We start from the raw sequence: 218,419 nt of genomic DNA, 5'->3' as shown, positions 1-218,419 counted from the left end.
CCCCCCACACACTCCATCCCCCTCCCCTCCCCCCAAGAATAGAATTCACTGCATGTCAGACCAGGCACCACACAGGGTGTTTTACCACGGGGGTTGAAGCCCAGATAGGCTGACGTCTGTTTTAAAATGGAAACTCTGTCAGTCCCTTTGCAGATCGATGCACTTTGGCTTGTACTGGCCTCCCTCAGACAATCCGACAGAACCATTACGCAGCAGCCAGAGAGAGGATTTTTTTTAAGCCTGTTCTGTTGTTATTAACACATGTATCTAGCACAGAAACTGATCATTGCTTTGCAGTCTACATATAGGGAGATCGCTCACCCACGGCTGAAATGGAACCACTTCTGGGGTGGCTATAAATATGGCCAGTTATTAACACCACGTTGATGGAGCACAGAAGAATCCCATGGCTTTCAGCCCCGAGCCCACTTCTGCTCTCGTTCATACTGGTGTAAATCAGGAACAGCTCCATTCAGGGCAAGGGAGCTGCTGGTGTGAATCGGATCAGAATCTGGCCCTTTGTGTCCAGTGATCACCATGGAAATGCAGCTAATTCTGGAGTGGAATGGGACAGTCGTTCCTGCACTCCAGCCCTTCCTCTCTTCTACCCATTGCTGGCTCTCAGAGCTGTTTCACATCCCCAAGGTTGCTGCTGCTCCTGCGGCTTAAGTCCTCTGCGTCACTGTTGCAAGGTTATTGTGCTGCATTATCATCACTGCGTGCTGGGGAATGAGCCAGCCTCACCTGCTAAGCATGGCCCGTGAGCTGGCTCCGTCAGCAGTTCTGATGCGCTGCCTCCCGGCTGCTAGCCTTCCTCCCCAGCCGCCACGGCCTTTTCCATCTCAGGCGGAGCAAAAGGCCCAGATGAGCACAGCTCGGGGGAGGAAAGACAAGCTGCTCGGAAATCTAGGCAGAGCTATTGCATTGATAGAAAATGCAAAAAGCCCAAGCTCTAGCTTGGACCCTGAGCTGGACGGCTCGTGAGTTCAAAGGGGCATTCTGCTTTGGAGCCATCTCTAGGCCAAGGCAGGGTAAAAGCCACGTGAAGGGAGCAGAGAATGTGTCTCGGGGCATTTCTACATTGCAGCCAGAGGGGTGACTGCAGCGCCATGGCTCAATAGAGCAGTGAAGATGCAGTGGCATGGAGCCTAGGAGGACCTCAGGTAGGTACCCACGGTTCTGGGCAGGCTGGTATGGCTTCTGCTAAAGCTGCATTTTCGCTGTCTTTAGCCCAGCTGCAGTCGCCCCGCACCCCGATTGCGCCGTAGCTAGATCCTGAACCTCTAACTCCCTCGGATGTCATGGAAGGTGCTGGGCTGACCCAGGAGAGGGGAGCCCCCTGTTTAGCCACGTAGCAGACCCAGCACGGGCCGTGGCAGAGCCAGCTTCCTCACACGGGCTGCGCTCAGCTGGGAGCCGGCTCTCAGGACTGGCGTGCAAGCCCCAGGATCAGTTCAGGCCCAGGCAGCTCTGCTGGGAGGTTGTGAACAAAAGAAGCCAGCTCGGGCCACCACAGCGGTGAGATATCGCTGGAGGGTTGGAAGCAGTGGCCGCAAAATGCGCAGCGCGGGGCTGTTCGTTGGATATTTCCTACCCACCCCGAAGCAGGAAGCGTTGGAAAACTCAGGGCCAGTGACATTCCTGGAGTCATGCCATTGCAGCCAGGGTATTTGGTGCCTTTATGAGACTCCCTGTCCTTGTGAGAGCCAGGAAGAATCTGACCCCGCCACTGGGTCCCTCATTGCTCCAGATCCTTCAAGCCAGATCCTCTCCTACTGCTGTGAGCCTCATCTGAGGACCAACCTACTTCCATCCCCATCACGTGCTCTTCTGCCAGGCAGCCTGGGGAGCTCCCAACCCTTTAGCACAGCGGGGATTAGCCCAGACCTGCCAGAACACAATGATTCCCTGGGTCAGCCCAGGAGAGCTACACCCCCACTGGCAGAGGGGCCCAGGGCCCAGCACGCCTCCCATTTCAGTGCAACCCACACACGTGCACACCAGGACACAGGAGGGTCTCAAGGAGCAGAAGCAATGCTGCCGTCACAGCGTCCGACAACGAGGGATCTGTCTCAGGCAGGGGGATGTTGGTGGAGACTCGGTGGGGGGAGGAAATGCCACAGCACAGGCCCTGCAGCATCAAACCACAACCCAGGAAATGAAGCCACTTGGGAGCACGGATCTATCTGGCACGTCCGCCTGTCTGTCCACCTGCCTGCCGGCTGCCTTGGAGGTGCCAGTCACCTGGGCTTCTGCTCTGGCTGCACGTGAATAAACAGGGAACATACAGGGGCTGCAGGGGAGGCAGGTGGGCAGCAGGAGAGTGCTGGAGGGGCAGGAAGGGGAATGAGGCCCAAGGTCATGGGCAGGGAGGAGCCTGTCCTGCATAGCTGGCAGAACTGTGTGTGTTAACTCGGGCCTGTTGTTCTGTGGCTCGCTCCCGTTTGATGCTCGAACGCTGAGCAGCAGGAAACCTGCTCTTGTTCCCTAGGCAATCCTAGTTCATTTCCTTTCCTTTCATCAGTCACTGCCTGCAAAGCCTCCTGCATCAAGCCCTTTCACCCAAGCAGCTGCACCTGCAAAGAGAATCGGACTGTGAGCGTGGTCAGTTTCACTATGCAGCCAGCTCGGTGCACAGGGAGCTACTCTGGCTTGGTGCTTAAAGCTGACCCCTGGACTGATTGCAGGGGAGGTTGCAGTAGGGTTACCATATTTGAACATTCAAAAAAGAGGACACTCCGGGGGGAGGGGCTGAGGATTTGCTCATGCCGCCCCGGCCCCACCCCAACTCCACCCCTTCCCTGCCCCCCATTTCAACCCCTTCCCCAAATCCCTGCCCCGGCCCCACCTCCTCCCCTGCCACGTTCCTCCTCCTCCCCCCCAGCCACGCGAAACAGCTGTTTCGCGGCGCAAGTGCTGGAAGCTAGGGGGAAAAAGCGGGCACTTTCTCAAGTGATCAACATTCACTTTCTTTCTTGAATGATCAACCCTTCTTTGGGGAAAAATAATAATGGCAAAATCCCGGACGATTTTAGTGTTTAAAAATTCCTCCCGGATGGCGATTTAAGAACCAAAAAGCCAGACATGTCCAGGAAAATACAGACTTATGGTAACCCTAGGTTGCAGGAGAGCGGTGTGGGGGTTGGATCAATACATCAGAGGGGCCTTGTCTGGTTCTTGGGCCATGCTTTTTGAACCCCTACTCCAACATTCAACAACGGTCTGCTTAAGCCACTCCCTCCCACAGGAGAGAAGGACGGCGGACAGGGCAGTTACTGTTCAGCAAGGCTGCCACACACCGGGACTATGAGGTCATAATGATGCTCTGTAACCAACCCCACATCGGTTATCGGCTGGGATCGAGCTGGGGACCTTTAGCACAAAAGGCCAGAGCCAGAGTCCATTGAAGTCAATGGAAAAACTCCCAGTAACTGCAGTGGGGTTTGGCTCACGCCCCGAAAGCACAAGCCTTGCCCCTCTGCAGTATTTCTGGGGTGGGAATAAGACAGCATCAGAGAGGTAAGACAAAGGCCTTCTGCACAGTAAACTCTCCCTTTGTAACTCAAGTTCAGGGCCTGTGTCAGGGTTCCCTCCCCACTCTGAACTCTGGGGTACAGATGTGGGGACCTGCATGAAAGACCCCCTAAGCTTATGTAAGCGGGGGAATAGTCCTGCTATTGCGGGGAACTTTCCTGGCTTCTGCACTACCCCGGTGAAGTGGGCTAGCGAAAGGATCTGAGTCCTCGCTCCCACTTCCTTTACCCAGTGGCCTCCCTGCCCTTGAGGACTCCCCTTCCACTCTCCTGTCTGGCAGAGTCCTCGTAACCCCAACAAGGCTGGGCCCAGGATTCCTGGGGGGCTCGACCCCCAACCCTGCTGTGGTCACTAGGACAGGGGCTAGGGTGTCCCCACTCCGGGGTACTCTCTCTGCACTGGGCACTTCTCTGACCCACTGATCATTACATACAAGTTAAAGCAAATGCAAGTTATTGAATCAACAATTAATTTTAAAAAGAATAAGGGAAAATGGGAAAGGTTAAAGGAAACACATCACCCCGCTCTGTGGCAGGGAACATCACAAACAGTGTCTCTGGAACGTCAGGGCAGTTCACAGTCTTTTCCTTGTAAGTCCCAGGCCTTCTTCTCCGGCCCTGGCTATGCGGCAGGGATGCTGTGGGCTGGACACTCGCTCTGGTGGTGGCCACACGCTCTCAGGCTCTAGGTGGCAGAGCCCTTCTTCCCAGTGTCGCCCCCGCCCTGTCGGGGTTACCAATCCCCCTCCGAGTCTGGCCTGCAGCCTCCTGGCTGAGGCGTCTCCCTGTGCTGGGCCCGCTGCCCAGGGTCCCCCTCGCTCTCCCCAGCTGCTCACGGCACCCAGCTCCAGACTGCTCCAGCCCCAGCTCCACCACTCGGTCTCAGCACGGCTGCTTCTCTGGCCCCTCTGGCTCTGGTTGCTGCAGCTCTGCTCCCAGGACAGGTCTGCTCTGCAGGCTGCTTCTGTGACTCTGCTCCCAGCACTGACCTGCTTCCTGGGCTGCTTTTCTGGCCCCTCTGGCTCTGGTTGCTGCAGCTCTGCTCCCAGGGCAAGTCTACTCTCTCTGGGCTATGCCTCTGGCTTTGGGGCTGCAGCTCTGCTCCCAGGACAGGGTCTGCTCTCTCTGCGCTGCTGGATCTGGCCCAGCTCAGCTCCCCAGCTCAGCTCAGGCCCCTGCTTTTTCCTTAGCTCGACCCCACTCTGTCTGACCCAGCCAATTCCAGCTCAGACGGAGGACTGGACCTCTCTGGCCTCCTGACTCCCTGATTAGCCTGCCCGCCCTGTCATTCAGGCTGACCTGGAGCATTGGCCTCTCCCCATTGTTCCTGGGGACTGTCCGTCTCAGGGTCCTGATTTCCCATAGACCCTTCCCCTTTCAGTATTGGGAGCTAGCCAACCAAAACACCCCCACTGACTGTTAGTAGGGGGGCAACAGTCCCCTTACACTTATTTCTACCAGCTGAGCTTAAAACTTCCCCAAGGCACAATTCCCTCCTTGTCCTTGGACAGTATTTGCTGCTACCACCAAGTGAGTTAGACAAAGATTCAAGGAAAAGAACCACTTGGAGTTCCTTTTCCCCCAAATATTCCCCCCAAGACCCTTCACCCCCTTTCCCGGGAAGGCTTGAGAATAATATACTAACCAATTGGTACAAGTGAGCCCAGACCAAATCCCTGGGTTTTTAGGACACTAAAACCAATCAGATTCTTAAAAAAAACAGAACTTTATTATAAAGAAAAAAAGTAAAAGAAGCACCTCTGTAAAATCAGGGTGGAAGGTAATTTTACAGGGTAATCAAATTCAAAACACAGAGGATTCCCCCCTCTAGGCAAAACTTTAAAGTTACAAAAAACAGGGATAAACCTCCATCTAAGCATAGAGAAAATACACAAGCTAAAACAAGAGATACTCTAACGCATTTCCTTGCTATTACTTACTCTTCCTGTAAATTTAGATGTATCATTCAGAAGGAGCTGGATTACTTGCTTGGTCTCTCACTTTGTCTCCCGAGAGAACAAACACGGAGCACAAAAACAAAGCCTCCCCCCCGCAGATTTGAAAGTATCTTCTTTCCCCATTAGTCCTTCTGGTCAGCTGCCAACTAGGTTAATTGAACTGATTAACCCCTTACAGGTAAGGGGATTCTGTACCTCTGGCCAGGAGGGATTTTCTATTACTGCATACATAAAGGTTGTTACCCTTCCCTTTATATTTATGACAGCCTGCTTTTCCATAGCACCACGGAGGCAGCTGGACACCTTTGTTTTATTATTTCCTCTTGATTTCTGTGCAGCTGCTGCCCTTTCAGTTCAGATGCCCCGCGCTGGATCTCAGCGCTGTTAGCTGAGGCAAATCCGAACCCTCTCCTCGAGGGAGGCGGCGCCAGCTGGAGGCAACAGCGTAGGCACAAGATCCCGAATGTGGAGAAGGCTGTGGCCTTCCTCCCCAAGCGGTGCCATCACAGAGTGAGAGAAGGGCAGGCGGGGCCTGGGAAAAGCCACACCACTGAGGCAGGGCTACCATTTTAGAGGCAGAGAAGAATTTCACAGCATTCCCAGGGCACTGCATCTAGAATTGCCAACCCTCCACGATTGTCCTGGAGTTAAATTAAAGATTCATCTTGAATTAAAGATTGTCATGCGATGAAACCTCCGGGAATACGTCCAACTGAAATTGGCAACCCTATTTGACTCCCAGGTCGGGCCAGCTCAGCCATTACAAGGAGGACTTGTTGCTTCTGCAGGTGTGGCTGGCTGGGGGAATTTCCTGGGTGTAGAGGGAGCGAGTGTTCAGAATTAACAATCCCAAACGAGGCCTGCCCTATTCAGTCCTTATCACAGGATTTTTCTGTCTCAACTGTTTCCCAAGGGAGACCTGGCTTTTCGACTAAGTGAAATCTTATGTGAAAAGTGCCTGCTTTCTGTCAAAAACTTCAATTTTTCATCAACAAGCTCCAATAGCCAAAAAGCAAAATATTTCCTGCCAGGATGGTTTCACGTCCCTCTTCTCCTCTATGGGCCAGGTGCCTCAGCTGGACTACATCTCCCATGATGCACCACAGCCCAGAACTCTACCAGGAGGGGAGACTGTGGTGCATTGTGGGAGATGTAGTCTGAGCAGGGAGCCCATGAGGTTCCCCAGCGGGAGGGAGACATTTCAGTTTTCAGCCGAAATATTTCAGTTTTTCACTAAAAAGTCTAAACTTTCAATAGGGGAAAAATAAACCCGCATTTTTTGACCAGCTTTATCACTAAAGCATCTGAGCTCTGTACACAGAGCCAAATCCCAAAAGGTACTGAACTCCCAGCAATACTTATCACCGGTGCTTAATTTGTGCAGGGGCTTGTCAGGGCTAAGCTCTGGCACCTCTAGACCTGGCAGTTCATAGCCCCAGAACCTCTGGGCCTGGCAGTTCATAGCCCCAGGACCTCTGGGCTTGCCACGTCACTTACAAAAATAAAAAAAAATTGCTTGAGCTCCAGTACGTCTTTCATTGCAAATAAAACACTGCTCATTATCACCTCTCAGGATAGCCCCCACCTTGCCTCTGATGGCGAAGGAGAGCTGTACTTATAGGGCTCCAGCTCCGCCTCCTTCAAAGCCCCGCCTCCTAGCAGCAGGAAATCCACTGGGCATGCTCAGTAGGATCTCTGCTGCTTTAAAAGGGAGGCTACACGCTCAGGAGTGCTTGGTGAGGGAAGGACAGTGACTGCAGCTCTTGCTGGCCTGGCTGCATCAGGAAAGTAAGGAAGCTTTGGGTTGTAGCGCACAGCGTGTGTGTCCTGTAGCTTATACATTGTCATGTTCACAGGGAGAGAAACCAAGAGGTAGAAGGAAAAGAGATGAGTGACTGGAAAAGCAATGGTGAGTGAAGAAGGGGTGACGCCTCTCATGTCACAGCTGGCTTTGGCCCCCTCGGTCGTGGAAACTGAGGCCTGACTGGTGGCTTGTTGATGTGGGGAAGTTGACTAGAATTGCTTCCTGGGGGGATATGCTGGAATCAAAGTGACTAATCCAAAGTTCTTGAATCAATGTCACTAAATCTATAATTGAGTCCCCATGGGGAGCTATTCCAGTCAATGTCCCTGCAGAGAAAAGGTTCAAATTTTGGCACCTCCATAGCCTACAGCAAGGGGTCGCTTTCATGGCTGGTTGGGGCACTCCTGGCTAATGCAACCATCCTGCGTATTCACGCTGCACATCCTTATGGCCAGAGCCCTGGCTGGTGTAAGTGCGCATGGCTCCATGGCGCTTACCACACCAGCGGATCTGGCCCTGGGCATTGATAGTGTGCCCCTCACCCTCGTATTGGGCCTGGCAGGGTTTGCATTCTCAAGGTGGTTCTCCTCCAGGCAGGCCTCGAATGTCTTCTGCAAGGCAAAGGTGGTTTGTCCGTCCACCTGGTGCCCAGATTCCCATGCTCGGTCTTGTCTGCTGCTCCATCGAAGGGATTGCTGTGGGGCAAGGTGCTGGCTCAGCAGCCCTGGGGGGCTGAAGTCCGGTGTTTTCCGCAGATGCAGCCCAGGCCGGGGCTGGGGAGCTCCCCCATGCTGCCCAGCTGCTGTGCTTTAATCCCGATACACGTGCAGCGCTGAGAGGGCAGGGGAGTTCCTGGGGACTTTCCACCCAGGCTGCAATTCTTGCCTCAGGCTGGGTCTGCGTTTGCCTAAGGCTGAGGAGAAAGAAAAGCGGAGCCCAGCCAAGGAACAAGCAGCAAGCCAGCATGGTCCCAGCCCCTTCCCCTGGCTGGCCGGCTCTGATCATTGAGGTAGTACCTCGGAGGCCCGGTCCCCACAGGCCCTGGGAACAGCAACCAGCACCCAGTGCTGAGACACCCCCCGTGCCAGCCTCCGGGCCACCTACTGAGCACAGCTGGCCTGCAGAAAGCTGCCTGGCTTGCGACGGCCCAGCTTATAGGATAGCAGCAGTGATGGCTCCTGCACCTGCTTGTTCCCAGCCTTGCTGCCGCCTGGGCATCAGCATTATCCCTGCCTTGCCTTGCTCCAGGAACCTTTGGCTCAGATCTTTGGCTCTGGCATCTGGCTACTGCCTCCGGCTCTGACTCTGTGCTCCGATTCCTGGCTACTGACTCCAGCGCCAACCACTAGGCGTGACTGCCCATGCCCCAGTCACTGACACAGCCCTGGCAGGTCACCGGACACTGGTTCTGGTGGGAGCCGGGTCTAAAGCAAAGCCCAGCCCCCTTCTGTGGCTCCTGGCCGGGCGTATCTCCAGCCGCAGGAGCAGAACCTGTGCGCTGCCCGCATGGGAGGGAGGAAGGGGGGGAGTGAAGGACAGGCCCCAGCCAAGCCTGGCTCTGATCTTGTTCCATGCACTCTGCTCCAGTGCTGTGCAGACACCTAGGAACGTGAGCAATCAGTGGCTATTCTGTATTCCCCGAACAGTTTCTGAACAGCTGTGTGGCTCATAATAATCCCCCGAAAACCTGCCTGGAAACCGCCTCCCTGCTCCAGCTCTGAGTCACCCAAGAGTTTTTGCAAGGGCTTAACGGGGTGGGGGTGGGGGAGGATAACCCACCCCTGGCCCATTTCTTCCCCCTACGGCTCCCAGTAGCTGGCTCTGCGGAGAGGAATCGCACTCCCCGCAACCAGCCTTCCCTCTCAGAACCCACCCTCTGCTGTGGGGGGCAGAGACAGGAGGTGAGGCAAAGGTGGCCCCTTTGGGATGGGGGGACCCAGGGTGCCAGCTGGCACAGGGCAGTGTGGCAAGGCCACCTGGGGTGGGGAAATGGAGGCTGTCTGGAAGGGCAGAGCGCTCGGGTCGGGGGGCCCTGCATGGGTGAAGGGGGCTCTGAGGAAAAGGAGGCCCAGGGGTGAGAAGAATGGGGGGGGGCCATCAGATAAAAGTATTTCAGGGGAGAGTAGGGCAGGGTGGCCATGGAGAGATGGGGCCTGGGGGGCACAGAAGGGAGAAGGACCGGATACAGGTCAGGGGAAGGTTGCAGGGTAGAAGACCAAGGAAAGCAGCGGGTTGGGGGCCTTGGATGCATCGAAGCAGCAAATACAATTTCCCTCCCCGGCCATGGGGCCTGAGATTGGTTGTTGTGGCCTTTAGGGGGTCATCAAAGCCCCAGATGCAGCAGGGAGAGAGATTTCACCCCTCCCCTCAATACTCCCCTGCTCCCCGTCCTCTGAAAACCCGAGTGTATCAATCAAGCTGCTCTCCATCCCCCACATACACACAGACCCTTCTGAGCCCCTGGCAGCTCTTCTTTTCCCTTGCACTGAGGGCAGGAGACAGCCATTTTTTTGGTCAAGGTGGCTAGCAGGGATGGGGTCCCTTTAAGAACACCGTGTCCTGCCACCTCTGAGTGTGTGCTGTGGTGGGTCAGTCGCAGACAGGATCTGCGGAGGGCTGGGGGTTTCCTGCCCGGGGCTTTGCCTGGCCCCCATCGCTGGGACACACATACACACAGAGCCTTTGTCCCATTGTTTATCGCCAGCTGTACACACGCAAGGCTGCAGCTGTATTTAAAATAAAAACAATTCAGCGACAGGACGGCTCTGCGTTCAGAGGGGTGGATCCCGTCTCCGGCGCTTTGGAGGAAGGACCCCACAGTGGGACGATGTGGGATGAGCTGCCCACAATGAAGATCACATCCTAACCTTGATGGATAAAGATGGGCTGAAGGACAGGGCAGGGCAGAAAAGGTTGGGGAGTTGCACTGTACGTAAGGGAGCAGTAGGACTGCTCAGAGCTCAAGAATGAAACTGCAGAAAAACCTGAGTGTCTCTGGATTAAGTTTAGAAGTGTGAGCAACAAGGGTGATATCGTGGTGGGAGTCTGCTATAGACCGCCGGACCAGGGGGATGAGGTGGACGAGGCTTTCTTCCGGCAACTCACGGAAGTTACTAGATCGCACGCCCTGGTTCTCATGGGAGACTTCAATCACCCTGATATCTGCTGGGAGAGCAATACAGCAGTGCACAAACAATCCAGGAAGTTTTTGGAAAGTGTAGGGGACAATTTCCTGGTGCAAGTGCTGGAGGAACCAACTAGGGGCAGAGCTCTTCTTGACCTGCTGCTCACAAACCGGGAAGAATTAGTAGGGGAAGCTAAAGTGGATGGGAACCTGAGAGGCAGTGACCATGAGATGGTCGAGTTCAGGATCCTGACATAGGGAAGAAAGGAAAGCAGCAGAATACGGACCCTGGACTTCAGAAAAGCAGACTTTGACTCCCTCTGGGAACTGATGGGCAGGATCCCCTGGGAGAATAACATGACGGGGAAAGGAGTCCAGGAGAGCTGGCTGTATTTTAAAGAATCCTTATTGAGGTTACAGGGACAAACCATCCCGATGTGTAGAAAGAATAGTAAATATGGCAGGCGACCAGCTTGGCTTAACAGTGGAATCCTTGCTGATCTTAAACACAAAAAAGAAGCTTACAAGAAGTGGAAGATTGGACAAATGACCAGGGAAGAATATAAAAATATTGCTCAGGCATGCAAGAGTGAAATCAGGAAAACCAAATCACACCTGGAGGTGCAGCTAGCAAGAGATGTTAAGAGTAACAAGAAGGGTTTCTTCAGGTATGTTAGCAACAAGAAGAAAGTCAAGGAAAGTGTGGGCCCCTTACTGAATGAGGGAGGCAACCTAGTGACAGAGGATGTGGAAAAAGCTAATATACTCAATGCTTTTTTTGCCTCTGTCTTCACGAACAAGGTCAGCTCCCAGACTGCTGCACTGGGCAGCACAGCATGGGGAGGAGGTGACCAGCCCTCTGTGGAGAAAAGTGGTTCGGGACTATTTAGAAAAGCTGGATGAGCACAAGTCCATGGGGCCGGATGCGCTGCATCCGAGAGTGCTGAAGGAATTGGCGGCTGTGATTGCAGAGCCATTGGCCATTATCTTTGAAAACTCATGGCGATCGGAGGAAGTCCCGGACGACTGGAAAAAGGCTAATGTAGTGTCCATCTTTAAAAAAGGGAAGAAGGAGGATCCTGGGAAGTACAGGCCAGTCAGCCTCACCTCAGTCCCTGGAAAAATCATGGAGCAGGTCCTCAAGAAATCAATTCTGAAGCACTTAGAGGAGAGGAAAGTGATCAGGAACAGTCAGCATGGATTCACCAAGGGCAAGTCATGCCTGACTAATCTGATTGCCTTCTATGATGAGATAATTGGCGCTGTGGATGAGGGGAAAGCGGTGGACGTGTTGTTCCTTGACTTTAGCAAAGCTTTTGACATGGTCTCCCACAGTATTCTTGCCAGCAAGTTAAAGAAGTATGGGCTGGATGAATGGACTATAAGGTGGATAGAAAGTTGGCTAGATTGTCGGGCTCAACGGGTAGTGATCAATGGCTCCATGTCTAGTTGGCAGCCAGTATCAAGTGGAGTGCCCCAAGGGTCGGTCCTGGGGCTGGTTTTGTTCAATATCTTCATTAATGATCTGGAAGATGGTGTGGATTGCACCCTCAGCAAGTTTGCAGATGACACTAAACTGGGAGGAGAGGTAGATACGCTGGAGGGTAGGGATAGGATACTGAGGGCCCTAGACAAATTAGAGGATTGGGCCAAAAGAAATCTGAGGTTCAACAAGGACAAGTGCAGAGTCCTGCACTTAGGATGGAAGAATCCCAAGCACCACTAGAGACTAGGGACTGAATGGCTCGGCAGCAGTTCGGCAGAAAAGGACCTAGGGGTTACAGTGGACGAGAAGCTGGATATGAGTCAACAGTGTCCCCTTGTTGCCAAGAAGGCCAATGGCATTTTGGGATGTATAAGTAGGGACATTGCCAGCAGATCGAGGGACGTGATCTTTCCCCTCTATTCGACATTGGTGAGGCCTCATCTGGAGTACTGTGTCCTGTTTTGGGCCCCACACTACAAGAAGGATGTGGAAAAATTGGAGAGAGTCCAGCAGAGGGCAAGAAAAATGATTAGGGGACTGGAGCATATGACTTATGAGGAGAGGCTGATGGAACTGGGATTGTTTAGTCTGCGGAAGAGAAGAATGAGGGGGGATTTGATAGCTGCTTTCAACTACCTGAAAGGGGGTTCCAAAGAGGATGGATCTAGACTGTTCTCAGTGGTGGCAGATGACAGAACAAGGAGTAATGGTCTCAAGTTGCAGTGGGGGAGGTTTAGGGTGGATATTAGGAAAAACTTTTTCACTAGGAGGGTGGTGAAACACTGGAATGCATTACCTGGGGAGGTGGTGGAATCTCCTTCCTTAGAGGTTTTTAAGGTCAGGCTTGACAAAGCCCTGGCTGGGATGATTTAGCTGGGGATTGGTCCTGCTTTGAGCAGGGGGTTGGACTAGATGACCTCCTGAGGTCCCTTCCAACCCTGATATTCTATGATTCTAAGACTGAGTTTCTATCTCTTCTTGTCCATACAAGCGTCCGGTCCATCATGCTGAACTTGGTGACTGGGACACCCTGGGGGGTGCTTGACACCTCCAAAAACCAGGCCTGAGGGGGTCACACTGTGCTGCCCAAAGGCTGGCCCCAGCGCCTGCTTGTTTTCATACCAAGCACTCTTCTGGCAAAGCGGCCACTCGGTGGCACGAGGGTGAGTCAACGTGAACGTGTGCCAGGTGAAGAGTGAATCACACGCTGACTAACCAGGCCCAACGAGCAACCAGAGACGTGACTGTTCCTGCTTTACCCCAGCCCGCCGGCTCAGGAGGAAGGACAGCTATGTGTGCTGGCTGTTCATTCCCATCCCTTCTGGCATACGCAGCTTGCCCGCCGATCTATAATAACGCAGCTATAAGATCCCCTCTTCCACTCTCGCCCCACTCCCACGCAGATGTCTCGGCTAAGAGGCCAATTCAGACTGTGTTCAGGGAGCCCGATAAGAAAGATCTCCTGGTCCTGTTAACTTAGCCCTGCCCATGTTCCAGCTCTTCCAGTTTGTCACAAGCCTGGTGCTATTTGGTGTTTTTCACAGAGGCCCCGCGTGTGATTAAGTGCAACACTCAGCTTTCATTTTAAAAAATACAAGTTTCTGGGCCTCAGTGTTTCAGAGAAGCTTGAAAATGTGCCCCAAGTGCGACCTAAAGGCTCAAAACCCAGAAGACCAATTAAAAGAACCCACATTTTTTAAAAAAGAAATCTGTTTTTGGGGGTTTTTTGAGACCTGAATCACGATACTGCCCTTACCTATCGCTTTCCATGATGGATGTGCTGCATAATAAACACGCTAACAGTTTTCAAGTACATAAAATCTTTGTTACAAGAAGGAAAGAGAAAAGTTATTGTTCACCTCTGAGGGTAGGACAAGAATCAATGGGCTTAAATTGCAGCAATTTAGGTTGGACATTAGGAAAAACTTCCTGTCGGGGTGGTTAAGCCCTGGAATAAATTGCCCAGGGAAGTTGTGGAATCTCGGTCATTGGAGACTTTTAAGAGCAGGTTGGACAGACACCTGTCAGGGATGGTCTAGATAATATGCAGTCCTGCCTTTCATGCAGGCAACTGGACTAGAAGATCTCTCGAGGGCCCTACCAGTCCTATGATTCTATAACGATCTAATGCTCCCGACAAGTCCTGGTGTATCTCTGGCGTGTGGAACAGTCTCTGGATTGGGCTGTGTTGGGCCAGCTGGCTCGGAAGGAGTACTGGGGTCTGATCAGTGATTAATGATGAATTGCAGGAGCGAGTCTACCGAGCAGCCAAGGACAGCTGCTGGAGATTTGCCTTTTGAAACGTTTTAAAGTGAAAATGACCTTTTTAAAGCGACTTTTTTTTTTTTTTTTTAGTGGAAAACTTTCATTTTTTATATTTTCATTTTTTATGGGGAAAGACTTTTGTGGTTGGTTGGTTTGTTTGTTTTTTGTCTGCCCCCCACATCCCCCCCAACCAGTGATTGGGTCTTCCCTGGCCCCTTTTCCAGTGATCAATTTGGAAAATAAAGGGGCGGGCGGGAGAAATAAAAAGAAAGGGGAAGAAAACTCAAATTTGAAAACCAGATAACGTTTGCGTTAGTTTAGTTTTCCAATACTATAAAGTCAGCTTTTCTTGCGGTTGAGAAAATGAACAAGTGTCTAAATGTGTGCCAGCCATTCTCACTGTGTTGGGGTCACGCCTAGCCCCGGTTGTCCTGCACTGGGGGACCAGAGAGCCCCTGGGGCACAGTTTTGCAAGGGAAAGCTTTGCTAGTGATGCTGAGTATTGTCTTAGTTTCAGTACAACTAACCTGTTCCTAATCTCTGCCAGCCAGTGACGATACAATATGCCTCTTCTGCAACGCCCCCTTTTTCTTTTAGACCGTGTCTGCAGCTGCCATCTGCACACGCGCGCTTGGAGGAGAACATGTCCCTGGCTGGCCACATTCCTGTGTGCACTGGAAATTACAACCTGGGCCCAACTTGCCATGAGCCAGCTGCAGGCTTCTGCGGATGGCATCTTGCACTTTAACCATTGCCTGGCACATCAGCAAAGCTGGGCAAAGGCCCCTGGTTCATTTAATCGCCGTGCCCAGTGCTAGTAGCCGGGCACCCAGAGGTGAACCAGGGGCCATAACTGACTGTGTTTCATTGCATCAAATAATAACAAAAATAGACACTGTGACCAGGCTCAAGGTGCCCTGCTGCTCAACATGACTGTGTAACCCAGTGGTGGGCAACCTGCAGCCCGCCGCTTCCCACAGCTCCCATTGGCTGGGAACGGTGAACTGCGGCCACTGGGAGCTGCGGGGGGCCATGCTTGCAGACGGTCAACGTCGGCAAAATGTCTCGCGGCCCGCATTCGGGTTACGCCACAGGTTGCCCACCACGGGTGTAACCCCAGTCGCATGAAACAATCCATCAAGGAGGCACTTGGCTGGCCAGCCGCCTCCAAAACCACTCCTTTCCAATGCTTCATCACTCTGGGAGCACCCGCTCAGCACTCTGCAAATCCCACCATGGGCAGGCATCTTATGACTTATGAGGAGAGGCTGAGGGAACTGGGATTGTTTAGTCTGCAGAAGAGAAGAATGAGGGGGGATTTGATAGCTGCTTTCAACTACCTGAGAGGTGGTTCCAGAGAGGATGGTTCTAGACTATTCTCAGTGGTAGAAGAGGACAGGACAAGGAGTAATGGTCTCAAGTTGCAGTGGGGGAGGTTTAGGTTGGATATTAGGAAAAACTTTTTCACTAGAAGGGTGGTGAAGCACTGGAATGTGTTACCTAGGGAGGTGGTGGAATCTCCTTCCTTAGAGGTTTTTAAGGTCAGGCTTGACAAAGCCCTGGCTGGGATGATTTAATTGGGGATTGCTCCTGCTTTGAGCAGGGGGTTGGACTAGATGACCTCCTGAGGTCCCTTCCAACCCTGATATTCTATGAGTCTGTGATCTTTTGCAGGGTGCCCAGGTCACCAAATCCAGGCTATTTTGGATCAAGCAGGGCAGCAAGTTGCCCTGAGCTGGCCTGCCGGCTGCCCCATCTCTCTCTTCAAATGTGTGGGAACCAGCTCAGGCATCTCCACTGGCTGCAGCTATGGCAGTGTGGTCCAAGGAGAAAGGTCAGGCCCAGGCCATAACCAGCCCCTTCACCTTGACCCAGAGCCCAATAGGCAGCCAGTGCAGATCCCAGAGCACGGGGCTCGGGCACTCCCAGCAAAATGCCCCGCTCAGTAAGCGAGCCACTGCATCCTGCACCAGCTTCAACCTCCAAACAGTTCTAAGGTGCAGCCCCACACAGAGCGTCTTGCAATAGTCTAAACCCGAGGGGACAGGTCTGTAGGAGGGTGGCCGGCTCTGCAGCCAAAAGGCAAGGTCGCAGCCTCCCAGCCAGATGCAGCGGGTGAAAGCTGACTGGGTCGCTGCTGTGCTGGGAGCGTTACACAGCTGGGGGTTCTAGAATCGCCCTTAGGTTGCCAACCTTGGTAACTAATGGAGGCTGCACTCCCTCAGTCAAAGGGGCCGAGATTACCTCTGCCATCCCCTCTGCCTTCACTAGCTCACTCTCAGCTGTGCCCCAGTCTCGACTGGACACTGGCTGAGAGGCTGAACTGGATCGGATGAGACAGAGACAAAGAATCATAGGCCTGGAAGGGACCTTGAGAGGTCATCTAGTCTAGTCCCCTGCACTCGTGGCAGGACTAAGTATTATCTAGACCAGCCCTGACAGGTGTTTGTCTAACCTGCTCATATTTAGCTTGTGATCCACTATGACACCCAGATCCCTTTCCGCAGTACTCCTTTCTAGGCAGTCATTTCCCATTTTGTATATGTGCAACTGATTGCTCCTTCCTCACTGGAGTACTTTGCATTTGTCCTTATTGAATTTCATCCTATTTAATTCAGACCATTTCTCCAGTTTGTCCCGATCATCTTGAATTTTAATCCTATCCTCCAAAGCACTTGCAACCCCTCCCAGCTTGGTATCGTCCGCAAACTTGATAAGTGGACTCTCTATGCCATTATCTAAATCGGGGATAGTCAACCTATGGCACGCATGCCAAAGGCGGCAAGCAAACTGGGTCCCAGCCACCGGTCTGGTGGGCTCTGCTGCTGGCCCGGGGGCCTGGCCATCAACCCGGGGCTCTGCAGATACCCTCGGCTGTGGCCCCCTGGCCCCAGCCTGGGGCAGTGAGGGGTGCACACAGGGGCAAGAAGGGGCACAGCTCAGCACCCCCACCTTAAAAATTGTTCCAATGCCACTGTGCTGGGATATTTTTAAGTCCTGATTTGCTGCTTACATCACTACCATGCCACGTGGACCAGCGCACTCCGTTGGATGTTGAGATTAGAATGTACATGCAAGAACTGGAATCAGAATTTTCTGACAGATTTCAAGATTTCTGGCGATTTGGCCCAATGCTTTGTTTTCTAATTAAACCTGAAAAGTTCAACAAAAGCGACTTGGATTTGTCAGTATTTCAGCGGATGGGGGTTGATTTCAAAATGCAGCTCATTCAGTTAAAAAGCTCAGAACTGTGGGCATCAAAGTTTATAGATCTGCCAAGTGCACTTGAAGCTACCGAGAGAGATCATGGGACCTCTATTCTGACCTGCTGGATGTCCCTGCCAGTGAAATTTAACTGTCTGAAGAAAATTGCGTTTGCAATGCTTTCAGCATTTGGATCTACATACCTGTGTGAGCAGGTATTTTCACACATGAAATCTGTCCTCTGTCCCTCTTGGAGCTGGTTAACAACTTATCACTCAGAAGCCCATGTGCAGCTTAAAGTATCCAAATACATGGCAGACATTGGAAAACTCAGCAAGGGCAAGGATCACACTAAACTGATAAGATCAGCATTTTAATTTAATTTTAAATGAAGACTTCTTAAACATTTTAAAAACCTTATTTACTTTACATACAACAATAGTTTAGTTATATAATTTGGCCTTATTGAAAGATACCTTCTAAAAACGTTAAAATGTATGACTGGCACGCGAAACCTTAAATTAGAGTGAATAAATGAAGACTCGGTCCACCAATTCTGAAAGGTTGCCGACCCTTGATCTAAATAATTGATGAAGATATTGAACAGAACTGGACCCAGAACTGATCCCTGCAGGACCCCACTCGTTATGCCCTTCCAGCATGACTGTGAACCACTGATACCTACCCTCTGGGAAGGGCTTTCCATCCAGTTCTGCACCCACCTTATAGTAACTCCATCTAGGGTGCATTTCCCAAGTTTGTGTATGAGAAGGTCACAGGAGACAGTATCAGAAGCTTTACTAAAGTCCAGCTATACCACATCTACCACTTCCTCCCTATCCATAATGCTTGTTACCCTGTCAAAGAAAGCTATCAGGTTGGTTTGATGTAGAATCATAGACTATCAGGGTTGGAAGGGACCTCTTGAGGTCATCTAGTCCAACCCCCTGCTCAAAGCAGGACCAATCCCCAACTAAATCATCCCAGCCAGGGCTTTGTCAAGCCTGACCTTAAAAACCTCTAAGGAAGGAGATTCCACCACCTCCCTAGGTAATGCATTCCGGTGCTTCACCACCCTCCTAGTGAAAAAGTTTTTCCTAATATCCAACCTGAACCTCCCCCACTGCAACTTGAGACCATTACTCCTTGTTCTGTCATCTGCTACCACTGAGAACAATCTCTTTTGTTCTTCATAAATCCATGCTGACTGTTACTGATCACCTTATTATCTTCTAGATCAGTGGTTCTCAACCAGGGGTCTGGGGCCTCCTGGGGGGCCGCAAGCAGGTTTCAGGGGGGCCACCAAGCAGGACCAGCGTTAGACTTGCTGGGGGCCAGGGCAGAAAGCCAAAGTCCCACTGCATGGGGCTGAAGCCCAGGGCCCTGAGCCCCGTCACCTGGGGCTGAAGCAGAAGCCTGAGCAACTTAGCTTCACAGTGCCCCCTATGGTGTGGGGCCCTGGGCAATTGCCCTGCTTGCTAACCCCTACTGCTGGCCCTGGCTTTTATATGCAGAAAACCACTTACTGTGGCACAGGTGGGCCATGGAGTTTTTATAGTATGTTGGGGGGGGGGGCCTCAGAAAGAAAACGGTTGAGAACCCCTGTTCTAGATATTTGCAAATTGATTGCTTAATTATTTGCTCCATTATCTTTCCGGGTACAGAAGTTAAGCTGACTGGTCAGTAATTCCCCAGATTGCCCTTAGTTCCCTTTCTATAGATGGGCACTAGATTTGCCCTTTTCCAATCTTGTGAAATCTTTCCTGTCTTCCATGACTTTTCAAAGATAATCGCTAATGGCTCAGATATCTCCTCAGTCAGCTCCTTGAGTATTCTAGGGTCCATTTCATCAGGCCCTGGTGACTTGAGGACATCTAACTGGTCTAAGTAATTTTTAACTTACTTTTTAACAGTGGGGGTGTCATCAGCATCCTGAAGACCCAGCACCACGTGCCTCCTATGTGATGAATTCTGCTCAGTCCAAGCTGCATGAGCAGGCTGGAGACCCTTCCGCTCTGCCCCGTTGCAGGGAATCTCCACCTGCTCAGCTTGATAGCCTCTTGTCCTTTGCACCATCTCGCTGGCTGATCATCTGAAGGGAAAGAGCACAATTGCCAGCTGCCTGTGAAAGCTGAAGCCTTGTATTGTCCCAGTGCAACATACCCCATTGCATAGACAGCCTGTGCCTAGCACTGCACCTCCCCAAATACACTGACACACACGGTGACTCTGCCACAAAATCTCAGACTCTGCCACAAAATCGACGTAGCTTGAAAGGACAGGAACAAAAACCCAAACACTTTCTGTTTCTAATTCAAGGGAAAGAGCTCTCTGAAAGGAGACCGTTCAGCAGCAGGCAGGCAGAACCGAGTGGGCTGCTAGCAGCCCCTAAAATCTGATCTAAGCCAGCCATGCCTAAGCCAGAGATAATTCATTTAGGGCCTCTGTCATTCTGCCTCCTGCAGACCACATGTTGCCGAAGTGGTTTAGTCTTAGTTTTGATTAACGACTGTGATTTTTTGCAGCGCTCCCCAGCCGGCCAATAAAATGGCCTCTTCCTTCTCCATTTCCATCTTTGATTTTGATGCACCCAAGCCACCAAATAGGCAAAAGTCTTGTGCGGAACCAGATATCAAATCAAACATCTCTGGTTCCCTGTTTCTTCCACACCGCCCCTGTTCTATTTAAACCTTTAAAACAAATGATGCCCAAGGGCGGCTTAATCTTGTAAGGGAGCGTATGTTTCTAGCTATGCTGACGCTTTAAAAATCATATACCAGGTTCCTTCTCCACATCATGCATAAAGTGGCAGCTTATGACAGCTGAAAGGATGTATAAACTCCAAGCTGCTTTTCACTATTTACGCTCTTTGTTCACTTTCTGCATTTCTCCCAGTTTGGCCAATGAATGAACGTAGGCCAGCCCGTTTCACCTTGTCTAGTTCATCTCTGGTCTCATGCACTAGCAATGCTGGGATTGTAAACACTGCAGGGGAAGGTTTATTTGAGCCAAACCTGAACGGTCCATGTCCCCATTTGTATCTCTTCTTTCCCTGCACTTTAAAATCTGTGATGAAAATACTCAGGCCTGGGGTGCCGATCTGATCCATGTAAACATGGTACAGCAGCTACTCAGTATGCTGCAAGCTCTCCTATTGAAGGTAGTGATACTATAGTGGTTATGCTGGAGGGGAGGGCTTTAGTGAGCTAAGCCGGAGGCCTGAAATACCTAAACTCCTTATGATCCCAGGTTCAAATCCCCAAAGGGTCAGCTCAGTCCTTTGCTCCTCCCAAGGTAGAGAACCATGTCTAATGAAATGCAGTGTCAGATGAGATCTTTAAAACCAACATGCTGCATGGTGCCCTTGGCCAAAAATGCTGTTTTCAATGTCTGCTGGGGACCACTTGGCTGCCGCACTGCATCTCAGAGGTGGCTGCTTTTCAGCAGTGCTTGGAAAGCTTGGTGGGATCCCAGGGGTGACAGCAGCATTATCATGGGAACTCATAACGCTCCTGGGCCAGAGCCTGCTTCCCCTGGAGTCACTGACCGTTGGGTCACCCCTGACGGGAGCAGGATTAATGGCCCCTATTTTAGGAGCGAGTTTCTTCTCTCACTAAGTCACTTTTAGCAGAAAACAGCCATCTGCCTCCCCTGCCCCCACTCCCACAACCTCATCCATTGGTCCTGCCAGCATTATCCTCCACTCCAATGTGGGACCATTCAGCTGTGCGCTCGCATCACTTTGACGACCTCAATGGCTTTATAATGGGGACAGAGGGGCTCCTGGCTCAGGCACAGGACAGGGGAGCAGGACGCCTGCATCCTATTCCCCACTCTGCTGTCTAGCCTTAGGCAGGTCCTGCCCCCCACCCCCACTCTGTGCCTCTGTTTCCCCATCTGTAAAATGGGGGCTATGATACTGACCCACCTCAGATGGGCAACGGGCAGCTTAGCTCAGGGGTGTCTGGAAAGCATGTTTCCAGCTGGATGCTGCTAGAGCAGCAAGAAGTATTGTTTCTGCTCAGCCTGTTTTATTATGCTGGCGGCCTGGTGTATAAATCTGAGCATAAATCTGCCGGAGTTCCCACTGACTCCAAGGAAGTTACTGCAGAGCTAGGGCCAGTCGTGCCTCCATTGACCCCAGTGGGCGTTTTGCTCTTGATCCCCGTGGGAGTAGGATTTAGCCCTTGAAGGTCGTCACTGAGAGCAGAGCTGGGCCCGCTGCCGGTGGGGGTGTACTGACGGAATGGCACCAGACCCATGTACGGAGAACGCCCCTGGCTGCCTGCTCCACCATTCACACTGCACCAGATGCACATGAATATGGCCTGCCACGGAGCTGGGATTTCCTTGGGGATGGTGCCAGAGAGTGTTTCAGTTTGACGCATCAGCCAGGGCAGTGTGAGCTTAACATGGGCATAGATAGATCAGCTAGACAGGGCTAGTGCTCGGGTCCCCTTCCCTGTTAGTAAAAGTTAGTAAAAGTATACACAGACTCAGTGCTCGGGTTGCCTCTTAGAGGTGCCGAGGGGTAGGGGTAAGTTTTCCCCGATTGCTGGGTAGGGGCTCGAGCTGTTTGGAGACGCCACCTTGCAAAAGGGTTACGTATAGCTAGAAATTAGCTAGATGGGTGTGCGTGCATCCAGCCAGCCAGGGGTCTAGTTGGGGGGGGTCTAATGAAGTATTTGATTAAATACCGAATGACTGAAAGTGTCATTTGGTTGAAGGCGATGAGCAGTGCGATCATGAATCTTCCCCTTGTTAAGTCTCACCGCAGCCCCTCCCTTTGCTGCCGTCTGGCTTTTCGGGGAAGGTGTATGGGGTCACTATTGCCACCCCTGAGGGTACAGCCACCCTGGAGCTAGAGATGTAATTTCCAGCACAGGCAGCCCTAGCACTGAGCAAGCGAAAGTGCTAAAATATAGCCATGTAGGTGCAGCTGCCCAGGAGGGGCTAGCCCCTTCCCTCCCCTGAGTACGTGCCTAGGGTCTCGGCCAGGAGCTTCCGCGGTCGGCTCTTGTGTAGCCCCAGCCCCACTGGGTGTTCTTAGTGCGCTCGCTCGCTCAGAGCTAGCGTGTGATTGCATTCCGGCTCCACCGTGCTCCCCCCCCCCCCAGCCTGTCTACAGCCCCTGCCATCTGCACGTGGCCAAGTGCCTCGCACCCTTGAATGGGTTAGCCCTCCCAACCGCCCAGGCAGACAGTCGGGATCATTACCCCCATGTCACAGACAGGCATACCAAGGTCCCAGAAGCGCTAAGTGATTTGCACTCCAGCCAGAACATCTCACGGAGCCATTATCCAGCCCTGTACAAACTCCATAGACTACTCCACTTCCCTGGCTCACAGGGGCCTTAACCTCTGCAAAAGAGACCAGCTTGTCACTAAGCTTCACTAGGAGAAGGGGATTTCTCTTTTGCTGATCCAGCCTCCCTTTCCTTGACCTTCGATGTCCCGGCCTCCTGCGGGGTGGGAAAGCATGTCTCCCCGGAGCTAGGAGCTGGCCTCTGATTCCATGCTGGGCCTGTCTCTGAGAGGCGCTGGCCCGGCCTTGCTTCATGTGCTGGCCATGGGGAGCATGTTCTGGCCTCAGGAACGTGGCTCAGGCTGGGGGGATCGTCACTCGGTCCCTCATCTCCTGTCAGTGTTTATACTGGAGGAGGCTCGGGTAGCTCAGGCCAGGAGGGGCTGTATAGTAGCGAAAGGGAGGCAGGCTGGCCCGCACACAGAGACAGGGAGCGTGAGACAAAAGCAGGAGAGGCATGAGCAGCAGCCATCTTGGAACCGGACCTGAGTGGAGGGTCAGAGAGCCCACGCGAGGGGAACATGGGGGGGTCTCTGAATGGCTGGAGCAATCCCCTATCAGCCTCCGAGCTGGACCAACCCCTGTGACTGTGAATGATTCCTTTCAAGTAGCGAGGGGCAGTCCCTGCAGGGGACAGTACCCCAGCTGCCAAATGGCGCAGCCTCAGCAGAATATCCCCCCAGCGAGAAGGGGCAGGGGTCTTTCACCGCCCCGGCACCTCACCTCCCCCCATAGCCACGGGGTCAGTGCAGGGAAGGGAGAGCGAAGGAAACCCATTCCGCGGGCAGCCAGCAGCCCTTGTTCAGATGCCAGGGACGGGCCTTGGAAGCACAGTCCCCTCATAAAGGACCTGAGGGGGCGTTTTTAGGTCATCATCCAGGGGCTGGGCAGGACACCCCTTCTCCCCCGCTCCCCTGCATGGATAGAGTGCAAAGGCCAGGCTTGATTTCGATGGGGCTGCTGTGGGACTCCTGGGGTATTGTCCCACCAGGAGGCAGCAGCGTTGTCCCTGGGGGACGCTCTGGAGTCAGCAGGGTCTTCTATGGCGGCTAAGTCCAGCCCAGGACTTAGCTCCTGTGCCCGGGGTCCCTGTCTGTGCCCAGAGGCCTGGGTGAAGAATCCCCTTTGCATTCATTCTATCCGAGTCCTGGTTCTTCCCTACCACCGGGGAGGCTCCAAGGGCAAAGGCTGAACGGCAGCGGCCCAGAGCGCCAGGCTGTGGGAGGGGCTAAGGCTCAATGCGGTGCATCACGATGCCCTCTAGTGGTGGTCCCAGGTACAGTGCTCCTTAGTACAGGAAACGCCCGCTCTGCTAAGAGAGCATTAGCAGCACACTTCGCGGGCCAGCACAGAGCTGGGTGAAAAATGGTCAGCGAGGTGACTCCCAGCGAGACAGGCTCAGCCTGGCCCAGCCCCAGCAAAGAGACTCCCAGCACAGATGGGGATGGTCCAACCCCACGGAGGCCCTACGCTCCTCACTGGGATTCCCAATAGCTCTGCCAGAACATAGAACCCCATCTGAGACCAGCTCGGTGGATCTCCCAGAAAGAAGCGGAGACGGCTTTGAGTGGAGACCGGCGCTTCTCAGCTCCAACTGGCTCAGCCTACGAGGAGGCTACTCCCACGAGCTCCCCCAGGGGCAGGTTCCCTCTTGCTTCTCCCGAGAACATTGCCCCTCCGGCCCTCGGGCTGGGTCTCAGCTGTGGGGATGGATGGGACCCAGTGCAGCCTCTGGCCAGTGCATGGAGACTCTGCGGCTCTGGAGACTGCCAGCTGGCAGGCTCACCCACCTGCTGTCCCGCAGCTGCCTCATTCCATCACAGCCACTGCTGGCAGCAGCCCGCTAAGGCCCTCGCAGCAGCCGTCACCCCCACGGAGGTGTCTGTAGCAACACTGGGGATCAGAGGCAGAAGGATGGGATGGGGAGGGGGAGTGGGGATTAAAGCAGCTGTTGCCTCCTGCTGATGGGGGGTGGGGGCAGGGGGGCGAATCTCTCACACACCCTGCACCGTGAAGGGTTAACTCACTGGTGTCTTCTCTCACTGAGCAAGACTGGACCCCATGGGCAGTGTCCCTCCCATTGCCGCCTGCAGCTGCTGTTATATAAATGGGAGGCCAACAGCTGTAGCAGCTGTACTAACTCATTGCCCTGCCATGCCATTGCCATCCTGGGAGCTCTGCACACGTCACAGTGCTGGAAAGGCCATGGCTAAGGCAAGACTGGAGGCTGACAAGGAATTGCACAGCAGGCTGGAGGAAGGCGGCAGCAGGAAACTGAGGTTTGGGGTTGGCAAAAAAAGCGGAACAATGAAACCCATCCTTTTCGGGTGGAGCATGGGAACCAGCCCGTAAGTGGTGGCAGTGATATGGAAAAAATATGAAATGAAAAGCGAGCCGATGACAGTTATGGGGAAGCCACAGAAGGTGTCAAGCTCTGGAGCCAAGGCAGAAGAAGCACTGGATGAAGTGAAGACTGGTAAGGCTGCTGGTGGCGATGAGATAACTGTTGATATGATCAAGGCAGTTGGAGGGACTGGAGTCAAGTGGCTTCATGCATTACTAGGTGTTTGCTGGGATCAAGCTTGGGTACCCGGAGAGCAGGATCGATGGTGCCTCTTTGGAAGGGTCAGGGTGATGCAAATGATCCAAACGCTTATCAGGGGATCACCCTGTTACATCAGCCTCTCCAAGTCTTTGTGAGAGTTTTGGAGGCAAGGTGGAGGAAAATATAGGAGAGGAGCAACATGCCTTTTGGAAGGGAAGGAGAACTCTAGACCCACTATTTGCAGTGAGACAGATGTTTGAAAGAACGATCAACGGAGGGCATTGCTGCCGTGGAGCATTTGTTGGTCTTGAGAAAGCATATGGCTTGATTCCACCGGTGTTTGGAGCATTGAGATGGATGGGAGGGGCACTTCAAGAAGTGGAGAGGATAGAGAAGCCGTATCGAGGGTCAGAACCTAAGGCAACAATACATGGAATTTCCGAGAGTTCTGAGGGGACGGTGCAACAGAGACAAGGCAGAGTGCTGAGTCCACTTCTCTCCATCCGAGTTATGAAGTGAATCAGTAGAAGAACCAAGCCACAGAGAACCAATGTATGCTGATGACCTGGCCTCTATGGCTGACAGCGTAGAGGAATTGCTAAATGTGGGATCAGACTGGGCATCTGTGTTGGAAGATCATGGTTTGAAGAACACAAAGAAAGCTGGAGTTATGCAAATTGGGAAGGTGCAAGAAGAGCTGGTGATTGACATTTCAGGAGAGAAGCTGATTCAGAAGAAAGAATTTTTGCCCTTGGTAGGGTGACCAGGTGTACCGATTTTATAGGGACAGTCCCGATTTTTGGGTCTTTTTCTTATATAGGCTCCTATTACCCTCCACCCCCTGTCCCGATTTTTCACATTTGCTGTCTAGTCACCCCCTAGCCCTTGGGAAGTAAACTTAGTGCCATTGGAGAGAGATGAGGAGAACTGAAACGAAGAACCCTTTCACTGTGCGTTGGCGGCGGCAGTGAAAAAGGTGCAAGGAATGCTATGGGACTAGCAAATAAGGAACAAACTGAAAGGAACAGTGTATGCGGCATGTGTTTGTCCCTGCTGGCTCTAGGGTTTGGAAACAGTGGGAGTTACCAAGATGGAAGAAAAGAAGATACAAGTAGTAGAAAATAATATACTGAAGAGAATGCAGTCAAGTGCAGGGTAGGCAGAGTGTGCATGGAAGAAATGAGGGGTAAGATGAACCTGGGACCCTCAGTGATAGATGGGCTGGAGAGGGCATGTTTGAGGTGGGCTGGACATCTGATAAGAATGGGAGAAGAACAACCAGCAAAGAAAACCAGGGACGAAGAGGAAAACAAGCAAGGACATGGAAGACTCAGGATACAATGGAAAGACTCTGTTGGCCTGGTGGTGTCTACATGAGGGCTTAGGTCAGTTTAACTATATCTCTGTGTAAAATTTACACCCCTGAGTGATAGAGCTACGTAGACCTAAGTTTTAAGCATAGACCAGGCCTAACTCAGAGAGATTTTCAGTCAAAACCAGAAACAGAACTCAGTACCTTGTGTTCTATAAAGCAAAGACTCCTGCCACTGGAACCAAAGGGGAATCTCTGCTTGCTCTCGCAGTGCTTTTCATGCTTCAGGGGCTGTAAAAAACTCTAGGACAACACAATCCCTCTGTCACACTCCCACACACACTAGTTGCCATTCCAGAGAGTGGAGGTGCACGCAAACACTGCAGGGCATCTTGTGGTTTCCAGGTTCTCTAGTATCCCAGCAGTGCCCTAGGATCCAGCTCATTGGGTGGATGGGCGGGGAACAGCCAATCGTTACACTCCCCAAGTAACCTATAAATTCAGGCCAAGTAGGTCCTTTTCTTTCCTTTCAAAATGGCTGTCCTCAAGACAGTTCTTAGCTCGAGAGGCCAGGGGTTCAAAGTAAGTCAGTCATTTTAAAGTGGAAGTCTCGGTGCCCTAAAATAAAGTGTGTAAGCGAGAGACACGCACCCATCTTCTGCCCTGCCACAGCCCAAACCCACATTGAATTCAGTCCATTATGTCTTGGTCTCTACTCCACTTCTTCCGCCTAGGATTTAAAATCCTGCCACGACCCAAGGACAGGATTCTGAGCGTGTCGTATTCGTCAGTCTGACTCGCTTCAGATATGATGGGCCAAAGCAGGGGAGAAAACACAGCTCTTTAAACCACAAAGAGACATAAAACAGGGATGCTGTTTCTCAAGTATTTTGTGGCGGCTGGGAATTTCTGAGCACTTTCCAACCTCTCCTTTTGTCTGACCTGGGAGTGGCAAAATCTTTGCTGTTTGACTAAAAAAAACACCAACTCCTTTGTGTTATGCAGGTCAGACTAGGTGGTCACAATGTCCTTCCTGGCCTGGGGATCTGTGAAAATAGTGAATGACCAACTCTGAGCAAAAGTGCTTTTAATTTAGCTCTTAAACAAATCTCTTTCAGGTCTGCCTTGTGCGTGACCAGCTGCATCTTCCAGGCTGGTGAGTCGGCTGAGTAAGGAGCATCTCTGCCAAGGGTAAGTCTTGAGGATTTTCTAGTCAGCAATTCTCTAAGGCTTTTCCTTTCCGTATCCATACCGTGACACAATGGCTAAGAGTTCTGATCCCAGATTTGCATGTGACTGCCTCTACGATCTTGGGCAAGTCAAGTCATTTCACCCGGCTGCCTCCTCTGTGGGGTGAGACACTCCTACTTCACTGAGGGGTGGGGGATGGTGTGTTGAGAATTAATGTGTCAATCAATGCAAGTACAGTGCTTTGACGATGTGACAGTATTATAAATGTGCCATTCCCTTCCTCCCAGAGGCTCATGCTCAGAGCTAATCAGGTGTGTTCAATGTCTCTCTCTAGGGGCTGCAGCAAGTGGGGGGATCTCTGTACCTCGTGCGATAGAGGCCTGTGCTTTTGGGGTTGAAGGTTGAGATTTCTCTTCCTGTGTGCTACATGGAGGAAGTGCAGCTGAGCGGATGTCTGTTTATGTATGTGGCAGACATTAATTAGTTTGGTTTGCCTTACAGTAGTATATGGTATTACAGAATGCCATTTGGAAGTAGAAACGACTTCGGACTGGATTAAAAGGTCTGGGGATATTGTAAGAGCAGAGGGAAGATCCATTCTGGCGTAGTCGTTAAAATGTGCCTTGAAGTTGCTTTATCATTATACTTTGGCTTGGCAGAATTCCAGCTCTATTTCTTGATCATTTCAAAAGATAATATCAATGTTTATATTTTTAAGCATATTTTCTATTTTATCAATTTCAATTTTCACAGTTGTGCAAAATACTGGGTGTTAAGGCATTTGTTGTTATTTGTATCTATTTCAGTGTTGCAGGAAATGATGGGCGGGTCAGCCAATAATTATCTAATGACAGTAGATATGGAAATTCAAAAAGTGAAAGCTTTATAACCCTTAAAACAAAATTGTTCACATCACATGACAACATCTACAAAGTAAATGTCCTTAAATCAAACTCTAATAGGTTCTCAAGCAGTATTTTTCTTACCTTGCCCAGCTGTACGTTTCGATGATTATCAATGGAAATGTTTTTTGGTGGGTTTGTGTGTGTACGGTGAAATTGATGTTTGCTGACACATGGATAAAAACCTAATCCCTTCTAAGCCCAATTATACTTTGTATTTGTCCCACCCTTTTGAGCCAAGTATCACAAAGCTCAGAGCAAACAATTAAGTCCCACAATTTGTTCGGAGGTGAGAATTGTCACACACACACACACTCACACTCACACACCTGACAAAGAGAAATTGAAACAAAGGTAGAATCATTTGTCTAAAATCACACACCGAGTTTACTTAGATTGTAAACAGCTTGGGGCAGGGACTGTCTTTTTATTCTGTGTTTGCACGGCGCCTAAGCAATGGGTTTCTGGTCCCTGACTGCAGCTCCTAGGAGCTACCACGATACGAATCATAAATAATCAGTGGTGGAATTGGGCTGCCAGGTCTCACACTCTAGCCCCTAGATCATGCTGCCCATCAATTTGACTCTCACTGTTTTACATGGAGGCAAAATAAGCATTTAGCAGCATGGCATTCTCTCTGGGGCTTGCATCCTGGCTAGAGAACATTTCCACCGCACTGGTTAGCGAGATCTTTCATGTGTAAGCATTCCTTGTCTGCTTTGCACTGAGCCTCGTCTATAGATTTCCCAGGATGCTGACGGGGGAAGGGAGGGTGCATGGGAAACCGGACATGGCATGTTATTGAATTGATAGGCTACTTTGTCCTGATGGGGGTTGGGGGGAGGGGCGGGTTAGAAACAGAGCATCAATAAACGGCTTGAGTTGTGAATGGAGAGAGACAGATTAGGAGCCGGGTGAAAACGTGTCAGAGTGCAGAAAGAAAAATGAGCAGCTGGCTGAGCAAAATTGGTGTCTGGTGAAGGACGCGGGGCCTGGTGGAAGCACGACACCAGGGCCTGGTGACACTGATCGAGAAAGACTGATGAAGAACAGCTGGATCTGGTTGCAAACATCTGGGGAACCAGGGCTGGTGTGAGGGCAAAGTCTAATAACTACAGTGGCTCCAGAAGCTACTTTGTGGCCTCGATAACTCGTCACCAGGAGCTTAATTAAAAGGTTGCAATTTATTTGTGTGCAGGCAGGATAGGAGCAGTCACCTCTTTGGTGAGAGGGGATGGAAGTGTAGCTTTCGATACTGGGCCTCCCACCCCCACAAATTTAGCTTAGGTGTAAAACTTTGGAACTTTGAGGCCAAATACAGTTCCTTGGGGTAGTGCCTGAGCGCAAGTGCGGTGGGATTGAGGAGGTGCAATCGACATGGGCCTGGGCAGTCCAGTCTGGTTCCGAAGCCCAAGCTGATCCAATTGCACCAAGTTGGTATAAACAAGAAGAGCTACTATTGGGAAGGGCATTTTCTCTGAGCATCTCCAGACTTCAGAATTCACTCCTTCCTCCTAGTCCGAAATAACCAAAGTCTGATACCTCCAGGTCTTTTCATTTTTCTCAGGTGTTTGAAAATGGGGTAGGGTTGGGGGGAAGTATCAGAAGGGTGGGGGAATTGTTGGAAAGGGAGATGACTTTCTGGGTTTTAAGTTGCCTGGCTCACTGGCATTTAAGTTATAATTCATTGTATAGCTGCACTTCGCTGTACTTTTAAGCTATGTCAAGGGCTCCCAGGGCATATGGATAGGAGCCCTTTTGTAGCATTTGCATAAATCTAAATAAACAATCAGGGTAAGGATGGAAAAAATAAGTTTGATTGTAAATCTGATTTTAGTGTGAATCTAGAGGATAATGTTTGTAACCTAAGGAATCTTTAAATTAATTTCTTGTCCCTTTTCCAGTGTTGCCAACTCCTGCCATTTTATTGAGTCTTACAAGAGTTGGTGGTTTTCTTAAAGCCCCAACTTTTGGAGTCAGGTGATGGGCTGAGGACTCGGCTTTTGTTCGCAAATAAAAGGAAATGCCTAGCAGAGAGAAATGTAACCCCTAACAGCTGCAACCGCAGAAGGCAAAGAAAGAGACACCCCCCCTCCCCCCGCCCTCGGTATTACTGTGTAAATCTCATGATTTTTAAGCCACTCTCATAATTTTGGCAGGCCCATCTCATGATTTTGGAAAGCCAGGCGCAATTCTGCTTGTTAGTATAATTTATCACAAGTTATTGGGCTGGATGCAGGCATTACTGGGTGAAATTCTCTGGCCTGTGTTACACAAGAGATCAGATCTGGGGCTCATGATGGACCCTTCTGGACTTGGTCGATGAATATCCAGGAGCCGAAGGGAGCTCCCAACTAGCTCCCCAACAGGTCCTGCTCACTTGGCTCCTAAAATTCCTTTAATTTAAAATTCTATTTCAGAGGAAATCTTCCTGGTCCATTAGAAGTTAAACACAGAGCTTAAATATGATGGGAAGCATATTTAGATGTCATCAGCTTAAACACATATATCAACCTCATCAGTATGGAAGCCCGTCTTGGGGAGCTGTTTAAGATAACATCATCAGCTCTTGGAAATTATGAAGGAATATTAATTAGCCAGGCTCTGGGTCGTATATCATAAAGAATAAATCAATAGCCTCGCTGTATAACATAAATCACTGTCGTGGGGGCAGTAAGTTCCCAGGATGGATTACTGTTTTATACAGCACCTTCTTAAAGGCTCAGAGTACTTTGCAGCGATATAAAGATCACTGCAGCTGTCTCTGGGGGTGGGCACTACAGCTGCTTAACAGCTGATAGCCCCACAACACAATAGTGTGTTGTTATTTAGATCTGAGACAGTAGCTAGAGGCCCCAATGGGGATCAGGGCTCCATTTTGCTAGGAGCTGTACAAACACACAGGTCATGTCTACACTACAAACTGGGGTCGCCAGTCCCTGCCCCAAAGAGCTTAGTTTACTAGACAGGTGTACAAAGGTGGGATGGGAAACCGAGAATAGCCCAAGGTGTGTCACAGACAGCAGGTCAGTGGCAGAGCCAGGTTTAGAATGCGGTGTGACGAAGTGGGAATGTTCTTAATGTTTTCGCTGAATAATGGGTGGGTGCCTCAGTTTCCCCTATGCAGTTCTTAAGTATCCAGGTGGTGGGATAAGGGTGTGTGATTGTGGCAGAGCCCTAGGGGGTCAGTGTGATGGTGTCTGCAGAAAGAATGGCTGACACCCTGTCTCCTGGCAACTGATGGCCGGGGGTCCCTCCTCTGCAAAGGTGCCAACTGAAGGTGTTGGAGAACAAAGAGATTAGGTGGTCTCCTGGCCGGGGAAAGACACAGAGGAGAGGAGGGGCTGGAGAGTTTCAGTTTGGAGCTGGCTGGGGAAATGGGGGGAGGCTCAGATGGGGCTCTGGCCTCCCTGCCCCCCAAGACGGACCTGACTGAGGGGTTCTGTTCTCTGTACCTACAAGCTCTGTTTTAGACCATGTTCCTGTCGACTAATAAACCTTCTGTTTTACTGGCTGGCTGAGAGTCACGTCTGACTGCGGAGTTGGGGGGCAGAACCCACTGGCTTCCCTAGGAGCCCCGCCTGCGTGGACTCGCTGTGGGAAGCGCACGGTGTGGACGGGGATGCTGAATGCGCCAAGGTCAGCCCCAGGAAGGTCAAAGTTGTGTAAGCTTCTTGCCCTGGGGAGAGGAGGCTTCCCCAGAGTCCTCCTGCCTGGCTTCGTATGGAGTAGTTCCAGAGCATCGCCCGGTGTCTCCGTGACATTTGGGTCTCCCGATTTCTAGTCCAGTGCCTCTATCCACTAGGCCATGCTCTCTCTTCCTGAAGTGGCCCTCTCCCTCACTAACGTGGCTGAGGAATTTCAAAACGTGCTGCGACAGCTCGAGCTCGAATTTGACTAAGACGCTGCATGGAGCACCTTTGCGCTGCGGGGTGGAAGCCCTGGGATCTTCCCTGAACTCAGTTGCCCAGGTCCTTGGTTTGACATCACCCCCAGCAGCACAGCATCCCCTGCCCTGGTTTGTTGGGCATTTGTGTGTTACGAGCTAAGAGGGAAGCGTGCCTGCCTCCCTATTGAGTCATCAGCGCTGCTTTCGCCAGCATCCTGAGGACGTGCTGTTCTGTCTCCTGTCTGCGGGCTGAGTTAGATCCGAGAAAGAGACTGCAGCATTCCCAACCATGTGGCACTCCCTCTGATCCACTGCTGACTTGGGGGTGCCAGGCAGTCTGTTACTTAACCAGACAATGAGATGAACTCAAGGGGAAGCCTTCTCTTCCCATGCTCCATCATCCTCTCTCCAGAGGGTGTTGGTGGCAGACATACCTGCTGGAGCTACAATGGTATGATGCCTCTACCAGTTGGCTTGGTGTATGGAACGTATCGGTCCCTATTACACAATCTTTAGTATATCTACTCTCACAACCCCCCTGCAAGGTAGGACATTGTACAGAGGGGGAACTGAGGCATCTGGAGCTCCAAGCTATGTCGCATGGCCTGGAGTGTAATTTAGGACTTCGCCCCAGACGTCAATGGGAGGTTTGCCCAAAGATCAAGGGCAGACTAGGGACTTCATAAAGTCCCTAAACTTCCATCTCCCGTTTGTTCAGTGCTTTGCTCTCCCATTTAGCACCACTTAATGGGACATCTTCTCCCCTTCAGGGCCAGTGTTGTTCCTGCCCTTTGTTTCTCTTCCTCTCCCCTGTGTGTGTGTCACTCCTTTCTTCCTCCTGCATTTCCTTCCCTGTGGCCGTCTTCCCTTCACCATTCCATCTGCTAAAATGAAGAGCAATGAAATAGTTAATGCTGACATTTTTTGTGTCTTCATTAGACTTCAGTGTTAATCTTCCAGTGGGATTAATGGGGGTTGGCCTGTTCACACCTCTCTGAGTTATTCTTTCAGGCTGTCTGCAGACTCAGGCAGACGTCACTGCATTGGTTATGCTCTGTTCACATGTTCCAGGTTTACTTCTCAACCACAATGCCTAGAAACATACCTGTTAGGAGACAAACTGAGATTCTGTGTAATTTGAATGTGCCACATGCATACATCAGCAGGGCTGGACGCTTCATGCCAATGAGCTGAAAGGATCAGCACTGGAATAGTTAACAAGCTGACTTTTAAGTGATCCGATGAAGTGAGCTGTAGCTCACGAAAGCTTATGCTCAAATAAATTTGTTAGTCTCTAAGGTGCCATAAATCCTCCTTTTCTTTTTACCAATACAGACTAACACGGCTACTACTCTAAAACCATCAGACAATTGTTTCCAAGTTGATACCCCATTGAGATGAATGGGAGAAGTTCACACCTCTTCCACCTATACACCTAGGAACAAGGAACACAGGCTAGCCCTACAGAATAGGGGGACTCTGTCCTGGAAAGCAAAGACTCTGAAAAGTATTTAAGGCTTGTGTGGGCAAGCAACTTGACCTGAGCTGCCAGAATGATACTGTGGCCAAAAGAAGATGTGATCCTTGGGTGCATAAACAAAGGAGTGGTGAGTAGGCGCAGGGAGGTGATTTTAATTTGTTGGTGAGATCCCATACTGGAATGCTGTTGTGGTGATTTTGTAATGTCTGTACAGTTTGAGTTCTGTGTGGGATTATGAACTTTCTGTGTGTATCCTGACCAAACCGCAAACTTCATTTTGAATGTGCAGCCCTTTGCCTTCTCTGTCCTTTTATCCCCATGGTGGACTGAAGTCCCAAGGAGCAGTAATACAATACAGGATCATTAAATCAGGGTGGTCTGCTATTCAAATACAAACATCCTAGACAACAGGCTGGGTGTCACCCAGGAGAACAGGTTTCTTGGGGAGAAGTCACCCAGTAGGGTCTGTGTTCACCTCTGAAGCTGCTCTGGGAGTCACCTGAGAGGACTGAGAGGTTGTAAGAAGGCAGGAGTTGCTCTGCTTGGTGTCTTTGGCCATTTTCATCAGCCCAAGGAGAGGGGAGCTGCACAGGAGCCTGATAAGGCGAGAGGGTACCCTATCCGAACTCAGCCCGTCCCCCAGGGACTTCCCAGGGAAGGGTGAGCTAGCGAGGGGCATTGCGTTATGGGTGTGTGTTGTTTTCTAAATGATCTGTACTCTCTGCCCTTTGCTCTTTACTTAAAAGAGAGAATGGTGCTTTAGAATCCTGTGCAAAGTCTCTGTGCGTGCGTGTGCACCTGGTATGTGCTACACCGATCGTATGCCCATCGAAGATTTAACCTGTGGACTCAAAAATGCATGCAGGGCTGAGTTCTGGGTGTGGGTGTGTTGAAGCTATGGGGGAGTTTGAGGACCAGTTCTGGTCCTGGGGTGAGGCAGTTGGTCTGTGGAGATCTCAGCTCTCAGCAGGGAGATCTGCACCCCAAGAGTGTGCCTAGAGCCCTCAAACTAGGGACAGTGCATGGGGGGTTCAGTCTGGCACATGCCCAAGAGGTCAACTAGCTCTGTGACAGGGGCACCCAGTTCTGGTGTCCCCAGTTTCAAAAATATATTGAAAAAGATGCAGAAAAGAGCCAGAAAAATTATGTTAAGGGCTGGAAAAAAATACCTCCGAATGAGACTTAAAGAGTTCAATCTGTTTAGCTTATCAACAAGAAGACGGAGAGGTGACTTGATTACGGTGGATAAGTCCCTTTGCAGAGGGGAATTACCAGGAACTAAGGTGCTCTGTAATCTAGTGGAGAAAGGCAGAACAAGACCCAGTGGCTGGAAGCTGAAGCCAGGCAAATTCCAGTTAGAAAACCGGGAAGTGAAGTGGTGGGTTCCCTGTTGCTTGATGTCTTCAGATGCAGCCTGGATGCCTTTCTGAAAGACGGGTTTCAGCCAGACACAAGTGAGTGGGCTCAGTACGGAGGGAAATGGAGCCAATGTGCTATACAGGTGGTCAGCCAGGTGATTTAATGGCCGCTTCTGGCCTTGAACTCTATGAATCACTTTCTGCTTGGAAAACTCTCTTGGGGCCGGTCATTTACTTCCCCTCACCTCACCCCAGGAAAGGTTAGACCAGGGATCTCAAACTCAAATTACCAGGAGGGCCACATGAAGACTAGTACATTGGCCCGAGGGCTGCATCACTGACACTGTTCCCCCCTGCGCCTGGCCCCGCCCCCGCTCCACCCCTTCCATGAGGCCCCGCCCCTGCCCTGCCTCTTCCCCCCTTCCAACCCCTTCTCCAAAGTCCCCACCCCAACTCCGCCCCCTCCCTGCCCCTATTCCAACCCCTTCCCCAAATCCCCACCCCGCCCTGCCTCTTCTCCTCTTCTCTTTCTCCTCCCCTGAGCAGGCGGCTCCCCACTTCTCCCCCCTCCCTCCTGGAAAGCGCTAAGCGCCACCAAACAGCTGTTTGGTGGCGGGAAGTGCCTGGAGGTAGGTAGAGGAGCGGGGATGCGGTGCGCTGTGGGGCGGGAGGGGAGCTTAGCGGCTGCAGGAAATAACTGGGGGGGTTGGTGGGGGGCGCGGGGAACTTGGCGGGCCGCAGCAAATAGCTCCGCGGGCCGCGTGTTTGAGACCCCTGGGTTAGACTCTGGTTCATAGTTCTGCTGGGTGGGGTGAGTTCTAAAGCTGCCCAATTAATCCACAGGGCTCCGCTTATAACCAGTCCTTGACTCCTCTCTGCAACAAATCATGGAAAATAAAGCCCCATGCGAGGTTAACGGTACTGGTCTCACTGCACCGCTCGGCATCATAACAGTGCAGGAACTCCCCCGCTGCTCTAGGTATCAGTCGCTCCATCTGCCTGTGGTATTTGCACCCCCTGATAGCCAAGGGGAAAGGAAAGGCAGCTATGTTCTGCCGAGCGTCTCTGCACTGGGCAGGCGGAGCGAGGTTCTGGGGAGAAGGGAATGCGGTAATAAGCGAGGATTGCCCGGCTCCTGATCCAAAGACCATTATGCAACTGACATCAGCAGATACGCTCAGTTGCTCACGAAGCGCTGTCCAGAGGGAATGTCTGGGCAACTTTTAGTTTGACTGTCAGCTTGATTTATGTTGCAATTTGCATCGCTTTGCATAATGTACCCATAATGGACTTAGCACTCTAGTTTGTTGTTTTAACACCGTAAAAAAAAAAAAAAGAAAAAAGGGCCCAAACCTCGAAGGCCTGGTTTTCAAATAGAACTGAGCCAGGCTGCTGACGGAGCCCAGAGATGGATGGATCACGGGGAGGAATTTTATCCCTTCTTGCATTGGGTGGGTGCACGGTGGGGTTCCTGTGCGGAAGCATTGGGCTATACATTACTCATTGCAATCACTTTTTCTGCCTCAAGCCTCCATCTCTCCTTGTACTGTCTGCTGTTAGATGCCACGTTGCGGGCCGGTGCTTTGATCTGGTCAATCCTAGGTCCCCTCCTTATTAGTTATTTCTAGTGCCTAGAAGACCCGACAGAGATCAGAGCCTCCTCGTGCTCGGTGCTGCATGAACACAGAAGAAGAGACAGGCCCTGCCCCAATGCTGTCTGAATAGACAAGACAGACATGGGGTGCAGGCAAGAGAGCAGATTGTTGTCCCCCATTCTACAGCTGGAGAACTGAGGCTGAGAGAGATTAAGTGATGTGGCCAAGGCCAGATTGGGAGTTTGTGGCAGAGCTGAGAATGGGACCCAGGTCCCCTGAGTCTCAGTGCAGAGCCCCATCCTGCCCCCTTTGGGGGTGTAGAGGTCAGTGGGACAAGCCCAGGAGAAGCAGCAGAAAGCGATGGGGATTCTTAGCATTCCTAAGGGAGCCAGGACCACAAGCAGCAGCTAGAGCAGAGCGGGTTCTGCTCTATGGATCCACGGCTTCTCCATCTCCTTTCATCCAGGCATCTCCAAGCCCTTGGCAAGTATTCAAACCCCTTGACCTCTCTTGGGGGCTCAACAGCCCTGAGATGCATGGACTAACCTCTTCCTCCAAGCTCAACAAGGATCTACAAGCTCTTATGGTCCCCAGATTTCCACCCCTTTCCCTTCTCTGTGCAGATGACAGCACCGCTCAGCCCAATAACCTCAGCCTCCTGAGCCTGCTCCTTGGAGAAGCTGGGCTCGGCTACCCAGCATCACTAGCTCCCACATGCCGGGACTGCAGCGATCACATCGGCATCACAGGCTCCCAGGCCCTGCCCCATCGCTGCTGAAGGGGAATTGCCGTTAGCTGCAGCAGTTTTGGGGCTTTCAGCAGCTTTGCAGATGGAATGTCTGGGACGTGCACCCTCCAGATCCCTGACCAGGAGATTGGAACAACCAAAGAAAATCCTGCCCCCCTCCCCACAAGGAATCCCTCTCGGGTTTTCTGCTGATCTCAGTTTGTGCTGGCAGAGGACTTTGGGAGGTTAGTCTCTGCTATGTGGATACCCATGCAGCTTAACACAGAGCAGGTTAAGGGGTGACTCGGTCAGTCTATAAGTGCCTACATGGGGGACAAATATTTAATACCGGGCTCTTCAAGCTAGCACAGAAAGGTAGAACACAATCCCCTTGTAGGGACAGGGAACCTGCAGGACAAGACCTGGATCCATGCAGACTGGAAATGAGGTGTGAATATTTAACAGTGAATGTAATTAACCACTGGCGCAATGTACCAAGGGTCGTGGTGGATTCTCCATCGCTGGCCATTTTAAATCAAGCTGGGATGTTTTTCCGAGAGATCTGCTCTAGGAGTTTATATAGCCTGTTGTATATGGGAGTCAGACTAGATGATCACAGTGGTCCCTGCTGGCCTTGTAATCTATGAATTCTGACCTGCAGCTCCCTGTTATCCCAGTGCCGGGCTCCTCCCACATTCACAGCTCTGCCAATAGCCCTCAGCCCTGACCTGCAGCCCCCCCTGCTATTACAGCACTGGCTCCCCTTCCCCCCGCCCCCCAGCAATGCCAATGCACTTCAATCCCAGCCCCTCCTCCCCCAATTCCAGCCCTGGCCTCCCCCATTGCTCTGCCACTGCCCCTCAGTCTTGCCCTGCAGTTCCCCTGCGGTTCCAGTCTTGGGACCCCAGCACCCCCGAGCTCTGACAATATAGCTTGGTGCTGCCCTGTAGCCCCCCGGCATTTCAGTCTCACCAGAGCAAATGCTGCCCATTGTGCCAAGCTACTCGTTGATGTTGCGGTCTGAGTAAATGTCCCAAGGGAGTTAGATCTGGCTAAGCACATCTCCGAGGTGTGGCTGTGAAACGGAATGGCCCCGGGTCACTACCGCATCGACTCGGCATTCGGTAGAGCATGTACCTGCTCTGAACTTGGCCCAGACTCCGGAGGCTGACAGGTTAGCATCTACCCCGTCTCAATGCCAGCCAGACCCCCCCACAGCCAGAGAGTGATGGCACCTGTGGGTGGGTCTCAAGCCCTTGGATCACATGGCTTGGCTGCAGAGTTTGGTCAAATCCTGGAGAATAAGTGACGTTTACATATGAGATTTAAGAGGCCTCTTTCGAGTTTCTGTAAGATCCAAAGCCGCGTACAGGGAAGGGCTGGGTGGCATTATCTAGAATTGTTGCTACGCACCCAAACCGACATTAAAAGAACATTAGTCAGGTTGCAAAGCCGAGCACTCGAAAGCTTGGAAATGCCTGAATTAAGGTGGCCTGGGTAACCTTAATTCAGCCCTCTCGTGCATGTGCATTATGATGCAGTCGTTAATTGCACGATCACACTGTGTTTTCCACAGGACCTCTGCTTCATTCAGTGCCCAGGATGGCCAGTGCTCCCTTAATGAGCAGCTATTCAATATTTGGGCTTCTCCCCATGCAACATGTGTGGCCCCAGCCTCACCACACACTGTTCAACCCTTGCTCCCCTGAGTGCGCCACTGCCACTCAGCTTCACCCCCCTCCCTCCCAGGCTTGCCGCGCGCAAAACAGCTGTTTCGCGCGGCAAGCCTGAGAGGGAGGGGGGAGAAGCCGAGTGGCGGCGCGCTCGGGGGAGGCGGCGGGGGTGGAGCGGAGGTGAGCTGGGGCGGGGAGCGGTTCCTCTACCCCCCCGTTACTTCCTGCGCTCCCCCCCACCCTCGCTCACCTCCGCTCTGCCTGCTCCCCTGAACGCGCTGCCTCTCCCTCGCCTGAGAGGGAGGGGGGAGAAGCCGAGCGGCGGCGTGTTCAGGGGAGCAGGCGGAGCGGAGGTGAGCTAGGGCGGGGGGTTCCGGGGGGGCGGGAGCCGCAGGAAGCAATGGGGGCAGGGAATGTGGCACTCCCGGAGGAGGAGGCGGGGCCGGGTGTTGGGAAGGGGCTGAGTCGGGGAAGAGCCTGGGGTGGGGGGGCACAAAAAAAAGCGGGGGCGGCCAAAAATGTTTTTGCTTGGGGTGGCAAAAACCCTAGAGCCGGCCCTGATTGTAGAATCATAGGACTGGAAGGGACCTTGCATCTTGTCCAGTCCCCTGCACTCATGGCGGGACTCAGTATTATCTAGACCAGCCCTGACAAGCGTTTGTCCAACCTGCTCTTAAAAATCCCCAATGATGGAGATTCCACAACCTCCCTAGGCAACTTATTCCAGTGCTTAACCCCCCTGACAGTTAGGAAGTTTTTCCTAGTGTCCAACCTAAACCACCCTTGCTGCAATTTAAGCCCATTGCTTCTTGTCCTAGCCTCAGCGGTTAAGAAAAAAAGTTTTTCTTCCTCCTCCTTTTAACAACCTTTTACATACTTGAAAACTGTTATCATGTCCCCTCTCAGTCTTCTCTTCTCCAGACTAAACAAACCCAGTTTTTTCAATCTTCCCTCACAGGTCATGTTTTCTAGACCTTTCATCGTTTTTGTTGCTCTTTTCTGGACTTTCTCCAATTTGTCCACATCTTTCCTGAAATGTGGTGCCCAGAAGTGGACACAATACTCCAGTTGAGGCCTAATCAGCGCGGAGTAGAGCAGAAGAATTACTTCTCGTGTCTTGCTTACAGCGCTCCTGGTAATACAGCCCAGAATGATGTTCACTTTTTTTGCAATAGCGCTACACTGTTGATTCATATTTAGCTTGTGATCCACTATGACCCCCAGATCCCTTTCCGCAGCACTCCTTCCTAGGCAGTCATTTCCCATTTTGTATGTGTGCAACTGATTGATCCTTCCTAAGTGGAGTACTTTGCATTTGTCCTTATTGAATTTCATCCTATTTAATTCAGACCATTTCTCCAGTTTGTCCAGATCATTTTGAATTTTAATCCTATCCTCGAAAGCACTTGCACCCCTCCCAGATTGGTATCGTCCACAAACTTTATATGTGTACTCTGCATGCCATTATCTAAATAATTGATGAAGATATTGAACAGAACTGGACCCAGAACCGATCCCTGTGGGACTCCACTCATTATGCCCTTCCAGCATGATTGTGATCCACTGATAACTCTCTGGGAACAGTTTTCCAACCAGTTCTGCACCCACCTTACAGTACCTCTATCAAGGTTGTATTTCCCTGGTTTGCTTATGAGAAGGTCATGTGAGACAACATCAGAAGCTTTACTAAAGTCAAGATATACCACGTCTACCGCTTGCCCCCATCCACAAGGCTTGTTACCCTGTCTAAGAAAGCTATCAGGTTGGTTTGACACAATTTGTTTTTGACAAATCCATGCGGACTGTTACTTATCACTTTATTATCTTCTAGATGTTTGCAAATTGATTGAAATACTGAAATTGTGGAGGGCCAGGTGTAGAGAGGAACGTTAAGTGGAGTCATCAAAACTCTTGGTGGGGGAAGTGGGATTGAATAATTTGTTTGCCTAGCTCCACTCCTTGGCTTTGGTGGATGTTGGGTTTGGTGCACATTTGGAATGGTCCAGGAGCACAATCAAACCCCATCCCCGGACTCCCTTGTCCCTGGGTTGCAGCACTTGGAAGTGCCATGCTCCAGAGGCTGAACTCTGCTGGGTCAGGGCGATTTACGTTTGAGCTCTGAGCTCATGTTCAAAGGCTCTGCTGCTGTGGTGACTCGTGCCAGAAAGTGCTGCTCACTGGGTCATTGTTCCTGTGCCCGAGCCCTTCGGCCGTGCCCCTGCCTTTGATCCAGTTCCCTCTGTCTGATCAGATCCTGCTCAGCACATTCCAGCCTCAGTTTCCAGATTATCCACACGGCCAAGTGGGGGGAGGGGACGACTTGACTGTCAAGGCTCTGGGGAAACACACTCATTTAAAGGGCCAGCACCTCCTTTCTTTAGAGCAACCCCCTGAACAAACGGAGCTCAGTCGAACAAAAGCTTCCTTTGTTTGACGTAGAACATGATGTGGAGGGATATTTTGGAGGGTGGGAGAGGAGGCCAGTCAACTTCCCGAGAAGATCTGAGCCCAGGGAAAGCTGGGGGTGGGCGAGCTGCAAGCACGCCAAGATTTTGAGGCGTGAACACAATTTGAAAAATAAATCTCCAGGCACAAACTCGGTTGAACCCTTTAGTGCTGGAGCTGCTGGGAGACGGGTCCCCCAGCGAGGGAGCATCGTCTCCACTGGGACCCGGAGCCAGCTGCTCCAGACCAAGGAAGGCGCACAGAGAAGCCAGACACTGATTTCATTTCCCCCCCCCTCCCCCCATCCTCCTCCTTTTTCTTTTTCATTCCCTTTTTTTGTATCTCTCCTCCCCCTGGCTACTTCCTTTGCTACATCTGGGCCAGGAGGTGAAGGGCCTTGTTGCCGTAGGAACAGAGATGAAGGACACACTTCAAACAAAACCAACACAAACCGGCTTTGTCTGATTCTGGCCCGAGGCTTTTCTGCTCCGGGACCCAAGGATTTAGGGGTTTGCTCCCCACCGCCTCAGCAGCTGCCCAGTGGCTGCATGCTGGCCAAGGGCTTTAGGTGCTTTTACCGCTGCTCCAGGGACTCAGTGGGGCTCATAAATACACCAGTCGAGGAAAGGCAGGACAAAGCAACAAATCCAGGGGGTCCTTGCACTGCCTGGCCCAGCCCTGTACAGCCAGCAAGGGCTGGGCCTGTGGTGACCTGCTCCTCCAGGGAGTAGACTAAGAAGCTGGGGTACTTTGAGTGTAGCCCAAGGCATGGGGTGCCCTGTCCACACTTCCTGGGTCCCCTCCCCCTCACTCCGTTGGGCAGGCAGCGTGGTCTAGTGGTCAGAGCAAAGGGGGCTCCTGGGCCGTTTGACCTGGGCTCAGTTCCGGATGCTGCTAATGCCTTGCTGCAGGGCTAGAGGAAAGGAATGGAGGTGCCAGTGGGTTTAATTCCCCCTTTGTGCGGCTCCCAGCCTGCCCCTTTCATAAGGTGGCGGATCACTGGGGGTGAGGGGGAGCTGAAATTAATACGCAGCAGGTTTAAAACAAACAAAAGGAAGTATTTCTTCACACAACTCACAGTCAACCTGTGGAACTCCTTGCCAGAGGATGTCGTGAAGGCCAAGACTATAATAGGGTTCGAAAAAGAACTAGATAAGTTCATGGAGGATAGGTCCATCAATGGCTATTAGGCAGGATGGCTGGGGATGGTGTCCCTGCCCGAGAGGGAATGAACAGAACAGAGAATCATCAAGAGATCCATTCTCTGACGCTCATTCCCTCTCGGGCACCTGGCATCGGCCACTGTCGGCAGACAGGATACTGGGCTGGATGGACCTTTGGTCTGACCCGTTATGGCCGTTCTTATGGTCTCCTGGCTGGCCAAGCCCACCTGGGCCAGGTAACACTGGGACCTGCTGCGCCTGGCATGTGGGGGGTGGGGACAGACACACGAGGAGAGTCCCCCAGGGAGATGGAGAAACCCAGTGGAGAGAGGCCTCCATCTCGCTCCTTTGCAGCATGGGGGGATGGTTCCCCAGGATCCCCCCCCCCCCATCCCTCCTCTGCTAAACACCATGCGCTGCTAATGCCCTCTGCCAATACCTTCCGATCCTGACTGCAGTCCCAACCTCCCCCGCACGGTGTCTGTGCAAGCACACCCATGCACAGTGTCCATGTATGCGCGCACACACACACACACACACACACACACACACACACACACACCCCTGTTGTGTACTTGGGTAGTCTTGGGTCTCAGCTGAGCTGCGACTCTGCCAGATCTGCAATGGTTAGTGCTGTGGCCCAGTGGGGACTAGGAGATTTACACTCCCTTTCACTTTGGAAGTAGTGAGTAGGGGTGGGGGAGCCTCACAGACCATCTCGCTGAGCCCGGGCTGCAGGGTGCGGGGGCTTGCAGACCATCTCGCTGAGCCCGGGGTGTGGGACGGGGACTTGGTCCGCGGCTCCCGAGGCTATGGCACAACTCGTTCAGCAGATACGGACGCTGTGGCAATGTTCGAACTGTTTTGCTGTGACTAGATTTAAAAAGGTTTGTTAGAGGAGAAGCCAGCCAAGGACAGCGCAGCTGGTAGCTCTGAGCATCGGGGCCTCCCCCGTTTGCTGCTTCTGTGGTCACAGCTGACCTCTGCAGTAGGAAACCATTCAACCCAGCCCTGCGCCTTGGGCCCCTGACAAATGCCAGCCAGGGCTTTCTCCAGTGGCTGATGGGACCAGCAAGGGGCTCTGGATGCCCGTAGACCTTTAGGGCACACGTTCAAAGCCAGCCCACCAGGGGGCTGATCCAAAGCCCCTGGAGAGAGGCCCATTGACTTTCATGGGCTTTGGATGAGGCCCCAAAGCCCTTCTCCCCAGGAGAGAAAGGCAGGGCTTGTGGTTAATGTCCAGACTGGGGTCAGGTGACCCGGGTTCTGCATCTGACCTTGAGCAAGTTGCTTTGGTTCTGTGTCTCACCATCCCAGGCTGTAAAATGGGCCTTAGCCGGGGCCGCCCTCCAATAACAGACCAGCGCTGTGCCCAGCCTGAGCCTTAGCCGGGGCTGCCCTCCAATAAAGACCAGTGCTGTGCCCAGCCCGGGCCTTAGCCAGAGCCGCCCTCCAGTAATGGACCAGCGCTGTGCCCAGCCCGGGCGTTAGCCAGGCCGCCCTCCAATAACGGACCAGCGCTTTGCCCAGCCCGGGCCTTAGCCGGGGCCGCCCTCCAATAACGGACCAGCGCTGTGCCCAGCCCGGGCCTTAGCGGGGCTGCCCTCCAATAATGGACCAGCGCTGTGCCCAGCCCGGGCCTTAGCCAGGCCACCCTCCAATAACAGACCAGCGCTTTGCCCAGCCCGGGGCCGCGCTCCAATAAAGACCAGTGCTGTGCCCAGCCTGGGCCTTAGCGGGGGCCGCCCTCCAATAATGGACCAGCACTGTGCCCAGCCCAGGCCTTAGCCAGGCCACCCTCCAATAACAGACCAGCGCTTTGCCCAGCCCGGGCCTTAGCCGGGCCGCCCTCCAATAATGGACCAGCGCTGTGCCCAGCCCGGGGCCGCGCTCCAATAACGGACCAGTGCTGTGCCCAGCCCGAGCCTTAGCCGGGGCCGCCCTCCAATAACAGACCAGTGCTGTGCCCAGTCCGGGCCTTAGCCGGGCTGCCCTCCAATAACGGACCAGCGCTGTGCCCAGCCCGGGGCCTCCCTCCAATAACGGACCAGCGCTGCGCCCAGCCCGGGCCTTAGCCGGGGCCGCCCTCCAATAACAGACCAGTGCTGTGCCCAGCCTGGGCCTTAGCCGGGCTGCCCTCCAATAACGGACCAGCGCTGTGCCCAGCCCGAGCCTTAGCCAGGCTGCCGTCCAATAACAAACCAATATACAGAGCTTGGGCCTTATCTGGAAGAGGAAAATGAAGGACGCTGATTAGGACAGGTGAGGCTACAGACCAGGGTAATTACAAAGCACCTAGCATGTTCCTGCTGCAGAGTCGAGCTCCTTGCAGCAAGCAGGCAGCTGCCGGGCTGCCCGCATTTCTCAGCGGATCGCAACACCCTAAGCAGCTGGTGGTGAGCTGTATCTCCCCAGGGCACTGCCCGCCCTCATTTGCTCCAGCGGCCGGGCCCGGGGGACCTGCCCCGCTCAGCTGGCCCGGCCCAGTCGTGCGGTGTCAGCAAAGCGCGGCGCCGCTCGCTGGAGAAGCTGCCATTGTTTGCCTTCAATCAAGATGTTTCAGCCGGAATCAAAAGCCCCAACTGGGTAAATCATCATCGCACAAAAACTTCTGCCTGCAAAATAGGTCAAGTCAGACTCCAAAGAGCACGAGCGTCGGCGCGGCGCTCGGCAGGAAGAAAAGCGACAGCTGTGATCTCCAGTATCGATGGAGAGGGGTATAAATATAGAGAGAGCCATGCATATGTATAACCGCGTACAGCTGTTGGGCCGTATGTTCATTAGGGCCAACTGTTTAGGAGTGAGCGGGAGGGGGACGGCTGGGGAAAGGGAGTTTATCCCGACATTCATAGGCAAAAGTGTGGAGAGCCGCCGCCCCGCCCCCCCGGGCAGCTGTGCCTCGCTGATTGCTCCTGAGTCAGCAGCTTTCGCTGGGCCCTAAGGCGGCTTCCGCTCGGCGCCGGCTCCGAAGCTGGAGATCGACCCCGGCCCTGCCCCTGCTGAGAGTCCGTTAGCTGGCGCAAATTAGGAGCCAGCAGGTGGCTGCTCAGGCCGGGGCGGTTCTCTCCTGGCACCACAGACAAAGCCCAAGCTAATCCTGAAAAGCCAGGGCGGAAGGGGACAGGTGTATGGGAAAGAGAGTGTGGCCTAGGGGTTAAAGCGCCAGGCTGGGCTGCGGGAGACATGGGTGCTGGCCCTGCCTCTGCTGCGTGTGCCATGGGTGCGGGTTCCTCGCCAAGCGAAGTGCTGCTTGAGATGCATGAAGGGAGGTAGGACCTGGGCCTTGAATGACTTGGCCCTCTCCTAGGTGCCATTGGAGCTGTTTGGCCGTGTGTCCTAGCCCCTCTGCTGGTGGAGACTCCCCCTTAGCTCAAGGGCATTATGGAGTGGGAGGGTCTGTGTGCCTGTGGCAGACAGCAGGGACAAGCGTGGCCAGGGATTGGTCCAAGACTTGCCTCACAGGGGTGCTGAAGGTGTCTGCAGTGGAAGAGTGATGGTCAGTGCACCAAGCACCCAGGGGCTGAAAAAAAAATCACGTGCCTGGCAGAGGTGGTGTTTAACCACTGAGCAAACTCAGCTTCACTGCAGCCCCCCAGGAGGCTCCAAAGTGATCCCTGGACACTTGCCTGGGGGTAGGGGGTCCTTGTTTCAGAGCTAAGGATCTGCTCTACTTTGCTTCCCATAGCAACGCCGGCTCTGCTGCCCCATACGAAGGCGGCTGCATGAGTCATGGAAGATCACAAGCCAGGGAGGGAGGGAGTGGAAATTCCATGCGGAACAGACCTGTGCAATGGGTCATCAATTTTCAGGGGGTTGCCTGGAGATGTGGGAAGCTGATGAAGCTAAAGGACAAGGCTGGCCCTGGAGCAAATTCAAGTGTGAAATCAGGAGGGGTGAGGTTCTTGCACAGCCCCCCCATAGGAGTCATGGGGGCAAACAACGTATTTAGTGTTGAGAGAGAGCAGGATAAATCAATGAGTGCGATTGTACGACAGGGTTGTTTGTGTGGGGGAGTTGGGGGGCATGGCTTAGGGGCCCTGGGACTCACTTTTGGTGTTCATTTTTTATTCCTAACGCTCATGCTTCAGGGTTTCAGCCGATCATCTGCAGGGATCAGGAAGAAGTCTCTTCCAATGTATTCGGGGTTGGTTTTTGGTCTCCTTCCTCTGAAGCATCAGGGCTAGCCATGGCTGGAGATGGAAGAAGGAGGGGACGGGGCAGGGACCTGGGGTGGCACCGAGCATTCCCTCTCTCAGGTGCTTAGGGCTGGCCGGTTCTTGTTCACATGCTCAGGGTCCAACACAACTCTATGTGTGAGGTTAGGTAGGAATTTCCCCCCAGGTCAGACTGGAAGGGATCTCGGGGCTGGGGAGGGGGGCAGGGGTTGCCTTCCTCTGCAGCATGTGGGTGTGGATCACTTGCAGGATTATCTAGGTGTATCTCACGTAATTGTTTCCCTGCCATTGTGGGGATTGCAGGCTCTGGTGCCCCTCAGGCCCTCCTGTTCTCTGCCTGTGGTACGTAATAGTCTAGGCAGCCACACCGCCGTGCGGGCAGCACACTGGCCTGCCGCTCCTGTCGGGCAGCGCAGTGACACGGCTGGCTCCGGCATGGTAAGGGGGCGGGGAGCTGGGGGGGGTTGGATAAGGGGTAGAGGGTTCCGAGGGACAGTCAGGGGACAGGGAGCAGGGGCGGTTGGATGGGGTGGAGGTTCTGGGGGGGCAGTCAGAGGACGGGGAGCAGGGGGAGTTGGATAGGGGGTGGGGTCCCAGGGGGTGGTTAGGGGCAGGGGTCCTGGGAGGGGGTGGTCAGGGGTCAAGGAGCGGGGGGGGGTTGGATTGGTCGGGGGTTCTGAGGGGGGTGGAAAGTGGGAGGGGGTGGATAGGGGGTGGGGGCCAGGCTGTTTAGGGAGGCACAGCCTTCCCTACCTGGCCCTCCATACAGTTGCGCAACCCCGATGTGGCACTCGGGCCAAAAAGTTTGCCCACCCCTGACTTAGTCTGTGTTCAGTTGTTGGGTCTAGTGTGCAGGGCCTGGGTGGTGCTGGGGGCCTGCGCTATACAGGTGGGTGGCCTAGATCACTGGGCGGGGCATGATGAGATGATCAGGGGGCACGAGGTGGGGCCCAGCGCTGTGGTCGGTAGGGTGGCGACAGACGCATCCCCAGAACACTGGACATTCCGGTACTGCGGAGAATGGTGTGACTCCGCCCCCTGCTGGCGTGACCCCGCCCACATGGTGTAAGGCTGGCCGGCAGGCGTGGAGCGGTGCCCTCTTTGGAATAGCTGCGACTTCCGTCCCGTGCTCGGTACGAACCCACAACTAGTTTTATATCTGGACTGGTCAGGGGACATACCCAGGACTGGCAGGCGTACAACCCGACGTGTGGCCGGCCGGGTGGCCGGGCCAAGGCAGGGCTGCAGCAGGGAGAGCACACAGAGGGGTGCGGGGGCAGGCAGTGGTCAGGGACGTGGAGGGCAAAGCACATGCCAGCAGCAGTGTTCAGCTTGCAGTTCTCAGCCTGAAGCAATAGCCTTTCTGGGGCTCCCTGCTCCAGCCGCTGGGAATGGTGCCGGAGGAAGAGACTCAGCCAAGTGGGGACAGCGTCTCCCCTTCTGTAGGTGCAATAGCTGCTCTCTTGGCCGACACTGGGGATTGAACCCAATGTGTCAGCCACGAGGACAGTCTTCACGCTGGCCCTGGGCTGCGGGCTCAGGGCCTTTGGCCCAGTGCTCCCAGGCACGGACACGGGCTCGGGGCTGCCAGCCTGGCATTCGCCCATCAGCAGTACATTCACTTTAAAATGAGTGAAATGAACAGCAGAAGCCCTGTGGGGCCTTCTAATCCACATCCCCCCCCAGCCCTCAGATCGGCCTAATCCCCTCAGTCTCCGAGCCCTCTAGGATATCACCGAGCTGTCTCTGGCCTCACAGGTGCTGGGGGGAGGCGATTGAGAATATAACGTAAAATCTGGGGGGTCAGGAGGGAGCTGGGAGTGGGACAGCTGCCTTGGACTAGTGCATTCGCCACGAGAAGCCCTGCTTTGTAGAGCCCCGTTGTAGAGATGGAGCTGAAACCCTCTTGGGGCAGCACCTGTTGAAGGGAGGGACTGGTTTTCACAGCAGCACTGTTACTTAGCTGCCATCTCCCCCACTTGTGCCTCCTCTGCACCCCAAATACGTGATGTATGGGGCCATCACGGGAGGAGAGGGGAGCTGCTGCCTCTTGGTGGTGATGAGGGGTACGTTGCTTCTCCTCTCGCTGCTTGTGTCCAGGATGGCTCATGATAGCTGTCAGCAGAGACCTGGGCCTTCAGCATTGACCATGTGAGCCAACTCTCATTAAAGCCAGCGGGAGTTTTCCCACAATGGGAGTTGGCCTAGCCACTCGAGCTAAACAAGTAACTCATCAATGAAGTAGCAGGCCCTCAGCTGGCCACTAGAGGGGGACATGGCTATGCTCACTCAGCCACCACTCTCCTGATCTTACAACAAAATCTCTCTCCTTCTAAAGCCTCTGTTCCTGCAGCCCAGAGGATTTCATTGGAGCAGACAAAGGCAACTGTGGCTTCTCCTGAAATGTTGGCATGTGCACTTGGCTGTGCCAGGAAATGACAAGTAGAACTTTTGCCCCCTGTGTAGTCTGTTCTGCCCAAATATATTCACTGATAACGTTTCATGACTTAAGTGTGAAAGGATCCCCAAACATTTGTATAGAAGGAGGGCCAATGTGGCAGAGCCTGGGGCTACAAACAGCTACGGTTAAAGGAGCATTCAGATTTTCCAATATCGTTTGTACAACGCTCTTATTTGGCAGACTATCAGAAGCCTGAAATCTGTCTAGGTTTTCATAAGGTGGCCCATCATCATGATACTGAAGAAAATGCACGAATCTCTGTCTTCCAGTTCTGTTGGAAGGAATAAGCTTAAAGTTATTAAAGTCTGAGAATGCTGATGCATTGGGGTTTTTGCAGGAAAGCTCATGTGCCCCCTTCTATTCCCAGCCTCTATTACCCTCCTCCCTCCAAAAAACTGTACTCCAAGCAGAGTCTTGACCCCCAAAAAGGGAGACGTACCAGAGACCCCATGAAAATCCACTAGGGACTTTGCTATTGATTTTACATGGAAGGCACCCAGCTGCTGTGGTGATGAGCAATGGTAGAAAACCCGAAGAGGGATGAGTCTAAGAAATGAGTTTGCTCGTAGTTGTGAACACAAGGAGGATGGTTGGCCCGTATTCGCCAACACAAGTCCTCCCCTATTTACCAACAGCTTGATTTTTCCAGCAGAGCGAAGCCATCATGTGATCTCTTCGCTGCAGAGGTGATTTCTCAGATAGTTGGGACCAAAACCAAAGGACCGCCATCTTGGGCAGGCCTCTGTTCACTGGGGAGCCAGCATAAGGAGAGATAAATTGGGGTGACGTATTCCCTGTAGGCTTGACGTATTCCTTAGTGAGCAGGCCAGCTGCTGGATTCTGAAAGCACCGTCTTCCCGCCCCCTGGTTAAGAACACTCCTCTGGAGCACAAGCCACAATGGCTCTTCTTTGTTGACAAGAGCACCATTGAGAGATGTCAATTTCCACCCAGTTGTAGGAGGGTTCAGATTGTGCGCCCTCTGCTGGCTGGCAGTAGCACAACAAAAAATATCGTAAGGTCAGGCCACGAGGGTAAAGTCTCTTTAAAAATCTCTCCCATGAATGAGTTAGTTGTAGAACGTTCCCTGACAGCTTCTAATGTAGATCAGATTTTGGCCCTAAGTTACTTGACAGTTTTCTTTTCTTTTTGGAGTATTTATACAGAGCCATATCTTGCTATCCTTTTATACTCTGTGCGTGGCTGTAGTGTCTGACTGTCAAGTGGTGGGTCATGGTGCTTTACAAAGAGAAGATCTAGTACCAGCAAGTCCTCTGTAGGGTCAGATTTCCTTTCATTACGGTGATCAGGGACAGACATCTCTACCACCACATTAAATGTGAAATACGCATGTGTGTGGGGGTCTGTGTGTGTATGCGCGCCCAGACACACACACACACTTACACTGTTCTGAGCACAGAAACCCTTTAAAGCCACACTCCAGCTTCAGTGCACACTGACTGCAGATTTTACCAGAGTTTAGTTTCCTACCAGCGCTGGAAAGGGAAATAAGCGAACAGATTGCAATAAAAAAACCACAACAACCCTAAATGCAGCCAACTGAGCCCTAAACTGCAGTTTAGCTGCAAGCCAATCAAAAGCCTTCAACATGAGCCCAATTCCACGTACCAAAAAAAAATTCTTAATTGCAATTACTTGGTTGGCGTAGCAGCACGGCAGCTCAGTGGGCAAAGCTGCTGGGACCTATTTGAAAGCAGCCTGGATGCTTGTTACAGACAAACATTCTGGCTGGGTAGCTTGCCGCAAGCCGTAGATGAGATGCAGTAGCGGGGTGTCTGCTTAGTGATGTTGGGGATGTAGCTGGGAGAGTGAGATCTCCAGCACTCCAGTCCCAAAAGACTCCCACATTCTGCTAAAGGTTTTAGTCAAGGATAGAGGCATGGTGTGAACAAGAGAGACGTGTTGGCTAAACAGCAATGGAAAACGTTCTTTTATTTCTCCTTCAGCCTGTGGCTTGCTGGGTTGTTTTTTATTTTTCCCCTCCAGTACAGTCAACTCCTTTTAGAGCACTAAATTCATCATGTAAATGTCACAGCAAGGCTTCTTCATGTAGGGTATCTGTGGTTCGCTATACCAGACACATGCAAGGTCACACGCAGACCTGTCATAAATTACATCAAGGCCTACTGTAAATAGAAACAGGAGAGGGAAAATGCAGAGAATTGGGGGTGGGGGGGGGTGGGACAATATATAACATTGTGACAGCTCAGACAACTCCTGGCGTGTTCACTTGCCACAGAAATATTTTTCACATCCAATCCGTTAGGCAAACGAGATGTGAAAGTATTTCCTAGTTTGCTTTAAAAATATCAAGGATCAGTCCAAAAAAAAAAAAAAGGCCTAAAATATGGTGTGACCATCTATAATGTTTTTTCCAATGGCTTGCCAGTCTGCTAGCTGTCCTGAGTGTAGAGGGAACATACACTCAACCTTTCAGAAAGCTCCGATTGCTGATCTCTCTCGTTTGCCTGGGGTAGTGTTGCAGGAAGAGGTAAAATCCAGTAGTTTCACCCAAAATGTCAAACGTGGTTTCATTTCAAAGTGTTCAAAACTCAACCATTTTCTGGTTTCCCACACACAAAAAAGTTTGCTTTTTAATCGTTTTGATCAAACGTTATCCAAACTGTTGGTGAACTTGTTAATCTTTTTGATATTTTCAATAAAAGCATCAAGCTTTTTTTTTTTTTAAAGTGTATCTTTGGCACACACAAAAACCCTCCAAAAAACCAACAATCCAGCAAAGTCCAATGCCAGGGGTTTTTTTTGTTTTTTTTTTGCAAAAAATGTTGGTTTTGGATAAAAAGCCATTTTTCAGGGGGAAAAGACGACTTGTTTCAAAAATTGTGAGGCATTCTACTCATAACTAATCTCTAATTCTTTGATGAGAAGAGGCAGAGCTGAAATATTGAAGGCATTCTATAGAGAATAGGATCCTTTAAAAGTGAAGTCTTCCTTTTGGATGGTCTGAAAAATAAAGACCCAACACAACCCCAAACCCTGGGCTGAAAACTAAATATAAACTCAAAACACTGGCTTCTTGTTTCTACTCAATTTTTATTTCTTGACAAAGACATCTAAATTATACACTGAATTTTACAACATGACCAAATATTGCAAATACCCCTTTGAGCAAATTCAAAAAAGGAACAAACTATAGAGCGTGTCTGGGCCAGATTATATCCTGCAATTAGACAGAACTGGATAGCCTAGCCCGTATGCTCTCCAGGGGAAGAAAATGCATTTTCATGTATGGTTTGTACGGAGCCCTAGCCCAATGGGGTGTGATCCTGAATGAAGCTGGTGGGTGCTATTGTCATACAAATATATTTAATAACGAAAGCACAGTGATCACTTGCAATTAGAAAGAATACAAAAATCCCTAATGTGCACAGAATATAGTTGGAAAATGGGTAAAAGGAGAACTTAGTATGTCTCAAGCCAGTGTTATCCCAGAACTATTGATGTTCCATCCAGAGCTTTAACTGTTCCACCATCTTTCCCCTTCTAAGAACCCAGATAGCGCTAGCAGAAGGCTCTCTAATTTACCAGACAAAGGCATTAGCAGGATCCAATGGCTGGAAGTTGAAGCTGGACAAATTCAAACCGGAAATAAGATGTACGTTTTTAAAAGTGAGGGTAATTAACCATTGGAACAGCCTTCTAAGGTATGTGGTGGATTCTCTGTCACCTGGAGTCCTTAAATCAAGGATTGAGGTCTTCCTAAAAGAGAGAGTCTACTTCAATCACAAATCATTGAGCCTGATGTAGAAATTACTGGGTGGGATTTAATGGTCTGTGTTATACAGGAGGTCAGACTAGATGATCGTAATGGTCCCTTCTGGCCTTGAAATCTATGAAGCTATAAAGTCTATGAATAAACTCCACCCATGCCAATGAGACAGTTTGTTTCCATAGAAACTTCCTTTAAAGGGGAAAAAGCAGACAGAGTCAGAAGGACAAAACCTAAACACCATAATTGACATAAATTGAATGTGACCCTGGCGAGTGCAATGGAGATTTGTTTTCAACGATGGCAGGTGTTCCGGATGGTTGTAACCGGTCTTATGCTTTGTGTTTAGACAGGTGGTGTTGAGGGAGGAGAGAAGCTTTGCTTAGCTGATCAGGGTTGAATGGACTGTAAACATATTAAAATAAGAGATGGCAGGTGAATTGTGTCTCAAGTACTTTTAAATTCCCATCCAGTAGATGCATGGAGGCTTGTTTACCACAAGGAGAAAGTTTATCGTCATCAGTATGGGATGGTCTATTTAAGTCCCGCTACACACATGGAAATAAAACTCCGGTAGCCCCTCACACTATCACATTCTCTCCATTATTACCTGAACAGATTGATTACTTGTGCCTGCTGGATTTTAGCAGGGAGCATTGTGTGCGTAGATGCCTGCACCAAAGATGCAAGCATGCCTCGCTACATGCAGGCATATATCTATTGATCCAGCAAGCCATTTCTGGACTCAATGACCAACAAAGTCAATTTCCCCCCTCCAAGTTGAGACTCTAGGAAAAAATTAAACAAATACAATTTCCAAGTGTATATATGTCTGACTATGGAAAAAAAGGAAAATCTTTTCAAATGCAAACAGTTAATTGCGACACCCATTATCAATTGCTTCTTAGCTGAAAAGAAACGAGCCAGTGTAGTTTTCTGCTTGTTAAAGACGTGATAAAAGAGAAGGGAAGAGCCTAACTCAAGACTCTTTTAAAGTGGCAGGGACCTAAGGTCACAGTAGTGTGGGTTTTTTTAAAACTGTTGACGTTTAGGGGTGCGGAAGCATTTCAAAAACTCTACACTTTCAATGCCGCAAAGGTGACGTATTTCAAGGCTGGGAGCCCATATTCTGAAGCTTTGCATTTAGCCACTTAAACAGCACAACCTCGCTCTTTGTAAGAGAGCTGCGATTGTTTACAGCAGGAGGATGCACTAACAATAAAGCAAAGGCAGACACATGCTGTGATGTGTTACTCCGAGTAGCCCCTGGGAACATGTGCTGCAAAGATTCCTGGGGTTCCGGATAAGGTACTGCAGCTGGAGGTGAGAGTCACTGAGCAAGCTGATTTTAAACAGATCTGCCTGCATGTCTCATGCTGCCTTGCTCATTCTGCACAAAGCTAGAACCATGTCCCCTTGCGTATTTAGCTATCGCTTAGGAATTCACTTGAGCCTGTTTTATTCCCCAGTCTTTTGGTTTTTAAACTGGGGCTAGATCACTTCAATCTCCACACCATTCTCCTTCTGGGTTTGGAGACAGATGTACTCTGGCTCTCCAGAAAGCAGGATCACCAGGGTACAGGCAGGGCAACCTTTTCCCACACTGCCCGCCAAGCTGTCTCCTAGCGATGAGAGGGCAGGGCACGGCTGTGGTCATTCTTTGGCCTTCATGCTTGGGCTGCAAACAATGCTGCCAATCAGGATGGTGGATTTTTTTTTTTTAAACAATCTGTAAATCTGTATGCTAGAAACTAGCTGGACTGAGAGCCAGCAGCTTCTTTTTGCACTGGACGCAACTGCTTTCAGGTGCCAGTGACTCTTAGTCCCTGTCAACTTGGGCTGGATTTGAACTGGGGACCTAGAGGGGACAAGCACCCTTTCCTTCCTACCAGTTAGCACCCCCATCTCACCTCTGACACATCCATTTGGACTGAAGAACTTGTGGAATTTGTCAGCCAAGGGAAAACGACTCATCGTCTTAGAACAAGCTTTTCCTTCCCGCTTCCCATCTGCCATTATTCCAATCCCTACCCATACATGGGATTAATTCTAAACTGGGAGATTCTTTCCCACAATGGCCATTTCATGGCTCCAGCCTCATACCTAGGATCAACTGCAGAAAGCTATCCCCACTGCAAAGCAATTGTAGATTTTCACTCTACAAGTCCCAGTGCATTTCCTGAAGTGAAAGATTTTAGAGAAGGCAGAAAATACACTGTGTGTTCAAAAAAGAGAAAAGTGGGAGCAGTTTTACCTTGTTCTAGGAACTGAAACATGGAATTAACTGCGCTTCACTGCACAGTTACCTCGACGGCCAGGGTTTGTGGCATACCAAGACTAATTTCCAAAATATAACCGCCCACCCTTGCACTGAACATGGGTAACCACGTATTTGCCACCGTGAGGTGGCCTGCGTTTTACTTTAGCTGGAGGAAAAGCTACCCCTTCCTTGCCTTCAAACTGTCAAAAGCTTAGGTTATACATACATGCTCCTCTCCCACTTCTAGGGAGGGCTGCAGTGTCACTGCTGTATCTGGTTAAGATGAAGGTCCTTTTCAGGGCTACAGGGGGCAGGGGATGACGTGAGAATTCTACCCACCTTGCACAAAATGACGTGCGTCTTTTACAACCCACACTTGCTACCGAAACAACGCCTGATTTGGGGAAAAGGTTTGACTGACATCTGAGAATGGCCAGGATGACTGTGGAACCAGTGGGTGCAGGGCATGCTGTGAACATCTCGGTGACTATACTAGCTCTGCAGAAGCCAAAACACAAGCCCCCAGCCTATTGGAATTCTCTAACCTGAATCACAAGCTTACTCTTGTTTAAAATCACATTTTCTAATCAGAGGAGTGTGGAGACAGTTAATACTATTTATACGGGGGAGGGGCAAGTACAATTCCTTTATTGGGAAAAATAACTGTACTAAAGAGCAGGTAAAGGTCCAATTCCAGCCGTGGGTTGAACTGTTGTTGTTCCCTTTTTTTAACAGCTGTAGCTGTGCACAGATGGAAAAAACATTTGGTCAGAAAGCAGCAAATTAGTGCTTCCAGGATAGAATTCAGCTTCCACAGCTCCTCCATTTCCATGCAGCTCAGGGGGGTTTATTTCTTCTTTGCATTGACATTTTTGCAGACCCAGTTCATGCCGTCCTTCGGACAAAAGGTGGACACAGAGAAAGGCAGGTTAGTCAAGGAAGGGGATAAGGAATCCTCAAGCTGTCATTTGGAAAACGTATTTGTACCACTCTCCCCATAATCCCCCACAATGTGACATGTAAACTGCAAATTCCCCTTTGTTCAGTGGCTCCTGTCGCAGAGCTGTTATGGTCAGAAAAGGGACTCAGTAAAAAAGGGTTGTCTTCTCATTCCACCGCTGTGTCCGAGTCCTCTGAGTTAGGACTGACATGTCATTAAAAAGATTGAGGCTCAATTCCAGGTTCTGCTATGGACTCCTGCAACCCTGAGCAAGTCACTCAGTCTTCCTGTATGTCAATTTTAGAGGACACTGGCCCTAGAGTTAGGGTGCTAACTTGGTATTCGGGTCCAATAACCTGCTGAGCCACAGACTTCCTGTCTCTTTGTGCCTCAGATCCCATCTGTACAATGGGGATAACAGCCCTGCTCTGCCTCACAGGGGTGTTGGGAGGAGAAATACAGTAAGGACTGTAAGGCACTCAGATGCACCTGTGATGGGGGCCATATAAGTAAGTTAAATAGATAGACTGCCCCATCTATGATGATAACACTCCTCTACCACACAGGGTAGCTGGGAGTCCTAGTTTATTGTCCATAAAGCAAGTTGGGATCTGTCTTGAAGGGAATGCTCCAGCAAAGAAAGCATCATTTTACCTGCTCATGCGGCTGACCTAAAAGCCCTGCCGCGTGCACAAACTGGATTCTCATCAGCCATGTGCACCCTCTAAACTGCCCCCTAGAGTCCAAGTGCAGAGTCTTTAGTTAGTATGAAAGATGATGTTCAAAGGAGGAAGCCAGCTGGATTTTCAGGTCTGAGGTTTAAAAATCCATCTTTGGATTTGTAAACTGGGCAGATGAGATCGGGGGCAGCAGAGAGAGGACAGAGAGTCCCAGTGGGTCATTCGTAGAGTCACTTTGCTAACTATCACTACACCTTTAAAGTCGTTAGACCTTAAAAATATTTGAGCAGCCTGCTAGTAATTTTCTGCATTGTCCAGTGGCAGGGCTGCATGCCGTTTCCTGCTCTCTTATTTCTCAGGCCAGCACAGAGTGGGAGAAATAGGTTAAGAGCTTGATCTTCCCAAGAGCGTCATTAAGAGAGAACAGGTGGGAGAGAGAATATCTTTTAATTTACTGGACCATCTTCTGTTGGTAACAGAGAAAAGCTTTTGAGGTTACACAGAGCTCTTCTTCAGGGCTGTGTAAGCTCAAAAGCTTGTCTCTCTCACCAACAGAAGTTGATCCAATAAGAGATTTAATAATTTTATTAAGATAATGTTGAAATAAAAAGAAAACAGTACAGAGTTTAAGCATAGAAGTTTCTGGTTATCAGGGAATAAGGTACAGATTATCAAGGGGTGTGAAATTCGGTTTAGGAATGGGTCGCGTAAGGAATACATAATCTGCATTCTCCCCGATTGGGGGTAAAAGTTTAACGGTAAAAGTTCAGACATTGAGATATGGGGGTATGTTGTCCATATAATGGCGATGGTCAGGTGTGGAGTATAATGAGTGGATATGATGATGAGGATGGATTTACCCTCATTTGGTGGGATTTAATGTTCAGTGAGTTTATGGTTCCAGTTCGTATGGTCCAATGGAAAAAGTGTCTCAGTCCCTTTCCCATAGTTGATGCACGATGTCGTACCGGCTCACTACCTCACCACCTTGTCTCTCTAATAGCCTAGGACTGACATGGCAACAACTATGCTGCATATAACAATGGAAGAGTGTTGCTGGCACACAACAGCAACCCCTTTTGGCAAAGAAAGGAAATGCATAGATTGGTTCTGAATAGAGTCCTGTCTAGCTCTTAGCCAGAAAGACGGTGGCCATACAGAAGGTTTTAAAGAGGACACTGAATCCTCAGGGCTTAATCAGGAGCACATAAGGGATCTCAGTTTGAAAAGAGAAATTTACCCTGGTAGCTGTCCCATTGGGTAGTTCTTATCGGAAGAGGTCCAGTGGTTTTCTAAACTGACCCTTGCTGCAGTTTTAAATTATAAAACAAACCCAGTGGTGCATCAAATTACAATGGGACATACACACACACACACACACACAGAGGCCTAATTCTAATAATGGCTCTAAGCCTAACCTCAGGGAGGGTCACTTTCTTCATTTTTATTTAGTACTGCAGCAGAGATCAGTGTGTACAACACATTGTCAGAAATCCTCTGACCAAATGGGAAAAGTCGAGAGTAAATTCATTTTAAGGCCCAGGAGCTTTGTGTTTTCCCTTCAGTAACAATGTAAAACCTACGTGTAAAACATGTAATGCTTTAAGCAATCAATAGAGTGGTTTAAAGCGCATCACTTTGGAGAGAGATTTTCAAGGTACACGAGGCCATAGGTTTACAATGGAGCTAGACGGAGATATGTTGAAGCCCTCCGCTTGGTTGTGTTCTTTAGAAATCTGCATGATTGCTTGCAAAGGGTAAAAATGCTCCCAGAATGATTTCAGCTTCCCCAGTGTCTGAAGCAATAATCACATTTGCACACATCATGGCATACAAGGCAAGCAGAGCCCCTCATTCATTTTGAATGTAGGTTTACTTGCTGAACCAGAACAGCTGAGACAGCTTAAAGTAATAAATATCAGCTGACACCCTTTGCTATTCAGCACAGTAATCCCATAAACAATACATCACTGCAAAACAACAAACGCGCATCCTATCTCCCAGCTAATCTGACCAGAACCTGAATTTACAGTGATTAAAACTCGGCCCGGTGCCATTAGGGAGCTCAGGAGGGGAAATCAGCCCACTGGAGCACCCGAGAGGCGCAGGTCATAAAGCGAGTTTATGTTGGGATTTAACATGGCTGGGAGTCTAAACTGCATCAACCATATAACAAGGGCAAAAGAATGACAAAGCACTGTGAGAGACAAAAGATGAACTCCAAGGGGTTTGAAATCCAAACCTAGGTCACCTAACTTTTAAAGCAGGAATGGCTTTTAAAGCCATTTTATAGAATGAGTTAATTTTAATATCTAATTAGTTCATGGGGGAAGGTCTGAGGGATTAACATGACCCAGTAGGAAAAGATGTTTGCTATATCAGAGACATGAATAAAATACTGTTATCTGCAAGCACTAAAGATAACTTAAATGTTTTTATTGCAACTTTATTGTGTGTGGCATCCTTCCTACAGAGGGTATCCCAGTATGCTTTGCAGAGAGGTAAATACAATGGAAGGGAAAAGAAAAATATAGATATGGGACAACAAACTTTCAGCGAAGGTTTTAAATGGGAAGGAGAGTTGTCATGGTGGAGAAACCCCGGGAGGCTGTTTCAGATGGGAGGCGGTGAGCTGGAGAAGGCTCTTGCACCAGTACAGAGGGAGCAGGGAGGGGAAGAAAAATGGTGGGTATGAAAGACAGGACCAAGTCCATAGAGGATTTAAAAACAATGAGAGCAATTTTTCTTCTCCCCCTTGTCCTTATATTTTCTTGCCTGTACGTACTTGAAATTGACTCTTTATGAAAAGTACCTCATCCCTACAATAACAATTAAACCCTTGTGACTAAAATACATAAAGTACAAATAATAACTAACTTTGCACTCTTCAGAAGCAGTATGCTTTGGCATTAGCAGTTATTCTAAGAATGAACATGAATACAGTAGTAATATTCCTTTCCCAAGCAGATATTAAATCTAACGCCATAGATAGGGAGAGAGTTAGAATTCTTTGGATTTTACTGTCTCTATTGATTTACAAACAGCTAGTAAACATCAATAAAAAAGAAGCTAAACACTGAACTGCGGGAAAAGTCCATGCACCTTATTGAATAAGTCCCCTCAACCCACAGAGCCCTTGCTACAAATTCATGTCGGCTAAAACGCTGGAGAAACTACACTGCAAAGCATCTCATGGAACGATAGTGACGAGGCTACTTTCCACATATGGGCAACATATCCTGTGCATGGCAGTCAATGAGGAGGATTATTGCGAGTGGATACTCCTAGCTTTTCTTTTCTGAAGAGCTGGATTCAAATCCTGCATTTTGGTCACAAGAATGAATGAGACTGATGGCCCCTCACACAGAGTATGTCTACACTGCAATCAGTGAACATAAGAACGGCCATTCTGGGTCAGATCAATGGTCCATCTAGCCCAGTATCCTGTCTTCTGACAGTGGCCAATGCCAGGTGCTTCAGAGGGAGTGAACAGAAGAGGCAATCATCGAGTGATCCTGTTGTCCACTCCCAGCTTCTGGCAATCAGACTAGGTATACCCAGAGCATGGGGTTGCATCCCTGCCCAACTTGGCTAATAGCCATTGATGGACCTATCCTCCAGGAACTTATCTAGTTCTTTTTTGAACCCTGGTATAGTTTTGGCCTCAGAACATCCCCTAGCAACGAGTTCCACAGGTTGACTGTGCATTGTGTGAGGAAGTACTTCCTTATGTTTGTTTTAAATCTGATGCCTATTAATTTCATTGGGTGACCCCTGGCCCTTGTGTTACATGAAGGAGTAAATAACACTTCCTTATTCATGGTCTCCACACCATTCACAAATTATTAGACCTCTGTCATATCCCCCCACAGTCGTCTCTTTTCCAAGCTGAACAGTCCCAGTCCTTCTAATCTCTCCTCCTATGGAAGCTGTTCCATCCCCCTAATCATTTTTGTTGCCCTTCTCTGAATCTTTTCCATTTCTAATACAGCAGTGTGACTGCAGCCCATGGAGACATACCTTGAACTAGCTAGCTCCAGTAACAGCAGTGGGCAGCGGCATGGGCTAGTCACTTGAGTACAGAGTGCACACCCAGGGTCCTGGTGCACTGGTATGGCCTGTGCTGCCAGGGCTTCACTGCTATTGTTATTGGAGCTAGCGAGATTGAAACTAGCTCGGCTATGCTGCAGACACCCCTCTGATTGCAGAGCAGGCATACAGTAAAGCACCACGCAATGTGCCATGACTGGCAGTCTCTCTACTCAGGACAGACTGGACGTTGGCATAGTAGCTGGGGTAGATGGCCAGAGGTGAGCTGTGTTGGCAGATTTGGAGAGGGTTGCTGCAGGCTGGGATTGGCTGACTGCACTCAACTTGTTTTAAACCCCATGCTATCAGCAATTTAGCTACAAGAGCAAAGTAATAAGACCTCAAATACAAGCGAACAAGTCCCTTCCGCCCCTTAGGAACCTTCTGATGTCTGCTCCCATGCGATAAACCAGGGATCAGGCACAGTCACAAACTTCTGACCCCTAAACATGACCTTGAGGGCAATGAGGCTTAATTCCTTCAGGTAAACCTGGGTATGCCATAATCAGTTGGGTCAGAGGAGTTCAAAATTCGCTATCTTGGATGTTTTCAGCATACTCCTTATTTCAAATGTTACTTTTTTCTCTGTCCACGCTGCTAATATCCTGCCCCGGCACCTAAGATTTCCAGGCTGCTGCTTCTATCATCATGCTACAAGTGGCTACACATTTTTTGCCTAGATGTAAATTTCTTTTTAGACTCCTGTAATCTTGTATTCCTGACACAGTTCTGACAATTCCCTCTCTGCTCCCACATTAAACATCACTAAGCTCTCTGCTCCTAGCTCCGCTGTTCCTTATCCCCTGCAAGCCCTGTCTCTGTCCACCCTGGTATAGCTACTGTTATCCAAATGGGTTTTTAATGTAATTTAAAAGTGTGTCTAACTTGGCTAAAATATGGTAAGTCCCTGTGCATACTGGCCTTACAACAAACTCAGGGCCTATTAATGCAGCACATTATACTGTCAGGGGCCACTTTATAATACCCCTTGCCTGGGTGGATGGGCCAAACTGTGATATTAACATACTACAATACTAGGGCTCGGCTGAAGAGGGATAGGCAAAGGTGGTTCTAGGCCACCTTCCTACCTCCCATAATCCTGGGGCCAAACTGGCCCTGACACAAATTAGAGTAGTTTAAAGGCTGCTCTAACTTCCACAGACTTGTAATGGCATCACAGGGGCCATTATTGGTGTGAGGCTGAGCAGAGCATAATGCGTTCCAGCATTATGCCAATGGAGGATTCCCCGCCCGTTTAGGACAGCTTTAAGGACCCTCTGCACCATTCTGAGGAACTTGCCCTTAGCCTTTACAGGGCAGTAGCACAGTTTGGTCCCATCTCAGGGATATTATAAAATGGTCCCACGATGCAGCAAACTGTGCAATGCAGACTGGTCCAAAGGCATAAATCACATCCAACAAACGTTCAGGATTCTTATTAAGCAGGCCCAACAGGCAGGTAGATAGCAAAATGAAACACATGTGGCTGCCCCTTCCCACCCCATCTCTGTCTACCTGCCATGTTGTAAGATCATGGCACAATGTACATTACTCTCCCACACAGAGTGCAGTTAGATACTTTGTTCTCACAGTGCATCCCCCAGAGCAGGGGTGGCCAACCTGAGCCTGAGAAGGAGCCAGAATTTACCAACGTTCATTGCCAAAGAGCCACTGTAATACATCAGCAGCCCCCACATCAGCTCCCGCCCCCCCTTCCCGTGCCTTCCACCCAGCCCTGCCGATCAGTGCCTCTCCACACCTCCCAATCAGCTGTTTCATGGCGTGCAGGAGGCTGGGGGTGGGAAGGAGTGAGGGCACGGCAGGCTCAGGGGAGGGGGCGGGAAAGGGTGGAGTGTGGGCAGGGCCTGTGGCAGAGCCAGGGGTTGAGCAGTGAGCACCCCCCCCCCGGCACATTGGAAAGTTGGCGCCTGTAGCTCCAGCCCCAGAGTCGGTGCCTGTATAAGGAGCCGCAGATTAACTTCTGAAGAGCCGCATGTGGCTCCAGAGCCCCAGGTTGGCCACCCCTGCCCCAGAGCGTCTAACTGCCAACAAATCACTGTTATGAGGCACTGCTTCCCCTGTCGTCACCAGAACCAATTACCACCTCATACCATATACCATACACAGCCCACTTATTACACTGCTTCTGCTATTCTGCTACGCTGTCAATGGTATATAAACATGAGCTTTCACTTGCAAACTGGGTGAGTCTTTATGCCAGATTGTGAGGCAGAAACCAAATCACTACTGCAGAGAGACAATCCTTCTGCCTTTGCTAGCTCTGAATTACAGACAAAGTAAAGGTCTGCTTCAAATGCACTCAGAGCGTAATGGAAGTCTCTCTTCTTTGAACAATGCCATAGTCTCATGAACAAAATGAATGATGTGTCCACAGCTTCACTAAGGAGAGTGAGGAGGTAATGAAACTCTGTTCTTTGGAAGCGGAAACAAGCTGGTGCTATTGGCAGCCCAGTGGGTGACAGCTTGGTGCAGGGGGCTAACCTGCAGGGGTTCCCTCTAACCCAGTCACTTTTATTCATGGCTTTCCAAGGAAGCTGCTGTGACCTTTCTCAAGTCCCAAAAGGTTAATGTTAAAGGACAAGATGACAACGCAGATTCCCTTCTTAATTAACATTTTTATTAACGAACCTATTTCAAATAATAGTTAAATTCTCTAAATTTATATCATTCTATTAACCATAATCTAATCTCATTAACCTTGAAATCCCCAGTCTTAACTACCCAATTCTATACACCATGGCACTATCAACTAAACTAATTAAATGACCTTCAAACTGGTTCCCCTTCGGTTATTGTCATTATTTATCCTTGCTCATTGTTCTTCCTTGGGGCCCTCACCAAACCTTCCCTATGAACTCAGTTCCTGCACATACTCATTCCAGAGAAACCCCTCTTATCAAAATCCATTGGTACCGTCTCTCAGGTCTAACTGGGTACTATGCTCCACTGACAGCAATGGCAGCAGGCTTGTTCTCTTGGTTTCATTCTAAATACCGGATGCTTCTTGGCTTCCAGCATCTTCATTTATTTTTCTGTCACTAAAGTCAACATTATCTGAGAAGTTCTCAGAGTAGTGCACAGGGATCTAAACTCCCCATATGACAGCGCGGTGCAGAGATACTGTAGCACGAACCTCATGTGTTTGTCTTAATCCCAACCCTCCCCACAGTTTGAGGGGGTGGCCCACCTCTGTGGTTTCATGGGACACACCCAAAAGGCAGGATAAATGACTCCTCCCTAGTCTGAGCCAACCGAGATCTAAAATCCTTGCTCTAGTTGTGTTTCCAGAAATGTTTCCTGGCCAAAGCAAGAGCGTCTTGCTGTCTGGTTTGATGGTGTTTATGGCGCCATGGAGGTGAAGTGCTGTCTGTCTATCTAGATATCTATCTGAGGTACTTATGTGGCCTCCATCATTGCAACATTTGAGCACCTCATGATCTTTAATGGATTTCTCCTCACAACACCCCTCTGAGGCAGGGCAGGGCTGTTATTCCCATTGTCCAGAGGGGAAACCAAGGCATGGGGATTTGCCAATGTCACACAGGAAGTTTGGAGTGGAGCAGAAACTTTAATCTAGGTCTCCCAAGTCCTAGACAAGTGTCCTAAACATTGGACCATCCTTCCTCTCTGAGCTCGTTGGGAATGGGGATGGCTATTCACTCTACAAGCTCTAGGGCAGGTTATGACTTGCCCACCCTCCCACTGGATGATCATTTCTGTAATAAGCTGCCATCTTTTACAGTACCGGAAGATGGGGGTGACAAAGTGAGACATTATCTGGCTCATATCTAAATGCATTTCACTTAGGTTAGGGTGATGAACAAAATATTTAAGTCTGCAGATACTTAATGACTTGGCCCCTGCCCTCTGCTATCTGGACATAAGCACAGGAGTGGATTTTACTTCCACGTACTAGGTTGTATTAGACTTTACTAGAGACGCACAGGTGCACTGCACACATCTGAAGGCACAATGAGAAGCAGCAGACAATAGGAAAGCAGCCATGTAGGTCTAGAAAGACTTGGATCAGCTGGGGAGAGGAGCATTTTTCAGCTAATAGAGGTGAAGCTGATAATCCTCATTTTTCAGCATTTAACTCTTCCACACCCAATCATGTTTACAGCTGTTGGGCCAATACAGCTCCCTCCTGGAGAAATGAGTAGGAGCAACAAAGTGGGTGAGAGCCTGGGGCAGGCGGGTGAGTGGGGAGAGGGAGGAGGTGACATGGGGATGCATGTACACATTTGAAATATAAGCTTGTGTTCCTTTTTGCTTTATTTCTTCAAGAGTATTTAATGTTTGAATAATAGCCATTGTGGGGCAAAAATCCATTAGGAAACAGCAAGTCCAAGTCACCTACTGAGATAGTATAACATTATAATACCCTGTAACAGCACCACTTCAAAACAGAGATAGTGCTGAAATGTTTCACAAGCTTGGCTACAAATGCAGCCAAGTTTATATCTTGGCTAAATAAATAAAAGCTCTTGGAAGGCTACTGTCTGGTATATTTAGGCCTACACTTTAGGTTCTGTAAAGACAGATTTTTTTTTTTTTTAATTCTAAGGAAAAGAGTTGGGTTGGAATGTAAACAGCCTCCCACAGTGTTTGCAACCCAAATATTCAAGTATTATACTAATGCACGAAAGCGTGAAACCAACTAAACTCAAGTCCCATCTACGTTACAAAAAATTACCGTGCTGTAGGACCTGGTATGCTATTACGTGGTAGCACCCGACAAAGTTAAAACCATGTTTCAGTCTTGATTCAGGAACGTGGCTCAGCCTAGTCTACAGAGTTTTAGCCACGTCAGGTGCTACCATCATAAGTGGGTCCCACCATCGGGCAGCTCTTTTGTGCTGTAGGCTGGACCAAAGTGAAACTGACCAGCCTCTCTCCATGTCTGAGCTGAAGCAAAACCCAGCATCAGTGGAAGTAAATTTGATTTTGAAAGTTTTATGCAGTAGTAATCTAAGGAGTTAACAGCACAGGTAAGACAACGTGTTTCATGAAATGATTAACCTGACATCATCTCTTTAAAATAAATAAATGCCTTCCTAAAACTTGATTAAGATATTCTGCTTTCTGAGGAGCCCTTGTGATCACTGGCCTCCTTCATAACACCACACAGCCTCTCCTCATTCAGTAAGGTATGTTGGCACAACAAGCCCTCTCTATCACCTCACCTGCACACCTTCTCCTGTGAGGGCTGAACAAGACTGGATCTGCCAGATTCTATCACGGATCGTGTGTAGGTTCAGTCCCTCAGCAATCTCCGAAGCAGGGGCAGCCGTAAGTAAATCTTGCTTGTTAGCAAATATGAGCACAGGGACTCCGCTGAGCTTTTCTTCATCCAAGAGCTCGGCCAGCTCCTATATCATTTAAAAAGGGGGTTATGGGGGGGGAGAGAAGCCTTTAACCACCAGAGGATGATCATGTCTCTAATTAGAGTTATATTTAGGGCAAATGTTGGAAGTGAGTGTTCCAGTGAAACCTAGATCCTATTACAAAAAAGCAAGAGAGTATACAATCATCTGTGCTCAGGGTTCAGAAGCAAGTTCTTTCAATTACAGGTTATGTGAGTCTTTAGCTTAGTTTGAAATTAACAGTTGTTTTAAAGGCTACAACTCTGCATTTTGCCAATCCCTGCTCTCTGGAAACCAACACAAAATAGATCGAGTTATTGCCCTGACTCATCCTTGAAATCAGGTGGTTCTATCTCTAATATATTTGAATCTCTGCGATGATGCTAGTAACAAGCTTCGATTTTTGATCCAAGTTTTATGAACTGTAACTCGTAAAAGAGAATCTTGTTTCAGAAACAAAAATCTCCCTCCCAGAAGGAAGCTGTGCTACCTACTGAAGGAATGCTGAAAGCCAGGCTGGACGATAGGTTTTATTGGCCAGACTTTAGTTTCACTTGCATGACATGTTGCAGCGTATTTTGTAAAACATGTGCTTGTTGGGGAGTGGATGGCTCAAGAACCGCTACAGACTGTCCTTGTTTTCGGGGGGGGAGGGAGAAGAGATCTTGTACTGCTGTGCAAGAATGAGTTGCATCACAGATCAGATTCTAGGCCAAAAAAAGCAATTTGCTTGCATTCTGAAAACCAGGATAAAACAGAATTGAGTTACAAAACTTTTTAAATGTTTCTGATCAGACCCAAGAAACGTTCAAGTCAATATTTACAAATTTAAGTGGAAATCATAAGAACATGATTCCTTATGATCTTGTTTTGGCAAGATTCAGAAGGACCTGAAAAGGTTTAGGCTTTAAACATTTGGTTCCATTTTTTTCTGGTAGAGGTGAACCAAGGGTAGCCCCTTCATCAAATTAACAGACAACTAATAATTTATGCTGATGCTGAAAGGAAAGCCCCACTTGAAATGCAAATTTCCACACACAAACAACAAGTATATTCCTAACTTCTGTATGGAAAGGGCATTAATGAACCTTACTTCAGAGAGAGTTGAACACAAGTTACTTACCTGACCCGTTTCTTCAAACCTCTTTCTATCTGCGCTGTCAATGACATAGATCTACAAAGGAAACAGGCGAAGGAGTTACTTTATTTGGAAGACATTGAAGGATGTAGTAGCCTGTGTAAAACTGAATTGAATCCAGTTCCCAATAGCAATCCTTATCATTTACACAGGCACAAACATTTATGTAAAGTGCTGTACAAACATTAACTACCCCTCCCCACGCCCCAGAAGGTAGGCAACTATCCCTATTTTACAGATGGGGAGAAAAGGGTCGTGGACTGGTCAAGGTCAGAGAGGGGGTTGCCGGCAGGGCTGGGATCAGAACTAGGGAGTCTCCTGCCTCCCAGCTCTGTGCTCAGTACAGTAAATCAGGCTGCCTCCCAGTGATAATGTGTCCACATAAACCACTACTGACTGTGTTGACAGCGAAGAAATGAACTGAATTGGTCATGGAGATTGAATTTCCTTCCAGGGCAGGGCTAAGACCATTGGACAGGGGGCAGCGTGAGAGGAGCTTGCACTTCTACTGATTATGCTCTGCCTGTTTGTTTTATGGAGAGGTGGGTCAGTTCGGCATCTTTCACCAGCACTGAATTAGTTAGTTTCCTTCCTTGGCAGACTAAGAACTTGTTTTTGAACCCTCTGGGGGTAAATGCAAGTGGCATAACCTGTGGAAGAGGTTTTAGCTCCACACAGTCTTTCAGGCTCCTTGAAGTTCTTGCTAGATATGCATTTAGTAAACCAGCTGCTCCCATCCCTCTGAACTATGCCCCTGTTCATCGCTAATGTGGTTGAAACAGTTCAGTTGTTTAAAACAATAGACAGGCCTAAATCAATGTGGAGCCTTAGTGTTTGCATATCATGTAACACAGGAAGGATTACACTGACCACAATCAACCTTCCCCAAACAGTAACTTGCTAAGGACAGTTGCAAAGAAACTCCACAATGGTTCAGGTACTGGTAGATGTGTGTATGTGTGACATGAGAGTCAGGGTCCCCAGCTGACTGAGGGGCCTGGCAACGAAACATGGGGCCTTTCATTTCCAGGTCATTGATATGAATCCATCCCTGACCAGGAGTGACTGCAAGTTGCTGACTGCTATTCAGTGGAATGAGTGTCAGTCTGGTTCTTAGGGGATCGGTGTCCATAATTCCCCCCATCACACCACAAATGGCACCCTTGCTTGCAGTCTCAGACAGAGACTCCATGCTTCCAGGACAATGTGGACTGAATATCAGGGGAAAAAAATTCCTAACAGCAAAATTGATTAAACTGTAGAACAGTCTCCAAACATAAGAACATAAGAGCAGCCATACTAGGTCAGACCAAAGGTCCATCTAGCCCAGCATCCCGTCTTCTGGACATGGCCAATGCCAGTTGCCCCAGAGGGAATGAACAGAACAGGGAATCATCAAGTGATCCATCCCCTGTTGCCCATTCCCAGCTTCTGGCAAACAGAGGCTAGGGACACCATCCCTGCCCATCTTAGCTAATAGCCATTGATGGACCTGCCCTCCATGAACTGATCTAGTTCTTTTTTGAACCCTGTTATAGTCTTGACCTTCACAACCGCCTCTGGCAAAGAGTTCCACAGGTTGATGGTGTGTTGTGTGAAGAAACACTTCCTTTTGTTTGTTTTAAACCTGCTGCCTATTAATTTCATTGGGTGACCCCTAGTTCTTGTGTTACAAAAAGGAGTAAATAACACTTCCTTGTTCACTTTCTCCACACCAGTCATGATTTTATAGACCTCTATCATATCTTCCCTAAATTGTCTCTTTTCCAAGCTGAACGGTCCCAGTCTTATTAATCTCTCCTCATATGAAAGGTGTTCTAAACCCCTAATCATTTTTGTTTCCCTTTTCTGTACCTTTTCCAATTCCAATATATCTTTTTTGAGATGGGGCGACCACATCTGCAAGCAGTATTCAAGATGTAGGCGTACCAGGGATTTATATAGGGGCAATATGATATTTTCTGTCTTATTATCTATTTCTTTCTTAATGATTCCTAACATTCTGTTTGTTCTTTTTGACTGGGAAAGGCTGGAGTTAGAAGGGACTTAATATGCTGTGAGGAAAACTCGTATGCTTGCCAGGGGAAGAGGTAACTGGTGACCTCATGCATTTTTTCCTCTACTTACTGTGGTTTCATGATCCTTACAAATCAGAGCTGATGCACACTGGTGGAGGACAGCATATGCACAGGAAGCTTGCAATGCAGCTGCCCATACTATACTGGTCCATGCTCAGTAGACGAGCTGAGGGATCTGGTGTCATTTCAACATCTTTCCTAAGCACTAAATGAAACATTATAAACTATAGTAAATAGCTATTTAAAATGTCATTAAGTGCTTTCCACAGTGAGGATGCCATATCTTATCTACTGTTGGAAAACTTGTTAAATTTACAAAGAAGGAATATCAACAGCTGCCTCCTCTAGGGTGAAATGCTATCTGTTTAGCTACTGCGCACAGGAACACTACATAACTGTTTAGGACAGAAAGTGAGGACCACCATATCCAGCCAAAAGTGAGGTAGTTATGGGACAGAACATAATTCTCCAAACTGAAATTTGGTCAGGGCACCGGGGCTGACACCCCTGCTCTTGAAGAAAGTGTCATGGGATGTGTAGTGAGGATGACTGGTCAGGTACTGAGCTTTACATCTCACCTGAAAGATGACCTCTCCAGTACAGAGTCCCCAACTCACACTGCTGGGGCATTAGTTCAGCGCTCACAAGGAGTGCCCCCTAACACTCACCAATCCTTTCTCTAGCAGCCACTGCCTTTTCTTTGGGGGTCTCCTATCAGCGCTTAACTTGTGAGATCTAACTAGATTACAGTTTGCGGTGACAGGGCTGCAGGCAATCCCCCAGTGCACAGCACAACGCCAACCAGCGCAGCACATGTAAAGTGCCTACTTCCAAAGCAGAAAGCCACATGCAAAATCACTGCAGGTGTGTGTCTGAATATGCAATCATCCAAAGAGACGCACCTTATTTGACTGGGTTAAGCTTCCAAATATCACAGGTGTGTAGAGCTGGAGTATCTCCCATTCACACACACCTGCACTGATCTGAATGTGCAATCACTTCATGGTTTTCAAACATTTTTGGAGGGTCCTCTCCCTTTGTGCAATGCAGATCTGAATGGAGCCGAGGCAGGAGTCTTGCGATTGTACCTTATCCTGGCCCCAGAGTTCCTGCATTGCAAAGCCCATCTGAACTGGTTACTGCAGGGGTAGCATGGGCTCTGTTGCACAACTCGAGTTTAAATTATCTTTGTAAATGCTGTGCCAGCATGGACAGAGTGTGAGAAAAACACTCACCTGCATTTCACGTGCTTTCTAAAAAAAACAATGGGCCAATATCAAGTCTGGTGGAGACGCATCGCAATTTCCATGCAAACGGTGGTGGAAATGGGTCAGGAAGTGACTGCTACCAGCCGTTGTACAACTCCTACCTTCCCATCCACCAGTGCTGAAACCGGTCCTTTTCCTCACTGCCCATTTCCTTACTCCTTCTACAAAACAGGGTTTCCCTGTTGTATTGAGTAGGCTGGGGGAGAGATGAGGGGTGCCTTCCGCTCCTCCGGGCTTATAATTAGCCTTTATTTTCCCGCCTCCCCTCCCTTGCAGTAAATGTAATGGGAATGTGGCGGCTTAATTGCTGCTACAAGCTTGGCAAGGAAGAACCGGGAGTCACATGGCCTGCAATATACCCAGGGAGACGCATCTTCATATATCTTCAATATACCCATGGAGACGCATCTTCACCATGCACGGACTTCAAGTGTCTGCTGTAGCAGTCACAGGCTCCCTGGCTGCTGCTTTGCAGTGCTGACTTTTGCCTACTTGCATAGTGCTTGCCCACCATACACAGCACCATAGATAATCCCTGACGGAGCAGTCGTGATCATTTTATGGCCGCCCTGTGTTTTGTGCCTTGATAGCCTACACAAGAGCTCGCTGACTAAGCTGGCTCTGCTGTATCTGAAAGCCCGTAATGGAGAAGGGACCTCCCTCCTTCAGTCTTGTTAAGCCTTGGTCGCTCTCTCACAGCTCCCTCCTTGTAAGGTCTCACCCTTGTGCTAGATGTCTTTTTATGTTCACCTTGGCCCCCTCTCTGTAGGCCCATACTCTACCCCTGTTACAGTGATGCTGAGTAGCCCAGCTATTTTGTATTTGTTGTGTATTTTATTGTGCAGCGCCTTGGTGAAAGGCAGCATGTTTAGTGATTAGAGCATGGCACACTGCAGGAGATTAAGAGCCAATTCTTGGCTCTGATATTGACTTTTAATTATTATTTTGTACTGAGGTAGCACCACTCCTAGGAGCCGCAGTCATTGACCAAGACCTCACTGTGCTAGCTGCTGTGTGAACATATAAGAAGATCGATTGTAAACTCTTTGGGACTAAGTAATGTAAGACTTTCTACATGTCCACAGTCAGGTCACAGTCCACCTGTGCCTCAGTTTCCCCCATCTGTAAAACAATGTGATAGCAACAACTTACTGTTCAGATGAGCTTAGCCGGTTGGGAGTGTGGGTTAGAGCTTGGGCCCTGCTTTAACTCAGGCTGGAACTCACCCACTTTGCAAATGAGGATGCAGGCTAAGTCACTCAAGTGCTGACAGCTCTCCAGTGCCTTTCCACAAATCCCCAGGCCAGAGGACAGACAAGTTCTCTCGCAATTGATGCAACCGACTGGGAAAGAATCCTACGGCATCTCAACACAAAACCATGGGACTCACTCCCAGGCACACACAGATGAATGCAGAAACAATGAGGACGCAGTAACGCAGTTCAAGCTCTGCAGTGGGGATGCTCACACCCAGGCAAGGCTAACCCAGGTGCTCATACCTGGGTGCCAATCACCTGGAAAACTGTGTGGTGTAGATATAGCCTCAGCGATCTAAGCATTGGGTTTGGATTTCCTAAACTTAGTGGCAACACAGGTTCTGTTGTTGGCTGAGACAATTCATCTTTTAAATCTTCCATGGGGGTTAACTTGAGTGACATACGGCTGGGCCGTGTCTGTCAGATGTACCTCAAGATCAAAGGCCCTTGCTGATCTGTACAGACTCTTCAGAATGTAGCTCACGCAAGCTTATGCTCTAATAAATTGGTTAGTCTCTAAGGTGCCACAAGGCCTCCTGCTTTTTTTTTTTTACAGAATCTGTAGAACTTTTGGTAAGAGTGGGGGATTTGCCCAATATCCCTGGCCAATATTCCCCCTCTTCCCCCACTGTGCAGGCTTGCGGGTGCCAGCTGGCTGCCACCCTGCCCTTAGAAGTGGCTGCATTTTGTATGTATTCTGTACAGTGCTCTAAGACACAATGTGTTGCATCCTGTAACTGTAAAGGCCCTACATTATAATTAAGCATTTAGTTAAGGTTTTCACGTTCAGAGTTTTACAAACATTAACCTTCAAATAGGTATGGAAGGATAGTCTTGTAATTAAAGATAGCATTATCTTTCTGCCTCTCTTCCACAGACTTTCCTGGCTGGCCTTGGGCAAGTCATTTAACTGTTTTGTGCCTCGGTTTCCCCATCTGTAAAAAAGGAGAATAATACTGAACCTACCTCACTATTTGTGGCTTAATTCATTAGTACCTGTAAAATGCCTTAAGATTCTCCAATGTATACTGCTACAGATGTGCAAAGTATCATGTTAACATTATGCCATTAATACCAGAGAGACTTGTAATTGAGCATGTATAGGAGCGATCAGCACAATGTGCTGGAAAAGTCAAAAATAACTGTGAAATGTTTCTGCCAATTCCACCATTTTTCACCATGTATCCAGTCTTGCCAATGGGTTCGGAATGATTAAGGTTATGCCAACAACGGCGTTACTCAGAATTAGGGTGTTTAGCACTGCCTGTCTTTCTGCCTGGAAAGCCATTGCATTAACAAGCACTCAGCCGTGGCCAATACTTACAAGAACATCAGTGTTTTCAAAGTAGTTCCTCCAGTACGGCCTGATCTTCCTCTGTCCACCAATGTCCCACACGTTCAGCTTAAAACCTTGAGACTGTACACTTTTAATGTTAAAGCCCTGTAATGAGCATAAGTAAAACCACACACTGAATCTCAGGATCATATTCATGAGAGCGTACCATTAGCAGCTTATATATCACGTTGCTGAAAAGCATGGCAAGATAGGGCCGTGTTGCTGTTCAGATGGATCAGCTGCGGGAGAGGTGAAGAGGAAAGAGAACAGCAGCCTTATGCATGTCAGCTTGCATATGTTCCTGGATCAAGGGCTGACACTGTCATGGCTACAGAGACATATGTTGCTGTTAATGTCTTTGGAGCGCTCAGAAGGGTAGATACAGCAAGAGGTGAGAGAGAGATGCCGATAAGGAAAAAAACAGAGGGCACTGTCAGAAGCAGGCTTAAGCCTATGAAAACTGAGTACACAGTACCGTCTAACCCAAAGCCAGAGGACTAAGCTTCATTCGACACAACACTAGTGCTCAGCTTAAAAGAACAGCTGCATATCTGAAGGGTCTGTTTCATCAACTAAAGCTCCAACTGAAAGGGTGTTCAACTGGAAAAACAGGATGTGGTGTGGCCTGGCAACGTGCTGCCACATGACCCAGGGGATCAGAGCTTGGAATCTGAGCGTGGGCTTTTGCTCTGGGGTGTCGGGGGCTGGGAATGCTGCGAGGCAGGGCACTCTGCTTCTAGGGGAGCTGGGGAGAAGAGCACCTTGCATAGCTCTCTAGCAGCCTCCTCTGGTCAAGTCAGGAGTGGTGCTGATGGCATTTTGGACTGGAGGGACACAATTGCCCCAATGGGGAGCCTTGAAGCGGGGGAGTAAAAACCAACAGCTAGGGATGACATGATCTGTGGGATTCTGGGAATGCCCAGGGGGAAAGAAGCAAGGAGCATAAAGAGAAATGTACAAGTTGTTCTTTGTTTGTTAAAACAAATCTGATTTCTGTTACACCCAGGTAAATCCCAAGTAATTCCACGGAACTCCATGGAGCTAGTCCAGATACACACCAACCTGCCTGAGGTCAGAATCTGGCTCAAAGGGTGCAAAACTTATGCTCTCCAGCTATACACTCATTTGGGGCTGGCTCCCTTTCTGCAGTTGAAAACACACCAATATAATGATAATATCCATAGAATCATAGACTATCAGGGTTGGAAGGGACCTCAGGAAAGACCAATCCCCAACTAAATCATCCTAGCCAGGGCTTTGTCAAGCCTTACCTTAAAAATATCTAAGGAAGGACACCACCTCCTAGGTGTTTCACCACCCTCCTACTGAAAAAGTTTTTCCTAATATCCAACCTAAACCTCCCCCACTGTTCTAATTTAGTTTTGTGTGCAGTCTTTAGCATTTCATAGGCATAGCTTGTATCTGAAATATGATTAACATGGCATGTGGGATGGAAACAGAACACACAGCAGCCTGCAGGCCCAGGAAGAGCCTTCCTTACCTGTGTCGGTGTGATGTGGCTGATGTCTTCAGATGCCAGCTGTTTCAGGAGTGTGGTCTTGCCTGCATTATCCAGTCCCAGGAGAAGGATTCTCACCTCCTGGTCTGGTGCACTCTTCAGTTTGCGCAGAATTGACAGTAAACCCTGCAGCAGCCAGGAAATCCGAGATGTTATTTCCCATGCTGAAACTTTTTCCCCTTCCACAGCCTTGCCCTCCTCCCTCTGCTTCATGGTACATGGCAGCAGATCCCACCACCAGCGCAACAGGATCTGAGGACTTGCCCCACCCTTTCATTCTTCCATTTCTCCACTTCTGTTCTCTCAGTGCCTCACTCCCACATGCAGCATCACCTTGGATCTAGAAGCACACAACTGCCACTAATATCACTCAGCATGCCAGCAGATGGGGGCCATTCAAAGGACTGTGTTGTCCAACTCAACTCCTGTAGCCTATTCAGTATTCACTGTGCCAGGGAGCATATCCCAAGGATGAGGTACATTAATGAGCTGCAGTCAAGCCACCAGGTGGTCTGTATTATTTTTACCACCAACAAAACCCCATTAATCTAAATCTCCCTCTTTCTAGGTTACTATGTGCTCTGTCATGACTCCCTTACCCAGTAACACCCCTGATTATCCAAAACCCCATTTACTGGTCCTCTAAAACATGCTAGGCAAATGAAACGTTCAGGTGTCTGAGGATGTAGCAGCTAACAAAAGTATCTCAGATCACTGTGTCTCATGGCTAAGAAAACTTCAAACATTAGCCAGGCTCAGTCCCTCGAGCTGACAGTATCATTTGGGATTAGGAAACGGAATCGGCACGTCGGTTTATTTACAATGCAAACCACTAGAAAATAACGGAGCTCGTGGGATCCGAGTTACCCAGGAAAGAATTTTCTGTAGTATCTGGCTGGTGAATCTTGCCCATATGCTCAGAGTTTAGCTGATCGCCATATTTGGGGTCGGGAAGGAATTTTCCTCCAGGACAGATTGAAGAGGCCCTGGAGGTTTTTCGCCTTCCTCTGTACCATGGGGCCTGGGTTACTTGCTGGAGGATTCTCTGCTCCTTGAAGTCTTTAAACCATGATTTGAGGACTTCAATAGTTCAGACATAGGTGAGAGGTTTTTCGCAGGAGTGGGTGGGTGAAATTCTGTGGCCTGCGTTGTGCTGGAGGTCAGACTAGATGAACATAATGGTCCCTTCTGACCTTAGTATCTATGAATCTATGAACACAACATAAACCTTTGCTGGTGCCAATGATCAGACACCTGCACTGCTATGAAATAACGGTCAGCAGAAGAGCATTCTAGGTGCTGGCATATAACTGAGGACCACCACTTACCCTACTTTGATTCAGAACCCTTCTGACAAGCACAGACACACAATAGAGAGGCAGTGCGGCAAGTAGATGGGGCAACAAATGGTGAGTCAAGAGCTCTGCCACTGATTTGCTAGGTGACCTCAGGCAAGTCACTTAATCACTCAGTGCCTCTCTGTCCCCTCCCAAACCCTTTCTTCGTCTTGCCTGTTTAGAATGTAAGCTCTTCCAGGCAGGGACTAGCTCTTACCATGTGTTTGTATGGCACCTATCACAACAGAGCCCCAGTGGGAATCTTGCTATCACACCTAATTAGAATCATCCTCCTCTCTGGGATGTGTCTGTGGAGGAAAAGCCTCTTCATCCCTTTTGGGTCATCTGGTTTTCAGTCCAGTCTCTACTGGTCAGGTGTTCCCATAAAAAAAACTACCATAAGAGGCACTGATTGACAGCCATGTGTGCTCTGTGCTGAGACCAATAGGACCTGGAGCCAGGAACTCACACTTCAAATCCCAACTCAGACCCAGAGGCCCTCCAGGCACATCACTGAACCTTAGTTTTGGAAATGGGGATAATGATATTTTCCAATCTCACGATGATGGTATGAGGATGAATTAGTTATAGGTTGTAAAGTGCTCTGTAGATGGGAAGAGTTCCAAGTTCTAAATATTTTTGTTGGAGGCCATGGAGACTGCTCCTGAAGGTGGCTCCCTCTAGATCAGGGTTGAGACACATTGGCTAAGGGCAATGGGAAACTTGTCCTGCTATTGTCTCTGCACTACCATCCTATTCTGTGGATACAAGACTTCGGGATCCAGTGAAATCAGCTATCACCACTTTTCTTTAGAAAGCAGGCTTTTAATGTAGCATCCTATTCCAGTGCAGGTGTATTGGCTCCTTGCTGCCTCAGCTTCCACCTCTTTTAAAACACCACCTCTGAGCACTTACAATACTCTGCTCTGCACAAGGATGGTATTAATAAGCTCCAAAGGAAGATCTCACTACACAGATCATCCCAGCTAAGCTTCTGATAACACTGGAAAACCAAAGTTATATATGACCCCACCTCTGACCACCTGTACTATGGGCATTAATTGAATATCAATCAACTAAACTATCTGACACAACTAATAAATGAACATACACCATCCCTTGTACAGGGGAAGTTTTTGAGGAGGAGTTATTTAAAAGAATGTTTTTGTAGGATGCAAGTAGAAAGTTAACAAATGTCAGTCCCAACTCGATGCTTTTAAGAAGTGATAGCATAATGCAAAGGCTAAGCCATCTAGCTCTCAAGTCTGGAAATGCAATAGTAAGATTAAAATCTCACCCTTAATGCTACCTTTTTGTGCCTTAATACTGTCTGTGCCTATCATACGTTGTCAATTAATAAAACTGGAAATGTATACTATCTAAGGTACTGTATGTTGTTAAATATATATATGATGGTAGCACCCAGACAGGACTGCTTTGTATTAGGTGCTGCACAAACATAAAGGTAGACACACTCTGACCCCAAAGAATTTACAATCTAAGATGAGTAATGGCAAAGGGTGGGGTAGGAGGTCAATCAAGTACATAGACTTTCAGAATTATTCATCAACATACTGACAACTTAAAAAATACAAGTTTAACCACACAACTAGTAACAAAGGCTAAGGCGCAAAATGAGCTACACCTAGCAAGGGATATAAAAGGCAATAAGAATATGTTCTTTAAATACATTAGGAGCAAAATAACGATGGAGGAAAGCGTAGGTCCTCTACTTAGCAGAGAGGGAGAGCTAATAACTGACGACATCAAAAAGGCTATGGTGTTTAATGTCTGTTTTGCTTCAGTCTTTACTGAAAAGGTTAGTGGTGACCAGATACTCAACACAATTAATATTAAGAACAAGGGGAAGGAATGGACGCCAAAATAGGGAAAGAACAGGTTAAAGAATATTTAGATGTATTCAAGTTAGCAGGGCCTCATGAAATTAAACCTAGGACACTTAAGGAATTAGCTGAAACAATCTTGGAACCGTTAGAAATTATCTTCAAGAACTCACACAGGACGGGTGAGGTCCCAAAGGACTGAAGAGGGGCAAACATAGGACTTCTCTTTAAAAAGGGCAGGTGATGAGGTTTACAAACCGCACACTGGAGAGCAAGGGTTAGCCTTGCAGGAGACATGCCAACTCCTGCCTGACCACTTAGCAGCACTGTGGGTGGCGGTGGTGGTGCATCTTTTATCGGGGAACAAGGAGGACAGGGAATTATAGATCAGTCAGACTAACTTCAATATCTGGAAAGATACTGGAACAAATTATTAAACAATTAATTTGAAAGCATCTAGAGGATAATAGGGTTATAAGGCATAGCCAGCATGGATTTGTCAAGAACAAATCAACCTGATTTCCTTCTGTGACAGAGTTACTGGCTTACCAACAAATACAAAATGGTAGGGTGACATCACTGACAGTGTGTTGGCCTGACAGCAGGACCTATGAGATGTACACCTAACCTGAGTATTACATGGAGCAGATTGGGGGACTGACAACCGTCTTTACTGATCAAAGTTTTCCCTTTTTATTCAGCCAAAAATGTGTAAAAACTAGTCAGTTAAGTATCTAAATGTTGCCTGGCTGAAAGACCCATCAACTGCTGAACAATTCTCAACACAGCTAACTCTTCCAACAATTAGTGATGACTTATCTGCTGAAAGGTTGTCCCTGCATGATACAATCTATAATGCTGTTGTGAGCTCTGATAGATATACAAAATGCTATCATGCAGACTGGTTCGATGATGATGATCCTGAAATATTGAATCTTCTTGATGCCAAGTGGCAAGTGCATGACATGCTCTTAGCTGACCCGTCCACTGAAGGCAAGATAAGAAGTTATGGGTTTAATCTGCAGCAAGGGACACTTAGGTTGGATATTAGGAAAAACTTTCTAACTATAAAGGCAGTTAAGCTTTGGAATAGGCTTCCAAGGGACCCCCATTATTGGAGGTTTCTAGGAACAGGTTAGACAAACACCTGTCAAGGATGGTTTACAACCTATCCTGAAAAATGATCCCTCACTCTCACAGATCTTGGGAGACAGACCAGTCCTCGCTTACAGACAGCCCCCCAACCTGAAGCAAATACTCACCAGCAACCACACAACAAAAACACTAACCTAGGAACCTATCCTTGCAACAAAGCCCGATGCCAACTCTGTCCATATATTTATTCAAGTGACACCATCATAGGACCTAATCACATTAGCCACGCCATCAGAGGCTCGTTCACCTGCACATCTACCAATGTGATATATGCCATCATGTGCCAGCAATGCCCCTCTGCCATGTACATTGAATAAATGGACACAAATCTGACATCAGGAATCATAACATTCAAAAACCGGTAGGAGAACACTTCAACCTTTCTGGCCACTCAGGAACAGATTTAAGGGTGGCAATTTTGCAACAGAAAAGTTTCAAAAACAGACTCCAAAGAGAAACTGCTGAGCTTGAACTAATATGCAAACTAGATCCCATTAACCTGGGTTTGAATAGGGACTGGGAGTGGCTGGGTCATTACACATATTGAATCTATTTTCCTAAGTTAAGTATCCTCACACCTTCTTGTCAACTGTCTAAATGGGCCATCTTGATTATCACTACAAAAGTTTTTTTCTCCTGCTGATAATAGCTCATCTTAACTAAATAGCCTCTTACAGTTTGTATGGCATCTTCACCTTCTCTGTGTGTATATATATATCTTCTTACTATATGTTCCATTCTATGCATCCGATGAAGTGGGCTGTAGCCCACAAAAGCTTGTGCTCTAATAAATTTGTTAGTCTCTAAGGTGCCACAAGTCCTCCTGTTCTTTTTCAGAGTAGCAGCTGTGTTAGTCTGTATCCGCAAAAAGAAAAGGAGTACTTGCGGCACCTTAGAGACTAACAAATTTATTTGAACATAAGCTTTCGTGTGCTGCAGCTCACTTCATCCGATGCATAAAACGGAACATATAGTAAGAAGATATATATATACATACAGAGAAGTTGTTAGTCTCTAAGGTGCCACAAGTACTCCTTTTCTTTTTGCTTGCTAAGAGTAAAGCAATAAATTCCCAGAGCAGGTCAAGATTAGGAACCTTTTTAACTTTAAATGCAACTACAAGAAACCAAATGCAAAAGAATAAGCTACAAAGCATCACTTATCTACCACTAAATACTTCTCAGGTGAGGAATGAAAAACAAATGTTAATAGATCCTCTCCTATTGCCGAATGATGAACTTCCAAACTAACACAACAGCCTACAAGAAATAAGATCAGCGTCGTCCCATATTCTATTCAAGTGACACTTCTTGTTGTGTGGTTGATCGCAGGATTATCTAGGTTAGCCAAGAGAGAAGGGGTTATTTATAGAAATAAAAGTATTCTCTGAGGTATAAAGTAAGCTGATTTAGAAGGCTAGAAGAAAAGCAAACCAATATATAGATGTGGACTCTGCTTTAGCAGTTCTGTTTGTATATATATTATATAGCTCATGTGTGCAGTTAAAATGCAGTCCAATTTAAATCAAGACACAAACTCTAGTTTGGGCTAGCAGTCATTCAAAAACATTACTGTTCTAAAGTTACATCTATGTATTCTGATTCTAGTAAATAGATATTTAATATCCGGGAGAAGCATCACTCAGTAAAATCTGTGGGGATGTTTAAAAATTCAGCCTTATAAATACCTAAATACTAGGGCTGTCAATTAATCGCAGTTAACTCATGCAATTAACTCAAAAAAATTAATAGCAATTAAAAAAATTAATTGAGATTAATCACAGTTTTAATTGCACTGTTAAACAATAGAATACCAACTGAAATTTATTAAATATTTTTGATGTTTATCTACATTTTCATATATATTGTATTCTGTATTGTAACTGAAATCAAAGTATATTATTTTTATTACAAATATTTGCACTGTAAAATGATAAACAAAAGAAATAGCATTTTTCAATTCACCTCATACAAGTACTGTAGTGCAATCTCTTTGTTGTGAAAGTGCAATTTACAAATATTGATTTTTGTTGTTGTTACATAACTGCACTCAAAAACAAAACTATGTAAAACTTCAGAGCCTACAAATCCACTCAGCCCTACTTCTTGTTCAGCCAATTGCTAAGACAAACAAATTAGTTTACATTTACAGGAGATAATGCTACCCTCTTCTTATTTACAATATCACTAGAAAGTGAGAACAGGCATTTGCACGGCACTTTTGTAGCTGGCACTGCAAGGTACTTACGTGCCAGATATGCTAAACATTCGTATGCCCCTTCATGCTTTGGCCACCATTCCAGAGGACATGCTTCCATGCTGATGACACACGTTAAAAAAACAATGCGTTAATTAAATTTGTGACTGAACTCCTAGGGAGAGAACTGTATGTCCCCTGCTCTGTTTTAACCACATTCTGCCATACATTTCATGTTATAGCAGTCTCGGATGATGACCCAGCACATGTTGTTTGTTTTCACTTTCACTGCAGATTTCATAAAACGCAAAGAAAGTACCAATGTGAGATTTCTAAAGATAGCCACAGCACTCGACCCAACGTTTAAGAATCTGTACTGCCTTCCAAAATCTGAGAGGGACGAGGTGTGGAGAATGCTTTCAGAAGTCTTAAAAGAGCAACACTCCAATGCAGAATCTACAGAACCCAAATCACCAAAAAAGAAAATCAACCTTCTGCTGGTGGCATCTGACTCAGATGATGAAAATGAACATGCGTCGGTCCACACTGCTCTGGACTGTTATCGAGTAGAACCTGTCATCAGCATGGACACATGTCCCTTGGAATGGTGGTTGAAGCATGAAGGGACATATGAATCTTTAGCGCATCAGGCACATAAATATCTTGCGACGCCGGCTACAACAGTGCCATGAGAATGCCTGTTTTCGCTGTCAGGTGACACTGTAAACAAGAAATGGGCAGCATTATCTCCTGCAAATGTAAACAAACTTGTTTGTCTGAGCGACTGGCTGAACAAGAATTAGGACTGAGTGGACTTGCAGGCGCTAAAATTTTACATTGTTTTATTTTTGAATGCAGTTTTTTGGTACATAATTCTACATTTGTAAGTTCAACTTTCATGATAAAGAGATTGCATTATAGTATTTGTATTAGGTGAATTTAAAAATACTGTTTCTTTTCTTTTCTTACAGTGAAAATACTTGTAATCAAAAATAAATATAAAGTGAGCACTGTACACTTTGTATCTGTGTTGTAATTGAAATTGATATATTTGAAAATGTAGAAAACATCCAAAAATATTTAAAGAAATGGTATTCTATTATTAACAGTGCGATTAATCGTGATAAAATTTTTTGTTTCTGCGATTAATCAATCACTTGAGAGCCCTACTAAATACATGAGCTAAAAAGGTGTTAAGTGCTCCTTGATGGTTTAGCAGACTAGAAAAAGTAAGAATTAATTTACTTGCTGCATAACTCGAGCATGTGGCACGTGCAACCTGTACTACGCACATGCTAATGGACAGGTTTTTACTTGCAAACAAAATATTTGAATTAACTTTTGAATGGGAAAACCATAAATGTGGGCAGTAAACAGCAGCGTTATGGAGACTGCAGTGGTGATATGGATGTTCCAGCAGGCAAGGCAAGGATACTAAAAAAAGCAATCTATTGGTTGGATTAGTGGCAGGGCAGTTGTGTATTGGCAGTTTAAGGGATGAGATGGGTGATGTGGGGGGTTCCCAGGTACAGTAGCAGAACAAGTCTTCAGCTGAGGTTTAAGCACATTGTCCAGCTGAAGAGCTGCACTGGCAACTTGTCAGGAGTGTGAGGGCTACATGTAATCTGCATAAAACTGAACAGACTGTAGCATTTTTAATATGGAGGGGGGAACTGTGGAGGCCACTGTGTGACAGGGTGTATAGTCTTGCCAGGCTACACCTTTTAAATGAGGGTAGCCATACTGGGCAACTCCAGAAGTGGTGGCATGTATGAAGCAAATAATCTGTTTTAGTCTTTGACTGAGTTGAACGAGAGACCAAAGTATCTTTCCTTTGTACAGAGAGGCACAGGACCTCCTCCAACAAGAGACTGACACCTGAGAGCACCACTAAGATAGCTACATTTTCTGGAAGGTGGGTGGAGATACTAAAAAAGCAAAACACAAAACCACTGGATAATTACCAAGAAATTATATAAAACTTAATACTGGGTTCTACACTGTTGGGTGGCAAATACAGAGATATACAGCACTCAAAAAGGAAATTGGATATGAAAGAAAATTATCATCTCATTAGCATCCTTCTGAGAATACAAATATGTGGTTTTATGAAAATATATAATTTCTAGGTTGAAAACACTCACTGAACTATCCAAAGTTTTTTTGTTATAGCTACGTGCGCTAAACTTTTCTTAATACATGTATATAAAAATACAATGACATTTACAGTCCTAAGGTTTGGCAGGTTTATTCAGCTTTAAATCCAAGCTATGTGGATTTCTAGAACTAGTTGGTGCATGCAACCACATCCTGTGCCATAGAAGCTCTTGAGAGGAAGAGTCACATTTATAGGCCAAATTAGAAGTTGATCTGGGGGAACTGAGCATTGAAATTATCTGTGTAAATATCATATCAGAGTTGACAATATAAAGGATGTAATGGAGAGAACTATTTCACTTTATGCTATGGTCTAGAAATAAGGCGATGTAGGGCCTGTCAGTAACTACGGGGTGGAGTTGTATCCCGATTAGGGAGAAGAAGCAAGTATCTTCTGTTTTGTTGTATTAGCCACAAAGCTCAGATGATGAATTTAGAATATCAGTGCCCTCAGTGACCAGCAAATGTTTCCTTAGTAAGTGTGGCATTTAACAAAAGATCAAATAAAATTCTACTGAACTACAATGCTGCTATAAAGATCATTCTCCTAACCCACTGCTTGACCATGTCACCCCACCCTTTGCCTCCCCCTTCTCTATCACATCAAACATAAGCTACTTGTCTTCACTTTTAAGGCCCTTCATGGCCTAACCCCATCCTACCTATCCTCTCTTATTCTCTATCAAGATGCTGACTCCTGCCTCTGATTGGACCATGGTGCAAGCCTCCATTACCCATTTGTTAAATCTGAAACAAGCGCCTTTCTGCTTTCTCTTACGCTGCTAGTGAGGCTTAGGAAGAGTTCCTGGTAAACATCTGCAGAGCTACCTCATTATCCTCCTTCAAAACTCTCCTTTTCCATTATGCCTACAAAAAAACTGCCTATCACACTGACCAATATTGTCTCACTGTTTCCTTGTACTCTCCCACTGGTCTGTCTGTATGCACCTGTTGTCTCTTGTTTTACACTTAGATTGTAAGCTCCTGGGGAAGGAACTCTCTTTTTGTTCTGTGTTTGTACAGTGCCTAGCACAGTGGGGTTCTGGTCCAAGACTGGGGTTCCTACACACTACAGTAAAGAGTAATAACAAAAACTCTAAAAGCATTGCGTAAGACAGAGGATGCCTATTTGAGGAAGATTAGTGAAGGTTTCACTGTATTTATATAGGATTTGCTAGAGTGGGATCAAACAAATGGTCTATCGAGTCTAATATGCCTTCAGCAGTGGCTAGTAGCTGATGTTTCATTCCTAGTCCATTGTGCAATTCTGTACACAGTGTGTGAGGGTGGGGAATCTTTCCTTACTGCAGCTAATTAGCTGATGCCCTGAAGCATGATGTTTGATTAACTTTCTCTCAGCCTGCCTAACTACAGATGCTACATAAAAGCCTTTTTCAAAACAACCAAAGAGCCATAATCTATTTAGCACAGCTTATTCAATACTTCTAACACAGTCAAAACGAAATCAATTACTTGCTGTGCAAATTCCAGACTATGGTGTCATTCAATGCATACATTTTTTTCTGCATTAAAGTTTACCTTTTGCTGGAGTCAAATCACCTAGAAAGTTTTCCCTGCTCAAACCCACTGACACAGTTTTCTATCAAAAGAGGTCATACAAAGTTTTCTATTTTGGGCCGCTGGGAGATATCTGAATGGGTCCTTCTGTGCATGCCTTTGCATAATTGAAATCAAACTCTTTTGCTTCCTTTAAATTTGTTAGCAACGTGTCACATGCAGATTTCCATAGGAAAAGGGTTTCAGAGTAGCAGCCGTGTTAGTCTGTATTCGCAAAAAGAAAAGGAGTACTTGTAGCACCTTAGAGACTAACCACACAAAATTTGTATCTATGGGTGTCAATGATGACAATGCCTGCATGCTTTTCTTCCTTCTGTTGGTTTTGGTGTTTGAAACTCGTGTCTAGCTTTTGGAACATGTTTGTACATATTTCAGTATACCTGTCTTTGATAACTACCTGCTGTATATGAGTCAATGTTAAGACGTACTCTTTTAAAAAAACCCTATGATGTAATGTAATTTTACTGTGCAGATAAAAGCACCAACAAACTATTAGACCATATGCAAACATTTCTAAAAGGAGTCACTTTCCAAGTCTTATCTCAGAAAGATCTCAATTTCTGGAACAAATTCTAGGTATCAAGGATACTACTGACAATAAATGAATTGTGGTTTTGTTTGAAAGAATAGATCACAATCAGCCTTAAGTGCCTGACTCCACTTTTAACTATGCAGAAACTACCCTGTCTCCATATAATAATTTTGAGCAAGTCACCTAACCTCTCCGTGAGTCAGTTTCCCAATCTGCAAAATGGGATAATACTTGAACATCATGATAGAGCACTCTGATGTCCTTGAATAAAAGGCCCTGTAAGTACAAAGTTATTATACTCTTTGCCTGATGTCTGTTAATAAAGTGCCGTAAACATGTAAATATAGTTATTTACAGTAGCAAGTAAGCCACAGGTGCCATTTAACACAATATTTTCCAAACTTTCAAAAGATGAGCCCTCTTTTAGGACAATAAAACTGACTGGGCTCTCACTGCAGTCCCACCATGTGAAGTTTAACAATCTACCCATCTCTCAATGTATACATCTGCTGTGCCCTCACTTCCTTTCCCCAGCTGGTACTTCATGCCCTATGCCCCACACTTTTGGGAATTGCTGGAATAGATCTTCATAATATTAAACTTCCACTCATTTCTAAGATGCTTTGATGTGCATTGAAATAATTTAAATGTCAACATTGTTAACTCATTATTGGCATCAGAGTAAGCGACCACTGAAAACAATGGGGCAATTCACACCTGAGGGCTGTTGTTCTAGGCTCTCTGCAAATTCTGGTCTCTGAAGTGGTTTCACTCTCTTCACATTTTCAAGGTTTTCTTCACAGCCATAACAGCTAGAGACTTAGTGTTTGTTGTTTTGTTTCTTTTAACGAAAGCTGAGATTCTGGAGAACAATTTATGTCAGGGTCTTTAGCTGGGGTGCTCCCCCGTCTCTCCCCACTCCAGCTAGTCTCTGATGAACCCCCAGGGGCCATACCACACACTCTGGGAAACACTGATTTTATATATGGGAAATACATTTGTGTATCTTTCTGTCTAACACTAAGTAAAACATGCACTGGAAACTACCTACTTCCCTCCTGCCCACCCCATCTCACACACACAATAAATGCTCAGAAACCATTCAGCAAATCCCAGACTGTACCAGTTTGAGACCTTCACAAAGCAAAAGTGCAATTTTATCTGTCAGCAGCCGCTGCCCAAGTGTAGCTGGTGGAGTGCTCCATTGCATTATGTAACTGCCCTCATCTTTAAAGCAGATGTATTTTCTGTGACGACCGCTGTGTCTAGTATGTAATGACCCACCATCAACTGAACAAAAAGGGAACAGGGGCCCTGGCCTTTGTCTCCACACCTTTTATGATGGAGCAGTGTGGAATGCTGCAGGCTGGGATGGGTGGGGAATGTAGCTTGCAGAACCATCACAGTGAAGATGCTATGCTCCTAGCATGCTGTCCGTGTAGCAACTCAATTAGGGAAAATGTGGTTGCCTTGAACCAGTGTGTGCAAACCAGGCCATGTCTATGGATTTGAGGACCGAATGCAGCCCTTATACAGGGGGCTATTGGAGGCTGTTCAACTCTTTCACCCATCCTCTGTCCCACTGTCATAAGCTTGACCCTTTAGTTTCTGCACACACCCCACACACCATCCTGCCATAGGGCTAGCCCACCTCTTGGAGGGATGGGGGTGCTCCCCTGCAGCAGCTGTGTCAACCCCTCCTCACCCTGGCACTGCATGCCAGAAACTTCTGAATACCTGCTGGTCCTTTCTCCTCCAATGAGACCCCCAGGCTGGCCCCCCATCCCTCCCTCTTCATAGTACCCCCAGCACCCCATCCATCCCTTCCCATCCAGGCTTGGCTCGCAGATCCCCAGCCCCCCACCTCTTCCTCCCCACCCAGGCTAGCCCCTCCAGTCCATCCCTCCTGCCTCACCTAGGCTGGACCCCCATCCCTCCCTCCCTCCCTCTCCATGGCACCTTAGCCCCCCCTCCATCCATCCTTCCCCAGCCAGGCTGGGCCCCCCAGCATCCCACCCCTTCCCACCCTCCCCCACAAGCTTGGTCCCCAGCCCCCACCCCTTCCCCCCAGGCTGGACCCCCATCCCAACCTCTCCGTAGTACCCTAGCCCCATCCCTCCCTCCCCACCCAGGCTGCCCCCCCAATCCCTCTCCCCACCCAGGCTGGCCTCCCCAGCACCCCCCAATCCCTCTCCCCACCCAGGCTGGCCTCCCCAGCACCCCCCAATCCCTCTCCCCACCCAGGCTGCCCCCCCAGCACCCCTCAATCCCTCTCCCCACCCAGGCTGGCCCCGGCCCCTCCCCCAGACAGCAGGACCCTCCCCTGGCTGCCCCCCCTCACATCTCGCACTCACCATCCTCTACCTACGCGGCTCCCGGGTTACCATGGGCAACTGCGTCATGCGCGCCGCCTCCTACGTACAGTGTCACCCTTCTCCGCGTCACGCACGTCGCACGAGCGGCAGCGGGGCTGGGTCGGACACAAATCCCGCCCCCTGCCGGTCTCGTCGTGCCCCTCCTCGGCGCATGCGTATTAAACTGCCTTGGCTCCCGTCCCGGGTCCTGTGCTGGTGCTGGCAAGGGGGGGGCGGCCGGCTCTGATTGGCTGAGAGGGGCCACGCCTGAGGGAGGGGGCGGGGACAACCACGTGGGCCCGAGCGAGGGAGAGGGGCTCTGTCCTGGGGGCCGCGGCAGGTAGGGAGCCGGCAACCCTGGGATATGCAAACCCCAGAGAGCTGGGGGGCAGAGGGGTGCAGGGCAGTGCAATGGGGGGCACCGGGTAAACCCCCGGAGGTCAGAGTGCGGTGTAATGGGGGGCGGGGCGAGCCCCCGGGGGTCTGAAGGGGGGCTGGGAGGGGCAAGGCGAGCCCCCGGGGGTCTGAAGGGGGAGCGGAGCGGGGCGGGGCAGGGCAAGCCCCCGGGGGGCGGGGCGAGCCCCCGGGGGTCTGAGGGGGGGGAGTGCAGTGTGAGGCAGGGCAAGGTTCCAGGGCTCTGAAAGGAGGGGGGGGAGAGTGCAATGCGGGGCAGGGCAAGCCTCCAGGGCTCTGAAAGGGGGGGCAGTGCAGTGCTGTGGGGATTGCAATGTAAACCCCAGGAGGTCTGAGAGGGAAGCGCAGTGCTTTGGGGGAGGGGAGTGCAGTGTTTACCCTGTTGGGGGGTGGATGTGAGAGGGGAGGGGAGGGGAAGGGGGGTGTGCAGTGCCAGGTAGAAACCAAGTGGTCAGAGAGGAGTGTAGTGGTGTTGGTGGAGGGGAAGGCGCAGTATATAGCCCAGAGAATCTGAGAGGACGTGGCAGGTGCAGCATAAGCTGTGTGTGGAGACAGGGACGTTATCGGAGAGGGACTAGGAAGGGGAGTACAGTGCAAAGCCTAGGGTATCCAGGGGGGGCGGGCAGTGCAGTTTCGTGGGGGTGGGTGTAGAGTGAAAACCCCGAGGGGAGCTGAGAGAGCCAGGGCAGTGCTGTGCAATAGGCGCAGCCTTGGCAGAGCAGAGGGGACTAGATAAGCTCAGACAGGCGGGGAGAAGTGGAGTTGTAGAACCTGGAAAGGGGCCAGTGGGGAGAGCCAAAGGGGTGTGGGTGTGGTGTGGGCAAAACAACAGGCTGTGACCTAGGAAGGTAACTTTGGTTGCTGTATTTTGGATGGACCCATGGCAGTGAGTAATCCCAATGGGAGCTGGTCAGCGGCTGGGCCAGAGTTTCTGCTATCAGGACGCACACGAGGGTCTTTGTCCAAACCCTAGAGCTTTTTCTTCCACAATGTTTCAGAGTGCCTGAGTTGATTGACAGGGAGCAAGCAGAGATTTCCTCTGACACCTTGTACTTGCTGTAACCTGGGTCACATCAGGCTAACCATGGGTACCCAGCTGCAGCCTCATGCAAGGAAGCAGGGGAAGAGGGAGTGTGTGTTGGCCTGGGCTAGCCAGTTGGGTGTGGGAGAACCTGCCACACGTCACTGTTGTAGGGGATGGAGGGTTGAGACTTGAAACTGTAGCTCATTGAAACCATGCAAGCAAAACCCTCTGTTGCAAGAGAAGGAATCTTCTGAAACCCAATCCAGCGGGAAGAGTTGACAGCCCTGGGAATATAGCAACTGGTGACTCTCTAAACAGACTCTGGGCATAATGAAGGGGTGCGAAGCAAGCTCCTGGATCATCTGAAATCTCTCAAAGCGAGTCGCTAAGTGGCTGGGTTCTCTGTGTTTATTTAAACCAGTTTTCTGAAAAACGCAGCCCCCTCTGTTCCCCCTCACCCTGCCACAGTAGCTGTTTCAAGCTCTGTTAGGTTAACGGCATTTTGATCACATCAGTTACTTGATGGAATGTTTCTGCCGTGTCCTTGGTAACTTTTCTGGACCTTTCCAGGTGGCTGAATGTTGATTTGAGCCAGTTTCTCCTTTGGTGGAACTGAAAGGAAATGTCCTTTCCGGGCTTTGGTCAACAGCCAGAGGTGGTGAAATCCTCACCTCATTGCTCTCCCCCCTCATCCCTGCCGGGGCTACCCACCCACATCCCCTTCCTCTCTCCTTGCTTACTGATGCTTTTTCTACACAGAAAAAGAGATGTTGAATTAGACTATGTTGTTTTCCGTGGCCCACTGAAAGGAAAATAAGTGGGAATCTCTAACCTCCATGGGGGGGAGGGCGGCTGCTGTTGGGGTGAGGGACTGGTTCACTGTGTCCACCCCATCCAAAGGTGGGGGGAAAAGCATAAAATCAACCAAAGCATCATTAAAACTTAGTCACAATGTTGGACAAAGCAAACGCTCTGCAATGGAAATGTTCTGAGCTAAATACATCCTTAGCACCATGGCATCAGTGGCATTGCACCAGTGAGGTGTTGAGGTTCAGTACATCAGTTTCCCTCAGCCCTGATCTCCATCTGTCTGGTTTACACCTTAATTCTCTCTTTCGGAGCCTGTATAGCTCCCCTCCCCTCACACTCCTCTTTCAAAGCTCTTCTTTAAATTAACTCTTTGCCTGCTGTTGTTCCCTCCAGCCAAGAATCTCAAAGACCTTTAAATCACTCATGTTTGTAACTCATGACTCTCCCATATGGTAGATAATCCCCATTTTTAGAGATGAAAAAATTGGCGGCATAGAGAGGGCTGAGCTAGGGATAGAACCCAGGAGGCCTGACAGCAAGCTTCGCACGTTCACTGCAAAACCATCAGTCCCTTCTTTCTTCAAGATGTTTTGTCTTTTCTGATTTGGCTTTTCTCCCTGGTCTGCTTTTACCATCAGTGTTTTCTGTCTGTTTCTTCCTTCACTGCTAGGTGTATCTCTTCCATAGCTGCTTCTCCTTCCCCATGGACTTTAGAGTTTTTAGAATCCTAGAACTGTAGGGGTGGAAGGAACTCAAGAAGTCATCAAGTCCAGTCCCTTGTGCTGAGCTGGGCCCAAGTTAACCTAGACCACCCTTGAGACACGAGTTTGCCCAATCTGGTCTTTAAAACCTCCAGTGATAGGTTATGGAATCCCCTCCTTGGAAGCCTATTCCAGAGTTTAACTACTATGGTTAGAAAGTTATTCCTAAAAACTAACACTCAATCTTCCTTGCTGCAGATGAAGCCCATTACTTCTTGCCCTGCCTTCAGTGGATTTGGAGAACAATTGATCACAATCCTCTTTATAACAGTCCTTAACGTATTTGAAGACTGTTACCAGGTCTTTCCTTGGTATTCTTTCCCAATTTTTTTAACCTTTCCTCATAGGTGAGGTTTTCTAGACCTTTTATCTTTGTTGTTGCTCTCCTGTGGACTCTGTCCAGTTTGTCCCCTTCTTTCCTAAAGTGTGGTACCCAGAACTGGACACAGTACTCCAGCTGGGGCCTCACCAGTGCTGAGTAGAGCGGGACAAAACAATTACCTCCTATGTCTCACATTCAGTGCTTCCTTTAATGTGGCCCAGAATATTGGCCTTTTTTGCAGCTGCGTCATATTGGTGACTCTTATTCAATTTGTAAAAAGAAAAGGAGTACTTGTGGCACCTTAGAGACTAACCAGTTTATTTGAGCATGAGCTTTCGTGAGCTACAGCTCACTTCATCGGATGCATAGCATATCGTGGAAACTGCAGAAGACATTATATACACACAGAGACCATGAAACAAAACTTCCTCCCACCCCACTCTCCTGCTGGTAACAGCTTATCTAAAGTGATCTTCAAGTAGGGCCATTTCCAGCACAAATCCAGGTTTTCTCACCCTTCCTCCCCCCCCACACACATACACACATACAAACTCACTCTCCTGCTGGTAATAGCCCATCCCTCTTTGAAACCTCTCTTTATAATGCGCATGATAATCAAGGTGGGTCATTTCCAGCACCAATCCAGGTTTTCTCACCCCCCCCACACACACACCCCCCTCCAAAAACCACACACACAAACTCACTCTCCTGCTGGCAATAGCTCATCTTACAATGTGCACAGCAATAATCCAAGTTTAACCAGAACGTCTTGGGGGGGGGGTTAGGCTACCTTGCATAATGACTTAGCCACACCACCTTCTTCCCCTGATTAAACCCCATTGAAATGAATGCATGGGTCTCATTAACTTCAGTGGGCTTTGGATCGGGCCCCTGGTGAATGGAATACCCTGTGCATGTTGAGAGGATGATGCACATTTATAAAAGAAGTTTAATATTTGTTCAGAGGTCAAGCTCAGCACCGAGACCTGTAAGCTTGACTCAGTGTGGTGGACTATTTTCTAGCATTGCAAGGGCAAGTCACATTCCCCTGCACAGTACGGGGTCCTTGAACTCTCTATGAAGTCCTGATTAATAATTAGGATCCTTCGTGGGCTTTAACTTGGGACAAACTGACAAGCAAAGTGATTATTTCATTTTCCAGTCTCTTATTTTTCCTTCCCTCCCCCGATATTTTCACCACCAGAACCAGACTCGGAAGCTGCACCTGTGTTTCAAGTGACTTCTCCTCCTCTTCCCCCTCCCCTCCCTTCCCCTCCCAACAATGCCCAAGGAAGCTACATGATATTGGCAGGGCCAGTTGCTCAGCTCCTGCCTCCCTGCTCTAGTCACTGGACTGCACTGCTTCTGGATTTGCACACTGCCCAACCTTTCATCCCTCTCCCTTGATTGCATCTCTCTCCTGCCGTTGCTTTGGCCGGTTCCTGCCACTCAGGGATCACTGCCACTCAGAGGTGGCTGTACATGGGTGGCTCTCCAGGAGCTGTGAAGACGAGGTGGGAGACAACCTGTAGGTGAGGTGCTCTGTAGCTGGCTGGCTGAATGGAAGCCACTGCAGGAGTGGAGCGAAGAGAATGTGGCTGGTGGCTCAAAAGGACTTTGTCTGTTTCCTGCTCCCCAACATCATCCGCAGCCAGTAGAGCATGGCAGCTGTCTCCTCCCGTTTTGATGCTACACCCCTTCCTTCCATTGAGACCTCTAGACCAGTCAGCAATGTATCCAGGACAACAGCACTGGGCAGCTGCTGAAGTAATTTATGCTGCAGGCCCCGTGGCCCCAGTGGGTGATGCCAGTCCATTTAAAAATGCACCCATGTTGGCACGTGGTAAAATGAGTGCTGTCAAGTGCATTGGTGGAGTATGGGTTTGGCATGGGGTGTCCCCACCCCCAGTGACCACTGAAGTTAGCCAGGTTGCCATGTTTTGAGATTGTCTGATAAATGGTAAGTTAGGATTCCCGCTGCTACACTGGAACTATCAGTGACAATGGATCTATCCACAGGATTTTGGAATTAGTCAGCCACGGGACACGTGCTTCCTGGGATGTCCGAAACTGGACGGCACAGTGCTCTGTGGGGACCGATACTGCCCCAGCGAGGATGGAGAAGAGGAACCGAGAATCCGTTTCTCATTCCTGTGATTCCCTGAGGCCCTGCAGTGTGAAACTCTCCCAGGCGTGGAGTTAGGAACATCTGTTACTGGGAAGTAGTAGATTGTTAGATGCCAAACACCCATAGGTGTGGGTTCCATTGCATAGCTCAAAGGAGGGCTTAGACTAGACATAGTCTGTGTCAGAAATGGATCTGGAGAAACGTTCATTTAAAACATAACACGGCTCCATGGATGATCCCCAACACTGCCGCTGTGTGACCTTTGTCTGTAAAACGGGGAGAGCAAAACTTGCTTCTCATTGTCGACTGCAGGGAGATCTGCAGGTGGGAAAAGCTGTGTTGGTGCCAAGTCTTAGCAGGCTATTTTGCTTTGTAAAATCTGAGAGCAGATCACCGCCCTGTTCCTTTCGTGAGCCTTGTCCATCATTCCAAGGTTCAAGTGCTAATGTGTAGGGATCCCTTTAACATGCCATGAAACTCTCAGCCAGTCGCAGTCAGTTACCTGGCTACTTTATTTTAGAATTAAGTTATTGCTTGGCTTTAAATAGTATATGCCCAGGTGGTATCCTCAAGGTAAGAGCTAGCAGCTCGGATTGGGCTCAAGGTTAATCCGTTCTTAAACCTACGAGCTTGGGGTGCGTTGTGTTTAAGTTCTCCCATTCCTATCACTTCATCTTTGCCAGTAGAGAAAGTGGTACCGCGGGCTTAATTTGTCTTGTAAGTGTTGATTCTAAGGGGGCAGCAGAATCCTTCCAATCCAAAGGATCCTCATATTGCTCCTCTTCTGAATTGGGCCATCAGGGTCACCCCCTTCCCCAAATATCAATACTTGGCTATTTCATATGGCTTTTCTCATCTTCAGAGCATTGCACAAACATCAGTTCAACCTGGCAAGGCTGGTAAGTGACTGATCCTCGTTAAGATGATGGGAAACAGTGAGGTACAGAAAGTTTAAGAGGGCCCATATGTTTGTGTTGGAGTCATAATGTTAGAGAGAAATACTACCTGAAATTGTCATTGTAGGAGACTTTAACTTCCTGAGTATAGACTGGAGAGCAAATGCTTCTGACAGTTATTCCTGGATGTGATCGCTTGCAGGTTTTTAGTTGGTAACTAAGGTTTTTTATTTCAAAAGGGCAGATCTTGGGGGAATTAAGTGAAGTTAACTGACCTGAAAAGCTCAGGGATTTCAATGTGCAGGACGGGCTTGGAATTTTTTTTAAGTCTTAAGGTACAAATTCCACATCGTTTTTGCATCCCAGCATGAGGGAGAAAAACTTGTGGAGAAGCTCTCCAGTTCTAGCTGGTTGAAGAACAGCTCAGAAAGGATATTAGGAGTAAACAGAGCCTACAAGAACAAGAGAAAGAGATTGATCAGCAAACAAAAGCTCCATGTTGGTGTTGAAAGCGTAGGGAGAAAGTGAAACTCGCCAAAAGTAGTTAGACCTTGCAAATGACATTAAAACAAATAGTAAAAGATGCTTTGGCTATATAAATAAAAAGAGCAAGAAAAGAAGTGGGGTTGCCATGCAGCAATGATGGGGTAGAAATTAAGTGTACACTAGGTATGGTCCAAAACTTTGCCTCAGTTTTTAGCAAGGCCGGGGATGGAGAACATGGGGTGACAAAGGCAGGATGACTAGTGTGAATGAGCATCTAGAAATGGAAATAACCACATCTGAGGTAGGAAGCAAAGCTCAAAGAGTTTAACGTGTTCTGGTTGGGGACCCAGATAATCGTCATTCCAGAACACTGAAAGAATGGACACTTGAAACTGAAAGTCCAGTAGCAAGGATTTTTAATACATCTATCAAATTGGGTGTGGTAGAATATGAATGGAGAATAGCAAACATAGTGTCTATATTTAACAAAGTGGGCAGGGGAGGGAACTGATCTGGGAAACGATAGACCCATTAGTCTGAGCTCAGCAGTATGCAAGGCTTTGGAACAAATTTTGAAGGAACAAAAAATTAACAACATAGAGATCAAGGGAAAATGCGATGAAATGCAACACAGGGTTACCAAAAATAGTGCTGGATGAACCTGATATTTCTTTAAATAAGGGAAATGATTATTTTAGATGGGAAATTCGGTAGATCTAATCTATTTGGATGTCAATAAAGCATTTGATACAACGCCACAGGAAATTATTAGTTAAACTGGATAAGATGAGGATTAGCACAAAATTGTAAAATGTGTAAAGAACTCACTAAAGGGGAGATGGCAATGGGCGGTGCTGAAGGACTGTCAGGCTGGAGGGAGGTTTCTAGTGGAGTTCCTCAAGGTTCGTTCTTTCGTCTAATCTTTAATATTTTCATTCATGACCCGGGCATGAAAAGTAGGAGTGAGCTAGTGAAATCTACTGAAAACTCAAAATTGGGAAGCACCGTCAATACAGAGGAAGATTGGAATATTATAGAGGAAGAACTGGATGATCTAGAAGACTGGAGTAATATTAAATGTTATCCCATTTCTAGTACAAAATGCAAGGTCATGCACTGAGGGTCTAATAACTTCTGCTATCAACTGAGGGCTCTGCAGTTGAAAGTGACAGAGAAAGACCTGGGTGTATTCATTGATCACAGGATGACTACGAGCTACTATTGTGATGTGGCTGTGAAAAAGGCAAATGCAATGCTAGGAGGTATGCCCGTAGCGATGGGAAAGTATTAATACCATTGCACTGGGCAGGCCTCATCTGAAAAACCAATCCAATTCTGCTCATCCACATTCCAATTTCAATTCCTCTCTTTTTGAACAGGTCCAGATCCAGGAGGTCCCTTCCAGGCCTATGTCACTATGATTAGAACTCTGGCTTTCCTAGCTCCTAGGCCAGTACTGCAACGATTGCTGGCTCTCTAGAATACAACAATGAGAATACTTGGCATTTGTCAGCCAACAAGCTCAGAAGTTGCCCATCTTGCAGATTTTTCTTTAGAACGTCTGTCTTCTTGTGGGGTTTGATAACGACAAACCTACTGAGTCCATTAACCAAGCTGAAGGATCTTGTACACACTATAGGCCAAATAATTCCATATCCAGGGAAGTTATAAAGTCCACCAAGAATGGAGGAAGTTTGCAGTATTTACATAAGAACTTAAGAATGGCCACACTGGGTCAGACCAAAGGTCCATCCAGCCCAATATCCTGTCTGCCGACAGTGGCCAATGCCAGGTGCCCCAGAGGGAGTGAACCTAACAGGTAATGATCTAGTGATCTCTCTTCTGCCATCCATCTCCACCCTCTGACAAACAGAGGCCAGGGACACCATTCCTTACCCATCCTGGCTAATAGCCATTAATGGACTTAGCCTCCATGAATTTATCCAGTTCTCTTTTAAACCCTGTTATAGTCCTAGCCTTCACAACCTCCTCAGGCAAGGAGTTCCACACATTGACTGTGCGCTGAGCGAAGAAGAACTTCCTTTTATTTGTTTTAAACCTGCTACCCATTAATTTCGTTTGGTGGCCCCTAGTTCTTATGTTATGGGAACAAGTAAATAACTTTTCTTTATTCACTTTCTCCACACCACTCATGATTTTATAGTCCTCTATCATATCCCCCCTTAGTCTCCTCTTTTCCAAACTGAAAAGTCCCAGCCTCTTTAATCTCTCCTCATATGGGACCTGTTCCAAACCCCTAATCATTTTAGTTGCCCTTTTCTGAACCTTTTCTAATGCCAGTATATCTTCTTGGGTATGAGGGGACCACATCTGTACGCAGTATTCAAGATGTGGGCGTACCATGGATTTATATAAAGGCAATAAGATATTCTCTGTCTTATTCCCTTTTTTAAATGATTCCTAACATCCAGTTTGCTTTTTGAATTGCCGCTGCACACTGCATGGATGTCTTCAGAGAACTATCCACAATGACTCCAAGATCTTTCTCCTGATTAGCTGTAGCTAAATTAGCCCCCATCATATTGGGGAAAAAATACCCCAACTATACATACAATGTGCATTACTTTACATTTATCCACCTTAAATTTCATTTGCCATTTTGTTGCCCAATCACTTAGTTTTGTGAGATCTTTTTGAAGCTCTTCACAATCTGCTTTGGTCTTAACTATCTTGAGCAGTGTAGTATCATCTGCAAACTTTGCCACCTCGCTGTTTATAAACGGAGTGCACTGCTGGGCTAAAAGTCTCTGGCATAGGCCCGGGATCAAAGAAGTTACGAGCTCTGTTAGCACAGACTGCAAATTGCCCAAGCAAAATACCTTCAGCTGTCTCTTTTGGCTTTAAAAACACAGGGAAATTAATTGCAAAAAAGTGGTCTTGACCCAACACTAAACTTACAGTATCAAGTGCTCAGAAGGCCTGTGCTATACAGGGGGTCAGACTAGATGGTCACAGTGGTCCCTTCTGTCCTTGGAATCTATGAAAAAAAGATGACTAGGAATACCAGGTTACGGCTTCTTCCTCAGTGTTGCTGAAATTCAGTGTCTTAGCTTCCGGTGTTCCTTGTTAAATATAAAACTTAGTATATTGCTTGCTTGTTAAATCCCCTAGTGAAACAAGCAGGATGTGCAATGTGCCAAAGATAACGTCCTAAGAGCAGCATTAACTTCTCCTGAAGTCTGAAAGCTTGAAAGTCTTTGATTAATTAGACAGTGTCCATGAAGGATGTGGAATGTGGACAGACCTATTTAAATGAATGCTAAGCATTATCAACCTTAATATTGCAGTAGTGCTAAGTGGGGTTGGGGAGCGTGGTGCATCTGATGGCGTGATGTAAGGAAATAGTGTGTTGGTAAAGGCTGCGCTATGAATTCACTCTCCTGCTGGGTAGCTAGGTGGCTCTGTTCCTGGCAGCAGGACAGAAATCTCTCTTTAAGGCAGAATGTATTTTTCGGGTGAACTTCCAGAGGGTTCCAATCCAGAATTCCAGCGGCTTTGGACTTCTCCAGGAGTTTATCAGTGGGGTTTAAAAAAAAAATCCCAAATAAAGTGCCAGTGGGCAAAGCATCTGAAACCTCCACTATCCTGCAACATCAGAGCTTGGCTGACATTGGGCCAGGCTGGCTCAGGGGAACGGTTATGGGGCAAGGAGCTCTTCTCATTGTAGGTTGCTGGTTCAGTTCGAGTCCAGATGGGAAGGCAAAGGTCATGATGGCTGTGTGGTAGCCTCCATGCAATGAGCTATGGGATCCTAGTACAGTTCCTAGGGAGCAGGTGTCAGTTGTAACACCACCACCCCCCCCACCCCCCCGCCAGAGTTGGAAGGTCAGAGCAGAGAGGGCCGAGATTGAGGAGCCCAGACACTGAGCCTGGCAATGTTGCTAACTCCACATAGCAGGAAGTCACCAGACAGATCTTGAAAAGTCACTAGATGTAGCTGTTGAAGCACTCAAAAGGAGTCAAAAATGGCACTAAACAAAATTTCCAGAGTATTCAACAGAGAAATATATACACAGGCACGTGTGTGTGTGCGTGCGCCTAGGCGAGTATAGTCACAAAATCATTCACAAGCAGCTCTATAGTGTTGTTAAAATCCATTCCATGCTCTTCTTACTACATTCTGGTGGACACCAAGTCAATATTACGTCTCCATTGAGCATGTCCTTGGAAGGAATCGCATTCCAGGGCTTCTTGGGCTGAGATCACTGTAATCTGCAGGGGAGGAAAAGAAGTTTGTGGAGGCTAATTAAATACTTTGCTAAAGCCAGGGGCACTTTGGAGAGAGCAGCACATTAGCCAGGGCTTGTTCTTAGCCACATGTGTTCTTTCTCGCTGCTCCATAGTAGGCAACACACCCTGTGATACAGGGGAAGATGGCTAATGGAGCTGGCAGAGCCGGGGGAGGCAGCTTAGCCAGCCGGGAGAGCCGCACAGATGGAAGGTGGGGTGGGAGGAGAGAGGGCCATGTGCCCCAATGGAGTGGGGGCACCAGGCCTCCAGGGAGGAAGCCTTTACTATAGGATCAAAGGTGGAGCTAGCTTGATTTTTGGCTCCCCTTTACTTCTTCCCCTGGCTTGGCCTGGGGTTTGCTGCCTAGCTGTTTTCAGAAATTGAACCCTGGAAGCAGGGGGAAGGGGTCCGGCTAGTGGATTTTTATTTTTAAATCTACTTTCTTGGCTCCCTGCAGGGCCAAGCTCAGGTCAGGCGAATGCCCTCTTACCCCTGGCTCTGGGCTCCCCCTTTCACTAACCTGTTGGCTCAAATCCACGCTGGCAAGAAAGTGGGGCTTGGCTGAAATTAACCAATCCCAGCCGCCCTGGGCTGCAGTGGGATGAGGATATTTTGCAGGTTTAGATATGCCCAGTGCTTAATTTGTGGTGAAAGAGGGGCCAGGGCTCAGCTACTCTCAGTCCCAGCAAGCTCCAGCACAAATTAAGCACTGCCAAACGTGTCCGATAGATAGGAAGGATGCTCTGCGTTGGGGCTAATGAAATATTTTCCCTTCTTAATCTGGTGTGTTTCATTTATAAAGCAATGCCACGTTATCACGACTATGGGGTTTTTGTTTGTTTGTTGTGCTTTTAATTGCAGCAATTTGATCCAGAGGGGAAGAGGAAGGTTTACAAACCCCCGCTGTATGGACTTTGCTGTTTGCCTAATTGAGAGTCCAATTTCCACCCATTTAAGGGGGCCTGGCTGCAAGGGCAGAACCTCCCCTGGCCCTCATTAAATGTTCTCCCCCTCTCCAAGCCTATTCAGCAAAGGGCTTAAGGTTTGTACTTGAGCCAGTGGCCTTCTGCTCATTGGGAAGGGTGCTCTGTACGCTGCAGCCCAGGTCGGTGAATTTCAGCCCAGCCTCCCTTTCTTGCCAGCCTGGATTTGAGCCGACAGGTTAGTGAAAGGGGGAGCCCAGAGCCAGGGGTAAGAGGGCATTCGCCTGACGTGAGCTCGGCCCTGCAGGGAGCCAAGAAAGTAGGTTAAAAACAAAAATCCACTAGCCGGACCCTTTCCCCCTGCTTCCAGGGTTCAATTTCTGAAAACAACTAGGCAGCTAACCCCAGGCCAAGCCAGGGGAAGAAGTAAAGGGGAACTGAAATCAAGTTATTTCCACCTTTGAGCCTGAAGTAAGGGCTTCCTCCCTGGAGGCACATTGGGGCACATGGCCCTGTCTCCTCCCACCGGCTCTCCTGGCTGGCTGACCTGCCTCCCGCACACAGCCTGCTTTATTAGCCATCTTCCCCTGTATCACAGGGTGTGTTACTTACTATGGAGTGGTGAGAAAGAACATTTAGGTAAAAACAAGCCCTGGCTAATGTGCTGCTCTCTCTAAAGTGCCCCTGGCTTTAGCAAAGTATTTAATTAGCTTCCACGAACTTCTTTTCCTTGCCTGCAGATTACAGTGATCTCAGCCCAAGCAGCCCTGGAATGCAATTCCTTCCAAAGACGTGCTCAGTTGAGACGTAATGATGTTGATGTGGGGTCCAACAGAATGTAGTAAGAAGAGCACGGAATGAATTGTATTAATGCTATCAAGCTGCTTGTGAATGATTTTGTGACCATTCATATTGGTGACTTCTTTCTCTGAAAGTCACCGTAATTGGCAGTAAAAGTCGCTAAATTTGTCACTGGTCACTTTGATACTTATTTTCTAGCTAGGGAAACAAAAAAGTCCCTAAATCTGATGACAAAGTAGTTAAATTGGCAACTAACTTAAGCTGCCATTTTGAGGGTGGTTTGAGTGAGGTGCACCTAGGCTCGTTCATTTCACATGGGCCACTGAACAGCTATTGGCTGGATAAAAGCTTCAGGTTGCCGCCAGCCTGGGACTGACTAAGACTGGTGACCTTAGGAGTAAGCCACCATCTTCTGCCCGTGTCATGCGTCACTGTCCCCTATGACCTCTTCAGGCCGCTGAGATCAGCTGGGATCCCTGAGCTGATGTTATGGTGTGGAAAACTAGACTACATAATTATCTGTATTGTGGTGGGACCCAGAAACCTCCAGCCCACTGTGCTAGTAGGTGCTTTGCAGATACACAGGACAGAGACCATCCCTGCCTTGAGGAGCTGATGCCCTAAGTAGAGGTAGAAATGTTTCTTGGCATCCCGTTCTCCCCCAGTGGTATCGTGTGCGCTCTGCATGCCCAAGGCTAAATAAGAGATGTCCGGCAATGAGCGTGTGAGCTCGTGCACCTCTCCAAGAATGAAGCTGGCTTCTGAATGGCCAGCGGCTTCAGTGATGCTTGAGCCAGAACCAGGTGGTGGCCAGGCCCTGCACCACTATCTTTGCTTAGAAAGGCAGTTTGGGCTAGTGGATTGAGCAGCTCCTGAGGCCTGCCCTAACACTCACTGGGTTTTCTTCCTGGCCCTGGGAAGAAGGATCTTCTCCCGCATTTGCTCACCAGGCCATTTCATGGAGAAGTGCTGGCTGTGAAGGCCGATTACATGGCAATACTCTGGTACAGGAACCTTGGGGAGGTTAGGGGAAGGTTTCCTCTTAAAAGTTCTCCCCTTTCTCTTTCCCCTCCAGATCCCCGCTAAAACGATGATCAGGCTGACCAATTTTAGCATTGACGCCCCACGCTGGGACCAGAACACTTTTGTGGGGCGCCTAAAGCATTTCTTCAACATCACAGACCCGCGGACGGTGCTGGTGTCGGAACATGAGCTGGACAGGGCTAAGGCGCTGGTGGAAAGCTGCAGGTAAATGGCCAGGCGGCCATTGGATCTGAATGAAGGTAGAAGGCTGTTTGCAGCCTGCCTTTGCTATATGTGGGGGGTAAACCCCTGTGGTGAGGAAAGCTTCCCTCTCTGTTCAGCAGTGGTATCTTCACCACAAGGGGGTGACATAGTAGCATGTGCTTGAGAAGACAGTACATTTGGTCCAGCAGAGAGCAGTAGCCACCCCATGCCAGCCAGTAGATTGCATGTGCTCAGCCCCAGGGGTTGGGATCAGGGAGGCATCTCACATTGCTCAGCAGAGTCTTTGGCTTCTTAAGGATCTGCACCAACAGGCCCCATAAGGAGTTCTCATGCAGCCCTTCCGGGTAGGTAAGGTGGTGATGGTATCTGGACATCCTAGAGGTGGTGGGGCTGGAGAGCAGGGGTCTTGCGTAGTGCGGGGATACTGAGGAGTTTATGGAGAATATGGATGCTCCCCTTTCAGCGCATATACCAAACGCATCCTTGCCCCTAGATGAGCCGTGCTCACCTAAGCCCATTCTGTAGGCACTCTGCAGGCATGGCAGTATGTGAAGGCTGGAGATTGGCAGGAGTCTGATACTAGGTGGGGATGGTGAGCTGACAAACTCCCAGGACGTTGCTCTTTCTGCTACCTGCAGGGCTGGTCTGGTACCCCCGGGAACCAGCCAGGAACAGCTGTTCTATGCCAAGAAGCTCTACGACTCTGCGTTCCACCCAGACTCTGGCGAGAAGATGAACCTGATTGGGAGGATGTCATTTCAGGTGCCCGGGGGAATGGCCATCACTGGCTTCATGCTGCAGTTTTACAGGTCAGGGGCTGCAGGGGAGCAGCAAGAGACCCTTTCCCAGTCCCCCTTTAAAGCTGTCCCTGTTAGGCTGAGCAGGGAATTGACTGCAGTGAGTTGCAGGAAGCCACGTCAGACCGGATGGATTAGCTCCCTCCTGGTGGCAAAGGGCAGGGGGACAGACTCAGCAGCACCATGGATTCTAATATCAATCCCACCAGCGTGGATGCCATGGTAATGGGCATGGCATAAACACCTAGATAGAAGGGAGATACAAGGGCTGGGCCTGCGATGTGACAAACGTGAAGAGAAACCTGATCTTCTATCTCTGAGCCTTTCTGACCACTCAGTGCAGCATCCTCCTGGACTATTAACATGACTGGGACCTTTAAACCATGTGGGAAAGGTAATTTCCCCAGGGTGTCCAGTCCAGTCCCATGTTTGATATGACCCCTGACCTGAAACACTGGTGATCTTCATGCAGGGAAACAGATGGGCCTACTCTTCATAGGCTGCTAGAATGTTATTTACAGGTTGTATTCCTTGCACTATGCGCCTGCCCTCGACCTTGGGGCTAGCCTCTCAGTCCTCCCTCTCCTCTCCATATAGTTGTCACCTGATCTAGAGATTGTGTATTAATTATATTGATTACTTAACAATTCCCTATCAACGCTCCCGAGATCAGGCCCAGTAGTATTAAAATTACCATTCAGTTGGGAACCCCTTCTGTATTTCTACTGGTTTTATTAACACAGTTAGTGAAGCTGCAAACACTCCGTCCCAGCACGGTAGATGGAGATAATACAGAAAGGGCGTCTGAGCATCTGTATAGTCCCACCGTCCTTTGCAGAAGGACTTAGTGTTCGTTCGTCCTCACCCTCAGTGTCACCAGTGGTCGTCATCCTGGCATCTCCCACGCGTTACATCTCCCCAAGGTGTACGGGCCGGGACCCAACTTTTATAATGTGTTATACTGACGCCGCTGTGCTTAACGCATGTTCGGGAGGGCTTTCTTTGTATTTCCTTGCCCTACTAATGTGGGGGTGCCCTTCTCCCATAGGTTACCCTTTCATTTACTTCAAGCTTATTAGTGTAGATGCCAATTAGTTACCATGGCATTCTTGGGGTCAGACAGCCCTCCGTGGTGTCATATCTTATGATCTAGGTCTATTCCTAGTTAACTGCTTATGCTAAGTCTTTGGGGCTGTATGCCTTGTTTAGCTAAACTATTTTCTTACAGGACTGAGGCCTGCAAGATCGTTACTTCACTGCATTAACTTAGGCCTATGCCTGAATACCTGCACCGATAGCTACGCAGTCCAGGCTTGTGCCAAACCCCCACAGCTTCCTCCTCCGCCATGTTTTGAAATTCCGGCCCTTCTACCCAGCCCCGGGAGCTTAAACGTGGTCACCATAGAAACCCTGAGCTCGTGGAGGAAACGTGTCCTTGCTCTGAGGTTACAGCAAGTGAAATTACTTGTCACCATTTCTGCTAATTCATCTTTTTTTTTGTTGGGGTTATTAATTTCAAAAGGGAGGGAAAGGTAAACTGGTCAATTTCACTGTCCTGCTTTTTGATCAGTTTCGCTGTGGGGTTCCAGCAGGACAGGGCTGGGTTGGTGTCTGCAACCTGGCAGGGAAATGCTAAAACCCAGCGCAAAGACACCTTTTTTAAAAAAGGCCTGCTAACATTTCTGTTTCATTAGATTTAAATCTTTCCTCTCTGTCCCGGCCTCTAATACATCCAAGTATTTGTGCAAAAAATGAGCCTTTTGCCCAGTTGAAACCTCATCTGTCCTTTGCTTCACTGGCATGTTTTTCTTCTTTATCTTATTAACCGATTCTGCTGTTGATTAAAAACCCTTTAATTATTAACCCAAAGCCAGTCCTGGGGTCTTACTGCTCTTTTTTTTTTAAACTTGCCTCTCCTGGTTCCTTTGTATCCTCTGAAATCCCGGATCCCACCTCTCCCAGCGAGTCCCACTGTTGAAGAGAGACAGTTCCTAATCTGTAGCACAATGTTTCCTTTCTCACTCTTGGAAAAACCTCTCCTTCTCTGGTGTGTGTCAGTGGAATTAAAAGGTGCCCCCATGTTTGCCTTCCTCTGTGTCCCTCCTATGCCGTTCGACGAGAATGTTCTCTAGGGACTGATCCTGGCCTGGCTCCAGATGATGGACCAAAGCTGGGATTTTTTGCAGCTCTACTGTAGAGTCAGATGCTGGCGGGTTGGTTTGCTCTCCTCTGGGAGGAGCCTGACAAGACCTCCTCACTAGCAAGGGGAGGAGCAAAAAGGCATTTAGCTCCTCCTCTTTTCTAATCTCATATTGCCATTGGCTACCTGGATTGCGAATCCCTCGGTAGTGACCAATCGGATTAATGAAGGTGGAGTCTCCCTTTGCCTGAGCAATAAACTGTTTGGCTCAGGATACTCTCAGCCATTATCTTTATCCCCTTCCTGGCCTTTAAAGGGCTGAGCTTCCTGTCCCCAACTGGTCTGTGAAAGATCCTCTCATCTCTATCCCCCTCTGCCCACAGATCCCTAGGTGCTTTTCAGACAGTAAAGTCATGCTGGCAACCCGAGTGAGACAAGGAACGAATCCCCTCTGCCCCCATTTGACAGATGAGTAAATTGAGATGCAGGGAGTGGGAAGCCTGAGGAGTGCCCATAAGTTGCTGACGGAGCTGAGGATCTCTGCCAGGATCCTTAGTCCCACCCACATGCCGTCACCACAGACCGTCCTTCCCTTCAAAGGGGTAGGGACACGCCAGGCTGTGGAGCAGAACTCGGCCAGGTTGATGTGGTGCCTGGTGGAGTGAGTGGCCAGGGGGAGGAGCCCACCACAGCCTCGCCCCTGGGCTCAGCACAGCTCGGCAGGAATGAACAAATCCCCCAGGAGCCCTCCCTGCCTAGCTGAGAGCCCAGGCCCACTGCTTGGCCACCTTGCTGCTCTAGTGGGAGGCAACATGGCTCTGTGGAGTGGTAGCCAGGACTCCTGGGTTCATTTCCCAGTGGGACCGCAGGCAGGTAGCTGTGCCTCGGTTTCCTTCTTGGCAAAATAGGGGTGATGTTTGTTTGCGCGTGCACACACACTCTCACTCTTTCTTTCTCAAGCCCTCTCAGGACAGTGGGGAGGGGTTGGGTGTGTGTTGTCTTGTGTCCCCCAAAGACTGTCCCCATCTGACTCCAGACTGGCAGTGCCTGCAGCTGCTGTGGGGTCTGGGTGTCTTGTGTGTACCCTTCCTGAGCGTCCCTGCCAACCCCTGACAGCAGGGTGGCTGGGGGGATGGGGCTGCATTGCTGCTGTGAGAGGCGGACACCGACCGCAGCCTGCAGCAGTTCCCCAGCCCTGGGCAGGGGCGAGCTCAGCCCTGCGACTCGGCGCTGTGGCAGGCGGCGGGAGGGCAGAACGCACAGACTGAGCTCTGGTGTCTCCCTCTGACAGGTCGGTCCCGGCGGTGGTTTTCTGGCAGTGGGTGAACCAGTCGTTCAATGCCTTGGTGAACTACACCAACAGGAATGCGGCCTGCCCCATCTCGCTCACGTGAGTATCTGCCCCGCGCCATCCCAGGGCCTGCTGGGCTTCGCAACCAGGTATCCGCCCTGTCGCCGGGAGAGGAAATGCCCTGTTGGGAGCATTCCTCCCCGGGTCCTGGGTGAGAAGGGCTCCTGACTGGTCCGTGGAGTCTCTAGGCTGTCTCTGAATAGGCGGCAGCTGAGGGGCTGTGGCACTGGTGACTTGGCATAGCGCTCCTGCTGCCATGCCCAGGATCACCCCCGGGGCAGAATCTAAAGGCACGTGAGGCTGGAGGCTGCCTGGCTTAGATTTCTGGACCCGAGTCTTTTGACCTCACTGAGGAGCTGTTGCTCCCATGGGCCCCTAGACGCGTCCCCCTCCCCAGGCTCTGTGTTAGCAGGAGTTTGTTAGAGGTGACCAGCTGGAGAACGCTAGGCCCTGAGGCCTTCATCCCACCTGGGTAGATATGCTGAGTTGCAGGAGAGCTGGAGTGGACCGGGCATTGCAGTCACCAAGGTCCATTCCTCTCTGTGTGGACAGCAATCTGCCCTGGTGTCCTTGGCCAACACGTCCTCTCTTTGCATCGCAGAGCAGCATTGTGTGCACCAGGTGGCTGCTGCCCTCTACCCCAGAGGTGGCTGTGTGTCTTTGGAAGGTTACTAACTGCAGGAGCTGCCTAAATCTGCATGTGCCAAGGAGGAGAGTTTGGGCATGTAATGAGCCACAGGATTCAGCTCCTTAAGAAGAATATTCTGACTTTCCATAGAGGGTCAGAAAGCGTGTTACCAACATGGAGAGACGTAATATCAACCCATTTCACAGATGTGGAAACTGAGGCACGGGGAGATTAACTGAGCTGGGAACAGAACCCTGTTTCTTCACCTCACAGTCCTGTGCCTTACCCATGAGGCCGCGCTTCCTGCGTTCTCTCCCCCAAGTGGAAATGTTCCAAGGGTGTGAACCGCAGCCCTTTGGGAGCTCCATGTGGGACTTCCAGGAGCCAGTCCTGAACCTGTCTGGGGGAGTCCTCAGGATGTTCCCCTCTCACCCCCCAGCTTCTCCCAGGGGACAGGCGCTTGTTCAGGCAACCTCTGGGACTGGCTGAGTTATGTGTTATCTCCCCCCCCCCCCCCCCAAATTAATGTCTAGGCAAATCGGAGTGGCTTACGTGTCTGCCACCAGCACAGCCCTGGTGACTGCAGTGGGACTCAACCTGTACACCAAGGTACCGTGGGGGGGCTCTGCTGTGTGTTTGTGTGGTGGGGAAGACACCGTGGAGCGGGGGTATCTGAGGAGGGCATGGGTGCAGGGCATGGGTGCAGTGGGGGCGGCTCTCTGCTTGCAAACCGGGGGACTTGCCTTCGAGGGCGTTGCTGGCTCCACTGCTTGTCAGATCCGCTTCTCCGATGGTGCCACTAAGACACAGGTCCCTGCCAGGGCCCGCTCAGCCGTGCCCCCCCACCCCTTTAGCGGAGTAGCTTTCCTGTGTACGTGGACGCCACCGGCGTGTCGGGCAGCTGAAGACTATTGCAATCGAGCGTAAGCCAGCCCCAGGCTGAATACAGAAGCGAACCTGCAGCTGCTCCGTGTTCTCCCCAAAGGCTTTCTGCAGGAGCGTCCGTTCCATGGACAAGCTGCTGACTCAACAACCCCTTTAAAGGTCCAGAGATTTGGCATTCAACCTACACAGCAGGGGACCTGGACTTTTCCTGTCCACTCCTTTCCCATACTAGGCCCTTCCTCCCTCCCATTTAATAACACGGCGGTCACGACCCTGATGCCTAGTTGTGATGCACATGCCCCAGTTCCTTGTCCGAAGCACCCTTGCAACTACGCCCTAGCATACAGCCATGCTGGGACCATCTCTCCCTCCCTGTGAAGATACCAGCAGGTTTCTGGGTAGGTCCTTGTGCCCAAACCCATCTCATTAGGATCTGGCTCCCATGCTCCCTGCGAGGCCTTTGGTGCTGATCTTCCCAGCCCTGTTGATGCGTTCGGCAGTACTCCAGCACGAGCCCCAGGTGCAGCCGGACACAGATACCAGCTGGCCAGGCTGTTGTCACACAGGGCAGTGGGTTGAATAAGGGAACTGGGTCTTAGGACTTTTTTCCGCCTGATTTAGCGGGTGGGTCTGATTTGGGTGAAAGGTGCCAGCTGGAGGGTTTCATTGAAGGCCTGGCCCATGCGGCAGTGAGCAAGCTTCCCCTACACATCTGCTTCTGAGAGTCTGTCCTGGCCTTGGGGCTCAGTCCCTGAGAGTCACTCGCTCCTCCCTGCTGAGGGCGCCAGTTCTCACGCTGTGTGTTGGGCTGCTGGCTTCCTGCTGGCCCAGCAACTCCTCTCACCTAGGGGATGCTGAAGGCCGTTCCAGGACTGTTGTGAAGGCCGTGCTCACCTCGGTCTCTTTCCTTCCTAGAGAGCTCCGCCCCTCGTGGCACGCTGGGTCCCATTCGCAGCCGTAGCTGCCGCCAACTGTGTGAACATCCCCATGATGAGGCAACAGTAAGTCTGTCTCTGTTCTCCAGGGATGTGCTCCGGCCTGTGGCACCTTGTCAACAAGCAGACAAGGATGTGGGATCTTGAACCACAGGCAGAGGTGACTTTTGTAATGAGGAGAGAGGCCGTGTTAACCAGTGGTTGGAGCCTAGATCTGAGAGCCAGGACTCCTGGGCTCTGTTCTTGTCTATCACTGGCTTGCTGTGAGGCAGGTGGCTTCCCCTCTCTCAGCCTCAGTTTCCCCATTGGTGTGATGGGGGTGATGGTACTAAGCTAGGTTGTTAATATTTGGACAGCACTTGACACCGTACGAAGCTTGATGTACACGCTTGATATTCTTCCCAAAAGCCAGCACCTGCCTATGTGCCTAAGAGAGCCGCCCCCACGTTCTAAACTCTCAGCAGGACCAACAAAATCTCAGTGACAAAACCCTCTTTTCCTCTGGAGGGTTTTTCAGTTGCCCTCCAGCATTTGGAGAGGCTGGTGGGCCCGGGGTATAGCAGAGCTGTCATCACCCTCCCGCCGTGTTCCTGTGAGATGGGTAGGTGCTATTTCCAGCAGCCTCCCATAGGTGGCAGCATTGCTCAAGCCGTTCATTTCCGCCCCCCCCCCCCCCCCCCCCCGCCTGCCCGTTTCATGGCCGGAGAGGGCAGCCCTGGTGTTTAGCGATTAAATCCTGCATTGGGATGGTGGAGAGCTGGTTACCTGATCTCCCTGCCAGAGATTTAGTGGGACACGTTTTCTGAATCACGTATTAAAACACTGACAGGCGAGTCTTACTAGGGGAGGTGGCAACTGCTTTATTCTGATTAATTTGGCAGCAGAGTGGTGGGCCAGGAGTGGATATAGACCAACACAAAGTGGTCTATATGGGTAGAAACAGGCCGGCGCAGTATAGGGGAAGTGTCACGCGGAAGCATCAGGCATTGGCCGTTGTCTGAGGAAGAAGCCCGGAGTTGATGGGCCGGGAGTCTTAGTCACCATGGCAAAATTCTACTTCCTCTGAATGATCATAGATTCCAAGGCCAGGAGGGAGCCCTGTGATCCGCAAATGTGACCTCCTGGGTAACGCAGGCCACGGACCCTCCCCGAAATAATTCCTGTTTGAATTACGGTAGCACCTTTCAGTAGGGTGCAGGGAAGGGGCACCAGTTGTGCCAGACAAGCTGGGTGGGAGCTGTCCATGCCGTGCTCTGTCTAGCTGGGGTTGTTGCGGGTAATGCCAGCCTGGGGTGCTGCTCCAGCCCAGGGAAACAGATGATAAATGAGGGAGCCACAGGTGATTTAGGGGAGGGAACATTGTAGCACCCAGGGACCCCAGGCATGGGCCGGGACCCCACTGTGGTACGAGCTGTACAAACAGAACAAAAACAGACACTGCAACCCTTCCACCTTCCTTATCGGCCCTTGTTCGCATGGTTCTCACCCACGTGGCAGAAGGTTTGAAAAGGGCCCAATTCTCCATCGCCACCCTGCCTTATCCTCACTCAGATCAGATGACTGCCCTTCCAGCTGGATAGCATTTTACAGCCACAATGCACTGGGCTGCATGATGACACCAGGGTCAAGGGCCAAAGCCTATAAACCTCTGGGGAGCAAATTTTGGAGGTGCCTGCATGGCCTAGAGTTGGGGGGAGGGGAGGCTGTTGTGCTAAGCCAGGGGGAGGGGAGGTGTGGACCATTCGGCACTGTTGAGGGGAGGAGAGGAGGGCCCACTCTGTTTTCATGCGGGGTATGGACAGGGGTGAGCCAGGAGGCTGGGTTTGAGGCATTCATGGTTCCCTGTCTGTGTTTAGGGAGCTCATTAACGGGATCATGGTGACGGACGAGAAGGACCGTGAGCTGGGCCATTCCAGGGTACGTCACGGAGCAGGGCGGGGTGGCTGTTACCGATGGGTTCTGATGGCCTGGCTGCTTTGCTCGTGTGGCGCCGAGCCGCCTGAAAACACGTTGAGTCCTTTTCCGGGATCACGTCTCCGCGGGAGCTGATGCCGCAGCTGGTGCGGGGCCCGTGAGACAAACTGCAGAAAGGTCTGAGCTCCCAGCCTTGCCGACTTTCTGGTCCTAACTCTGCCATCGTAAGGCCAATCCAGCCATGTTCGCTCACGTTCCCTGGGGCTGGGGCAGGCTGGGGGATGGGACTGGAGTAGGTGACACAGGTGCTTCAGACCTGGACACCCCCTCTCCCCCAGCGACCCACGGAGGCGTTGGAGCAGCGAGCACGGACTGGCCCAGCTGGCTGCATTACTGCCCCGTCAGATGTAGCCCTTGGAGAGGCTTGGCTGACGGTTGTTCTTGCTTTCAGGTTGCGGCGGCCAAGGGGATTACCCAGGTGGTGGTCTCCAGGATCGTCATGGCAGCGCCTGGCATGGGTGAGCACCAGCGACACCTCCCCTGCAATCTGTGGGGGAGACGAAGGAGGCAGCCGGCAAGCCCACCAGTGCAGGGGCTAGCGGGAGGCAGGGGAGGGGTAAGACTAGGGCTGGGAGCCTTTTGGGCGCAGAAAGGCTGGTGCCTAGGATATGCCAGTGCATAGAACAGAAGGTTGGGAACTGTTGACGTCTGGGGCCTAGTCCGGGCTCTGACACCCAGACCCTCTGTCTGCCTCAGTTTTCCAATCTGTACAATGGCCAGCGCACCTGCTTCTCGGGGTGGTTTATTTTGTGTCTGCAGAGTGTGCCGAGACCCTCTGATGGAAGGCAATGTACAGACAGTCCAAATATTGCCTGTTTGGTCTAAAGGACCATTCCCTTCCACTCCAACTCCTGGGGATTCCCCCTCCCTCCATCATGAACCCTGACGGGCCCCATGACTCAGCTGCTGGATGGAAATCTTCCCCTGGTCTCAGTGCCGTTCTGGTACCTGCCACCGGGAGGCTCTGCAGAGCAGTAGGAGATGCCCCCTTCCTTTCCCTGCCCTTGGCTCAGAACAGGGGTGCTTGCTCAGTTCCCCAGTCAGAAGGCAGGCTGGGGCGGGGATGTTGGCCCTCCTGGGTGTAAGCGACTGGCAGTGGGAGCACCAGTGTGGTGGCTCTGATACAAAGCATGTCCCTGGCCATTGGGAGCCAGGCAGGGAGACCTCAAGGGCTCACCTCCCGTGACGGCTTTTTCCTTGTGGTTGGATCTCGCCTTGCTTGGCCCCGGCTCTTCAGTGAGCTTTGTTGGCAGAGAATGGAGCGGCTGGGCTGATAAAATCTCTCTCTCTCTCTCTCTCTCTCTGGCTAGTTCTTTTGCCGATTCTCATGGAGCGGCTGGAGAAGCTCTCCTTCATGAAGGTGAGTGTTTCAGGAGGCTCTGAGTTCCTCCTCCATCATCCCCACACAGTGGCGTCCTGTCCACATCCATATCCAGCTCCCCCTTCCTGGTGGTCAGACCTCCCCATGGCCCTGTTACCCCCTCTTTTCTCCCTTTTCCCCCCGGACCATCTGTAGGGGTTGGGATCTCTCGCTTGTGCTCTTTCCTCAGTTTCCCCCCACCCCTGCTGGCCCTTGTCATAGAATCATAGAATATCCAGGTGGGAAGGGACCTCAGGAGGTCATCTAGTCCAACCCCCAGGACAAATCCCCAACTAAATCATCCCAGCCAGGGCTTTGTCAAGCCTGACCTTGAAAACCTCAAAGGAAGGAGATTCCACCACCTCCCTGGGTAACCCATTCCAGTGCTTCACCACCCTCCTAGTGAAAAAGTTTTTTCCTAACATCCAACCTAAACCTCCCTCACTGCAGCTTGAGACCATTACTCCTTGTTCTGTCATCTGCTACCACTGAGAACAGTCTAGATCCATCCTCTTTGGAACCCCCTTTCAGGTAGTTGAAAGCAGCTATCAAATCCCCCCTCATCCTTCTCTTCTGCAAACTAAATAATCCCAGTTCCCTCAGCCTCTCCTCATAAATCATGTGCTCCAGCCCCCTTATCATTTTGAGTTATGGGGGCCCACTAGAGCTCCAGATGACCCTAAGGGAGCCCCAGAAAGCATGTGAGTATACGGGATATGAACAAAGGATTTGCCAGACTACCAAGCACGTTGAGCTCTTTGGGGGAAGGCTTCCTTCTCCCCGGGCTGGGTTGGATATTGGCTGTGATAACTTTAGGGATGACGTTCCGGGCTCACATTCTCCTGGGCTGATTTCTTTGCAGAGAATTCAGGTCCTCCACGCACCTTTACAAGTGATGCTGGCCGGGGGCTTGTAAGTATCTTCCTTCCCGAATTACCACCTTTCCTCAGCTCCAGCCTTGCAGCTTTGGGTTCAGAAAAGAGCCATCTAAAGAACCCAGTCAGCGTGTGGCCTTAACAGGAGCAGACAGCTGGCTCTTTCCAGGCAGGGACTCTGAAAATCTCTTTCTTTTCCCACCTTCTGTCAAGCTCAGAGTCCAGGGCTTCCCTGCCACAGATAAGAACCTCAGTAATAATAATAAATCATTCATGGATTCTCCCAGTGCTCCTTTGAGGCAGGTAATAATTATTACATCCCCATTTCAGAGCTGGCGAAACAGAGACACAAATGTGGGGGGGGAGGGGAGGCAGGGTTTGCGATTTGCCTAGCGCCACAAAGTGAGGCAGAACTAGACAATGGAACCCAGGCATCCTGACGCCATTCCCTGTTCTAACCACTTCCCTCTGTATCACAAGCCCCAACAGCTGGGGAGGAGAAGCTGCTCGCTCCTCTGGTGTAGGGTGCTTGTCACATCCTTAATGGCAGCAGTGAAACCCAGCTGAGTCATATGGGGGGCCGCGCCCCACTTCACTCCAGCACAGCTCGTGATGATCTCTAATGTAGACAGGCCCCTGCTGAATCCTTGGGTGACTGGTCTCCAGAAGTGGAGGAGAAAGAAGCATCAGGAGCAGACCAAGGATCTGCAATACACTGGGCCCTACTGCCGTGCTGTGGATCAGAGGACGGGGGAAGGGACCCAAGGAGAAGGTCCCCCTTGGTAAAGGTTGAACCCAGGGTCCCTGCTACATTGCAAAGGACTGTCCCTTCCCCAATGGCATTCCCTCTCTTCTGTGTCTAAATCCCCTGGATCCAAGCAATGCTAACTGCTGTGGGCTCTCCTGAGCCCTGTCAGGGACCATCCCCCAGATTCCCGTAGGCCCTTGCTCTCAGAGCCTCCGAGCTTCCCCAGCTTCAGGGGAATCCAGGGGTTGCCAGCACTCTGGAGAATCAGACCTGGAGCAGTTGTGACAGTCAGAAGCAGGAGCAGTCTGGTATTGGGGCCCAACAAGGGGGGTCCTGCCATGCACCAGGGGTTGGGGGCCCAGGCTTCATCCTACTGGGCACGTCCATCCCTCGGCTTCTCCAACCCCCACCGCTGTAGCATGGGAGTGTCTTGTGAAATCAGCCTTGGGTCTCCTGGAGGAAGAGAAGCATTATCCCCATTTTACAGCTGCAGGAGACTGAGGCATGAGACAGATTTGCCCAAGGTCACATATCCTGCGAGTCTGGGTGTGAGATGGGAATTTAACCCTGATCTCTGGACTCACCGTTCAGCCACCTTGCTGGAGAGAGCTGCATGGAAGGAAGCTCCAGAGCGAGAAGCTGCTCTGCTGGGCCGAGGGTGGGTGGCCAGTTTGCTGGTGTTCGTATGAGAGTCCAGGGCAACCTGCTCACCTGCACCTTGGTGTTAATCAGCCGCCGTGGACTTCATCAGCCTGTCTGGCAACTGAACCTTGGCCCCGGCACCAAAATGACATTCACAAGAGCAAAGCTCAGGGTGCTCTATGAGGGTGCGCAGCTAGATCGCTCCACCCAGCACCGAAATTAGCCAGCCGCTGTGACCTGGCCACTTAGCTGGTGTGCCACAAGCCACGCTGGGGCCTTTGAGGAGAGGAGGTCGGGAGCGGAACAAGGATTCCCCAGGGCTAGTGCCCCACCTCGTGGGAGCTCGAATGACCGCGAGTGGTCCAGCTCTCAGCTTTGCACCCTCCAGGAGAGGTGACTCTTGCGGGGGCTGTCGGTGTCGCTGAGGGTTGGCTCTTGCTCCGAGAGTGGATGTTTGCGTTTTACTGGTAACGCTTCGTTTTCTCTGTCCTGCAGCCTCCTATTCATGGTGCCGGTTGCCTGCTCGCTGTTCCCACAGAGATGGTACCAGCCGCGCTCATTCTCCCTCCCTGAGAACCCCTCTCCTGACCTATCCTCTGCATACCCCGGGGGGGCGCAGGCATCTTCTGGAAAGGCCTTGCCTGTCCTTGGGAACTTGGTCATCTTGAGGGCTTGCAGCCAGTGCTGCCCTTCCAAAGGGTTTGACCTGTGCACAGATGCTAATCCCCACGCTGTGCACTCTGTCCTGAGAGGGGAAGGGGGGAGATGAGTCCCCATCTCTGCCTCTTGCACTGAAGTCAGGGCACAGGATGGGGCTGGATTCCCCAGGTCTCTGCTCTCTGCCCCATGTGCTAGGATCAGGGTGCAGGATGGGGCTGGATTCCCCAGGTCTGTGCACTCTGCTGCCTGCCCTGAGGGCAGGTCATATTAGCCGGTGACTTGCTTCCATGGCCACTGTTAAGATCTGGCTGAGGAAGGCCTGCCCACCCCACCCCCCCAGCCAGCCAGAGAGAAGGCCACTCCCAGACCAAGGACACTTCCAACAGGGTCTGGGAGAAGAAATGCAGAGCAAATCAAAGCCTGACCGTCCATCTCCTTTCCCTGCAGCTCTCTGGCGCTGTCTAGCCTGGAGCCGGAGCTCCGAGCCTGCATCCAGGCCACGCATGGGGACTGTGTGCCTTACGTCTATTTTAACAAAGGATTGTAAATCGAGCATCTACCTCGAGAGCCGTCCACGGCCCTGCACCGTGCTCCGTAGGGCCACCTGCAGCTGCAGAGCTATAATCTGGAGATGGGCTCGGGACATACCAATCAGACTTGGATTCCCCCACCCTGACTGCCAAATTATTGGGGGTTGGGGGGGAGAGGCAGATCTGGAGGTGACTTCTGGCTCCTCTTTGGTTTAACCCTGTATCTTCTGCTCCCCCAGACAGATTTGGGGCCTGTCTCTGAGTGACTGACACCTGCGGGGGGCGCTACATCTGTTGCACTGGTGTAGGCCCGCTAGTGGACAGAATCGGAAATGTGCCCTCTTCAGCAAAGCCGTCACTGGGCACCATAGGTCAACAGACCCCTGGGCCTTAGCAGCGGCTCCTCCTTGTCGCTGGCTAATCCAGGGAAGAGCACCTCCTGCTGCCTTAACTCCTCCCATTGGGTCTGACCCGCGGGAGGCTGGAACGACCTCGGCGTGCCAGGATCCTGTTCTCTTAGTTGTTGGACTGATGCCACCTGTTGCAAAGTGCCTGAGAACTGGTCTGATTGCTGTAGGTATCCCAGCCAGGTGCCCTGGTCCAGAGCACATGGCTGAAGGTTCTTGCAGTCCTGTGCCCCTTTCTCTGTGACAGATTACTGCTCTGTTCCCCTGTTTAGACGGCTCCCTCCCCTGCCCTTGCTCCCCCTGCTTAGCAGGATGGGGGTAGCTGGGGTAATATACACATGGTGCTATCTCTCTTCTGTTCAGGGAGGCAGGACGGGCTCTGCCATTCGTGTTGCGGGTCATATACAGTACAGTCGATGCCAGTTTCTGTCCTGTAGCTGTGAACTGAATTCTGCTCTCAGTTAAACAGGTGCCATTATTCCAGCTACACCCCAGATTAAGTGAGGTCAGAATTTGGCCCTGGTCTTTGTTCACCTGCCTTCAGAAGGCACCAGCCTCTTCTGACTAAATAACTAACTAATATGCAACCACAATTGATGTCTTAAACAGCCATGGCCTTTCTGTAAACATGTAGGGCTGGATTCTCAGCATTTGAGCAGTGTAAACAGATAACTGCACGTGCAGATTGAGCACTTGCACACATAAGGACCAGCGTGTTTTGAAAACGTGTCCCTCACCCTCAAGTGTTTAGATCCCAGATTTGTCTTGTTTTACAGTCCATACAATGGAGTGTGAAATGGCCTGATGCTTTTATCCTCTCTCTCTTTTTCTTAAATCCACCATACCATTGCCTGTAATTGGAAGAACCGATGATCACCACTGTTTGTGTAGGTCCTACCCAGCACTCAACACAAGCTACTCTTGGAGCTGTGCTGGCATCAGTGCAACTGGGGCACAGAGTGGGGACAAGGTGGGATCTCTGTCAATTTCAACTAACTCCTCTAAGGTGAGGGAGGAAAAATTCAGGATTCACAAGAAACCTGCTGGGTAAGGAAATGTTAGTTGTAAGCTTTTGACTGGGAGAAATTGTTACAAACAACGAAGAGGGGAAAAAATAAAATCTGAGGATTTTTAAAACTCGCCGACTCTGCTGTTGTGTTTTATGCGGACACTTGCTTTAAAGAGCCTGCAAGGGATGTCTCTGTGTATTTGTGATGGCTGCTGACGTTTTCAGCCTGAAGTGCCTTTCGGTTTGGAGTATTTTGAGGATCTGAATTTTGGGAGTCCAAATTCTGCCCTCACATGAGCATACAAGACCACTCCCTGCACGATTCTGAGGTTCCAATTTGATCCCTGCGAAGCCAATAGAATTACTGAATGGGTGACATTTTGATGGTGCTTCCCACCCAAAGCACTTTACTAACGGATATACAAAGACATCTGTGAGTGTGTCTATATCCTTAGGTTTCACTTCACCCAGCACTGAAATGCAACCACCTCCGGGGTGGAACTTGACAGCTGTTTTGTAGCAAATAGCAGCCCTTCTATTTTAGGACAGGAACTGAAAAATAATGCCATATCAAAATGCATCAGCAGGGGCAATCTGGGGAGAGACACGGTCAACTTCCCTAGCTGGAATTCAGCACTAGTTTTAGCAACTGGCTGAGACCTTGTCTGCACTAGGACTCCTCTGCTAAGATTTCCATTGTATTGTCATTTATTATTCCTATTTCCATAGAGGTTAGGAGCTCCAAATGTGGACCAGCCCACCAGTGTGCTAGGTGCTGTACAGCCACAGACTAAAAAGTCCCTGCTGCCCTCTAGTGATTCCATGCAATAAGCATCTGGTTACAATTAAGACATTTTAGTTTGTTCTCCAACATTAGATTTAAATTGATAGATGGAGTTTTCGTTCTCTTCCCTCAACCCCCAAATGCCATTACTGGGCAGAGTTAAGGTTGCTTGGGGGCCCTAACTTGTCTTTTCATACCTTAACGTGATTGGATTTCTTTTAAATTAAGCTTAATGCTGACTTTCCTGCTGTTCTAATGCTCAGTTCTGGGATAATTACAACATCCCTGTGATGTTTTATGCCCTTAAGTTACTGAACTGTACCTCAGCTCCAGCTTTCTCATAATTGGGGGCGGGGGGTTGCATGTGTCACGGGGTGGGGGAGGGAAGGAATGTGCGTCTTTATCAGTGGGGTGAGGACGTGTGGCTGGGGTGATGTATTGGGGAAGGGGTAGCTCGAGAGGGTGTCGGGATAATCTGCCATGACAACTGCCCGATAATTTGGTTATTGCTGTGCAAGGGTGAGGACTTAAATCTGTCACGGGGATACGCACACTTAGCAAGTAGTTCCCTGCCGACTGCGTCTCCACCACACAAGCGCGGCCCGGCATGCTGGCTGCCGTCAGAGGTGCCATCCTCCAGGTGAGACACTGGCTGGCCTCTCTTCTGCCCTTGCCTGCGGAACACTGCCGGTGGCAATTAGAGATCCTGGGATAATAACCCTGCTGTCCTGGCCCAAGGGGAGCAGGTTCTAATATCCAAGGCTGTGTGAGTTGATCTGTAGCTGAGTGGCCACCTGGCCAGGGAAGGACGTGACAGCAGCACACCCTTCTGCCTGGCCTGGCAAAGAGCAGTCCGGGCCGTGGCCAGGAAGTGTGGCCGGGCTGTTCGCAATGCTCCCCCGGGTTAATGGGAGATGAAAGTTGTGACCACCCCGTGGAGCAGTAGCTTCCATCCTCGATTCACAGCAGGTTGTGGCTGTACAATGACCTTGCTGTTGCTGGGAGGAGATGAGCAGCAGGCAGGCACGTGTGCTGGAGATCAGTGTGAATACGAAAAGGCTGAACTCCTGAGATTGACCCTCTGCTTGCTCTGAACATTTCAAGACCAGCACTGAGCCCGATGGCCAATTGAACGGTGCCTTCCCTCCTGTTGGCGAAATTGCTCACCCATTCCCTGCTGGCTTGGTTACTCTGATCTCCCCGGCTGGCCTGCCCCTTCCAGTCTATCCTAGTCGCTGTGTCCCTAATCAACTGCCTCCCATCCCTTTGTATGACCAGCTCCACTTGGCTCCCCATTGTCCTAGGCAGTGAGCCCAAGTGTCCTGGCCTGTTCTGAAGGCCTTCAGGCCATTTGGCCTCTATATCTCTGCCCTGGTCTCCTTTTCCTCCTTTCCCCTCCCCCTTCACCCCTGCTACCCTGGTGCCATCTGTGGTCTTTGCCCCCTGCTTGAGGCACCCTCCCAAAACCCATTCACCCCAAGCACCTCCCTCAATGTCTCCCCTAGGAGAGGCCAGCGAACAATTGTTAAAAGCCCTAATTGAGTGTCTTATTGATTAACCACATGGTCTGCTTAAGGTTCCCCTTATCTCATCCCTCTCTCCCCCTCCCTCCATCCCTTTTTTTTATTATGAGCCTCGCTTTCAGGTCTGAATTTAGGCCCTGATCCTGCAGCTGGTTCTGGATCCTTGGGCTCAGGGGGGGCCCCCTAGCCTTTAGCGCACCTGCATGGATCTGACTGCAGGATAAGGGTTTCAGATCGTAAGCTCTTGGGGGCTGGGACCATGTCTCATTGCTGGGCAGGGCCTTAGCCCCCCCTTGGGCACTCGGAAATAACAAACAGGTCACAGCCAGTCAGCCAGACGATGGCTTTGAGTCTGGGGAGGAGGTTCCTGGTTGCCGGTCTGCTGTTAGTACATAATGGAGATAATTTGGCATCTCAGATATTTCTAATCCCCAGTGAAATAAGGGCCAGTTTCCCCTGGGGAGGGAAGAGGCCCAAGAAGAGGAGAATTGCTTCTCTTTCCTCTCCCTGCCGGCAGTTTTTTTTGTGCAAGTTGCACAAGAGCAATTTCACCTGAAGTCTGGAATTGTGCTGAGCCCGTGGCAAACGCACCCCGCCTCGGCTCGGCGGTGTGCGCACCAGCCGTGCCTGCTTGGAGCCAAGGAGCCTCGTGCCTTGTTGTTAACAAGACGATTCTTGTAATACAACGTGCCACTGCTATTCAAAGCAAACATGCCCAGCCTAAGTCGCCATTGAGGTCATTAGCTTCTTGAAGGGACTACTCCCTGCTACGGGAACTCTGTGTGCTTCAGTTTTGTTGTTGACATGACTGCAGGGGCTGGATGGACTTAACATTCAAACACTGTTGGTGTCTAAGGCTGATAAATCCCCTTTGATAGAGATGGGGACAACAATTTTCTAGTTTGATTCCCATGCTGCAGCCATGACGCGCTGTGTGGTTATTACCTGGCAATAAATAACTTTCATGATTAAGCTGGTTGCTTCCCTCTCTCTCTCTCTCTCTCTCTCTCTCTCTCTGCCTCCCACCCTCCTCCCCCACCCCGTGGGTGTTTTCTGGTTTCCTCATTCGCTCTGCAGCAATGCTCCTTGTACCTAAGCTAAAAGATCCCTGCAGCGCCCAAAAATCCTGTGGGGTTTGCTCATCGAGTGGGTTACTACCAGAACAATTGTAACATGAAAGTGGGGATAGACACAGGCTGAACCTGGGACATAATGAGGGTGGCAGCTTGGAAGTGCTGCTTGACCCAGCTTACTGAGTCCGGGGATATATAAGGGGTCAGCTTGGGAGTGCTGAGTAACCCGCTCCTCTCAGACGCCCTCTGTTAATGTGTGTGTTCTTGTCTGAGGCTGGGGCTGGAAGAACCCAGCCCTGGGGAACCTAGGTCCTGCAGGATAGCTCCATTGGGAGGGAACTTGCAGCAGGGAGAAGTAGAGCTCTGTATGAGAACACAAGTGACATCAGCAGTACATCAATAGAAATACAGCCCCCTGCCCCGCGAAGAGTAACCCTAATAAATGACCATACCCCATATTAATGGGCAAAGCTGGTAACATCATAAACAAGCCAGCTTTAGGTTGCCCGGCCTTTAGCCATGTCTCCAGGTGGATTGCCTGTCCAGTAGCTTCAGTGGTATGTCTTTGTGAAGGAGGACCACACAAACAAGGCTGATGCACAAGGCTCTGCTGGTGGAGTTGGCCACAGAACTAAGAGCTTGCAAGAGAAAGTGAGCTTAGAAGCACCAAGAGGTGCAGCAGCTGGCAATGAGAGTGCAGCCATCTTCTCCAAGTAGTTGCCTCAGACAAGTGACCAGCACCATGGATGGACTTCATATTGGACCAGTTATCAGGGCACCATGAATGATACCCCCAAATATCTTCCTTGAGAAGTCTGAGGATTCCCTTTCAACCTCCTCTAAATCACAGGCAGGCACCACTGTTCAGGAAAAGGTGGGTCTCTCAGGGATCTCATACTGTGGGTGCAGAAAGTCAATCAGATGCCCAGTGTCTTGAGTCCTCCACCTCAGACTTTCATTCTTTTCTCAGAAAGAAGTGAAAAGCAGGCCCAAGGCAGAGGGGCCGGAAAGCAAACTGTAATAGAGAAGGCAAAAGACACAGAGGCAGGCACCAGCCGATGCTGCCACCACCATTTTCACTCCTCCAGGAATGTTGCTTCAGCACATACCCTGTCACGACTGTACAGGCACTCTGTACCCGACTCAAGAGGAACACATGCTGTTTGTTTTGCTGGGGGAGGGGGTTAGCGATAAGCTGAGCAAACACTGCTGCCTTGGGAGGGACAGAGGGTTTATTTATTTATTTATTTATTTGCAAAGCAAGGATATGTTTTTACTGAGCAATTGTGAGCACAAGTCCTGAGCAAACTGATGGCCAAAAATGTGAAACATGACAGCGTTGTATCTTGAAAAGAAAAAATCAAATCAAATGGGAATTACATGCAAAAAATTCCCCCCGCATTAGTGCAAAGAGACAGATAGGATTTTCTGCACATCAAAAAGCCAGGACCTTCCCTAAGCTAAGCTCTGTCAAGCGACATTTTCTATTCCTCTTTCCTTTAGTGTTGCCATGGCATTATTGGTTATTTAATGTTGGGCACTGAAAATGCAGCATGTGCAATATGGCAGAGCTGACACGGCAGGAGCAACCTTACACCTTAACAGTGGGAATATGTCCACTCGCTTGTCATGCTGATCCCCTTCCCACGCCCACATTCTCTCCCTCCCCTGACCTGTTCAGGAGGGGGACTGCTGGGGTGGGATTCTCAGGCTTGCGGGTCCTCAGTTCCTTTAGTGGGCACAAGCAGAATGTGCTCTGGACAGGAAGGAATTAAGGCAATTTGGGGTCCTAGGCCCACCCCACATGGAGCCTCCTACGGCCCATGCACTGTGAAGCTTCCCGACCTGTTCCCTCACCATGGCCCTCCCGTGTCCTTCTCTGGGGTGGTAGCAGCAGGGGCACCTGCACTGGAGCCATCAGCCGTTCTGGGTCTGTCTTGACTGCCATAGATGAGGCCAGAGACTGGACCAGACCTGTCAGGTTGTCTAGTTCACTTCCCTGCCGAGGCAGTGGATGATGGTACCAATCATACTGGGTGGGGAGAAGGATGAAGTTGTTTCATACAGGGGATATGGTTGGGGCATGATGGGGACATGGTAGCAGAGGAGGGAGGGTCAGGGTGTGACAGGGACATAAGAACATAAGAATGGCCATACTGTGTCAGACCAAAGATCCATCTAGCCCAGTATACGACAGTGGCCAATGCCAGGTGCCCCAGAGGGAGTGAACTTAACAGGTAATGATCAGTGATTTCTCTCCTGCCATCCATCTCCACCCTCTGACAAACAGAGGCTAGGGACACCATTCCTTACACATCCTGGCTAATAGCCATTAATGGACTTAGCCTCCATGAATTTATCCAGTTCTCTTTTAAACCCTGTTATAGTCCTAGCCTTCACAACCTCCTCAGGCAAGGAGCTCCACACATTGACTGTGCGCTGAGCGAAGAAGAACTTCCTTTTATTTGTTTTAAACCTGCTACCCATTAATTTCCTTTGGTGGCCCCTAGTTCTTATGTTATGGGAACAAGTAAATAACTTTTCCTTATTCACTTTTTCCACACCACTCATGACTTTATAGTGCTCTATCATATCCCCCCTTAGTCTCCTCTTTTCCAAACTGAAAAGTCCTAGCCTCTTTAATCTCTCCTCATATGGGACCCGTTCCAAACCCCTAATCATTTTAGTTGCCCTTTTCTGAACCTTTTCTAATGCCAGGATATCTTTTTTGAGATGAGGGGACCACATCTGTACGCAGTATTCAAGATGTAGGCGTACCATGGATTTATATAAGGGCAATAAGATATTCGTCTTATTCTCTATCCCTTTTTAAATGATTCCTAACATCCCGTTTGCTTTTTTGACGGCCACTGCACACTGCATGGATGTCTTCAGAGAACTATCCACAATGACTCCAAGATCTCTTTCTTCATTAGTTGTAGCTAATTTAGCCCCCATGATTTTGTATGTATAGTTGGGGTTATTTTTTCCAATGTGCATTACTTTACATTTATCCACATTAAATTTCATTTGCCATTTTGTTGCCCAATCACTTAGTTTTGTGAGATCTTTTTGAAGTTCTTCACAGTCTGCTTTGGTCTTAACTATCCTGAGCAGTTTAGTATCATCTGCAAACTTTGCCACCTCACTGTTTACCCCTTTCTCCAGATCATTTATGAATAAGTTGAATAGGATTGGTCCTAGGACTGACCCTTGGGGAACACCACTAGTTACCCCTCTCCATTCTGAAAATTTACCATTTATTCCTACCCTTTGTTCCCTGTCTTTTAACCAGTTCTCAATCCATGACATGATCAGGCGAGGGAGGGTCTGGGAGTGACAGGAACATGGTCAGGAAGGAGAGTTGGGGCATGACGGGGATGTGGTCCGGGGCTCAGGCTGTGATGGGGACGTGGTTGGGGGAGGGTCAGGGTGTAACAGTTAAGGGTGATGGGGACAAGGCAGGGAGGGTGGGAAGGGAGAGCTGTGACAGGGACACAGGCGGGGAGCTGGGGGTGATGAGGACACAATCGGGGGGGGGAAGGAGGGGTGACAAGGTCAGGGTGACGGGGACACAGTTGGGGACAAAAGGAAAAGGAGGACTTGTGGTACCTTAGAGACTAACCAATTTATTTGAGCATAAGCTTTCGTGAGCTACAGCTCACTTCATCGGATGCATACTGTGGAAAATACAGAAGATGTTCTTATACACACAAACTATGAAAAAATGGGTGTTTACCACTACAAAAGGTTTTCTCTCCCCCCACCCCACTCGCCTGCTGGTAATAGCTTATCTAAAGTGATCTCTCTCCTTACAAAGTTGGGGGAGGAAGGGAAGGGCCGGGACGGGGGGGAGGGGGTGGGCACAGCCCAGACGGCCGTGCTGGTGGAGAGGGCCCTGGGCGATCATCCACCTCCCACCGCCGGCCCTTTAAATGTCAGGCGCCGACTCTCCCTTTCCACAGCAGCCCCTTCCATGTGCTTCCGCCACACTCAAGATGGCGGCCAAAACGAAAAAAAAAAGTTCTTCCCGGGCCGCAATCAAGATGGCGGCGCACGGGATTAGCTCAACCCCTGGGGGGGGGGTGTCACGAGCGGATGACATGAGCCAATGACAGGCAGAGCGGGGCGTGGGGCGGCCCAATGGGAACGCCAGGTGGGCGGGGCGGCAGCCGGGGCACCCCTCTGCTCCCGTCCCGGGCCGGGCGCGGTAGGGTTAGGTAGGCGGGGGGTGGGGGGGGGAGGGGGAATGGAGAGGAGGCTCCTCGGCGCCATGGCCCTGCTGCTCTTCCAGGTCCTGCCCGAGGGGCTGCCGGCCAGCGTGGAGCCCGCCCAGGTAGGGGCTGAGGGGGCAGCGATAGGCCTGTGGGGGGCGACCGGCTTGGGGGGCCGGTGTCCCAGGAGGGGAGCTGCCCTCGGGGGACCCCTCAGGGGCGCGAAGGGGGGCTGCAGTGTGTGCTCGGGATGCAGCTCCCTGGGTTGGGGGGGGGGTTTACTTTGGGGCCTGGCCCAGCAGGCTCCACCCCCCCCATGCCTGTGTACCCCCCTCATACCTGGGAAAGGGGCCTAAGCGGGTTCCTGCTTTCACCTTCGTCTGTGTGCTGTTGATGTTCTTAATACGCTGCCCTGCCCGCAGTTAAGATTTCTCCCCTTATTCTGAGCTCCCCAGGAGGAGGGTCTAAGCCCTCCCTACTGCCCTTCCCATGTTTTGTTGAATCTTTTTGCCTCTGTGTTGTCATGTTCTCTTCCATTGCCCCACGTCAGCCCCGCCGTTCTTACCGTGTGGTGTATGAAGGACCCCGGGTAAAAAAAGCCAACCAGCCAACCCCCCAACCCTGGAAATAAATCCAACAGATTATTAGGGTTGAATCCAGGAGAGGTAATTATGATCCTGTATTCTGACCTCCCATGTAACCCAGATCATGGACTCTCACCCAGAGATGCGCCCATCTCAAAACATATTGTTCGGGACACCCAGTGTTGACCCACTGATGGGAGAATTGACCACAAAATTTATGATCTCCTCCTGATTGTGTATATTTACCAAGGTGATTGAAAATCTTGTTTTGCTGAGTGGCAGGAAGGCTGCTGTTTTGGAGGGCTGAATGTCTAGAATCTTTTAAATATTTTCAGATACAGCCTATCTGTGACCATGGAAATTGTAGATCTGTTAAATCTTATGTCCTTTCCTGTGCGGATTAGTGCAAGATTGTACCCTATTGTGTATTCTCGACTGTGTCTTCGGTCTGGTTTTTACTGATCCAAGTGATGGTGCTTCTACCGCTTCCTTTGGGAGCTAATGTAAATAAAATTTTCAACTTTGCGCAAATGGCATATCTTAGCGGTGGGCCATTCAGAGGGAGGAATTATTTCTAGAAAACTGTGGACCTCTGTGTTCCCTTATATACAAACAAAGATGCAGTAGTTTCTGTAAAGTGAGTAAAAGATACTTGTTAGTCACTAAAAGAAAAGGAGTACTTGTGGCACCTTAGAGACTAACCAATTTATTTGAGCATGAGCTTTCGTGAGCTACAGCTCACTTCATGTGAGCTGTAGCTCACGAAAGCTCATGCTCAAATAAATTGGTTAGTCTCTAAGGTGCCACAAGTACTCCTTTTCTTTTTGCGAATACAAACTAACACAGCTGTTACTCTGAAAGGTGCCACTAGTACTCCTTTTCTTTTTGTTAGTCACTGCCTCTCAGTGTGTCTCAAACAAGAAGGAATTGGTGAGGGAAGACATGGCAACAGTAATACAAGCAAGTTTGTTCCTAGACTACTTGTGTATGCAATTTGTACGTCTAATCTTTCAAATCAATACAACAGCAAAATAGACCTTGGTGGATATGAGAAGTGGGGCTAGGGGGAGGAAGACAGCGGGAGAGTGGATGGGCTGCTTTAAAAAGTTTATGTATTTCATGAGTGAAGGTACACTGTTCTTGGTAATGTGTATTTCCTGTGGTGACCAGATAGAGGCAAGAAGATATTTTATAAGTTTCCTTTGTAAAGTTTTTGTTTTTATATATATAAAATTGGCTTACATTGCTTATTTTAGATATTAGGTTACCTCTGCATCTCAAACACCTAGTGTTATTGCACCACCTACTACGAATTGTAATCAGAAATGTGAAATATTGAAAATAAGCTTATAACAAAATTTTATTCATGTACACCTGCATCCATGCCACCTTATATTTGTGATTCCTTCAGATCTTATAAGTAACATTGCATAAAGCTAGGATGGGGCGGTACTGGCACTGGGAGACTAAAGAATGGTGAGGTATTATTGCAGGGAATGTGTTGTGTAATTCAGTAGGTTGAGCTGCACTGAACAAAAGTTCCCAAGAGCATGCTCTGTTGCAGATGATTCTACTTTTCAGATTAAAAATAGTCCATGCTGCTTATAGTCTTTACCAAAAAATTTCCTATAGTTACTCTTATTTTATTGCTCTATACTATCTGGACTTCAGTTTGCTTAACCACTCTCTGCCTCCTTGACCTTTCCTTGCAATTTCAGCTGTATCCAGTAAACTGGAATTAATCTTGAGAGTATGTATTAGTAAATTAAGGGTTAAAATATTGCAGTTATCCAAAAAAACAACCACTACAAATCAAGAAATTCAGAGTTAAGGTTAAACTGAAAAGGAAATCAAACAGTTAAGATGGTTTGGATTCTTTAACTCTGCTCTGAAGTGACACTATAAAGCGAGGGGGAGTGAAAAATAAATATCTCTAAAAATCCGTTTTATCAAATCTGGAACCATAAACTCTAAAATGCATTAATCATAATTCTGTGGTGTTGTATCATGTCAGTATAGGGCAGAATAAAAGTAGTTTGGATGCCTTTTCTGTACATTTCCATGCCTAGCATGTATGGATTTCTTAGCTTAATTACAACTATATTCTGTCAAATGTAGCTTATGCACAGATTTCAATGAGGTATAACTAATATGAAAATTTTGAAGAGCCTGTGTTGTTCCAGTCTTAAGATCATTTGAGACAAAACAGTCTGAGAGAGCTTAAAGGACACATTTTACAAGTCTTCTCAGTGTAATGGGTTTACTTGTAAAATGTCTCACGCCAAGTTCAATATCAGTGTTCTAATTTTGGGGATGATACTTTTTATTCTTTATACATAAGAAGGAGGCTGAATCCCTGCTTTAAGTGCAAAACTCAGCTCTGCAGTTGAAGCTACGTCAAGCATTATCATAGTACAGCATTTCTATTTAAGGTTCTAAATTTTTGTATAACATGGGTGTATGCTGTTAAACAGCTACCACATTTCACCTGAGCTGAGGCTGCATTTAGCACCTGGGGTTTGAGCTGGTATCCTGCCTCACGTAGAGGCCTGTGCCTGAAACATCAGATCAAGGAAAAAGCTCCATAATCCACCGATGGGTGTGGTCAGGGTACAGGTCCTTCTTTAAAGGCCATGTCTACACTAGAGACCTTACAGTGGCACAGCTGTACTGATGCAGCTTTGCCTCTGTAACATCTCCTGTGTAGCCGCTCTATGTTGATGGGAGAGAGCTCTCCCTTTGACATAATTAAGCCAGCCCCAATGAGCGGCGGTAGCTATATCAGTGGGAGAGCGTCTCCTACTGACATAGCACTGTCCACACTGGCCCTTCTGTTGGTGTAACTTATGTCACTCAGGGGGGTGTTTTGTCACACCCCATGAACAACATAAGTTACATTGGCAGAAATGCTAGAGTAGACGTAGCCTTAGACTCCAAAAGACCTTTGTTGGCCTAGCCACTTTTATTCAGAGAGTGAAGTTATTCCTATATTTTTAAAAGTGCATTGAGATCCTTCAGAATGAAATCTGCTGTATATAACCATAGGGCATATTACACCTCTGCCACAATATCTTTTGAGACTGTTGGTTTTGGCTCACTGATTTCTGCAGCTTTGGCAGGAGACAGTGGGGATCAAAGTACATTCTGTCCTTGCTCAGACTGGGAACCTCTAAGTGACTCTGCAGGTTGGATTAAGGACTCCATGTACTGTGATAGTTGTACCATAATTCAACTGGCTGTCCACCTGTGTGTAGCATGTTTTCCCATCAATTCAAACTCTTGTTTCATACATGGCTGTGAACTCAGAACCATGAACAGTATTACATGATTTTCTCCAAGCTATCTGAGCTGAGGCGTAAATTTATTTCTATACAGCAAATGTAAAATCTGGTTTGAAAAAGTAAAATGTATCCTGGGTAAGTCCGTGGTGGTGGTAAATTTATTTCTATACAGCAAATGTAAAATCTGGTTTGAAAAAGTAAAATGTATCCGGGGTAAGTCCGTGGTGGTGGTGGTTGTTGGTTTTTTGTTTTGTTTTGTTTTTAAGAGTATTTGGGGCTGCTTTTAACTCGGAATCATAATTATCTGTCTGAGAATCCACTACAATTAAAAATTGATTGATTAAAAACAAAAACAACTTATTTAAAAATACAACCCAGAAAATTCAGGGCTGGTTATAGCTAACTATGGCTGTCAGCCATAGCACCTTGTTCTTTGATCCTGTCAGACCTCACAAGCCAAGCAAGGTCAGGCCAGGTCAGGGCTTGATTCTCAACATCATCCAGTAGGTGGCATTCTTCTCTCTGAGTCTCTTCTGAACCAATGGCTCAGCATAGTGCTGCTGGATATATGTATTATTCTGGCCAAATTCCATCAAAGGATTTTTATATGGCCTGCCTACCTAAAATATCCTCCCAAATTTTATTCTTCTCAAAATTCTTCTCTTCCTAAACATCCATCTCTAATCCCTTATATTGTTTGTAACAATGGTGTCTGAGTGCCTGTTGTTTAGTATTGCTTGGCATTCTTAAACGCGGGTCACGTTTAATGTGAGTGGTAGCTGTGTTTCAGTGGTAGTTGAGGTGTTTCTTGTATATGTAATTGTATTTCAATTTACTCAGAAACAGGTTGGTATCCTCTGTGATACGAGGCATTACATATAGTAAATGTAAGATTATTATCCTTTTCGTGTTTAAATTATATTCGGCAGAAAACAGAGTAGGATTAAATAATCAAATTTAATCATGGTAAAAGTTTAATAGTGGGGCACATCACGGTTTCATACTAGATCCAGTGTTGTCTAATTATGTTTGTTATTGATCTGGAAAGGGTGAGTAGCAAGGTAGCAAAAGGTGCAAATGAGACAAAGCTATTTAGGGCAGTTGGAACCAGACAGGACTGTGGTGAACTTGGACAGATCTAAACAAGCTAGGTGAATAGGTAACAGAATGGCAAGCGAAGTTCAGTGTTCATAAATGCAGAGTAATGAACTTTGGAGGAATACATTTAACTATTCATACCCCTCAGAGTTCTACATTAACGGTATCCGTGCATGAAAGGGACCTGGGAGTCATTGTAGACAGCTCAGTGAAAACTTCTGCTCAATGTGCAGCTGCAGTCAAGAAAGCAAACAAGATGTTAAATCATAGAATCATAGAATATCAGGGTTGGAAGGGACCTCAGGAGGTCATCTAGTCCAACCCCCTGCTCAAAGCAGGACCTATCCCCAATCAAATCATCCGAGCCAGGGCTTTGTCAAGCCTGACCTTAAAAACTTCTAAGGAAGGAGATTCCACCACCTTCCTAGGTAACGCATTCCAGTGTTTCACCACCCTCCTAGTGAAAAAGTTTTTCCTAATATCCAACCTAAACCTCCCCCACTGCAACTTGAGACCATTACTCCTTGTCCTGTCCTCCTCTACCACTGAGAATAGTCTAGAACCATCCTCTCTGGAACCACCTCTCAGGAAGTTGAAAGCAGCTATCAAATCCCCCCTCATTCTTCTCTTCTGCAGACTAAACAATCCCAGTTCCCTCAGCCTCTCCTCATAAGTCATGTGTTCCGGACCCCTAATCATTTTTGTTGCCCTTCGCTGGACTCTCTCCAATTTATCCACATCCTTCTTGTAGTGTCGGGCCCAAAACTGGACACAGTACTCCAGATGAGGCCTCACCAATGTCGAATAGAGGGGAACGATCATGTCCCTCGATCTGCTGGCAATGCCCCTACTTATACATCCCAAAATGCCATTGGCCTTCTTGGCAACAAGGGCACACTGCTGACTCATATCCAGCTTCTTGTTCACTGTAACCCCCTAGGTCCTTTTCTGCCGAACTGCTGCCTAGCCATTCGGTCCCTCGTCTGTAGCTGTGCATTGGGTTCTTCCGTCCTCAGTGCAGGATCCTGCACTTATCCTTATTGAATCTCATCAGATTTCTTTTGGCCCAATCCTCCAATTTGTCTAGGTCCCTCTGTATCCTATCCCTCCCCTCCAGCGTATCTACCACTCCTTCCAGTTTAGTATCATCTGCAAATTTGCTGAGAGTGCAATCCACACCATCCTCCAGATCATTTATGAAGATATTGAACAAAACCGGCCCCAGGACCGACCCCTGGGGCACTCCACTTGACACCGGCTGCCAACTAGACATGGAGCCATTGATCACTACCCGTTGAGCCCGACAATGTAGCCAACTTTCTACCCACCTTGTAGTGCATCCATCCAGCCCATACTTCTTTAACTTGCTGACAAGAATACTGTTGGAGACCGTGTCAAAAGCTTTGCTAAAGTCAAGAAACAATACATCCACTGCTTTCCCTTCATCCACAGAACCAGTAATCTCATCATAGAAAGCGATTAGATTAGTCAGGCATGACCTACCCTTGGTGAATCCATGCTGACTGTTCCTGATCACTTTCCTCATGTTAAGATGAATACGGAATGGTATGAAGAACATTATCATGTCTTTATTAAGGTACTCTATCTCACAGAATTAGGTGGGGTTCAGAGAATGGTGACGAATAATCAAGGATATAGAAAACTGGTGTGAAGAGAGATTGAGAAGACTGGGATTGTTTATTTTAGAAAGGAGACTGTGACTGCATGTACCTCCCCCGCACTGATCCGGCTGTGGTTAACCACACACTGTGAGATGAAGAGGCCATGTCCCCCAACTCCTGATGGGCATGCTTAGCCTGGAGACAGGATATAAAAGGGAGTGGCCCAGCTTAGTTTGGGCTGGTTGAGGAGGAGAATGGATGTATGCGGTGGGCTCCTGCCAGGTTGTTGCTGGCGCTACGGACCATGGAGGCCAAGCCAGTTGGATCAACGGCGGAATCCCCGCTGACCCTGGGGGATGAGAGTGGGCCAGAAGGCTGACACCCGTAGGAGAACTGAGAGCAGGAAACAGAGGTAGGAAGCAACCCAGGGAACACAACTGTTAAAATAGGAAATTGAGCTGAACCATGGACTACTGGTTTCTTAGGGCCCTGGGTCAGGACCTGGTTGAGAATGGTGGGCCCGGATCCCCGTACCCTGCCCCACACCTATCGCAGGGTGTGGGCACTGCTCAAGGACTCTGGCCATTAGACCATGCTGCCCTGACAGCAAGGGCAGCCCCAAGGACTCTGGCTGCTAGGCCGCACTGCCATGCTTTATAGGCTAAAACAGCAGTATCTACACTAGCCACTTGACCCATAACCCTTTATCGCATGCAACCTGCCATCCTGTGACTGGGGTGTACGTACCCCGCGACAGAGACAAATAAGAAGGTATTAGAAGACAAATATAAAATGCTGAAGGTATAAAGAAGGTACATCAAGAGCTTCTCTCTGCCTCATAACACAAGACATTTTGTGAAATTAGAATGTGGAAAATGCAAAACTAATAAAATACGTTTTTTACACAATGCATAATTAGGCTGTGAAGATTGTCTCAAGAAGATGATGAGGCCAAGAATTTAACAAGATTCAAAAAGGGATTGGACACTTATATGGATATCATGAATATCCAGTGTTTATGATTAATACTAACACATTTTGGAAGGAATATTAAACCTCATGCTTCAGGGCTTAATCCATTCTCTAAGATTAATAGATTAGAAGGCCAGAAGGGACCATTGTGATCATCTAGGCTAAACTCCTGTATGTCATGGGTCATAGGTAGGGCCCTACCAAATTCACTGTCCATTTTGGTCCATTTCACAGTCTTAGAATTTTAAAAATAGTAAATTTCATGATTTCAGCTATTTAAATCTGAAATTTCACAGGGTTGTAAACGTAGGGGTCCAGACCCAAAAAGGAGTTGAGGGGGTTGCAAGGTGATTGTACTGGGGTTGCGGTACTGCTACCCTTACTTCTGCGCTGCTGCAGGCGGTGGCACTGCCTTCAGAGCTGGGCAGCTGGAGAGTGGCAGCTGCTGGCCGGGAGCCCAGCTCTGAAGGCAGAGCCACCGCCAGCAACAGCGCACAAGTAAGAATGGCCTCGTATGGTATTGCCACCCTTACTTCTGACCTGCTGCCTGCAGAGCTGGGCCCTCAGCCAGCCGCCGCCACTATCGGCCACCCAGCTCCGAAGGCAGCAGCACAGAGGTAAGGGTGGCAATATCACGATCCACCCTAAAATAACCTTGTGACCCCCTGCAACTCCCTTTTTGGTCAGGACCCCCAATTTGAGAAACTCTAGTCTCCCCTGTGAAATTGGTATAGTACAGGGTAAAAGCACACAAAAGACCAGATTTCACGGTGGGAGACCAGATTTCGTAGTCCATGATGCATTTTTCACGGCCATGAATTTGGTAGGCCCCTAGTCATAGGACTTCCCTGAATTAATTCCTGTTTGAACTACAACATTTCTCTTAGAAAAAACATCCAGTCTTGATGTTGAAAATTGCCGGTGATGAAGAATCCATCACAACCCCTAGTAAGTTGTTCCAGTAATACTGGGACAACATTAGCTTTGTTCCAGTTGTCTGGAACCACCCAGTGTTCCAGGAGGTCTAATCTCATAGGTCAGGTTGAGACTGTGGATAGACTATACCAAGTCTGCTACTGCAGGGTTCTTGCACCTTCCTCGGAAGTATCTGGTACCAGTCACTGTCCGAGACAAGATACTGAACTAGATGGATCTCGGATCTGAGATCCATCTGGCAAAACCTAGGATCTTGTCGTGTAACAGGCTGCTAAATGTTTAACGATGATAACCTTAGACAGGCAGGGACCATGTCTTACTATGTGTTTAGAAGGCATCTAGTACTTTTTGGATACTCATATGTGTCTTTGTGCCTGAATGTGAGCCAAGGATCATGACACATGTCTCCATCTATATGATGAGTTCCTTTCATTACTAGCAAAAACAACAAGGAGTCCTTGTGGCACCTTGGAGACCAACAAATTTATTTGGGCATAAGCTTCCGTGGGCTAAAACCCACTTCATCAGATGCATGGAGTAAATTTATTTGGGCATAAGCTTTCGTGGGCTAAAACCCACTTCATCAGATGCGTGGAGTGTATTTTTCACTCCGTGCATCTGATGAAGTGGGTTTTAGCCCATGAAAGCTTATGCCCAAATAAATTTGTTAGTCTCTAAGGTGCCACAGGGACTCTTTTTGTTCTTTGTTTTTGCTCATACAGACTAACATGGCTACCACTCTGAAACCTTTCATTACTGGGTGACTCATTTGCCAGTCTGCAGACTGCTTTCCAAACAGTTAACGCTTCGGAGGAGGGCTGAATTTATATAGTGCTGTCTTCAAACTACCTCTCTATTGTCATTTTGACTGTTTTTGAATCTTAAGTCTCTTGTGATCTGAAGTTTAGATAAAATAGCCTTTGCAGATGTTTCGTCACCCATGATTGCGTTCCATTTGCCAGGACTTAGCATTTCACCTCAGTCTGTTTCAAATCGCAGTGTCAAAAATACAGTAACCTCTTAACTTATTTTCTTAATTTCTTATTTTTGCTCCTCTTCATCAGCCCAAGATCTTGATCCCTTTCCCGTCAGTCTCATCTGGAATTTTTTTGCATCTCCTATGCTTGTCTCTTCAGAAAAACAAAAATACTTAAGTTAACCTGTCCTTGTATTCCTGTCCTTGCTCTTACTGGCAGTGTGTAATCTAGTGGTTAGGCCATGAGACTAGGAATCGGGAGTTCTGGATTATATTCCTAGCTCTGCCATAGATTCTCTCTCTGTGTCTTGAGGCAAGTCCTTTGACCTCTGGTGACTATTTTCTCCATCTGTGAAATGAAAAGACGTGCCTGCCTCACAAGGATGAATGCAAGTCACCACAGAAGTCCAAAACTATTTTCCTTCCCATCATTCTCTACACTTGAAAACACAGTGGGCAGCTTTCATCTAATGGAATGATTGAAGCCGAGACCCTCCTTAACAAACGTCAGCATGCTGAAGCTTGAAAAATGCAATACCAAAAATAAGTTTTTTGAGTGCTTTTAGAATGGGGGAGGTAAGAGGCAAGTTTTGTGTGATGTTGCTCTTTGCTGCTTTATCTCAATTCTGTTGCCACATAGCTTTGGGCTGATAGGAGGCATGTGTGGTAAGTGATTGCTAATCAAGATTTCAAGGCTGTGTTCCCTGAGTTAACAAATCACAGCCAAAATTCACCTGTGTTCATTGGCCTGTAACAAAGCAGATACACTTGCAGGAACAAAATGACAGGGAATGGAGACTTTGACATACGTAATACAGTGTGATGCCTTCAAACAAAAATCTTCCTACTGTGGACTCCAGTCTCAAAGATTTTAGAAAATGGGGAACCAAAGCATTAAATGGTCTTTGTTTCCCTGTAAAACTTGGATAAATTTGTATTAATAAAACAATGTTTTATATCTTCCCTGTGAAGTGTTTAGAACTGTTGGAAACTGGAAAGTGATAGCAGTAGAAGTGTATTTAGAAAATGAACGTCCTACTTCAGGGCCTTTGAAGACCCTGGGAACCCGTTATGTGCAGACTGTGCAGTGTCTGAATCAGTGAGACAAACGCTAAGGTTTCTATTAGGCATAGTAATTTCGTAACCCTTTTTGAAGCAGAGATACTAAAGCCATTTACTGACTCTGGGTGGAATTTTCAAAAGCACCTAATTGGTAGGTTTGTAGTGTTATAGCTGTGTTGGCCCCTGGATATTAGAGGCACAATTGATTTAGGACACAAGTCTCATTTACTTTCAGTGAGGCTTAGTTCCATCTTGCTTGCTTGCAGTATATTATATACGATATACAGGAATTGATGCCGCTTCCTCTGAGGTGGAATGCAGAAGTTCTTTAATAGTACACAGTAACATTGCCCAACAGTTCAGAACTGGAATTGAAGGGACTATTTTATCCATCTGAAATGATGTGGGGAAATTAGGGGCAGAATGTAAATACTTGGATTAGAATTTGGCAAAAATGCTGGGTCTGCTGGGATTAACACCATTACATTTGCAAAACGTGCCATGGTATCTTGTAATGATTAGGTGAATGGTTAGTATCTTCATTATACATCTAGTACAAAAAACAGAACTTCTGTGACAAAGCACCTCTGCATGCCATGCTGCAGTCTTGGTTCAATGCTGACTGGAAAGAAATATAGTGGAAGAAGTGGTAGAGCAGGATTAAGGATAAACTTCATCTATCACCAATGAATACTATGCCTTAAAGCAGTGTTTTTCAACCTTTTTGATACCAGGGACTGGCTTGCTGCCTTCCTAAACTGTGTCGGGGAGATCTAGGGGACCAGCACAGGTCCGTGGTCTGGTCGTTGAGAAACACTACCCTAAAGCGTTGAAATCAGTCAGGTTATAATCCTGGGCTTAAAAGAAGAACAGAATAGTCGGAGTACGGTAGTCATCCTGGGGAATTCACTTCAACAGGGGCTCATAGTCAAATACTGTAGCAGGATTGTAAAAACTAATTTTTTTTTGAGCAATAATACATTTTATTAGCTTTGAATACAAAGGAGTTATCAAATATCGTGCAAACCAGAGCTCTTGAGGAATCAACATTTTGTTGTACGTTCTGCATTGCAGCTGATTCGGCCTTTGTATGCTGCTGTACTGCCACTTTAGGTGATGCTCTGCAGACCTCAGGAGCCAGCAGGGCTGGGAAGAGAAGGTGACCCATCTTTGGCGGTTAGCCCCCTGCTTCTTTCTCTGCTCCCCCTTCCCTTTTAAAGCAGTAGAGCAAGGCCTCTGAAGAAGGGAGTCCATTGTGGTTTCTGGGCAGGGAAGGCAGCTGGGGCCTATATGCTGTTCACAGACAGAGGAAGAAGAGGTGGCCTTTGGCTGCTGTGTTCTTCATAGGGTTGAGGCTCAACTTGTCTCTTCCTTCCTGTGAAAACTGTAATGGGGCCCGATTTTTCTCCCTTCCCTTTTCCCTAACCATCGTTCCTTCCGAGATCTCTCTCCCCTTTTGGAGGGGAAGTGTAGCGAGGAGAAGTGGGAGGGGCTACAGCTGCTGGAGGAGGAGAGCTGAGGACTGTCTGTGCCCTTGGTCCGGTGGTGGTAGCATGACGACAGTACCAACGCAGTCCAGCTAAAGCGAGTTTGGCCTGCATTTACTGAATTTGGGGGCAGCCTGGTCAGGGATCTCCCCTCATGTCCTATGAGAAGCCTGGGCTGGGAACATCTCTGAAAACCCTTGAGTAGGGAACCATTCTTTAACCTCCTCTCCTGTAAGAGAGTGCAGATCTGTTCATTTGATCCACACAGTGAGAATAAGTAAAAAATAAGTTTGATTGCTATTCCACAGTTAGGTCATATGTCACACATTTAAATGTCTTGTTGTACATTAGTAGGGGTTGAGGTGTAAGTTAATGGCCACAAGGATCAGGAAGGAATATTCGCTCCACTGCATGTGTGTACAGCATTGCGTAACTGGGGCTAGGGATGTGGGGTTTGGAGTGGAGGCTGCTCCGGGGCTATTGTGGAGAGAGAGGACTGCCCTCCCCCCAGCTCTTTCTTCCTGCAGCAGCCCCTGGGCTGGGGGGGGAGAGGCGTCTCTCCCCACCACGGCAGGTTGAGGACTGGACTAGGTTCAGGCTGGGGGCGGGACACCTGTCCCATCTCCTCCCCCCCAACCCCCTTCCCCCGGCCGCAAAAGGTTGGGGACCAGGCTAGGTGGGGACCACGGGGGCGGGGGTGCCTGTTTCCACCACCGTGGCAGGTCCGCTGGGGCTGCTTACTAGGCTGCTGTGCAGCCGCGCAACTTACAGAGACCTTAGATGATGGGTGTGTTTGTATTAGTGGAGTTACACGCCTGCAAGTGGAGGAAAATAAACCTTTGGGTGGGCTTCTGGTGAGCTATTGCTGCATATCCAGTATGACTGACTTGACCGACTTATGCCTCTTTTAAGGTGACCAGATGTCCTGATTTTATAGGGACAGTCCCGATTTTTGGGTCTTTTTCTTATATAGGCTCCTATTACCCCTCAACCCCTGTCCCGATTTTTCACATTTGCTGTCTGGTCACCCTAGCCTCTTTATTCCGTGTGAAACATAGGGTCTTCATCATCGCTTCCATCTTTGACAGGCTCTCGCTGCAGTCTAAGCTTCTTCTGTTATCGTTTTGATGGCTTTCAGTTCTGTTCTGCATTTCCATGTTGTGCTCGGTCTGCTTGTTGCCTCTTGCCCTGGGGATTTCAGTCCAATGCCTGTTTTTTTTCTGTTGTTCAGGTCTTTCCTCCATTTGTGTCCTAGCCCTCTCCATTTTGGTTCTGTAAGTTCCTGTCCTGCATCTCCAGTATAGAAGAATCTAATTTTTTGAAGCCTAAACACTTAAACTGCCATTACAATTTTTTTAAACATTCATTTAAATTCATAAATGACTGACACACACAATCTTTGTCAAAATTCTTATGAAGAGAACTTCTTCTATCTCTTGCATAACTTTAAGTGGTTTTCCAATAATCTTTGTAAGTCATCGTCCTTTCTTTCAGCACTGGGTGCAGGGTAAAACTTAGCTTGTTTATGCCTTTAATTCTCACATTTAATTATATAAATAGTTTTTTAAAAAATGTTATCTGGCTTGTACAAATATTGCATATAAAGTCCTCTGGCTGAGTCTGCATTTGTCAGCATTTTTCATCCCTACCCCAAAACCAGACATCTTGTCAATTCCAAACTAAGAGCCTTTGAGGGTGCAGTATCTTGATGAACATGTAAACTAGAGACTAATGTAAAGCTTGTGGTAATAGAGGGGGCTGAACAGCCAGGCTTTCTTAAAGGAGGTACATTTTCATGAGGGCGAACTTTAAAATAGCACTTTATCTTTTGTAACACTTTAAAAAGACGATTTCTTTTGTATATTGTCAGATCTTTAAAGGAAAAGCACAAGGATGCTATTAAGAACTCTCAAATTCTAATCCTGGTTCTGCCATTGACTTGCTTGTGAAGCATTATTGTACAAATCACTTCACCTTTCTGCCTCAGTATCTGCAGTTTAGATGGTGAAACGAAGGGCTTGTCTACACTTGAAACTTGTTGCAGGTTAACTTGCGTTATTTCGTGTTAAAGGGTCTTGCTTCCACAGTCAGATTTTTTTGTTGCTTTTCTGGTGTTTTAACATGCGTTATTCAGCCCACTTTAAAAGCGGGTTTACTGAGAGATGTGGAATGACTTTACCCATCCCAAAACTGTTGTTCATCTGCCAATTCCTCCTGCTGGTATCCCACACTGCTTTGCTGGCTCAGGGTTGGCCTGTCTGTTTACCTGTGTGCTCTCTAGTGCCTGGGGTCATTCTAGCTGGAGGTCACCTCCCTGTTTAAATGCTGGTGCAGTTCTGTGTCTTGTAATTCTATCTCTTGTGGAGATTGCAGAGCTGTCCTGTTCCTCAATGCTGATCAGTCAAGACTTGTACTGCAGTGTGGCCTCTGGCTGGGGTCGAAGACTTCATTGCCCTATTGGGAGAGGAGCACATACAGGCCCATCTGAATTCTAGCCACCGAAATGCACAAATATACAAGCAGCTGTCCAAACAAATGAAAGAGAGGGAGGTACAACTTGGACTTAAGCCAATGCCACAATAAAGGAAAGGAACTCCGCCTGGGTTATAAGAGTGTGAAGTACAATAATAGGACCTCTGGGAGAGCTTGCAGCATCTGCAGCTTCTATAATGAATAGGACTGTCAACTTGCTGGAAATCTCACCACTGAACCCCTGCATTTTGAGGACACCCTCCGCCAATGTCAACCAAGGCGCAAACCAAGAGGGAGGAGACTGATAACGAAATCTCTGATATCGTTGACTTGATGAACTAAGGGATAGTCTACACTATAATTGCTACAGCGGTGCAACTGTACCGATGTAGCGGCGTTGCTGTTGCACTCTAATGCAAACACTCTATGCCGATGGGAGAGTTCTCTCCCATCGGCATAATTATTCCACCTCCCTGAACGTCAGTAGCTATATCGGCGGGAGAGCATCTCCCCTGACATAACACTGTCCCCGCTGGCTTGTAGGTCAGTGTAACTTGCGTCACTCGGGGGTGGCTTTTCCACACCCCTGAGCGACTTTAGCGCTTACTTTGACATAACTTATGTGTACAAGTCCAAAGAGGGAAATGCAGTCCCAGAGACTCAGGAGCTGGCCAGTTCACAGCCAGAGGAATGGTCTGGATCACAGGAAGATACCTGACCTGGGGAATGGATCACTTGCAGTAAGTATTGTGTGATCTATTATAATACAGCTGTATTGGGGGTGTTGCCATGTTGGTCTACCTTCTTTCCGCCTCATGTGTTTTCAACCCCACCATGTTTGTATAGGCATTTTCCATCACCTGGGCTTTTAAGCCCTCCACCCATTGCTCATACTGCTGTCTGTGCTGGAGAGTGTATACGTTCTAGAACGCTTTTCTATCGATGCGCAAACACAACCGTAGCTTGTTTGCGGTTCCAGCTAGCCACTGTGTTGCCTGTTGGCCTTCCACTCCCACCCAGTCTTCGTTCCACAATTGACGCAACCCCCCCTTTCCCCCCCACCCTCGCCAGCTGCACTGTGTGGCTTAACAATGAGATGGTTTTAAATAAAAGCAGTTCTATTGTAGCAGCAAGTGCAGAAAAGAGAAAGCACCAAGCATTTATCTGATGTGTGCCGTCATTGATGCCCTCAGCTTTTAGTCAGTGTGAGATACTGTGAGTTACACCGGAAAAGTCATGTGTGGTACATAAACATTTTGAAAAAGATGCTGTAAGCAGGACATCGTTTGTTTTGCAGGGCACTTTATGCTGATCTGCAAGGGTTAAAGAGAACGTAAGCTAAAGAGCGCTCTAATTTTGCACAGAGATTTCACAGCAATGCAGCACTCTCGGCACTGCTCCTTCAGCTTATGGTTCCCTTCCATTCCTGCCGAAGCTTTGGGATACTACCCCGTCAAACAGCTACATGGCATATTTTTCTCTGTTTGCCCGTTAACTTTTTGATCAAAATCCTTTGCCTTTTGAGGAGATGGCTCCTCAACGTATGGACAGCCTGCAGAGGAGCCCCTATTCCCAACACCCAGAGTCGACCTCACATTTATTATCCGTTTGCCCAGGTTGGCAGAACAACCATACACCACAGGCCCAGGGCTTCTACACAAACAAAGACAACAAAATGGCAACAAATGGCGGAGGGCAACAAAAATGATTAGGGGACTGGAACACAGGAGTTATGAGGAGAGGCTGAGGGAACTGGGGATGTTTAATCTGCAGAAGAGAAGAATGAGGGGGGATTTGATAGCTGCTTTCAACTACCTGAAAGGGGGTTCCAAAGAGGATGGCTCTAGACTGTTTTCAGTGGTAGCAGATGACAGAACAAGGAGTAATGGTCTCAAGTTGCAGTGGGGGAGATTTAGGTTGGATATTAGGAAAAACTTTTTCACTAGGAGGGTTGTGAAGCACTGGAATGCGTTACCTAGGGAGGTGGTGGAATCTCCTTCCTTTGAGGTTTTCAAGGTCAGACTTGACAAAGCCCTGGCTGGGATGATTTAGTTGGTTTTGGTCCTGCTTTGAGCAGGGGGTTGGACTAGATGACCTCCTGAGGTCCCTTCCAACCCTGGTATTCTATGATTCTATGAAAGACGATTGTGAAAAGTCTTACCATTTCTGAGCTCACGCAAGACTGGGAAGAGCTGTGGGAATAGAATTCCAAAATCAAGGAAAAAGCAACATTTTATCTCTGCTGGCATTGAGACTTCAATTTTGACAATAACGAGCTGTTCTTTTTCTCTCCCTCTCCCCCCAGAGCAGCTGACACCTTGTGGCAACTAAGGACAGGGGTGCTAACTTTAAGTGAACAGCTGTTCAAACTCTGTAGGAGGAAGAGGAAAGCAAGGGATGATGTGTTCAAAGAACTCTTAGGTGCATCCAGAGAGAGAGATAAAAAGACAGAGGAGTGGCAGGAAGGGTTCCTGGAGCATGACAGAGAGAGGGAAAAAGACAGAAAAATGGCATGGTCCTCACAAACACAGCTGCTGGGGATGGGTAGGCAAACAGCCCTCCTGGAAAACATGCTAGCTCTCTGGTCAAGGACTGGTTCACAGCCTATGTGTCCCCTGCAACCATGCTCAGAAACAGGTCCTGCTCCAGGCATTCTGTGCCAGGGGACAACAAAGAAAATAGCAGACAGTGGGAGATACCCACAAGGGAGAGGCCCTCCCACATCAAAGATGCAGACAACAGTGTTGAGTGGCCTACGTATGCACATTTTGTGACCTTAAAAGCAGAAACTTGTCTGCATGCTACTCTTGTCTGTGGTATCTTTTTCATTTACTATTTGCATATTGTTATGTAGGTTAACATTTTTTACTGATCTAAACATTTATATTGGTGTATAGTTTGTTAAAAATACATTCAAAATATTTTTGTAGTCTGGGATGTGCATCTAGAACAACTCACGAAAACGTGCACCTCCATACATACACTATGTTAAAACCCCCACAAAGCATAGTAGAATCCCCACTTATAGCATGACCAAAGCTTTGCAGCATGGCACGGGCATGTTAATATGTGTGTGTAGTAATCCTGATTTGAGCCTTAAACAAAAGCATACACATTTCTGACAAGTGACCCCCTAGCCTCAAAGTGGGAGCACAGTGTATGCCTGACTTTGTGCCCCTGTAGCGTGTCGTAGAGGTATCTTCTCTGCCCGTTCAAAACATTCAGCAGGTCTCCTAACCGTCTACGAGGCTCTCCCCCTTGCTCTGGCAAAAGTCATGTAAAACACAGAGAACAGCTATCCTAAGAGGGAGATTTCTCATCAGTCTTGACATCAGGCTCCTTCATCTACCTTTCAGTTTCCCAAATGTACCTTCCACTGTTATTCTGCAGCTACTTATGGTGTATCTTTCTCCCGTCCAATTGCCCAGTAGAAGGCTTTGTAAGTCAGGGAAGCAGAGGGTAAGCAAGGTTTCCCAGGATGACTGATGTATGGCACTGCCATGGTCCACAAAGACTACTGAACCAAAAGTTCAATTTTTTTTCATTACAGGAAATTCTCAGGTTTCTAAAGCTCCTGGCATCATGGACATTTCCAGACCACCCCACATTAATGTTGGTGAACTGTCCATGCTGATCAACCAGGCCTTGCAGCCCCAGGATGAAATAACTTTGAACTCCACGGTCTGGTGCTGGAGGGTGAAGATGCAAAGAACAGGCACCTGGATCCCCTCAATGACCACAATAGAATTTGTAAACTCCAACTGTGCAAAACCATTCACCTCCCATGCATTGCCTAGCCTTAGGAATCAGGGGCAAAGCACTTCCTTGATAGCTGCGCAAACCTCCATGGCAACAGCCTCAGTGGTTGATCTTACCAACACCAAACTAGTTAGTTACTGATCAATAGTAGTTGGGGATGGCTAACTTCCAGATGGTACTAGCTGTACACTTCTCCACACTGAGGGCAACTCTCACATGGGTGTCCCGCCACTGCAGCCTTGGCACGAGCTCTGCACAGGTTTGTATGAAAGTGGCTTTTGACATCCTGAAATTGTGCCAGCACTGCTGGTCATCCCAGGTCTATAGCACTGTTCTGTCCCACTAGTCAGTGCTAGTTGTCCAAGTCCAAAAGTGGCACTCTAAGTGAAGGCGCTTCTGGAAAATATCTAGGAGAAGTGTTTCCTGGATGTCAGCCTGTGTTTTTCAGATGGCCTGCTTCTGAAGTCATGAAGCATGACTGTAGACATGCTTGCTGCAGCCTGTTTATATTCATCATCCTGAGGATTGCAGTGCTCGCCAATGTTTCTTCCATGCTGCCTATCAGCACTTTGAAAACGGCATTGACTTGCAAAACCCAAATGGATGATGGGATGAAAAGAGAGAGATCATGGGAATGTAGTTTGATGCCTCCCCCTTTCCCCAGACTTCAGAATTCCATTGTCTTCCAGTAGGTATCCTACAATGTGCAGGGTGGGAAATGCCAAAATACATACACCACAGCAGTGGAGCAGTGCACCATGGGATGTCTGATCAGAATGCTGAGCACTTGTTTTGAACCATAACTGTTGTGTAGCAGCGATAATATGAGGCAAAAGTACCTTAATCTCAGGATAACAATACCTATACCAGGGATCTCAAACTCAAATGACCACAAGGGCCACATGAGGACTAGCACATTGGCCCGAGGGCCGCATCATTGACACGCATCACTGACACACATCCCCCACCGCTGCCCCCGGCCCTGCCCCCACTCCACCCCTTCCATGAGGCCCTGCCCCGCTTCCAACTCCTTCCCCAAATCCCCACCCCTGCCCTTCGTTGTCTTCGCCTCCTCCCTGAGCATGCGGCTCCCTGCTCCTCCCCCCTCCTTCCTGGAAAGCACTAAGCTCTGCCAAACAGCTGTTTGGGGGCGGGAAGCACCTGGAGGTAGGCAGAGGAGCGGGGTCATGGTGCGCTGGAGGGTGAGGGGGGACAGGTAAGGGGAGCTTGGCGGCCACAGGAAATAACTTGGGGTGGGCGCAGGGAGCTTGGCGGGCTGCAGCAAATAACTCCGCGTGCCACATGTAGCCAGCGGCCGCGTGTTTGTGACCCCTGGCCTATCCGCTACTCATACAAAGCTTGTTGCAGATCGCTTAATACAGATTCACAAAACCCTGATACTTGCTGTGTCTCCTTACAGCGATATTGTGAGATGAATAGTGTAATATTTGTACAGCATGCGGCACGTAAAATACATTTTCATCTCCTGCTCTTGAGTCCAGTGTATGGGACTAGATCCTTCAGGTTTAAAATACAATTAGTGATTAAGAAACTTGGGGTTTGTTCTGTGATATCTTTGTCCCAAGATGTTCAGAGTCCTTAAATATTGTGGACAAACTTTATTAAACATAGTTGTGGAGCCTTGATTTGAATTCTTACGTATTTTCTTAGATACTGTTATCCTTAAGGTAGGGACCGTTCCAAAGTGCCTGGCACATGGCGATGCTACCATAAACAAATAGAAGTGTAAAGCACTATAAAAGTGTTAAGTTTCTGAGCCTCTACAAGCCCCATGTGGCACGTTTCACATATGGTAGAGAAGAATTCAGGGTGAAAGGTTTTCCTCTTCACAGCTCATGTTTGATTTGATCCTGTAGCGAAGTTAAAAGGGTGAATTTCTTATATCAAATTCACTTTGAAGGCAGCAGATGGTGAAGTCACAAAATTGGGATTAAACCAGCAGGTTAGATCAGAAGGGCAGTGAAATGAGGAAGAGATCACTCAAATACAAACAGTCCAGTTGTAAAGGAAATACAGAAGCTGAACTGGCACCATAAACTGCTTTGTCAGTCAGATTTTTTTTTTAATCTTAAAAGTGCCTGGAACATCTAGAGCAAACAGTTATCTGATTGGTTTTAGCTTCTTAGAGAGTGGACTGCTTATCATATACACCCTTCCTGGGAGTTGAGGGAAGACAGAATTTTTGAGATGTCTTAAAGGGATACTTCCCATTTAAAAAAAAAAAAAAAAAAAAACCAACCGCGCACCCACACCTTGCCAACCTGGAATTTCAAAACCAAATATACTTTTTCTAGATGACATTTTGACTTTCACTGTGTCTGGACAGTGAAACTAGACCGTCTCAGGTTCTACTTTTGATGTGCTAGCATGCTGAAATGCAGTTGTATTTGGGCTTCCAGTCCTGTGCAGGAGAATCCTTTTTGTGCATCAGATATCTTTGCTCTCTTCAATCCATCTCAAAACTGGCTACTCCTGCTTGGATTTCCATGGTGGGCATCCGTTTAAAAATACCAGCCCTTGCATGATTCTCTTGCTAGGTGTAATAATACCCTCTTCTTTTTGTCTAAGTTAGATGGTAAATTTTCTGGGGGTGGAGATGGTCATTTTTTTTTTAATATGTGCAAAGTCATGGTGCTACATAATGTTTAATAAAAGCATATGAAAACTAAATTTTGGGCCTGAACTGCATAAACATTTCTCTGATTTTTTTTCAGACACCATTCACCATGTTATAATCTGCATTGCATATAATTGACATTTGATTGACCTTGTGCAAACTTTTACTGTGTAGTTAGCATATTAAATCAGTGGTTTGAGGACGGATCTACAAGCCATAAACAGTGGGGTATTATTTAGTGGGAATATTCAACAAAGTCTCTTGTTTAAGGCAGAGCATTTTAATTCAAAACTTCACTTTAATGAGTTCTTGTTCAGCTGACTTTAACATGTAATTCCTCAGCAAGTCAGGCCAGCCTGGAGATTCTGTAATAAATGTCATTTTCTCAGCAGAAAAACCCCCCTGAAATAAATATTCCTAGCACTTCTAAGGAACATTTCTAGCAGAATAAGTAAAGCAATTTTTGCAGACATGATATTCATTCTGCCAGATAAGGTGGAATGCTGTTGAGAAAAGGGTCCCTTAATGTGTTCTGTCACCCATAAGTATTTTTTCTGAGCTGTCTTACCTTCTGTATGTAGATAACTGGCTCAGTATAACTTTTACAAGTAGGGTTTCTCACCCACTAAGTCAGTGATTCTCAAACTTTTGTATTGGTGACCCCTTTCACACAGCAAGACTTTGCGTGCGACCCGCCTTATAAATTCAAAACACTTTTTTTATATTTAACACTATTATAAATGCTGGAGGTGAAGTGGGGTTTGAGGGTGGAGGCTGACAGCTCACAACCACCCATGTGATAATCTCATGACCCTCTGTGGGGCCATGACCCCCAGTTTGAGAACCCCAGCACTAACTGAAATGAGTGTTCATGACAGCATTCTTTGTATGGTTGTCATTTCTTTGAGCGAAGCCATCCTTAATAGAATTCCAGGCAGTTTGTTTAGACCCCCATTTTGACCTAACTTAAAACAATGCTTTGATGTGAAATGTTCCACCATGCTGGGGAATCAAACTGGGAAACAAAGAATTCCCGCCACATGTAAATCCTATTTTAAGACAGGGGAGTGAGATGATCGGGGTTCTTTCTTCACTGAATTCCCCAGACAGGATGACTGCTGAGAACATCTAAGAAAGGGACAAAGCAGGGGGGAGAAGGATTGGACCCAGGCTGGGAAAGGTGCCTGGGTTGTGAAAGGAATATCAGGAGTTTTAAGCTGTAAGCAAGAGCAGCTTGTCTTCAAGAAACTCTGCAACCTGCTTAAAACAACATTTAGGGTGAGAAATTACTACTAGTAGCCAGGTTTCAGAGTAGCAGCCGTGTTAGTCTGTATTCGCAAAAAGAAAAGGAGTACTTGTGGCACCTTAGAGACGAACAAATTTATTTGAAGTGAGCTGTAGCTCACGAAAGCTTATGCTCAATAAAATTGTTAGTCTCTAAGGTGCCACAAGTACTCCTTTTCTTTTTACTTGTAGCCAGTTTCTATAGTGTATTAAGCTTAGTTTGCATGTTAGTTTTTATTTGTTCAGTAATCCACTTTGATCTGTTTGCTCTTCCTTATAATCACTTACATTCTATCCTTTGTAGTTAATAAACTTATTTTGTTTTCTCTAAACCAGTTTGTGCAATTCATAACTGGGGCAAAAAGCTGTGTATATCTTCCTCCACATTGAGGGAGGGGGTGACTTTCATGAGCTTATGTTGCACAGTTCTCTGTGCAGCGCAAGACCGTACAATTTTGGGTTTGCATCCCAGAGGGTGTGTGCACTGGAGTGCTGGGCAATCCCCTAGCTGATTCGTCCCATACAGAGCTGATTTTTCAGTGTCTGTCTCTTTCTGCAGCTGGGTGTGTCCTTACCTGTGTAAAAACAACGAGGAGGCCTTGTGGCACCTTAGACACTAACAAATTTGTTAGTTTCTAAGATGTTATAAGGCCTCCTCATTGTTTTTGCTGATACAGACTAACATGGCTTCCACTCTGAAACCTATCTGTGTGTATGCTAGAGGAGGCTTGAGGGCCTGGCTCAGCAGGACAGGGTGAGGGAGCCCAGGCTGGTGGAGTGGGCGGGCTCAGTGGGACCCCAGTACATCAGGTGGCACCCTGGAGTGGGGGGCGTGGGTAACCTGTCACAATGTTGACCTGTGTTTTGCTGATGGCGTTTGGGTTCTGGTGGCCCTATGTGAGCCCTTTGCTGAGCAAGTGTGAGTAGATGAGCAGTGGACGCTGGTTATTAGCAAACAACATTGGATAAATTGTTACAGTGTTGTTTCACTTTGAGCATTGATTATAACTACATCAACATTTTTAATGTTTGGTTTACTCATTGTAAAGACGGTTGTAGTATATTGTATAATTGTAATGTATATATGCAGTGCGTGCACTTGAAAACACCTTCATTTATTGGCAACTCTTGGATAATGGCAACTTTTTACTGGAAACCAAGAAGTTGTGCATAACTAGCATTCACTGTATCTGTGTCTGCACTCAGGCATGTGCATATCTTTGACTCCCTGGATGGTGCTGGTATGCAGAGAGAGAAGTAAACAAAATAACCATTTTGGCTTTCCCTCTCTAAAAACGCACAATAATAATGTTTGCTAAATTTAGGGGTTGGTTTGGGGGAACGTATAGGGAAAGAGGTTTATTTTTGAGCATCTAAGGAAGTATTTAATGACCAACATTTCCCCCCCCCCCCCAATTCTGCTTGGTGCTTACAAAAGATAGAGCAGATAATGGAATCCTCAGACTTCCTTGAGTGTTTGAGCATGGGTCTGGCGCAGAGACTATGCTAGTCACTGGTTGGTGAGCTTCTAGTCACAGACAAAGCTTGGGTGTCCATGCAGTTCCTTTTAGATCTATCAACAGCAGTCTGATACCGCTGACCCTGAAGTCTTGTTAACTCACCTGCGGATCCTGGTGGATGTATACAGAATTACTTTTGATTGGTACCTCTTTCTCCTGGAGGCCCTAGATGCTAGCTAGTATTGTATATTTGCTCATTGCTGCCAGGGCTTTGCTGATTTAAATGTCTGGATGCTGGAGGTAGAGTGGGAGTCCCTTTGGTTTGGCCCCCTCCACTCCTCTCCCAGTCTGTCAGCCAGAGCCACTATGTTTGTTTTCTTGGCTTTCTAATGCCTACCTTTTTTTCTCTCTCAAGCTTTTAAGTGAGGAGTGATTATGGATGGAGTACCATATATGGTTTAATGATAACACTGATCAATAAGCTGTGTGTGTCATTTTTAAGGTGTCCACAAAACGCTGCCTAATGGCTACTTTTTATACATGCTGGCTTTCTTCTGCTCTCCTTTCTCTTAACTTGACAGCAATTATTCTTTTAAGAATTGCTCCAGACTTTAGATATGACTGGGATGATTCCTAATTTCTCCAGTGCATGTCTGTTTTAGAACTTTTTATCCCATTTTCTATGACCAAATTCAGTTGCGTGGAATCCACACTGGGGATTAGTATTTATTGTTTTACGTGCGTCATTCTGCTTCTGAGGCGGCTCATGCTTTCTTTGGCAGGCTAGATGATTTAAGCAACAACAGAGATTATATGTTAGACTCTAAGATGCAAAAGGGTTAATCAGAAATGTGTAAATGAAACAAGGTCACTTGCAAGAACATTTAAAAGTTTATAATGTGATCTGTGCTAACACTGCCTGTCTGAGTCTTCTGATTGTTTGCTTGTCTAACTTGTATTACATTTTTTCTTTCCTTCCCGCAAACTATTTTTAATGTGAACTTTGGTATATAGGATTTCACAAGGAGACCAAAAATGCACGGCTCGTGGATACAATCATGTCCTCTAGTTAGTCTTAATATGGTGGGTTTGGTTCTTTTCTGCTGAGATGTTTTGTATGTGAGAGTGAGATGGAGGGGCTTAGGGGAAGATGCGTGTATCTCGGCTAGAGTGGCTCGACTATAACAAAAAGCAACAAATTATTATTAATTTGTATTACCGTAGAACCTAGTCATAGACCAAGACCCCATTGTGTTAGACACCATACAGACATGGAACAAAAATGTCCCCATAGCAGGTGAATGGCTCTTTTCCTATGTGTGGTCACTGGTGTTAGTGATTGACGGCCACACAGATTTTGAAAAGGCATCCCTGTTTTGGGATGAGGGGAGAGTGGAGGTGATGGCTAGTCAGGGAAGGAACATCCTTCACCAGAAAGAGGTTGAGGGAACTGCTGCTGATCAGAATGTTTCTTGCCCATTGCTGTCTATGTAGATAATCTAACGAAGTATTCAGAGTAACAGCCGTGTTAGTCTGTATTCGCAAAAAGAAAAGGAGTACATGTGGCACCTTAGAGACTAATCAATTTATTTGAGCATAAGCTTTCGTGAGCTACAGCTTTCGTGAGCTTCATCCGATGAAGTGAGCTGTAGCTCACGAAAGCTTATGCTCAAATAAATTGGTTAGTCTCTAAGGTGCCACAAGTACTCCTTTTCTTCTAACGAAGCAGTAAATCTGCACATATAGTAGTCATTTAAAGGTATCGAGTAGTATCTACTCCATTGGTGAAAATTTTTAGTTGTTTGTGGCTGTCTCCTAGTCTGCCAACCTCTCTGGAAGGTATGACATTGCAAAGTTTAAAAAAATAAAACTATATAAGATACTTCCTTTAGACCTCTCTCTGCTGATGCCACTTTGAAACATGGTGAGAATTTCCTCTTGCATCATTAGGGCTGGCGCGTATCTGTACTGGCATAGCACCAGGATCTAAATGCAGTGAATGTTCATTGGGTAGTGCGAGCCAACATAGCTCTTGGAGGGTAGACGTTAGATGCTGGCTCTACAAATTTAGGCTATGTCTGCACAGCGCACCTTACAATGGCGCAGGCTCTCCCAAGGACTAAACAAAACCACCCCCAGCCAGGGGCGGTAGATTCGTCAACGGGAGCACGACTCCCGCCGACAAAGCACTGTTCACACCAGCGCTTTTTGTTGCCAAAACTTTTGTCGTTCACGGAAGTGTATTTTCACACCTCTGAGCAACACAAGTTTTAGGGCCAAGAGTGCCAAAGTAGACATAGTCTTAGATGTAGCGTCCAGGATTTCTCTAATCTGTGGCATAGGTGTTGTGAAATACTACTTGCCTAATGTATTGAGTCAGGGTGTGGGTGGGTGGGGTTGCGGTTGTGTGTATTTGAATGGAGCCAAAAAGTCTCTTGCCTTCATTTTAGAACACTTTGAGACAAATGTGATTTTATTTGTTTATTTTAAATAATTGTGATCTGTGTTAGCTGTGACTGAGATACAAAGTAGTATATTGCACCTGGAGACCACTCTTTGTTTTGTATTCAGTCTTTCTCTGTTTGCTTGATATATTTGCATAACCCATGATCTTTGTTCTTAAGAGTTTATCTGCTCCTGCTGCTATTCCTCCTCCTAGAGCCATAATCCCCTGTGATTTCAGTATTTGCTATTTGGAATCAGTACAGGTCAAGGGATTGGTAATGAGATATGGAGCTTTTCACGTCCAGGTTATCCATTCAAATCCAGTCTAGGCTGGTAACAATTATAGGACTTTACAGAGAGAGAACACCTTCCACCAAGATTCAGGACTAAATTCACTTAAAGTAAAGCCATACAGCTTGCTGTAGAGAGAATTTTGACTTCAAGCGGGGAATAAAGGGCTACTGACCAGTAGCAATCCAGCATTGCAAGCTTCCAGTGTGTGATCGTCACTTGCTTCTTTGCTGTCAGTGCTCTTGTTCTTGTTCTGGAGTCCGTATGCCTGTGTCATCCCATACCTGCATTATGATGCGATTCCACCTGTCAGGGTCTGTCTTCACGCAGCAGTGCGTTAACGTGGCTGTGTAGTCGCGGCACCAGTGCTGGGAGAGATAACAGCGCTGTAAAAATAACACCCCCGCGAGGGGAGTAGCTCCCAGCACTGGGATACCTACCAGTGGTGTACTGCGGTTTGCATAGACACAAGAAGTCCTGGTGAGGGTGTACAGCACTGATGCAAGCAGCCAAGTATCATGTGTACAAGTGATTAACTTCAGCAGTTGTATGATGGCATCAGTTGCGTTAACCAAAGTTTGTAGTATAGACGTGGCCTCAGTCCTCTTTACCCATTCAGTCCTTGTCCTCGGTTTTACCACTGTCATGGAACATTGAGAATTGAATCCAATTGCCTGTATTTTCTCTTACTCTCTGAAGATTGCTCAGTTATTTAGAGTCATTCACTGTCATAGTGCAGAGGATGACTTTCTACCTGTATCAAGTTTTCCCTGATTAAGGGAAGCTGATAAACCACAGGCTTAAAAGGTTGGCATGTTTGAGTTGGTGAGTGGCCAGTTCTAAAATCAAGGAAAATTTACCTTCTTTAGACAAGAACAACTGGAAGTCATAAGAGTTATTTGCAACTGTATACCAATTAGTTAATATGCCTAACTTAGCATAAGAATATATAATAGTCAGTACATCTGCAGTGCCTTGTATATAAGGATCTTGAAGTGCTTTACAAGCTCTAATGAAATAAGCTGCCTCTGAGATATGTAAGTAATATCCCCATTCCGCTCACTGGGAAATTGAGGACTAGGAAACCTGTGACTTTGCCAAGGTCAGAGTCTGGTGCAAAATTGAGACTAGAACCCAGGTCATCCAAATCCAAGTTCTTTCTTTTCTATAATCTAAAGACCATGCTTTGTTTTAAGAAAAGATAGGTATTTGTGTAAAATAATGTTCATATTTTCTTTATCAGAGAGAGAGGAAAAAAAGGATGCAGAAGAATGCAACAAAATATCAATAGAAAATAACCTTAAGCTTCTGAGGTATTCCTGTGTCTAGTAAGGCTGAGCCAGACCTTGCTGAATAAAAATGGAACTTTTTTCCCTGTCAGTGTCATTTGGAATGGGACTATTATGCTATTTGCATGGATTGGTTTAGGCGAGGGATCGGCAACCTTTGGCACGTGGCCCGTCAGGGTAAGCCCCCTGGTGGGTGGGTCCAGTTCGTTTACCTGCCGCGTCCGCAGGTTTGGCTGATCGCAGCTCCCACTGGCTGCAGTTCATTGCTCCAGGCCAATGTGCAGCTTCCCAGGCACAAAACTTTTTTTTTTGCTTTTCTGTTGGCATCCCTCTCAATCTGACTGCAAAGCTCATGATTTTCACTTCTGCATCCCTCCTCCCCACATTTCTTCTTATGTGATTGTACCTCTGAATAAAGGTGTCATAAATATAAAGGGAAGAGTAGCCACCTTTCTGTATACAGTGCTATAAAATCCCTCCTGGCCAGAGGCAAAACCCTTTCACCTGTAAAGGGTTAAAAAGCTAAGGTAACCTAGCTGACACCTGACCCAAATAACCAATGAGAGGACAAGATACTTTCAGATCTGGAAGGGGGTGGGGGTGGGGCGGAACAAAGGGTCTGTCTGTGTGATGTTTTTGCCTGGAACAGATCAGGAATGCAGCCTCACAACTCCTGTTAGTTAGTAAGTAATCTAGCAAGAAATGCATTAGATTTCCTTTTGTTTAATAACTGGTAAAATAAGCTGTGCTGGGTGGAATGTATATTCCTGTCTTTGTGTCTTTTTGTAACTTAAGGTTTTGCCTAGAGGGATTTTCTATGTTTTGAATCTGATTACCCTGTAAGGTATTTACCATCCTGATTTTACAGAGGTGATTCTCTTACCTTTTGTTTAATTAAAATTCTTCTTTTAAGAACCTGATTGATTTTTCATTGTCCTTAAGATCCAAGGGTTTGGGTCTATGTTCACCTGTACAAATGGGTGAGGATTTTTATCAAGCCTTCCCCAGGAAAGGGGGTGTAGGGCATGGGGGGATATTTTGGGGGAAGACGTCTCCAAGTTGTCTCTTTCCCTGTTCTTTGTTTAAAACCCTTGGTGGTGGCAGCATAGGGTTCAAGAACAAGGCAAAGTTTGTACCTTGGGGAAGTTTTTAACGTAAGCTGGTAAGAATAAGCTTAGGGGGTCTTTCATGCAGTTCCCTACATCTGTACTCTAGAGTTCAGAGTGGGGAAGGAACCTTGATATGGTGGCAGAGCGGTGGGATCATTTTGAACCAGAAGCACAGCAGGATTTTAATAGGTTTTGTAAAAGGTGATTCCAGCTGTAGAGTCTGTCTGTCTGCCTGGGGGACAGAGCAACAGGCATAACAAAAGGATTTTTCTGTAGGCTATCAGAAAAAAAAAAGAGGGGGATATCAGGTGACAGTACAGCAAAATTTTACAAGCCATTTTTTTTTGTTTTGTTTTCTTTCTAACTCTCGGGTGTAAAGTTAGTTAAAAACAGAGAGGCTAGGATGACAGAAAGCAAGGCACAATGCAAACTGGAGTTAACCAGACTGGAAGCAAAAGAGAGAGAAAAGGAACACCAGAGACTGGTCGAATTAAAACAACTCGATAAGTAAGCCCAGGAGGCTGCCCACAGGAGAGCTATGGAGGAAAAGGAAAAAGATGGAGGAGAAGGAAAAAGAGAGGAAGCATGCTGAGGAGGAGAAGGAAAAAGAGAGGAAGCGTGCACTGGAGATGGAGAAGGCAAAGGCTCAGCAGGAATATACATTCCATTCAGCACAGCTTATTTTACCAGCCATTAAACAACAAGAAATGCGTAAGATTTCCATCTAGATTACTAACTAACAGGGCTTGTGAGGCTGCATTCCTGATCTGTTCCTGTCAAAAGCATCACACAGACAGACAGACCCTTTGTTCCCCGCACCCCCTCTAGATTTGAAAGTATCTTGTCCTCTCATTGGTCATTTGGGTCAGGTGCCAGCTAGCTTACCTTAGCTTCTTAACCCTTTACAGGTGAAAGGGTTTTGCCTCTGGCCAGGAGGGATTTTATAGCACTGTATACAGAAAGGTGGTTATCCTTCCCTTTATATTTATGACAAAAGGATATTAGTGAAGTCCCTATTTTTGTGGTTTCATAATTTGGTCCAAAAAATTCTCTAGGCTGAAATATGGCAAATAATGTCTCAGTATGGAAAAAGTTTGGAGGAGGTGGTCAAATCAGCTTGGTTCAAAATTACATACGACTCTTTCTTCTGTAGTTTTTGAAGGTTGCTTTATTTATAATTCTGTAAATGCCTTTTCTATTTTGAAAAAGTTAAAAGGCTGAAATAGAGGCTTTGTAACAGCAAAGAGTCAATGAACTTTTTTGAGTGTTTTCTAGCTCAAACATTAACTCTACAGACTGTAATGCTCTTCTTCTTTTTAAATATGAAGTGGAAAACATACAGGATGTGTAACATGGCCAAAATAACATCGCTGTGGGAACCTGAACTCTTGTTTTTCCTGGCTCTTCTGTTTTAACTGCTCAGCCTTAAGATTGCATTGTTAATGTAGCAGCTTTGTATGTGCTGAGGTAAAACTGATAAAAATTTCATTTTATTTCCAGTCTGTGTAAAGTAGGTGAGTTAATATTGCAATGAGAACCTGAAGCTTTTCACTTCCCGACTTTTTACATTTAAAATCTTAACATGCAGTGAAGTCTTTTGCATTAATATTTCATTTTCCTTGCCCACAATACTGCTGATAATGCAACCTTTAAGTTGAGAAAACCAGTCAAGTCAGACGATGCAGAACTGAGGATTCCTGGTTCAACCTTGGCTGTGTCCCTTGAACAGATGTTTCCAAATGTAGGCTTTTTCTATCATTGTACTAGCCAAATGATACAAACTAGAATTAATTAATCTTTTATTAGGCTTTACAGAACATGCATACTGGGCCATATTTTTGGTTTTACTGCTGTCAATCTAGCATAATTAATTGTCGTCTTTGGAATTACTCTGGTTACCCTAAAATGAGCGAGATCAAATCTGGTAATATGCACATACCATGGTATTTCCACTCCCATTATGGTTATCAGTGAATATTCTTATTAATTTATAGATTAGTATTTACTAACTTACTTTAAAATTGGAATCTTACTATCCGAAATACCACTTCATATGCATTTCATACTCATATTCATATTCTAGTGAAGATCAAAATTTTTATGAGAACAAAATAAAAAATATAAGATAACATTACTCATACTTTTCCCATAAGTTTCAATCAAAATTTTTGCTCACACACACTGGCACTAATTAAATGTTTTTAACAGTTTCTTTGTGAAGACTGTTGAAGATAAGTCACCTAGAAAATTGCATTAGCTAGTAAGCACCTCAGAGAGCTTCCTGCTGGGAGTTAAACTAAAAATACAATACCCCTGAGGGCCATTGGTCATCTTTAGAGAGAGAGAGATTGATTATTCTCAAATAGGCTTACCAAATTTGGGTCAGAAAAATTATCTTGCCCCAGTCAAGACTGCCCTTGAGTCCAGCACTACATTAGGAAGAGACACTGTAGGAAATTCAGTGTTTCTTGGCAAAAAACTCCTTTGATTCCATGCTACTTGGTAAAGAGAGGGAAGTGGTTTCATTTCAGGTTCTCCCTGAGACATAAGGAGGGGAAAAAACAACAGGCTCAGGCCTATCCTGAGTCACTTACCTGGTAAAAGTTCCAACTCAGTATCTGAGAACAAGTCTCTCTTCTAGAAGAAAGTGACCTCTGGGTCTCTGCTCTAGGCTTTGCAGGCATTAATGTGCATGTAAAGATGTACCTGGTGCCTGGAGAAGTGCCTTGTACTTGTGATAGTGATATTGCTTTCTGGGCTGGCATTGGCATTGCATGTATTTACTGAACACTTGATGATCATAATGGCATATCAACATGGAGAGTGCATGTTCTCCCTATTTGGATGGTTGACTGATCAAAGGCAGCACTCCAGAATGGATCAAAGCAGCCTCACCACCAGTTTTCCCCTCAGAAATCATTCTTTTCTCAGATCCTTTCTTTCCCTGCAAGGGACCAGGATACAATGGATCTGGTAAGATGACTTTGACAGGGCCAGGAGGTTTCAGCAAGACCTATGTTGTCAGTGTTGGACCTCATGGTCACAATAGCGTTCTGCAGTACCTGTGGGAATGTGTTTACTTGAGGCACCGTCAGTGGTTACGAGCAGCAGAATAATTGCACTCACTTCGGGTGGTAGAGAGAGATTGATGCGATGGCAGTCCAATGAAAACCTGTAACTAGGAAAAGGACTTCCAAATTAACGGATTTAGATTGTAGTAGCCATGGGTGCGTCCTGTTTGTAATGGGCAGATCATGTGGTGTGTTCCATATTCAAGGGACTTCATTTCTCCAGGAATCCATTCAAATGCATGTCTGGAGATTAGGGTGGCACTGAATGCAATGTGGGCTTTCGGAGATGTGGTATCGCAAAAGGTAGCTCTAAATCTAATTGTGGAAAATTGAGCTGTGTCTCCTAAGAAGGAAGGAACAGGATATTGCTTCCTGTTGCCTGCACTGCAGACAGGCTCAGCTGATCAGTACTAGACAGCTGTGGGTAGTTATTACATCTATGATGATGTGGCAGATTTTTTTCTAATAGTGTTTGCTTGAAAGATCTATTTACCATTCCTCTGAGAAACACATTGTGTTCTGTAGAAGACATTAAGTATGACACTGTCAGTGGACCTATTTTCCATTCTTTCCTTGAAGGGGCAGGAGTTCACATGTTCCTTTCTCCAATTCCTTTTGTTATTCAAAGGTCTTGGTCAAGATTAGAAGAGACAAATGTTCCATGATCTGTATAGCCCCTTTCTGGCCCAGGCAGGTTTGGTTTCTAACCCTACTGGCAACTGTAGACGCCACTCTCATCAGGTTGAAAACTTTATGCTTTTGAGGCTTTTCCTACAACTGGAGAATCCCCAGCTATTATTTATAAATAATAAATATAAATATAAATAAATCTTTATTCAAGCCTAATTTAATGGTGTCCAGTTTGCAAATTAATTCCAATTCAGCAGTCTCTCGCTGGAGTCTGTTTTTGAAGTTTTTTTGTTGAAGAATTGCCACTTTTAGGTCTGTAGTCTAGTGACCAGAGAGATTGAGGTGTTCTCTGACTGGTTTTTGAATGTTATAATTTTTGACATCTGATTTGTGTCTATTTATTCTTTTACATAGAGACTGTCCGGTTTGGCCAATGTACATGGCAGAGGGGCATTGCTGGCACATGATGGCATATATCACATTGGTAGATGTGCAGATGAACGAGCCTCTGATAGTGTGACTGATTAATCACAGGCTTGAGTAAAGACTGGGAGTGGGTGTGTCATTACACAAAGTAAAACTATTTCCCCATGTTTATTTCCCTCCGCCCCCACTGTTCCTCACACATTCTTGTCAACTGCTGGAAATGGCCCACCTTGATTATCACTACAAAAGGTTTTTTTTTTCTCTCCTGCTGGTAATAGCTCACCTTACCTGATCACTCTTGTTACAGTGTGTATGGTAACACCCATTGTTTCATGTTCTCTGTGTATATAAAATCTCCCCACTGTGTTTTCTACCGCATGCATCCGATGAAGTGAACTGTAGCTCACGAAAGCTTCTGCTCAAATAAATTTGTTAGTCTCTAAGGTGCCACAAGGTGTATCCTTTTCTTTTTGCAGATACAGACTAACACGGCTGCTACTCTGAAACCTGTCTAGGGCATGGGGTTGCCAAAGATTTCAGCTAAGGGAATCCCTCCTGTCGTGCATTCTGCTTTAGCCAATCCAGTATCTTCACCTCAAGCATAATGTTCACGGGGATTAGGGCAGGCTGGTCCATTCACCCCCTCCTGTGTCTTACACCCATTGCAGTGTGATTACTGGGCTTTCTCCACCTTTAGTGTTCCAGAGGGAGAACGAGCTCTAGTAAAACTTATAGTAGTCAGTATAGCAAGGTGAAACCTATTCGCTGATACTAATAAAGGAAGTTTTCCTGGTCAGCCTTTTCCTTCTAGATAATTTGTTAATGGGCTTTTTAATCACTTAAGTATATAAAATAAGTGTTACATAAACAAACTGAGCATAAATTATCCAAGTGGAGACGCTATAGATGTTCCAAAGGTGATGATGCAGGAGGGAGAGGTGTTGAAAGTTGTGCCTTTGTGATGCCAAAACTGTCTGGTGTATGGATACACCACTGCAGTAAAAGAGATGGATATTAATGTTAGCCGTGCTTGGGTAGAGTGCAGTGTTCTGGTTATTGCTGAAACATGAATGTTACTGGCATAACTTCTATTTGCTATTTTACTAGTTACGCAGAGCCCAGCAGTCTGCTGGGAAGCTGCTCATAACAAAATACAGACATGGGGAATATTTGGATAACTTGTCGCTCCTTTAAAGGGGTCATTGTCAAGATTGCGAGGCATATATAATACTGCTCACCTCTTATATAGCACCCTTCGTTGTAGATCTTGGAGTACCTTACAAAAGAAGGAGGGTAACATTCTTCCCATTTTACCAATAGGGAAATAGAGACAAAGAGGTGAAGCACCTTGCGGGTCAGTTGCAGAGCCAGGAACAGAACCCAGCTCTCTTGCCTTCTGGTCCAGTGTCCTATACACTGTCCATACTCTCTCCAGCTCTATACACGAATCTAAATCTGTCTGCTGACCTGCTGCATTCATTTGACCGAGGCAGGTATTTTTTATAAGAACAGAGCAGGTATGGGGGATACGTTTTGCGTCTGCCCACTACTTTAGGTAACCCCAGTAGTTTGAATTAGCTGCTGGTGTATTGCCTAGCGGAGAAGATGGAGTTTGAGTGGCAACTTTTGTTTGGGTAAACTAATAGATTTTCCAGGTCTAGGGGACAGCTGAGTAGAGAGGGGAGGGAGTATGTGGATAGAGGGGAAAGGAAGGCATCTGTCATCTGATATATTCTGGTAGGGTTTAAGGACTCAATAGGTACAAACACATTTTCTTTCCCCATCCTCCAAATAACATGTTGCTTTCCTCTTCTACTGCTAAACTGACTTTAAATGTTTCATATAATACTTTGTCTTCCACTTTTCATACAAATTGTGTCCTAAAATGCCTTGCACAATTAAATACTGGACATGATACAATAAATGGTGTCATTTACTCATGCTCAAGAAGGTTTGATTAAACTAAAGCATTCGGTTATAAGGCCAGTAATGCATCAGTAGATAAATCAAAAGGCAGAGAAATGAGAGAAAAGAACATTTAAGAGTTAGAGATAGAGGGTAGATCATGATATGCTGAACCCAGTCACTTACTCTGTTTGTTTAAAAGGGCTGGTCCAGGGTCAGTGGTCTGGGCTGCAGTTGGAATCCAAGTTTTCTGGGTTAGAAGGAAGCACAAGAGCTGTGAAGGCAAGGTATTCAGCCCTGTGAAGAGAGTGTTTCATATTCTCTAGCAGTCCATTTTGACTGACAAAACAGGCCCTGGGCTTTGTGGGTGGGGAGCTGCTTTCCAGTCATCCTTTGCACCCAGCAATAGCCTTGTTCAGATTTGGGGGGAACTACTTCCAGCAGTCTTTATTAGAAAGGAAGGGTTTGCCCATTCTTTTTGGGGGGGGGGGAGCAGTGGGGTATCTACAGTATTCCTTGTTTATGCAAAAACATGAGCCAAAGTAGAAACAATGAATGTAGTAAATGCGACATTAGATTGTAAGATCTTGACATGTTTCCTGCTGTTTCCTGTAAGCACTTGTGCTAAATCAGTCCAGATCGGTTCTTATAACAACACCCATGTCAGTCCCTCAACTCCATCCTAATTTGTATTAGATGTTCTAACATTTCAAAAAGAGCAGCTCAGTGTTTGGAAAAACAGATCAAATTTCTTCTTCCACGTAGTCAAATGGATTATAAGTACATTATAGGAAATGCTTTGTAGGGCAATTTAGAAAACTTTTAGTGTGAGTGTATTTTTAAGATTGAGCTTTCTGGTCTGTCCCCCCCGATGTATGCTTGAAAACAAAATCACTGTAATGGAGAATGGAAGTTAAGACCGGATTGCTCTATTACTTTGAGCCAGGCTTTTGTATAGTAATTTAGAAGTGCAGTGTCTAAGTATAATGTATGTTCAGAAACTGCTGTTCTTTTGAATAACTGGTGTTGAGCTTTCCTGAGCATTGAAATTGTAGGTTCCATTTATTCTTTTAAACTTTGCTTAGGTTCTTTGAAGATACCTGAAGAGACTCTACTTAAGTCTTTTCCTCCTTGCTCTTCAGAACCTGCACTGCATCATGGTCAGTGCATGCTAATTCTTTTTGGAGAGGCTCCCCTCAAAGTTTATGCTGGAGCTCTGTCGGTCTTTCTGTTTTCCTACAGCAGTCTACTCACAGGTTTGGTTTCTTGTTAGATGGCAACAGAAACCTCAGAGAACCCTGGGGCTAAGTAGACCAGCGGATTAACTGGCTGGTTTGGTGATGTCATCTGAGTCCCTATCAGCATTTGTCTCTATAACACAACCATTCCTGTTTGAGACCCCCATGACTGGAATAATGACAAGTGGTAAAAGTCAAGATTGAGGTGTATTGTCAGAATGAGGGGTGGGGGGGGGTATGTCCAGGAGAGTACTTCAGGTTGGATTGAGTTGTGGTTCCTTTTTAGAACTCTTCAGGGAGCTTTTCCTATGCTTAGCTGTAGTCTGTGCTGTTTTATTCTTCACAGTGTTATTTTCAAGGTGTAACACCCAATGTGGTGGTGCTTTGGAAGAGACAATTACTGCTGACTCTTCTTCCTACATTTATTATCTCCCAGTAAGTCAGAGTTTTCAGTTTTCTTCAAAGTATCCACCATGCAGAATTGATACTTGGCTGGAAACATATTCATGCTCATTCCCAGAGCCAATACAAAAGGAAGTAGAGCCTGTATATTTCTTGTAAAACTGAATGGTAAGAAAAAATCTTAACCTTCTCTTCTGGATTTCCTGCTGCTTTCCTAAACTTGCAGGTGATATAAAATTATCAAGCCTAGAGAAGACTGAGGCACTTCAGAGGGACCTAAGGGCTTTTCTTCACTACGGAGGTAAGTCAACCTAAGTTACACTACTCCAGCTACGTGAATAACATAGCTGAAGTTGACATAGCTTAGGTCGACTTACCCCAGTGTCTTCACTGCACTAGTCGACGGGAGAGGCTTTCCAGTCGTCTTCCCTTACTCTTCTCGGAGAGTTGGAGTACTGGGGTTGACTGGAGAGTACTCTGCCGTTGATTTAGCGGGTCTTCACTAGACCCGCTAAATCAATCCCTGCTGCATCGATTGTAGCAGCGGGGATCTCCCCGTAGTGGAGACCAGCCCTAAGCTAAGTGAATTAGCAACACAATGACAGATAAAATTCAATGTTGATAAATGCAAAGTAATGCCCACTGGAGGGAATAATTTAAAATACTCATACACTCTGTGGGATTCTAAATTAACTGTATCTGTTCCAGAGAAAGACTTGGGCATCATTGTGGACAGCTCAATGAGGATCTCTGCTCAATGTGCAGTAGTGGTCAGAAAAACACAATGTTAGGATGCATGAGAAATGCAGTGGAGAGTAATATATCAAATATTGTTACTTCATATAAAATCATTGGCATACCATTAGCTGGAACACTGTGTTCTTCAACTATGGGTCAGTGTGGATCTCACTGCATATGAGATGGGATCTTTTTGAATCTCAGCGTCCATCAAGGCCATGAGTGCCACTTCATGCTTCTGTGCAAGGGCATAAAGGACTGGAGCAACTGCAGCTGCCACCCTCCCTCTGTTCCCTTTTACCACCTGAGGCAGCAAGACTGAACCTGGTAAGGGTTCAACTGTCTACTTTTCTTCTTGTTTCAAATTTATCTTCTAGATTGAATTGGAGAACAAATACTACTTCACCCCTCCTTATCTTCAATTCTCTACTTTGAACATTTCCTAAAACCAGAACAAAACAGACACCTCTCCCCATACACGCCCCTGCAAGTGGAACAAGGTGCCTCATGCCTACCACCCTGGCAGACTCTAAACCTCTAAATTAGGGTTTAAGCGCTGCCAGACTTCATTCCCCAGTATAGCTGATGCCTATTCTGTCAGGGCGAGAGGCACATCCCTGATAAGCACTCAGAGTGAAAATACTTCTTGTCAATCACTCACAAATTGAGGGACATGTGGCTGAAGCTACACCTGGTTGACTGACAAATGCTCATGGTCTCAGATCTGGAGAAGTCATCCACCTCCAAGTAACCCAAAGGGTCATCCTCAGCAAGTGCCCCTTCAAGCAGACACCACACCGCAGGGTCTAGGGGTGCAAAAAAGGCAGGGAAGAGAAATGCATTGAATTTTACACCAGTCACGTTGATTCCGATCAGCTCAATGCCAGGATCATCAGCACTGGCTGTCACTTTCTCAACACCATATCTGCGAGCTACCACTTTGGCACCAGTACCAACAGACATGGCATCGGCGTCAGCTCCAGCTCCTCTGGCACTGACAGCATCTTTGCTGAAGCTGGTGCCGGCACCCCAACACACAAAAGAAAAGCCAAAAGGAAGGGCCAAGCAGTGACATGGCTCCCAGCATAGAACCATCCCATGGAGAGAAGAGAGAGTCTTCACTGTGTCCAGTTTTGGGCCCTACACTACAAGAAGGATGTGGAAAAATTGGCAAGAGTCCAGCGGAGGGCAACAAAAATGATTGGAAGCTGGAGCACATGACTTATGAGGAGAGGCTGAGGGAACTGGGATTATTTAGTCTGCAGAAGAGAAGAATGAGGGGGGATTTGATAGCTGCTTTCAACTACCTCAAAGGGGGGTCCAAAGGGGATGGATCTAGACTGTTCTCAATGGTAGCAGATGACAGAACAAGGAGTAATGGTCTCAAGTTGCAGTGGAGGTGGTCTAGGTTGGATATTAGGAAAAACTTTTTCACTAGGAGGATGGTGAAGCACTGGAATGCATTACCTAGGGAGGTGGTGGAATCTCCTTCCTTAGAGGTTTTCAAAGTCAGGCTTGACAAAGCCCTGACTGGGATGATTTAATTGGGGATTGGTCCTGCTTTAAGCAGGGGGTTGGACTAGATGACCTCCTGAGGTCCCTTCCAACCCTGATATTCTATGATTCTAATGATAGAGCATCAAGACCCTTCTGAGGGAGTGGTGCTAAGTAAGCTGGGAAGCTGTTACTTTACTTTTAAGATCGGTTACTTCCTTTTCTACTACTGGTTTCAGAGCAGCAGCCGTGTTAGTCTGTATTCGCAAAAAGAACAGGAGTACTTGTGGCACCTTAGAGACTAACCAGTTTATTTGAGCATAAGCTTTCGTGAGCTGCATCCGATGAAGTGAGCTGTAGCTCACGAAAGCTTATGCTCAAATAAATTGGTTAGTCTCTAAGGTGCCACAAGTACTCCTGTTCTTTTTTCTACTACTGTGTATCTAGAATCTGGATCTTGAGTCACTAGATTTACTGCTGAGCTCTTGTCTTTTGAATATGTACTGGAGACTCTTGTGTGATTTGCTAAAGAAAGGGAGGATCAGTTGAAGTTGTCAGAGGGTGTCAACTTTTAACACTAGGAACATCGGAATTGCCAGACTAGATCAGACTGGAGGTCCACCTAGTCCAGTGTCCTGTCTCCAGCAGTGGCCAGGACCAGAAGCTTCAGATTTTGGCAAAAGAGTCCATAACTACCCATGACCAAAACAGGAATGTGCTCCTGTGTATCATTGGTATTGTCCATTTGCTTGGCAAAGCAACCTCTGATGGTTTGAATGTTTCATCCATGAGTTTATAGATGTGTCATGTGGCATAATCAACATCGGGGTAACTTTTTGGACGGGTCATTTAAAGTTCTGATAACTTGCAAAAGGTAGAAAATCCAAAAGCTGAGGAGATGCAACTTACTACTAACTTCTGTGCCTCGGATTCCCTGTTGATAAAGTGGGGGTGGCACCATGTAACATTGAATTGTACGTTTAGAGGATTAGTTAGTGTTTGTAGAGTGCTTTCTAACGTTTGGATGAGGTGCTGTGTAAGTATGAAGGATACTTACTACATTTCTCCCTCTTGTTTGTGTTCAGAGAACCCCCAGAACTACGTGCTGAGTTGGGAAACAATTCAGGAACTTCCAAGAGAACATGGTAACAGTGGCTCAGGAGTGTTGAAAAGTTTGAAAAGGGGGTAATTGTCTGAGACTAGTTCTCACCAAACTTGCTTGTGAACGGTTTGGCTGTTTTTAAGGCTTTTTAAAAATGTAATGCAATTGAAAATCTGAATTTATAAGAATTGTAAGTAGTTTTTTTTTTTTTTTAAAGCCCTGAAATGATTTAAAAACCAGTATTTCCCATTAAGGGATTTAATAGGCTTCTGTACATAAAGGACTCCTGCTCTGATCCTCCCCAAATATCTTTAATTTGTAGCCGCCTAGAGGCTGAGAGGATCAAATAAAAGAGAAGTTCCCCTTCTGTTAAATGCCTGCTTAGTTGCTGCCTCTGCACATGGAAGTGGTGAGTTTTCTAGTTTAGCATATGACAGATGAGAGCAGCTGCTGATTTAAGAGAAACAAAAAGGGGGGGGGGGTTGCTGAACTTTTAAAGAAGGGGATATAGACAGTTTAAATTTAGATTACCGTCTGCTGTGTCATCTTCCCTGCTGCTGTAGAACTTGCTGTACCGCTTGTTTATGAGAGGACAGACAAGACTGGCATTCTTGGTGACTAGATAAGTTTGTTTACGAGGTACAACCTCCCACTGGTCTCAAAATGTGGAGCTGGTTAATGCCCAGAAGTAGGGGCACTACACTGGGACAGCAACGCGCTCTCACGGCATGGCAAGGATAAAAATAGCTGCCACATCACCTCTTTGTAGGCTTGCTTGGGGGCCCAATCCTGCTCCCACTGAAAGCAGTGGAAGCTTTGCCATTTAGTAAGCGAGGGGTTCAGTGGTGGTGAATGTGCCAGTAGTGCAGTAAGAACTCTTTAAAGAAGACATCAAAGTGGGCAAAACCAGGGGACTGGGTTAGATCGGTGTTCCATTTTAGCCAGATCCTCCAAGTGTGGAGGTGTTTAAACATGGTTCTGGTTTTGATCCATCTTCCCCAAATGCTGCCTGTTAGTGCAGACTACAAGGCTGCTCAAAGGAGCTACAGCCATTTTTGAGGAGAAATTGAGGTATTTTTGCGTAGGGAATTTTAATTAAATGTCATTGAAGAGCTGTTCTTTAATACAGGTTTTTATTTCATTTGGGGCATCTGGTTAGAGCCAAGATAGTTCTCCTTGTTCACCAAAATGTAGCGTTTAACGCCTCTGCCTAGAGCAGGGTTGCTAAATACCAAGTTGCATCTCAAGTTTGTAGCAAGCCCTTTTCTTGTTAATCAGCAGCTGTCTCCAGTTTTTTGCAGTGCTGAACTGATGTCATTTCCCCCTTGCCAAACACTACAGCTCTGCTGCGTCTGAGATGTCACAGGGTGTGGGAGGAGAAAGAGGGGAAGGGCGGAGAGCGAGCGAGTGCATGCTGTCTTCTGGGACCCTGTTTACTTAACATTCCCAGCCAAGAAAGCCCTGGTTTAAATAGGATTGCAGGCGCACCCCGCGCACATCAGATGAGGAAATGGTTGTTGTGGGACTTTAAAATTCTTTTGTTCCAAAGCATTAGTGTGGATGATGAGAATGCAGGATGCCTTTCCTCTTGGGTCTGAGACAGGTAACTAGTTTTGGTTGGTTTGGTTGCTGCCGGTTCCGGTGGAGAACTTGGTTTTTTAGAAAATGTTTTCTCACTTTCCAAGGAGAGAGGTAAGTAAGTAAGTGTGTGTGTGTGTGTGTGTGTGTGTATGTTTTGGTGTTGCTGTTGCAGGAGAACTTTCTTTTCATTAGCAAAGAAGGAACAAAACTTCAGTTCGGGAGAACAAACTTTTGTTGTTGTTAGATTCACAACAAAGAGGGATTCTCCTGTGTGTGTGGTTTTTTTTCTAACATGTACTTTCCACAGGTCCTAATATGGAAATGTGTTTACATTGCTTTAAAACTTCTGTCAGTGTTTGAAGAGTTTTTTTAATATATGGGTAATATTTATTTTCCAGAGTCATGCTGTGTAGCAAAATAACTCACTGAAGAGAGGAAACAGAAAATGGCAAAGAGTTAACATGTACACGATGCCTGTTTTAGCAAGGCACAGATCCTGGATTTGGTGACTTATGTAATAGCTTTGGAAAGCTGGTGTTTTTACAAGAAACAATGAATTTATATTTGGTAATGTAACAAGGAATGAGAAACAGTAGCAACTGACCCACCGCTCCCTGGCTGGGAATACATTGCCAACTATTTGTTTTTAAGCTTCTGAGAGTTCTAAAACCTTGCTTTGGTCTCGGAGGCATGTCTGTCTAGAGATCTAACTGTAAACTGTCCTCAACACTACTGAAGTCGGTAATGTACAATAAATAGGTATAGCTTTATAGCTATTAATCTAGTATTAAAATACCAAGCAAATGTGAGGCATTTTAAACTGGACACTTTCTGTTGCTTAAAAGGACAGCAGAGTCTAACACAGCAGTTCTCAAACTTTTGTACTGGAGACCCCTTTCGTATAGCCGGCCTCTGAGTGTGACCCCCCTTATAAATTAAAAACACTTTTTATATATTTAACCTCATTATAAATGCTGATGCAAAACAGGGTTTGGGGTGGAGGCTGACAGCTCGTGACCCCACATGTAATAACCTTGTGACCTCCTGAGGGGTCCCAACCCCCAGTTTGAGAACCCCTGGTCTAACGTTTAGCAAATTACTGCATATGTAGCCCTGTCACTTTATCAGTTACCAGTTTATTTTTTCTTCAAATGTAGGGTGGTGGTTTTTTTTTTTTCTTTCACTGATTCTAAAACAGTTTTACATGATGATCTACCTCTAACCCATTGACCCTTTGCAGTTGAACATAATGGCTATAATAACGGTTCACTTGTTAGCAAATCACATCCAGATAGAATCTGCTTGAAAATCTGAGAGTTTTGAACAGGGAATACAGTGCTGTCATAGCTTTGTGGAAGGAAAGACCTTTGTGATTGAAAGTTGTGTGGGCAGTAGGTACGGACCGGAAGAGCTGTTCAATCTTTGAAGAAATTATTCTAAGGATTTTAAGTAAATCTTCAATCTGTAATAAAATTCTGCAAGATCAGTTTAGCTTGTGAAGTGGGGTCAGCATCAGATGTCCATGTATCTTATTTTTAAGATTATTTTTCTAAATCTATGAAGCATATTCTCCTCCCCCCCCCCCAAAATAAAATTAAAAATTGAGGGTGATTATTGCATGGTAAGCTAGGTAGCATGCTAAACCAGAGTTTAGGAGCTCTTGAGTTCCCTTTACTCATCTGTCTAGCTCAACACGGGGCATTTTAATGTTGGAGACCAGGCTGCTTATCTATCTTTGTTCCACTTGCGGTATACATTTTAAAAAACACACCCCAGGTACATAATGCATAAACGGGAAGTGGAAACAGCTGGTGGTGTCTCAAGAACAGGTTTCTGTATATTTTAATTGTCCTTCATTTGTGGATAAAAACAGTGTTGGGAACATATGAAATGAAAAAATAAGTGTAGGTAAAACACCAACTTCAGTTTCTAGGTGACAAGATGGTCAAATGCTTTGGGATAACTTCCTGTGTATAAATGAAGTGTAGGAATCACCTCACACACCACTGAAGTGGAGTTGCCTGTGGTATGAAATTGAACTACTATTTACTTGGCCATGATGGGCTCTACGGAACAGTTTTTGAGACAGGAAGTGAAAAATATGGTATTCATATCAAATTGTAGGGGGAATTAATTAAAATTACCCCAGTTGACATCTGGCCAGGACACTTACAATAAGTTTTATGGAGATCAGAATGGCCACAAGCAGTTACAGCCTCCACTTTTGTAAAGAGAGGGACACTCCTCAAGCAATACATTTTACGTTGTCTTGACACCATGATAGGAGTTTGGTTCAATATTGGGCTGAATCCGCTTATCTTGTGATCTAGTGACATCACCATGTAGTACAGCTGCATAATACGTATAATAAAATGTCAAGTACTGTACCATTTGTGTGATTAAACTTGTTAGGATCAAAGCCCAGGCCATCCTTGCTAGGTCATTTTAAGTAATAAGTCCTGTAAATAGCAAATGTGAAATGTCTATGAGAAGTGTTGTGTCTTTGAGTGTTTAGTAGGGAAACAAGAATAAAGATTTTTTTAGTCCTCTTTTTATCTGTGGTTGGGGCTTATGAGTGCTATTTGCTGGTAGAATTTGCTGTTGCAGTATCTTGGCCTTATTCTCAATTCAGTTCTTTCTTGGTACTAAATAAAGTAGGGTTGTATCCAGAGCCCGTTGAAATCAATGGGAATCTTTCCATTGACTTTAGTGGGCTTGGATCAGGTCTGAAAAGATTAAAGCATCTTGCTTTTGAGTAACCAATAGTTTATCAGCCATTAAAAAGTTTAAATATTTAATCCAGCCTGGAGCTGAAGGTCCCTTTCACCACCCTTGCAAAGTTCTTCTTATCTGAACTGGGTAAGACATTTTGACAAGCAAGTAAAATGACTGTTTTTCATTGTCAAAAATCTTGGTAAAGGGGCTGGAGTGAGTAGAGTTGCTCTTACTAGTGAAGAGCAACCTTGCAAGATTTGCCAGCTCAGGCAGAAACTCTACTCACTCCAGCCCCTTTACCAAGATTTTTGACAATGAAAAACAGTAATCCTGGAAAATATCATTGTGTCCTCTTGTGTAGAACTTTAAACCCAAACTTTATCCCTTTTATCCTGTATCACTGTAGATAACAGTGAAGAAAAGAGGTTTGTTTATTCTTCAAAAAATGATTCCAGGTCTTCACTTTTTTTTTTTATTTAAACTTTGTGTATATTACAGTGAAGAAGAATGTAAATGCATGCAAGGTTAAGTCAGCTACAGTCTTCTCAAGAACTTGTGCTCCTTATTGGTCTAATCATGGTGTTCTGCACTGCTATGTAATATATCAGCCAGGCTCAATCAAGTTTTTGCAAGGATAAGAAACAACTTCTGTAGTGTCTGGGGCTAGCAGGACTGCTTAATGGTCCCCGAAGCCTTGTTTACACTGGAAAATCTGTATCTGCATTCCAGCAACATGGTGCTCAGCTGATCCTGGCAACAGTGATAGAGCATAGTGTAGACAGGAGTGCCTTGGTTTTCATGATAAAGGGCTGAAAATTCCAGATCCTTCTCAGCTGGACAATAGGTGTACACATTTTTACTGTAAACGCACCCACATAATGAAAAGCACACAGGAAAAAAAAAGTTTGAACCTGTTTCAAAACTCACTGCAAATTAGAAAAATTATGCCCCGTTTAATTTTAAAATGTTGGTGAGTGACGACCTTTATCTGTGATAAAGAAGGTTCAAATTTCACTTTTGAAATCTCTAATTAAAAAGGCTGACTTATAAGAGGATCCTATTTCAGATCACTCCTTTAAACCTAATGTACAAAGGTTGGAGGCTCTGAATTTATTTTTGAGAGCCTCATGCAAATGTTCTCTTGAATATTTAGGGTCATAGATCTCTGCAAGTCATTTAATTTGATCTTGCCCTTTAAAAGAGTTTGTATGATTTCTCAGCTTCTGTGAATCTTACAAATATTTTCATCTGAGCTAAAACAGCATCAAGTTTTGCTCCATTGCTTTGATTCAGTTACATGCTTTACTGAATGTAACCTCTTCCCTAACAGAACTGAGTCTAACAAATGGACTAAATATGGATGAAGTGGAAGAATAAGGAAATGTGCATATGGAGCCTCCTTTCTAACTCCACTGCAGACCTTAATAAATTGGTCTAGTTGCTTCCATTTGGAAGAACTTCTTGAGTGGCTATTTATTCTTTGGCCCCACATTTCCTACTGAAGTGCTTTTGCCAGGGAAGAGCTGCTGAGAAGGAAAACTGGAAACCATAATAGCAGCAAAAATGGACAACTGGGTAGAAAAAGCACTCAAGATGAAATATTTACTTCCCCTTAAAAATATAAAAGAATGCAAAGACTGTGTCAGAGAGACAAGGTAATCAGGTATTATCTTTTATTGGAGTAACTACTGTTGGTGAGACAAGCTTTCGAGCTTACCCAGAGCTCTTCTTCAGGTGTGGTATTTGGGTGTTTCTTAAAGTTCCAGCTCCTGACTGCATTTGATTTTGTAAGAATCCCAGCTTTCATTAAAAGTGCGTTTTTCACCCTCCTGGCTGCAGAGGGAAACTTGACCTGAGTACAACCTAAAGACTCAAACCAAAAGGCAAATAAAATGTTGGATTAATTTTATTTTAAAAAAAAAAATGTTTTAAACTTTTAAATACTGTCAACTAAAAAAAAAAAAAATAGCCAGTTCTGAAAAGTTCTCTAAATAGCTCTTTCCTGGAAATGACATCACCAATGGGGAGGAGTCCGGACACAGCAAGGACTCCTCCTTCAAGGCATAAAAAAAAAGTTGTTAAACAAGTAAACATTTCCATGTAACGTTTACAGCCCTGACACTGCAGCACTAAACACCTGAAAATGAAAGTTTCTGTAGACAAAAGTGAAAAGTGACTTTAATATTAGATATAAATATACAGCATGATTTTTAAGTGACAGTGTACCCTTTTGAAAGGTTGAGTCTCTCTCAAGCATAGAAGTAAATGAGTGAGCCAGCTTGTTCATGAAGGTGAACTGTGTTTATAAAACCTCTAACATTGTGCTTTAGTGGTGAAGGTTGGGTCCACTGTGGCCAATTAATCTTGGTGATTAAATGTTTGTTAAATATTGTTCTCATGATGCCCGCAGTAGTAAAGCAACAAGCAGTGTATTTTGAAACTCCTGTTTGGGGCCCTTCTCTTGTGTTTGGGGCTGCTTTGATGTATGTTTTCTTTGCACTTGATTACACTATCAACATTTGGTGCTCACTTGTCTCAAAATATTCCTTTTATCTGGCATTTTTCATATATAAAAGGTAAAACTTAACATGTCACCATTTGTAATAAAGGTATAGCATGCAGGAGAGTTGATAAGACTTCTCTTTATTCTCTAGCCCCAGTCACCTGACTTGGGTCAGGCTTACAAGAGATTATTGCCCGTGTGACGTGGCACAGATCAATTCCACAGATTCCAGTAGTTACTGTTACATAATTATCATAGTTTGCACCTTTACCCAACTCCTGCCTATTCATGCTTGCATTAAATGATGCTGGCAAAGTCACAATACTTAAATGCAAATGTTTGTTAATTTTTCCGTTCTTCCATGTGTCTGAGGAATTTAGCACGTATAGAAATGAAGATCTATAATGATACTGGATAGTTCACTACATAGTTCTCACAATTATGCCTCAATCCTGACCTGCAACAGTACATACACAGCCTGGCCAATGTAATGCAGTCCTGAGTTGCATCCCCTGAGCTAGTCCAGTGCTTTTTGGTTCTGCCAGTGCATCTCAGTCCTGGCCTGCAATGCTAGCTGGTTATTGTTATTTATCGGGTTTATTAAGGTGTTGCCTAAGGGGCATCCAAGAGTGGGACCCCATTGTGTTAGGCACTCTACACACACACAGTAGTAGATGGCCCATTGCCCCGAAGGGTTTACAGTCTAAATAGACAAGACAGGCACAGGATGGGGGAAGGGGTGTATAACACAGAAGCAGAGTGAACAATTGATGGCAGCAAAAACAGCATGTTAGTTCCATGATTTTTGTGGGCGTGGGGTAAGTTTAGATAGATCGGCTAAATGGAAGGGGAAGTGAAGATGAGGCGCACATGGCAGGGGAGACGAGGGTAGGAGTGGCGGCTGTGGAGGGAAGCTAAAGTGAAGAGCCTGTGAGGAGGGAGGGGTGGATGGGAGCAAACAGCTGATCAGCACAGGGCAGAGGAAGTCTGAGAACCTCCAGTTTTGACTGGAGTGTGCTGCAGTCTCTGCTTTGGCTGCTTCTGCTTCTACCAGCTGGAATCTCTGGCTGGCTCCTTCTCCCCCAGGGCACCATGGTGGGGGCATCATCTGGCTCCTAGTGCCCCTAGTGTATATGGGGGTCTCCACTGCACAGTTCTGGGTCCAGGGTGAAGGTTGGCCTTGACTGGGTACCATTTTACATTTCTGAGATTATCTTGAGCATGATAGATTATAACATGGATTTATGATGTGCATAACTGAGGGCAGTGATGAACCACTAAATGCAGTTGCACTTGTGCCCTGAGTCAGCATTTCAGCAAAAATCTTCAGCAGTAAAAAAACTAGTTCATTAAACCCACAGCCACGTAAGCCCTCATTATCTGAACGTAGACACCTGATTACTTCAGTTCCCTTGTGCGTACTCTCTCGTGAGGTATTGATGATGGACAGGACTAGCCAAAGGCTAGTTATAGTCTGATATGTGAAACCTAATCAAATCAAGACATTAACTTGCATTTGATTTACTTATGAGTTTTTATGATTGATGATTCTTAAGTCTGGTCTACGCTGTGAGCTGGATCAATCTAAGATAGGCAACTTCAGCTATGTGAATAATGTAGCTGAAGTCGATGTACTTAGATCTACTCATCGCGGTGTCTTCACTGCAGAGAGTCAACAGTTGACGCTCCCTGTCAACTCTGCCTGCGCCTCTCACTCCGGTGGAGTACCGGAGTCGACAGGAGAGTGCTTGGCGGTCGATTTATCGTGTCTAGACTAAACACGATAAATCTACCGCTGGATCGGTCGCTGCCTGTCGATCCAGCCGGTAATGTAGACAAGCCCTTAGATACTTTTCGTGTGTTGGTAGACAACCATTCTTCCCTTTTGTTACTGTTGGAGGTTTACAAAATATATCGTATAAGAGCTGATTGTGAATTAATCAAAATACAAAGTTTGTGTCTATCCATTTTCTGAAGGCTTTCTGATTTACTTCCTTAATTCTGACTAACAGTGGCTCATGAATATGGCCTCTGTAGTAAAGGGAGAAAAAAAAATCCCTCTGACCTCATCCTCCAAGGAAACCTGCCCAACACCTTCTAAAATCAAGCCTGGGAACTTAAATTCATAACTCAGCTAAACACCAAAAAGCATGGACTTAATAAAGACACTGGATTAATGGCTCATTACAACTATCTGTAACCCACTATAACCCTCCTTTGTTCTACGACTGTAGATGTGTTACTGCCCACTTCATCTTGACTGGTCTCTTGTGCGGTGTATTAACTCCTTATCTGTTCCACCTTGTATTTAGCTGGGACGCTCTGCTCCAAGTACCTTTCCCAGACCTGAAGAAGAGCTCTGTATAATCTCGAAAGCTTGTGAATTTGGTCCAATAAAAGATATTACCTCATCCACCTTGTCTCTCTAATTCTATAGTTATATACAATGTAATCTCATTTACGGCTCGCCTGTGGCTGACAGTTCAAGTAGCATATGTGTGAAGGTTAGAGACGTTAAGTAGTTTAGCCTCAAAACTGACCTTCCCTGAGTTTGACTTGGATACACAGTGAGGTCTGAGTGCAGAACTAGGAGTAAGAAATTTGATTCCTCATCCCAGCACAGATGCATTAGTGTTCTCTGTGGTTTTAAACAAATCGCTTAACGATGCTGCCTCAGGTTCCCCATATGCCCACCTCCAGATGGGTGTTACAAGGATTGTTTGTAAAGCACTCTGAATATGAAGTGTTTATAGAAATCCTAATTAGCCTTTTATTAATACAGTTTTGAAAATAGTGTACTATAAAGTTTGAAATCACTGTTTATACAAGTTGTAAATAAAAACAGCTTTGCACATCCCCTGTTAGTTGTGGAGTTGTCAACACTGCGATGGGTTTATCATTTACGGGGAAACAAACCAAAATAGCCAAGTTTTACTTTTATTTATTTATATAGTGTGTATTATAAATGCAATAGGTGTAATGCAAAAATAATCCAGATTAACGTGTCAAAATAATACAGAAAGGATCTTCAGACTCTGCCAACTCAACCTCAGAAAAATCCTGAGCGATAGATGGGCCTTGCAGCATGCCCATCAGCTTGCTATGCTGGCTGGTAGGAACCGAGTGCCAGGCTTGAGGGCCCTCTGCTGAAAATGCCTGCCCCCAAAATGGTACGTATCAACGTTCTGTCAGCTCACATGCAAGAATGGCATTAGACTTGCTGGGGCCCAGGGCAGAAACTAAGGCCCACCCTGCCTCCCTTACCTGCTTACACATTGGATTTCTGCAACGTTTCTGAAGCCAAAACCCCAACCCCACCAGGCTGACGCTGGAGCCCTGGCCCTGCAGTTCGGGGCTGAAGTCTAAGCCCCACTGTGCGGGGCTCCCTGTGGCATGGGGCCCTCGGAATTTGCCCTGCTTGCTACCCCCTAATGCTGGCCCAACTCATGTGTCCCAGAAAGTCTTGGCTCTTGGAGGATAGCCTAAAACCCAGAGTATACAGGGCTTTATGGGGAGAGCCAACTCCTTAAACCCAGAGTATACGGGGCTTTATGAGCCAACTCCTTGAATTGTACCTGGAAACTAGTTGGAAGCCAATCAGTCTTTGCAGAATAGATGTAATGGGTGCATGCATAAAATGCTAAGTAAGCAGACGGGCACTTTCTGCTCTAGCCGAAGTTTGAATGTCCTTCAAGAGTAGCCCGGTGTAGACTCCACTGCAGGAATCTATTCTGGAGGTGACCGTAAATGGATAACTGTGATGAGGTTACCAGCAGAGAAGAATGGTTGTTATTAGCCAAGTGAAGGTTGAGGTGGGAGAAGCATGCTTGCGAATTGCTGCTATTTGACAGCCCGACGCAGCCAGTAGTGTCCAATAGGACCCCTGCATTGCAGCTGTAGTACCTGTGGGAAAGAATAATGCTTTAATAAAACAAGGGGGAAAAATTGGTCAGGTAAGTTCCCCCCTTTCCCCCTCCACCCCCCCAATTTCTGATGATAAAGCAAGTGAGTGCAAGAACAAAACATAAAGTGGCATTTGCTGGTGTCCTTTATGCTTTAAGCTTCAACTATCTAATGGTTCCATTATTAGTAGCACAGAAAGTCCTTTCTCCGATTAAAATGACCTTTACAGCTACTCGTCTAAAAATAGCCGCTAGACACAAAAGCACTGTAGCACACTGCATTAATCCTTTAATTTTTGCCTCCATGAGACAATAATTTTTTGCATGTGTGCGTTCTCTTATTACAAAAATATTCTTCCTGTCCTTTGTCTTGCCCACACCTGTTTTTTTTCCTTTCATGCCTCACTTTAATAATTAATAATAATAATAAAGGTACATTGTGTTTGCCCGGGAGACATTTGAAATATAAGTCACATTGTTTGGGTATCTTGGTAACTAATAATTCAATGGCTGAGATTTTGTAAAGATTAATCTTCATTTAAAAGAGCTGCAGTTGGAGGCTACCTTAATTATTATATAAGCACCATGTGTTCAGTGTTCCAAATAATAGTCTAAACAGAGTGTTTACAAATGTTAGATAAAGATACAGCCCTTGCCCAAGAAGAGCTTGCCCTAAATCACAAAGTTCCAACGAGAACACGTTCGGAGATTTGGGATGGTGATAATTTAAATCTTTCATGTAATATAGATGGGAATGGAAATGGCATGTTGTTGAAGTAAGTTTAACATTTGCAGGCCTTGTGGGAAAAGAGGGCTTTCAGGCTGTGTGATTGAGTTAAGTGGGTGGCAGCCTGGCATATAAACAGAGGAAAATATGATATTCCATGCAGCCCTCTGTGCCTACAAGACATTGAATATCACAGGGGAGTGGGGACGGGGGGACTCTAAATCAGGTTTGCATCACTTGTGGAGTAAAGGGACAAAGTGGGATGCAGTGAGAAATCAAAGTTTAACAAAGTACCTGGTGGTAGTTACAACATACGTCACAAGACAAAACATTCAGGGTCACCAAGTGCCCCCTGTAAGTACGTGTAGGCAAGGATGATATTGTGCAGAGTTGGGCTGGAAAGAGCAGTTGTCTTAAACTTGAGTTTTGTAGACAAGGGGGAGTCAGTGAGGGAACTCAGAGGGATGATGATGTGGTTTGAACAACTTATGATGAAATCCCCCAAAATAAAATTGAGCTTTAAGTAAGTGAGACAGTCCAGGGAGGTTTATATCTTTGTTACAGGTGGTTGCTGCAAAGTCTTAATTTTTGCTCTTTGAAATGTTATACTTTGAACAGAAGAAAATATGTATTGGAATAAATGCTGTTTAATTCCTTGAAATGTATGTCCAGGTGCAAAGCAACATTTAAAATGACAGTGCGGGATTCCAGCTCTGGCCTGTCTCTGACTCTAACTCATAGTTGTTTGGGTGACACAAATAATGTTGCTTTAGAGTTTGTCAGAGCTGCAAACCCAAATTTCTGATCTGAAAATCAAGTTCTGTATTTTCTTCCTTGTGCATCATCAACAGTATTACAGTTTTTTTCAGTTAGACCTTAAGTCTCAATTCTGTTGATGTATGAGCCAGGAAAGAATCTAGTTCGTTCTCCAATAGCATTGCTGCTGCGTGGCTAATAGGAGGAAAAAATGGTTAGTAAGTGGACAGATATGACTTGGGATACATCAGCCACAGAGACATTGTGAGATGTGCCATTTCTAGTTATTTCCTTGACCATAATTGCACTTTGGGAAACAAATGCTGTGGTTAAAGACATTGAAATGTAAAATTATATGATAGCTCAGCAGAATGACTTGAACATTTGACTATCATCTTAGAAATTACAGGTGGAAAAGACCTACAAGAAGGATGTGGAAAAATTGGAAAACGTCCAGCTGAGGGCAACAAAAATGGTTAGGGGACTGGAACACATGACTTATGAGGAGAGGCTGAGGGAACTGGGATTGTTTAGTCTGCAGAAGAGAAGGATGAGGGGGGATTTGATAGCTGCTTTCAACTACCTCAAAGGGGGTTCCAAAGAGGATGGCTCTAGACTGTTCTCAGTGTTAGCTGATGACAGAACAAGGAGTAATGGTCTCAAGTTTCAGTGGGGGAGGTTTAGGTTGGATATTAGGAAAAACTTTTTCACTAGGAGGGTGGTGAAACACTGGAATGCGTTACCTAGGGAGGTGGTGGAATCTCCTTCCTTAGAAGTTTTTAAGGTCAGGCTTGACAAAGCCCTGGCTGGGATGCTTTAGTTGGGGATCGGTCCTGCTTTGTGCAGGGGGTTGGACTAGATGACCTCCTGAGGTCCCTTCCAACCCTGATATTCTGTGGTTCTATGATTCTATACCTTTCGTCCTATCGAGGCGTGGGACATCTGCTTTCTGCATCTAGCATTTAAAAAAAAAAAATCCCCTCCAATGAAGAACGTAAAACACGTGGCACTTTTTAACACTGTTTAATTGCATTAATACTTCATGATTGAACAAGCTTGATTTCAAAGCAAGTCTAGCAGCGGGGTTGTGAGTGGAAGAAGCAATCGCTTGCAGCCGAGCTCTTTGGGAGGTCTGTCTGGCGGAAGGTTCTGCTGCCCGTGCAGAGCTAGCAGGACAGGCAGCCCTCTCTCTTTCTGCCTATTAAGCAGGTGGGCTGCTGATATCTTTTCATGGCCTCTTCCCCAATTCAGAGTAAGGGAAAGTAGCACGCTGTTCTGTGTTTTCATGAAGCTGTGAACATGCTCAAAAACCCCTTTACAGTTTGCAAGGCTTCTGGGAATTCTTCTTATGGAAGAAATGGAGCAGGGCTCTTTCTGCTGTGTATGGGGACGTAGGAGGCTTTTCTTTTAGAAACTACACTGCTACTTCGATGTAGGCACTTGAGGAGTTGAAGCCAGAAGTGTGACTTTTGTGGAGTGTGCTAACTCTTGATTAGGTTGGTGGGAGGGGTGGGAATGTTTTAATAATGATACTCACATGTTCCTTGAATCCAAAAATAGAATGTCGTCTTTTTAAAAAAAAAAAAATAGCGTATGGGGTTTCATTTACATGAACTATAATTGGTCCAAGTGGTATGTTCAATGAAAGTGAAATATCACTTGGTTAAAAAAACAAACCCTAAAATGAAGGAATAAAAAAATACACAGGGTATCTAGTGAACCTGTTAGCCTTGGTAGATACCAAGAATATGACCGATGTTCTTCACCTACTATGGTGTGTACTTGAAAACACATCACTTAAGCATGTAGTCCTATTTGTAGTAACACGTAAACCAGTGGTTCTCAACCTGTTTGACATTGTGGGTCACATATGCGGCCCACAATGTGTTACCTGGGCCGCAGATTGAGAACCACAGCGAGGGAGGACTGCAAAGTGATAAAGTACAGCTGATTTGGCTCCACTCCTAGAATGCTGAAGCTTCCAGGAAGCAGCTTTACTGGAAAGCTGATTTTATATAAACTAGGCTGCTAATGGTAAGAGAATAATTTCAGAGCCGAATTTTACAAGAATATACCGTAATTGCCACTTGGATTTAAATAAACTCAAGCAGTTCTCACTCAGATTACAACATTCTCTATTTATAAAGCATTTCCTCTGCTTGACACACAGCCTCAGCAATACAACAAAGTAAAATGTGGAACAAAATCTCTCTCTCCTATGTACAAAATGTCCAGAGCACAAAATGGGATACCTTAAAAATGAATGGGAGGGTGTGTAATAAAAGGCAATGTAGTCTAGTCGTTAAAGCATTGGACCATGTACAGTTGGTAGACCTGGGTTCTCTTCTCAGCTATGGAAGACTTGGGCAGTGCTTTCGCTCTCTCTCTTTGTGTAAATTTGCATTAATACTTATGTACCTCACTAGTGTCTTGAGAAATCTAATGCATGTGTTTAAAATGCTTTGAGAGCCTTGTGTGGAAGGCGTTATGCAGTTATATTTTAAAAATATAATGTTAGTAACTTGTGTGTCTCTGTTTTTAATTTTAGGACAAGCAAACCTGCCTGGGTGTCAACAATCAAAGTTATATATGTGAAACAGGTCACTGTTGTGGACAGTCACAGTGTTGCAACTACTACTATGAACTCTGGTGTAAGTCCTTCCTTTTTTTATAGTCTCCTTTTATAATCTGCATGACCATGAGCCTTTCTGATCCTTCTTCTGGGTTTCCTTCTTAAATTCCTTTTATATGTTGCCATCCAGCTGTACTACAGCCGTGACAACAACTGGATCCCTGCTTTGGGCTGGGCTAGAGTGTTGTGGTAATAAGGACCTGGCATCTTCTGGTGTAATGGCAGTGGTACTTCCTACCAACAGCCATGACAGAGAACTTGGAGTTTGCAACAAAAAAACCTTCTCCATTTGGCTCAGGCAGTTGTTTGGCTTCAGAGATAAGCACAGCTTTATCTTTCATTACTTTAGGCTATCTGCAACAGAAGTACTGTACAACACTGGGTTGGTTTACATTTGATTCACTTTGTTTAGAAGTAAGGCTAAGATTTTGTCTCGGATATTTTTAGTAAAAGTCAGGGACAGGTCCCGGGCAATAACCAGAAATTCACAGACTCCTGTGACCTGTCCCTGACTCTTACTAAAAATATCCGTGACAAAATGGGGAGGGAGGAAGGTCCAGCACCTGCGACGGCTGGGCAGTTCCAGGGTCCTCTTCTCCCACGCCCACCACAGCTGGGCAGCTCCAGGGGTCCTTGCCACCTGCTGTGGCTGGGAGCTCTTGTGAGCCTCACTGCAGCAGTTGTGTGGGGTCTCCTTGCAGAGGCTGGGTGCTTTGGGTTCCCCTGCTGCCCAGTGGCTGGGAGCTGCACAGGGAGGGAGAGGGGCACCGCTAGCAGCAGCTGAGAGCTGCCCTGGGGCTGAAGCGAAAAATGTCCCGGAAATCTCTGGAAGTCACGGATTCCTTGACATAATTGTAGCCTTATTTATAAGGTTTTCTTAAACATCAGGACTAGAAATTTCATCTTTTTAAAAAATAAGTTCAGATTTGGAGCACAATTCCTCTGGTGAGGAATGGATTCTGGGCAGATTCCATGGATGCAGAGTAGGTCTGTGGGGCCCTGATTAACATACACTGTTGTCTACACTCCTTGCTAGCTCAGTTTTTTACCTAAGGAACTGAGATGTCCTCCAAATCAATTAGAAGACAAAATATAGGCAAGAATTCCTTTATGCTGCAAATACATCTGCTGACTCACAAGGACTGGAGATGTCAGATTTAGAGTGTTTACACTTAAACCACTACAATGGCGCTGTAACACTTCAGTGTAGACACTGTCTATGCCAACAGGAGGGGTTCTCCCATCAGTATAGGTAATCCACCTCCCCAAGAGGCAGCGACTAGATCAACAGAAGAATTCTCCTGTCGGCCTAGTCGCCACCTACACCAGGGGTTAGGACAGCATAGCTACATCTCTCAGGAATGTGGATTTTTCATACACCTGAGAGACATAGCTATGCCGATGTAAGGTCCCAGTGTAGACTAGCCTATTGCTGGAGGGCACCAAACAGAGAGAAGCTGATACCAGATAGCAGGATTCTTATCAGAGGTGTAGGGGAAAAGGGAGGCTCAAAGGACAGGAAGTGAGAATGATCACTCCACCTAATACAACCCAAGAAATGGGGTGGTGATATTCTGTGTATTTCTAGAATACCAAGGGCTTGGGTAGAAAGGAGGGTCTGCGCACAAACCCCCTGGAACTGTTGTGAACTGATCACCCGTCTCTAATGTGCTGATACTATTCATCGCCACACCCTGTAGTCTTGTTGCTTTTATGTAACTGTTGTACCTACTGCTTAATCCCTCTGATACTGGCAGTCTCACTTTCCCACAGTGAGACACTTATGTAAAGTGTAGTAACACAAACATGAAGAGTTCCGATCTCTCCAGATTCAACAGCAGTAATTCCTGATGCTTCGTCCTTTGTCTGGAAATTTGTTGGACCTAAATTTTGCAACAGGGCCCTTGAATACAGCTGCTCTTTGGAAGAAATATGGAAATCAGAAGACAGCTTCTGAAATGTTTTAAAATGGAGATTGTACTGAAGTGAAAGCAAACAATGCAATCAGCATAGTAGTGCCTGTTATTTTTTTAATATTAAACTCAGTTTATTTTACACTGAGCCCACATCATCAGTATGTGACAGTTCTTTGCATTGACAGTGTCTCACTGCATCATAAAAGCAGTCAGGAAATCTGAAGAATTAGGTATCTGGGATCCAAACATTTGGGACATTTGGCTGGGGAAAATGAGGAAGGCAGTTGAAGATTATGGGGTGAGTAAACTCATTAACTGGATATATGTGCTAAAATGTTCATTGGGGAATAGGTAACAATATAGGGATTCAAACTGGCATTTTTAGATTTGAGTCCTTGCCCAGTTTATCTCAATGGGGCAACTCCTGCCTCAGAGCTGTTACTTCAGGCTGGCTGCAGGCCCAGGCAGATATCACTTCAGTTTACATTTTTCAAGGGTTTCTTTGCATCCATGGGAACAATTTTTTTTTAAATGAAAGTTCAGATTCTGGAGCCCAGCTCTGCATCTATAGACTTCATCCATTGCCACAGAAATCACAGAACAGCAGGACCCTGGGTAAGTATATCTCGTGAAGCGCTTTGAGATCCTTCAAGATGAGAGGTGCTATATAAATGTTATAGGCAGTTAAATGACAATATGGAAAGCAGTGGTGGTGTTGAAGCCCTGTTGGTCTCAGGATTTAAGAGCGACAAGGTGGGCGAGGTAATATCTTTTATTGGACCAATTTGTGCTGGTGAGAGAGACAAGCATTTGAGCTCTAAGCTTGAAAGCTTGTCTCTCCCATATGGAAAGCAACTTAAAGATGATAAAGTCATTGCAGAGAAACTAAATGAATTCTTTGCTTCAGTCTTCATGGCTGAGGATGTTAGGGAGATTCCCAAACCTGAGCCGTCTTTTGTAAGTGACAGATCTGAGGAATTGTCACAGATTGAAGTGTCACAAGAGGAGGTTTTGGAATTAACTGAGAAACTTTACAGTATCCAGTCCCTGGGACCAGATGGCATTCACCCAAGAGTTGTGAAAGAACTCAAATGTGAAATTGCAGAACTATTAACTATGGTTTGTAACCTGTCCTTTAAATCAGCTACTGTACCCAATGACTGGAAGATTGCTAATGTAACTCCAATATTTAAGAAGGGCTCTAGAGGTGATCCTGGCAGTTACAGACTGGTAAGTCTCATGTCAGTACCGGGCAAATTAGTTGAAACAATAGTAAAGAATAAAATTGTCAGACACATAGAAGAACATAAATTGTTGCTCAAAAGTCAACATGGTTTCTATAAAGGGAGATTGTGTCTTACTAATCTGTTGAGTTCTTTGAGAGGGTCAACAAACATGTGAACAAGGGGGATCCAGTGCACATAGTGTACTTAGATTTCCAGAAAGCCTTTGACAAGATCCCTCACCAAAGGCTCTTACGTAAATCAAGTTGTCATGGGATAAAAGGGAAGATCCTTTCATGGATTGAGAACTGATTAAAAGACAGGGAACAAAGGGTAGGAATAAATGGTAAATTTTCAGAATGGAGAGGGGTAACTAGTGGTGTTCCCCAAGGGTCAGTCCTAGGACCAATCCTATTCAACTTATTCATAAATGATCTGGAGAAAGGGGTAAACAGTGAGGTGGCAAAGTTTTCAGATGATACTAACCTGCTCAAGATAGTTAAGACCAAAGCAGACTGTGAAGAACTTCAAAAAGAACTCACAAAACTAAGTGATTGGGCAACAAAATGGCAAATGAAATTTAACGTGGATAAATGTAAAGTAATGCACATTGGAAAAAAATAACCCCAACTATACACACAATATCATGGGGGCTAATTTAGCTACAGCTAATCAGGAGAAAGATCTTGGAGTCATCATAGATAGTTCTCTGAAGACGTCCATGCAGTGTGCAGCGGCCGTCAAAAAAGCAAACGGGATGTTAGGAATCATTTTAAAAAGGGATAGAGAATAAGACAGAGAATATCTTATTGCCCTTATATAAATCCATGGTACGCCTACATCTGGAATACTGCGTACAGATGTGGTCCCCTCATCTCAAAAAAGATATACTGGCATTAGAAAAGGTTCAGAAAAGGGCAACTAAAATGATTAGGGGTTTGGAACGGGTCCCATATGAGGAGAGATTATAGAGGCTAGGACTTTTCAGCTTGGAAAAGAGGAGACTAAGGGGGGATATGATAGAGGTCTATAAAATCATGAGTGGTGTGGAGAAAGTGAATAAGGAAAAGTTATTTACTTGTTCCCATAATATAAGAACTAGGGGCCACCAAATGAAATTAATGGGTAGCAGGTTTAAAACAAATAAAAGGAAGTTCTTCTTCACACATCGCACAGTCAACCTGTGGAACCCCTTGCCTGGGGAGGTTGTGAAGGCTAGGATTATAACAGGGTTTAAAAGAGAACTGGATAAATTCATGGAGGTTAAGTCCATTAATGGCTATTAGCCAGGATGGATAAGGAATGGTGTCCCTGGCCTCTGTTTGTCGGGGGGTGGAGATGGATGGCAGGAAAGAGATCACTTGATCATTGCCTGTTAGGTTCACTCCCTCTGGGGCACCTGGTATTGGCCGCTGTTGGTAGACAGGATACTGGGCTAGATGGACCTTTGGTCTGACCCAGTATAGCCATTCTTATGTTCTGTGACAGGGTTGGGCCACATGGCTACAGGAGAGTAATAGAAGGCAGATATATTAGCCCCAGGCTAAGTAGGTCCCTTTTCCCTGGGTAAAGTTAACAGGGAAGGTTCCAGAACAATCAGGAACCTTCTGGAAACAATTAAGGCAGACAGGCTGATTAGAACACCTGCTGCCAATCAAGAAGCTGCTAGAATCAAGGCAGGCTAATCAGGGCACCTGGGTTTAAAAAGGAGCTCACTTCAGTTTGTGGTGCGCGTGTGAGGAGCTGGGAGCAAGAGGCACTAGGAGCTGAGAGTGAGAACATGGACTGTTGGAGGACTGAGGAGTACAAGCATTATCAGACACCAGGAGGAAGGTCCTATGGTGAGGATAAAGAAGGTGTTGGGAGGAGGCCATGGGGAAGTAGCCCAGGGAGTTGTAGCTGTCGCACAGCTGTTCCAGGAGACACTCTAGACAGCTGCATTCCACAGGGCCCTGGGCTGGAACCCGGAGTAGAGGGCGGGCCCGGGTTCCCCCCAAACCTCCCAACTCCTGGTCAGACACAGGAGAAGTTGACCTGGACTCTGGGTTCATGAAAACGGCCAAACTGAGGGCTGCCGTGAATCTCCGAGGTGAGCAAATCTGCTAATAAACGCAAGACCCACCAAGCTAGAGGAGGAACTTTGTCACAGTTCTTAACAGCCATTTCATGCATGGCAACAGCTTTGCTCTCCACACAGCCAGCATGGGGACTCATATTAATAATTTTTAATAATGAATGGTTAAATTGCCATTTTAAACTGTGGTTGCTTGCTTTATGCTCATTGCAAATTTTGATAAAGCTTTTGACGTTAACCAGTGCAATCCATATACTGAAATAGCTGTAGAGAAGTTTCAGTTCATATTGACCTTTTCAGGACCTGTGTTCCCTCTAAGCTGCGTGGTCACGTGGCCGCCCAGGAGTCAATCAAGTGCCGCGCATAGCGGCGTGTGTTCAGGCGCTCCATCCCCTCACTGCTCTGCAGCCGCGTTACTCCTGCCCTCTGCCTTGGAGCGCCTGGCCCCTTTTCCCTGGGTAAGGTAACAGGGAAGGTAACAGGGAGGCTCCCAAGACCCTCCTGCTTGCTATGCAGAGTGTGGGGGAGTGCTGATGTCAGGGTGTCCCCCTTCCCCTGCCTCCTCCTTCCCCATGTACCCCATCTCCATAGAGCGGGGGAGAGGGAACAGGGCTCAGTAGCAGGAGAGCTGCTGTGGTCTGAGCCTTTAGGTGAGTGCCTTGAGAGACCGTGTGCTGTCTCTTTATAGACTTCTCCAGCAGCCGGCACACGCATACTGTCTCACACACTCCTGTCGCTGTCTCTCTCTCTCACGCACTCTGTCTCTCACACACTCACCTCGCAACACATACTTGTGATGTTGTTGTTACTTCTTTGTACTTCCTATAATGCACATTAAGGCTATATCTACACTACCACGGTAAGTCGACCTACGCTACACAACTCCAGCTATGTGAATAACATAGCTGGAGTCGGCGTACCTTAGGATGATTTACCGCGGGTCTCCGGGGGGTCAATGGGAGAAAATCTCCCATCGACTTACCTTACTCTTCTTCTCGAGGGTAGAGTACGGGGGTTGACTGGAGAGCAATCTGCTGTCAATTTGGTGGGTCTTCACTAGACCTGCTAAATCGACCGCCAGTGGATCGATCTCAGAGCATCGATCCCAGCTGTAGTGTAGACATAGCCATATTCTCTGTAATTTTATTCTTTCAAAGTGCTGTTGTTTTAGTTTTTGACTGGTCTATGCATTTCATAGTGTTTATTTCTCTTATGCTGCTTAAATTTAATTCTTTAGTAGTGAGGTCTAAAAGTCTAACCTGTCCTGGCTGGAGTAAATATCCCTATGGTAACTTTTTGAAAATATATCTAGATTTTTTGTTTCTACTGGTGGCGCACATGTGCATGTAACAAAATTTATTCCTCACATAGATGGAAAAAATTAGAGGGAACATTGTTCAGGCCTCCATCACCCCTGTGCATTTGAAAACTAGTTCCATGCCTCTTTGCCAGTCTTGCTGAGACAAATCCTTGATTTATTTACCACCGTGCCTTGGGGGAGGGATGTCAGGAGAGGATGTTTTTTGGAATGGAAAGAAACTTAGTCCTGGCCAGCCGGAGGTGCCTCCTGTAATATGATCCCATCTTGTGGGCAGTGGGAGAAGTTCCTGTAAACAGGTTCTCTTTCCACTTTCAGGACTTGGAGGGAGCCTTGGTTTAGAAATCAGGGGCCTGAAAAGTTCTAGAAATAAATGGGAGTGAGAGGTATGTGGTGTTATGAACCAATTAAAGGAGATGATGGTATGTGTGGGGGGGGGGGCAGGAGGAGAATAGGAAGCAAAATCATTGTATTATTTTGTTAAGGGGTGGAGTGGAGGAATAAAGAACATGATATATCAAGCAGGTGGACGGGCTGTGTTTAAAATTAGATAACAGCCTGGTCCAGATTCCCCACCCATCCCTTAGTAAAACAAAATTTGAACGCCTTGGTGCCAAAAAAATATAGCTATATAGTCTGAATTATCTGTTGCTAAGCACAAGGAGAAAATGAAATGGGAGAATGTCACTTTGAAGAGAGCCTTCCTTTCTTTTAGATGAGGATTTCAAATGGAGAGAACACCTACGTTGCAGAGGCGTTGATTTGCCTTAATGTTTTTAAAGTGCCTTTGGAATCTCCAGATGGGAGGCGCTAGCCAAGTGGTAAATAGTGAGAGTGCAGTAACCACTGTAAATAGGTTGTTAACAATTTCCATTCTAATCCCCTTTTCATTTGCTTATAATTTGCTGGAAATTTCTGAGCTTGGCCTTTGTCTCTAGGTGACATTTTTGAATGTTTAAGCTGAAATGTCATCTTTGAGCATGGAGAAAGGAGGAAAAGGATACACATGAGGTAGTTACTGCCATTTTACAGATGAGGAAATTGAGGCTCAGAAGTTGTGACCTGTCCAAAGTAAAAGAAATGTATAGTGGCTTTGGGAATCAAATTCAGGTCTCCTGACACCTATTCTTGTGCTTTTACCACAAGACCATCCTCAATAGCTATTGGTCATTGAGTCAGTAAAGTCAGACACTAGATTGGTCTGGGGACCAATCTTATTTAACATTTTCATTAATGACCTTGGCACAAGAAGTGGGAGTGTGCTAATGATATTTGCAGAGGACACACAGTCTCTCTCACACACACACACAAACAAACTCTCTCTCACTCACTCACCTCCCAACACATACTTGTGGGGGTGTTGTTACTTCTTGGTACTTCCTGCAATGCACATATATTCTCTGTAAATTTATTCTTTTAAAGTGCTGTTATCTTATTTTTTTGACTGGTCTATGCATTTCATAATTTTATTTCTCTAATGTTGCTTAAACTTAATTCTTTGAGTAGTGAGTTCTAAAATGTCTAACCTGTCCTGGCTGGAGTAATTATCCCGACAGTAACTTTTAAAAAAAAAAATATTATATCTAGATTTTTTTGTTTCTACTGGTGGTGCACATCCGCACGTTACATCTTATTGGTGCATGTCACAAAATTCATTCTGCACATAGATGGAAAAAATTAGAGGGAACATTGTTCAGGCCTCCATCACCCCTGTGCATTTGAAAACTAGTTCCATGCCTCTTTGCTAGTCTTGCTGAGACAAATCCTTGATTTATTTACCACAGTGCCTTGGAGGAGGGATGTCAGGAGAGGATGTTTTTTGAAATGGAAAGAAACTTAGTCCTGGCCAGCCGGAGGTGCCTCCTGTAATATGATCCCATCTTGTGGGCAGTGGGAGAAGTTCCTGTAAACAGGTTCTCTTTCCACTTTCAGGACCTGGAGGGAGCCTTGGTTTAGAAATCAGGGGCCTGAAAAGTTCTAGAAATAAATGGGAGTGAGAGGTATGTGGTGTTATGAACCAATTAAAGGAGATGATGGTATGTGGGGGGGGGGGTAGGAGGAGAATAGGAAGCAAAATCATTGTATTATTTTGTTAAGGGGTGGAGTGGAGTAATAAAGAACATAATATATCAAGCAGGTGGACCGGCTGTGTTTAAAATTAGATAACAGCTTGGTCCAGATTCCCCACCCATCCCTTAGTAAGACAAAGTTTGAACGCCTTGGTGCCAAAAAAATATAGCTATATAGTCTGAATTATCTGTTGCTAAGCACAAGGAGAAAATGAAATGGGAGAATGTCACTTTGAAGAGAGCCTTCCTTTCTTTTAGATGAGGATTTCAAATGGAGAGAACACCTACGTTGCAGAGGCGTTGATTTGCCTTATTGTTTTTAAAGTGCTTTTGGAATCTCCAGATGGGAGGCGCTAGCCAAGTGGTAAATAGTGAGAGTGCAGTAACCACTGTAAATAGGTTGTTAACAATTTCCATTCTAATCCCCTTTTCATTTGCTTATAATTTGCTGGAAATTTCTGAGCTTGGCCTTTGTCTCTAGGTGACATTTTTGAATGTTTAAGCTGAAATGTCATCTTTGAGCATGGAGAAAGGAGGAAAAGGATACACATGAGGTAGTTACTGCCATTTTACAGATGAGGAAATTGAGGCTCAGAAGTTGTGACCTGTCCAAAGTAAAAGAAATGTATAGCGGCTTTGGGAATCAAATTCAGGTCTCCCGACACCTATCGTTGTGCTTTTACCACACGACCATCCTCAATAGTTATTGGTCATTGAGTCAATAAAGTCAGATACTAGATTGGTCTGGGGACCAATCTTATTTAACATTTTCATTAATGACCTTGGCACAAAATGTAGGAGTGTGCTAATGATATTTGCGGAGGACACAAAGTTGGGAGGTATTGCCAATACATAGGAGGACTGGAATATCACATAAGAAGATTTGGATAAAATTGAAAACTGGAGGAATAGAAATGGGATGAAATTTAATATTGCAAAGTCTGAGGTCATCGATTTAGGGACTGAAAACAAGAATTTTTGTTGCAAGCTGGGGACATAGCCATTGGAAACAACAGAAAGGAAATACCTGGGTGTACTCGTTGATCACAGGATGACTATGAGCCACCAATGTTATGCGTCTGTGGGGAAAAAAAGTAATTCAATCCTAGGTCCATCAGACAAGGTATTGCCAGTAGAGAGAGAGAAGTATTAGCACCATTATACAAGGTGGCTGGTGAGACTTCATCTGGCATACTGCATGCAATTCTGGTCTCCCATGTTTAAGAAAGATGAATTCAAACTGAAACAGGTGCAGAGAAGGGCTACTAGGATGATGAGAGGAATGGAAAACCTACCTTATAAGAGGAGACTCAAAGAGCTTGGCTTGTTTTGCCTAACCAAACGAAGGCTGAGGGGAGATATGATTACTCTCTATAAATACATCAGAGGGATCGGAATTATTTAAGTTAAGAGCCAATGTTGGCAGAATAAGAAATGGATATAAACTGTCCATTAATAAGTTTAGGCTTGAAATTAGACAAAGGTTTCTAACGATCAGAGGAGTAAAACTCTGGAACAACCTTCCAAAAGTAGTAGTAGGGACAAAAAACCATAACTTGTTTCAAGACTGAGTTTGAGTTTATGGTGGTTGCCTGTGATGGCATGTGGCCCATCTGTAACTATTAGCAAATATCTCCAGCTGCCAGAAGTGGGACACTAGATGGGGAGGGTTCTGAGTTATTCCAGAGAATTCTTTCCCAGGTGCCTGTCTTGTGAATCTCACCCACATGCTCAGGATCTAACACATTTGGGATCCGGAAGGAATTTTCCCCCAGGTGAGATTGGCAGAGACCGTAGGGTGTTTTTGCCTTCTTGGACAACATGGGGCATGGGTCACTTGCTGGTGTTTGAACTGGAGGAAAGGGTGGAACCTCTGTAACTTGCAATCTTTAAATCAAGATGTGAGGAGATCAGTAACTCAGCCAGAGGTTATGGGCCTATTACAGGAGTGGGTGGGTGAGGTTCTGTGGTCTGCGATGTGCAGGATGTCGGACAAGCTGATCACAATGATCCCTTCTGGAGTTGAAGTCTGAGGGTAGGTCTACACCATGGGGTTAAGTCGACCTAAGTTACGCAACTCCAGCTACGTTACTCAGGTAGCTTAGGTCGACTTATTGCGGTGTCTAAACCGTGCTGGTTCGACGGGAGAAACTCTCCTGTCGACTTACCTTATAATGCTTCTCATTCTGGTGGAGTACCAGAGTTGACGGGAGAGCGATCTGCGGTCGATTTAGCGGGTCTTCACTACACCAGCTAAATCGACCCCCGGTGGATCGATCGCTGCAACATCGATCCACAGTAAGTGTAGACATGCCCTGAGTCTGATGCCTGACAAGGCAAAGGGTCCCTAAAGGGCTTAAAAAAACCAAACCAAAACAACAACTTAGGGCAGTAGGAAAATACAGTATGTTAGAAGAATAACCTCATTGTAACAAGAATGAATCATAACACATGTGCGCAATTAGCTGAGTCAGGTTGCATGTGCAATCTTAATTTTGGCATTTCATCATTTTTGAGTGCTTAACTGAGTAGCCATAAGAAAAGGAGTACTTGTGGCACCTTAGAGACTAACAAATTTATTTGAGCATAAGCTTTTGTGAGCTACAGCTCACTTCATCGGATGCATTCAGTGGAAAAAACTGAAAGCTTATGCTCAAATAAATTTTAGTCTCTAAGGTGCCACAAGTCCTCCTTTTCATTTTGCGAATACAGACTAACACGGCTGCTACTCTGAAACCTGAGCAGCCATAGTGTTTTACTGGCAGTTTTATTCTATGGAACTTTTATACAGATAGGTGCTCAGTAAGTAAGAATTCTAGGCAGTTAGAATTATATCTAGATCTGTGTTTCCTCTCAGTTGCCTCTGCTGCTTTTACCCCTGAGCAGTGATACTGATCCTCAATTCTGAAAGAAAACAAATCTTTAATATGCAGCCACTGAGAGAAGGATTATAAATGAAAAACATTCTCTGTTTGCAGATAGCACCATTTATATTATTGCTGTTCTGAACCATGTTCTCACTAACCCTCTGCATGCGTTCCCTGGAACCTTGAGAGAGGGTTGTTGTTTCCCCCCAACGCGTGCGCACACACACACACACACACACACACACACACAATCCTCAGTCAGGATATTTGTGCTGAGAGTGTTAGTTTCTAAAATCTTCGCAGTGCTGCAACACGTGCATATTCCAGGGAGGATTTGTAACTGAGATTCATGTCCAAGAGTTTTGGTCTCCCATTCCCTTTGATTTATCCTCTTTCGTTTTCGCTCCCAGCTGTCCTTCGGCATAACTGTGTCCGTTTTCCTTTATAGAGGTTTCTGCTACACCTTACCTTTCTTTCAGCTCCTTATCTGGCTTGCCTCTCCTACTCTGTACCTTTGATAGCTCTGCTGCTCCAGTATCCGCGAGTGTTTCAATCCATTGCTGCCGTTAAGTAGCCTAGACTAAAATAGAGAAGGAGAAATTAAATTAAAAACTTGTCACTATTAATGTTTCTGAAATTTTGTCACTTATTTTCTCACCATTTATAGCCAGTTTCAGAAGATAAATGTTTGGCAAAATCATCTTAAGCTGTTTAATGTAGGTTGGTAAGAGTCACAGATAGAAGGGTAGAGGAGGAAATATACAGTACAGAGGTCTTGACCCTCTTTACTGATTGCTTTATTATATAGGAGCAGCAGCAGTCTTGCCTAGTCTGGACTATTTTATAATCTAGTACAGGGGTGGGCAAACTTTTTGGCTCCAGGGCCACATCGGGGTGCGAAACTGTATGGAGGGCTGGGTAGGGAAGGTTGTGCCTCCCCAAACAGCCTGGCCCCTGCCCCCTCAGAACTCCCGACCCATCCAACCTCCCCTGCTCCTTGTCCCCTGACTGGCCCCCCCTCCCCCCGGGATCCCACCCCCTATCCAACCCTCCCTGTCCCCTGACTGCCCCCTAGGACCCGCTGCCCAACCCCCCCACCGCTGCGCGCTGCCACCACCCCCTTATCATGCTGCTCAGAGTGGCAGGAGCTCACTGCCCGCACGTAAGCCCGCGGGGCATAGTTTGCCCACCTCTGATATAGTACCTCTTAAACATCAAGGAAAGGCAGGATAGTTCCTTAGGAACCCTTCCTAGGGTATGTCTACACTACAATTAGACACCCATGGCTGGCCTGTGCCAGCTGACTTGGACTAAGGGGCTCAGATTATGGGGATGTTTAATTGCGGTGTAGACGGGCTCAGGCTGCAGTCTGAGCTCTGGGACCCTCCCACCTTGCAGGGTCCTAGAGCCTAGACTCCAGCCCAAACCTGAACATCTTTACCACAATTAATCATCCCCTTAGCCCGAGTCTGGCTAGCCTGAGTCAGCAGGCACGGGCCAGCTGCAGGTTTTTAATTGCAGTGTAGACATACCCCCAGTGGTCATTTTACCTCTGACCTTCTTCTGCACCTCTCGCCGCTTTGGTTTGCCTGTGTAAAATATTATCTCGGAGTTGGTTCTCCAGTGGCCTGGACATGTTCTGAAACTTGATGTCCACCTTGGATTCATTTGAGGCCATTGTTCAACTTGCCGTTTGTATTCTAGTAATAGAGACTGGGGATCAGTTGCCCTAGGCTGGTCCTCACTAGGCCTCTAGCATTGTTATTTCATCTGGAGCATAAAGAAGTTATTTATCTCTAGGTAGTCTTTCCCCAGGATGGAGACATAGACTTAAATAGCGTTTGCTGATTTGCTGCCTCATATTGACTGCAGTTGAAAGATGATGAAGCTGCAAGCAGGGATGTTCAGAACTGTTTATTATGTCTTTTATTATTGTCGTGTCCAGGTTTTATACAGTAGTTGCGTCATGTGTATATTCACCACCATCTAGGAGGCTAAGAATTAGCTGCAGTTAACCTCCATCGCCACATGTTCAAGTCAGCAGCTCTGAGGGCAAAAAAACGGGTTGGAGTTTTGACGATTCCACTCTACAAATATTTGTTACATTTGGCAGCTTCAGCTGTTGTATGATAACATACATTGTCAGTAGCCTCATAATCCCTTCTTAAGAGACAGCCACTGATTTGGAGCAGCTTCTTCTCTGAAAAGGCAGGATATTGACATGGCCTTTGTGATCAGAGATGTCTTTTCCTGACACAATCTGCAAAACTCCAGTGCACCAAGCTTGCAACATTGATTAAAGTGGTCTCCCATTCTTGGGTGACAAAAATATTGACCCTTCAACTAGCTTTTATTCAAGCATCTTTGAGGAAGATGCTGCTACTTGGAAGTATGCCTTTCAGTCAGTGAAACTGCCCCACATCCCCTCCTGTTTGGACCAGATATTGTGAAGCCAAGATCATTACCCAATGTGCTTGTCAGACAGAGAAGCACTCTGTGGTGTATTTTGGCTTGGCCTTAGTGAGTTTCCTGCCAACAGAACAGTGGCATTTACCCAAGATTACTGTGATCTCTAGGGCAGATTATTCTGTTCCTACCCTTGCAACGCGAACACGAAAGAAAACATGTTTTCCATTTTGTACTGGATAAAAGGAGCTTCCCTCAGTGAAATCTTTGCTTGGAATGTTGCCCTTGGTGAACATGGTATTTGTGCCTCCTGTTGTCAGACAGAAAATGACCTCCTCCCCTGTTGGTGAAATGTTGTTATAGGTTAGGCTTTAAAAAAAAAAAAAAAAATCTGGGCAATTCCATGGCCATTGGCCCAGAATATTTTATAGGTAACACTGACTCTGTGAGTGGTAGTTTGACGTGGTTACTATTTCCTAGGAGGAGTAGGTGTTCCATCCCATCCCTGATTTCTATCTCCAAAGACACAGATGTGTAGCAGAAAAGGGTTTGATTGTATTGGGAGCAGAACCTCCACCCACAAAAATCCTAGTATGGCACCTGTTTTGGCTGTCTTAAGCTCAGAATTCATACTGTTGTTACCTGGACAGTGTGTTTGATGCTGTGTATGGAACTAATGTCATTGTCTTTAATATCTTTTATTAAAAGCTTTTGACACTATGTGGCACAGAGCTCTTGTGGAAAAACTTAACTCCCTGGCTGTTACTGATGCAATAAACACTTTTGATTGCATCACTATTGCCATATCCTCCACAGATTGCTGTTGATACCAGTATGTCTCAGAGGCAGAGCTTTTTTGAGATGAGGGCAGCCTCTGTTTTTGACAGAACTGTTTCAGTAAACTGAGAAATATTCAGAAACTTCTGTGAATTTGATGATTGTCCTGTACATCTTTTTAACCAAGAATATGAGCTGCTCTGTCATTTGTCTATTTGAAAGATCTTGATGCCATCGACCAATAGGCCAAGAAGTGATTGGTCATTCTTCCAAAGAAGGCACTTTCCATCTCAGGGTAGCCTGATCCCTGCCTGTTCTTTTATCACCTTCCTTGGAAGGATAATTTTGCTCAGCCCAAAATGAAGCCAGCGGGTATCTTCCACGTGGGAGGGAGAAAGTTGTTGAAACACATCAGGGAAAGATTTTCAAAGGCACAGAGGGCAGGTAGGTGCCTGACTTTATTGACTTTCACTGGGAGTTGGGTGCCAGACTTCTATTTTGCCTTTTGAATATCTCCCCCATTGTTTGTATGAGGTAGACTTGCTCTCTCTGTCTTTAAAACAACACTTGCAAGGCTTTTATTTAGTCCCTCCAGAAGTATATTTTATCCTGTGCATAATGGAAAACACGTTTTCTTTTGTGTTCATGTTCCAAGGGCAGGAAACAAAATGCAGGCCATACTTACAGGATTGGTGGTGGTTCTAAAAGCTCTGCTCTAGGAATTATTTTGGGGAAGGTCTGTGACCTGTGTTATACAGGAGGTCAGACTAGATGATCATAATGGTTCCTCTGGCCTTGGAATCTATGAATGTTTCTCCAGATTAGGAGTGCAGCTGCTGCCACTGTGCTCAGCCATGCTTTGCTAGCTCAGGATCGCCACCAGTCAACCAATAGATCATTCTCTCACCATTTTTCATCTCTGTGGGTTTTCTGACAGTTGTTATGTGGCCAGTCTTGTGTGGGTGACTTTGGAAATCCCCTACTCTCCCCCAGCTCCAGAAAGAACAACCTATTCTGTGCATGATCCTGCATGCGTTTCTGTTCACATTTTCACCGTCGCTCGTTCCAGGTCAGTCAACACTCAGTTCACCCACATATAGTTCACTCCCTAATGTGCTTTTCCCCTCTCTTAAGCACAGTATTTTCAGTGTATCTTACTAGCCTTATATTCATACTTCACTTCAAATAAATCGTTGCACTACATATTTGCTAGGTTTTAAGATTTTTATGGCCTGCAACTTTTAACATCTTGCACTATGATCCTCTCATCTAACAAGCTATTCTGGCCTGGGCTGAGTCAGTAATTGGGGCATGGCGGGGAGGCCACATATGAATACCTACAGGATGCAAGAAGTGTTGGTGGTCAATGAACCAGTCCCTCCGCATGGTGTTTGCTGGCTCTGGTTCCGGAAATTCATATGAGGAATACAGCAGAAGTCTTGACTGCTTCTGGTCAAGAACAATCCCATGATCCTTTCCATAAGAATAGGGTGTGGTGTTCCTGGTGTATTGGTCAGATGTCAGGCAAGTTAATTATGTTCTGCCTCCCTCAAAGTCCACCTGCAGTTTCAGTGGAATCCAGCATTAATTTACTATCTTGAACTGTTGTGTGATATTGCTGTGTTGTTCAGTTGCCACACTTCACCCCAGAGGTAACTGTGCTTTACTTGAGTCCCTCCATCCAGCTTGTCTATCAGTTTGTCTTGTAAAGCACTTTGGGTTCCTTTGCAATAAGATTTATTTAGAAATATTTGATTTGTATCTGGAGGACTAAGACGTGGGAGGGAGCAGCTATCCCAATAGAAGAATTCTGCTGTCTCAGCTGCAATTGCTTAACAGTGGCATCTCTCCAGCACATCTTAACTGAACATGCACAGCTTACCAGTATGGGAATAATTCTTGGGGAAATTAACTGATAAAATGTATTACAGTAATCTGCTTCTGTGTTTATTTTAACAACCCTGTAACAGTTGGAAAAGGGTGGGTGTAATTCGCAGCTGTTTTTTGAGTATGGCTGTGGATGACTTTCTCCGCATCTCTCTCCTCTCCTCTCCTCTTTTCTTGTTCTTTTCTTCTCGAGATTAAATGAAATCTAGGCCTGCCATGGTGCTGGCTCCATAATGATGCTATGTGAAAGACCTGATTTCAATGACTGGTTTCTCACTTCCTAGTCTAGCTAGGGCTTGAGTGAGTGGATAGCATCTCTTTCAAGAGGAGTTCTGTCCATTCATCTTCAGCCAGAAAGGTGCTGATTGCAAATCAGTCCCTCCAAGCAGTGTTGGAGATTGGAGTGGGGCAATCCTCAGTACTCTGGATAAAGGTCTCTTTGGAGTGGGAGTGACTGGGGGAGAGAGGTTTCAGAGTAGCAGCCGTGTTAGTCTGTATCCGCAAAAAGAAAAGGAGTACTTGTGGCACCTTAGAGACTACCAAATTTATTTGAGTATAAGCTTTCGTTGAAGTGAGCTGTAGCTCATGAAAGCTTATGCTCAAATAAATTTGGTAGTCTCTAAGGTTTCACAAGTACTCATTTTCTTTTTGGGGAGAGAGAAATACCAAAATTCTGACATCAGGATGGAACATTGAGTGCCACAGGCGTTCCTTGTCACTCTTGTTACTCAAAAGTTCACATTCTTTTCTGAGTGGTAGTCGTGTTAGTCTGTATCAGCAAAAACAACAAGGAGTCCTTGTGGCACCATAGGGCTTGGCTACACCTGTGAGTTAGAGCGCATTAAAGCAGTCCTGGGCGCCCTAGCTCACTCCCCATCTACACTGGCAAGACACGTAGAGCTCTCTGACTCCACGGCTAGAGGGCTCCTGGTACTCCACCTCAGCGAGAAGATTAATACTTGGTGCGTAGTGGGTGAAACGCCCGGGCTTCACTGTGAACAAGGTGTTGCATTACTGCGCTCTGATCAGCCTCCAGAAACGTCCCATAATCCCCATAAGTCAAGTGGCCACTCTTCTCATTGTTTTGAACTTGCCTAGGAATGCGGATATGCCCTTTGAAAGCTGGCGCCGAGACAAAGCATTACTGTGGAATGCTGTGTGTGAGAGAGAGAGAGAGGCGGGGAGGAGGGGGAGTCTGCTGCTGTCTGAACTTACAAGACAGCATACTGACATGCTTTCAGCACCCCAAAAATCCGCTCTGTCCCCCCACATACACACAACACACTCCCTGTCACACTCCACCCCCCCATTTGAAAAGCACGTTGCAATCAATTGCATGCTGAGATAAGTGCCCATAATGTACCGCTCCCAATGCCACTGCAAGTGCCGCAGATGTGGCCACGCCAGTGCGCTTGAAGCTGTCAGTGTGGACAGACTGCAGCGCTTTCCCTACTGCGCTCTATGAAGACTGATTTAACTCAAAGCGCTCTACATCTGGAAGTGTAGCCGTGGCCCTGGTCTACACTACGAGTTTAGGTCGAATTTAGCAGCGTTAGATGGATTTAACCTTGCACCCGTCCACACAACGAAGCCATTGTTGTCGACTTATTGGGCTCTTAAAATCGATTTCTGTACTCCTCCCCCACAAGGGGATTAGCGCTGAAATTGACATCAGCGGGTCAAATTTAGGTTAGTGTGGATGCAATTCGACGGTATTGGCCTCCAGGAGCAATCCCGCAGTGCTCCACTGTGACTGCTCTGGACAGCACTCTCAACTCGGATGCACTGGCCAGGTACACAGGAAAAGCCCTGCAGACTTTTGAATTTCATTTTCCTGTTTGGCCATCGTGGCGTGACCATGCAGAGCTCATCAGCAGAGATGACCATGGAGTCCCAGAATCGCAAGAGAGCTCCAGCATGGACCGAACTGGAGGTACTGAATCTGATCGTTGTATGGGGAGACAAATCTGTGTTATCAGAACTCCGTTCCAAAAGACGAAATGCCTCCTCTCCCAGACGCCCAAGAACGCGGGGCGGGGGGGCCTCCGAGCACCCAACCACTCCACCCCAAAAGACTGCCCAAGCAACAGAAGACTGGCATTCAATAAGTTTTGAAGTGCAGTGTGGCCTTGTTCTTCCCTCCTCCCGCACCCCACCTGGTGCTTCCCTCGTCCCCCACCCCACCCAGGCTACCTAGGCAGTTATCCCCCTATTTGTGTGACGAATTAATAAAGAATAAAGAATAAAGTAATAAAGAATGCATGAATTTGAAACAACAATGACTTTATTGCCTCTGCAAGCGGTGATCAAAGCGGGGAGAGGAGGGCGGTTGGCTTACAGGGAAGTAGAGTGAACCTGGTCAGCCATGAAACTGGTTTTCAAAGCTTCTCTGATGCGCAGCACACCCTGCTGTGCTCTTCTAACTACCCTGGTGTCTGGCTGTGCGTAATCAGCAGCCAGGCGATTTGCCTCAACTTCCCACCCTGCCATAAATGTCTCCCCCTTACTCTCACAGATATTGTGGAGCACACAGCAAGCAGTAATAACAATGGGAATATTGGTTTCTCTGAGCTCTAACCGAGTCAGTAAACTGCACCAGCGCGCTTTTAAATTTCCAAATGCACATTCTACCACCATTCTGCACTTGCTCAGCCTATAGTTGAACAGCTCTTTACTACTGTCCAGGGTGCCTGTGTATGGCTTCATGAGCCATGGCATTAAGGGGTAGGCTGGGTCCCCAAGGATAACTATAGGCATTTCAACATCCCCAACGGTGGTTTTCTGGTCTGGGAAGTAAGTCCCTTGCTGCAGCTGTTCATACAGACCAGAGTTCCTGAAGATGCAAGCGTCGTGTACCTTTCCTGGCCATCCCAGGTTGATGTTGGTGAAACGTCCCTTGTGATCCACCAGTGCTTGCAGCACAATTGAAAAGTACCTCTTTTGGTTTATGTACTGGCTGCCTTGGTGATCCAGTCCCAGGATTGGGATATGCGTTCTGTCTATCGCCCCACCATGGTTAGGGAATCCAATTGCAGCAAAGCCATCCACTACGACCTGCATATTTCCCAGAGTCACTACCCTTGATAGCAGCAGCTCAGTGATTGCGTTGGCTACTTGGATCACAGCAGTCCTCACAGTAGATTTGCCCACTCCAAATTGATTCCCGACTGACCGGTAGCTGTCTGGCATTGCAAACTTCCAGAGGGCTATCACCACTCGTTTGTGAACTGTGAGGTCTGCTCTCATCTTGGTATTTTTGCGCTTCAGGGCAGGGGAAAGCAAGTCACAAAGTTCCATGAAAATGCCCTTACGCATGCGAAAGTTTCGCAGCCACTGGGAATCATCCCAGCCCTGCAACACTGTGCAGTCCCACGAGTCTGTGCTGGTTTCCTGGGCCCAGAATCAGCGTTCCACCGCATGAGCCTGCCCCATTGTCACCAGGATGTCCAAATTGCCGGGTCCCGTGCTTTGAGAGAAGTCTGTGTCCATGTCCTCATCACTCTCCTCACCGCACTGCCATCGCCTCCTCGCCTGCTTTTGCAGGTTCTGGTTCTGCATATACTGCATGATAATGCAGAAGGTGTTTACGATGCTCATAACTGCCGCAGTGATCTGAGCGGGCTCCATGCTTGCCGTGGTATGGCGTCTGCAGGAGAGCAGAGGTGCAGGGGAAGCAGTGGTTGGATGACCAGTTTTGCAGACCTATGGCACCGTCTGCTGCCAGGACACAACAGTTGAGCAGGCTGCACGCTTGCCGTGGTATGGCGAGATAAGAGCAGCCGAGCAGAGTTGCAGCGGAAGCGGCCCTGAGAAACCACCAGGAGAGCAGAGTGGTAGCGGATGCGGTGGATGACGACGATGGTTTGCAGACCTACTGCACTGGCTGCTGAAAGCAGTATGGCGCCCGCACGGAAAAAAGTTGCGAAACGATCGTCTGCCGTTGCTTTCAAGGAGGGAGGGGCAACTGATGACATGTACCCAAAATTACCCGCGACAATGTTTTTGCCCCATCAGGCATTGGGAGCACAACCCAGAATTCCAGTGGGCGGCGGAGACTGCGGGAACTGTGGGATAGCTACCCACAGTGCAACGCTTCGAAAGTCGACGCTAGCCTCGGTACTGTGGACGCACTTCGCCGACTTAATACGCTTAGTGGGGACACACATAATCGACTGTATAAAATCGCTTTCTAAAAAATCGACTTCTAATAAATTTGACTTAATGTCATAGTGTAGATATACCCATAGAGACTAACAAATTTGGGAGTGGATAGGTCACTACAAAAAGTCATTTTACCTCAGCTGACACTGACACCTTCTTGTCAACTGTTGGAAATGGGCGACATCCACCTTGATTGCATTGGCCTCGTTAGCACTGACCCCCCACTTGGTAAGGCAACTCCCATCTTTTCACATTCTGTAATATATGTGTATGTGTGTGTGTGTGTGTGTGTGTGTGTGTATGTATATATATATATATATATATATATATATATACTGCTTACTGTATTTTTCACTCCATGCATCTGATGAAGTGGGTTTTAGCCCACAAAAGCTTATGCCCAAATAAAAGTCTCTAAGGTGTCACAAGGACTCCTCGTTGTTTTCACATTCTTTTCTGTCACCCTTACAGTAAGCCCGGCAGAGTAGACTAGCTAGAAAAACTGCATGGGAGCTTTAAACAGGACTTACCTACAGATATCAGGAGATGCAGCGTACTCCTAAAACATCAACACTTCTGGGCACAAGATAATTTTCCTAGAGGAATGGAAATCTAATTGTATAATGAAAGAGAGATCCAGTACTTCATCTGCTTGGCCAAGATAGGAATTTGGGCTGATTTGTGTATCTCCCATTGTCAAGACAAGGCGCCATTCTAAGAGCTTGGAGGCACAGTAGATTGTATTTGTTTGTTTGAACTGAGTACAATGAAATTATTCAAAGTTAGTGCTGTGGGTACACTACTTTCTGTCCTAAGTTTGGAATGAATGATTGCTCATTCCAGAGATTTCTAGGTTTTTCTTCCTCCCTCTCCCCACCTTCTAAAAGTAAACCTTAACTATGCAGATGCTCTCAGCACCTGTGTGTGTGTGTGTGTGTGTGTGTGTGTGTGTGTATTTGTAAAGGGGCACTGCTAAGTAAGTTAGGCCAAAAATTAGGTTTAAAAAGAATAAACCAGAGATGAATCTGAACCAAACACCCCTAAACATTGTGGCTAGCAAGGCGGAATCCTATGTAAAACAGATATTTCTAGAAATATTGTCCTGGTGTAGAGTGGTTGGGGCAGGTTTGCTTTTTGGAGAGAGGTGGATAAAAAGAGTTTTGTTTTAAAATTCCCTTGTGAAAAAGCATTGTGTTAATGCACAAAAACCAAAGAGTTTGAACGGTTGACTTTGTTGTCCAGAATGAGAGAAATGAAAGCAGGAGTGACCACAACCAGTGGAAAACACTGGTGTGGGTTTTTTTGAAAAGTTTCCTTTTGGATTATCAAAAGTGCTGGACTACAAAAGGAAATTTTGTTTTATGTTTCAGAAGTTTGTTACTCACATTCACGGGAATTCAAACAAAAGGGAAATGTACGAAAACAAACTTCGCCTCTCACTGATTTTTGGGCCTTTATGGAGTTTTTCAGTGTCCTAAGTAAGGATGTAAAAAAATTTTGAGTTCTTTCAGAAGTTGCAGCCACAGTTGCAGTAGGATGGGGGGGGGGGGCTGCAGGGTCCTTTACCCTCCAACAGGGGGTGGATAGCCTCCTTCCCCCCAACCCCTATTCCTCCTAATCCCAGGAGAGGCCTATCCCACAGGGTTGAATTTCCAGTTAGGTCTTTGGAGACATTTGGCTGTTATTGGGTGTGTGTCAATCTTTTCTTAATTCAATAGCTAATTTTTCAGCCTGTGCAATTAAAGGAATACAAAATAAAGTGATGACATGCTATGCCAGTATTCTGTTGCCTGCTCCCTGCTTGCTTCTGTCACGAGAAAAAGATCTGCTTTTTGTGAACAACTCAATTCATACCCATTTCGTTAATACCAGAGTGGGGAGGTCTGAGCCCTGCACCCTAGAGCAGTGGTTTTCAAACTTTTTTACTGGGGACCTAGTTGAAGAAAATTGTAGATGCCCACAACCCAACGGAGCTGGGGATGAAGGGTTTGGGGTGTGGGAGGGGCTCAGGGCTGGGGCGCGGGGTTGGGGCACGGACTTACCTTCGGCAGCTCCCGGTCAGCGGCTCAGCTGGGGTGCACCATGGACCACGCTGTACCCCAGAAGTGGCCAGCAGCAGGTCTGGTTCCGTGTCACTCTCGCTCGCAGGCACCACTCCCACCCCTCCCCCAAGCCAGCCAGTGGGAGTGCGGAGCCGGTGCTCGGGGCGGGGGCAGCGCGTGGAGCCCCGTGGCCTCCCTGCCTAGAAGCCAGACCCGCTGCTGGCTCCTTCCAGGCCACAGCGCAGTGTCGGAAAAGGTAGGCACTAGCCTGCCTTAGCTGGGCAGCCCTGCCAATGGGACTTTTAACGTCCTGGTTGGCGGTGATGATCAAAGCAAGGCGACCCACGGTTTGAAAAACACTGTCCTAGAGCTGGCCCCAGCTGAGACCCCGGGAGGCCCTCTGGGGGCTGGCACTGCTGTGGCCCCCCTGTTCCAACTCCATGCCATGCAGGAGGCACGAGCCCTAATTCCCCCCCACTTGTCTCCTCTCACCAGAGCCTCCCATATCCCATCTCTTAGGCAGCCACAGAAGGTGAAGTCCTCAAGGTCGTCGTCCTCGTCCACCCTCTTCATGTGTGCCAGGTCACACCAAAGTTTACATATTCGGTAATTTACTAATGAGAAATGTTAGTCTCCAGTCAGATCAATATCAGACTTGTTCTCTGTCCTTAGATTACAAAGGAAGTCTAACATTTGTCAGGGCCCTTCATATACTGCGATAGGCGCCGACTCCATGGGCGCTCCGAGGCTGGAGCGCTCCCAGAAAAAAGATAGTGGGTGCTCAGCACCCACCAGCAACAGCTGTTCGAAGGCTCCCCCAATTTGCTGATTGGCAGCTAGGGGAGGGGCTTGGGGCAAGGGGGAGAGCAGCAAGCAGGCTGGGGAGGGGTCAGAGCGGGGGCAGGAAGAGGTGGAACAAGGGTGGGGCCTCAGGGGAGGGAGAGGAGTGGGGGCGCGGCACCCCTGGGGAAAAGAGAAACTCAGTGCTGATGTATGCTGCTGCTTGGGTGAGATCTATCGTTTGAAGCTGAAGTATCCTTCTGGTCTAGAGTCATCTGTTTTGCCATCATCAGCTCTATATGGAACCGTATTTTTTGCCTAGAACAAACATTTATGATGGGTGAGATGTTTGACAGGAAGCATGGTGCCTGGACAGCTTGGAGCTGTGTCCCCAGCATGTTCGTGATCTCTCCCAGAACTCTGCTCTTTCGAGTGCTGAAGCACGTATAAAATTGCCCAGTTTGTTGTTAGGGTCAATATATCGCTGTGGAGCCTGGTTGTAACCTGTATATTTTTGAACACAAGTGTAACATATAGAACATCTGCAGACGTTGCAGCTTTAGGTTTGCACCTCATTGCTTTAAATATTATCCCATAATCTTTTCCACTGCATCTTGTGTGTACTTCGCATTTCTCCCCCCACGGAAATGAATTGCACTGTGAATAACCGGTTCTTCCCTCCCTGTTTGTTCCCAGGGTTCTGGCTGGTGTGGACTATCATCATCATACTTAGCTGCTGTTGCGTTTGCCATCATCGGCGTGCCAAACACCGCCTCCAGGCACAGCAGCGGCAACACGAGATTAACCTGATTGCTTACCGGGAAGCCCATAACTACTCAGCTCTGCCATTTTATTTCCGTATGTACTTCCTACAGATCTTCCTTGATGCAACAGGGAGCAGGCTGGCTTTTGAAAGAGTAAAGACCAAAGAATTCGCCATGTCGGGTGGAGGAGGGGAGAAGCTGCTGGGTCAGAGGGAGAGGTTGGGGGCTGCTGCTGCCTAACTTGTGGTTTGTGGAGAGAAGGAGGTAAATTCTAGCTGCCTGGAACATGTGGCCCTGCTGACTCTGGAAGCAGAACTGTGCCAGCAACAGGGCCTTTATCCCTGTCATTTTTCTGCTCCTGGGTTATCTGTACCTTTTCCTGGAGCCATGGAAAGGTTTTTAAAAGACTGTATTCAGGAGAGCTTGGAGCAATCTTTCTTTGATACGCCTGCTGTGTAACCTATTTTTGCAGCTGGTTTGACTGAGGTAAAGAAAGTGGCTTGACAGAGATTGGTCACCCAGGGGCCAGGTGGGAATGATGACTCAGCTGTGACCCTCCTGGTTCCCAATCCTATACTCTGCCTACTAGACCATGCTAGATTTCCAGTGAGTTAACAGATTCATTGTTACTGCATCTGTGGGAGCTATATTGGCAGAAAGAGGAGAGAGTGCAGTTGCCCTGATGCATTATGATATGAGGACATTTCCCTTGAAGTTATACTGTTTAAAGAGTGTTTTGATCAGTTGCTTAATTCAGTCCACTTCAGCCTGTTTTGTCTCCTTAGGAAAACCTTTAATTGATTTGTGGGTCCATTATAAGCACAAATATAGTGTTCCCCTAGCCACTCATGGTGATAGGGTTTCACTATGGCCACACCAGAAATACTGAATCCAATATTAAAACAACATAGGGGCCAAGTCTCTTAATTTTATTCTAGTTGCTGCCTCCTCTTACAGATGCAAAAAGCTTCAGGGGGGTGAAATCTTTGATTTTATTTTTTTTTGGAAATGTAAACACCAGTGATTAGAGAACCCCAGCCTAGCAATCTGTGAAGTCACCTAGTCAGTTTCCTGCAACCAATACAGGATTATTCTCTGCTGTAATTTATAGTGCACCGTTCAGGGTGGTCTAATAGCTAAAGCATGGGACTGGGAGTCAAGAGATCTGGATTTTATTCCCAGCTCTGTACAGACTCCCTCTGACCTTGATCTGGTCACGTTCTCTCTGTGCCTCAGTTTCCCATTCTCTAAAATGTGATGATTACCTCCTCACGTAGGGGATGATGCTAACTCATTGTTGCTTGGTTTAGAATCCAGGGGTTCTCAAACTTCATTGCACTGTGACCCCTTTCTGACAACAAAAATTACTACACAACCCCAGGAGGGGGGACCAAAGCCTGAACTCGCCTGATCCCCACCATCCTGGGGGAGAAGAAGGGGGCAAAACCCAGCCACACTGCCCCAGGCTGAGGGGCCAAAGCCAAAGCCCAAGGGCTTCAGTCCCAGGCGGCAGGGCCTGTAACCTGAGCCCTGCCACCCAGGGCTAAAACCCTCGGGATTTGATTTTGGGTGGTGGGGCTTTGGCCCCGGGCTCCAGCAAGTCTAAACCAGCCCTGGCGACCCCTGTAGGTCCACCCCACAGTTTGAGAACCGCTGGTTTAGAAGCTGCTAGAGATGGGCAAAGTATCATAAATTACGTGAATGACATTGATCTATTTTAAATAACAAATTTCATGAAATTGCACATGAAATAACTTCTACCTCCCGATTTTAGGATTTTTGCCAAATTATTTACTGCCTCCCTATGAGGAAGTGGTGAACCGACCTCCAACCCCTCCCCCACCATATAGTGCCTTACATCAGCAGTGCGTCCCAGCGGGTGGCAACAGCACAGTCCCAGATACGCCAAGAAACCTCCAGCCCGCACAGACAAGCTCTCCTCCACCGCCAGGTGGCACTAACAGCCGCACTGACAGCACTGGGTCCCTCCGTGTCCGGGACCCTGAATCCTCCATGACACTGGCTGAACAAACTGTCACCAAAATGCAGGGTACCGAGCCAGGCAGCTCCAGCACCGGCCCTGAGTTGGAGGAGATGGCCGATCCTGTGTCCTTCCCGCATAAGGATTCCGAGAGCAAGGAAGAACTGCTTAAAGATTACAGCTGTGAAAGCTTCGACCATAACAGGGCTATTCCCGATGCCAAGGACAAGACACCCAGCAGACACCGCCGTTTCACTGGCGACTCGGGAATTGAAGTCTGCGTCTGCAACCGGGGCCACCATGACGATGACCTCAAGGAGCTTGATGGGCTCATTGACGATACTTTGGATGGGCCTCTGGACTTCTGTGACAGCTGCAGTGGCCGCCTCCATGGGGATGAGGAAGAAGGGCTTTTCAGTGCCTCCGAGGAGCAGCACCGTGAACATAACCACCACCATCTGCCTCAGCAGCCGGTGTGTGTCCTCCTGAACACCATAAATGAGCAGGACTCTCCAAACTCTCATACCAATCACCCTCCCAGCTAAAGTGGCTGAGTCATAAGGGAGAGTCTATAAAAGGAGTAAGAACAACTTTTAAAAAAGGTCACACAAGCTTTTTTTTCCCCCCCCCCAGATGTAATTTTGGGAATATCCCCAAAAGCACTGCTTGGGAGGGTGGGCAACTGCTCCTGTTTTTTTAAAATCGCATCCCTCCGCCTACACGTAGTAGGGACTTCAGTTTCAAAACGAGACCTTTGTAAAATGGAACTTTCCTAATGATGATTTTGGTGGTGGATTATTACTGTTTGGTTGGTTTTAGTTTTCCAAAACTTGCTTTATCTTGCAAGTCATAAAGCTCAGCAAGTTTAACCCTGTGAGGATAAGAAATACAGTATGGCTCCACCCTCCAGGTGTCTTCCCAGAAGCACACAGCTTCTGATAGCACTGGCAGTCAGCAGCCCAAGAGTTCTGGTTTGATTAGTGCTCTTGAGGGAGTAGAGATAATCCAAGTTTTCCCCCAAACAATAAATCACTAAATCAGAACAGTGCTGTAATCTCTGGTGCTTCAGCAACAGGTAGTGGTGTAGGAGATTCCCCACTTGATGCTGGTAACTGAAGGACCAGTTTCTTCCAGACAGAATATTAGTCTATAGCATGCAAGTTACTAAAAGGGTCACAGAGTTTGCCTTTACATACTCCTTTTTTTTTTTTTTTTTTTTTTTTAAGGCAAATATATTCCTTTAATCAATGCCTCTCAGAGCACAGCTATGAGTTAGAATCCAGGCAGCTGGGCTGCCTTTCCAAGTACTGTGGTCTCTCTACATGACATTCAGCTTGTGTGCTGCAAAAGGTTTGGCCTTTTTTTTATTTTTCATTTTATTTTTGTACCCTTAGGGCAGCACTTTAGTTAAGATGATAAAACAAAAACCAGGGCTGTCTTTGGCCAGTGTGCCTTCAAGTTTCAGTGATGCATGTTGAACAAATGGAGAAGAACCTCCGTCAGTTGTAAAAGGATTACTTACAGCGGAGACCTGTGCAGTATTCTTTTTTTTTTAATCCAAAAGTTTGGTGCGATTCTAACGCTGACCACTTAAAAGAAATGAATGTCTAGGGTTTTTTCTTTTCTTTTTTTTTTTAAGGTGGCAACTGGCTACTGTATAATGTCTGAGCGTGTGTGTGTGACTGCAATACATTCATGCATGTCCTACTGGTAACATGAAACCTGCTGTAAGACTGCAAGAAAATTTACTGTAGCTTTGCTTTAATAAACAGTAGAGTTTTTGTTAGTATAAAGGGAAGGAAAAAAAAACAAACAAACAGCTGAAACTAACATTCCCTGGAGCGTTCCTGTGGAAGAGGGCAGGACTCAATCTATATATGAAGTGTGCTTGGGTTCCCCTCTAGCTTTCCTTTACTTATGGTCATCTCGATCATTACTGTTATGGAGGGAAATTGAAACCTTAACGCAGGCATTCAGATTTGATTGATCGAAACCAAAATCAGTTTTCAGTAACGTGGAAACCAAATATAACACCTTTTCTGATAACTCGCGTGTGTGTCATTTTGTGAACGGAGAACAAAAATCCGTGTTTACATTTTACTTGACATACACTATGTTCTGCTGGTAACAAATATGGATTGTTCAAGGTTTCTCATTTAAATACTTTACCTCTCTACTGAAGATCGTGCATTTTAGTTTCTGCTTGTTCATCTGTAATGGGCAACGTTTTTTAAAGAGCAGCCATTTCTCTCCCCTCCCCCAACAAACAGCCTTACATTAAGCAGATGTTCACTGGAACTAGAATTGCAATTTCTACAATAGGGTGCATTGAAACAGTCTTTCATTGAGATTCGTCAGAGCCCGTTCCATGCTATGGTGTGCGCATGTGGTTAAAAAATACTCCATGGCACATTAATTGTTCTGACTGGCTCTTTGTACAGTATGACCAGACTTACAGTGGCTCATACAAATAGGGAACTGATCATTAGCTGCAAGCCTAGGAATTCTATTCCTCGCCCTTCCCCCATGGAGAATTGTTGCCAGCTGCTGTGCTCATTGATCATTTCTTCCCTTTGAGGAGAGAACTAAAATCTGTCCATCTACAGAATTGACGTGCAAATTGTTAAACTCTCTTCCTCACATATTTCAAGAAAGCTTAAAAAGCATTTAACAACTTTCAGAAAGCAGGATTTTAATAATAAGAATCCTATACTGCCACCTTCTCCTTCCTCAACATTTCCTCACTAAATCCCACGTGTTGAAGGTGGCCTCACAGACATTTAGGAGAAGAGCTCTCCTTGTTAGTTTGCACACTCTGCCTTTTCAGTTTAAGGGTAAGGAAGCTCCCACTTCAGTTCTCTCAATTTTCAAGATCCTCTCCAGCAACAAAGGAAAGTGAGTTGATAGTCCTGACGTTTCTAAGGTGAGAAACAAGGTCTTCCATTGTGCTTGAAAAACCCTTTCTGGCTGCCTTCGTAGATCATAAAGAAGCAAAAAGGGCACAATTTTTTTGTTTTTTTCCAAATCATCTTTACCCTTGTGGTAGAAAGATCCTGTGACCAGGGTCTCAGATGGGCTCAGGGAAAATCACTAGTGTAAACTTGGCCAGGTGTAAAGGAACAAAAACAGGTTCACTTGGCTGCCACCGTGTTCACACAGGGCACCACCTGCCACAGTCTTACCCCACAGCAGCAAGCAAGGCACTGGTAGCAAAGAGAAGTCCCGCATCAGGCCTACCTCCCCTCAGGGAGGCTCTGACAGGCAGCAGGCTCTCAAGAAGTTCCTGGCTCCAGCCAGGCCCCTCACACAGAGTGGGGGCTGGGGGTCTGTTCTCTGTCCTAGCCAGCTCTAAATGAACTGTGCTCTTCCCTTTTAACCCCTCCCTCCAAGCCTGACACCTGCTGCAGGGGTCATGGGGTGGGACTGAGGTAGCCCACAGCAGTTCGTTAACCCTTTCCTGGCCAGCGTGGGATGTCTCTTATCTCACACCCTCCCCTTCAGGATGGTACCAGGGTACCATCAGCTCTCCCCACCTCCCTTGGGAGAATAAGTCTGCGTTTCGGCAGGCATTTCCCACCTTATGTTGTATTTTAAGTGAGTACAGCTGGATAGGTACTTGTCTTTCATGGTGGTTAGCCATCACAGGAAGTTGTCATCTGTGATCAGGGTGAATGGGTTTCCAAGAGATAATATCAGAGCATATCCATGGCCCACTTCATCACCAGATTTATAATCCACTTCATCAGCACTACTACAGATTTCTTAATCCATGCACCGCTACAGAGTAGGGACCGAGTGGCTAAGCAGCAGTTCTGCAGAAAAGGACCTAGTGGTTACAGTGGATGAGAAGCTGGATATGAGTCAACAGTGTGACCTTGTTGCCAAGAAGGCTAATGGCATTTTGGGCTGTATTAGTAGGAGCATTGTCAGCAGATCGAGGGACGTGATCATTCCCCTCTATTGGGCATTGGTGAGGCCTCATCTGGAGTACTGTGTCCAGTTTTGGGCCCCACATTACAAGAAGGATGTGGAAAAATTGGAAAGAATCCAGCGGAGGGCAACAAAAATTATTAGGGGGCTGGAGCACATGATTTATGAGGAGAGGCTGAGGGAACTGGGATTATTTAGTCTGCAGAAGAGAAGAATGAGGGGGGATTTGATAGCTGCTTTCAACTACCTGAAAGGGGGTTCCAAAGAGGATGGATCTAGACCATTCTCAGTGGTAGCAGATGACAGAACAAGGAGTAATGGTCTCAAGTTGCAGTGGGGGAGGTTTAGGTTGGATATTAGGAAAAACTTTTTCACTAGGAGGGTGGTGAAGCGCTGGAATGCGTTACCTAGAGAGGTGGTGGAATGTCCTTCCTTAGAGGTTTTTAAGGTCAGGCTTGACAAAGCCCTGACTGGGATGATTTAGTTGGGGATTGGTCCTGCTTTGAGCAGGGGGTTGGACTAGATGACCTCCTGAGATTCCTTCCAACCCTGATATTCTATGACTCTATGACCAGGCCTTCCTTCTCAGTGATGGAGTATGCCATCTCTTGGGGATTCAGCTTCCAGCTAATGTATAGCAGGAGATATCAAGACTGTTAGACTGATTTCCTACCCATCCATGTGTCAGCAAGGCTATTTCACAAGCTTCTGACTAGCAGCCCTTCCTAGCCCCATGATGGGGGCTGCTGTGGTGGAGAATCCATGCACAAACCAGAGATAGGACCCCGGAGTCCCAGGAACTGTTGTAGCAGTTTTGTGGTGGAAGCAGGTCAGGCTTTCAAGGTCTGCACTTGATAGGCAAGGGGCTGGACCTGGCGCTTCCCCAACATGTATCCCAGGTAGGTGGTTTTCTCCTTTCCTGTTTTGCACTTAGCTCTTCTAGGTACCTGAGGATGGGCACCACATTATTTAAATGGATCTCCTGGCCACAGCAATAAATGAACATGTCATCCAAATAAACCATGGCGTATTGGGCCTGTGGCTGGAGGACCCGGTCCATCAGCTGCTGAATGGTTGCAGGTGCTCTGTGGGGGCCACATGGTATGACCTGGCATTGATAGAGCCCATACAGAGCAGAGAAGGCAGTCTTCTCGTGGGATCTGGGTGCAAGAAGCATCTGCCAGTGTGGTGGTGTAGTTCGCTTCACCCTACCACTCTAGTATCTTGTCCTCTCTGGGCGTGGGAGAAACTGATGCAGAACTGGGAGGTGCCATCTAATTTGAAGGCCAACATTCTAGGACTTCTCCACTCGCTAACTCCCAGTTCCAGCATGGTTTGGAGCTCCTGTTTAACAACTTACCACATCTTCCTGAAAAGGAGCCAGAGGGTGTGTCTACCTCTGTGACCTGCTTGATTTCGATAGCATGATAGGTTAAGTGTGTTCACCCTGATTCACGGTGAAAAAAGGGAAAGAATCTGCTGCACTTGGACTTTCTGTGCTGACGGAAGGTTCTCCCCTACTTTAGGCTATGCTGCCTGGGCTCCTAACTCTAGCAGATAAGGGTCTATGAACAAGGCTCTTGGACATCCCAAGGTTTCAAGAGGTTTTCATGGTAAACTTAGGTCCATTTCTTCTTATCCGATTGCCTAACTTCATCATTCATTGGCTTCACCTGCTATGCTATGTCGCAGGACCCCTTCCATTTCGCCGAAAGCTTGGACACAAAACTGGGGAGTAATAAGGGTGTATGATCCCTGAGTTTAAACACTCTAGGGCGAGCCCCATTGTGTACGTACTCATGTGCCTGCTGGGCACGAATGAGATTCTCCATTGTGAAAAGTGGCCGGGGCCTTGAGCCTCTTGCGGAGTTGGAATATGTACTGAATTAACGTTTTCTGCCCTGCAGCCCTGCTCCTCCCACATCCCCCTTTCTAGGTCTAAGATACTGGTGGGTTCTCCCCCATATCGGAGTTCAAAGGGCAAAAAAAAAATAGAAATTTCAGTACAGCAAACGGGGGAGGGTCGGGGGGGGGACAGTTGATCCTATTGCTGCAGATCCTTGGCCTGATCCTTGGCTTAGGCCAAGAACTTCTTGGGCATTCTTTTCAGTGTCTGGTATAAGCACTCCACAGGACTGTCCATTTGAGGGTGGTACAAGGTGGTCTGGATGGTTTTAATCTTTGACAGGCTACGTAACTCCTTCATCAGCCATGACATTAAGTTGGTCCCCGGGTCGGTGAAGATCTCCCAGCGCACATCCTACCCTGGCAAAGACATTTATCGATTTAGTCGCGATGGTCTTAGCCTTCCTAGTGCATATTGGGATTGCTTCCAGGCACCTCATGGAATAATGCAGTGTCACCAGCATGGTGCCCTATGGCACTGTTCTCCAGGGGCCCAACCAAGTCCATCCTTGTGTATTCAAAGGGAGAGGGTCTAGAGGAACTTTTGAAACTCCTTTTAGGAGGAACTAGCTGATGCTCGGGGCAAGAGCCACAGACCTCACTGATCTCCTTACAGATCCTGAGCCAGAAGAAATGGACTCTGACTCTGAGTAGGATTTTCTCCTGGCCTAAGTGTCCTGCCAATGGTGCGTGAGCCAATCGCAAGAGATCCTGATGCTCTGGCTGCAGTACTGTGAGCTGTCCCCATACTTCCCCCATTTGACTGTCCTCCTGTGAATAGTAAAGCCACTCAGCTCAGATTCTGAACCACAGGAATCGCCTGGTTTGATTGGGGGGAAATTTGTCACCTCTCCATTCACTATGGCCAACTGATTCAGTGTGTCATCTCTCGATTGTCCTCCTGCAAAGTCGGAACCGCACATTAAAATGTTTTATTCTTGAAGGGGGCACCCTTGGCTCCTCACCTGCTTGGGAGTCTAAGAGGGCCTCCTGTTGTCTGGAGTTCCCCTTTGCAGGTCCTGCCTCTTCACCTACTCCCTACCAGCTTCCTGGGTTCCTGGCTCCGGTCTGCTGAGGCAGCCTGGGTCATAGTACCAGAGGGCTCTCCAAATCTCTTCCATACCGCCCCAGAGTACTCCCAGTCCTGAACTAGAATAGCTGGGTAAGTGAGGGCTGAGGCCAGCCCTACTACAGGGTCCCTGTACATTCCTGTAGGATCAGTTGGACCTGCATGCTTGAGTGGAGTTTTGCATTCCCATGGATGTAAAACTATAGTCTCTCCCGGGGGCTCTGGCCTCTACTGAGTGGTCCAGGAGAAGAATTTGGCCACACCCTGAGCAGACCAGTTCTATGGCCTCAGTCCCATTTATTTGGATGGGGACTTTGGCCCAGATCAGCTTGTTTCTGGCATTCTGCCATCCACACCTGCCTGCAGCTGCGCTCCAGGTACAGGCAGTGTCTGCACAGGCGCCAGGGTGCTCGCGTGAGAAGCAGACCATTGGCCCTTGGCAGACACTGATGGGAATGGCGCTCTCGTCTGGCCCTGCCTCCTGCAGATGTAGCACCTCGCTGTGGGGCTGCCCGCCCTGGGGCAGGGAGCAGGGCATGGCTTGGAGAGTCATGTCAGAGAGCAGGAGAGCTGCTCTGCAGAGCTCTAGTGTTCGTGATGGGAGCAGCCTGCAGCCACCAACTCCATTTCCTTCTCACGCTTCCCCACCACCGTCAGTTTCCTGCCTTCTAGTCTCTCTCTCAAGTCATCTGGGGAGAAGCCGCCGACATCCATGGGGAGCCGGTCCTTCTGCCCCTGGGAGCAAGGTTCCTCCCTGCACCCTCAGCCAGGGGCTCGCTGTCTGCCTTGGCTTCCTCCTGCCCTCAGCTTCCCTGGAGAGAAGGGGACAAGCCTGCAGGAGAGAGAGTTTCATTCTTGCCATCTCCAGAGGTGTCTGCATGTCCCCAACCAGCTGATCAAATACGCTGTGGGGAGCCAGTCCCAGGAGGCTACTTGTAGCCGCAGAGCCTCAAGGGGCCAGATCTGAGTGGTGGCCACGCACTGATTGGGAGCATCCTCACCAGGTGCCCGGAGCAGCTTGTCAGTAGCTGCCGGGCCTGTTGGGGCTGCCACTGCCCCTCTGCTCACTCGCTGGGTCACGGCGGACTCTAGGTCGCTGTTTGTGTTCCCCATCCCGTGGGACCAGGGTCGCTCCTGAGCTCAGGACAAACCGCTACCATGACTAACCAAACCAGAAGGGGGTTATATGGCTGTTGCCCCCTTCAGGCAGGGCCGCCCCCTGCTGCAGTTTCACCCCACAGCAGCAAACAAGGTGCTGGTAGCGAAGAAGTCCCGCATAAGGGAGGCGGTGACGGGCAGCAGGCTCTCTCAGAGCGCTAGCTGGAGCTCTGCTCTCCTGCCCCGCCAGCCCCACCTGAGCCGGGCTCTCCCCTTTTAACCCCTTCCTCCGAGCCTGCCGGGGTCATGGGGTAGGGCTGACAGAACCCGCTGCAGCTCGTTAACCCTTTCCTGGCCGCTGTGCGGTTTGTATACCCCTTTGCAGTTCCACAGCGTGTGGGGAATGGAGTGGTCAGCCATGATCTTTATCCCAGTATTTTAGACTAGCTTTTATATATCCTGAGCAAAGACCGTATGGTGCTGAGGGTGGCACCAGAATCTCTGGCAATTAAAGGCGTCGCCAGGCTCAGTGAGACATACCATCTCTCTAATTTTTCATCGTTCGATATCTTTCTATAGGTTTTTTTTCCCCCTAAAACCTATGACTGAGCTTTCAGTTGATCTTAATTTGCAAAATATTGCGCTCTGGCTCCAGAAAATGATCCTAGGGTATCTCTGCAGGTGGAGAGCAACCAACCCAAACCTATACCCACTGGTTCTGTCTGTGACACTCAGAGCAGTAAGGTTCGCTCAATACAAGGCATGCAGAAAGTGTGGGAGGGTAGAGTGGATACGTGTGTGTCATGTAGACAGTGAGTTAATGTGTCTGGCTTGTGGTTGTGTTTCAAACAATATATGCAGACAACACGCTGGGCAATATTCACAACAGGCTTCAGGTGCTAGTGATAGTAATGTTAAAATAGACACACACACACAGACACACACACAGACACTCGCACTCACTCTGCCTATTTCTGAAGGATTCTGTGGTCTTAAAAATATTTATACCAGGATCAGTTCACTCACTATTGAACTTCAGTTGCCTCTGGGGTAAACCCCAGTAACTTTTCAACGGCACTCGGCAACCCACAGCATCCATCACGTTAGGACAGGAAGAGGAGAGCCATTTGAAGCTGCAGGAGAATTTAGCTAGGCAGAATGCAACTGGAGCTATCAGAACTTAGCCACCCTGATATGCACTGCCTGGAAAGTGGAATTGTGATATCATGATCTGAAATGTCAGCCCTGTGCCTCATTTGCTGGGCATTTTTGACTTTAGTGGAACATCAGTGATCACACACACACGCATCGTAAGGCTGTTCTGTAATTGCTCATAATGTGGTTACAGGATTATTACATATTGTTTTAAATTTTACGTGTGTGTGTGTGTGAGAGAGAGAGAGAGAGAGAGCACAACACACACAAAAGTCCAGAATTGAAAATCTATTCCAGCAGATTAATTTAAACCTAAATCCAGAGCATTTTTGATCCAAATCCAGAATTTCCTAAAACATCATCTGTCTTTACTTTGTGCTTCTGCTCCTCCGTCCATCATCACTTCAGATTCGCAGTCTGTTCCTCTGTCTGTGCTGTGTTCGGAGCACGCCCTCATGTCACATGCTCTGAATTTAGTGACCAGCTGACTGTTCCTTGGCTTGGAAAGAAAGGTGAGAGGCCCAGGTCTACACTACAGGCCTTACAGCGGCACAGCTGTAAGGTCTCCTCTTTAGGCGCTCTGTGCCGGCAGGAGAGAGCTCTCCCATCCCCCAAGGAGCGGCAGTAGCTATGCCGGTGGGAGAGGGCACCCCTGACTGACAAAAGTGCTAGTGTAGACATAGCCGTAGTGTTTGATACTTTAGTAGATCATGTCTGCCTATTTCAAGGGCTGGGCCAGGGCGAAGGGGAGGGGTATTTCAGCCCTTATCAGCTTCTCAAGTAGTACCATAAAAGCTCGCTAGGAAACCTGAGAAACTGGATCATTGTTATGACCCAGGCGAAATTAGCAGACGGTGCTAAACATGTGAGCAAGTGGCATCTGGAGCAGCCAGCCATAACCTGCCTTGAACTCTCATTCTGGATCAGGAGCCAAGAGGCTGCTGGATCTCTGTACCAATGACCTTGGGAGCGTCACTAATCTGCCTACTTTCTAAATGTTTCAAGATTTTAAAAGGGCACGGAGCTTCTGTCTCTCTCTCTCTCTCTCTCTCTGACGCACGTACTTGATGAGCAAGTTTTGCTGGAGGGCCAAGCTCATTTGGGGGTGGAACACTAGCCCGAGGGATGGTTCAATCTGCTTTTTATGCCTACACCAAGGCCAGCAAAATGGGGAAACACTAAGATGGGATTTCAAGAAACTAGCACTTCTCTTTCTCCGCTGCGGTTCAGCCCTGCATCTCCTCTAAAACTCCTCCTCCTCTAGGTTTGCAGATGAATCCCTATAACCCTCATTGTCATGCTTCCCATCAGGCTTATTCAGTTTGCCTTGATCCCATATCTCTTGCTCCAAGGCATGTGGATTGACATTGGAAATGAAACCTGTTGCAGGGACCCAGACTCTCTCAAGTCTTCCCCCAACCTGCCACCAGTGCCCCACTTACCCCCACCCCGGTGAGCCAGAACACAGGGACGTCAGTCATTTCCACCTGGTATGAAGCGCCAGGGCTAAAGCCACCATCCTTCACATGCTGCAAATGGGGCTGCAGGGATTGTACACCAGCCAGCCATCTCCCTTCAGCTTGGTGGATGAGTCCTGCAAAGAGGGCCAGTGTAGCCAAGACCTGGATGGTGGTGTCTAGGAAGGGGCCTTGGACAGGATTCCCAGGGCGTGGCCTGATTCATGGTCTCCTTTCTTCATCTTCCTAGACAGCCCTTGGAAAGGGCTAAACCTTCCCCATACACATACCCAACGGGGAAACTGAGGCAGCTCAGTAGCAATACTACCTGCCCTCTAAAGTTAATCTTTGCTTTAGCAAATGGAACCGGAAGAGGGGGAGGGATTGCTCAGACCCGATGGGGGGGGGGGGGCATGCGGAGTCACATCCCTCCTGCCCCTGATTTGCTGCTTGGCTTGGACTGAGCCAGCCCAGTAACTGCTGAAGCCAGCTGCCCTCACTCTGCCCCTGCCAGCCATCGGCAGGTGCTGGTCGTATCTGGGTTCACCCCCTCATGGCTGGAGTGTCTGGGGCGAGCCAACCCCGGTTACTTAAGGGGTTACATGTACAAGAGGAGCTATTTCCCTCAGGTGGCTGCAGCGAAGGGATGCTTCGAAAACAGAAACTTGAGAAGCTGGTTTGAAGCAGCAGCTCCAGGGAGCAAGTTTGGCTCCTGTAGCGACATTGAGCTGTGACCCAGCTCGGTGAAATAGGGGAGAGAGACAGTGACCTGGGGCTGGGGGCCTGGAAGGCTAGTGTGCACATGAGGGCTGAATCAATTCGACCCCAGGTGGGGAATTTTCTTTGGGCTGAGTTTGTTTAAGGAGCCTGGAAGAGGGGGAAAGCAGGCCAGGAGTGGATGTTTACACCCCATATTACAGGGACTCACTGTGGGTCTGATACAGTCTTTCTCACATTCTGGGGCAAACTGGGGCAGCGGCAACCCCGCTGAAGCCAGCGTGATGGCCGGGCGTGTGGAATTAAAGACTCAGCATTTCTTGTTTGATTTGTTTTTGATCAGAGAACAGCTGTGGTCCGAGGGTTGGGGCTGGCTCCGTTCATCTGGCCGGGTGCCTGGAGCGGAGGGGCCTGCAGGTATTTGAAAGTTATCACCCACCCTGTCTGGCAAGTGCTCTGTCTGCTGCAGGAAAATAGCTCTCTGCTCTCGCTTACCCCATCCCCAGTGAGCGTTGCGTAACCTTGTGTCAAACAGGACCAAAAAGAGAGAGGAAATGAATGCCAAAGGAATGTCTGCGGCAGTGAAAGTCTGGCAAGGACGGAGCCGCAACCTTCTTGTGCATGTTGAAGACCTTTTGCTGGGTGTTTGACTCAAAGTTGGAGCTATAGGGCTAGAAACTGAGAGATCTTAACTATTTTTTTTAGCTGACCTTTTGGATCAACTGTGTGTAAGGTGAGTACCTCTGGAGGCGGCCTAGTGCCGTTGGGAATCCTTTCCCTTTCCCTATGTAAGTCCTTTCAGCCCCATTAGGGCAGCGCTGCTGACAGCGAGCTTAGCTGGACACTCACTGAAAAGCACTCTTCTGGGGCGTGAGCCCTCCTGGCACCTAGGTGAAAATAGCGAAATCATTAACAGGTTCTCTGCCCATGCCACGTTTGGAATGAATGTATGGGCCAGAGCAAACAGGAGCAGCTGATTCCATCTTTGGGGCTGGACTGGGATCCACCGAAAGGCCCACTCCGCCTGATGTCAACGGCAAAACTCATTTGAGTCAATAGCAGCAGCAAGGGCTAAGTCTGCTGCGCTTCACCCGCTTGGTGTATGAAAGGCTCTCCCCTGAGTCAGGAGACGTAGGCTGTAGATCTGTGTCTGCCACAGACTTGCAATGTGACAGGTTGAGGGTTCCCA

At 47.4% G+C, this 218,419-nt stretch overlaps 3 protein-coding genes and 1 pseudogene across 6 annotated transcripts; 2 read left to right on the top strand and 2 right to left on the bottom strand.

The window, feature by feature from the left end:
• Positions 1–52,656: 52,656 nt before the first annotated feature.
• Positions 52,657–75,458, bottom strand: ARL3 (ARF like GTPase 3). Its single transcript, XM_074959441.1, is given in 6 exon segments — positions 52,657–56,499; positions 66,521–66,706; positions 67,824–67,874; positions 73,765–73,881; positions 75,278–75,433; positions 75,435–75,458. Coding segments are annotated over 6 exon segments (582 nt in total). The 3' UTR covers positions 52,657–56,451.
• A 13,249-nt stretch (positions 75,459–88,707) lies between these two features.
• SFXN2 (sideroflexin 2) lies at positions 88,708–117,578 on the top strand. 2 transcript variants are annotated; one of them, XM_074959438.1, is made up of 12 exons: positions 88,708–88,788; positions 102,340–102,512; positions 103,151–103,321; positions 106,741–106,839; positions 107,962–108,037; positions 109,229–109,314; positions 111,105–111,165; positions 111,614–111,680; positions 112,533–112,582; positions 113,445–113,494; positions 115,343–115,390; positions 115,955–117,578. In XM_074959438.1, the coding sequence occupies exons 2-12, from the start codon at positions 102,355–102,357 to the stop codon at positions 116,052–116,054; spliced, it is 966 nt and encodes a 321-aa protein (XP_074815539.1). In that variant the 5' UTR covers positions 88,708–88,788; positions 102,340–102,354; the 3' UTR covers positions 116,055–117,578. The 2 variants fall into 2 exon arrangements, with proteins under 2 accessions (XP_074815539.1, XP_074815540.1); XM_074959439.1 differs by lacking the exon at positions 103,151–103,321.
• Positions 117,579–125,074: 7,496 nt separating this feature from the next.
• Positions 125,075–207,143, top strand: WBP1L (WW domain binding protein 1 like). Of its 3 annotated transcripts, none has more exons than XM_074959435.1 (4): positions 125,075–125,169; positions 179,551–179,653; positions 203,851–204,012; positions 205,693–207,143. In XM_074959435.1, exons 1-4 carry the CDS (start codon positions 125,083–125,085, stop codon positions 206,442–206,444), a joined length of 1,104 nt encoding a protein of 367 aa, XP_074815536.1. In that variant the 5' UTR covers positions 125,075–125,082; the 3' UTR covers positions 206,445–207,143. The 3 variants fall into 3 exon arrangements, with proteins under 3 accessions (XP_074815536.1, XP_074815538.1, XP_074815537.1); XM_074959437.1 differs by lacking the exon at positions 125,075–125,169 and adding an exon at positions 166,296–166,421; XM_074959436.1 differs by lacking the exon at positions 125,075–125,169 and adding an exon at positions 166,469–166,510.
• A 4,208-nt stretch (positions 207,144–211,351) lies between these two features.
• Positions 211,352–213,916, bottom strand: LOC141991362 (heat shock protein 30C-like; annotated as a pseudogene).
• Positions 213,917–218,419: the final 4,503 nt, after the last annotated feature.

The sequence above is a fragment of the Natator depressus genome, chromosome 7, assembly GCF_965152275.1.
Source record: "Natator depressus isolate rNatDep1 chromosome 7, rNatDep2.hap1, whole genome shotgun sequence".
Taxonomy (NCBI): domain Eukaryota; kingdom Metazoa; phylum Chordata; order Testudines; family Cheloniidae; genus Natator; species Natator depressus.
Note: the sequence above shows the minus strand (reverse complement) of the source record. Positions and strands in the feature narration are given on the sequence as shown.

What these genes read in the sequence shown, in the direction of transcription:
- SFXN2 (XM_074959438.1), top strand. Translation starts at nt 102,355, where the DNA reads ATGATCAGGCTGACCAATTTTAGCATTGACGCCCCACGCTGGGACCAG. An exon ending in GTGAGCTGGGCCATTCCAGG is followed by an intron (nt 111,166 to 111,613) that starts GTACGTCACGGA and finishes TCTTGCTTTCAG; the next exon opens with GTTGCGGCGGCCAAGGGGAT. An exon ending in GTGATGCTGGCCGGGGGCTT is followed by an intron (nt 113,495 to 115,342) that starts GTAAGTATCTTC and finishes TCTGTCCTGCAG; the next exon opens with CCTCCTATTCATGGTGCCGG.
- WBP1L (XM_074959435.1), top strand. Translation starts at nt 125,083, where the DNA reads ATGGAGAGGAGGCTCCTCGGCGCCATGGCCCTGCTGCTCTTCCAGGTC. An exon ending in CTACTACTATGAACTCTGGT is followed by an intron (nt 179,654 to 203,850) that starts GTAAGTCCTTCC and finishes GTTTGTTCCCAG; the next exon opens with GGTTCTGGCTGGTGTGGACT. An exon ending in AGCTCTGCCATTTTATTTCC is followed by an intron (nt 204,013 to 205,692) that starts GTATGTACTTCC and finishes TCCCGATTTTAG; the next exon opens with GATTTTTGCCAAATTATTTA.